General features: G+C 24.3%; 15 protein-coding genes and 2 long non-coding RNA genes across 39 annotated transcripts in view; 8 read left to right on the top strand and 9 right to left on the bottom strand.

The window, feature by feature from the left end:
* The window catches only part of LOC127291284 (SAP30-binding protein), a 6,838-nt gene extending 2,324 nt beyond the window's left edge, over window positions 1-4,514 (top strand). The window contains exons 2-3 of one of the 2 annotated variants that reach the window (XM_051320343.1): window positions 352-477; window positions 549-4,514. In XM_051320343.1, the coding sequence (XP_051176300.1) occupies window positions 625-1,620 (996 nt within the window). In that variant the 5' untranslated portion in view covers window positions 352-477; window positions 549-624 and the 3' untranslated portion in view covers window positions 1,621-4,514. Of the gene's footprint in view, window positions 1-351 lie in introns of both variants that reach the window. The other variant, XM_051320342.1, reaches the window with a different exon arrangement.
* A 971-nt stretch (window positions 4,515-5,485) lies between these two features.
* On the top strand, window positions 5,486-7,834 carry LOC127291291 (ras-related protein Rab-43). The gene is made up of 5 exons (XM_051320354.1): window positions 5,486-5,824; window positions 6,537-6,621; window positions 6,711-6,809; window positions 6,909-7,066; window positions 7,450-7,834. The coding sequence occupies exons 1-5, from the start codon at window positions 5,615-5,617 to the stop codon at window positions 7,555-7,557; spliced, it is 660 nt and encodes a 219-aa protein (XP_051176311.1). The 5' UTR covers window positions 5,486-5,614; the 3' UTR covers window positions 7,558-7,834.
* A 2,146-nt stretch (window positions 7,835-9,980) lies between these two features.
* Window positions 9,981-12,527, bottom strand: LOC127291270 (uncharacterized). The gene is made up of 4 exons (XM_051320314.1): window positions 12,390-12,527; window positions 12,025-12,310; window positions 11,305-11,824; window positions 9,981-11,008 (listed from the first exon to the last, which is right to left on the bottom strand). The coding sequence occupies exons 2-4, from the start codon at window positions 12,267-12,269 to the stop codon at window positions 10,007-10,009; spliced, it is 1,767 nt and encodes a 588-aa protein (XP_051176271.1). The 5' UTR covers window positions 12,270-12,310; window positions 12,390-12,527; the 3' UTR covers window positions 9,981-10,006.
* Window positions 12,528-13,396: 869 nt separating this feature from the next.
* On the bottom strand, window positions 13,397-20,230 carry LOC127291279 (hydroxymethylglutaryl-CoA synthase 1). Its single transcript, XM_051320331.1, has 3 exons — window positions 19,251-20,230; window positions 15,847-16,337; window positions 13,397-15,603 (listed from the first exon to the last, which is right to left on the bottom strand). The coding sequence occupies exons 2-3, from the start codon at window positions 16,307-16,309 to the stop codon at window positions 14,693-14,695; spliced, it is 1,374 nt and encodes a 457-aa protein (XP_051176288.1). The 5' UTR covers window positions 16,310-16,337; window positions 19,251-20,230; the 3' UTR covers window positions 13,397-14,692.
* A 2,427-nt stretch (window positions 20,231-22,657) lies between these two features.
* Window positions 22,658-60,191, bottom strand: LOC127291266 (septin-7). 5 transcript variants are annotated; one of them, XM_051320305.1, is made up of 11 exons: window positions 54,727-55,122; window positions 37,989-38,391; window positions 35,600-35,807; window positions 35,152-35,404; window positions 34,826-35,015; window positions 33,980-34,145; window positions 33,187-33,228; window positions 31,802-31,937; window positions 30,884-31,047; window positions 28,196-28,223; window positions 22,658-24,944 (listed from the first exon to the last, which is right to left on the bottom strand). In XM_051320305.1, exons 1-11 carry the CDS (start codon window positions 55,105-55,107, stop codon window positions 24,915-24,917), a joined length of 2,001 nt encoding a protein of 666 aa, XP_051176262.1. In that variant the 5' UTR covers window positions 55,108-55,122; the 3' UTR covers window positions 22,658-24,914. The 5 variants fall into 5 exon arrangements, with proteins under 5 accessions (XP_051176262.1, XP_051176263.1, XP_051176264.1 ...); XM_051320302.1 differs by lacking the exons at window positions 22,658-24,944; window positions 28,196-28,223 and adding exons at window positions 25,995-27,260; window positions 59,751-60,191 and having other exon boundaries at window positions 54,727-55,258; XM_051320306.1 differs by lacking the exon at window positions 28,196-28,223.
* A 13,467-nt stretch (window positions 60,192-73,658) lies between these two features.
* LOC127291297 (dolichyl-diphosphooligosaccharide--protein glycosyltransferase subunit DAD1) lies at window positions 73,659-74,617 on the top strand. Its single transcript, XM_051320365.1, has 2 exons — window positions 73,659-73,978; window positions 74,414-74,617. The coding sequence occupies exons 1-2, from the start codon at window positions 73,774-73,776 to the stop codon at window positions 74,542-74,544; spliced, it is 336 nt and encodes a 111-aa protein (XP_051176322.1). The 5' UTR covers window positions 73,659-73,773; the 3' UTR covers window positions 74,545-74,617.
* A 1,092-nt stretch (window positions 74,618-75,709) lies between these two features.
* LOC127291268 (E3 ubiquitin-protein ligase AMFR-like) lies at window positions 75,710-97,638 on the bottom strand. Of its 3 annotated transcripts, none has more exons than XM_051320311.1 (8): window positions 97,325-97,638; window positions 89,855-90,153; window positions 86,223-86,480; window positions 83,352-83,507; window positions 80,444-80,766; window positions 79,922-80,309; window positions 79,578-79,810; window positions 75,710-79,385 (listed from the first exon to the last, which is right to left on the bottom strand). In XM_051320311.1, exons 2-8 carry the CDS (start codon window positions 90,107-90,109, stop codon window positions 79,148-79,150), a joined length of 1,851 nt encoding a protein of 616 aa, XP_051176268.1. In that variant the 5' UTR covers window positions 90,110-90,153; window positions 97,325-97,638; the 3' UTR covers window positions 75,710-79,147. The 3 variants fall into 3 exon arrangements, with proteins under 3 accessions (XP_051176268.1, XP_051176266.1, XP_051176267.1); XM_051320309.1 differs by having other exon boundaries at window positions 75,710-79,388; window positions 97,325-97,637; XM_051320310.1 differs by lacking the exon at window positions 97,325-97,638 and adding an exon at window positions 96,765-97,132 and having other exon boundaries at window positions 75,710-79,388.
* Window positions 97,639-100,363: 2,725 nt separating this feature from the next.
* LOC127291259 (hepatocyte nuclear factor 4-gamma-like) lies at window positions 100,364-154,404 on the top strand. 12 transcript variants are annotated; one of them, XM_051320279.1, is made up of 11 exons: window positions 100,364-100,419; window positions 102,417-102,584; window positions 107,820-107,958; window positions 108,152-108,297; window positions 108,538-108,705; window positions 108,782-108,989; window positions 109,107-109,231; window positions 109,566-109,705; window positions 109,776-110,041; window positions 110,123-110,273; window positions 110,399-113,072. In XM_051320279.1, the coding sequence occupies exons 2-11, from the start codon at window positions 102,497-102,499 to the stop codon at window positions 112,865-112,867; spliced, it is 3,900 nt and encodes a 1,299-aa protein (XP_051176236.1). In that variant the 5' UTR covers window positions 100,364-100,419; window positions 102,417-102,496; the 3' UTR covers window positions 112,868-113,072. The 12 variants fall into 12 exon arrangements, with proteins under 12 accessions (XP_051176236.1, XP_051176231.1, XP_051176232.1 ...); XM_051320274.1 differs by having other exon boundaries at window positions 100,366-100,419; window positions 102,268-102,584; XM_051320275.1 differs by having other exon boundaries at window positions 100,367-100,419; window positions 102,372-102,584.
* LOC127291303 (uncharacterized) lies at window positions 135,920-148,303 on the bottom strand. The gene is made up of 3 exons (XR_007844577.1): window positions 148,191-148,303; window positions 147,716-147,862; window positions 135,920-136,172 (listed from the first exon to the last, which is right to left on the bottom strand). It is a non-coding gene; the product is annotated as an uncharacterized LOC127291303 (long non-coding RNA).
* A 4,708-nt stretch (window positions 154,405-159,112) lies between the features above and the next one.
* LOC127291292 (DNA replication complex GINS protein PSF3) lies at window positions 159,113-160,871 on the bottom strand. Its single transcript, XM_051320355.1, has 4 exons — window positions 160,660-160,871; window positions 160,097-160,262; window positions 159,474-159,603; window positions 159,113-159,361 (listed from the first exon to the last, which is right to left on the bottom strand). Exons 1-4 carry the CDS (start codon window positions 160,760-160,762, stop codon window positions 159,131-159,133), a joined length of 630 nt encoding a protein of 209 aa, XP_051176312.1. The 5' UTR covers window positions 160,763-160,871; the 3' UTR covers window positions 159,113-159,130.
* A 659-nt stretch (window positions 160,872-161,530) lies between these two features.
* LOC127291300 (uncharacterized) lies at window positions 161,531-162,110 on the top strand. The gene is made up of 2 exons (XR_007844574.1): window positions 161,531-161,838; window positions 162,036-162,110. It is a non-coding gene; the product is annotated as an uncharacterized LOC127291300 (long non-coding RNA).
* A 3,199-nt stretch (window positions 162,111-165,309) lies between these two features.
* LOC127291287 (guanine nucleotide-binding protein G(o) subunit alpha) lies at window positions 165,310-212,235 on the bottom strand. Of its 4 annotated transcripts, XM_051320349.1 has the most exons (10): window positions 211,837-212,235; window positions 210,960-211,100; window positions 200,738-201,155; window positions 193,402-193,444; window positions 191,501-191,642; window positions 189,876-190,036; window positions 177,110-177,238; window positions 175,788-175,917; window positions 172,792-172,945; window positions 165,310-171,883 (listed from the first exon to the last, which is right to left on the bottom strand). In XM_051320349.1, exons 3-10 carry the CDS (start codon window positions 200,853-200,855, stop codon window positions 171,696-171,698), a joined length of 1,065 nt encoding a protein of 354 aa, XP_051176306.1. In that variant the 5' UTR covers window positions 200,856-201,155; window positions 210,960-211,100; window positions 211,837-212,235; the 3' UTR covers window positions 165,310-171,695. The 4 variants fall into 4 exon arrangements, with proteins under 4 accessions (XP_051176306.1, XP_051176308.1, XP_051176305.1 ...); XM_051320351.1 differs by lacking the exons at window positions 210,960-211,100; window positions 211,837-212,235 and adding an exon at window positions 208,508-208,643; XM_051320348.1 differs by lacking the exons at window positions 210,960-211,100; window positions 211,837-212,235 and adding an exon at window positions 208,118-208,642.
* A 2,935-nt stretch (window positions 212,236-215,170) lies between these two features.
* Window positions 215,171-237,972, bottom strand: LOC127291271 (ran-binding protein 9). Of its 2 annotated transcripts, XR_007844573.1 has the most exons (8): window positions 237,577-237,972; window positions 225,805-226,160; window positions 223,556-223,743; window positions 223,321-223,433; window positions 222,708-223,139; window positions 220,174-220,497; window positions 219,905-220,091; window positions 215,171-215,555 (listed from the first exon to the last, which is right to left on the bottom strand). XR_007844573.1 is itself a non-coding variant. In XM_051320315.1 (7 exons), the coding sequence occupies exons 1-7, from the start codon at window positions 237,782-237,784 to the stop codon at window positions 219,958-219,960; spliced, it is 1,755 nt and encodes a 584-aa protein (XP_051176272.1). In that variant the 5' UTR covers window positions 237,785-237,971; the 3' UTR covers window positions 218,829-219,957. The 2 variants fall into 2 exon arrangements, 1 of the variants encoding a protein (XP_051176272.1); XM_051320315.1 differs by lacking the exon at window positions 215,171-215,555 and having other exon boundaries at window positions 218,829-220,091; window positions 237,577-237,971.
* Window positions 237,973-238,413: 441 nt separating this feature from the next.
* On the top strand, window positions 238,414-241,546 carry LOC127291277 (cytoplasmic tRNA 2-thiolation protein 2). Its single transcript, XM_051320328.1, has 3 exons — window positions 238,414-238,580; window positions 239,985-240,259; window positions 240,336-241,546. The coding sequence occupies exons 1-3, from the start codon at window positions 238,510-238,512 to the stop codon at window positions 241,463-241,465; spliced, it is 1,476 nt and encodes a 491-aa protein (XP_051176285.1). The 5' UTR covers window positions 238,414-238,509; the 3' UTR covers window positions 241,466-241,546.
* Window positions 241,547-242,026: 480 nt separating this feature from the next.
* Window positions 242,027-243,333, top strand: LOC127291299 (uncharacterized). Its single transcript, XM_051320366.1, has 2 exons — window positions 242,027-242,172; window positions 242,858-243,333. Exon 2 carries the CDS (start codon window positions 242,864-242,866, stop codon window positions 243,161-243,163), a length of 300 nt encoding a protein of 99 aa, XP_051176323.1. The 5' UTR covers window positions 242,027-242,172; window positions 242,858-242,863; the 3' UTR covers window positions 243,164-243,333.
* A 2,453-nt stretch (window positions 243,334-245,786) lies between these two features.
* Window positions 245,787-261,415, bottom strand: LOC127291262 (uncharacterized). Its single transcript, XM_051320294.1, has 6 exons — window positions 261,315-261,415; window positions 260,028-260,090; window positions 257,190-257,294; window positions 254,857-255,012; window positions 253,993-254,145; window positions 245,787-250,064 (listed from the first exon to the last, which is right to left on the bottom strand). Exons 1-6 carry the CDS (start codon window positions 261,315-261,317, stop codon window positions 247,788-247,790), a joined length of 2,757 nt encoding a protein of 918 aa, XP_051176251.1. The 5' UTR covers window positions 261,318-261,415; the 3' UTR covers window positions 245,787-247,787.
* A 391-nt stretch (window positions 261,416-261,806) lies between these two features.
* LOC127291280 (uncharacterized) lies at window positions 261,807-286,950 on the top strand. Its single transcript, XM_051320332.1, has 6 exons — window positions 261,807-261,997; window positions 266,065-266,198; window positions 272,410-273,012; window positions 280,652-280,868; window positions 282,054-282,191; window positions 285,395-286,950. Exons 1-6 carry the CDS (start codon window positions 261,820-261,822, stop codon window positions 285,436-285,438), a joined length of 1,314 nt encoding a protein of 437 aa, XP_051176289.1. The 5' UTR covers window positions 261,807-261,819; the 3' UTR covers window positions 285,439-286,950.
* The last annotated feature ends 1,408 nt before the right edge of the window (window positions 286,951-288,358 follow it).

Below are 288,358 nucleotides of genomic sequence, written 5' to 3'. Positions count from 1 at the left end.
ACTTTTAGGTTAGAATATCTCAAAATGCTGACGTGATAGAGCAATTTGCTTGTCATTTTTGGATTTAGCGTGATAAATTACATCGGAAATGACTATTCCGGTTTCTGGGTCTAAAATTTGTAGGCCTGTGATAATTAGAGAATAAACCTTTGAAACTTCATATTAACTAAATACATTTCAAATTTTTTTTTTAATTTTCTCTATGTAATGTGCAACAATGTCCAAAAAGAATTTTTGCAATTTATTTAATACTTACAACAAAAGTTTTAAAACTTGTTTTTTTTTGGCAATTCTAAAATCCCCTTTAAAAAAAAGTTATCATTGAAAAATAATAACTATTATTCTTTTCAGCAAAATTTTTGCAGATTCCAAATAAACGAGTACGAGTGACAGATTTTGTTTGTCCAAAAAAAAAGAAAGCAAACAAAAGAGACTCTTTCGTTACTCAAAGACGAGAATCGCTCAACGCTTGAACCGGTGAGTTTCCAAACAAAATATTGTTTCGAAGTACAGCGGACAATCTCAAAGCGAATTATGTCTGTACAAAGTGTTGCTCTGGCATCTCTCACGGCCACGTATACCGACTCGGAAGGAGAGGATGGGGTGGAAGATGACCTCCACGAGATGTCAAATACACCCCGTGGGGCTGCTCCTCACAATTCCCAAATCGTTCAACCCCATTTATTGGTACAACAACCTACAATCATCACATCTCCCATAATTGGTAGCACAACATCTCCCGTTGTCAATTCCAACATCATTGGAAATAAACGACAACCACCCATCAATTTAATGTACAATGCACCCACTTTAGTAACAACAGTGACCTCAAGTGTTCATAGTTTGGTATCTTATCATGATGACACTGTTGTCTCTGATGATGAGGGTGGCGGAGGTGGCGTTACATTTATTACAACGACAATGATTGGTCAACCAATGGAAAATGGTCGTCTAATCAATGTCGGTGCTAATGAACAACAACAGCAAGAGCCTTCGCCCACCTCGGGTCAAGACGAATTGATTTCAGATGGCGAAATGGATACATTTGGCGTTGTCATACCACCAGAGCCAATTGGAATATGTCCACTTGATTTACAGGATAAAATAACGGCATTATTTAAAAAAATGGAAACAGGCGGTCTCGATATGAACAAAGTAATACAACAGCGTAAGGACTTTCGTAATCCATCAATTTACGAGAAATTAATACAATATTGTAAAATTGACGAACTTGGTTCAAATTATCCACCTGAACGTTTTGATCCTTGTAAATGGGGTAAGGATTCATATTATGAGGAATTGGCGAATGTTCAAATGATTGAAATGGAGAAATTGAAGGCAAAACGAAAGGAAAAAGGAACGAAGATGGAGATTATTTCGGGTTTAGCTAAACGGCCAAGTTCATCGATTACAACTGCCGATGAGGATGCAAAAAAACGAAAAAGTAAATGGGATCAGGTGGCAACTGGTGCAACAGCGGCGAGCGCCGCTTCAACAACAGTGTCAAAGGCAACGCTACCAATACCATTGACGACATTCACAACATTAACGCCCTCTGTAACGGGTACAAAAGCCACTGTTATCTCCGCCTTTGGATCATTACCAAAGAAAAGACTGTAATGTAATTTCCTGTTCTTTTTTTTTCTTTCTCTTTTGTAAATAGGACACTTTTTTTTGTGCATTTTCTAGGGGGAAAAAAATGGTCAATTGTCTGGATGCATCATCGCAGAAATCAAATTAACGAAAAGGTATTTAGTTTTTTGTTTATTTTTTGTTATCTTTCCTGAGATAAAGAATTTAAAACTAGCGTTCTCCAAAAAATATTCGACGCTTTTACTTTTCACCAAAAAAGTAGTGGCGAATTATTTGCAATGCTTTTAATTTACATTAGATTTTTTTTTATTATTACTATTGTAAAAATAATGTAGAGTCAGTTGGGGTAAATCGTAACAGTAGTTATTTCAGTTAAATAAAAAATTTTAAAAATAAATACGGCCTTATACCTTAGATCACCCCCCAACAAGGTTTAAGGCCGTATTTATTTTTAAAATTTTTTATTTAACTGAAATAACTACTGTTTCGATTTACCCCAACTGACTCTAGTGGAAAAAAAAACTTTTATTAAAGTTGCAAATACTGTTAAGGGTACTTAGCCTCGTAACATAACCTCGAAAATTATTTTTCACAGAACTAAAATTATAATTGTAACGCGCTCTAAAAAAAGGGACCTTAGAAGCAAACTAATTATAGGTTATGTTTTCGGTAATTTTACCTTCATCAAAACATAACCTATATTTTTTTTGCATCTAAGGTCCCTTTTTTCACAGAGTGTCACATTTCAAATATTGAAAGATTTGTACAATTTTCAAAAAAAAAAAAATATTTATTTTGTATTTTTTATTCAATTTTTTCAAAATCTCATTTTTTCTCTGAAATATTTTCTACAATTTTGATTTGACAAAATTTTAGAAAATCTCTCCAAAGAGGAAAATGATCTGTTATTTATATAAAAAAAATTTGGATAAAAATTAACAAATATTTACCATGAAACAAAAAATATATAAAATAATTATTAAACAAATATTTGGGCAAAAATAATTTATTTGAAAAATTATACAACTGAATTTTTCCTTAATTATGATAAAATTAATTTTATTTCTAGTTTTATTGGTTAAAAATAATTTTTATTTTGAGGTTATGTTAATGGGCTAACCCTTAAGGTGGATGGAGGTTCTAACATAACCTCAAAACTGAAAAATAGTTTTCTATTCTACACGGAAGAAGATATTTCTATAGTATTCTTCAAAAACTTAAATTTTTTTTTGCAAATTTTCCTAGTTTAAATATTGTAAATTCCCCCCAAAAAAAGAGTAATTTTTGTTTAAAAAAATTTTTACAATTGTAACTGTATCAACTGACACATCCTTTAAATTGACATAATTCTTCCCTAAGACTGTAATTTTTTTAATATTTCATAACCTCTAAATACTCATCTAAAGAAAAATTGCAAATTAAAATAAAACGTGTTTTAGAAAGAGAAATAAATTAAAAATTCATATTAATATTATTATAAATTAATTTAATAAAAAAAAATTTAAGAAACCCAAATTAATGGATCATAAATTAAAAAAATTATTATTAATTAGAAATTATTTTAAAAAATTATTAATTAGAAATTTTAAAATTAAATTAAATTAAAAATTTAAAATTTTTTAATTATTAATTTATAATAAATTATAAATATTAAAAAATACTTTTATAAAATTTAATATTTATTTTCTTTCCGTGATAGAGTAATAAATAAAAAATATTCGATATTTTGAGGTTATGTCAATTGATAATTAAGATATTTAAAAATAATCTAACACCTTTTCGCTAATTTGATTTTCGATAAAAAAAAATGATATACGCTCAAAACAGAAATTTGAATTTAATATTTTTATTTCAATTCGAATAATCTGTATAAATTAAAATAATAGAATTTTCAAAACTAGAGAGCAGTGCCTCTAGCATTTATCACCAATAAATTAATATTAAATATTATTATTATAATTATAATATCAATGTAAAAATATTAAATAATTATTGTATTTTAAAAAAAAATCTATTAAAACAATTTTTTTTTCTATTGGGCGAAACTTTCAGACAATTGACCAATTGACACGCATAATAAAAAAAAAATAAATTTTTTTTTTTTTTGAGAAATTAACGTGTTAACTCGATGTTATCGAAGTTTCAATTTAGATACATATTGCGAATGAATTTTCTAATAGAAATATAATTTTTTGTTCAACCTTTTGTAAACTCGAAGTTCTGAGATTTGAGAGCACTGTAAGTGTTTTTGAAAAAAAAAAAAAAAAAAAGAATTTTTGAGCATTTTCTCTCAGTGATAAAGAGAGAAAGAAAAATAATTTTTATTCTAAAAGTGTTGAATAAAAAAAAAAAAAAAATATGTTCATTAGAAATCGCGCTAATTGCAATTTAGTCAAATTTACAAATTGGTATTTATGCGGACTCATGTATAGTATAGATATTAGTTTCAATTATTATACATAATTCAAAAAAAAAAAAAAAATGAATGGAAAAAAAAATTTAACTGTAAAAAAAAGCGTTCAGTCCACTAAACTGTTCACGAGTCGATTGTTCAAATAACTTTTACCTCATAGGCTGGCGTTTTAGAATATTTATTTACCAGAATAAATCTCACGATGGACGAGATAAAAAAAAAAAAATATTAATTTTCACTAATCGAATGTCGGTTCTTTTGTTTGTAATTTTTTTTTCAGGTATTTCGATATTTCTCTTCAATTTGTCTAAAAATTAAAAAAAAAATACTCTTAAAAATTCAAAATGAATTTTTTCGTAAATTTCTCTTTAAAAAAAAAAAACGAAATTTCTTTTGATTCTTCGAACGATTTTCGATTTTTATTTTTCTTTTTTTTCTTTGTAATTATTGAAAGGAAAAAGAAAAGAAATAGTTTGAAAAATTGTAGTTTGTATGAGAAAAAAAAGCAGAGTTTTCCGACATTTTAATTATTTAAATGTGAATGTTACATTTTTTGAGAAAAAAAAATCTCGGTTTTTTTTTTTTTTTTTGCTACGATCTGCCGTTGAGATAGTTAAAAATAAAAAAAGATATTCAATTTAGTTTATCAAATTACGTATAATTTAGCGAAATGCTATTTTTTATATTTTAATTTTAACTGTAGAAAATGAAAAGTGTATAAAAGGGAGTCTAAACTTTTATAAAAAAAAAACAACAAACAAAAAAAAAAAAAAAAAAAAAAAAAACAACTACACAAAAAATACACTGAAAAATTTTTCTTCTTTTTTTCAAAAATCTTGATAAAAGGAAATCCTGTACATATTATAAATAACAAAATATTTTTCAAAAAAAATTTTAAGTGACTTTTTCAAATTATTTTAATAGACCTTTTTACATATTTTATTTTAAATTATATTTTTAGATTAAAAAAATTAATATTCAAATTTGATATTTTTATTATTTTTTTAAAATACATTTTTACTTTTTAATTTCAGTTTATTTAATAAATTTAACAGGATTATAAACTAATAATAATAATAATATAGTAATTATAATTTTGAATATTTAATATTTTTAAAATATAAAAAATATTCTCTATTTCAATTTCAAAATTGACTATTCAAATTTCCCGCCCTTTCGGTCACGTGTGGGTTAGAAATAAAAATAATTTTTTATTTTATGAAATTATTTTCAGATTTTTTCAAAAATGAAATTAACGAATAGTAAAATTTTTATTTACTTTTCTATTTATTAACTTTACTAAAAAATTTTTTTATTTCATAATTTTTAGGTTAGAAATTGAAAATAAAATTTTTTTATTTTTTCCTTTTGTTAAATTAATTAAATCGCTTTTAAAGATGCGTAATAATAAATTCAGATGTATTTTTTTTATCTGTTTTGGAGTATCAACTTTCTAACCTATAAACTGACAATAAAAAAAAAAAAAGAATAGAAATGGCGTGAGTCATTTGACAGATAGTTGGGGGACTATACATATTACACGAGTGTGTTCACATTGTTGTTTGTTTTTTTTATTTTATTTTTAATTAAATTTACAAAGTCACGAAAATGTCAAATCGTGATCCTGACAATTTAATGGTTACAAATGACGATAATTTTGATTTTTTATTTAAAATTGTTTTAATTGGCGATTGTGGTACGGGAAAAACTTGTGTCGTACAAAGATTTCGATCTGGGAATTTTATTGAAAAACACGGTAGCACAATAGGAGTTGATTTTTCAATTAAAACCGTTATAATCGACGGTAAAAAAGTTAAGGTAAGTTTTTATATTTTGTTTTTTTAGGTTATTTTTATTTATTGTAATAAATCCAAGAGTGATTTAGACCAATTACAGAATTATCAAATATCAATTAATATTAAAATGCACAAAGTAGCGATTAATAATTACAAATCGAATTTTCCTTAATAAAACTAAGAACTGCAGTTAAGAATGATTGAAGTTATTGAGGTTATGTTTACTCTCGTAATTGTTATTCCATTGTTTTTTTATATTTGTATTGTTAGAATTGCAAATATTAAAATTACGGTTTTTTTTAAATTAATGATATTAAATGTATTTTTGTGTAATTTTTTTTTTATTATTATGAATTATTTCGCAATTGAGAATATTTTGTAATTGAAGTAAAGTCATGTTGTAATGACATCGGAAGGTTATTTTTTCTGAGTCATGTTGGAGTGAATAATTTACTGATATGTGGGAATTTGCGTTTTATTTAATTACATATAAGAATTCGAATTATATATTATTCTGAAATAAGAAACATAAAAATAGAAAATAAAAATAATAAATTATTAAATAATAATAATAATAATTAATTGTTATTAAATTAAATAAATATTTTAATTTAGTCTTTGCTTTGGATTATTAAATAAATTTTGAAATGTAAATGTTTAAAAAATTTTAAATTTAATATAATTAACGATTTTCATTTAAAAAAATAAAAGAAAATTATTTTTTTTACATTTAGTTACAAATTTGGGACACTGCGGGACAAGAAAGATTTCGAACAATTACTCAAAGTTATTATAGATCTGCTAATGGGGTTATCGTAGGTAAATATTCTTAATTATTGATTTTATTTTATTATTACAGTACAGATAATAAAATACAATATAATTTTTGTAATTATTTCAATTTTCAGTATATGATATTACAAAACGTTCTAGTTTTTTAAGTCTTCAACGATGGATAGAAGAAGTTCGTAAATACTCTTCGTCTCATGTTTTATTAATTTTAGTTGGTGAGGAATTTTCGAAAAATTGTCTAATAATAAAAATAAAAATAATAATAATAGTAAAAATGTAATTAAAAAAAAAAAATTAATAATTTTTTCACTCAGGTAACAAAACCGATTTGGAAGAATCAAGAGAAGTGCAAAAATCAGAAGCGGAAGCAGTTTGCGAATATCTTCCTGAGGTTTTAAATGTTCTTGAAACTTCAGCGAAAGATAATACGAACATTGATTCAATATTTTACTGCCTGGCATCTGAATTAAAGGTGAAAAAAAATAATAATAATATAAGAAAATTATTTTTTTATTAAATAATAAAAAAAAAATATTCACCTGGAACAGCGATAAGTTTCTCTTGAATAACGAAAACATTCCCTGTTTTAGTGAAACATATCGCTCTTCTAGGTTGAAGATTTTTTTTTTGCATGTAAATTTAATTATAATTCAGAAATTTAATTTTTGAGTTTTCGAGGAAATAAAGGAAATATTTAATTAAATTCGAAATTTTTTTAAATAATTTAATAATTATTAATTTATTTTTAAAAAAAATTGTAATAAGTAAATAATTAGTAAAAGAAAAAAATAAGAATTATAAAAAAAATTTCAATTACGTTAAATTTTATTTGTTGATAAATATTTAATTTTACAGAGACGTTATGAGAATCGTCAGATTACACAAACCGAAAACGACGTCATTAAACTTGGAAGTGGCCGTGAACTTTCAACATGTTCGAGTTGTTCGCATAAAATACTTTAATTTACTTTTTGCCAAAAAAAAAGAAAACAAATAACTTAACAAAAGCACGAAAATTTTTTTGAAACTAAATCGATTTTTTAACGAAAGTAAATTTTTTAAATTAATTATTTTTTAAATATAAAAGTACCTGAATTTCAAGAAATGAAATTTCAAGCAACAATTCTACTAACATATATATTATAAGGAATTATTTATTATTATTCTTTTTTTGCAAGAAAGTCTGAAAATCTTAATTTTATTTTTTTATTTATTTAACGCAACAACTAACTTTTATTTTTCAACAAAGAAATGACTTTATTATTTAATTAATTAAAATGATTTTTTTCCAGTGTCTTTTACTTTATTTAAATGATAGAAGTCATTTTGCATAATATTTATGTGTAACGAATTTATTTTGAGTGCCCTTAATCGAAAGTGCCTTCGATTTAATTATTAAAAATATTATTATTCCTGATGAGAATTACTAATTTTTTTTTTTTTATAGAAACTTTGTTATTCGATAGAAAATAATTGTATTTTTTTTTCGAAAAATTGAATTGAAATTTTTCGTTGACCTTTTTTTTTATTATTATTATTGATTAAAATAGTATTTAAATTGTAAAATAACTTTGCAGAATTTAAAACATTTTAAAATGAGATAAATGGGAAAAATTTGCATTTATTTGAAATGTAAATTAAGAACTTTAGTTTTGACATTGAATTTTTAAATAATTAAAGGGTAATTTTTCTACTAACGTTGAAATTAGAATTTATTTATATTTTTTTTAGGTAATTTATTGAATTATTTAATTTGTAATTTTTGAATGTTTTTTGAATTTGAAATTTTATATTTTTATTGAAATTAAATGAAAAATTTGTTAGCGATTAAAATTTTTTTTTTGGTTAGCAATAGTAATATAAATAATAATATTAATATTAATATTTATATAAAAAAACTAATTGTATTACAGTAAACTATTTAAATCGAAATATTACTGTTATTTAAATTAAACTTAATTGTTATTTAAATTAAAGTATTTAATATTTGCAAAAAAATGGTTAAAAACTAAAGCTCGAATTTATAAAATTACTAAAACGTATACGAATTTATATTTTTATTCTCATTTTTATTTATAAATGAATCTCATGGGAAAGATCTTTTTTTTTTGAAAAAAAAAATATATATTTTTTTAAATTATTAAAATTTTGATCGCGTTATTCATGTGGATCTGTACAAAGATATTACATAATGAAATTATAATTATTGTAAATATATATTAGTGAGCGTGATAATTTCCAACATTGTCAATTTGAAATTTGGAAATTACAAATTTATGCCTCGTGCATCATTTTCATATTGACGATGATGACGAAAATGTACTTCAATAAATTGGTATATTTTTAAAAAATTATTGCTTTCCAAAAAATTGTTTTTTAAAAAAAAACCCTTCTTTTTTGATTATCGAGATGTTTAGTAGTACCATTTTTCGCCACTATGTCTAAAAATTACTCTCTGCGATTGGTGGAAATTGGACAAAAAAATGGAGCAGATTAGCAGAATAGATTTTAACCAATCAAAATGGAGTCTCTTACGGCATAAATATTAACTTGCTGCATGAGACTAAATTTTGATTGGTTAAAATTTATTCTGCTGATCTGATCCATACAGAGAGCCCTTATATGTGATATTATTTTATTATTGTAATTAATTAATTAATTACTACTTAATAATTTAATAATGAATTAATAATTAGTTATTTAAATTTATTAATTTCAAACAACAAATCGCAGTAGTTGGCTCTACGATGCGCGCGCATTTCTCTGCCAAATGTCGCAATTTATTATGTAATATTATTTTATTTCAATTATTAATTAATTATCTATTAATTACTAATTAATAATTTTATAATTATTTATTTAGTTAATAATTCGTTAAATATTTAGTTAATAATTAGCAATTGAATTTATTAATTTAAAACAATAAAATGCGGCAGTTGGCAATATGCGCGCGCATTCAAGGACAAGCAAACGTGAAGCATGAGTTAGAAAAGGACAGTGATAAATATTTGTCTCCTTTTCTATTTTATAACGAATCTGATTGGTCGGTTCAAATTGTAAACTAGTTTCTCTACCGGAAGTAACCAACCAAGTTTCACATAATTTTTGCACGCCATATTGTATATCGTTTTCTTAAGACCACGTGTTTATTTTTATAATTCTCAAATCAAAATTTTAAAATCTATTATTGTTTAAATTAAATAAAAATTCCGGGAGTGTTCGAAGTACTTAAAACCGCGTTCGTTTTGTAATTTATTTTTGTTCTCCTCACATGGTCAAGGAGTGTTCGAAAAATTTTTAAACCGCGAGTGTTATTTTTCAAACTTGGAAATTCTTTTTGAAGAAGCCTATTGGAATACAAGAGGTAAGAATTTTAATTATAAATATAAAAAACATATTTTTATTTATAAAATTAATTAATACAATGACAATATCTTTTTTGGCCATAGTCGAGGCACTTTGAACTATCTCTATAAGAATCAATTCTACTTATTTCTCTATCATTAATGCTAAAATCCACATCGTTATAATTTATTGTCGCTTCAAATTTTGCATTACCTGGTGTTAATTCAATCATATAATAATATTCCTTAGTTGAATTAATATTTAAATTTAAAATTTGATGAAATTTATGAATTTTTTTTAAATTTAATTTTGAACATAAACGAATATTTGTTTTTGTTTTATAATTTTTGACAATATTTTCAATATGATTGACTATTTTTTGAGCACCTTTAAGTACAATTTTACCAGATGCTTCATTTTTCATTTCAAATACTGAACAAACACACCAATGTGATGGTATACCAGCGTCCTGACATCCACGTTCTATAGAAACTTTTTTAAAAAGTGATGTACATTTAGGACAATTTGAATTTGATTTTGCTGAACCATTATTTCTCATTAGAATATCGCGTAATGTTTCATAAATATCAAATGGTGATGTTAAACGATTTTGATTTATTTTTAATGCCTCGTGCACTTTTGGATTGGCGTCACGAAACCATTTTGGCAACCAAATATAAAGAAATGGCAATCTTTCCTCATACCAACCCATAAATGTTTTTCTAAATTCTCCCATTCTCATTCCATGATCACTTAAAAATATAATCATTGTTTCATTCATTACGCCATTTTCTTCGAGTTGTTTTAATTTTGAATGTATATAAAAATCCATTATCGATAGGCCATTTATTGAATCGTGAGTTACAGAATTTGCCCAAAAAAAGCCAAAATATGGAAAACCACTTAAACGAATTGCAAAATCAACAGCTGAATTTATAATTCTCTCCTCTGATAATTCAGGACCTGTACAATAATTACATTCAAATCTTTTATGAATTTTTAATAATTTCTCCGTTGCTATTATGTATGGTCGTAGATAATAGTCCGTTGGTGGTTCGACAAAACCAACCTGAAAAAAACAAGAATTAAAAAAGTTTAGCCAGGGAAAAAATTTTAATTTTGACTGGAAATTAGAAATATTTTTATATCAATCCTGATTTAGAAAAAAATATATGCTATTGAATCAACAGAATTTCTGCTAAAGGCATAAAAATTAATTGATTTTGAAGCATATATGCTATTGAATTTATATAATATTTTACAAATTCTATATAGCATATGCGCTTCAAAATCAAATAATTTTTATGCCTTTAGTAGAAATGCTTTTGATTTAATAGCATATATTTTTCTCGAGTGTACACCAACCTTTAATAAATTGAAAGTACTCATTGGAGCTTCATCTTCAGCATAGGCTGTAACGTAACCAGCATTTCGAAAATTATACCAAATTAATGGACAATTATCAAGTCCAAATGGTACATTAGGAGTACATTTTGAATGAGATTCTTCTTGTCCCTGTCCAGTTAAAATTGCCATTAAATTTGGAAATGTATTTTCACCCATTTTATTGTAACCCTTCATTATTAGCCATTCATTTTTATTTAGATAGTCAACTGTTTTTGGTAGATTCCTTTGGAAATTTAATCTTGATACATTGTCTAAACCTAATATTAAGACACTTAATTTTTTCTTCTTATTATCATTAATTGAATGATTAAAACGATTTGAAATTTTTTCAACATTTATTATTGAGTGCACATTTTTATAAATTGTAGATCGTTTTTTTAATTTCTGATTAGCATTTACTTCATTGCATGTAACCATTAGGGTTTCTATTTCTTTTGTTAAAATGACTGAATTATTGAATTCAATGCATTTTTCTACTCTGTAAATAGAAAATAATTTGTGACTCATTAAATTATAATTAAATCTCTAATTTATTTTTATATTTTTTAGCTATATGCCGAATTTTTGTTTAGCAGAATTTTTATTTATCCGAAAATCAAAGATTTTGGGTCAATTTTTAAAATTTGTCTAATTAAATTAAAAAATTTTAACTAGCTATTAAGGAATTATTTTACTCACGTAATGGATGAATCAAAATTTTCCTCTGGTATTGGTTTTTTAGGAATTGGTCTAATAATTGGTGACCAGCAGCAAAAAATTTTTTTATTCAAATATTTCAATTCATTTTTATTTAATATTAATAAATTTTGTCCATTTTCATTTTGAACTATTGACGATAACAATGGTAATTTTGTACAATTTTCATAATTCTCTTTTTTTACAAATTTCATAATTGACGGATCAAAGGGAATTTTCGAAAGCATATGACATTTTGAATTCCAAATTAAATATCCATCGTCAATAACTGAAATCAAATATTTATTGATAATACTATTTTTTTGGAAATTAATTTAAAAAATGAATAATAATTTCGTTTTTCTTACCAGAGTCGTCGTAGATTTGATAATTATTAACTGATATTATTTTGTATAAATATAATGATAATAACAAAATGCAAGGTATAAGTAAAAAAAGTAATTTAGATCGTCGAAAATTGTAAAATTTGAGTGCTGTCAATGTTATCATTTTGTGTAGTAAATTTTTAAAAGACTCTTGTTCTATCTACTAATATATATATATATATATATATATATATATATATATCATATTATCTTATCGAAATATTTTCGTCATCTATCCAGTTACAAAATTTTTTTATCTCTTTTTCTTCTTTCTATTGAATGGGTTTAAAAAAAATTGTTCGAATAACGCAATTCTCATCTTTTCCGTAAATTTTTCTCCACAATTCTACACTTGATTAGGAGGGAAAGAATTCAGTGAATTATGATTCATTTTTTTTTTTTTTTTTTTTTTTTAAGAAAACAGTAAAATAAAATTTCACAAATTTTAAATTTTACTCTCTCAGTGGTGTCAACTAAAATTTTATATAAAAAAAAAAAAAATTAACGGTGTCAAAAAGGTATAAAAACAAATAACAAATATACACTTTTGCTCAATACAAATTTTTTCACACTAAAAACAATTACAGAAATTACTAAAAGTTTTATATTTTCCTCTTTATAGTAAAGATGAAAAGGAAATAAAAAAAAAAAAAATTATAATATATTACAATTTATATCTTGTGCTTAAACCTACAATTATCTAAAAAAAGAGAAAAGAAAAATTTCTTAGTTTTATTACTTGAGGAAAAAAAACGAGACTTATATAAATAAACGCTAATGATAATTATTTAGAATCATATTTTTTTAATAGAATTTTTAATCTGTTGAATATTATTTTTACAGAAAAAAAAATTGTACAGAATATTGACGTTTTATAATTATTATTGAAAAACTTTATTAAAATTATTAAAAATAATTAAAAATTTTTAATGAAAATTAAAAAAAAAATGCATTTGCAGTTCAAAGTAGAATGAATTAAATTTCGACAATTTTCAACAAATCATATTTATTAAACATTTTAAATATTACATAATTTTTTTTTAACATAATTAATCTTAAGAAAACCATCACCAAAAAAACATGTAAAATATTTTTTTTTTGTACACTTCTATTAAAAACTTATAAATATTTTCAAGAAACCTTAAAAAAAAAAACTTTCTATTTTATCAGCAGATCGAGGTATTTTGATTGAGAAAAAAAAATAAGAATACTTGAATGGAATTGCGATAAAATCATTTAAATAGAAAGAAATTAACAACATTATTTACACTACATTTGGTCTTTGATTTTTTTTTCTCTGTTTATAAAAAAGTAGATATATATTTATATAAATATTGATTAGAAATATAAATGCCAGCTAAAAAGCTTATATTTAAAATTTTCATTTTCAGAAAGGCACCTTTTCGCATAATTATAAAAATTTTGGGGGACAAGAGAAATGGAAGTCTTGTTTTTTCTAAAAAAAAAAAAAATTTCAGTAACTTGAAAAAACATGAAAATTTAATTTGCTTTTTAATGTCAATAGTTTGAGAAAATAAGATTTTAATAAAAAAAAAAAATAATTTAACTAAAGGTTAATTTCGTTAATTAATTTTAGAAAATAAAAATTTAACAATCTTAAACTATTACGCCGCTTGCACCGTGTGGATTAAATTTGCGTCTGCGCAGAACATTCGTCAATATTCGTAAATCTTCGTACGAATGTTCTGCGCAGACGCAAATTTAGCCAATTCCTTTAATAAGTTAAAATTTAATCCACACGGTGATAACAGCGTCTATATTGCATAATTTTATCATTTTTGAATTAAAAAATTTTCTTTTATAGTTTTCTCAAGTCGAAGATTTTTAGTATTTTGATATTTAAAAAAAAAAGCCGAAATGTGAATCGAATATTGATTCGGCACTTTCGGTGCGTAGCTAAGCGATAAATAATTTTAAATTACAAATTTTTCATTATTCTTCCACCAAGAAAAAAATTACTAACTCCGTAAAAGTTAAATAATATTCTTAAAATCTCGTTGTATTTGCCAATTTTTTTTTCTAAAAAGTAAAAGATTTTGAATGAAACTTTTTCAATTGTTTAAAGTAATAACTGTTTGAAAATTCGAATTTTTTCGAATAAGGCCGTTTTCACATCGTGTGGATGAATTTAACCTCTCGGAGGATTAAATTTATCCAACGAAAATCGGTTTGTGAGAGAAAAAAACGAGAAATTATTTATCATTTAGGAGAAATTTTAACTATTTTTTTACTCAATTTTTTTTTATTTTTTTTTTTGTAAAATTCTATTTTTCCACAGGAACTCTTTTATATGTTCTCCTATGGCATTCATCAACTTTAACGAGATAATAAGTTCCCGGGAACATGTGCTCGATACTTTCTTGTGGTTCATACGGCACAACGTGACAATTTTTCTCCCTAACATCAAGAATTCTCGTATAATTCTCAGGCGTTAAACATTTTCTTGCCAATAATTGTTCCTTTACATATTTAAGATTATCAATTATTCGCGCTAATTGTGAATCTTGAGCAATATCATTGGAAATTTTCATTGAATACATACTTGACGCTAAACCAGAACCATAGGAAAATATTCCAATTTTATTACCAGCCAATGCTTCAATTGGTTTACTAATTAATAAAGAAACAAGTCCCGAATAAACCGATGGCGTATACATATTACCAACTAAATTAGCCACATATAAACTTGGTTTTGTCTTTTTTTCAAAATCCGTTTTACTCACGTCGAGAAATGCTTTTTCAACATCACGATCAAAATATGTTGTTTCTAATTTGGAATTTTGAAATTTTTGTAAATCAGGAAAACGTTTTATTGCTTCTTCTTTGGTTAGATTGAGATAATCAACAAAGGCAAGACGGGCATATGATTTTTGAACTAATTTTCCATAGGGCGAATGAAAGAGCATTGCATCGAAACTCTTTAATGTGATATTGTCATTATTTTTGTTTTTTGCTTTTGTCGCGTAACGCTCGTAACACGTGTCTAAAGCACTGAGGTAGCATTGAATTGAGAGTTTACCATCGACAACGGGATATTCAGAGCGAAGATCAGGTTTATAGAAATCGTAAGCGTGTCGCATGCACGATGCACGAAGACCTCTTTCAAAAACAAGAGGCGCATTTGGTCCAATTGCCATTGCAATTGCTCCAGCACCTCCCGTTGGTCTTGCACTTCCTGCAAAAATTAGAATTTTATTTTTTTATTAACAGGCCTTGAATCGATTTTAATAAATTTAGAATTTAGGAGAATTTAGGAACAAAATTTTTAAGGGTTCCGCAACATAAAAATCACTATTTATAATGAAGAGGTTCTTTTAACACCGTAGAAACAATTTAGTCTAATGGATTTTTTTTCTTTAGTAAAAATCGTAGTAAACATTAAAACAAAAAAATTGTGTTAATAAAACAAAAAAATTACCTTTTGAATAAACGGCATTATCGGCAGCAACAACAATTGCAAGTCGACCATCCCAAGCGCTGCTTTCAACCCATGAAATTGCATTAAACAATGCAGCAGTACCACCGTAACATGCATTAGTTGAATCAATTCCTTCAATATCAGTTGCACCCGATGGCTCAAATAATTGCATGAGTACAGTTTTTACCGATTTACTTTTATCAAGAATTGTCTCTGTACCAACTTCAAGACGACCCACGTCTTTGGGATTTATTTGATATCTATCCATTAAACGGCTCAATACTGTTAGACAAAGGGAATTTATATCCTCTCTGTCGGTACAAAAACCCATTTTCGATTGTCCCAAACCAATTGTGTATTTACCAGGTGAGACACCATCGAATTCTTCCAAATCCTCTTGCGCAACATATTGCGCCGGAAAATATAATTCCATTGCCTTAATACCAACATCCTTGGGCCACATGATGAGAAATTAAAATTTTAAATATATCCTGAAAAAAAAAACAAAATACTTTTTTTATTATAATAAATATATACCAAAAATTTCTTTTTAATTTCTAATTTTGCGTTTAAATTTCGGCGTTTTAAGATTATATTAAAGTGGTGATACCTTTTTTACATAGCACATTTTGTGTAACAAAAACTAATGGTGAAACAGTTTTTTTTTAAAAAATGAAAATATAAAAAAATTACCGACATAGAAATCTACCTTGCCGACTGATGGTAAAACAGCTTTTGGGGAAATGACAATATAAAAATTACCGACATCTACCTTACCGACAGATGGTAAAGAAGTTTTTCGAAAAATGAAAATACAAAAAATTACCGACATAGAAATCTACCATATCGAACAATGGTAAATACATTTGTTGCAAAATTAAAATATAAAAAAATTACCGACGCAGAAATGTATCTTACCGACTGATGGTAAAGAAATTTGTTAAAAGATCAAAGTATAAAAATTACCGACATAGAAATCTACCTTGCCGACTGATAGTAAAACAGGTTTTTAGGAGAAGGACAATGTAAAAAATTACCGACATGTAAATCTACCTTACTGGCAGATAGTCAAAGGTTTTTCGAAAAATGAAAATATAAAAATTACCGACATAGAAATCTACCTTGCTGACTGATGGTAAAACAGTTTTTGGGGAAATGACAATATAAAAATTACCGATATAGAAATCTACCTTACCGACAGATAGTAAAATTTTTTTTTTGAAAAATGAAAATATAAAAAATTACCGACATAGAAATCTACCTTACCAAAAGATGGCAAATACATTTCTTGAAAAATTAAAATATAAAAAAATTAGCGACACAGAAATCTACCTTAGCGACAGATGGTAAAGAAATTTGTTAAAAGATCAAAGTATAAAAATTACCGACATAGAAATCTACCTTGCCGACTGATGGTAAAACAGATTTTTTAGGAGAATGACAATATAAAAAATTACCGACATGTAAATCTACCTTACCGGCAGATAGTCAAAGGTTTTTCGAAAAATGAAAATATAAAAATTACCGACATAGAAATGTACCTTACCGACTGATGTTAAAGAATTTTGTTGAAAAACTAAAATATAAAAATTACCGACACAGAAATCTACCTTACCGATTGATGGTAAAGAAATGTTTTTAAAAATTTTTACCGACTTTTACATACCATCAAATAAAAATTCGGTCAAATGATGATTCGGACAAATGAAAATTCGGTGAATTTGAAATTCTGTTATTTAAAAATTCGAATCACTTATAATTATTGTATATGTTATTATTATTAGTATTAGTACTATTATTAGTATTATTATTACTATTATTATTATTATTATTATTATTATTATTATTATTATTATTATTATTATTAAAAACCTTGCTATTAAATAATTAATTAATTTCTAAAATAAAATTAAGTTTTCATCATTATTATTTTTTGTTTTGTTTCAATAAAAAGAAAATATTCACTTTATATTATTAACAACTGTAAATTATCAAAAATAATTTTAATACGAAAAAAAATATTCGTGAAGAGCCAATGAAAGTAAAAGAAAAATTTAATTCACATAAGAGGTGAAATTTTGACGAGTGATACTTTCACTCCATAAAAAAAATTATTGAAACCTCTTCATGTGTCTTTAATTATGATCTAACTTATGACACTTCTTCTATAACATAATATTTCGTCAACAATTAATTCAAAATAATTTCTAACATAATAAAAAAAAATTTCTTTATCTTGAAACGTAGTATTTAAATAAAATTTTTTCTTTCAATTTTTAATTAAAAAAAATTATGGTTTAAATTTTTTTTTACTTTAAACAGATTTCTAAATTGTTTGTTATAATTTTTATTATAAGTTAATTAATTTTTTTTTATAAATTAATTAATTTGTTTTATAAATTAATTAATTAGTTTTATAATATATTAATAAAAAAAATGTGTTTTTCATATTATATATAAAATTAAAAATTGTTTAATATTCCGCATACGATTATGAGTATAAAACCGTTGAGAAAAAAAATAATACACAAAAAAAATTAATAAATTTTTATTTAAAATTGTATAATTAGTTGAATAATTAATAATTAAATTTTTTTTTTTAGTAAAAATAATGTGCAATTAATATTCAAATTTATACGTTTCATTGCACGTAATTATTATTATTTATAATAAATAATAATTGTTGTTATTATTTAATTACTATTTAAATTAATAAATTATTGTAACTTTTTTTTTTGTTATTTTTTTACAGCAGTTTTATAACTCAGAAATATATGCGGAATATAAAATAATTTTTTAATTTTTACATGAATAGTTTTTTTTTAATAACATTTTATAAATAAACAATTTTACAAAAAAATATAAATAAATAATTTTAAAAAATTGTAAATAAAAAAAATTATAAATAAACCAAAAAAAAAATATTTAAACAATTAAAAAAAACTATTGAAAATAAAAAATTTTCGAAAATATAAATTATAATTAAATACCAAATTCCAAGAAGAAGAAAAACATATTTTTTGTTTTTAAATTTGTCAACTGGATTTTGAAAAATTTTTTTTCACATATTTAAGACAGGTAAAAATTTTAATTGTTTATAATTTTAATAATTTTTTTTTTTTTTTACTTATTCAGAAACTTATTTTGATTACAGTAGTAAAAAAAAGCGATTTAACATTGAAAATTAATTTTGGAAAATTTTGGTCCGTTTGAAAAATGTCGAAAAATTTTTTTATCTTCATGAAAATAAAAATTCTGCTTCTAGAAATGCCTAGATTTAATATTCCTAATTAATATTCACTTTTAAAATAAATTCCAATTAAAAACTTTCCAATGTGATAAAAAAAAAAAAAAAGAAATTTTCGAAAACTACTTTCTATCTATAAAATTAAAAATCAAATTACCGTTTTTCCTCACAAGGTCAGAACACTGTCATCCTTCGTTTACTCACAATCCTTCAGGAAAATTTTATCTTCTTTATAAGCCTTTTTTTTCTCGTTTATATATACTATGACATCACTAAAATGTTATTTTATAGATCTCAAATGTCACCACACACAGTATTAAAAAAAAAAAAACAAAAAAATAACCAGATCGCTCTCGATTGACCGGTGAACTTTGCAATGACCCTAAATGACAAAAAAAAAAAAAATCGCGTATACTTTTTTTCACGATAGTTATTTGAAAAAAAAAACACGTGTGACAAATTTTTTTTAAGACGAGAATTTTTACCAACTCGCGTGGTTTATTAGCGGCATTGAGAATATTATGAGAATATATGTATATATTTAGGTTAGAAGTGAAAATCGACGGGTAAGGTGAAAATTCCGGTCACTGGGTGAGCCTGTCTCTTTTCGACGGAAATTCTCACGTCTTTTTCTCTCTCTTTTTTTTTTTTTTTTTTTTCTTTTTCTTTCTCTCAACTTATATACTCGAGGGGGGGGGGGCTAAAATGTGTGACTGTTCGCGAGCAGACGAGTGTTGTGAATGAAATGAATCCAGAAAGTGAGTTACCAGTGGACTTATGTGTGTATAATAAATTCCTATACCCACTCTTTTGGTGGAAAAGAAAAAAAAAAAAAAAGAATCCGGTTGTCGCGGTACAAAAACGAATGTATAATATACGCGACACGTGGTGGGGTTAGGGTCAATGCGTGCACGAAATAACTTAACCTTTTTTTTTTTTATTTTCAATTCAAAAACATTATCTTATCAAATGTCGATATAATGTGAAATTATTTTAACTTTATGAAAAATTGTCTAATACTTTTTTTTTCCACACCGGGTTGTAATAAATCATGTGGTTTTTATATATTTTGTGAGTTTTTTTTATTGCGGTTTTGCACAGCAGTGAATTGCGAGCGAAATGACAACAATGAATCATTGTTTGTCGTCTGCTGCAAGTAGTAGAATAATTTGCGCGCGTCTCATTGGTTGAGAGTTTGGGAGAGGGAATTTTTGAATATTTAAAAACAAGTTTCTTTTTTTATATGTAAATAATTAAAATATCGTTAACGTGTGACTATTCATTTTTATATTCTTGTTTTTTTTTTTGGTAAAATTTTTTTTATTAATTCCAATTTTTTTGAAAATAATTAATTATAATTTTCGTAATTTAAAATATTTTCTCGGTTTTAATTTATCAGTTAAATAAAGTCGTAAATATCGATTCTTAGAATTTTTTTTTTAATCAACATTTGAAGTTTTTTATTGTTGAAAAATATTTTCGAACCTTAAATAATAGAATAACAATAAAAAAAATATTTTTCGTAATAAAATACTTTGTTCTTTTTTCAAAATAACAATGTTTTTTAATTCTTTAAATTTTCAGTCATACTATCAGAACACATTATTCATTATCGATTTTCATAAATTAAAAAAAAAAAATTGTAATAAATTTGAATATTATCAAAAACGAGTTTTCATTTAAAATTATTCTTGAAATAGTATGAAAATATTAACTTTTAGAAAAAAAATGTATTTTTAGCCATTAGATTTCGGTAAATTAATTTACATATTTTTTGCACAAAAATTTTTATCTCGTAAAATAATAATAATAATAAATAAGAAAAAAGGCAAAAAAAATGAAAGAAATAATTAAAAATTTTACAAAAATTTAATTGAAACATTTTTAAGATTATTTGAATTTGAAAAAAAAATTTTTTCTTTTTTTACAAATTTTCTGTTCAACATTTTTTCACCTTTTGTTGACTTTGTATTGTTATTAAAAATATACCGCGACAATGGGAGAAAAATAAAAATTCAATGAAAACAGTTTTACATTTTCAGTTAACAATTTTTTTTTAATATGCGACCTTTGATCATATGAAAAAAATTATTTAAAGTACAACGCTAAAAATACTTAAGGTTGTACGATGTCAAGTCACTGTTAATATTTATTTATTCAAATTTCTTTCAATATTTCTGAATATACCCTCATTTTTTTTTAAAAAAAAGAAAAATTTATGAACGGAAACAAAATCATCTTTGAAATTTGAAAATAAAAAAAATTTTTTTTTTACAAAGTTTTGATTTATAAATGAAATTTATTTTTGTACATAATTTTCATTTTATTTATTTATTGGAGAAAACAAATATTAGTTTGGCTTAATAAAAAAAAACAAAATAAAAAAATAAATAAAATAAAAAAATAAACAAAATAAAAAAATAAACAAAATAAAAAAATAAATAAAATAAAAAAATAAATAAATAATAAATAAAAAAAAAAAATAAAAAAAAAACAAATTAAAAAAGCGGCAGTTGCATCGGAAGAAAAAAAAATCGGAAATTAAAAATGCGATCGAAATTGGGATTTAAATATATTATATATATATTATTACACCGATAACCGGAAATGAGGACCTGGCGAAAAAAAACCGGTTTTTTTTTGAAATTTTTTTTTTTAAAAAATATATATTTGAGAGAAAGGAAGAATGCGTTACGCTCTGCGTGCGTAGATTAAACTCAACTCACAATTACAAACGCGAGAAGCACGTGCTTCTTAGAATATGTGGGTCACTTTCATTAAAAACATCATCCAACGACAAATTTCAAATTCCAACGTAAATTGTCCAAAGGTTTTTATTCTTCATAATTAATTTGACATTCGTATTACAATTTTCAACAAATTTGTATACAAATTTCTTTTTTTTTTTTAAATTTTATTATAACTTTTTTTTTTTTTTGAATTTTTTTATTATAATTTTTATTTTTTTTTTGAATTTTTTTATTACAATTTTTTTTAACCATAAAAATAAATTGAAAAAGTTCAAATTATAGGTTTTTCTTATTTTTTTAGAATTACTATTATTATTTTCAATTTTTATTTTATACTATTAAATAATACAAAAAAATATATAAATAAATAGTAAATATAAATAATAATAATAATAATAATAATAATAATAATAAAATTAAAAATAATAGAAAATAAAAATTCATATTTCGTTGGTTTTTACTATTTATACGAAAATGAATATCATTTATCTGAGTTCGTTTGTAGCTCATTGGTAAAGTATTTCGTCGGCTAAAAAAAATAGATTCGGGTTCGATTCCCAGCGCAGTTGAATTTTTTAATATATTTTCGATGTTAAACTTTATTTGGGAATAAAATTGAATTAATTATGATAATTATATTGTAATAAAAAAAATAGTAATAATAATAATAATATTAATAATAATAATAAATAATATTAATAATAATAAATAATAAATAATAATAATAATAATAATAATAAAAATAAAAAATAATAGTATTAATAATTAATAATTATTTAATTAAAAAAGGTTTTAATAAGGAAATAAAAAATCATTTGGTTCGTGTTGTAGATAATTTACTGAATACACAATTTATAATAATAATAATAATAATAATAATTATAATAATAATAATAATAATATAAGTATGACACTTACAATAGATAAATTATTACATTTTGTCCATAAGTAGCAGCGGCAGCTTCAATTTATCTGGCACGACAAAATATAATTTCTATGTCTCTTCTCTCCAATTTTTTTTTTTTTTTTTTTTTTTCTTTCCTCTTTTCATACAATGCTATTATTACAAACAAGCGCGTTTATAAATAGATAAAAAAAAAATCAAAACACGATTGTGCCTTGCGTACATTTGGACATGAAAAATTAAAAAAAAAATTTATTTTAATGTAAAATATATATATATATATAAAAAAAAGAACAATATGTAAATAAGTTTAACAGCCGACCTTAATTTTTCAATTTGAATAAATACAATTGTAAATAAATTGTTTGAAATTTGCGAACAATGCAGTGAATCTGATTACTTTTTTACTATTTTGAAAAATTACGTAAATAATTTTTGAAAAATAAAAAAATTAAAATAATTTTTTAAATTACAATTTTTTTCTATAAATTTACTTATAAGGGGGATAGAAAAAATTTTGCTGACATTCAACACTAAAAAAAAAAAAAAAAAATGAAAAAACGAAAAATTTTATAAATTGAAAAATACAATTTAATTTGTTTAATGGACGCATAGGCATTTTTGCTACAATAGAAAAATGCATACAAAATAGGAATGTTGCATGCGATTTTCACAAATATATGTCTCAAGTGAAATTAAGGAAAAAAAATGGTAAAAAAATTTTTTTTTAATTTATTATTTATAAAATAACGATATTTGTAAAAAAAAATTTTTTTTTTAATTTCACTTGAGAAAAATATTTGAATCGTTTTGCTATTATAATATGGGCGCGTTTAGAAAACATATTCTTGGCACAAAATTTAGCCTAAAACTATATGTATATTTATATTTATATATAAATGGTATTTCCAAAAATCCGGTTGAGGCCAAGAAGACGATTTTTTTTTTTTTTTTTTTTTGTCAGGCCATTAAAAAAAATTTCGTAATATACCTTTTCTCCTTTCTATTTCCGCTTCTTGCCTCTTCCTTTTTGCTTCGTTTCACTTTCCCAATCAAATATTACATTATATTTCATTCCTTCGTCACGAATATTATCGATTTTAGAAAAGAATTTCAAAATAATTATTTCAAAAATCCCTTTTTTTTAAAATAAAATTAAAATTTTTGGGATTTAAAATTGATTAATTAAAAAAAAAACAATTTGTAAAAACTGGAAATTATGTGGAAAAAAAGAATTAAAAATTTTTTTTTTCTATTTTAAAATAAAAATGTTTGATTGGAAAAGTGAATTTGCGATTAATTCAAATTTCGAAATCTTAAATTCTACTTATTTATCTTAGATAATTTTTTTTTTTCGTGCGTTATTTTCTCTATATTATGGCCACTGCGCTCTATTATTATTATTTTTTTTGTGATTCGTTCCTGCGATCAACGACATTAATCGAATTTCGCCATTTCTCGTCTCGTCACAATAATAAAATTTTCTTGTGAGCAAATTACGCTTTGATATATTATTATTATTATATATATATTACATATAAAAAAGATTCGTTTATTTAAAAAAAAAAAAAAAACGATTATTTTCGAAGCTTTTGAAAAAAAAGTCGCATAATCTTTTTTTTCTAAAAAAAAACCTCGCTTTTTCCAGACTTAAAATAAATACAAATAAAATTTTTTTTTTCCATTTTTTTGTTTTTTTTTGTATAATATATATATATATATAAATATTTGTACGTTGAATTGTCAATTGTAAACTAATTATTATTGTAAGAGATTGCTAAAAGGAACATTAGGGAAAATAAAACATTTCGAAATAAATGTTTGAAAATTTTTCAATTATGCATAAAAGAAAATTCGAAAATTTGTCAATTTTCAAAATCACAAAAATTATAAATGAAAAAAATTTTTTTTTTCTTCGAATTGTGCGACAAAATTTGTTGAAAATTCCTTTTTGAATTTTTTTATTTTCGAAATCGAAGAATGGAAGTCAGTTCTGGACGTCGTAACGAGGGAAGAAAAAATCAGAAAATCTGGCAGCAGTTATTAATAATTATTATTTTTCGATTTTTTTTTTATTTTTCTTTTTTTTTTCTTTGAACTAGAAGTGATCTGATTTTTTGTAAATATCATTTTTGTCTCGTTATGTGATTAAAAGAGGCCCTTCTTCTTATTCTTTTTGTCCTTGCCATCGACGGCCCTGAAAGGAGAAATCAAAATAATCTCCGGAAATTTTTTTTCCTTTTTTTTAAATTAAAAAAAAAGAAAACAAAACAATAAAGAGGAATATTGATGAAATTAATTTTTTTTTTGAGGATTAGAAGGAAATTTTGATAGACCTCACTTTATTTTTTAGGAATAATTATTATCTGAAAGCGAAAAAAATAATTACTGGATATTTTTATCAACATTTATACAAAAGTTACAATTACAACCAACACCAAGAGGGGAAAAATGCAATTTTTTAAATTACTTAAAAAAAAATATAATTTTAGTCAATAACAATTTTTTTTGGGAAAAAAAGAATTTTTGTCAAAAAAAAAGCAATTTTTTGGAAAAAATAGAATTAATTTGGCAAAAAAATAATTTTTCGAAAAAGGAGAAAAAAATCTTGAAAAAATGGAAAAATTTTCTAAAAATGTTTAAAAAAAAAAAAAAAAAAAAACATTAAATAAAATCGAGACAAATAATAAAAAAAAGGGGATTTTTTTCAATTTTCGAAAAAAAAATAGAACAATTTTATTATTTCACAAATTATTGAATCTTGCAATATAAAAAAATGCAAAAATTCATGCTGACAAAGTTTTGGAAAACAACATGCCAAAAAATCCACTTGAATTATAAAAAGAATGAAAATTTCATGCCTGATTTGAAAAAAAAAACAAAAAAAATTCTAAATCTTTATATAAACCTTACAACCATTGTCTTCTTCTCGAAATACCATTATTAAAATATTTGTTTCATGTAAACATTTAAAAATGGAAAAAAAATATTTTACCTTTTTTTTCTTTCTGCAGCAATCACATACACGCATTTTTTAATGAATTTTTTTATGAAAAAAAAAAAACAATTTAAAAAAAAATTCCCAATTAATGAAAAAAGTGACTCTTAATTACTAAAATTTTGACTAATTTGTACTTGAAAAAAAAATGAACACTGGACAATAATAATAATAATTAGAATTCTTGACTCCTTGCTGAAAAATTTTGCAGGTTAAAAAAAATAATGATGGTTAGTAAAAAAAATAATGTATAATGAAAGCATTATATTTTATTTGCGCAATTTTTGTTTTTTTTTTAATCATGAAAATCAACATTGTTTATAACTATTATTATTAAATGTTAAATAGCTGAGATTTCCTCTTGTCAAGCTGCCTTTGTCTTTGAGATTCTATTTTGAAAAATTGACTCAATTTTTAGTAAAAAAAAAAAAAAAATAATAAATGAGAATTCGACAGCTTGTTCAGAGGTTACAATATTCTAAATGAAAAAAAAATGTTATTTCCAAATTGTTATTTCAATAAGCACTACATTGTTCGTTACATTAATTCGCAAATTGCTGAAAAAGTGCAAAATTACGAAAAAAAAGAGGTTTATTTATTTATCCAAATTGTGCCATAAAAATACTGATTAGTCAAAAATTTTCAAATTACGAGTTAACTAGAAACTAAATACAATATTCTTACAGGGTTCTTCGTATAAAAATTAATCTACTTTTGTAATTTCTTTTTTTTGGTTTTTGGTGTTTATAATTGAAAATTTATCTTAATAAATATCTCTGTTTATACTATTCTTTTATTTTTATTTATTTTCAATTTCTTTTTAAATTATTTTTTTTTCCCTTTTACCCATTACGAAATTTTCCTTTTTTTTAAATGAAAAACAAAAAAAAACAATTTTTAATTTCCCTCAAAAAAAAAAAAAAATTATTGTCTCTAGAATTTGGTTCTTTTTTTAAATTTACATTTTTTGAATATTTACTACAACTTTTTAAATTCCGAAAATACTTTTCTAAACAATATGAAACAATTTCAAATTTTGTTAATTTTTTTCTCTCCTAATTCCTAAATTACATTAATTTTTTTTTTTTGTAAATTTTTCTCCTTTCGGTCATTTTCTCGATTTTAATTTTATTTACTATTTTCTTTCAATTACTTAATTAAAAAATTTCTCTTTTTTGTATTAAAAAAAAAATGAATTTGTTTATTTGTTTATTAAACAACGTCAATATCAAAAATTTTCCAAAAATGAAAAAAAAAAATTGAAATTCGAAATTGAAAAAAAAGCGAAGAATCCTGTAGGATTTTATTTTGAATTTTGTTGTTTTTTTTATTTTTTTTGTCATGTTCTACGATTCTGTACGAGATTGCTGTACGAGAAGCTGTAGTGTGTGTGTGGGACTCTCTTGAGGTGATTTGAAACTGGTGTGACGACGAAGAAGACTTCCAAACCCTCCTCGGGAACCGCGCATTGTACCCCCGCCACCTCCAGATCCCTCGGACGACATGGATCCGGTCCTAAATCAGGGAGACCCCCATTTTTTTCGTATACACACAAACAAACAATCAAACAAGCGCAGCCAAGCAGCAAGCACTTGCATGATTTTTTTTTTTTTTTTTTTTTTTTCATGAGCCAGAGCTGGACATCCATTCCAAAATAAAAGAGAAAAAAAATTGAAAGGAGAAAACTTAAAAACAAAAAAAAATACACGATGCTCGCTACTGATTTAAAAAAAAATTATTTTTTTTTCAACTTAAGTACCTCCAAATTCCTTTTTTGAGAATCACGAATTTTTTTTCTATCATTAATTTTGATTTTCTTATTATTTGATAATTTTAATTTTATTTAACTAAAAAAAAAATTTAACTCATTATTATTATTATATATTTAATTATTTTATTTATTTATATTATTTTAACAAGTAAACGGGATTAAAAAAAATAAATAGTGATTTTTTAAAATAGTTTTGATATTATAATTAATTATTTAAAAGTCCCATTTTTCGTATTAATTTTACTCAATTTGAAAATTATTAATTTCAATCTATAAACATTTTTTAAATAATAAAATGTTATAATTATTTATAGAACTAAATATTTTAATTATTTATAAAATTGAATATTTTAATTATTTTTAAAACTAAATAATTTAATTATAATAAAAATAATTATTTTTAATTATAAAAATATTTTAATTATAATAAAAATAATTTTTTTTAATTATAAAATTGTTATAATTATTTTAATTATAAAAATATTTTAATTTTTTATAAAATTAAATATTCTAATTTTTATTTTGCAATTATTAATAAGAAATACGTTTTTTTTGAAAAAAAGGAATTTGTTTTTAATTAAAAATACAAATCAAGAAAAAAAAACATTCGAACACTCAAAAAAATCAAAATTCTCAAAAAAAGTTGATTTGTTGGTACAAAGTTCAGGGGGATACTTACGAGAAAAAAACCTCGACAGTGCCCAGCTCTGTTGCAATCCATTGAAAGACGACATAATATCAGTGTCTTAAAAACATTTCAATTTCATAACAAAAATATTTAATATTCAAGAAAAAAAAAGAATAACAAATAAAAAACAAAAACGAACAATAATTTCATACAAAATCAACAAACAACAAATTTTTTGGACACAAAAAAATTAAGCAAAAATTGAAAAAAAAACATTATTCTCAATTTAAAAAAGAAATTTTTTCAATTTTTTTTTTTTTTTGCAAAAAAGAAGCAGTAATTTTATTTATTTATACAAATAAATAAAATTTTTCAAGTAAAAAAGAAATTTTTCCAAATTTTACTGCAGAAAAAAGTAGAAATTTTATTTATTTCTATAAATAAATAGATAAAATTTCTGCTCAATTATCCTTAGGTGAAAAAGTAATTTTTTCAAATTTTACTGATAAAAAAGCACAAAATTTTATTTATTTATACAAAAAAATAAAATTTCTCAATTATCCTCAATGAAGAAAAAAAAAATTTTCAATTTTACTTCCAAAAAAAGGGAAATTTTTTTTGCAAATTGAAAAAATTATCTGCATGCTTGAAGAGAAAAATTCCATCAAAAAATTTCTTTTAATAAAAATAAACTAAATTTTTTTGAGAAAAAAAAAATTAATTTTTTGAAAATAAAAAAAAAATTGAAAATAAATAACACATTCAAAACCATTAAAAAAAAAAAGAAAAACATTTTTAAACCACAACATCAATTATATATTTTCCTATATCTATATATAGAAATGAAAAAAAAACTGATATTATCACGTCAAAAAAATGTTAAATTCTAAAAATTTTGAAATTAAATTTTATCGTGAGCAATAAAAGCGCGCACATATCGGCAAAATAAGCTGCAGGCAGACGTGAAATGTCAGGAAGCGTCGTTCTGACATTTCCGAGAGAGAGTGTGTGTGTGCAAAAATAAGAAAAAAAAAAAAAAAATTCATTAAAAGCTCGCGCTAAATACATTATTCCGATTTTAAATTGTTAAAAAGCAAAAAAAGAAACAACAAACGAACGCACAAACAACAAAATTAAAAAAAAGTTTTATCGTCTTTTTTTATTTTACTTTCCGGCAATCTTTTTTTTTCACCTGACATTTGTACGTCTACGTACAGTTTTTTCTTACACGCAAAATTATTTTTTTTTTTTTTAGGGCGATGTGGAGGGAAGAGAAATACAGTGGGAAAAGAAAAAAATAAAAAAAGAACCCAAAAAAGAAAAATAAATAGTAAAATAAATAAATCAGAAAATAATTTTCATAAATACAAACAAGTGAATTTAAAAAGAAATTGTCTTTATAAACAAAAAAATCTCCCTTCTATTTATTCTACATAAGAGAAAATTAGAACCCATCAATCGTTAATTAATTAATAATTAGCAATTTCCTCTAATTAGAAAAAAAAAATCTACAAAGCTTTACCAATCACCCGCTCTTAATAATATTATAATGAAGTTTGATTAATTAACTCCCCAATGAAAATGTAAAATATTAAGAGTTCCATCGAATAAATAATGATACTCCATTGATTCACTCAATCACTGTATATAATTTTAATTAATCACCTTCGTTGAAATCAAAAAGGGACGCATGAATAAATTCTTAAGAATTATTGAAAATTTTCAAATTTAATTGAATTTTTATATAATTTTTCATTGAAATGAATTTGATAAAATTAAATTTTAATGAAAATTCGAGATTCTGATAAATGAAAATCCGAATAAATAAAAAAATTCCGACAAATGAAAATTCGAACAAATAAAAATTCGAAGAAATGAAAATTCTGACAAATGAAAATCCGAATAAATAAAAAATTCCGACAAATGAAAATTCGAATAAATAAAAATTGTGACAAATGAAAATTCCAACAAATGAAAATCCGAATAAATAAAAAATTCCGACAAATGAAAATTCGAACAAATAAAAATTTTGACAAATGAAAATTCGAAGAAATGAAAATTCCAACAAATGAAAATCCGAATAAATAAATAATTCCAACAAATGAAAATTCAAATAAATAAAAATTCTATTAGAATTTTTTGTTAGAAAAATTGTTTATAATAAAAATTCGTCAAAATAATAATTCGAAAAAATAAAATTCGGATCAATGAAAATTATATCTCAATGAAATTCGACATTAAATAAAAATTCAATTTTAGAACTTATTCACGTGTTTCGAAATTAAATTATTAATAATTCTTTATAATTAAAGAATAATTAACAATTTTCTTCTCTCCAAATAATTGTTAAATTATTTATCATCAGAAATAAAATAATTTACCTAATAAATAATTAACAATTTTTCATTTCTACTTAATAAATTGAAAGATTCCATTTCTACTTAAAAAAAAAATCGATATTTTTCCATATCCAACTAAATTCATAATTCCCCGTTTTACTTAAAAAAAAAAAAATATCGAATTATACCAAAGAATAGTAAATAAAATGGAAATATGAAAAAATAACCCAGAGGATATTGGCTAATTTAAAGACAGTGAGTGGATCTATCAAAAATGTGCGAATTTGTTTATATAAAAAAAAAGAAAAAGAAAATGAGAACCAAAATAAAAGTGGTAGATTCGCAAGGAGAATGAGAATTTTTTTTTTTGAAAAAAATAAAAATAAAAAGAATTACTTACTCTTTTGAATTGGCTTCTAAACTTCGCCTGCGTAATTCTTCAATACTGTGTCCCGTCTGTTGTTCCCAGGACTGTTTTTCAGCTTCGAATGTTCGTCGCTTTTCTTCTAATTCACGAACTTGTTGTTCCAGCGATCGTCTCATTTGCTCGTGCCTTCGTTGAAGCTAAAAATTTTCAATCAAATAAAAACATTTTTCTTTCATTGATTTTTGTTAATTTCTTGTTTATTTCCAATGTGAAAATTATTTTTCTCAAATTTTTCTCATTTCAATTTATTTTTTTGTTAAAAAAAAATTTGCAAATTTATAAATAAATGAAGTTTATTAGGAATTAATAATTATTATTCGTTTTTTTATTTATTATTAGTTTTTTGATTATTAATTTTTTCAATTTATTTAAAAAAAAAATTCGAAAATTTAAAAATAAAGTTTATTATTAAAATTAATAATTATTATTAGTTTATTATTTATTATCAGTTTATTATTAGTTTTTTCTATTATTATTAGTAACATTATTATTAGTAATAATATTATTAATATATTATTATTTTAATATTAAAAAATTGAATTTCAAAATTTAGTGAATTTTTTAAAAATGTTAGTCTAAAATTCTCAAATTAAAATTTTTTTAATTTATCAAATTCTTTAAGAAATCTAAAATTTTTGATTTCCAAATTGAATTTTTTTTCCAATTTCAAAATTCTCACTTTCCAAACTTTTGAAATTAAATTCTTTTTTTTTTTTTTTAATTTCCAAATTTAATTCAATTTAATTACAAAAGTTTAAAATAAAAATGCGAGCAATTTGCCTTGAGCATTGAAACGTGTGAAATTGGATTAAACGAATGAATGAAAAATAAAAAAAAAAGGAAAGAATATCGAAACTTTGTTTTCAAGCAGTTAAATTTAAAGTCCCTTACATCCACTTCGGAATCCTTGAGTTTCTGTCGCTTTTCACGAACTTTCATTTCAAAGACTTGTTCCATCTCAATTTCCATTTTCTTCATTTTGTTATCGTGTTCACGTTTCTCCTCCTCCAATTGCGCCAGCGGGTTCCTGAGAACAAATATCAATTTCCCATGAAGCAAAATTGTCTCACAAAACTTTACCAAACAATATTATATATTATATATGTATATATATATATATAATTCATTTTCAGTTAACTAACTACTTGTATAGGCAAAACTCAAATAATTCGCGTCGTTAAGGAGACCTTAATTTCAAATTTGCAAACATTTAACATTTCTCATTATTTCATTCATTTAATTTTACCCACAAAAAATATTATCGTTTTTCCTTTTTTTTGAGAGAAAATTATTTTAAATAATAAATTTTACATAAATAAAATAATAAATAAAAATAATACTTCCTCCATGAGAATATAATACTAATTAATCAATAATAGAAGAAAAATAATAATAAATTAATTTGCCAATCGAAATAACACACAGAAAACTCGAGAAATTTGGGGAAAAATGTAAAAAAAATAAAAAAAAAAAGTGGAAAAATATGAAATAAAACAAAAATAAAAAATTTCCCAATTAAATAAACGAAAGAAAAAAAAATAAATTTAGAAAAAATTGAATTTAAATAACAACTAACGAATATCAAATAAAAATAACAGAAATTAAGTGAAAAATGTAAATTAATTTACAAATCCTGAACGGAAAATATTATTTTTAATAATTTATTTATTTTTTTTACTACCCAAGCAAACCTACATTTTTACAGTGCATTTTTGTTTCCATTGATCGCAAATTTTTCCGAATATTTCGACTTCAATTCCTCTTACAATTACAAATAACCGATTTTCAGAATCATTTTTTTAAACTCCCCAAAAAATCACAGAAACAAATTATTTTCCTTAATAACCAAAAAAAAAAATTTTTATATAAAAAAAGGTTTCATGTAATTTTCCCAAATTTAAAAAAAAAAACAAATTAAATATAAAATAAAAATAGTTGAAAAATCGTGAATTTTTAGAGAAATTTATTTTTACTCGGAATAATATTTTAATTTGAAAAAAGGAAATGAAAAAATAATATATTCCTTTTTTTTTAAATCGAACAACGTCACTGAACTCGAAATATGTCACTGGAAAATATTGGAAAAATCAATTTTTATTTATCTCGAGTTTACTTTTGAAATATTTTCTACGATGGAGAGAAAAAAAAAGGGAGAGAGAAATTAAAAAAATAAAAATAGTATAGAGAAAAAAAATTGTATCTATATATATGTAGTGAAGACTTGTGCACACAAAACTGTATATTACAAGAGAGCTCAGCCTTAGAGAAGGACTTACCAAACCATCACGAAACTGTTCATCACTCCTGGGTTGCACAAACTGACCAATAAGAAATCAACATTAACAAACTTTTATTATAAAAAAAAAAAAAAAAGAAATGAGAGAAAACTACAGAAACACTTTTTTTTCTCATCTACACAAAAAAAATTTCTCCTTAAAAAATAATTATAAAACAAAAACAAATTAAAAATTCCATTTAGAAATTTAATTCATATTTTTCAAAATGAAAAAAAACTGAAATTTTTCAAAATTAAAATAAAAATTCTTTTCCAAATTAAAATAAAAATTATTTTCTAAATTACAATAAAATTTTTTTTTCCAAATTAAAAAACCAAAAAAATTTTCATATTTAATCAACTAATTAATTTTTTTTTTCATATTTAAAATTAAAAATAAAATTCATTTCTTTAAACTTTATTTAAAAATAAAAATCAACAAAATTCTTCTATTTTTTTTTTTTTCTAATTTCTTTACTTCTTTCCGAGCAATTATTCAAAAATGAATAATTTTTGGATTATCTGATAGTTTTTCGATCAGTTTGCATGCACAAGCTTTTTCCCCTCTTTTCGAATTGGAAGAAATGAAAAAAAAAAATTTGTTTTCAGCTTTTTAAAAGAAATTCGGAAAAATTGGCAAAATGTTTTTTTTTTCATTAATTTTTTTTTTTTTTTAGTTAGAGTGGAGCTTATCGCAAAATCGAGAACGAAATATATCTCGAGATAAACCAAAAGTGTGTGGCAATTAATTTTTTTTTTTTTTTAAATTATTATTTTTAGAGAAAAACACTCACTTGTTTGAAACTTTGGTTGGTTTTCCATCGACGCCAAGACCCGCTAAAGTACGACATCGGAAATTTTCATAGTGAACGTTATTCGTCACGTCCTTTAAGTCCTGAAGATGTGTTCTTATCACCATATTTCTCAAAGCGATAAAATCGCAGTGCTCGAGATTTTCGACTGTGAAATATTAATTTTTTTACGTGAATATTAATTTCCTTTTTTTTATTAATCAAATTGAGAAAAAACAAATTTTTTTTTATTGAAATTTACAAAAATTTACTAATAATTACTAATTTAATTTATAATACAAAAAAATACATTTTTTTTAATTTGGTATATTGAATTATAAAAACAAAATCCTATAAAAAATTTGAAATTTTAAAAAAATTTGCTCCAATTAAAAATAGAATTTTTTTTTTCAACATCGTCTAATAAAAATTAGGTATAAAAATTATATTTATCAGAGTTGCCACAAAAATTTTATTTTATTTTTCCCCGATTTTCAGTAAGAATTAAAAATTTTTTTTTTCCGTGACCCTAACGAAAATATTTCTGATTTTCAATTATACAAAATTAAGACAATAATTTTCTAAAAGCAAAAGTTTGAATTGAAAAATTTTTTAAAAAAATTTTAGTAGCATTTAAAAATTTGAAATTTTTGCAGTACTTTTCATAAAAATCTCTTAACATTTTTCTGATTTCTCTAAACCGTGATAAACTTGACTATATATTTGGTATAAACAAATATTCCAGAAATATCGGTAAAGAATTTAAAAAAATCGAATTTGTTTTTTTTTATTTTTTAATCAAATGAAAGAAAAAAGCTAATTTTATAGAATTTCAAATTGAAAAAATACCTTCGGCGACTCCCCAAGGATATTGTCTGCCTCGTACTTTTTTGCCATTAAGTTCGACAACTGTATTCGCGCCAACAACGGCAAACGGTACTCTATCCCTTAAAACTTTGTGCAATTTAGCATCTTCCTCTTCTTCGACTTCCGGAAATTCGTAAATTTTTATTTTGTGCTGCGCAATTTCGTTTAATATCTGCAAAATTTCAAAAACATTTAGATTAGCAAGCAAAAAATTTGAAAAAATCGAATTCAAATTCAAATTTTTTTTGAAAATTTTCAAAAAAAAGTTTAAAATCATAATTATAAAAATAGAAAAATTTTTTTTTTACCTGTTTTTTGAATTGTATACACTCGTCGGGTGTCATTGTATCGGCCTTTGCGATAACAGGAATAATGTTGACTTTATCATGAAGACGTTGCATAAATTCGACGTCAAGGGGTTTCAAACCGTGACCAGAGGGTGCGACAAAATAAAGACAGCAATGAACGCGGCTGTCGGGAATTTGTCGTCTCACAACACGGGATTCCGCATTCAAAAATTCTTCGTATTTCGACTCTATATATTCAATCACCGGAACCCAACTGCAATTTTTTTTATTATTATTATTAAAATTATCAAAAATTTACTTTTAATCGAAAAAAATGATTTATCAATAGTAATTTATTTTTTTTTTTAAATAAATTAATTATTGGAAATTAAAAACATTTTTTTTGGAGAATTTTTAGATTTTGATATTTTCTTTTTTTCTAGCAAATTTATCAAATAATTTTAATTACCAATTGCTGTTGTCGACGGCATCACCAAAACCAGGTGTGTCAACAACGGTCAATGTTAAATTGACTCCATTCTCCTTGAGAAGAACTTTATTTGTTTCGACGGCGACTGTTTTTTTCACCCTCAAACTTGGTCCCGGATATTCTGCACTGTAAATATCCGAGAGGAACATGGAATTTATAAGCGTCGATTTTCCAAGACCCGATTCACCTGAAATATTAAAAATAAAATGAAATATTTTTTTTTAAATATTAATTATTATTTATTAATTATTAATTAATAATACCCCTCCTTTTTTCAGTGAAATTAAAAATCGAATTATTTTTAAATATTCAAATTTTGAAATTTAAACACAAAAAAGATGAAAAATCGTCCCTATTATCAATGGAAAAATTATTTATAATTCAAAATTATTTTTTGGCGAAATTGAGAATTTAATTTTCAAGAGTAATAGAGGTTTTCTTCTCTTTTTTTTTACCACTGGGTTAAAGTCGGCAAGGTCACGCACTCAAATTACTATTTTTAGTCAGAAATAGTTTTGATGGCGGTCTTTCTATTAATAACAACCCTTTGCCCCTTTTCACACAGCATCACATACAAATTGTCTGCATTTAAACTCAATGAAAATCGCGTTCCTTTCACTATTTCGACGTTAATTTTTCATTCATCAATTTTCGCCTCCAAAAATTTATTGCACATAAAATTTGTCCTGGATTTCCAAAATATATAATTCATCAAAAGAGAGAATTTTTTTTTTTTTGAGAATATGTGTTTTTTAGAAATTATTTGCAAAAATATATTTTTTTTCTATTTTTATTTATTTAATTATTATATTATATTATTATAATTATAAAAAAATATTACTATAATTATGACAATTATAATAAGAAAATATTATTATTATAATTATAAGACAAAGGTAAAAAAAATATTTCTTCTAAATTATTTTATTTTATCGCAAATTGTACAAGGGAATTTATTTTACAATTTGCCATTCAAAATTTGTAAAATAAAAAAAAATTTAATATTTCTCGTTTCATTTCTTTTTAATTCGAAAATAAAAAAAATTATTTTCAATAAAATTGATTTTTGAAAAATGAAAATTTTTCCTAATTTTTTTTTTTCGAATTTATAAAAGAAAATTCATTTTTGACTTTGATAATGACATTAATTATCCGCTTGTTTCGATCAAGCTGGTACTTTATATATATATAATTGTCTTCTTCTTCTTCTTCTTTTTTTTTTCTTTTTCTTTTCGTTTTGCTATTTCAATTTCAACAAGGATATTGGCTTGTAAAAGCATCATCTGCCGAACACGTGCAACTTTGAACGCTCAGCTGCATTGAAGTCTCATTTTAGAGGCTCTCAATCACGCTTGAGAAACAACACACATACACACACAATTTTTGTACCTACTTGTCCTTTCTTCCCTCGTTTTATTTACTTACAAACTCTCTTGTTCCGACTCTCAACTTGAATAAAGACAAAACAAAAACTTAAAAAATAAAATATATAAAAAAAAGAATTTCAGAAAATTTCTCTTATTTTTCAATTTGTCTTCAATTATTATTAAATTTATTATTCTAAAATTTCTCTTTTCAAAAATTTTACAAGAAAATAATGATTACATCAGGGTGTCTACAAAAAATTTGAATTAAAATTCCAGGATTTTTTCAGGACTTTCCAGGACAAATTTCTTATTTTTCCCGGACATTAAATTGGATGACCTTAAGAAATAAAAAAAATTTTTGTTTAACTATTGTTTTCAGAAATTATTAAAAAATTAATTAATCACTTAAGTAAATTTTCATTTTACTTATTTAATGAATTTTTTTTAACTTGATTGACAAAATTATAAATTTTTGAAAATTTAAAAGCAAAATATAAAAAATTCAAGGACAAAAATTAAAATTCCAGGACATTTTTTCAAATTCCAGGACATTTCCAGGATTTCCAGGACTAGTAGACACCCTGTTACATATAATAATTATTATTATTTTTAGTTAAAAATTTTTAAAGTTATTAAATTTTGAAAAAACTGAATTTTTCTGGAAATTTCAAATTTTTATAAATATTTACTTGACAAATATTTTCAAATAATAATTGAATTTTTGAAGAATTTTATGAAAATAATTAATTTAGCCGAGAATTTAGCAAAAAAAATTTTTTTTATTTTTGTTAAAATTTAACATTTTTTTTCTTTAAACTCTTTTGGAAAATAATTTTTTTTGCCTCTCATTTCCAAAATAGTCTTTTTGTAAAAAAAAATTCTTTATATAAAAAAAAATCTTGATAAAAAAATATTTTTATAAAAAAATTGTTTTTATAATAAAAAAAATTGAATAAATTGATATAAAAATGAAAAAAAATAATTTAAAAATAAAAACGTACCAACGACCATAAGCGTAAAGTCGAAGCCCTTTTTAACTGCCTTTCTATAGACTTGATTTGGAAGATTCGCAAAGCCAACGTAGCCATCGAGTTCCTTTGGTTTTGTGGGCGGCGTGGGACGTGAATGAAGATTCAAGTTTGATTCCTTGTTGCTCTCAGTCCTTGAGTTCTCTCTTTTGTTACTGTCTTCCGAGCCATCGGTTTGATTTAAATTCACCGTCGTCGGTGGTAATCGTGATTTTGTCTGTTGTCCAGGTTGAGGTGCCGTCGTCGATGACGAATTATTATTCAATGTTGAAGTTGGCGTCAACGTTGGCGCCGACGGTGGCTGAGGCGGTGGAACCGTTGGCACCGATGGCGGTGTCGTTTCACCCTTAAAGAACAATTCACGCTTCGATTGGATCTAAAAAACAATTTAAAAAAAAAAAAATTCTCATTAATAAAAAATATTTATTTTATAAAAAAAATACAAATTTCTAATGTATTTTGTGTTTTAATAAACTATAATTATCAAATTCAATTGAAATAAAATAAATTAAGTTAAATTTAATAATAATTAATTTAATTAAATAAAAATATTTATAATAATAATAATAATATTATAAATAAATAAAGTTTTCTGTTACCATAATAGCAGTTTAAAAAAAATTGTATTGTTTTTTTTTCAACAAAAGAAAGTAATTTTAAAAACTGTGAATTTTTTTTAAAACCTTTTTCTTTTTTTACTGATACTGACAAATGAGCAAACAAATTTGATAAATGTATAACAACAACAGGAAATTCTCACTCTCGCAAGTGAACAAGACGAAATTGTAATTGAGCAACGTTCGTTCGACCGATAAATCAACTGATGATCATTTGAACATCACAATCAATTTTATATTTAAAATTGTCAATCATTTTCGTTTGAAATAGAAACGAAAATTGCCTACAAATTGAACCAAGTTACAAATAAAATTACAAAGATTTTTTTTTTACTAAAAATAATGGCTAAAAAATAATCACTGGCGAGCGCTACGTGATCATTAAGGAAAAATATTTAAAAAAATAAAAATATAAAAAATTACCGACATAGAAAACTACCTTATCGACTGATGGTAAAGAAATTTATTTTAAAAAATGAAAATATAAAAAATTACCGACATAGAAATCTACTTTACCGACTGATGGTAAGACAGATTTTTTGAAAAATAAGAATATAAAAAGTTACCAACATATGAATCTACTTTACCGACTGATAGTAAAACAGATTTTTTGAAAAATAAAAATATAAAAAATTACCAACATAGAAATCTACTTTACCGACTGATAGTAAAACAGATTTTTTAAAAAATAAAAATATAAAAAATTACCGACATAGAAATCTACCTTACCGACTGATGGTAAAGATTTTTTTGAAAATGCATTGAATTTTTCAAACCTGTTTTACCATCAGCAGGCAAGGTAAGGTAGATTTCTATGTCGGTAATTTTTTATATTTTTATTTTTCAAAGAATCTGTTTTACCATCAGTCGGTAAGGTAGATTTCTATATCGGTAATTTTTTATATTGTCATTTTCCCAAAAAGATGTTTTACCATCAGTCGGTAAGGTAGATTTCTATGTCGGTAATTTTTTATATTTTCATTTTTCAAAGAATCTGTTTTACCATCAGTCGGTAAGGTAGATTTCTATATCGGTAATTTTTTATATTGTCATTTTCCCAAAAAGATGTTTTACCATCAGTCGGTAAGGTAGATTTCCATACCTATATTTTTTATATTTTTACAAAATCCGTTTTACCATCTGTCGGTAAAGTAGATTTCTATGTCGGTAATTTTTTTATAGTTTTTAAAAAATCTGTTTTACCATCAGTCGGTAAAGTAGATTTCTATGTCGGTAATTTTTTATTTTCAAAAAATCTGTTTTTCTATCAGTTGGTAAGGTAGATTTCTATGTCGGTAATTTTTTGTATTTTATTATTAAAACCCTGTTTTATCATCAGCCGGTATAGTGGATTTCTAGGTCGGTAATTTTTTATATTTTCAAAAAACCTGTGTTACCATCAGTCGGTAAGGTAGATTTCTAGGTTGGTAATTTTTTAATATTTTTATTTATTTCTTTACCATCTTGTTAATTTTTTAACCATCTACATATTTATTTATTTTAGAACAAATTCAACAATCTCCAAGACTAAAAGATTATCGTAGTACAAAATTGTAATTATTAGTTATTATGGCTAATAATGATTGCATCTGTACCTCTTTATAGTATTTTCTACGACCTAAACGTAGTTATATATAAATAACATGTATAGAACGTATGTAATTAATTAATTAATAAATACGTAAATAAAAATAAATTAATTTTCTTTTTTATTTGGAGAAAAAAAAAGTAATTTCCTTTTTGCAATAAAAATTTTCTTTTCAAAACTAAACAAAAACAATTCCGCAAATTCGAACCGAGTGTGCGAGTTGATTGTCCTCCTCTTCCTCCTCGCTTATAAGGGGAAAATAAGAGCCGGAAGTTGTTCTATTTAACGTTTATATTACTGATTTGCAGAGAACATTGACATGTCAAGGTATATAGCATAATATAAGTATACAACAAGAGCACTTTCATGTTGAATCTTAGTACAACACACAACGTGTCCCGTTACATTCACGCGACCATTTCAGAATACAAATTGAATAAGTATCTCTCCTCCACCTCGATATGAGTATATATATATATATATGTATATAGAGAGGTATAGAATGACGCATTCGCCATACCCTGAGGGATATCATTTTCAAAGATCTTTAACTCACGGGAATTAATACCTCTCTCGCATGTATAAACAATTTTTCATTTCCTTTTCAAAAAAAAAATGTACAATTTTTTTAAACGCCACTTTATCACAAATATTCTCTCTCTCTCTCTCTTTCTCTTGAAATCAATATACATTTATATTTCATTCGCCGTCAATTATTCAAAAATCGTCAATTTTTCATACACTGCATTTAATAAAAAAGATTTCTCTAACAATTTATATTCTGCAGTTATATTTTAAAAATGAAGTCTAATGTAATAAAAGTCGACGACAAAAAGAAAAAAATTTAAAAATCAATTTCCGCAGAAAATTCAATTATTTCATAAATTAATTTTCTATATAGATATATGGAGAGAAGTTATAGGTCAAATGGAAATTTAATTTACTCAGGCATTTAAATAATAATAATAATAATTCGAATATAAAAGAAATTTATTTATTTTAACAGAAAAAAAATAATTTCCATGAGAAAAAGGTGTGGAGGCAGAAAATTTTAGGTTATGTTTAGTGATATTTTTATCTTGATTAAATGTTTATTTTTAATAATAGGAATAATTTATATACATTATCATTATTTCCACCTTATAATTTCTGCCATATTTTTACAATACAAGTTAAAATGGCCGCGTTTTTGCACTGAAAGACTTTTTGTTTCAAAAATTAATATAATTTGTTTCAAAATGAGGATAACTGTATTTTTGTACTATTTAGTCGTATGAACGTACTAGTTTCTAACCAAATAATACCAAAAATTAGTATGGTCCATACTAATTTTTAGTTTTTTCTAGTCAGAAACTAGTACGTTCACACGACTAAATAGTACAAAAATACAGTTATCCTCATTTTAAAACAAATTATATCAATTTTTGAAACAAAAAGTCTTTCAGTGTGCCCATATTTTTATAGAAAAATATAGCATAAATGGAGAAATTTTAATTTCTGCTCTATAGTTTTACGGAAAAATACAGCAAAAATGACGAAATTTAATTTCTTCTCGAATAATTTTTCAGTAAAACTATTGCAGAAATTAATAAGGCGCTGTTTTTATTCTACTTTTTATGAAAATTTACAGAAAAAATTAAAATGGCTGCGTTTTTGACATATTTTTACAATAAAAGGCGAAATTTTAATTTCTGCTCGATTATTTCAAAAATATAAAGCAAAAATGGCGCTATTTTAATTTCTGCTCTTTCTCTTTCTATTTTTTTACGGAAAAATAGATGAAAAACAGCGATAATTTTAATTTATTCTCGACTTTTTCGGTAAAAATATGGCAGAAATTAAAATGGCGCCGTTTTTGTCTTATTTTTACAAAAAATTGCAGCAGAAATTAAAATGTCCGTGCTTTTGCCATATTTTTTTCGGAAAAATAGAGCAAATACGTAGCAAAATTTTAATTTCTGCTCTACTTATTAGTGGAAAATGCAGCAAATAAGGCGAAATTCTAATTTCTGCTTGCGTTTTATGGAAAAATAAAGAAAATACGGCGTCATCTTATTTTCTGCCATATTTTTACTGAAAAATTAAGCAAAAATGTCGCAATTTTAATTTCTGCTCTTTCTCTTTCCTAGTTTTTTACGGAAAAATAGATAAAAAAAACAGCGACAATTTTAATTTATTCTCGACTTTTTCCGTAAAACTATGGCAGAAATTAAAATAGCACCGATTTTGCCCTATTTTTACGAAAAAATTGAATTAAAAACGTTGACATTTTAATTTCTGCTCTAGTTTTATGCAAAAGTAGAGCAAAATCGTCGCAATTTTAATGTCTACCTTACTGAATTTTTTGCAATTTATTTTTTTTTCTTTTGCAAATTTTTAATTAGAAACATATAATATTGTATACCTAATTTTAAATGTCATTCAAATCAATTGTTTTCACATTAAAAATTTTAACATTGCTGATTACTAGTTTTTTTTAAAAAATAAAATCGATTCTTTGTTATTATTTAAAATAAAATAGCTTACATAACCTAAAAATTACCACTCGAATATATATATATATAATAAAAAATTCAAAAGCATCGAAATAAAATGCTAATTAAGTGAATGACCCAATTTTTACAGCGTGTGAGAGTTCGAATTTCAATGAAAAAGCAGTTTTAAGTTACCGGGAGAGTTAAACGGTTTTTAATGAGTGCCAGTGTAAAAGGTCGATTAATTACAAGGAATGAATTGCTTCGAGTTCGGAATAGATATAGATATATATAAATGATCGAGTCAGAACAAAAGCCAGAAGGGGTAGGGGTTGGGGGGGGGTGTGAGATAAAGGTACTTGAAGGCAAGTTCACCACCCTCGAAAATGAGAAGGGCTGCGGTTTTTTTTCCCTTTTTCCTTCTTCTTTCACATTTTTTTTCTCTCACATAGGCCAATCGATTTCGTTTCTCGCCCAGGCACTAAAGAGAGAGTGAGAGAGTGAGAGAGAGAGAGAGAGAGAGAGAGAGAGAGAGAATGTAAGCCTGACGTCGTCGTTGGCTCTATGGCTTTGAAGCTCTCTCGACTGACACTGAGTGTATTGACCCGCTCGGGGTCTTATAATACTGAAATAGTGCACTGACAATGTCGTCAAAGCCACTGTATGAAGCATTCCCTGTTTATTTTCGGGCCTGCATAACAGCTTCTGACCTTTCCAAACTTTTACTTTTAAAGAAAAAGACAAAAAAACAAAAAATTAAAATGCTTACAAAAAAAAACATTGCTTTTGTGACTCTTTTTTCGTTAATTTTATTAATAATATTTAATATTTAATTAAACAAAAAAAAAAACTAAATAAAAATAACTTGATTTGAATTTCGCGCGCTTTTTAAAACAACTGTAACAAACCGATAGATGGCGAGAAGACTACTTTTCTCATAAACGACATGGATCGGACAAAGTATATACGAATCAGTGACTTGTAACTCATTTTACGGCGTGCAAATAGACATTTGACTAAATTCACGTCATTTTACGGCGTGACTCTAATCTAATATCTATTTTTACGCCGTAAAATGACGTGATTTTAGCCAAATGACTATTTTTACGACGTGAAATAACAAGATTTTAACTAAATGTCTATTTTCACGCCGAAAAATTATGTTATTTTAGCCAAATGTAAATTTTCACGCCGTGAATACACGTTACTTTAGCCAAATGTCTGTCTTCACGCCGTAAAATGATGTGAGTTTAGTCCTTTCACGTCGTAAACAGACGTGACTTTAACCAATAGACAATCGGCTAATATCACGTCATTTTAGGTCGTGAAAATAGACATTTCAGGGTGGCCGTTTTTTTCACCAAAAAAAATTCCCGGTCATTTCCCGGTCATTTCCCGGTCATGAATTATTTTTCCCAGTCATAAAGGAAAATTCCCAAAAAAATTATTCTATAAATTTATTGAATATTGACTCTTTATTAAACATAAAACATACAGGGTGTTCCAAAAGTATGGAAACTTGCAAATATCTCGAAAAGTACGAATTTTTGTAAAAAATGTTCAAGACAAAAGTTGTTCCAAACAAAAAGATGTACATCTTTGAAACAAAAAAATTGGGCCCGGAGCCCAATGTTGGGCCCAACAATGAAAAAAGTGGTTTTCTTAAATGAGACCACTAACTTTCAGTATCAAATTCGTAATCCCCATGAAATTCTGCGTTCAGACATGTGGTATAAGTGCCCAAAATATTGGGCCCAATCAAAGATATTGGGTCCAAAATTTATCAACAGATAAATAAATTTTAAAAAATCGCATCTTGGAGGGATTTTGAGTTCACAGGATTAGAAATTGAGCATAGAGCCCAATGTAAGATTCTGCAGCCCAATGTGAGGGCCCAATATTTTTGGAATTTGTACCACAAGTCTAAGCCCAGAATTTCATAACGATTACGAAATGGAAGGAAACTAATTTTTTTACTGTAGGCCTCACATTGGGCCGCGGAATCTTGCATTGGGCTTTGTGTATACAATTTGAAAATTAGCTTCCAATTTCTAATCCTGTGATCTCAAAATCCCTCCAAGATGCGATTTTTTAAAATTTATTTATCTGTTGATAAATTTTGGACCCAATATCTTGGATTGGGCCCAATATTTTGGGCACTTATACCACATGTCTGAACGCAGAATTTCATGGGGATTACGAATTTGATACTGAAAGTTAGTGGTCTCATTTAAGAAAACCACTTTTTTCATTGTAGGGCCCAACATTGGGCTCTGGGCCCAATTTTTTGGTTTCAAAGATGTACATCTTTTTGTTTGGAATAACTTTTGTCTTGAACATTTTTTACAAAAATTCGTACTTTTCGAGATATTTGCAAGTTTCCATACTTTTGGAACACCCTGTATAAATACGTAATATACATTAAAAAAAACGTTTTATCACGTTTATCACATTTTGTTTCTTACTTAATGTTTATAATAAACACATACTATATATTTTTTTAATAAAATAAACTTTTTCGTAGATATTTGTATCTCTTTTCAATTAAACTAGAAGTTAACTTTTAAAAACTACATTTTTAATATCACATTCAATATTTTTAACATCTTAATACTTTGAGTTTTAAGATAAACATATATATATATTTTAAATTAAAGATACGTTCAGATACGTATTCAGTTAAAAATGAGGTTTGGTTATTTAATTGTTTAAGTTCTAAATCAATGTCTTCTGCACACTTGCGAGCATTTTCTAAGATCAAAGCTTTTTTTTCTTTCAACAATTTTTGAATTAAATAAAATACTTTTTAATAAAAAATTTCAAAATTCCCGGTCAAGGTAAAAATTCCCTGTCATTTCCCGGTTTTTCCAGGTCAAAACAAATTCCCTGTCATTTCCCGGTTTTCCCGGTTTCCCGGTCCACTGGCCACCCTGCATTTGCCTAGAGTTACGTCATTTTTCGGCGTGAAAATACACATTTGGTTAAAATTTTGTCATTTTACGTCGTGAAAATAGTTATTTGGCTAAAATCACGTCATTTTACGTCGTGAAAATAGACATTTGGGTAGAGTCACATCATTTAACGGCGTGAAAATAGACAATTGTCTAAAATCTCGTCATTTTACGTCGTGAAAATAGAGATTTGGCTAAAGTCACGTGTATTCACGGCGTGAAAATAGACAATCGGCTAAAATCTCGTCATTTTACGTCGTGAAAATAGAGATTTGGCTAAAGTCACGTGTATTCACGGCGTGAAAATAGACAATCGGCTAAAATCATGCCTTTTCTCGTCGTGAAAATATACATTTGTCTAAAATCACGTCATTTTACGGCGTGAAAATAGACGATTGTTCAAAACCTCTTCATTTTACGTCGTGAAAATAGAGATTTGGCTAAAGTCACGTGTATTCACGGCGTGAAAATAGACAATCGGCTAAAATCATGCCTTTTCTCGTCGTGAAAATATACATTTGTCTAAAATCACGTCATTTTACGGCGTGAAAATAGACGATTGTTCAAAACCTCTTCATTTTACGTCGTGAAAATAGAGATTTGGCTAAAGTCACGTGTATTAACGGCGTGAAAATAGACAATCGTCTAAAATCATGCTTTTTCTCGTCATGAAAATATACATTTGTCTAAAATCACGTCATTTTACGGCGTGAAAATAGACATTTGGCTAAAGTCACGTTTTCCACATAACCTCAAAATTCAAGGACATAGATCAAGGGACCGTTGGGTTTCACGCTATAACCGACAAACATGTAACTTAAAATTCCCCTAACCAAGAAATGAACATAACCTCAAAATGTAGATAAAATTTTAATAATTTTAATACTTGTAAGTCTTTTTAAAATTAATCATTATAGCGGAAAATAACAGGGACAAGGGGGCGTATCCTCCCTTTTGTAAATAATATATTTTTTTTCACATGCCAATAAGAAATCTATTGCCGGAAATATTGACTTTCAAAGGAATTGAAAGAAAAAATGTATATATATATATGTGAAAAATTTCTCATGAATTTTCTTTTTTTTTTTTTTTTATATTTGATTTCTCTTTTAAAATCGACGAAGAAGATGAAAGGAGGAATTTTCGTGAAAAAGTTGGCAATTCTCGATAAAAGGAGAAAATAAATATAAATGTAAAACGAGAGAAAAAGGGGAGAAAAAGTTTAAAACGAAATGTAGGTACACGGTACGTATATACAAACGATCTCACAATATTTACTCTTTGAAAGCCAACAACTTCTCGAATGACATTTGGATTACTCGAATTTCTAGATCATTGATGCTTTTCTTATTGTACTTACAGTATATATAACAAATATCGATAACAAGAATTGAGATTTTAATTTGTTATTAAAAATTTTTAAGATATGTTTAATTTAATTTAAACGAATTCTCATCGAATCACAGAAAATTATAAGGTATTAAAATAAGCTGTAACGCTTATTATTTTAATCCAATTTTGCTTATTTTAATACCAAAATGGATTAAAATAATAAGCGTTGCAGCTTATTTTAATGCCTTATTTTAATTTTCTGTGATTTTATGTGATTTGGCTAAATTAAAATTCGAGTAAGTTAAAATTCTTTTTAAAATAAAAAATCATGTAAAAAAGAAAAAATGACTATCAAATAAAAATTCTGAAAAAAAATGATTTATATAATGAATCTTTCGAAGCGGAAAAGCGGGAGATAAATGCGCTCATATAAGTCGCAGAGCCTCCTCTCATTAGAACGTTAATAATGAAACTAATTAAAGAGCGGCTAATGTCTATAATATGAAACGATTAACACTACAATGTGACGTGAAATCAGGACGCGTTAATTTTCAGAACTCATGTCTCAGCTAATTATTATTATAAATTTTTAAATTACATTTCAGAGCACTTTACCTTTGCTTTAACTGCGTTCATTTAATTATATACAATGCATTTGATTTAAATTTCAAATTAAGGGAGAAAATTAGAAAAATATGTCTCTCTCTCTTCTTTTGGCACACAATAGAAAAATGTCTTAGTTTTTTTTTTATTTTTATTTTCATTTCCTGGTTTTCCCATATGGGAAAAAGAAGAAAATCTTTTTTTTTTAAATTAATTAAATAAATATTTATATCTCTATCAAATAATTATTTATTTGTAATATAAGTAAATATTTATTTTTATTAAAAATTATTTATTTTCATTAAATAATTATTAATACGAATTTTTAAATGACCAAACTTTTATTTTGTCCGAATTTTTTAATTGATACTCTCTAAATCTGAATTAGTAAAAAAGTTTACTAATTTGAATTAGTGACTCACTTTTTGCTTCTGAATTAGTAAAATTTTACTAATTATTAGTAACTTTTACTAACAATTAGTAAAATTTAACTAATTCTAAAGCAAAAAGTGAGTCACTAATTTAAATTAGTGAAAATTTTTACTAATTCAGATTTAGAGAGTAGAATTTTTGCGACGCCAAATTTTCATTTGTCCGAAATTATAAATGGCCGAATTTATTCATTTCAAATAAACCATTTTTTGGTTTAAGTAAATATTTATTTGCATTAATATTAATGCGTAACAAAATAATTTGAATCAAATGAAATTTTTTTTCTTCACTATACAGAAATATTCGAATATAATTTTTTTCCCCTAATTACAAATTTTAATATATTCCTCAAGCATTTTTCACCGATATGATGAAAGCGAGTAATTTGAAATTATAAATAAATTTAAAAAAAAAAATTCGCAAAAAAGAAAAGTTGTTCCTTTAGAAGATTTTCAAAAGCAAAAGCAATATACATACTAAATTCGTGAAAGCCGAAGTTTATTTTTTAGAGCGAGAGAGAGAGAAAAAAAAAGAAACGGATGTACAAATTAAAAACGTAAACGAGACTCTGTGTTAGCGCCCAAGTGTATGGTATTAAAAAAAAAAAAATAATAATAATAGAAAAAAAAATAAAACACGAGGAAAAAAGGTAGAAAAGTGGAACGTCAGCCAGGTTTAATGAAAGGGTTGCTTTGTCACACATAGGCTTCTTTTCTCTACTCGGTAAAAATCATTCATTTTTCAATTGTATTTGAGCGACGAGGAATTTTTTTTTCTTCCACACAGAGAACAAAAAAAAAAAAAAAAAGAAAAAATAAAACAATCGCATTGAGTCGTCAAAACTGTGTCATTCTATATCGAATGAAACACTTTCGGAATTTTTTTTTTTTTTTTAAATTGAAATTTAATTTAGAAATAGAATCTGTTTTTTTTTTAAATTAAAAACAACAAAAAAATATGCTTTTTTAATAATTCCAAAAGATACATTTTTTCCATTGTATTGACTAATAAATACTGAGGAAAAAAAAAGATTTCTAAAATTTTACTTTTCAAAATTAATACTATAAATTATTTTTTTAATAAAAAAAAAAAAAATTAAGTCACTAGAAAATTGAATTTTTTCTTTCAATTTAAAAAGTATTTAATTTTTTTCGAATAGAAGAACAATGAGAAATTTAAATAAAGCTGATTTTCATTTTTACCCGCATGATCAGACTACGAGGAATTTGTAAATGAACTTTCACTTGTACTCTTAGCGCCACTAATTTCTATTTCTAAATCAGAAGCAATATTATACATACTAAATTATAATTATAATAATAATAATAATAATAAAAATAATAGTGATAAAAGTAAAATAATAATAATAATAATAATAATAATAATAATAATAATAATAATAATAATAATAATAATAGTCATGAGTTGGTGAAACAGAAAAAAAGCAATTGTAAGAATTAGATTCTGATATTAAGTTTTCCTATCGAGTTTCCTATCTATCATCTCCTGCTGAGTGGGTAAAACAATAAATTTTGCCGCGAAATTCAAATGGAATATTTGTAACTTTTTTGTTATTTAAATATTTTGTAACTTAAAATCACGACACTACTCAGTATTATAAAAATATTACTAAAATTGTTAAAATTAAGTATAGAGGATATTAATTTTTTTTTTAAAATAAACAATTCCTCCGAAATTAATTATAAAAAATGTCACCTGTTCCTCAGAGGACCTAGGAACCTGTATTTATTTGAAATAAATAAATTGAATAACATAAAAAGCAATCGTAAAAATAAGAATTTCATATATTAATTTTTTACTAGCGAGTTTCCTATCTATGATGAGTCGATAAAACAGAGTAAATTTTGGCGCGAAATTCAAATACACCATTTTTTTTTAAACCTATATACAAAAAGAGAAAAAATAGGAAAATAGAAATAGAAAAAAAAGTAGAAACAGAATAAAAGATAGAAAATTTATAAAAAGGAAACAAAATAAGAACCAAATAAAAAGAACTATAAATACGATTAAAGAACAAAATCCCCGGCTATAATCTAATCTATTTGCACTTGAAATGAAATTCAAACAATTCTGTATTCAGAGCGAAGACACCTTGCAACTGATGAGGCAAGAATGAGCAAAAACAGCCAAGACAGCAATAAATGAAACTCCTGGCTCAGACTTTTCGCATAAAGAAACCGTCGAAGGAATGTCAATGTGTCTATATATGACACAATGAAAGAATCTAGTAATATGGAATTTTTAAAATTTTTTCCCTAAACGAAAAAATAGTACAACTTTTATCCTAAAAATCGGTATAAAAATTAACTGGCAAAGTAAAGAAGGAATTAATGCTAACTAATGTTTGCTATCGGATCTTTTAAAATTAGTAACCACTGCTAAATTTTTTTCTATGGCATCGAAAAAGTTTGCTGTGATATACAATATATTAATTTTTAAAAATTTACCGTTACAGCGAACTTTTTCGAACCCACAGCAAAATTTGTTATATTAGCTAACGTAATGTGATGTGACAGCAAATAGTTCGCAACTTTTTTGACCCCCACAGCAAATTTGTTCGCTGCCACAGCAAAATTTTTTCTATACGTGAAATTTTATCCTATAGTTGAGCGATCTCTGGTGAATTGGCATTGGTTAAAATTACCCGCAACCAAATTTATCCATTGTTTTTTCTGTGATTTTAAAATGCGGTTTCTCATCTTCTCGATGGAAGCTTATTTTATTTCAAATGGAATGTATATTTATATTTTTTCTGCGGCTCGTGAAAAATGTTCGCCGCGGCAATACATGCGGATGAGGGTGTGAGGAACCCTTCGCAGCCCCCAATTGGCGCGTGCATGGCAACCCAGGGCCCCTTAAAACTGAATATAATCGCCTTCGAGGGTGCGGTCTCTGGCCATGTGCTCTCCTATATAGTATATAACTTATACTCCTTCAGTGATTCTCAATCTTCTTTCTATATATGTATATATATGCCTTTCAAAGTTCCAATCAATGAGTCATATTACCCCTACCCCCTCTGTCCCCCTGTCCCCCCTCTACACCCACGAAAATATACAAAAGCCTTGTGTATATGTTTCGATCCGGTTCGCGAGCGCAAAAGATAAAAATTCTAAAAAGAATATTATATACACCTGCTTTGAAAATATGTTCTCGTTTTTTTTTTTTTTTGCAGCAAATTTTTTTTGACTCCAGAGACTTCTGTATTGAAAATATCTTTTTTTTTATAGTTTTGCCGTTTTTTACTTTTATTTCGTAGTTTCTAAAAATTTTAAATAGAAATTTAAATTTCGCGCCTAATTTGGAGTATCTACTTTACCGACAGTATATAGATTGGAAACTCGAGGAATATTTAACTAATATATAGTATTAACGTCATGTATATGTGAAAATTTCGCAGAATGGAAATTCTATTAATTGAAAATTCGTTTAAATAAAAAGTTTTGTGACAAATTTTTTTTTTAAAGAATTTCAAAAAAGAATGCCAATAATAATTATTTAGAGGCGGGTACTAATTTGTCAGAAAAAAAAAATAATAATTTTCATTCATTATTTTAAGTGATTTTACATTTAAATATTTCCATTTTTTGACCAAAAATCTTCATTTATTCGAATTTTTATTTGTCCACAACTGCAAATGGCCGAACAAACATTGCAAAAAGATTTTGCCGCGAATTTTAAAATTAATCAATTTAAAATTTTTTTCATTTCTGATTTGGGTTAATTTTTTTTTAATTTGCGGTAAAATATTTCTATCGCTTATTTTTTCGGCCATTTGCAGTTTCGGACAAATAGAAATTCGGACAAATTGAAAATATAAATAAACATTCTAATCATTTAAAATTCGGTTAAATTAGATTTTATTTATACATAAAATTGAAATAAAATTTTTTTTAAAAGTATTTTGCATTGAAATTGAAAACATTTTTTCAGTTTGACTGCGTCGAGAATAGAAATTCCTCTATATATATATAATATAATATAATTGTTTCCTTTCGCAGGAAGTGGATTTCGGCATAGGAATGTGCATGTGAAATTGGTTTTTTATCGCGAAAAGAGAGAATGCATATAACGAACACAAAAAATAAAATCGTTAAAAACAATTCGCATATACCCTACTTCTTTGATATATATAGGAGTTAGTATGCGAAAAATAATATTTTTCCCTACTCTCTCTTTCTCTCTCATTTGGGTTTTTCTATATATGTAAGTGGTTGAGGTACGCGTGCACACGCACATTGTCAAATTTTCTCCTTGAAATTTTTCTAGAGCTTTCCATATAGCGAAACGACCCTTTTTAAAATACATTGTTGAAGGGTGGAAAAAGCTCCTCTACGCTCATTAACGTTTTGCAATATATTGCTAAGGGACATGAAGGCAAAAAGGGTTCTCAAAGCTTCCTTTTTTAGAATCATTATTATTATACAAATTATTGCATAATCTCAAGTAATAATATTAATATAATAATAATAATAATAATAATAATAATAATATATTTTTAATATATATTTTTTTAATTTTGTATTAAACCAAGTCCACTTCTGGGCCGAAAGACTGAAGCTTAATTAATAAATAATAATAATAATAATAATAATCAACAATTCATAAAAATGAATTGATACGCGGAAAAAAATATTAACTTGGAACAACAATAAGTTTTACTGACACAGCGATATGTTTCACTAAAACAGCGAAAGTTTTTGCTATTCTAGAGAAACATCATATTCCTGTTTTAGATAAAAAAAAATTTTCCGTATATTTTCTTGGTATCTTTAAAATAATTTAATTTTTTTTTAATACCCGTTAAATTTTTATGTAAAAATAAAAAAATAATAAAACAATAAGTATTTTTTTCATTAAAAAAAAAAAATCCTTTTCTTAGAATATATTTCTTTTTTTTCTTTGAAACCTCCCTGCGCGATCAAATGGAAGTTAGGAGTAATTAAAATGAAACCTTAAATTGAAAAGAAAGGCTTTCATTATTAAAAGTAACATGTAACAATTAAAGTAAGAGCCAACAATGTAATTAAATGACTGCAAACGAAAATAAACCATCCAACAATTAAGATTAAAACCGAAGCAAGGAAAATAATATATTAAAATGGAAATGATATAATAAGTATAATTATTATTCATTGTTATTATTATTAATAATATTAATATTAAAAAAATATTTATTATTATTATTATTATTATTAATATTATTATTATTATTATTATTATTATTATTATTATTATTATTATAGTGTCGCAAAAAAATTCTATTTATTAAAAATTTGGAAAAATTAAAATTCAGTGAATTGGAATATTGTCTGTTAATTTATAAATAATTCGCGAATCACATTAAAATTCGGTTAAATTAACATTCGACTTAAATTAAAATTCGGCAAATTTAAAACTCGGCTAAATTAAAATTCGGCTAATTTAAAATTCGCCTAAATTAAAAATCGGCTAATTTAAAATTCGCCTAAATTAAAAATCAGCTATATTAAAATTTGGCTAAATTAAAAATCGGATAAATTAAAATTCGCCTAAATTAAAATTCGCCTAAATTAAAAATTGGCTACATTAAAATTCGCCTAAATTAAAAATTGGCTATATTAAAATTTGACTAAATTAAAAATCGGATAAATTAAAATTCGGCTAATTTAAAATTCGCCTAATTTAAAACTCGGCTAAATTAAAATTCGCCTAAATTAAAAATCGGCTACATTAAAATTCGCCTAAATTAAAATTCGCCTAAATTAAAAATCGGCTATACTAAAATTTGACTAATTTAAAACTCGGCTAAATTAAAATTCGGCTAATTTAAAATTCGCCTACATTAAAAATCGGCTATACTAAAATTTGACTAAATTAAAAATCGGATAAATTAAAATTCGGCTAATTTAAAATTCGCCGAAATTAAAAATCGGCTAAATTAAAATTCGCCTAAATTAAAAATCGGCTACATTAAAATTCGCCTAAATTAAAATTCGCCTAAATTAAAAATCGGCTAAATTAAAATTCGCCTAAATTAAAAATCGGCTACATTAAAATTCGCCTAAATTAAAAATCGGCTATACTAAAATTTGACTAATTTAAAACTCGGCTAAATTAAAATTCGGCTAATTTAAAATTCGCCTACATTAAAAATCGGCTATACTAAAATTTGACTAAATTAAAAATCGGATAAATTAAAATTCGGCTAATTTAAAATTCGCCTAAATTAAAATTCGGCTAATTTAAAATTCGCCTAATTTAAAAATTGGCTATATTAAAATTTGGCTAAATTAAAAATCGGCTAAATAAAATTCGGCTGATTTAAAATTCGATTAAATTATAAAAATTCTTTTAAATAAAAAAAGTCTTGCAATGAAAATGGCTGTAAAATAAAAATTCTGTCAAAAATTCGGCAGACTAAAAATTTCATTAAGTAAAAATTCATATAGACAGAAAATCTTTCAAAATTTTAATTCGAATAATGAAAATTCTCAAAGAAATAATTATTTCTAATAAAATACTTTAAAATAAAAATTCTAATTAATTATTACTATTATTATTATTATTATGGAAAATTTATGCGCCCCAATAAAAATTCTAACAAATTAATATTAGTCATAATTCGTGAGTATTTTTTGGTGGATAAAAGCTTAAATAATTTTTTTTTTTAATTTTTTTTGTTTTTGGGCAATATTTCCCGAGATCTCTTACCGGATTAACATCGCCATTTGGTTTTTCTCCATCGAGCACCCTCTGTCTAAGTGCAAGCCGGTCCAAACTCGCCAATCTGTAGCTTCCACCAACATCTCTTTCTCTCGTTAATCGATCAGTTGCACTTGTTCCATTTGATCCGGCATTAAAACTTGATGTATATTTTGGTAATGTAGGCGGTGGTGCTTGTCGCATTTTATCACGATTTATCATTGAATTACTGCTATATAAAAATGATGAATTATTTGTTGATGTTCGTCCTGATGATGATATTGTTGGTATTGTCGTTGAATTTGTTGATAAACTACTCGACAATGATGATTTTAATCCATTACTCTGCGGTGCGGCAACACCATTTTGATTTTGATTTTCCGCGGACATTTTTGTTATTTATTTCACTGTTTTTTTTTTTTTTTTTTGGTTTTTTTAACTGAATTCCTTTTTTAATATTGTCACTTGAAAACTCGCGTCACTTGATTTAGCGAATTTGTTTCTTTTCGGCTTCAATTCTTCCAACTGGATCGATGGTGCTCTGTTGTAATATATTTTAATTGATTTTAATTTTATTTATATGAAAATTTTAATTTTTTTTTTTTTTTTTATTAATAAATATTAAATGGGATATTTTATAAAAATTAAGGGGTTTTAACTAAAAAAAAAAGAAAATAGAATTAATTTTTCAGACCCATAAAGAAAATATGTAAAAATTAATTTTTAAATTCAATACTAAAAGTAACTAATTTGTTGTATTTTAATTGTAAATTGGAATAATTTTTAGTTAATAATTAATCATTATTATTAGATAAAATAAATATCAAAAATTGTTAATATTTGAATAGAAAATTTAAATTTCGCGCGCAATTTCGTTTACGACTTTACCGACAGTACATAGATTGGAAACTCGAGGGCGAATCGATCTATACACCATAAAGGTTACGAATACGACAATTCTGCTAAAATAATAATTAATTAAAAATTATTTATTGCATTTCAAATAAATAAAATTATAAAAAAATTGAAAAAAAGCAAATTTTACAAAAAGAAACGTAAATTTCAAATTTTTTTTCTCTTTTGTAAGTTTTACTCATTTTTTAACGACGCAAGAAGCAAAAAATCTAATTTTTTTTTTTAATTCGCGAGATAACTTTTGAAGATTCTCTCTTTTCTCAATGCGTTTATATACATTTGTAAAATGTGACTATTCATTCAAGTTCTGTTTCCCGGAATGCGATATCAATGGCTTTCTTGTGTGACTGACGTTGTGAATCAAAATTTATTACACTTGTGTCTATACACGCGCATAATAACGAGAAAAATATCGTTCCAGTTGTTGCAAAAATAAAAAAAAAAAAATTAAGATAAAAATAATAATAATAAAAAAAAAAAAAAAAAAAAAAATGAAAGAAAACCGCGTACTATAAAATGTAAATGATCATAAGAGAAAATTACCAGTCTTGTAAACCATATAACTCGGTCGAAAAAGATAAAAAAAAATGAAAAATTCTTCGAATTGCTTTTTAATTAATATAATTTTCAATTTTGCCAAAGTATACCTAACAATTAATTTTATATTTTTCTTAAACTTCTTTTGCTCTACAAATATTGCAAATATCATGAAAAATAATGCAGAAACATTAAATTTTTTCTATTAAAAAATTTATAAATAAATAAATTATATTTATAATAATTTAAAATAAATAAATAAATTATATTTATAATAATTTAAAATAAATAAATAAATTATATTTATAATAATTTATAATTATTTAATAAATAATAAATATTTATCATGAAAAAGAAATCTTCACCTGGAACAGCGATATATTTCACTAAAACAGCTAAAGTTTTCGCTATTCTAGAGAAACATATCGCTGTTCCAGATAAATATTTTTTTTCCTCGCATAATATTTATAATTAATTATTAATTATTATTATAAATATATTTTAATTTATTTATAATTTGTAAATATTTAGAAATTATTAATAAATAATAAATATTTATAAATATAAATAAAATAATCGAAAAAAATTTGTTAAAAAAGAAAAATTTAAATTACAAAAATAAAAAAATCAGAAAGAATTTAACGAATCTTTAAATTGTATTTCTTTCCAAAAAAGAAAATACACAAACGTATATATTTCTGAGAAAATCAAAAAAAGATATTTCGAGTTAAAAATGCGTTTAAAAAATGATTTTCTAAGATTCTCAGTTGATTTTTTTTTCTTTTTAAATATTATCAGAGAGCAAAATCTGACGTTAAACCGGATTAGTCGCCTTCTCGAACTCAGGTAACATATATCTATATAGTTCGCGTTATACACCTTAGACCTTGAAAAAAAATAAAAAAAAAAAAACCCTAACCTTCTCTAGTCTGGGTCAAAAGAAAAAGGAACACACGAAACTTCTTGTGATTTTTGCTATAGTATTGCAATAACCAATCTTCAAATAATAAAGGCCTCTTATATACAATTAGAAAGATAGATATATAATATATAATTAAAAACCTTGCTATTTAAAAAAAAAAAAATTATGATAAAAAAAAATAAAGAGATTTGAAGAAGCAATAAAATTCCACTTAGAAATGATTTAAAATAATAATAATAATAATAATAATAATAAAAAATAATTTTCCAAAAAGTTGACAACTTATATTAATATAATTATATTTTTTATATAATTTATTTATTTATATAAATTTATGAAATATATAAATATTTTAAAAATTAATTATAATATTTATATAAAAAATATAATAAATATTTCATAGAATAATAATCGAGTAATAATAATAAAAATAGTAGTAATAATAATAATAAAAATAGTAATAATTATAATAATAATAATAATAATAATAACGTTAACAATAATATTCGCAAAAAATTAAAAGCCTACATAATTTACCAATTAATTAATATTAATAAATAATTAAAATTAAACAACAATAAACAATTTTAATTATCGTAGTAACAAATTATTATTATTATTTTTTTTTATTATTATTATATTATTATTTTATATTACTATTTTATTATTATATGATTATTAAAATAAAAAAAAATGTAAATGAAAAATAATACAATCAAAATTTCACAGATAATAAATAATAAATGATAAAATATTAAAAGATATAAATCTGGATAGAAGAATTCTTTTTAAAAAATCAAAAAAAACAAAGCGAGTGTGTGTGAGAGAGAAATATGGATTACGCGTGAAGAGCAAACACGTAGAGAGAGAAAGGGAATATCGCGATAACCCCAGGGAGACAAGAGGAGAAACAATGACTCATATTCTTGAGTGAGGCTTAAAACAACTTTTTGAATTGACGGAAAAGTGAGTTTCATTTGTGCGAAAAGGACCCCCTCGAAAATTCACTATACCGAATGCCCCCGGGGACTTCCGTTCTTTGCATTTGCCACGTGCTTCAATTTTCCACCCCAACGACATTTTTCCCCAAAGAGACACGAGCAAAAAAAAAAAAAAAAAAACAGAAAAAAAATATATTTAAAATACTAAACGTAAATTATTATTCGAATATTTACAAAAAAAACAAAAAAAAAATTTCCGCAAAAATCCTTTTTAATTATTTAAAAAAAATTTTTTTTTTTTATTTCGAAAATTAAATTAATTATTTATTTAGGTCGAATTATTATTTACTTAAAAATAAATGGACAAAATTATTATTTTTTAATAATAAACTAACCAAATTATTATTTATTTAATATAATAAATGGACCAAAATTATTATTTATTTTTTTAATAATAAAATTATTATTTATTTTTTATTAATAAATGGGCCAAATTATTATTAAGTAATTAACTAAAAAAAAAAAATGAATGAAATGCACTTTTTTTTTTTTTTTTGACGAACATTGCTCAATTATTTAGAAATTGGCAATTCAGTTTTACATTTAATGTTTATTTGTTTAAATGAAAAAATTAACAATCGGTTATTAAATGATTACTTAATTTTATATATATCAAATTCTGATGAATGGGGCATAAATTTTAAAATTATTTTTTCAATATAATTTAATTTTTAAAAACAATCACAATATATAATTTGCGGATATTCTATAATCGAGAATTTATGTTATTTATTTATTTACTTTTCCCTCCTTCTCTCTTTCTCTCTCTCTTTTCGTGTCTTCAATGATAATGAACCAATTAAAGTGTTACGTACAAAGAGAGAGACAGAGAGAAAAAAAAATAATGCGAGCTCACAGTTAAAAATAGTTATTTTCTTGAGATAGTCTTAAAAAAAAAATTTTGTTCTATTTTCTTTTTTTTAATGACAACAAACATCTTGGTTTTAATGAAAAGTAGCAAAATAAAAAAAAATACTAAATAAATACAAACATAATTTTTAAGATAAAAAATAAATAAAAATTTAATGTAATTTTGAAAAAGATTACAAAATAAAAAAAAGAAATACTTTTCATTAAAGACAGTTTTAAATAAATTAATTATTTAGTCAGAAAGAATTAAAGTCAAAAACCAATTTTTGATATTTTCTTATAAAGTGGCTGAAAATATTTAATTTAAAAAAAATAATAATAATAAATAATAAAATAAGTAAATAAAATAAATCAAATAAATAAAATAAACAAAATAAATATAACAGAAAGAAAATAAAACAAAAAGTCTAATAAAATAACGAAAAAATTAAAATATATATTTAAAAAAAAAATAATTTTGAAAGAAAAAAAAACAAATTAATTCCACAATTAAACAAAATTTTCAAATAAAAAAACCCCGCGAAATATGAAAAAAGTATATATAATATAAACGATCGAACAGCATCAAAGAGATAATATTTCCTATTACGAAATATTTTTTCACAAACCCCCCCCCCTCCCCCACTTTAAAATATACATATATATATTCACCCCTTTGACCCAAACACATAGAGGGAACCTCCACCCACAAGAGAGCCCATCAAAGATCGATAAAATGAAAAAAAAAATCATAGTTCATTCAACTCGACTCCAAAAAAAAAAAAAAAATTTCCCAATATTTTTCTTACCACTCAAAAAAAAAAATCACAATTTTATCTCTCTCTTTTTTTGCACTTATTTTCTTTTTTTTTTGCCAAAAGAGAAGAAGAAGAAGAAGGTGCGACTCGCGTCATCATCGAACCGGCCAAAAGAGCCGGCCTTTGGATTTAACACTCGGCTTTTCTCCCATCGTTCACTTAATTTAAACACACAAAAAACGCACTTTATTTGCTAAAATATGTTAAAAAAAAAATTTAAGGGATAAATTTTAACTAAAAAAAATTGTTTGCCGGGTTTATTTTAATTATTATTTTTTTTTTGGGTGAAATAATTTAAGAGAATTTTTTTTTTTTTTGGCAGTGATGAAAAATTGGGGTGGGGGTAAAAAAAGGGGTTAAATTTGAAAAAGGGAGTAAAATTTTTTAACGATGCGCCTCTCTTGTACGCCACTCGACATGAAACGCGATTATCGCAAAGAGAGAGAACAGACACAGAACACACACTGATCGCTGGCGGCGGCGAGGAGTGACGACCACGCCTGACGCAGCTGCCCGTGGTAGTGGGGATTCCCCACCACACCCCCACTCAATGGCAAAATACCCCCACACACACATACACACTGTAAACAAGCAAACCACCCAACAACGTGACAATATTCAATTTTGCCCTCACATTAATTATTTTGCAAAAAAAAAAGAAAATTTTTTTTGTCATTCATATTAAAAAATTTTGTCACGCATTTTTTTTTTCATTACATTGTTTAAACGATTTTGCCACGGAAAATTTATTTACAAATTTTGTTTGTTTGCTATTATTACGATTTTGCCCGGAAAATTATTTTACACTTTTCTTTGTTTGATTGAAATACGGTTTTGGCCCAGTATTCTATATTTTGCACAATTTTTTTATTATACATTTATACCATTTTGCCCGGAAATTTATTTAGCAGTTTTTTGTATTTGATTGTAACACGATTTTGCCGAGAAAATTTCATTGAAGAATTTTTACTTGATTTGAAAACGATTTTGCCCGGAAAATTATTTTACACTTTTCTTTGTTTGATTGAAACACAATTTTGGCCCAGTATTCTATATTTTGCAAAAAAAATTTTATTATACATTTATACCATTTTGCCCGGAAATTTATTTAGCAGTTTTTTGTATTTGATTGTAACATGATTTTGCCGAGAAAATTTCATTCAAGAATTTTTACATGATTTGAAAACGATTTTGCCCGGAAAATTTCTTTGCAGCTTTTTATATTTGATTATAATATGATTTTGCTGGGAAAATTTCTTTGAATAATTTTCATTTGATTATATAATACGATTTTGTCCGGAAAATTTCTTTAGAGAAAATTTTCTTAACAGTTACACGATTTTGCCTGTAATTTTAGTTTGCAGCTTTTTGTATTTGATTGAAGTACAATATTGCCGGGAAAATTAAATTGAAAAATTTTTTATTTGATATTTATATTTTTTTGGAAATTTTCTTTCAAGAATTTTTATTTGATACACGATTTTACCCGGAAATTTAATTTGCTATTCTTTGTATATTTGATTATAACACGATTTTGCCCGGAAAAATTACTTCACATAAATTTTATTTTGATAATTACACGATTTGGTCGGTAATTTTATTTTTCAGTTTTTTGTGTTTGATTGAAACACGATTATGCCAGGAAAATTTCTTTGAAGAAATTTTTATTTAATATATTTACACGATTTTGCCCGGAAAATTTTTTTTAGAGAAATTTTTCTTATCAGTTACACGATTTTGCCCGTAAATTTATTTTGCTGTTTTTTGTATTTGATTGTAATACGATTTTGTCCGGAAAATTTCTTTGAAGAATTTTTATTTGATATTAACACAATTTTGCCAGGAAAATTTCGTTGAAGAAATTTCATTTAATATTTACACGATTTTGTCCGGAAAACTTTTCAGAACATTTTTTTTAACAGTTATACGATTTTGCCCGTATTTTTATTTTGAATCTTTTTATATTTGATTGAAACACAATTTTGCCAAGAAAATTTCTTTGAAAAAAAAATTTCATTTAATATTTACACGATTTTGCCCGTATTTTTATTTTGCAGCTTTTTGTATTTGATTGAAATATGATATTGCCCGGAAAATTTTCTTTAGAGGAATTTTATTTCCTTACACTATGTTTGCCTGGAATTTTGAGCTATATGAAAATTCGACGAAATTGAAATTCGGCTAATTGAAAATTCAGCTAAATAGAATTTCTGCTTAATGAAAATATTCAGCTAAATAAAAATATTGCTATATGAAAATTTAGCAAAATAGAAATTTTCTTAATAAAAATCCTGCTAAATAAAAATATTGCTATATCAAAATTTGGCAAAATAGAAATTCGGCTTAATGAACATTTTCAGCTACATATAAATTCTATTGAATAGAAATTTGGGTTAATGAAATTATTGCTATGTGAAAATTTGGCAAAAATAGAAATTAGGCTTAATGATAATTCGGTTAAATGAAAATATTGCAATTGGCATAATTTGGCAAAACAGAATTTCGGCTAAATGAAAATATGGCTAAATAAAAATATTGCTCTATGAAAATTTGGGCAAAATAAAAATTCGACTTAATAAAAAATTTCAGCAATATGAAAATTCGGCAAAATAGAAATTCGGCTTAATAAAAATTTTTAGCAATATGAAAATTCGACTTAATAAAAAATTTCAGCAATATGAAAATTCGGCTTAATAAAAATTTTCATCTATATGAAAATTTGTTAATATAAAAATTCGGCTTAATGAAAATGATGATACCAGGCACTTGTTATTTCTGGTGACGTCCCTGTGTTTATCCCTCTCTTGCCCCTTAAAAACCCCCATCGACACATAACATGGGAACTCTCTTACGAATACAACTTTAAAACGAAGTGACCTGCAGACGAAAAAGGATCTTGCGTGATTCCGTCACCCTCATATGTACTTCCATTATTTTTATTATTTTTTTTTTTTTGTTTTTCTTTTTTTCCCTACTGCACTACATTTCTAGTTGCACATCAAAGCCAAAACAAGAGTGAAAAAAAAATTTTTTTTTTATGAAAGAGTGAGAGAGAAAGATAAAGACATTAAATATATGTATTTAGAGAGAGAGAGAGAGAGAGAGAGAGAGAGAGAGAGAGAGAGAGAGAGAGAGAGAGAGAGAACAATGACATCCTCATAAAATGGAATTCAGTTCAAGCTAATCAGGAGATAAATTGCAGAAAGATACACAACAGTTAAACTGAGAGTTCGTCAAGTTCGTATTAAATGTGAAATTGAATTTTATTGCGGATTTTTCATTGAAAGGATAATTTTTTTTTTTATTTTGTCAGAAATATAATTTTTGAGAAAAATTTGTTTCAAAATTTTGAGAATAATTAAAATTATAATAATATAAAAATAAATTAAATAAAATAAAATAAATGAATTAAAAATAAAAAAATAATAAATTTTTTCTAGCCGCCTTGTATATTATTGTTTTTTTAAATTATTAAAAAATTGAAATCTAAATTTCTTTGAAATTAAAAATAATCGAATCAAAATTTTTATCACTATTTAATTTAAACGATAATAAAAAGAGAAATTTAATATTTATTTCTCTAAATGCATTCCACAGAATATTCTCATGTTCTAATAGCAAATTACAAATATAGAAAATTACACATTTTATTCAGTGACTAATATAATGATTCATTTTACGAGAAAATTTACGCTTTGTACTTTTAATTCTCATATAATACATTTTTTTCCTATAAAAAAAGGTGAAACTACTTTTCAAAAAAAAAAAAAAATAAATAAAAAGAAAATCGAATTTTAAAAGTGGAAAACATGAAAACAATAGAATTACCACAATTTTCATTATCGCAGTTTTGTAAGAAAATTTAAATTAAACAATTACACAAGATTGCAACTAATTATATAAGGAAAAAATATTTTTTTTAACTTTTGGAAATAAAATCAAAAAATTAATAAATAACAATAAAAAAAAAATGTTTAAATAAATAAAAATTGAAATACTTGAAAACCTAATTACGTGTAAACTATGATGTTATCAAGTTTTTTTTTCTATTGTAAGATAGATATTAACAAAATGAACTTAGTTACTGTAATTAACCTATTCTTTCAAAGGCTTTCAACAATTAACACGTTGCATCAATGCGACTATATTTTTTATGAAAGTAGAAATAATTAAAAAGAGAAAAAAATCAATTTTTATTTTTTAATTGAATCGAAAAAAAAAATTATGTAGAAAATAACAAAAATTTTCAATGTTCAAAATAACAAGGAAATTTTTTTTTTTTCAATGTTAAAAATGCAATGAAAGAAAATTTAATAATTATTAATATAATAATAATTATTATTAATTCATTATTAATATAATAATAATTATTATTAATTCATTATTAATATAATAATAATTATTGTTTAATAGTTATTAATATAATAATAATAATTATTTAATCATTATTAATATAATTATTATTATTTAATAATTACTACTATAATAACAAAAGTAAAAAAATTGAATGTAAAAATAACATTATTTAAGTTTTGTTAAATCTACAATTTTTTTTTTTTTTTTGAAAATTTTTGTGTAGTTTTTTTTTATTTTTATACACACAGTGTGACAACAAATAGAAAAAAATCTATTATTCAAATTCATGTCGTGGATAACAATAAAATAACAGTACCTATCAAGATATTCATAAAGTTTTCTCTCTACAAGACCAATTAAGGCTATACATTGTTACATGTAGCATTTTGTGGCGCATACTTCCTATTATCAAAGATGCATACCAATTATATATATATTTATTTTTTTTAGTTTCCAAAAAAATCATAAAATTCTATAAAACTCCACATTTTGAAAAATAAAAAAAGCCACGAAAAAAATTACCGATTTTCAAAAAAAAAAAATCCCATATTATATACATATATAGAAATTAGAATTAAAACCATAGAAAAAAATATAAATATTTTATTAAACGGAATTTTTAATTGGAGTTTTCATTTAACCAAAATTTTTATTCAGCCAAATATTAGTAAAAATTTTATTTAACTGAATTTTAATATTTGGAAATTGGAAGAAAAAAATAGAAATTTTATTGAACGGAATTTTCATTTAGTAGAATTTTTATTTATCTTAGTTGGGCATTTTTTAATGTTAAAAAAAAACCTTCAATATTATCGAAAAAAGTAATTTTTTTAATACAAGGTTAAAACTTATTTTTTTTAAATAAAAATCGATTACCGGCATAGAAATTTACATTACCAACTGATGGTAAAATTGTAAAATGAAAATATATAAAATTACCGACATAGAAATCTACATTACCGACTGATGGTAAAATAGTAAAATGAAAATATATAAAAATTACCGACATAGAAATCTACATTGCCGACTGATGGTAAAGAGGAATAATTTTTAATTTTGAAATTTGTTTTACCATCAGTCGATAATAAAGATTTTCGTGTCGGTAATTTTTTATATATTCATTTTACTGTTTTACCATCAGTCGGTAATGTAGATTTCTATGTCGGTAATCGATTTTTATTTTAAAAAATAAGTTTTAACCCTGTATTAAAAAAAATATATTATATCCCCCCATGTTTAATATTTAAAAAGTGCCATACGGCATCAAAAAATAGACAAAATTTGCTGTAATTTAAGCCCATATACAGCTTTTTTTAATTAAATCTATTCTGGGCAGAGTGTTTGTCTTTTTGACAATGAATGCACCTTATTTTAAAAAATGTATTTAATAAATTTATTTAAAAAATTTATTTAACAAATTTATTTAAAAATTTATTTAAAAATTTATTTAAAAATTTATTTAAAAAATTAATTTAAAAACTGTATTTTAAAATAAATATTTTAAAATTTTTGCCTTCACTACTTTGAAAAAAAAAATTACTAAACATTAAAAAAAAATCGTATTACCGCTGAGAACAATTTTTGTGAAATTTGTTTTTGTCCTGACTTTTTTTAGAAAAAGAAAAAAAAATGTCATATTTTGCCATTTTTTTTTTTTTTTTTTTTTTGAAAAATGCGGCAAACTGAAGCTAATATTTTTGTGTGTGGATCGAAGCTGTTTGTTTCGATGAAAAACGAGAATAATAATTCGAAGGGTAAAAAAACATGAAAAAAAGAAGGAAATTCGTTGTTCCATATATATGCAACGTATATATAATATTATTTGAACGAGAGTAATATTTAGTTTATATATTGTGTGAATACTTATAAAATTTCTCGTTGAGATTGGCGAACAATTTTAATTGATGACGTCAGAATAAAGGAATTTTCTCAAATAACTTTTAATATTTCATTTCAAAAAAAAAATTAAATATTATTGCACTTTTGATGGCGCAAAAATCTCGGAGTAGACTCATATTATTATTACTATTATTATCTTCATCATCGATCTCTCACCACAGACATATTTATTATTATTAAATTAATTTCACATTTATTTTCATCTCCGCGAAATATTAAAGCTTGTTAAAAAATCCCATTGTCGACAGTTTTAAATTTAAAGCAGATGAACGAACTAGAATTTTCATATATTATAATATTTATAACTAATTTTTGTTTTTCACTTTTTTTTTTTTTAATAATACCAAATAATTATTTTTTTCTATATTTAAAAAATAAATTCAAATTATTATTTTAATATATGAAAAACAAAGATTTAGTTGAAACAGTGAAAGTTTTCATTAAAATATATTAGCGAAAGATTTAACTGAAACTAGTAAAACTTTTGCTACTACAGCGAAACGTTTCACTGTTCCAGGTAAATTTATTTTTCTGTATTTTTTTAAAAATATTTTTTTACTATATATAAAAAAATATTTTAAACTAATAACGAACCAAAATTTTCAATTAATTCAGTTAATTAAATATGTTTAACGGTAATTTTAATGCTTTCAATTAATGAATTTACTTGTAGAACAATTTACAAGTTTTAAACAATAAAAATTGAAATTAAAAAATTTAATTTAATTAGATTAAAAATAATAAAATTTACGTTTTTATATTTTAAAATACAAATATAACGTCTTTTCGCCGCGATTATATTTAAAAAGATGACTGAAAATAAAGGTGCGTTATCAGTGTTGTTAAATAAGAAAAAAAAGTATTGTATTTTTTTTTTTTATTAAAAACTTACCGCTGTATCGATGACGATTATGGTTATTATGAGACGATGATTATCACACAAAATTGTCGTCATTGTTGATAAGATTGATGGAAGATGGTCATTTTTTTTTTGTTATCATCCAGCATCCGTCGTGAAAACCGGAAATCAAAATCACATTGAGGAGAAAAGAGGGGAGGGGAAAGAACGGCGAAAGGAAGGTACAGGAGAGCGATAAGGATATAAATAAAAAGGAAAGGAGGAGGAAATAAAAATTAACATTAGTAAATTTCTTTGAAAAAAAAATAAGAATTACTTATTTTAATAATAATTAAATGAATTAATAATAATCTTAATAATATAATATTGTAAAAAATTATTTTCATTTTAAATTATATAATGAAATTAGTTAAATTAAAATTGTAATATTACTCGATAAGTCGATATATCGATAGATACATCGATATATTACTCGATAAATCGATATAGAGATCGATACATCGATATATTGAACGATATATCGATATATGGTTCGATACATCGATATATTGAACGTTATATCGATATATTGAACGTTATATCGATATATTGATCGATACATCGATATATTGTACGTTACATCGATATATTGAACGATATATTGATATATGGTTCGATAAATCGATATAGTGATCGATATATTGATCGATACATCGATATAGTGTTCGATATATTGAATGTTATATCGATATATGGTTCGATACATCGATATATGAAACGATATATCGATACATCGATGTAGTGTTCGATATATTGAATGTTATATCGATATATGGTTCGATACATCGATATATGAAACGATATATCGATACATAGTTCGATATATCGATATATCGAAAATGTTGGATATATCGATGTATTGAACGATATACCGACAGATACATCGATATATTGAACGTTATATCGATATATGGTTCGATATATTGATCGATACATCGATATAGTGTTCAATACATTGAATGTTATATCGATATATAGTTCGATACATCGACATAGTGTTCAATATATTGAATGTTATATCGATATATAGTTCGATACATCGATATATCGAAAATGTTCGATATATCGATATATTGAACAATATATCATATAATTTTTTTTAGCATCATTAAAATTATTTCAGGTTAAAGTAAATTTTATAAAAAAAATTTGTATTTAACACTAAAAAAATGTTTATTAATCTAAATGAATAAATTAAATTAAAAACTGAAAAAATTTTTGAATTAAAAAATATACAAATAAATAAATGAAATATCAAAAACGTAATAAATAAATAAAATAGATTAAAAACTAAAAAAATTTTCTATTAAAAACAAAAATTATTTTTAATTAGAAAATTAAAGCAAATAAGAAAAAAAATAACAAAATAAAAAAAAATAAAAAATAGAAAATATGTAAATAACTTTTTCATTATATCATTTATCTCGTTAAAATGACCTTTGAAGAGAAAAAAATTATCCTAAAGAATAAATAGAAAAAAAAGTAAGAGATAAAATACACAATTATGTATAACTCGCGAGCGGGAATTTAGTAAAAATAATTTCTAGAGCAAATTATTAAATTTTTTATTTGCTCTAAAGAAAAATTTAATTATTATCGATTTTTGTGGCCAGTGATATTTGTTTTATACACTTTGAGAGAATTTTTTTTTTCCCCCAATATAATAAAAAAAAATAGCATTCGTCGTATTTATAAAAAAAAATAGAAAAAATAGAAAAAATCCCTTACGTGTATTTTGTGAAACACAGATAACAGCAGCTGATTCCATTGTTTTCGAAAATTTATTTCGGAAAAAAATTAATATTTCAAATAAAAAAAATAAATAAATAAATTTCGATAAAATGTGGAAAAAAAATTTTTTTTTTTCACTATTCCATGTCGAATTGGGTTTTTTTTTCTTAATTTCCCTTTTTTTCACGAAAGAGGAAAAATCGATTAATGGAAAAAGAAAATGAAAATAAATAAATAAATAAATAATCGATCACGAATCGCGAAAAATTGAATTCGACTTCGAGGCTCACGTGTCGAATCCAGAAGCTGCACTAAAGCCTCCTCGGTACTTGAGAATACACTTTTGCTTGTCCTTATGTATATATATATATATATATGTAAAATGCTTTCTCACACATTGATAAAATATTTCAATCTGTGAATATATGTTGCTGTATTTCAGTTTCATCGTGTGGGAGGATATATGTATGTGTGTGTATATAAACATTGATGCTTCTCATGTTTTAACAGAAGTGCGCACCTAGATATTTATCCATCTCGGTTTTTTTTTCTTCTCTCTCTCTCTTTCTCTCTTATTCTCTTTTGTACCCTTTTATTTTCTCGCTGTCTTCGTCTTCAAGTGCATTACAATTATAATGTTTAAAGCAACGCGACGCCAAAACGACCACATATATATATATATATACATATATAGTGGTGACCTTATCCCTCTGGCTTCTTCATCTCTTTTGCTCCGGAATGCTGTGTGCACGCCCGATCTGGACCACAAAAATCGTATTTTAAATTTCTCTCCTCTTCAGATTTTTTTTTCTCCATTAAAAATTTCTCTATCAATAAGTGTGGGAAATTTTTTTTTTTTTTTTTTTTTAAACTTTTTGTCAATATTTTCGAAGTTTTTTTTTTCAAAAATCCGGGCGCATTATTTTAGAAAAATAATTAATTAGAATTTTCATTTTAAAGAATTTTATTAGATATGATTTTTTTTGACGAATTTTCTATTTTTGAATTAGCATTTTAGAGAATTTCTTTTTTTTCAATAAATTTTTAATAGTAATTTTAATATTAATTTGAAAAATAAAATTTATTTAAAACGAATATTAATGGAAATTTTTTTTTTTGGCGAATTTTAATTTTTTGAATTAATATTTTTAAATAAATTTTTTACAAAATTTGCGGGCAAAAAATTAGCAACATTTTATTTTTCAAAAAAAAAACTAATAATTTTTGTGACAATTTGTTCTGTAAAAATTAAAAAAATAATAATGACTCGAATTTCGAAAAAAAAAATTTAATCTCAAAAATGCCACTTTAGTGTAAATTTAAATAATTAAAAATTTTGAATATTCAATTTGAAAATTTAGAAAACATTTTTTGTCTCCGAATAATAAAAAATTATTTTATTTATTAATTTATTTTATTTATTTATTTGTATTTTATTTTTTTATTTATTTATTATTTTATTTTTTTTTGAATTTATTATTAAATAAAAAAATTATTATTATTATTCAAAACCGAATTTTGTGCTTAATTGTGTTCAAAAGACAAAAAGAAAATTATTATAACACGAAAAATTAAAATTTTTCAAAAAATAAATTCAATTTAAAAATTCAAAAAAATATTTTTCTAATAGAAATATTAAAAAAGTATTATTTTTCAAAAACAAAATTTATGCTGAATTGTGTTAGTCCAGCACAAAAAAAAACATTAACGAAAAATAAAATATTTTCAAAATAATTCAATTTTAAAATTCAAAAATACGTTTTTTTACTCAAAAATATTCAAAAAGTTATTATTTTTCAAAATTGCTAGATTTGTACAATTCAGCAAAAAATTTCTTTTTGAATAATAATTTTTTCAATATTTCTCAGTAAAAAAAACGTATTTTGAAATATTTTCAATATTTAATTTAAAAATAAAAATAATAATAAAAATGATAATAATAATAATAATAATAAAAATATAATAATAATAATAATAAAATAATAATAATAATAATAATTGAATAATTTTCAAAATTTTTTAATTTTTCATAAATGTTGTAATTTGGTTAAATAAGAATTACTTTAAATAAAAAAAAAAATGTGTAATGAAAAATTTTTTAAAATAAAAATTCTGCCAAATAAAAAATATTTCGTATCTTAAAATTCAGTAAATTAAAAATTCATTGTGATATAAGTTTTCTGGAATTGTGTCACTGAATAATAATTCTAAAACAAAAGCCACATTTTTTGGAACAAAACCACTGTAACAGCATATATTTTTTTTTTTCATTTTGTACAAATATAAAATATGACAATAGACTCTAAAGAGATCTTGTTTCACTATCCATGTACCATGTTCGTTCCAGTAACTTTATATAATAAAATCTTTTAACTTGGTAAATATATTAAAAAAAAAAGAATTTTTTTTTTAATTATAAGGGAATATTTTTATTATTCTCCTTAAATTATAATTAAAATTATTATTAAATAATTAAAATTATAATTATATATTTATAATTGAAATTATCATTAAAATTAATAATAAATAATTAAAATTAGAATTAAAATTATTATTAAATAATTAAAATTATAATTAAAATTGTAATTTAAAAATTAAAAACCGAAAATTAACATTCATTAATTCAATTGGATAAAATTTAAAAAAAAATTCAATAATTAAAATAATTGAAAAAAAAATTTAACTCTTTTTTTTGGAGGGGGGCCGGAAAAAATAAAAGTAGAAATTATTTTTTTTTAAATCAATTTTAAAAATTATTTCACTTTCATCATTTTTATACTTTTGTGATTCGAAATATCATAAAGACGATAGAATCGAACACAGATAAGGAGATTGTAGACGAATAAAGCAAACAAAACTCGTTTATTTAACTTTCGTTCGATGACGGTTTAAAAAAAAAAAAGAAGAAAATGAAAAAAATAACTTCGGGGAGTAAAAACGTATTTAAATATACGAATGCTTCAAGAATGATTCTGAGTCATCCATCAGCTTCTTTTTAACTCGTAATCAATTTTTTTCCCCCATAATTTAATTCTAGTAAAAAAAAAAATCATCATTGAATGACGAAATATTATTTTGTTACTTAATTTTGCGAATTTAACAAAGTTTTTAATTGAAGATTTTAATTTTAATTGCAATATTTTTTAATTTTTTTATAGAATTATAATAATTTTAATTAATATTTAATTACTAATAAAATTAATATTTAATTACTAATAAAATTAATATTTAATTACTAATAATATTAATATTTAATTACTAATAAAATTAATATTAATATATAATTATTATAAAATATTTACAATTATAAATATAAGTAATTGTATAACAATAAATTTTTTTGGCTAATTTATTTTAAATTAAATAACAAAATATAAATTAAACTAGTAACAGAATTTACTAAACAAATTATAGATGAACACTAAAATTTTCTAATTACTAGCAACAATAAATTAAATGTCAAGCAAACCTACGATAAAACTACTTTTTATTTTCTTAAAACAGAAAATTGAAAGAAAAAAATAATAATAATTAATGATTCTCTAGAGTTACGAATGTATTTCAATGTAAATAAAAAGAAAAGGAAATGATTCACGTAATATGTCGTGATTTCTATAAAGGTTGCTTTTTTTTGTATGCGTACCTGTATTCGAATCTTGTGAATCATCCTGAATCGAGTTCAATGCCGCTATGTATACAAAAAAGACAATATTTTACAATTCACATTATTTTTAATAAAGAATTTCAAAACAAAATTCACGTGTAATGAATATTTTGTGTGTTTAGAAAAAAAGAAAAAAATTATTTGCCAATTAAATTTGAATTTCAAAATTATTAATATTATTATCACATTTAAAGAAATTTCCTATAGAAACTTATTTTTAATATTGTATCATTTTCGAAAATTGATTGAAAAACATTCATATTTCAAAAATCTAACCTCAAAAAAAAAAAAGAGCGAAAATGACACACGAGTCGCAATTATTTGTATGTCTAAACAAAATAATTAGGTCAATGACCCGTGTCCCTCTTGTCAACAATGGCAAAGGGAAATAAACCTCATCATCCTAATCTCACTTTTAAAATTAAAATTTAAGTGCTGGCTAAATTGATGCAATGTTTGTGTTAGGTTAGGTCTCGCATTATTGTTTCGTATTGACCGGGTGATGCCACTATGGATGGGCGCTAGCGCCGCTTTTATTGACGGAAAATTTGGCGCCCTCCAAAATGGTCGACGACCTGATATGTCAGGTGTCTCATAAAAACGAAGAAAACGCGAATAAATTCGTTGGCGTTGTTACGAAAAAAAACCCTCCGAAAAAGGCGCGCAATTCTCCCCCCTCCCAATAAACACGAGAAGAAAAAATGCCCCAATATTTTTTTTTTTTTTAATAGAAAAAAACTTACCACTTCTCTGCATGATTATTTCCTTTAAAATCACAATCCACGGTTCATTACTTCTTTTACAAGGCCAAATTCCAAATCAATGTCGAAAACTTGTTCGCGATTTTTTCACACACACACACACATACACTAATACACTTTGTTCGTTTTTTTAAATTTTCTCTCGAAGATTCACCTCGAGGCTGCACTATCGATATATATATATATATGTGTATACGTAACAAAAACAATTGCAGCAGCCGCCGGTGGCGGTTAAAGACGCGAATTTATGCGCCCCGGCTATATAGGAGCAGAAAAAAAAACACACAATGAGAAAAAAAAACTATACACGAGTAAAAACTGTCACGAATTGCGCACCTGGCGGCGGTTAATGTAACTAAGTTTTGAGTGGGACTCGTTAGCCAGGAACGTAGATATTTTTTATTTCACCTTTTTTAATGAAGAATTCAAATTTTGTTAAATAAAAGAAAAAATTTATAAATATTTATCGAAAATTGTTTAATTTAAAACGAAACAATGATTTTAGTTTATAAATAAAAATTATTTTTCATCGATTGTAATTTTTATTTGACAATTAATTTGACGGCCCTGATTTGTCTTGCCACGCGTCAATTCCACGAATTTTCTTGACAATTGTATCAATATCAAAAGAGTTGTAAAAGAAGAGACGAAATAAAGTATTTGTTGGTGATTGATTAGAGAATTTAAAAAAAATATTTTACTAAAATGTCGATGATAGCGGTGATTAATAAATTTTGGCAAGAATATACAAAGAATACGCCGAAAAAATTAAAAATTATTGACTCCTATTTGTTTTATGTATTTTTGACGGGTGTCATTCAATTCATTTATTGTTGTCTCGTTGGCACTTTTCCTTTTAACAGTTTTCTCAGTGGATTTATATCCTGTATTTCCTGCTTTATTTTAGGCGGTGAGTAAATTAATTACTAAAATTTTGTGGATTAATAGTTTCTAATTTTTATATACCATAACCTAGAAACCGGTTAAAATTTTTTCATATATACAAATATTACGTGATAAAATATCTGTACATAGTAAAAATAGAATTTATTAATTTTTTTTTTCTCTATTTTTAATATTTCCACGATTTTTCGAGTTACAAATTAATTTAATTAGGTAAATTTTTTTTTTTTTTGAGGTTATGTTTTGAAAATCGATTTAGTTATATATATTTAAAATTTTAATTTATGTTAATTTGAGGGGATTATTTACTAAATTGAAATTTTTTTTTATTTTAATTGAAAATTTCAAATTTGGGGGAAAAAATTAATTAGTATTAAATATTGGTAATATTTTTAAATAAATTTTTATTTGTTGAAATAATGAAAAAAAATTTTAATTTCAGTGTGCCTTAGGCTTCAAGTAAATCCACAAAATAAATCACAATTTTATGGAATCAGTGCCGAAAGAGGATTTGCCGATTTTATATTTGCACACATTATTCTTCATCTGGTTGTTATGAATTTTATCGGATAAGAAAATTATTTTATCGCAAATGGCTTTTTTTCTATATATATATGTATATGTATTAAATATTTTTAGAAAATAATTTGTGACTTCTATTTTTCAAAAACCAAAATTTTCCTACAAATATTAATTTAATATTTAAATAATAATAATAATAATTAATAATTCTTTAACGTCCGAGAGAATATATTTAAAAGGGTAAGTAAAAACGATAACATTCGGACAAATGGATTTTAATTAAGTTTTCTCCAACGTTTCGAAATCACACCGATTTCCTCTTCAGGGAGTCTAGCAATACAAAATTATAAAAATTATTAAAAATTAAAAACAACAAACAAAAATACAAAGAAATTAAATTAATAAGAGACGAAGATTATCAAAAAACAAAAATACAAAAGGCAGTCAGAATATTAAATAAATAAATAAAAATAAAAATACATAAAATAAAATACAAAATTATACATGAACAATTAACAAAATATAAATCAATAAATAAAATTAATTATTATATAGAAGAAAAAAAATTAGAAAATAAATAAAAATAAAAATAACATGAATACAATAAATAAATTAATAAAACAAAATACAAGTTACCAAATAAAAACGATGAAAACAATTATCAGTCAGTCATTCTCACAATCGTCAAAAATCGAATAAACAAAAACAAAAATACCCATACGATGGAGAAATAGTATCTGGAGTCAGAATTAAAATTTAATTAAATATTAAAAAAGAATGTTATCGTTTTTACTTACCCCTTTTAAATAATAATTAACAATTAAATTAACTAATTTAATTTTCTATTTTATTTAAAAGGGGTAAGTAAAAACGATAACATTCTTTTTTAATATTTAATTAAAAAAAATTAAATTATATTCCTTTTTGTTTAAATTAACTAATTTAATTTTTTATTTTATTTAATTTTTTTTATTAATTAATTTTAAATAATTTAATTATTTTTATTTAGGCATTTATGTTTATTTAATATTTATTTATTTTATTTATAAATTAATAAATAATAAATCGAATAAAGTAATTTAAATAATAAATTTAATAAATATTAACATTTTTTTTTCTATTTACCAAATTGAAAAAATTTTTTCACTAATTTCCTTTTGATTTTTTAAAAATAAAGGAATTATTTTTAAATTAATGAACCAAAGGACAAAATATCTACAACAATCTATAGCATATTTTTATTTATGATATACACTTCTCATTACAATCCTAATGAAATGACAGATTATTGGCTGAAATGTATACGTAATAAGATTTCTTAACTGTGTTTTTTTTTTTTTTTGTGTTTGTGTGAGTGTATTTACAAGGATCTCGTGGAGGGTATTTTGATATCCTATATTTATTTATAATGGTGTACATGTATTTTTTTTTTCAAAGTATTAAAATCAAAAAAAAAAAAAAAAAATTACATCAAAAATGATTGAAAGTACAGAAAAAATGGGGACAAAATTACTCTTTTTTTTTTGTCTCCACACAATATTATAACTATCACATTTCTGTAAGATTTTTCCTTTTCAAATTTCAAAATTAAAAAAAAAAAACATCTCATTTTTACAAAATTGATAAACTTTAAATAAAACAAAATATTTAGCAAATAAAAATTATTTGTTTGAAAAAAAATATATTTTTTAATTTTCTTTAGGCAAAAGAAAAATTGCGAAATTTTACTTTGAAAAGATAAAAAAAAAAATTTTTTTTTTTAATACGATTTTTAGAAAATCAAAATCTTTTCTATTTAAAAAAAAAAAAAAAACAATGAAAATTTTTGTAAGTTCGAAATTATATTTCCCACAAAAATGATCCAGTCGATCGTTTTGTTTTGTTTTTTTTTTCTCTAAAAGTTTTCTATTAAATTTTTTATCCTTTTTTCGAGGATTTTTGGGATTTTTTTTTTTTTTTGGCAAATCGCCATACGCGGATAGTTGCTATTTTCACAACTCCATTAGACTCTGTGAACGATATTTTCACTTAGATTACTAAAAAATAAATAATTCTATTAATACTATAACAAAAGGCGCAATTAAAATTACGCCTTTTTGTCGCGAAAATGAATTTTGTCATTTTCTATATCAGTTTTTTTTTTCTTTCCTTGATCTTAAATTAGTGAGTAAATTTTTTTATTTTTCTCTCTTTTTCTTTCTCTCTTTCTCTCTCTCTCTCTCTTTTTCTCTCTTTCAAAATTGTATGAATATCATACGTACAAATGTACATTATACGAATGTATGCGCATTATAGAGGTGTATTTTTTTATAATACCTATTACTATTTATTTATATATAAAAAAGTCAATTATTATCACAAAAAAAAAAGCAAAAGCGAGAAAAATTCAAAAGGCGTTTTAATTATCAACTATATATATATGTATTTATAATATATAGACAAAAAAAAAACATAATGGAAATTAATTTAAAGTCTGCGAAAAAAGCAACAGATTATTTAGAGATAATGCTAAATATTTTCTTAAAGAAAAATTAAAGACAACCCTTTTTTTACAGTTCTTTCTTTTGAAAATTAAAATCCAAAATTTTTTCTATTTTTCAAAAAATGTTAAAAGAAATTATTTTTTTTCTTTTATAATTATTATTTTATTGTTTTATTAATTCTTTTTTCAAGAAAATAAAAAAATTGTTTTATTTAGATAAAAAAAAAATATTTTTTACATTCAGGGAAAAAATATTTACCTGAAACAGAAAAAGATAACACTAGAATAGCGAATGATTTAATTGAGACAAGTAAAATTTTTCCTACTACAGTGAAACGTTTCGCTGTTTCAGGTAAATTATTTTTTCCGTGTTCTTTCCTTGAAAAAAAATTCTCTTTTACTATTTTTACGAAAATATTTACTTTTAAAAAATTTAAAAAAAAAAATAATAATTTTTTTCTAGAAAAATTCAAAACCCTGGTATTTTTAAATTAAGTTTCAATTTTCTCGTGTGGCATTAACTATAGTACAAGGAATATTCTAATTTATTTTTTTTTACTATTCTATTTTTTCACATTGTTTCAAGTACTCAGCCTAAAAAAAAAAAAAAATGTAATCGGAGAAAAAAAAAGAATCTCGCTCTACTTTTTCAAATCCACCTCTATCTAAATTAAGAGGTTTTATAGAAAAAGAAAACATTTATATATATAAAAAAAAAAATTCTGTAAACTAGTCAATAAAAAAAAATAATAATAAAAAGTGCTTTAAATTCAAAGACTTTCGAATTTCCCTCTATTTTTTTTTTCATTTAAAACACGCTTTCATCGACTTTTTCCACTCTTTTAGACTAAAAAAAAAAAAAAACTCTCCTTCAAATTCTGGTCATTATCCGATTTTTCCTCTTTTTTCCTTCTTTTTATTTTCTTCGTTCTTTAATTTAATTACCTTTTCAGACATTTATTTTATATTTACTTTTCCTTCTTTTCAGCTTTTATTTATTATTTTCTTTAAATGAAAATTGAAATTCCATAGAATTAAATTATAAAAATTTATACAAGTCTATAAATTTTTAGAAATTAAACAAAGAAAACTTAAATTTATAGAAGTCTATAAATTTTTAGAATTGAAAAAAAAAATTTACAAAAATTTATATATAAATTTATATAATCGCATTTGAAGATGTAAAACAATTTTTAAATTAATAAAATTCTATTCTATATAAAAATTTATATATAGAAAATAATAAAGGAATTTATATAAAAAATTTTTGTAATTTTTTATAATTCCAAAAAAAATAATATATTATTTTTATTCTAATTCAAAATAGAATAATATATTATTTTACAACTAAGATTTTTTTTCTATTTAAAAAATTAAAAAAAAACGAATATTTTTTAATTTTTTTTGTAAAATTCAATTTTTTTTTGTATAATAATTAGAATAAATATTAATTATTTAATATTTTCCTTCTGTGAAATAATAGATAAATTTTTTTATTTATTTATTATGTTTCTTTTGTTAAAACTTTTTTCTTTTCTTTCTTTCTTTATTATCTTTTGTCTTACCATTTTTCCGCTTCTTTTTCTTCTCTTAATCTTCTTTTTCTCCTTTCTTGCTTTTTTTCCCCCCCTATCCTTTTCTTTTTCTAAACTTTTTTTTTTCCCCTCCATCACTCGTCTTTTCTTTTTCTTTTTTCCTCACGAAAAAATTTCTCGCCTTTTCTTTCTTTTTCTTTCTTATCTTCGCCTTATTTTCTCTTTTTCAAACTTTTTATCCTTTCACCTTTTTTCTTTTCTTTTTATTCCCAAATAAATTTATTTTCTCATTTTCGCCCATTTTTTCACCTTTTTTTCCCTTTATCGATTTTTTCCATTCATCATTTTTTTTTTCCCCCCATTTCTCAATTGCTAAATTTTTCTTTCTTATCCTTCACTTCCATATTCTCCACAATTTAACGCGAGAACTACGAAAATTAAAATTCTAGTTTCCGTTTTCTTTCTTTCTTATTTTTTTTTTTTTTGGAGGGTTATTTGAATCGCTTAATAAAATGCGATTCATTCAATACATTTAATATGGAGACGAAGAAGTTTCTCTTACAATCTCTCCTGAGATGCGAGTCCTGAGTTGAGAAAAAGTGATTTTTTTTTTCTTGCTGGACTGATTTGGAAACGCCTATGATTTAATTTCGTGTGTATTTCTTGATGACGATGGCATTGGACAGGAAATTGATGATGATGATGATGACGAAGGTGATTCTGTATCAGCGAGATCTGTTTCAATTTTATTGCATAATTTTTCGAAATATTTTCGACGTGCCGATAATAAAAGATGTTCTTTTCGACGTTTTAAAATTCTTTCCCTCTCAATTGGCGATTTTGAGAAACGACCACCCAAATTTATTTGCTCCTCGCTGCTGTAAAAAATAATTACATTTATTAAATAATTCTTTCTTTTTATTTATTACATTCATTAAATTAATTAAATTTGACCTAATTATAATTTTCTTTTTCAAAAATTTTATTAGAAATAATTATTCTTTAAATGAAATGCCTAAAAGTAATAAAAAAAATAGTAAAAATATTTTCATTTACTCCAAAGTTACCTGTCAACATTGGGAATATCAAGATGTGGATCCCACGAAGTTTGCGTTTCATTACTTGGCAAAATATTGCCAATGGATTGAGTTTGAGTTTCCGTTTCCGGCTCCTCAATAACATGATGTGGCAATGTTAATCTTCCATCGAGAATATTTTCAATTGTCAATTCCACCGATCTTGTCACTCGTAAATCTTCAATCACAACATTTCGCAAATAATGCGGAAACAATTGTTGTACCTAAAAAAAACAAACAGAAATTTAATAAAATTAAATTAAACAAACATTTATAAAATAAAGAACAAAATGAAATTGTGGCAAAAAAATTAATTGAAATTTTTTTTCTCAAACCTGTCGTGCCATTGCGTCCAATTGTGAATTACTGTGCGCCATGGTGAGAAAATCGCCACGCAAACGATTGTGCGTGACTTCAACGGAAAAACTTGGCAACCATGAAACATAACGTGAGCCATCGAAATGAAAAAAATGATTGTCATTCCTTCGCGCTGGTGTTTGTGATTCTTGTGGTATTTCTTGATTATTTTCACGATGATTTGCCTGCATACTCAATGCAAGACGACACGTTGGACACGATGTGTCTTGTTCCAACCACGATTGTAGACACGAATTATGAAATAAATGTCCACATGGTAATTTTCTTGCCGTTTCCATTTTTTCCCAACAAACAGCGCAATTGTCCGAATTTTCCGCGAGTTCCTCCTGCGTTGCCATTGGATAACTAGTTTTTCATCAAAAAAAATTATTATTATTATTATTATACTAAAATTATAGTAAAAATACTGAATAGTAAAAAAAAAATACTAAAAAATTCTTTGGAAAAAGAAAAGGGAAAATATTTTTTTGTAAACTGACTTTTGCTCCATGTGACTGAGAACAGCGAGATAATTTCGATGTTTTGTGATTCTCCGTTGAATTTCATAAAAGAGATATCGAAGTTGCATGCAAATAACAAGAGACGCCATACTAAGAAAGATGTTACTCCACAAAAGCATATGAATATGATGGAGAAATTCAACTGCCAGAACAGTTAATTCTGAAGCAAGTTCCGTATAATAAGCCAAGGGTCCTCTTTTGTCCCAGGAACGTGGAGATGATGTGCCAGCACCTCTTGTGTCATAGAGATGAATAGCGTAACGTAACATGACATGAATTGTTCTCACGCCAAGTAGTACACACTGAAAAAAAAAACAAAAAATAGAAACAATTTCATTTACATCATTAAAAACTATTTTTACAATTCTTAACTTATATTTTTTTCCAAATATTTTATTTCCCAAAAATTGTATAATAAAACAAAAAATATATAATTCTAAAGAGAAAAACTACATTAAAAAAAAAAAAAAAAAAGAAAAAGTATTTCAAACCTTGGTATTTCTTTAACTGAAGAATAAATAAATAACAATTAAATATGTAAATCGTAAAAAAAAAATATGAAAAAAAATAAAAGTCGTCTAAATGGAAAACAAGTTTTCTGTATAATATATAAACGACAGCACATTAACGACTACTTGCGGTTTATATAGATTAATCGATAGAGTGTTACAGACCTTTTCAATTAGAAATTAAGCAAACTCTATTTACAATATCTACATAGTCTATCATTTACAATCAAGCCTATATATTCATATAATGTGAACAAAAAATCTCAAACTCTATAATCAATTTAAAAGCCATAAATTTAATTTAATATTCAAATTGAAAACAACAATTTATAAATAATTGTCATATTAATGTCAAAATTATTAATAATACAAAATTTTCCAAATATATTATTTGTTTTTTGTTCTTTAAATCGTTTTTTTTCTTCAAATGTGACCTTTAAAATTTTCCAAGGCAATTATTTAATAATTAAAATCATTTCGGTAAAAGTTGAGTAATATCATGAATTTATTAATAATCAATCAATTATTTATTATCAATTAATTTACATTAATTAATAATTTAAAATTTTTAAAAATATTTGTCATCATTTTTTGTTATTAAAAAAAAAATAATATATTTTTCAAAAAAAAAAAAAAAATTATAAGCATCGAAAAACTTGAAAATATTACAAAAAAAATGATTTTCCTGAGATATTTTTTTATGTATAATATTATGTATATTATAAATTTTATTTTCAAGAGCAAAAGTGGGTAGAAGGATGAATATCAAGAGATGATTGATGTAATAAAATGATGAACTGGTTATAGGTGAATGTCCCGGACGCTTTTTTTTATTTAGATTCAAGGTCTGCTATCATTTAAATTACAAGAAAAAAAAAAAAAAAAAACTTTAGAAACATCGCAAAAAAAATAATAGTCAAAGGATAAATTTAAAAGAAAAGGTTATTGTTTTTTATGTTATAACTAAATAATTTTTAGTCAAAATTACAAAAAAAACAATAATAAAAATGATGTTAATAATAATAATAATAATAATAATAATAATAATAATAATTTTAATAAAAATTAATAATAATTAAAATAATAATCAGAATAATGAAAATAATAAAATAATAATCATAATAAAAATAATGATAATAATAATATTAATCAGAATAGTAAATATAGTAAAGAAGAATAAGAAAATTATTATACTTATTGTTAAATCGTCATATATTTTGACTAAATTTTTATTTGACCTAATTTGCAATTAACCTAATTCTTACTTACCCTAATCTTTTATTAAATCTAACTTTCAAGTTAGTTAAGTAAAGATTAAGATAAATAAAAATTGGGACCGATAAAGAAGAAGAAGAAGATGAAGAAGAAGTTATAAATAAGAATTAGGTCAAATGACCTAATCTTCAGATGACTTGAAACATTTTTTTGAAGCTAAATAAAAATAAAAAAAAAGTAATTTTTTTCTGTCTATTTTTTCCAAATATCGGAATTTTTTTTAGCTCTTTGATATTTTTTCCACGGTTTTTAATAAAAATCCCTGAATTTTCTCTCATCATTGTTTTTTTTTTAGATATTAAAAACAAATTTTTTAAAATTTCTTTACAAAAAAATAATTACATATATAGAAAATTATCAAGAAATTTTATTTATAGATTTTAAAAAATAAAATACCTTTTGGAAAATTAAAAAAATTTTTTTTTAATAATTGAATTTTTGAGAATTTTAATTTGAAAAAATCCTAGAATCCGAGTCCCAATTTAAATAATTTAAAAAAAAAATTGATTTACATATTTTCCTCACAATAAATTTTTTTTTTGTTGCAAGAATAAATTTCCATTGATTTGTAATTAAATTACAAATGTTGAAAAATTTTCGTTCTTTCTCTATTATTAATTATTATAATTTATTTACTTATTCTCAATCGATATTATAATAATTATAATATTAATAATTATTGACTAATTCCTAATTATTAATAAATTAAAAATCCGTTACTAAATTTCAGTTTAAAAAGAAATGTACAAGAACAAAACGTGAATCCTTGATAAGATATATAATAAAAAAAAAATCTTAAAGTTCCGGATTAACGATTCAGTGTCCATTAAGTGGTAAAATGATTCAAGTTTTCGAACCTTCGATTATTTTATTACTTTTTTTTTTTGCTTTTTTCCTTCGCTAAAAATTAAAAAGCCTTCGCGCGCAAATTTGTATGACATATTTTAATTGCCTTGGAATAAAATGAAACTTGAATTTTTTTTTATTATTCTCGAAAATAAACTTGAAAAAAAAAAATTTTACGAAAGAATTAAGAATTTAACAAAAAATTTTTTTTAATTTAAAAATTAATAAATTATCAAATAATAAAGAAAATGACTCACCTCTGCTGACATGAAAGCGAAAGTATTAAAGGAGACGAAGAAAAATGCTGCGGCCGTGCAAAGAAGAAGCATAAATCCAGAAAGTGCCAAAATTGACGCCAAAAGACCCAATAATCTTGCATGACTCCATCCTGGAGTTGTTGGCGAAAATGAGAGCTGGAAAAAAAAATTTTTTCATTAAAACGAAGAAAAAACAATCATTATTTTATATGGAAAAAAAATTACAATTTGGAAAAACTCAAAAAAAAAAACTCAGATAATCATAGAACCAAAAAAAATATATTTGTTTCAGGGCAAATAAAATATTTCAAAATAATTTTCATATTTTTAAATAAAAATTTTATTTCCAAACAAAATTTTTTATTTTAAATTAATAATTATTCTTTTCTTTTAATTTACAGTTAAAGATTTTCTTTTAATTTTTGAAATTAAAAAAAAAAATGTATTAAAAATTGAATTTTTAATTTATAGTGAAAAATAAAAAATACATATAAATAATTACAACTCATTTTATAAATAAAATGTCAAGGAGAAATAACTAAAGAGACTTGCAACTGAATTAATTATTTAAACAAAACTGATATTAATCTTGTTTTATTTTTTGAAATAAAAAAAGAAGCAACACATAAGAAATCCTACACGTGATTAATGTGAATAACAACTTGTTAAACTTGATTAATTTCAATCTAGAAATTAAGCAATAATTATAGGTATAATACTGATTAATAATTACAATAATAATAATAATAATAATAATACTCAATCTATTCACAAGTTGTGTGTGACTCAGAAGAAAAATTTTCCAATCACAAATAAAAAGTTGAACTTAACATTACAATTCAAAAATGAAATGAGAGTAAAGTGAGTCAAGCGAATTAATTTGCATTTGTATCTATACATATTTCTGATTCAAGTTCTAAAAATATATTTTTTTAGTTTTTTCTAAAAAAAAAGAGAAAAATTACAAAATTAATTTTTTAAAACAAAGAAAATTCTTTAATTTTTGTCCAATTCGAAAATTGATTTAATTTTATTTATTTAGTACTCTATACGATAATTTAGTAATTTTTTTTAAATTTATTTTTTTTTATTCATTATATCAGAGAAAAAAATTATTATTTATTCTCTTTTCATTGAAATTTCAAAAGAATTTTGAGATTTGCAAACTTTTATAAAAGAATTTTTTCGAAATTAGAATTGGTTCATTTCGCAGCAAAAAATTGATTTTTTTTTTTGCCCCTTTATTACGATTTTCTGACATTTTACGTTGAATTTAAAAAAAAAAAAAAAAAAAAAAATTCGCCATTCTGCCTTTGGCATGTAACCTCGTTACTTTTATTGGATTAAACATTAGTCTAATAGGATTTTGACCACCACACACAGTAAATCTCTTGATTTGATTGTGTAATGAAATTTTCATTTACCCCCCCCCCCCTCAGAAAATTCATTATTTGAAAAAGAGCTAGAAATCTTGATTTTTTTTTCCACCAATAATTAATTTTTTTTCAAAAACTTAATAAATATATTGTAAAATTAAAAATAGTAATTATTTAATAATAAAACTAAAATAATTTTTTACAATAATTTTTTTTACAATTAATTTGTTTGAAAAATGAATATTGTGAAATTAAAAATAATAATTATTTAATAATAAAACTAAAATAGTATTTTTAGAAACACTGAAAAAAAATTTATTTGATTTAAATAATCGATTATTTGATTATTATAAAATAAATATTTACTTGAATCAAATAATTATTTGATACAAATAAATATTTATTTGATAATAGTCAAGTAAGCGATTATTTGAATCAAATAAATTTTTTTTTAGTGTATTTTTACGAAAATTGAATAAAATTTTTTATTTTTTAATAAATAATTTTAAAAAATAAATAAATTTTTTTTCAAAACTAAATATCTAGAAATAAACAGATATTTTTCATGTTACGCCTCTGCTTTTAGAAAAATGAGATTTGCAAAAATTTTTGAAATAAAAAGAAAAAGAAAAAAAAAATTGCGTTTTAAATAGAATTGAATGTATAAAGAGATATATAAGTGGTACACATCTTGTTAGTTGGTGTTTAAAAGAAACAGCCGATACAATATCATAGTCAAGGTTCAATTGAGAAATATATATATACTCGGGGCGTATTCAGTGAGCCATGTAGGTGCACACACAACGAATAAATTTCACCAAGGTGTCAAGGACTTGTTGTTCCGCGTCATTTTACCACATAAAACACATGAAAAATTGTTCCAATTTCAGTAATCAATCGTCCATGACTGATTTATCCAATCAACTTTTTAGCACGCGCTCAAATTTCATATAAATTCGCAAATTAAAAAAAAAAAAAAAAAATTAACACAATTTTCTGAATTATTCTATTATTCTATTTTTGAATTCTATTATTTAAAAAAGAAAATAAGTTACAAAAATAAATAATTATTGACAAAAAAATTAGATAAGAAATTAAAAAAAAAAATTAAACAAATTATAAAAAAGTAAATTAATAATCAAGGGGAAAATTTTATTATCATCGATTTTAAAAGAAATATATATTTTTTTTTTTGAATAAAATTTTTTATAAATTTTCTTCTAAAAAAAAAGTCTTCCAATGTTTATTAAAAAAAAATTGTAAATAACATTTTTCTTTAAATTGTATAATTTTTTTTTTGTTTTAAAAATTAATTTCTTTTCTAATTGTTAAATCATTTAGTGGACTTTGAAAAATTTTTTTTTTTTTTCAAATAATCGTCTTTCTAGTAAAAATTTTCAATTATTTCTACCAATAATTGTAGTAATAATCTTTTTTTGCTAGGAAAAAAAAAAAAAATTGTGAAAAACTTGTTGACAAAAAAAAAAATACTCACATATTCAAATCGATCTTTGCACAGTTGACTGAGAAGACTGAGAAATCCGAGAGCAGTGAACCAGGCGCACCAGAGGACGACCTCGTCCATATATTGAACGTTAAGTACACCAAAAACAAAGATGAATTTGTAAAAGATGAAATTCCAAAATTTATCTTTCAAATGTTGCCTCTCCGAAACTCGTAGCTCACCAAATACAAGTTTCTGGATCGATTTTCCCAACAAAATTAGGACGCAATAGGCCATGTTTATCAGTGTCTGCAAAAAAAAAAAAAAAAGAGAGAAAAAAAAATTATTACATTTTCAAAATGGAAAAAAAATATTCATAAATTAATTTATTGAAAATATATAGTTTTTTTTTAAATTTAATTAAAAAATAAAAATTCCTTTTATTTATTAAAAAAATATCCTTTTTATGGGGAAAAAAAATATTCTTTTTATATTAAAATTTTTTTTTTTATGAAATTATTCTTCAAAAGCAAACTATATTATTTTTATCAAATTTCTAATTGTTACTGAAAAAAAACTCGGAATCTTGACAACCACGTGTACCTTTTTTCTAATATACACGTAATTACAGTTTCACTTGCGTATTTCTTGGCAATATTGAGTGAGAAGAAAGCCAAATATAGGGACCTTGACAAAAATTCGATTGAGGAACACGGAAGAATGGGAATTGTACCAAAAATTATTTAGACATTCAAGGTTAACGAAAAATGTTAATTTCTTAAAAAGAAAAAAATTTTATATACTATATTCAAAAATTTTTGGTATAAATAATAAAAAAAAAAAAAAAAAAATACATATGTATATATACAAAATATATGCAAAATCAATCAATTGAACTTAAAATAAAAAAAAATAAATAAAATAATAAAATTCAACGAAACAGGTTTTGTATAATTCTTTGAAAGAGAAAATTGAATATTGATTTTCTCATTTGGCGCCAATAATTGAATAATTTAAATGGTCATTTCATTCAATATTCCTTCGAAAATTACAATCCACATGTTGTATTTTTTAAAACCAGATTATTGTCATTTACAAATCAATTTTTTATCCAATTTTCCAAAAATTGAGAAGAAAAGTTATTATTTTTTGCATAGACAAATAATTTTATTTCTCTAAAGTGAAAATAAAATATTCATCATAATTTAATTATTTAATTTCATAAACAAATTGTAATTTTGTTATCAGAAAAAAAATACAAATTACAATTAATAGTTAAAAATAGAAATAAATCGAAAAATAATTTTTATTTTTTAAATTTTCTGCTTCAATTTAATGCAATAATTTTATCAAGATTTTTTGTGAATAAAATTAAAATCTCGTACTGCATTTTAAATAATTAATTAATGGATAAATATTAAAACGTGAGAATAATGAAAACGTGACTCTTTACGTCGCGTGTTTTTTCTTTTCAAATTAAAAAATTATCAATTTTACATATTCAATGAAACAAAATTACTTAATTATAAAAGAATTTTTTTTAGTAATTATTAAGACTAAATTACTGTTAACTTATTATATAAAATAATCATTTATATAAATAATTATCATTTAAAAATGTATTATTTACAATAATAATTGTAAAAATTTATAATAATAACCATTAAAAAAAAATTATTATTCATAATAATAATTATATAACACTTAAAAAATATTAAAAAAAAAAATTATGGAAACTGTTATTTATGCGAGAATTTTTTGTTTTATCATTCAGAGAAAATTACATAATTAGAAAAACAATAATAAACGATTCCGCTAGCTTTGCAAATTAGAAACATAACATTCATAGGATTGAAAATATATTCTATTTTTAACTTATATTTCCGAGTCATTTTTAAAAAATGATTGTGTGTCAGACATTAATATTTTATGAGTAATCGGAAACATTTTCTTTTTCATTTTTTAAAGAGAAGAAATTTTTTTTTTTCTCAAAAAAAAAACAATTTTTCCAAAAGATAAAAACTAGAAACGTAAAAAAAAATCCATTAACAAATTTTCTATTATTCTGAAATGTATGATTAATATTTTTTTTTTTTGTCTCATCATTATCAGATAACGTTAAAAGGAAAAAAAAAATTCTCTACTACAGATAACAATATTGCGATGACTAGATTTTTTTTTTGCATTCAATTTATATTTATTTCAATTAAAAAGAAATGAAAAAGAAATTTCAGCTTTAGAAATTATTTAATAACAAAAAAATTAATAAATAAAAAATAATATAATAATAATATAAAAATTACAATAATAATAATAATAATAATAATAATAATAATTTTCAATATAAAAGAAAAATTAGACAACTCAATTTATGATAATTTAAAATATTTGAATTTTCAAGAGCGAAAAGGCAAAATATCAAAAATAAAAATTGATGAATAAAATCCTAACTGAAGGATAATTTTTTTTTTTTTTAAATAATTGTCAACTTATAAAAAAAATTGTAATAGAAGAATGATTTTCACGCATATTCATTGTTCGTAATATTACGCAATAATTCCTATCGTAACGATTGGATCACAAGATTTCGTAAACACGCCACATTAGAAAGCAAAATTTTAGAATTTATTATTATTTGTATTATAATTATTATTATATAATAATTATTATTTCAATAATTATAATATATTATTAATATCAGTAATATAAAAAAAATTTATTTTTTAATTCATTTTCAATTTTTTTAAATTTTCTATTATTTTTTATTATAAGATTAAAAAATCTATTTATTATTATTAAAAATAATATAAAATTATTTATAATTAATAAAATAATATTAATAATTATTATAAAAATTATTATTATTATCATCATAGAAACTACTAACGGTAAAATTTTTTCATTTTTCTAATTAAAAAATATTTTAAAAATTTATTTTTATAACTTGCAACTATTTTTATAGAGAGCTTTGATAAATTTTCGATTATTATTTTATCAATAACATTAGTTTCAAGGGATTTTCTTTTTTTAATTAAAAAGTCATAAATAGAAAAGATCGGGGAAAATACAATAATAATAAAAAAAAAAAAAAAAAAAAAGGGAGAATTCTCCCTTGTCTCTGTGTGAAAATTCTTTCAACGCTTCCGTAATCTATTTTTCCGCGTAGTGACTGCAACTACAATAATTTTCCCACGTATTATCTACAGTGTCTTCCTTTTGTAAGAAACCAGGTCAGCAAGTAAAGTGTCTCTCTGATACCGAGAGGCTCAAGTTGGATGGTTGACAAGACACCAATTTTTTTTTTTTTCATTACTTTCTTATAAATCCAACATTCTTTTTTTTCAATTTATTTATTTTCAATAATTTTTATTTATTATATACCGTTACTGTTTAATTTCAAAAAAAAATTTTTATTCCAAAAATTACTTTTAACAATTTTAATCATACAAAAATATAATTTAAATAAAATATATTAATTTTAAGTATTAATTAATAATAAATTTCAATAGATTATAATTCAATAAATTTTTTACCTATTTTAATTTTATAATTATTTTTAATTTTGTTCGTTTTAATAATTGTAATCATTTTTTTTTGTTTCGCTATAAAAAAAAAAAAAAATTGAAAATCGAATTTTGTGGAAAAAAAAATAAATTTATTAGAAAAAAAGAAAATTATTTTACCCAAATGCATAGTGGTTCCTGGACCATGCATGAGAAAATCTCCTTCAAATGAACGCCAAATGATCGTGGATCAATTTCCGTGACATTTGTTGTAATATTGTCGTGATCAACAATATTTGTATGATTTGTCCGCCACGCTGGATCCTTGACAACTTGCGCGGCATAATATACAGAGCATGATAATATTCCAACACTAATTGCCGTGTAAACTCGCAAACTCGGGACCGGTAAACGGTCCAGAAACACCATCGGCATGTTCGACTCAATTTTTGTAAATCTTCGATTACTCCCTTAAGATGCTGTGAAAAAAAAATCAAAATCAATATAAGAATAATAATAAAAAAAATTATTATTAAATTAAATAAATATAAATTATTATTATTATTAATTAATTATTGTTAACATATCTTCAAAATTTCAATTGTTTCATAAATTTGACAACATTGTATTATTATTTTTACACATATAATATAAAAAGGGGGAAATTTTCTACACTTGCAATTTTTTTTTTTACCTTTTTATCTTGACGGACAGGTTAACAAACGCGTGCATAACTCAATGATACCGGAAACGAAAAACCTTCAATTATTCTTTATTATATATTATTATACATTTAATATTATTTAATATTCTACTATTTTCCCTTTTAAAGAATCTTTTTTATTTTTTTAAATACACTCTCTAAATTTGAATCAGTAAAAAAAAAAAATTCAACTATAATAATTTTGAATTAATTGAAATTAGCAAAATTACTTTTTGCTTTTGAATTAGTTAAATTTTACTAATTTGGAAGTAAAAAAAAAAAATTTTTTTTTTTACTATTTCAAATTTAGAGAATACTTTTACAATAATTTTTGAAAATTAATAATTGTAATTAATTGTAATAAATAATTATAATAATAATAAATAGTATTAATAATAAATAAAATAATAATAATAATAATAATAATTATAATAAATAGTATTAATAATAAATAAAATAATAATATAATAACAATAATAAAAATATTTCTAATTAATTAAAAAGTTAATAATAAAATTTTGATTTAACAGAATTTTAATTTAATTTTTACTAAATTTTTAAATTTTTTACTAAATTTTTAAATTTTTTACAAATTTTTAAATAAAATTTGAAAAAAATGTTTTTTCTCCTCAAAATATGACAATGTATACTGCATATTTGCATATTTGTTCGGTTGATAAAATAATAATAAAAAAAAGAGTTTAAATAAATGATTACTTTGTCAATAAAAAAAAAAAAATGAAATAAAAAAATTGCAAACAGAGAAAAAAAATCGTTTTGAATATAAAATAAAGATTTTATCATTGTTTTGTGTGCCCTTATAATATACATATATATATTTGACTTTATTTTCAGCGCTTTACAATGACCTTGAAATAATTTACAAAGTCACAAATGGATTTTTTCTTTGCCATTACACCCTTGTAAAAAATTCTACTTTACTCAATTTTTCTTTCACACATAGCATACACAATTTGCAACTTTAATTAATTTATTAAATATTCAACAAATTTCGTATATAGGTATAAGCAATATTTTTAACCGTTCAATAAGCTTGTTATTTTTTTTGTTTTATTTATTTTTTTAAATAATTAATTCCTCATTTAAATGGTGGATTACCATTTTTTTTTTATATATTTGTATAATTTTTTTAATTTTCATAATTAATATATTTATAATTTCTTTTATATAAAAAATTTACAATTAATAAATAATATATTTATAATTAATAATAATTAATAATAATAATAATAATAATAATAATAATAATTTATAATAATTAGTAATAATTTTTTTTAAATTTATTTATTAATAAAATTTCTGTTAATAAAAATAGTTTATAAATATAATAATAAAAATGTTAGTTAAAATAAAATTAATTGAATTTATAAAATAATATTTAAAAAAATGTAACTTAAGCTTTTAAAAACGCCGAACAATTATTAATAGTCGTCATTTGCAATATATTTACTTTGTCGCTCAATAAAATACGACCACGTGGATTTCCTACGCAAAAATATTATTATTTTTTTTCCATCTTTTTAGGTTATGTTTCGCAATTAGTGTATAATAAAGTTATTTTCTGTCATTGCTAATGCGAATAAAACAATATTTTTTAAACAAATACAAATTTATTTATAATTATTATAATTTATTTATTTATAATTATTATAATTTACTTATTTATAATTATTATAATTTATTTATTTATAATTATTATAATTTACTTATTTATAATTATTATAATTTATTTATTTATAATTATTATAATTTACTTATTTATAATTATTATAATTTATTTATTTATAATTATTATAATTTACTTATTTATAATTATTATAATTTATTTATTTATAATTATTATAATTTACATATTTATAATTATTATAATTTATTTATTTATTGATTAAGTTATTTTTTACTATAAGCCCGTACATTGTAATTAAATAATTTAATTTTTTTTTTTTTACTTTTTTAAACATAATGCAAATTAATGTTGATTATTTTCTTTTTTTTCTTTTAGTTATAAAAATGTATAATACCATTCGAATTTTCATCGATTATTATAATTTTTTTTTTTAAATAATCTATAAATAAATAAAAATCAGTACAATGAACCATACCAATGTACATGACATTGGTTAATATTCTATTGCTGGTAACATTGTCAGATAAATTATATTTAATAGACGGTGTTGTATTTATAGACAAGGGGACAACGACCCAGGAGAGAGAGAGAGAGAGAGAGAGAGAGGCTTTCGAGAAATTAATCGCGGAAGAAAACTAAATAAGCAAATTGTCTTTCCAACGATTAACTTGAATATTACATAAGATGAATCAAAAATGAGTTTCATAATATTCTCATTGAAATTAGAAATGGAAATTAGTTATATCGACGCGTGGACACGTGGGACACAATTAGAAATTATATTTGATGGTAATTTCCCAACGATACGAAATATATATAGTAATTATTTTATTATTTTACTATATAGATAATTAAATGATTATTTAATTAGTCAATATAATTTTGGTATTTCTAAATAGTAAAAATATCACTAAATCGAATAATAATTTTTGTTTTGTTATTTTTTTTACTAAAATTTTGATAAAAAAAAATTAGTAAATCAAAAATTAGTATTTAATTAGTATAAATTTTAGTAAATTAAATTTATTAAAAATTAGTAAACGAATTAGTGAAAATTTCTATTAATTTTTAGTTATTTTTGGGATACTGAAACTAAAAAAAAAAAATATTACTAAACCAAATAGTAATATTTTACTAATTAGTAAAAGAATAAAAAATTTCGAAGGAAAACGAGTGAAAATTTCTAGTAATTTTTTGTAATTTTTCGAATACTAAAACTTAAGTAAAAAAAAAATTTACTGAACCAAATAGTAATATTTCACTAAAAATTAGCAAAAAAAAATTTCTACAAATTTTCAGTTATTTTTTTTACTACAATTTTAAAAAAATTATACCAAATATTTAGTAATTTTTGTAACTAAAAATTAGTGAAAATATTTAGTAATTTTTGTTACTAAAAATTAGTGAAAATATTTAGTAATTTTTGTTACTAAAAATTAGTGAAATTTTTTTTTTTTTTTTTTTTTACTAATTTTTACCAACATTAAAACTTAATTTCCAAGTAAAGAACGTCATCGCAAAAATACGTAAATGAGATATATATAACAGGAAGAGATCTAGTTTCGATGTTGTACTTGTCACTTTATTATTTTTATTATTATTATTATTTATTTTTTTTAAAAGTCCCTATCATCATAGAAGCATTATTATCTATTTTTTTTAAATTCGTCATTGAAAACCGGTTTTATTTTCCTTAATGCTGGAAAGTGGGTATAATTAAATACTTATTTTTACAAGTGGCGATAAATTTAATGTTCTGAATTATATAGACTAAATATATAAATATATTTATATATAATTCTCAGTTCTATCTTTATACTATTTGAAAGTATTATTTACGATTGTATATCCGGTAATTAAAAAAAAAAAAAATTTGATTTAATTTTTTTGAAAACTTTGGTTGAATCCAAAAAAAAAAAAATTCAGCTAAACGAACTGTTTGATTTAACTAAATTCTTTAACTGAATTTCAATTGAATATTTTTATTTGAATTGTTTATGAATCAAATAAAAAGAGAAACAAAATTTCCAAGCAACTTTTTTTTTTTTAAATTGTATATTCAAAAGATTCATTTATAAATGTTGGCTTAATGACCTTTTAATAATCATCATAAGTCAATTATACATATGACACATGTATCGATGAAAAATAATTCCTACCTTCTGTAAAAAAAGAAAAAAATAAATTACAATAAAAATCAAAATGCAAAAAATATGTACATAATCTAATTTCTTAATTTTATAATTGCTTGAAATATTCTTTCATATTGATACCCAAAAAAATATAATTTTTAAAAAAAAAATATTTATTTTATAATAATCAAATTAATCAATATTTAATATTCAATTTAAATCATTTTTATTTGGATTAAATAATTTTTTTTTTTTTTGGTGTAGTTTATTTAAATATTGTAAATTGATTTAAATATATTTATTCATTTATTTAATTTAAATATTTATTCATTTATTTATTTAATTTTAATTTAAATATTTATTCATTTATTTAATTAATTTAATTTAAATATCGTAACATTGATCTATGAAATTTTTTTTTTTTTTATTGAAGTTCTAATGAGAATGTAGAATTTCGCTTCGAAAAATTATATATTATGATAATTAAAAAGCCATTAGGCAACTATTATTAAAGAAAAATAAATTTTTACTCGAGTAAAAACTTCTTTTCTTTTTTTTTTTTTTATTTATTTATTAATAAATAATTTAAACATAAAAATAAAAATTTTAATATTGTATAAAATTAAAAAATTACTATAATATAACAAATTAAAAAATTATTAATATTGTAAAAAATTTAAAATATTATAATAAAATAAAAATGAAAAAAATAATAATAATAAAAAAAAAATAATTCGTTACTATTATAAATTATCACCTTTCATTCTCATGATAATTTTCGCGAAACAAGAGTCTGATAAAATTGCAATTTTTCGTACAATAATAATAATAATAATTATTATTATTCGACGAAATTTTCAATTTTCAAGTAGATTATAAAATTCAAGGTCAATTGAATCACCTTTTCGAAAATGTGTATGTATGTATTTTGCCAATTTGTTAACTTTGTGCCAATTAAAGAGACTGCATTAAAAGTCTAATGCAATCAGGAAGTTACTATAAATGGAAAATAAATTTGCTATTAGAGAGAGATAGAAGGCTTGTAGGTGAGGAAAACACGAAGTCAAAAAACCCATGAAAAAAAAACCTAAATATTTCACATTCTCAATAATTGTCACGAATAAATAATAATTATTATCCAATTAAATCATTATTATAAACGGAAGTAATTAATATATTTAATTGCAAAAAATTATAATTTAAAAATGTTAATTTTTAATTTTAAATTCAATTTTACTGTTATTTTTTATTATTAAAGTTTAGAAAAAAATTAAATTAATAGTTATAAATTAATTAATTTTTTAAAAGAATATTTTTTTTTTAATATTTGTAACAAAATATCGAGCTCACAGAATATAGCGATTTATTATTACAGTTGTAATTTAAAAAAAAAACAATTTTTTCTTTTTAAAGTGAAATAATATTTCTCATAAATCTATTAATATAATGAAATTCAAAGAGCATATGACGAAATATAAAAAGAGATAAATGTAAATATTTCCGAAAATACATATTTAAAATTCTCACAACAAACTCAGGAAAAATTAAAAAAATATAAATATAAAAAAAACAACAAAAAACAAAAAAAAATAATAAGGAAATTAAACAGAGAAAGAAAATCTCAATAAATATTTAAATAATATTTAAATAATATTACAAATAAAATAAAAACAAACGTAACAATAAATAAAAATTAAAAAATAAAATACAATAAGAAAATAATAAAGAAAAATAATATAATAAAATACTAAATATAATATTAGGAAAAAAAAAAGAATTTTAATTGCACGTTTTCGTCGAAATTGAAATTAAAAATTTCAATTAATCCTTACTATGAAACGAGTAGATATGCAAATTAGGCAAGAGCAAGATATTCTTATGTTATTTTCATGGACAGAAGAGAGAAGATTGCGTTAAAAAAATAAAATAAAATTTTTATGCTAGAATTAAAAAATTTATTTAACCCTTTAAGGCGCAAATTAACTATCGTAATAATAATTTTTCATCATATATTATTTTTAAAGTTTTTGGGATGCTGATTACGTTTATATTATGTCCGTTTTCAAAAATCCAAAATGGCGGATTTAATATGGCGGCCCAAAAATTTAAAAAATTCACCAAAGCATTTTGAATCTTATTACATTACTTAGAAGTTTTCGAGAACGCTGATTAATTCTAGTTATTATTATTATTATTATTATTATTATTATTAAAAGTGGGAAAAAACCACCAAATAATATATAAAATATTTTACACACGAATTCGAAAAACCCTTTCACGCATTGCGAAAAAAAAGCCCTTAGAGAAAATCAGCATTCCATACACGATGAGCGGAAGCTTAAAATAGATAAAAAAAAAAGTGCTCTAAAAACTAAATACCCGATCAACCTGTTTAAACCGGTAATCAACCCAAGAGGATATTTCAAACACAACTTTATATACTCTATAAACTTGCAAACACACATATAGAGAAAATCTTCGCTAGAAACGAAGAAACCTAACCTAACTTTCAAAAAAAAGTCACAGAATGTAAAAAAAACAATACTAAATTAAAAATTCTAGTTAAAATACAAAATATAAATAAAAAATAAATAATATTCAATTTACCTCTATATATTCCTTATTGTGAGTATATATGTAACAAAAACAGGGTTAGGGAAGGGGGGGTGTAACAAAATATCCCCTTTCCCGTGAGTATATCACTTTATAAACCCGGAAACACTATTATTTTTATTATATTTCACTCATTGAGTGAAAGTAAAACTCAAAAACCGTATCACTTTACAACTTGAATAATAATTTTCTCTCCACTCACATTTGGTTATAAAAAAACTTCTTTTTATTAAAAAAAAAAAAATTAGCGAAAAAGGAACAAATTTAAAAAAAAAACAACTTATAAGACGGAAACTGAGACACTTGTGTATGACACTGTTGTGTCGAGAAGAGTAAAGGAGCCTGGTTGTATATGCGATATAGGGGAATTCGCAATATCGACGTGAGGGAGGATTGGAGGAGAGCAAAAGTGAAATGAGAAAAGAGAGAGAGAGAGAGAGACACACACTCACAAAACCTCTGCAATAATCTACTGATTTAAATAACTCTCCGGTATGTGTGGTATAATTATTATAGGTACACGTGTATCAGAAAAAAAAAGATTTAACACATACCCGGTTTATGTTGCAATCATGTGTGTTTTTACCGCGAACTTATCATCATCTTTTTTTTTTCTTCCTTCTTATTTTCCGAATAGCCGAGAGAAGTCGAGGTTCAAGCAAGCATGTGGCACTGATTAACAACTGTGAATGTTGAAAATTTATCTTGACATTCTATTGTTATCGATGTGTGTTACATTTACGTTCACTGAATCACTGATAAAAACACGACGACAACTCTTATATGTTTTACCTGTCAATTTTTAAACACTTACTATAGAACTAACACAGAGTGGTGTATTCTTTTTTTTTTTTTTTCTCTCTTTCGTTGATTTCAGAGAGGAGGGGATATTATCGTAGAACGACCAGTGTGCGGCGTGCCGCGGTACTAGATTGAAACATCAAAATGGTTCAGTCGGTAATGTAGAGCACGAGTTTATTTAACATGATAACATTTTCCTATGGTAAGAAACATTTTTTTCTGAATTTTTATTTTTTTTCAGTTATAATAATAATTATGGCAATATAATAATAATAATAATAATAATAATTACTGTAGGGATTATAATTATAATTTTGTTTAATAAATCGCAATAAGTAAAATAATAATTTGATAACTCGAATTTTTGTAAGGAGCGACCCCTATGGAACGTCTTTTATTCTTACATATGTGTATAAAAGAAGATAATTTCCCACGTATGTATTAGTTTATTAGATTAGTTTATTTATAAAATAATAAGAATAAGAATAGTAAGAATAATAACAATAATAATAATAATTATAATAGTAATAATAATGTAAAATTATTGAATATTATATATTTTGGAAAAAAATTGAAGATATTACCGACCTTTTTCCATTTTTGTACAACCACTGCCATCTATGAGTCTGAATTTTCAGAATTATATAATTCAATAATAATAATTATTATTATTATTACTATTATTATTTTAATTATCTAAAATTTGATAATTCATGAAAAATAAATTTTTATTTTTAAAAAAATTTTTTTTAACGTTATTTATAAAATGATAAAAATTGGCTAAAAATAAAAGATAACTGTTTATATTTTTTTTTTGGTAATATATTATTATGTTTTGATAATTTATGAGACGTTCATTACATATATTATACGAATAATAAAATAATAATAATACTAATAATAATTAATAAATAAATGATAAATAATAATAATAATAATAATAATATTAATAATAAAATAATAATAATATAAAAAATAACGAAGTTAATTTTTATAATAACGATAATTATTTGAAAAAAAAAATTTTTTTTTTTTGGTTTTTTTATTTTATTTTTTTGTAAAAAAAGGATTGAAAAAAATTTTTACATTTAAGTTTAAATAAATGGAAACGAGAGATCCTACTCGTGTATCGCGTGTAGGTCAATCAAAGGTCATCAGGTTGACTGATAAAATTATTTTTTATGAATTTATTTTGAAATTGTCAATTATAGTATTGTGCAAAGAAAACAAAATGCGAAAAAATTTCAATTTATTAACTAATGTGACACTTGAATAAACAAAAATATTTACAAAAATTATTATTATAATTACTATTATTTTCTATTACTATTATTATTATTATTATATTATTATTATTATTGTATTATAATAATAATAAATAATAAAATCTATTCTAACTTCTAATTATTGTTATTATTGATAAAGTAGGAATTTTCATTATCTTTAGAGGGTAAAAGTGCCATTTCTAACACTAGGGAGTAAAACGGTCTTTTTTTACACCCTAATAAGTAAAAGGGCATTTTTCTAACTCTGGAGAGAAAAACGAGTTTTCTTTTTAACACTAGGGAGTAAAATGATCTTTTTTTTGAACCCAAAGGAATATTTTTCTAACCCTGGAGAAAAAAGCAATGTTTTTCCAACACTAGGAAGTAAAACTGTTCTTTTTTCTACTCTTATAAGTATTTAGAGAGAAAAGCAACTTTTTTCCAACACTAGGGAGTAAAACTATCTTTTTTGTACTCTAACAAAAATATTTTTTTAAACCTGGAGAGAAAAACGAGTTTTTTCCAACACTAGGGAGTAAAACTAACTTTTTTGTACCCTAACAAGTATTTTTCCAACTTTGGAGAGTAAAGCAACTTTTTTTTAACACTAGGGACTAAAACTATCTATTTTGTACTCTAACAAAAAATATTTTTCTAATTCTGAAGAGAAAAACGGAGTTTTTTCCAATACTAGGGAGTAAAACTATTTTTTTTGTGCCCTAAAAAGTAATTTTCTAACCCTAGAGAAAAAAACGAGTTTTTTCCAACAGTAGGGAGTAAAACTAACTTTTTTGAACCCTAAGAAGTATTTTTCTAATCCTGGAGAGAAAAACGAGTTTTTTCCAACAGTAGGGAGTAAAACTAACTTTTTTGAACCCTAAGAAGTATTTTTCTAATCCTGGAGAAAAACGAGTTTTTTCCAACACTAGGGAGTAAAACTAACTTTTTTGAACTCTAACAAAAATATGTATTTAAACCTGGAGAGAAAAACGAGTTTTTTTCCAACACTAGGGAGTAAAACTAACTTTTTTGAACCCTAAGAAGTATTTTTCTAATCCTGGAGAGAAAAACGAGTTTTTTCCAACACTAGGGAGTAAAACTAACTTTTTTGAACTCTAACAAAAATATGTATTTAAACCTGGAGAGAAAAACGAGTTTTTTCCAACACAAGGGAGTAAAACTATTTCTTTTTGTGCCCTAAAAAGTATTTTTCTAACCCTAGAGAGAAAAACGCCTTTTTTTCAACACTAGGGAGTAAAATGACCTATTTCCAACGCAGAGGAGTAGAAAGGAATTAATTTTTTTTTCTTCTTTTTCTATATAGTAATCGATGGACATCATCATTATTTTTCATCAGTAAAAAAAAAAAAAACAATTGGATGGTAAAAAAAATAATTTTTTTTTCACATTTTCCAAGCAAAAATTATGTTACACGCGTATATATTATAATCGCGATACGTGCACGTCCCCACGCTTGTCTCGAGACTATCGGCCATTCCCATTGCAGACGACAAGACAGTAGAGCGACCGCTTTCTGCCGGCTCGGACTTTGAGCGAGAGTGCGCGCGCGCGAATAAGAGACTGTGATCAGTCAATTAATTAATTAATTAACAATAATAATAATAATAATAATATTAATTTTAAAAAAATTAAAAATAATTATTAATCTTTAAAAAATTGATATAATCGATTGATCGATAGATCAAAAATCCAATCTGACTGGAGCAGCAGTTGTGTGTGCGCGCACACATGTATATATATATATATATACTTTTTGGTATATTAAAACAAAATAAATATAACGCAAGTTCTCTAGGTGAAAAGGGCGGGGGGTTAGCGACTTCCGGTTATCGACGCCTGGCGCCTTGATCGTCCTCCAGACGATTACTGATTTTTTTTTTTGTTTTTTTTTTTTATTATGAGCGAAAGACACGCAGTAATTTATGTTTTGTTCCACGAGTGTAATATAAATAGGGGGAGGAAAGGGGGGGGGGTGGAGGAATGTTAGTAACGCCATCTGGAATTTTCTTGTTAACATATTCGGAAACAAGACAAGACGATATTTGTCGTTTGACACAAACTCGGTCGGTGATGACGTCGGAGGCCGTTGATCCGTATATATAATATAAGTGCGGCCCACTCTTCGAGGATCTCTCTTTTTCTCTCTCTTTTTCTCTCTCTCTCTCTCTCTCTCTCTCTCTCTCTCTCTCTCTCTCTCTCTCTCTCTCTCTCTCTCTCTCTCTCTCTCTCTCTCTCTCTCTCTCTCTCTCTCTCTCTCTCTCTCTCTCTCTCTCTCTCTCTCTCTCTCTCTCTCTCTCTCTCTCTCTCTCTCTCTCTCTCTCTCTCTCTCTCTCTCTCTCTCTCTCTCTCTCTCTCTCTTTCGAGTTACCTTTAATTTTTGTGTATATTTAAAAAAAAATTTTTTTCTAATTTAATTTCAATTTTTTAATTTTAATTTTCAATTAACAATTATTAATAATTTATTATATATTTAAATAACATATTATTATTACTATTCTTATTATTATTATTATTATTACTATTATTCTTATTATTATTATTTTAATATACTTTTTTTATTTTTTTATGCAAAAATAATTATAATTTTATAAATAACAAAATAATAAAACAACAATTTTTGTTATAACAAAGCGCAATAATTTATTATTATTGTTATTATTATTAATATTATTATTATTATTATTGTTGTTATTATTATTACACCCAGAGAAAAAATATATTTATTTCAGTACCAACTAGATTTTTTATTTGTTTTAAATAAATTTTATTTGGGTCAAATATATGTGTTTTATTTATGTCGAATAAAATTTTTATTTAAAACAAATAAAAAGTCTAGTTGTTGCTGAGACAAATATACGTTTATTTAATTCAAATAATAATATATATTTGGTTTAAATATAATTTTTCTCTGTGTGTATCATTTATTGCCTTTTTTTTTTTTTTTTTTTTTTTTTTTAATAAATTTTACACTCAGATAAATGTTTTATTTTAACCAAATATAATATACTTGAGTTAAATAAACTTATATTTGTCTCAGCTCTTTTTATTTGGCGTAAAAAAATTTTATTTGTCATAAAAAAAATTTTATTTGTCATAAAAAAAATTTTATTTGTCATAAAAAAAATTTTATTTGTCATAAATAAAATTTTCATTTAAATCAAATAAAACAATTTATTTGAATCAATTAAGTATTTATTTAAATCAAATAAACCAATTTATTTGAATCAATTAAGTATTTATTTAAATCAAATAAATACTTAATTATAAATCAAATAAAAATTTATTTCGCTCTGAGACAAATATATCATTTCTCTGGGAGTAATTTTTTTTTATTTATTAATAAAAATAATAATAAAAATAAATAATAATAATAATAATTAAATTTAATTTGCCGAATTTGTGTAAAATAGGTTATTATAATATTAATAATTTTCGATGAATTTACATATAGTGTTTATTGAAGAATATGTGAAATTATTATTATTATTATTATTATTATTATTATTAAAAAAAGAAGAAACTATAATGAAAAATAAAAAAGAAGAGAATATGGATAAAGATATAGATCGAAATGCGGCGCGATCTGTAACTGTCAATTTATGCAAATTTTGAAAGAAGGAAAGTTATGATGCCATTGAAATGGAAGTCCAGGAGCTACAAGACATGATGACGGAAAAGGAAAGCGTGATAGTTAAAAACAACTTATCTCGTTCCAAGTCAGATGATGGTAAGTCTTATCATGACTAAGCATAATTTTACTAAAATTCCATATGGAAAAAAAAATAATTTTTTTTTTGTCAAATATAAAAAAAAAATTATTTTAATAATTTATAAATAATATATTTAATAATATATTTTAATGTAATTATTAAATATAATAATAGTAAATATTCACCAGCATTTGACCGAAATTTAAAAAAATGACCGTTATTTAGGAATTTGAGGTTATGTTACAGTGCAGTTTGTAGAAAACCCAAACTGTGAATAGCAGAAACGAATTTTTTTCCCATTTCTATTTTTTTTTTGTTAAACTTTTTAAATTTTTTCTTCAATTTTAATAATTAACTAAAAATTATTTTTAATGTTAGAATTTGTCAAATTTTTGAAATTACATTTAAAATATCTCAATTTTTTCTTCTTCCATTTTTTTTTAGTTACAAAGAATTACTTATTATTTTTACACACAAATCGCGCTTATTATATATATATGTTATATAATCCGTATTATATCAACTTTTATTATTCGATATTGGCAATATCATGGCAATTTATGATAGTTAAGAAAATGCAAATTGCAGAATCACAGACTCGATTCATCTTTCTTCTGTTATTTCTTCTTCTACTTTTGATTTACGTCAGAAGACGTCCCAGTTGTCATCGTCCTTGTCAATTTGGCCTTTCTGGTTGGTTAAATTATATTTTTTATACCAACTAGTATCTATATATATATACACAGAGACATGTATAATAAATTATACATATATGGTATACCAATATTTATAGTTCACTTTTTAGTATATTTTCCACAATATATTTTACAAAAAAAAAAAATAACTTAAAAATATTGAAAATAAGAAATTATTTCATATTAATAAATATTAAATAATAATAATAATAATAATAATATTAAATAATAATTATTGTAATTCTAAAAAATATTTTACCTACTATTTTTTTGACTAATTTTTTGAAATTAAGAAAACAAATTTGAATTTCCCGCTTCTGCGCAATAGATCATGCGCAGTGGTGTAGCGCGAAATTCAAATTTGACAATTGATGAAAAAATTCTCTGCAGAAAAGTAGACTCGAAATTTTTATACTGATAGCAAAAATAATTGTTAGCATAAAAAAATAGTGAATTAAAAAATTATTTTATATTATAATAACTAATAAGTAATAATAATAATAATAATAATAATAATAATAATAATAATAATAATAATAATAATAATAATAATGAAAAAAAAGGATTATAATTTCAAATATGGAAATTGAAATAATTCGCGAAAGAATATTTATTATATATGTAAAGAGGAATTTTTTCAGTGCAAAACGGTATCTTTTTCACGCTACAATCATTAATCTAAAACGTGTTCATTTATCCACCGTATTCACAATTCAATTTAAAATACAAAAATATTAAAAAAGTTTTCATTTTCACCCTGACAAAATTTTTTTATTTTAAATTCAATGAAAATTATTATATAATTAATAATTTATATAATTAAATTAATAATTTTTATCTATTACAACTATTTAATGATTTTTATGTTCCGGATCCTCTATAAAAAAAAAAATTTAATCTCTTTTTTTCGTTTTCTAAACAAAGAAAGGGAAATTAAAAAAAATTTAGGGGGTCCGGAACATAAAAATTATTAGTATTATTAATTAATTAAATAAAAGCTTTTGAGGTACTATTGTTATTATTATTATTATTTAAATTATTTTTTTTATTAAAAAAAAAGAAAGATGCTGTAACGTATAATTTTTGTTACATATATATTGTTTACTATATATAAATTTTTGTAATCTTGTGTAAAAATCTGCGCAAAATAAGGAGCAGAGATAATGTTCCTATATTACTCGTGGATGACCCAAGGACCTTGCGATACTAGTTCTAATTTAAATATTTATTATCTCGAAGGAAGGTTTCCTGCTTTAATTTTAATAAATTAACTTAACAACATCGTTTAAATAGCTTCAATATTCAATTGGTGTCAATTACTTTTTCTTCTTTTATATATATATTCTCAATATATATATATGTATATATATATCTTTTATACATATATACTTTTCTATCAATTATGTGCATTCTTTTATATGTATAATATCGATTTCTCAACGTCCTGTCAACTAATTCAATTAATAATTAATTTTCCATTTTTTTTCTTAAATTTTCGTAATTTAAAAAAAAACTGTGACGATTTCTGTGTATTTTAATAAATATACATATACGTTCTTCGTATGAGAAAACTTATTTTCAATTTTAAATATAAATAGAAAAAAAGTGCAGACAACAATAATGATCTTGTAATTGAATAATTTATTTATTTAAAATAGCGTGGTGATAATAAAACCGTTTGCATAAAGAAAAACAGTGATTTAAAAATTATTTCATATTAATAACAAATAATAATAACAATAATAATAATTATTATTATTATAAATAATGACAGTAATAAATAATTACTGTAATTTAAAAAAATATTTTACATAATAGTGTCTACTTTTTGACTAATTGATAAAAAATTAAGAAAATCAATTTGAATTTCCCGCTACTGCGCAATAGATCATGCGCGGTGTTGTGGCGCGAAATTCAAATGCGAAAGTTGATAAGAAATTCTCTACTTCATTATTATATAGAAAAATAGATAATTGAAAATAATTTTATATTAACTAATAAATAATAAAAATGATAATTATTATTATTATTATTATTATTATTATTATTATTATTATTATTATTAGGTAATAACAATTATTAATTAATTAATGGCAATTAATAATTAAGTAGAAAAAATTTTCTTATAACAACACAATGTCTTTTTTCTATTTCAATTGAATAAACTTGAATCATTTTTAAATAAATATTTTAATAGGTATATGACAAAGAATTATATTAAAGATAAAATAACTGAAAAAAATATACCAGTGGCTAATATTCTGTCGAAAATTAAGTCGATTATATTTAAACAAAAGATAACTGTACAAAGAGTGAGTCAATTTCAGATAAAGAAAAATTTGGTAATTTTATTTTTAAAAATTAAATAATTATTCAATAATTTGCATTACAATATTTATCTTTTATAATTCTTATAAGCAAAAATAAAATCACAAATTTCTTCGAATTGAAATATTGTTTAATTCTTCATTTTTTAATTAATGTCTCACTTTTTGCTTTTAAATTAATTAAATTTTACTAATTCGATAGTAATTTTTTAGAAATATTAATTAGTTAATTAACTAGTTAACTAATTAATTAACTAATAAATTAACTAATTAATTAACTAATTAATTAAATAATTAAATAATATTAATAAATAAATACTAATTTAAAAATTAGTAAAATTAATTAAAATTTTACTGAAATTAAAATTAGTAAATTAGTCACTAATTCAAATTAGTTAAAAATTTTACTAATTCAGATTTAGAGAGTAATTCGAACTAGAATATTATGTAAAAAAAAATTTTTTTTTAAACGTATTGTTTCGAAATTTCTAATTTTTCAATTATTATATTGACAAAAGAAATTCTAATTCAAATTTGAAAAAAAAAATTAAATCCTATTACATACAAATCTACGCTATATTTAAATTTTTTGTTACCAAATATAAAGGGACAAAATTAACTATTTTTACCATAGAACTAAATTCAATGGTCGTTCATGGTTATTTATAATATTTACCAATTATGCAAATTTTTTTTTTCAACGTGTTACACGGTTTAGCTTTTGAAAAGATTTTTGAAATATCTAAAAAAAAGTAAAAGAAATGTGTCACTAAAATTTATGGAGTCACGTTTTGATTACAGTATAGAAATAAAAAAAAAATGAATTACTTTTTGAAAATTTTTGGATAATCCGAGAAAATCTGAACCAAAATTCGTTTTTTTTTTTTTTAAATTTTTTTGTTCAAATGATTCTTAAAAAAAAACAAAAAAAAACTTTTCTATGTTTGAATGAGTCGCACGGTATAAAATCATATAGCAAAAAAGAAAAAAAAAATGTGAAACTATATAAATATATAAGAGTGCGGAATGTCAGAGCAACTCGATTATATATATTTTTTTTTTATTTCTAAGTAGGTAAGTGTCATAGGTGCTGTTTAATTGCAGTTTTCGAGAATTGCTTGAGATATGAAAGTCTTCGTTTGTATATAGTAACGGTTTAACTTGCTTATTTAGTCTATTGAAACCGGTCGTCAATGGTCATTACTTACACTATATATATATATATATATATTCGAAAAAATTTGCAATTTCTCAATGTTCACATTTTTTTTAAATTTCAATTTTTAATTTATTAAATATTTAATTTTTCAAAATAATTCAATATTTAATTATAATCCGATGTCCGTTACAAATTCACAAAAAAAATTTCGAACACACCTTCAAAATTCAAAGTCAAAGAACAAGGGACGAACATAACCTTAAAATAAGACTAGGTCAAAGCTCAAAGCGCGAACATAACCTCAAATAATTTATTTCTCACTAAAAATAAAGACAAAATTTTAAAAATTTAAATTTAAAATTAGATTTAGAGAGTAATTCTAACTAGAATATTATGTAAAAAAAAAATTAAAAAAAAGAAATGTAAAATTTTTTGTAAAAAATTAAAAAATTTTTTTTTGGTAAAATGGCTTCTACTAATTAAGACTAAAAAAAAACTTTTCTCATTAAACTTTTGTTTAAAATTTTTCCCAAAAATAAAAACAGAAACAAATTATTTGTAAATCAATTGTTAACATGCATCTTTTTGTATTTTGTTGAATTAAAAAAAAAATTTTCTTGAAAAAAATGTTGCATAAAAAAATAATTGTAACCAAATTTTCCACATAAATAATTATTGTTCTTGGAAAAAAAAGAAAAAATTTTTCTGCAAATATTGCATTTCTCAAAATGTCGCACAGCCTGAATTCTTTATAATTTACACAACTATAAAATTCCAATTACACAATAAGAAAAAAAAATAATATAATATAAACAATTATTTAATGAAATTTAATTCATGTCCGAATATCTCAGTTCAAAAAAGAACGTCGATCAAAGCGCAATTCGTTAAAAAAAAAAAATTCGTGAATGACTTAAAAATAAATTCCTATATTTTTGGTTTTAATTAACCAATAAAATTAAAATTTTTAATTGAATTTTTTTAATTGAAAATTAAATAAAAAATAAGAGAAAAATATATATGAATGAAAAAAAATGAGATTTAAAATAATAATTTTCATTTTCTCATTAGTTTGCCATTCGTTGGCGAAGGAAGTGATTTTAAATTTAAATATAAAACAACCAATTTTTGTAACTAGTGAAAAATTTCTCAGTTTTACATTGGATCCATCATGGATTTTTTCTGATGATTTGAAAAATATTTTTTTAAGGTGGGTTTTAATGACAATTTTTTAATATTAAAAATAGAGTTTTTTTTCAAATAAATTGAATTAAAAATTTATTTCATTAAAAAAATTTACGTTAATTTTTTTAAATTCTATTTTTTATAATAATAAATTATTAATTAATTTAAGAATTATTTTTGTAAAAAAAAAATGATAAAATTGGACATTTTATATATAGTACAAATTTGGAAAGAAATATTAACATAGCAAAAGCATTTTCGCCTGCCTATGTTCGTTTTGCTGGACCGCAAAGTAATTCTTTTACTTTTGAAAATGTAAAATTACTTCAGGATAATCAAACTATTTCCAATCATAATTTAAATGGTAAGTATAAATTAAATTAATTAATCGAAATTATTAAAAAAAATTTACTGAATATATATTTACTTTACAAAATTTATTTTTGACAAGAAAGCAGAATTTTTTTTTTTTTACTAAATTAAGATATTTATTTATTTTATTTTAAAAAAAAAATTTTTAATATTTATTTTATTTTTAAAAATAAACTTTTAATATTAAATATTTTTTTTTTTAAATATTTAAAAATATTAACTGTTTATATAGAAACGATTTTGAACGCAATTAATAAGTGGGCGGAAAAATCGGGTTTAAATTTAATCACATGCATTGGACAAGAATCAAATGAATATAATGAAGATTCATCAGAAACATGGAATTTAATTGCCCTTAGTGATCAAATGGGTTATAATACAAGTTGGCAGCTTGGATATGGTAAAAAAAAATTAAATAAAAATAATAAAATTTCTTGAAAATTAAAATATTTTCATTTTTTTTTAAATAAATACAGAATGTCAAACAAGATGTGATTTGCGAGGGGAAAAATTAGGAAAAGAAGTTAAATATTTACGAAAAATGCTTAATGAATTTCCAAGATATTCAACGAGTATTATTGTTGGACCTGATGTAATTGGATTTAAAACAAAAAAAGAAAAAAAATATTTACAGAATTATTTTAATTCAGCTGGATCTGCTCTTTCAGCAGTAACTTGGCATCCGTAAGTAAAAATCAAATTAAATAAAAATACTACTTTTTTCCAAAAAAAAAAATTTCATTTTTAGAAACAAAAATATTTAATTAAAAAAAAAAAAATATTTAATTTTTTTTGTTTCAGAAATTTTGATCAGATTTCTTTAAATAATAATGAAGTAATAATACGTGACGAAAATATTTTGACTAAAAAGGAAAATTTAGAAAAAATCATTGGAGAATCAATATCGGATAAACCATTATGGATAGGTGATAATTTTAACGATTTTTTTTTTATTAATATTAATTATTAACATTCAATATTAATATTAATTAATAATATTTGATATTAGACATTTTTATTAATGAAGTTTATGGAAAATAATAAGAAAAAGGGTTTTAGACGATTTTACGAATTTGAATTTCCCGCCACTGCGTAATAGATCATGCGCGGTGATGTGGCGCGAAATTCAAATATGAAAATTAATAAAACAATTTTCTTTATAGAAAATATTGTATTTTTGATTAATTAATTAGAATTCAAAAATGTAAAACAAATTAATATTATAAATATAAAAAAATTTTAATTTAATTTTCAAACCAGCCGAATCAAAAGAAGAGAAATGTAAAAATCAATTTATTGGCGCACTTGTGTGGGCCAGAAGATTAGGAAATGCAGCAAAAATTGGTGCTCAAATTCTAATGAGACAGCCTTTTAATTCAAATTTATTCAAATCCACTCCGGTAATAATTATTACTATTATTATTATTAATAATAATAAAAAAAAAATTTTAATTAATTAATTTAATACAGGACTTTTGGGTCTCGTTACTTCACAAAACTTTGGTTGGTCCCGAAGTATTCGACATAAATATGCAAATGGAAAATAAGAGCGATATTAATTTCTTTTGTCAATGTACAAAACCTTCTTTAAAATACAAAAAAGGATCACTAACAATTTTTGGAATTAATTTAACACCCAAAATAATAATGGCAAATTTAAATGAATTCAAAATCAATGAAATTGACGAATACATTCTTCTACCAGGATTTGACACTACGAATCGTATGTTTGCCGAGTACGTTTTTTTTTTAAATATTATTTTCTTCAAAAAAAAATTATAATTTGTAAATTTTAATGCAAAAAAAAATTTTTCTAGAACTGTTCTTTTAAACAACAAGCTCCTTGAATTGAAAAATAAAAATGAAATACCAAATATCAAACCAATTACAAGAAAAAATGAAAACAGTACTGTCTCCATTATTCTTCCATCTGGAGGAATTGGTTTCTGGGTGATTCCAAATTTAAAGGTAAAATTCAAGGATAATTATTTTATTAACATTAAAATATAAAATTAAAAATAATAATAATAATAATAATAAAATAAGAAATATAAAAATATAATAAAATTATTATAAAATCGTTTGTTTAACAGTTAAAGATTTGCGGATTTAATGAGAAAAAGAAAAAGAAAGTGAATATTTTTACACATTTACAAAAAGAGGAAAAAGAAAATTTGCCAACTGAAGAATTTGAAATATTAAAAGAAAAAATAAAATCAGTTCAATTAGAACATAATAAACAATTAGATTTAACAAATGCCGATGAGAAAAAAATTATAAAAAAATTCAAAATCGAAAAGCAAATAAAACGATCAAGAAGAGAAGCTAAAACTGTAAATAATTCCGATGAGAGTACAACAAAATCGATAATAAATTCTTCAAAAAAAATTTCTTCCCCCAATTCTACAGATAAAAAAAATTCAAATTCTGAAAATTCAACACAACAATCATCATCACGTAAACAAATTCGAAGTATTTTCACAAGAGAGACAAAAAAATCTGATAATCAATATCAAACAAAATCATATCCAATAAATATTCCCTCTAAATTATCCTCAAATACCAAAAAACTAAAGAAAAAAATGAATAAAGCAAAAATAAAATTGTTCACAATTTTTCAAGAGATGACAAATCCATTAAAATATCTACGACCATTTATTGTCAAACGTGAAACCAATAAAATATCATTGGAAAAATTCAAAGAATTACAAGAAAATCAAAAAATTCGTAATGCAGAAATACTTCGCAATCTCTATGAAAGTATTGATAAATTAAAAAATTCCAATATTTTGAAAAATACATTTGGCGATGTAAAACTAAAACAATTCATTGAAAAAACAAAAGAGGAATTAGATAATTTAAAAAATAATCTACGTGCAAAACAAGATGAAATCATAAAGAATTACAAATCAAAATCAACAGATTTTTTCAAAAAACCAAATACACTCATAAAACGAGAAACAATAATTCCAGAAATAATGTTAAAATCAGAAAATAAATCTGAACCTGAATCTGTATCAGAATCAACTGAATTTCCAAGTACAGATTTTATCAAAAAACCGATAAAACAAATAATTCCACAACAGTTAAAATTATCAGGAAAAGAGGATAAATCTGATGAATCAATCGAAATAGATGATGCAGCATTATTTCTTAAAAATTATTTACAAAATTATCCAAAAATACCATTTGATGCTAATGCTCTACATGAATCTGTTAATATTTTTCAATCAAACTATGATGACACAACACCATTATATGATGAACTATCATCATCAGTATCATCAGAAGAAGAAGAAGACGAATCCTGGAAGTATAAAAAAAATAAACGAATTTCTCGATCAGTTAAATTTGACGAACTGTCCAATAAATTTGAAAAGAATATCGTTAAAATTATCCTTAAAACTCTATTCAATAATAGTGGGGAAAAAAAATATTCCCGTAAACGAAGAGATGCGGATAGTTATGAAATTAATTTTGACCAAACTTCCGATAATGAAAAAAGCATAAAGAAAAATGACGATAATGACGATGACGCAGAAAATTCACGAGATGAAAAAAGAAAATCAAAGAAACGAAAATATAATTTCAACAATGATATATTTTTACCTAATTATCCCTATCAATCGGAATTTATTCAACCAAATTTACCATTTATAAATCGAAATTTTTGGAATTATCCCCCATTTCCGCGATATGATTATTTTATTCCATACGAAAATCGTCATCAAAATCCTTTCTTTTCTGATTATTCTATTCCATACGAAAATCGTCATCAAAATCCTTTCTTTCCACATTATGATTATTCCATTCCTTACGAAAATCGTCATCAAAATCCTTTCTTTCCTGATTATTCTATTCCGTATGAAAATCGTTATCAAAATCCTTTCCTACTTCCGACGGTTCCCTACAAAAAATTTGATGAAACTCCGTCTGCCGACGAATTCACAAATAATTACAATGATCATTTTAAATATGAAAATTCTGATCCTTATTATCATCATCATCAAATTCTACCACTTTATCGACGTCGTCGTGAGGTCAATGAAAATACTATGGAAAATGATAAAAATGTAGTTGGCGCTAATGTCAAAAATCAAGATCAGAAAGGTAATCAGAACCAGATAAATAATCAGAAGCAGGTAATTAATCAGAACCAGATAAATAACCAGAAGCAGGTAACTAATCAGAACAGGCTAAAAAATCAGAATCAAATAACTAATCAGTACCAAGCAATTAATCAGGATCAGTTAATAAATGATCGCTATCAAATTATTGCTAAAAATACTCTTAACGATGTGAAAAAAATGGACCTTGATTTTTTGAAGAATATAGAAAATTGTTTGGAATCATCATTGGTAAATTGTCGCGATGCATTCACTACGGAAAAAATAATTGACAAAGTTGAAAATAATTATTCTGATATAGAAAATTCCAAATCAGAAATTCCAAATAATTTGGAATCTCTAATGAGTATTGAGAAAATTTTAAATAAATCTGCACAATCAACGAAACATCAAGTACACAGTCGTAAAATGATGGGTGAAAATAAAAATAATTGATTTGACTCTATTTTAAAAATTATATCACCGAAACAATGGAAGATATAAATAATTTTATTTATTTCAACTAATTTATTGGGCGAAAATAAAATTTTTATTTAAATCTAATAAAAATTTTTATTTGAATCAAATAAAGGTTCTTTTTTAAAAAAGAAATAACTATTTATTTTGCTCTAAAATAAATATATTATTTCTCTGGGTCTATATATTTAACAATTATATTTTATATATATTTTATATAATAAACACGTGTTATTTCTTAAATGTTATTTTATTAATTGTTATAATAATTGTATCGCATATTAACAAATTATAATAAAAAATATTATTAATGTTTTAATTGTCATTTTATATTATTTTATTGCTATTATATTTTTTTTTAATTTATTAATTAAATCAAAGAAACTAAATTTTTCTGCTAACATAACCTCAAAAAAAACCTTTACAGGAATACAAAAAAAAAAGAAAAATAATTCAACCCTGGGATTCAAACCAAACTTATTATACGATTTAGAGGTCGTTGAAACCGGATCCGGTGTTTATTTTACCCCATCACATCAGAATTTTGAAATAACCTCAAAAAATTTTACAAGAATGCAAAAAATAGAAAACTGACAAATAATTCAACCCTAGGACAATGTTTATTATATATTTTTGAGGTCGCTGAAACCGAATCTGGTGTTTATTTTACCCCATCACGTCAATATTTTGACATAACCTCAAAAAATTTTACAAAAACACAGAAAATAGAAAATTGAAAAATAATTCAACGTTGGGACGATATTTATTATACGTTTTTGATGTCGCTGAAACCGAATCCGGTGTCTATTTTACCCCATCACGTCAATATTTTGACATAACCTCAAAAAATTTTACAAAAACACAGAAAATAGAAAACTGAAAAATAATTCAACCCTAGGACAATGTTTATTATACGTTTTTGAGGTCGCTGAAACCGAATCCGGTGTCTATTTTACCCCACCACGTCAATATTTTGACATAACCTCAAAAAATTTTACAAACACACAGAAAATAGAAAACTGAAAAATAATTCAACGTTGGGACGATATTTATTATACGTTTTTGAGGTCGCTGAAACCGAATCCGGTGTCTATTTTACCCCATAACGTCAGAATTTTGACATAACCTCAAAAAAACCTCTACAGGAACGTTGTTTTTCAGCTTTTTATGTTCCTATGAAGGTTTTTTTTGAGGCTATATCAAAATCCTGACATTATGGGGGAAAATGGACAACGAATTTGGTTTCAACGACACCAAAAACATAATAAACATTATCTGTACCCCAGGCCGGAATTTTATTTTTTGTGACTTCGTCAATTTTTTAAGGCCTTGTTGTAACTTAATAAATTATTTCAGCACTATATTTGGGACAATATATTATTACGTTTCGTTTGCATGTCTCATCGAAGGTTGTTTTCAATGTGTGTATATATATATTATAATGCCACAAGTTGTAATTATGATTAGTGAGTGAAGGGGGGTCAAGTGATAACCCTTCAAAGCATTCAGCATCCCGGATAGGATATGCGGCCGTTCACCAGTTTCGCGAAGATTTCCATTTTCACGGTTAACTCCCTCTCACCCCTGCCCCCTCCCCCACCGTATTCCGTCTCGAACCCCTTCTTTTTTAATAAAATTTCTTTAATTAAAAAAAAATTCCAATAAGGAAAGGAAAAAAAATCACATTTATTAAATTTTTCACATTACAAAAAAAATGAAGAAACAGAAATTATTAATAAATATTAATTATTATATTACTAACATTATAATAAATATTTAATTTAGAAGCAAGATATTTTTCTCATATTTTACAGAATTCCTGGATGACTTAATCTATACGTATTTCTTGGTGTCAGTTTAACACTGACACTATATTTATATATCGAGCGATAAAAGATTTTCTTTTTCGATAAAATTGATAATTTTGAGCAATATTTAAAAAAAATTCAAAAATACCCACTTTTTTCGATTTAGAAAAATTTTTATGAAAATACAAAATATATACTAAAATATTTTCAACACACGATCATAATTTAAATTAATGAAGTAAATTATTTTTGTTACAATATTGTAATATAATAAAAAATAGTTTATTGTGTTAAAATTTTTGATTATTTAAATAATGATAATAATAATAATATAAAAAAATAATAAAATAAATAAATAAATAATAATAAATAATAACAAAATAATAGCAAAAAAAAAATTAGAGTTTTATTCAATCGAATTAATTGAAAAAAATTTAGAGACTTTTTATTCGAAAAAAAATTTCCGTGAGTTGTCCCACAACTCTTGATTATATTAAGCACAGCTTATATCATAAATTTATCTTCATTGATATAAAATCTATAAATTTCTGTTTTAAAATACATCACTATCATTTCTTTAATTTAATTAGAGGTTATCTGCATTTTTGAATTTTATAAATCTTATGCTCAAGTTTTATGATTAAGTTTCATGTTTACATGCATTAAATTTAAGTTTTTTTTTTTAAACTTTAACTTTCATATTTTAATATTTTATAATTTAGTATAAATTTATTTTTATAAAACTAAAAATTTTATACACAAAAAATAAATAAATAAATAAGAAAAATAAAATAAATAAAAAAAAAATTCTACTTTAACTTAATAAGTAAATATATATATATATAATTATAAATTTTTTATAAAAATAAATTATGTAATGAAGATTTAATTGAATTAAAAAAATTATTTACTATTTTTAGGGCAATGTTTGGTCTGAGCGATTAGAATTGTTTTTCTTTTGCAATAATTGTTACTTCACGGACAATTGATCATTGTTAATTGGTCTCTCAATTAATCGTCTGCCGAGATTTCGCATTGATCTTTTGTAATACCCCACATAGTTTGTTTACGCATCGATCACGAGGAAAAACATGATCACAAAAAAAGAAAAATTTTTTTTTTCGTATATTTATAAAAAAAAAAAAAATCTACCAATAGTATTAAATAAAAAATTTTTTCTCTTTATATAATTTTGATCTAATTCTATTGAGTAAAATGATCCCTTTTTTTAAACACTAGAGAGAAAAAAATATTTTCCTAGTATCGAAAAAAATTATTTTACTCCCTAGTATCGAAAAATATTATTTTACTCCCTTGTATCGAAAAAAATTACTTTAATTCCTTGTATCGGAAAATATTATTTTACTCCCTAGTATAGAAAAATTATTTTCGATACTAGGTAGTAAAATACTATTTTTCGATAGTAGGAAGTAAAATAATTTTTTTCGACACTAGGGAGTAAAGTAATATTTTTCGATACTAGGGAGTAAAATAGATTTTTTCGACACTAGGGAATAAAATAATTTTTTTCACCTCTAGGGCTTGAAATGATAAAATTAAAAAGAGATTTTATATTAAAACCTTTAAAAAATTGATTACATGGTGCTCAAGCATCCGTGATATTATATCACCAAAAAAAAAGAGAAGATTTAATCAAAATAAATTTCTAATCTTGATTACATGTTAGAAATATTCTCATTGCAATAATATATATTATAGAAAAACATTGATTTAAAAAGAATTGACCATATGTAATAATTGATAATGATCGAGATTTTTAAATTTTGATAAAGTAAATCAATTTTTCGATATTACTGATAACAATAAATAATAAATTATTTGCTTAATAAGTTATTTAAAATTCTTGTTTATCCAAATTTATTGTAAATGTTGAAAATAAAAAATCAAAACATGTAAAAAAAATTAATATTTAATAATTAATTAATATACACTAATTAATGCGCGTTAATTATTAATTAATTAATAGGTATAAATTAATTAATTAGTTAATATATATTTATTAATTAATTAATTAAAATAAATTTAAAAATAAATTGAGGAAAATGACTTTTTTCACATTTACTTTTTTCTCAAAAATTTGTTAGTTGATTAATTAAACTGTCATTATATATTAAATTGATAAAGATAAAATCGATTTTGACCCGGATAAGATAATTATTTTTTATCGTCCAAAGAAAAATTAGGCTTCTTAATTAATAATCAATATTATAAATTTTACATTGTTAACAAATTTTTGCAAAACTCTGATTAGAAAATTAAATTTTTAAATAAATAAATAATTACCTAACTACTATTAATTAATTAATTATTATTATTATTATAAATTATTTAAAGAATAATAAATTTTAGTAATTTAAAAAAAAATTAATTTTTTTCTTCTTTATATAAAAAAAAGGACAAAAATTTTTTTCCTTTTATTACATTTTATAAAAAATTAATCGTTTCATTATTTATTTCTAATCTTTTTTTCTAAAGAGCTGAAGTATTGAGATTTATCACTCTTAAGACAGAAGAAATTGAAAATAGTTTGTTTCTTTTTTATCAAATAATGAGAATAAAAAAATATCGTTTATCAGTATACGAAATTCACTGATTTGAATTGTGTTCAAATTTACCCAAAGTGTCATCAAGAACAGTGACCCTCCCCTTATTTTTTTACTATTACAAAGAAAATAACACAAATCTCACTCTCTTTTTTTTAGGACAGTTAAACAATAAATGCTTCTGAAAATTCATCATTAAGTAAACTACCTACACATATTTAACATAATGTAAACTTTGCAGTTAAAGCCGTCAAGATTAGATTATCGTTTAAGCCGTTTCTCCCTCTCTCTCTCACACACACTCAATCTCTTAGTTTTGCGGCCTTTCAAAACCGAAACTGCTCAAGACATTTAGTTTAGTGTCGGTACAGTGAGCAGACAGTTGCACGCGCATCATATAACTCCCTGTATTTTTTAATTTAAAAAAAAAAAATTTTTTTTTCAATGAAATCGAAATTTAATTTTGTGCAAAAACAATTTTTACGCGAGTGAACAAAAATCAATAAAAAAAAAGGATTTCCTCGTGTCAATGGATTAAAAACAAAAAAATTATCAATAAAAAAAATTAATTTTTGGAATTTTTTTTCACTACCAAAAAAATGCGTTTCGACGATCACTTTTTTTCCATGCTTGGTAAGTTTTTCATTTTCCATTAAAAAATTTTTTTATTTTTTTTTACTTTCGATTTTTGAATTAAAATTTTTTAAATTTATTTTTATAAATTTTTTTATTGGTTTGTGAAATTATATTATTTATTTTTTATTTGATTTTTGAATTAAAACATTTTTAAAATTTATTTTTATAAATTTTTTTTATTGGTTTGTGAAATTATATTATTTCTTTATTTTTTATTTGATTTTTGAATTAAAACATTTTTTAAATTTATTTTTATAAATTTTTTTTGAATAAATAAATTTTAAATTAGATTTATTTTTTAAATAAAAAATCTCAGCCGTTGAGGAAAAAGTTATTTATTTGTTTGAAAAAAAAAAGTTAATTGTTGTTGATATTATTATTGCTCTTAAGTTATTATTTGTTATTAATGTTTATTATGTAAGTTTCATGAAATTTCCATTCATTTGTTGTTACTAAAAGTTAATTAAATTGTGATACCCGATAAAGTTAATTAATGTATAATTTTAAAAAGGGGGAATTAAAATGATCAATAATTATTAAAGTGCATTAAAAATATAATAATATAATATTAAACAAAGAATTTTGAAAGATTTAATTATAAACAAAAAATAAATAAATTAACCGGAAATACAATTTAAAAAATAACCATTGAAAAGGAGAATAAAAAAAAATTATAAAATAAATTATAAATTAATAGATTTATAAACAATATTAATAATAAAAATATTTATAATATTTAGAAGAAATATTTATAAATTATATTTGTAAATAATAATTTATGATAAATTATAAATAAATAAAATAAATAAATTTTGAAATATTGTGTAAATTTTTTAAATAAATAAATTGGAAAAGTACTAAAATTAAAAAAAAAACTAAAAATTATAAAAAATTAGTAAATTAATTTAAAAAAATTAAATTATAAATTAACAGATAAATAATAAAAAAAATATGTAAAATAAAATAATAAACGAAGAAAAAATTTTTTATTAATAATTAATTATAAAATTAATTATTATTAATAGTTATAATTAATTATAAAATTAATTATTATTAATAGTTATAATTAATTTTATAATTTTTGTAAATATGTATATTCTTTGAAAAATTATTTGCTCTTTTTTTATATATATAAGTTAAAATATAAGGAAAAGTCAGAAACATAGAAATGATTATAAATTTCCTTTGTTCTTTGCAATAATAATTGAGTCTGGAATGAACAATAAAAACAAATGTTATATGATAAATCGCAGTAACAAAGTAAAATTCAAATTTTTGAAATAAAAATCAACTTCTATAATAAAACATATATATATATATATATCTGTTTTCTCAAATTACAGAAGGTCAGGTAACAAAAAAAACAATTTTATCTCTCATCAAGCACAATCAGATGCGAATTTAACTACAAATTGAACAATAACAAAAAAGCAAGCTAAACTATACAAAAAAAAAGAAGAAAAAAACATAAATCCAAGAAAATTATTGTCGTAAACTTATATTTTATTTATATTAATTTTTTTTTTCATTCACTACACAATTTTATGTAAATTTTATTGCCATATTTATGGGATCATTTTTTAAAAATTTATATTATTCATTTCTTGTCATTGATTACCTTTCCTTCTTTTTTTAACTTATATAAAAAAATAATTCTTAAAAATAGTCATTTTGCAAAAAGATAAATTTTAATCTATTTTTAGTATTTCCGAACAATTTTTCGTAAATTTAAAGATTGAATAATTTTTTTTTATTAATTATTTATTTATTATAAAATTAAATTATCAAAAATAAATTATTTTTAATATTTAATTATTTATTAATTATAAATAAATAAATTATATATTGTGTATTATTTACTATAAATAAATTACATATATATTTACGATATTTGCATATAGTGAATGTTTTGTTACTGATCGATACGATAAAGGTCGTAATCGACGTAAATCTCGCCATTATCATATAATTATCAATAAATCTTAGTTACATAAAAATCTTCATTATTATTTTGTGTAATAAAACGTTGGCATTTCATTAACTACATTTTATTAATTAATTAAAAATTCGCCAATTATTTATTCAATTACTATTAATTATTTTATTTTATTAATTAAATTAAATAATTAGTTAATAAATAATTAGATTATAACATTGTCGGAAAAAAATCTTTATCTGGAACAGCGATATATGTTTCTCTAGAAAAACGAAAACTTTCCCTGTTTCAAGTGAAAATTTTTTTCCGTGTTAAATAACGAAATTTTTAAGTAATAATTAATATTTATTTATCTTTAATAATAAATTAATAATAAATAGTAAATAAAAATATAATTAAAAAACGACTTGGAAAATGAATATGTGTATAAAATAATTAAAAGTTTGAAAAAGGAAGAAACCTATAAAAATGCAAATAAAATCGAAAAGAATGAAAGTTTAAAAATTGACTTAAAGATTCTCAACGAAAATCGAATCATCGACCGACTTATTCGAACGTTGTGGGATTAATTAGTAAAACGTGCATCTGATTTCCTGTCTTCAGGCGAGACTTAAATAGAATATATTGACTGGAAAAAATCGTTTCTTTTACGGAGGTCAACTAGACAGGAAAAAAGTAATTTTTCTTATTAAAAAAAAAAACAAAATAAATATTTTCTTATAACGAATTATTATTAAATAAATTCCATTGCATAAATGAAATTTTATTTTAATTCGAAGATAGCCCAGTATTTAACCTAATAATTTTTTTTTATATTTATAATATAAAAAATAAAGCGCAAGATGTTTGCCCTTTATCTTAAAGTCATCACTTGACCTAATCTAAATTTTGAGGTTATGTTCCTTCCTTGCGCTTTCATCTAATTTTGAGGTTATGTCACAATTTTTTACAGGTTACAATTGTCCTTTAATCTGAAACAAATTTTTTTCAGGTTATGTTCGAAAAACTTTTTGAGAAATAAAAATTAAATTAATTAATTATAATAATTAAATTTATATAAAATTTGAGGTGGCAAATATCGTAATACACTCAAGTCATCGATTAATCTATATAGAATAGGTCAGAAAAGTTCAGGAAACTTTAATATTTTAATATAAACTGTTGCACGACCGTATAGATGTTAAAGGAACGCGCGTCGCGTGTCAATCGCGACCAGCCTCGTTAAATGCAACCAATATACAATCCAATACTCACATTACATCTCAATATACATACGTTATAATGCATGTGTCGCTGATTCTCGAACTCAACTGAATCTTTCCATAACGATAAATCATCTCCTATTTTTCCATTTTGCATTGTCATATATTATAATATACAACATTGCATTTCAAATTTTTTTTCTCTTTCTTTTTTGTCGTACAATAAATAAAAACACGGAAAATTTTTTTTACTGAATTCGAATTTTTAAATAACAGAAATTTCAATTTATCGAATTTTATTTTGTCCGAATTTTTGCGACGCCAAATTTTCATTTGTCCGAAATTATAAATGGCCGAACAAACAATCGAAAGAAAGATTTGAGCGCAATTTTTGAAAATTGACCAATTTTAAATTATCAAGAAAATCGTGATTGGTCCATTTTCAAAGAATTACGCCGAAATCTTTCTGTTAATTGGTTGTGTTCGGCCATTTATAATTTCGGACAAATGAAAATTCGGAGTCGCAAAAATTCGGACAAATTAAACTTCGATAAAAATATTTTATGATTGAACGTGAAAAAATTTTATATATGACATGAGAGCGCACATGTGAAATTCCGTAAATTCTTTTAAACACTGTGTTGATGTGTATTACTAATAAAAAAAAAAGAAGGAGGAAAAATTAATTCTTGAAATAAATTAAAAGTTTTTTTTTTCTAATGAATTGCACGTGCCGAAAGTAACACCTTCTAGATTTATACAATATATAAGTTTTCCAAGAAAATGCATAAACTCATGTGTATGAAACAATTATGTTAAGTCATATTTCTTACAAGAATTTTATATATATATATATATATATATATGAAACAAATTGATATAATCATGTTTAAATATGTCTATATTGAAAACTTGACACAATGTTATAATTTTCTATTTGATATTTCATATTCATGCGATTATATTTATTTTTTCTAGCTAAAACGATATTTATTCATTTTTTTTTTTTTTTGGAATTGTTAATATTTTCCTTTAATATTTAATGAAGTTGAAGCTTTATTTTTTTTAAAGTCAAATTAATTACATTGATAAAAATAAATAAAAAATTTTATTTTTATTAATTTGCAATTAAATTTAATTTAATTTACAAAGGTCAACTAGACAGAAAAAAGTTTTTCTCGTCTTAGAATGTGATATTTAAAAATAATTTTTGTTTTCAAAAAATTGTTATTTTAAATAGTTTTTTAAATCATTTTTCTATAATTCTTTTTTGAAGTTTTTATAATAATTTTAATTTAATTTAATTTAATTTAATTTAATTTAATTTAATTTAATTTAATTTAATTCAATTTAATTTAATAATAATAATAATTACGTGTAATGAGACGTATATGAATTTGAATATCCTAATGAATATGCTATATTGTTTTCAATAAAGAATATTAATTATTAATTATTCAATCATTACATAATTAAATAATAATTTTATTAATTAATTTTTTCTCCAATTGAGTGTCAATTTTTTTTTTCTAAACGATATTATACTCAGAAATGTTTTATTTTTAAATACTACGTTCCAAGAGAAGAAAAACTTATTTTTTTGTTTTTCAATTTGTCAACTGAATCTCGAGAAATTTTTTGTTTTTATTTAGGACAGTTAAATTTTCAATTATTTATAACAGTAACAATTTTTTTTTGTTCTAATTTTGTTGTAAACTTATTTTGATCAGAATAGGAGTTTTATTAAAAAAAAAAAAAATTTCTCTCCCTATATTATATATATATTATAAATATTATCTGTTCAAGAAAAAAATATTTAAAAATTTTTCTTTTTAAAAAATCGCTTTTACGGAACAACCAGGTGCATTAATTATTATTATTATTATTATTGTCACAAGTGCCAAATCTTAAGGACAAAGAAAATAAAAAAAATTGCATTCAAGTTATTTTCTTTTCTTTTCATTTTTTATATATTAAGGAACTCCTATATAGTGACACATATTTTTTTTTCATGCCAATTAATTCTGCATTTAGTGTAAACATGGACTAACCACGCGAACGATACGAATAGAAAAGCTATATAACAAAGCATCGTTCAAGTGACTCAGTTTTTGTGATAAAAATCACAAATACATAGATATATATATATATTTATATAAATATAAATGAATACTCGTTTTCTCTGCAGTTGGACACAATGAGACTCGAACACACTGATTCATTCGTATCATGTTGTCAAGGGTGTTTTCCTCCTTTTCATTTTTTCTTATTTGAAAATATTCGTTATTTTTTTTTCTACATTATTTACTCTAGAATATCGATACATATATATATATATAGTTTTATCTCCCCCGCAGAAGTGAAATTTTATTAAAGATTTCAGATAATCTTCTAAGATTAGATAATCGGCAAACTGTTTTTTTAAAAGATTTAGAAAAAATCTACATTTTTTGAATTCCATATATACATGGAATTAAAAAAAAAAAAAAAAAAAATATATATATATATATATATATAGGGTGATTTTTATGTTCCTGGCCCCCTAAATTTTTTTTGTTTAAAAAACGAAAAAAATAAGATTAAAAAAAAATTTAGGGGGCCCGGAACATAAAAATCACCCTGTATATTATCTGTATATAATAATAAGAATAATAATAATAATAATAATAATAATAGTCTCACCGCTAGACTAAATTGTTTTTTATGGTGTTAAAAGACCCTCCTCATTATATACTCTTTCGCTCATGTAACAAAATAAATAATAATAATAATTTCTGAAGAATAAATGAAAAATAATTTTTTAGGTTAAGAATCATGTCCTAATCTTATTGACAATAAAATAATCAATGGAACATCTGAATTGTGACACTTTGCAGGGAATGGTAGCTTTATTTCGATACAGGGCAGGGAACTAGAATAGAGAAGAGCAGGGTGAGATAGGTGTCAAAAATAATAAAGATATGTCATATTTCGGACGTTCTACTTGAATTCCAATGAAAATTGACTTGCGTCCATTCTAAACTAACCCATAAGTTTAAATCAAACCTATAGTTTTCATAAATAATTCCAGATTATCACACATTATAATAATATAATAATATTATAATATAATATAATTACAATATAATAATATTATTATAATTAATAAAATAATATATATATATATATATTGCAATATTATTATTATTATTAATAAAATAAAATATATAAATATATAAAATTTGACACTGCATATTTAAATTTCATAAAAAAAATTTGCGTATTCCTTGTATATGGGGAAAAAAAAAAGAAACCTCGAAGTGTCTTTAACTTTGGCTGATGATGTGTCTAAAAGAATTTTGTATATACGTAGAAGCTGAGAACTGGATTCCTATATATGACTTGCTAAATACTTTTTTTTCCTTTCTCATTTTTTTTTTTTTTCCTTTTTTTTGCATGTGTGTAAGATTGCGAATTTAATGAGGATCCAGTCCTCAAAAAACTGTGACGTCAATCAGGATCATTAGTAGAAAGTTAAAGGATACGTGTTAGGATCTCTAAAAATTTCTAACCGAAATGTCAGTCGTTTATATTATTTCATTCGTTAGATTTATTTTTAAAACATAAATCTCCCTTGACATTTAAAAATTTGCAAATCAAATCGCGCTACTTATTTATTTTTTTTTTTTTAAATCTAACGATTAATTATAATTTTATTATTAATATTAATATAATTATTAACAATATTAACAATATTAACAATATAAAAATATTATAAAAATAATATTACAAGAATAATATTATAATAATATTAATAAAAATATTAGAATAAAATTTATAAAAAAAAAATGTTAAATAAAAAAAAAATTAGATAATGAATTTTTTTGACACAGTTTTTTTTTCTGTATATATGTATAGAAGGAAGTTATAATTATAGTAACGAAAATAGCAAAAATAATATACAACCCGAGAGATTATAATAAGCGCTCCACATTTAAATCATCATTAATTTATAATTCAGCGATTCATTTTAAGAAGAGAAAAAGAGAGAAAGAGAGAGAGAGAATGATCTTTTGCCATTTTTAGTCCATAGCAACGAAGGTTAAAACAGATAAGATAAGATTAGAAAAAAATTTTATAATTAAAACATGAAAAAATGTGTAAAATTTTGTTGTTTTTTCCACCTCCCTCTGAAATAGTCCGAAAGCAAAAAAAAATTTCTCAGTCATTTTTTTTTTTTTTTTTGTACATTTTCACTATACATCAGAATTAATGTTCGATTCATAAAATAGTAAAATAATAAATAATAATAATAATAATCCCTGCAGATTTTTTTTTCACTAACCTGATCAAGAAAATATTATAAAAAAAAAAAAAAAAAAAAAAATTATTACTATACAATTTATATAATAATAAACAATAATGATAATTTTGATTCTATATCGGCATGCAGTATACACGTGATTTCCTCGAGAGTGAACGAATTTTTTTTTTCATTTGTGTTTCTTTTTCATCCTTTTTTCGTAAACTTCTTTCACTTTCCGAGACAGTAAAACGCATGTCCGTAAGAAGTCATTCTGGTTTTACGAGAAAAAAAAATTAAAAAAGAAAAACAAATTCATTAATATTCTTATCATACTTTTCTTCAGCCCTTTTTAATCGAAATCAAAAAAACAAAAATTTACTATAATCTGCAAAAAAAAAAAATTTCCCCATTGCATTTTTAACATTTTTTTTATAATATAAAAATACCAAAGAATATGTTTTTTTCAGTAATAAGAATACTTAATTTTGATAAACACAAAATTTTTGCAAATCAGAATCGAAAAATTATTTTCTTTTTGCAAATGTAATAATTAATTTTTATAAAATCAAAATGTTTTAGGATCAAAAAAAAAAATAATTTTTTCTATCCTGATTTGGAAAAATTTGGATTTTCTAAAAAAATTAATTATTCTTGCAGTTCAAAAAAACATATTTTCAATTTTGCTTTGCAAACATTTAAATTTTATGAAAATAAATTATTTTTACAACTCAAAAAACATATTTTTTCGATTTGCAAAAATTTTTCATTTTATAAAAATAAATTGTTCTTACAATCCAAAACACATATTTTTTTCAGTTGTTTTCAATTTTTATAAAAGTAAAATTTTCGTAAATCAGAATCGAAAAATGGACATTTTTTTAAGTTTTAACAACAAATTTTCATAAAATCAAAATTTTGCAAATCAATAACGAGAAACAAATTTCGAAATTCTCAAATAGAACGCAATATGAACTTAAAATTAATTTTTTTTTCTGCCCACATGTCAAGGATAGAAGTTTCTCGTGAAAAAAAATTCTCTAGTAAAACCGCAAAAATGTCTCAAAAAAAAAATTAAAAACAGTTAAACCAAACTTTATAAAGAGTGAAGAAGACACATACATTCTTCAAAACTCCTCTCAGGCATTCTGTCTCTCTTTCTCTTTACTCCTCAATTCTCTCATCAAGTCACAAGCTCATTTTCCCCCACTCAAATAAACGACACATACGTGTGCTGCTTTCCGCGGGCAAAACATGTTCGAGTTTTACAGCTGTTTCCCAGTCGTCACCAGACCGTCGTTGAGGTCTGGTATGCAAACCACAACAAAAAAAAAGAAGAGGAAAAAAAAAAACATTAACAAAATGGTGTTCATTTCTTCAAGCTTAAACAGGACTCGCACCTGATTTTGTGCAGTGCCTCCTCCCCCCACTCCTCTTCAAGAAGAAAAAAAAAAAAAAAAAAAAAAAAATGAAATGAAAAATGTGCCTTTCACAAGTGTTGTTCTCACGCTTTTAATAATTTAAGTGTCACATTTAAAAAGAAAATAAAAAATAAATAAATTTATTCTTTACTGCAAATTTTAATTTAAAAATCCTCCACATAGATGTCGCTGTCGTCGTCGTTACGATTTTTCCTCATAGCCCTTTTTAACAGAGACTTCATTACACCCGGCTTTATACCAGTTGAAAAATCATCAAACTCAAATGTTACTTCTAGTCGTAGACGGAGTTCACTAAAAGTTATTTTTGCCCTCGGTAACGTGAATCCCGCATGACGCGTGAAGGGTATATGCGAATAACTATTTCGTGTGGTCCGCAACAACGTTTTTGTGTCAGTGAACCGCTCGAAAAAATATAATCGCGCCTATTATCTCTCAGTGGATAACGAATTTAAATTATCAACTCTAACCGGAAGTCAAAATGGGACTCGCAGGTAATTTTTTTTTTTCATATTTCGGTTATTTATATATATATATTACCCCCCCCCCCTTCCCGTACTCCATACCCTTCGAGAAAGTTCCACTGACACTAAGACGTTCAATCATTCTAATACAATGGAGAAAAAAATTTATTTGATTCAAATAATCGGTTACTTGACTATTGGCAAATATTTATTTGAACCAAATAAATATTTAATTAAACCAAATAATTTTTATTTAAATTTAATAAATTGTATTTAAACCACAATAATTTCTATATTTAAAACAAATACAATTGATTAAATTTAAATGAAAATTGTTTGGTTTAATTAAATATTTATTTGATTCAAGTAAATATTTATTTGGTTCAAGTAAATATTTATTTACAATTTATTAAATTTAAATGAAAATTGTTTCGTTTAATTAAATATTTATTTGATTCAAGTAAATATTTATTTGGTTCAAATAAATATTTGCTAATATTCAAGTAACCGATTATTTGAATCAAATAATTTTTTTTCAGTGTACCACAAAATAAAACTGTTATATTTTTAATAAAACTAATTCCCTTGAGTCAAAAATAATATATAGGGCATTCTACTTGAAATGGACAATTCCGATCTTGGTTTGTTTAAAAAAAAAAAATTTTTTTAATATTACAATTTTATTAAAAATCAATTAAACTATCTATTTTTTACAATATATTTCGATCATTTTTCAAATATTTAAAAATATCTTAAACAAAAGATTAAATTTTTTAGATTTTGTATAACCAGAGACAAGATTTCTTTGATTTAAAGAAACCAAAACTTTTTTTCTCTCATTCAAAATAAAATTTTCTTTGAAACAAAAAAAACCTCTTACAAAATTTCTTTGATTCAAAGAAATTTACAAAATTTTCTTGATTCAAAGAAATTTACAAAATTTGCTTGATTCAAAGAAATTTTCTTTGACATGTTCTTTGAGTGAAAGAAATTTGTGCAATCAAAGAAATTCTAACATTAATATAGAGTCAAAAAAAAACATTTATTTGAATTAAATAAAAAATTTCTTTGAAACGAAAATAATTTTTTTTGATGGATATAATTTTGAAACAAATTTTCTTTTTCAAGGTAAATAATTTCTTTGAATCAAAGAAATATTTTTTCTCGGTGTATACCAAATTGTAAAATAGCATCTTTAATGGTTTAAAAGTTATTTAATGGATTTTTAATAAAATTGCAATATTTAAAAGTAATATTAAAAAAGAAATCGGGGTTGTCCGCTTCACGTAGATTGCCCCAAGTAATGAACAAAAATTTATTTGATTAAAGGGAGGGTTACAAAAAAATTTTGAATATTAAAAAATTATTTTAAAAATTCAAAATTATTTCTAAAGTAATTTTTTTGCAAGGAATTCAATGGTCATAAAATAAAATAGGTCAAAAAATATCATTAAAATTTAAAGGGGTCACTTTAAAGTGACAGTTTAAGTTTAAGTAATAGTTTTAAGACTATTATCAAATAAATATTTATTTGTATTAAATAATTAATATTTGAATTAATTAAACGGTATTTGTATCAAATACAGAATCTATTGGTTCAAATACAGATAATTAAAAAAAAATTATTTGGTCCAAGTAAATATTTATTAGGTTCAAATAAATATTTGCCGCAATAGTCAAGTAGCCGATTATTCAAATCAAATAAATTTTTTTTCATTGGCATGAAAACTTACTGAATTTCAACCAAATTGACTTGTAAGTATAGTAAAAAAAAAAAGGCAGGTGAATTATTTTTTGCATAAAAAAAGAAAATTTATAGAGAGAGAGAAAGAATAATATACAACAGAAAAGATAATTCGATTTTAATGCTCAGAATGAGTCATTCACAGAATTCACTAAATTTTTTTTTATCTTAACGGAAAAAACATATTTTATACTCTTCCTTAAATATTGTATTCAATTAGAACTGCTTTTAAAATTTTATTTTTAAAATTACAAAAAAACAAAAATCCCCAAAAAATAAAAATGTTTTTTCTACAATCATTAACTTTTATATTTGAATCTGTAGTGATTTCCCCACTTGGTGCCCAAGGTTGTGTCCGTTCCTAAAGAAACTTATTTTATTTCTATCTATAAAAGTGATTTAAGGAAATACATACAGAACTAAATGTAGACATTGTGATTTAGAGAAAATCAGTATTATTGAACAATAACAATTATTTTTGAAATTAATTGATATAATGGTAAAGCAGATTCAATTTATCAAAAATTAATCTTCTCCTTTGATTTGATTTATGTTATTCTTTACTGTATAAACTTATACTGAACTTTAACCATTATAGCGCCTACCTAGATTTAGTTAATATTTTATATTTTGTATTGTTACTTACGTAACTATTAGAATTTAGGAGTACTTTTGTACGAAAGGGCATGTCCCGTTAATAAATGAAATTGAAATTATTTTCAATTAAGACATTTTCTTTTAATAAAATTTTCAAAAAAAAAAAAAAATGTTTAAAGCGAGTTGCAAACTTTTGCAGATTTTAAAATGAAACTCTTTGGCTGTTTACCCGTTATCTGAAGATCAACATGTAATGATTGATCAACAATATTTGATATCAAAGATACATGAAAGGTTGATAACTGATTATATCACTTGAAAATAAGAAACCAAGAATTCAATAATTCCTAACCGTTTCAACACATATATATATGCACTTGCCCAATCTTATTGATTACGTTCACAATTTTTATTTTTTCTTTTTATTACAAAATAATTTTAAAATTTTTAAATTAAATCAAAAATTTTTTGAGTAATTTTTTAATTGGTTAAAAATTAAAATTTTAAATTCTCACAAAAAAAAATTCTGCGATTGCAGTTAATTTAAAATGAAAAATTCGGCTAAAAAGAAAATTCAATCTATAACGATATTCTAATGAAATTCTAATAAATTAATTTAAAAAAATTATTCATACGTTTTGTAATTCTAACGCCATTGATGTAAACTCTATCATTCCTTAAAACTACAAACGCTGATACAATATATCCTCACTGAGAAATGATTGTTATAACTTATAAATATATATAGTCGCGCGAATATTATCGCAAGAAAGTATTTGATCATGTTAATTTCGTTCTAACGTCAGGGTAAATAAAACGACACGTTGCGTTTACAACTTCACGCAAAAAAAAGAAAAAAAATAAAAAAACCTTCAATGCCAGAGTCGGAATTTTAAATGACGTCTTCAAGTGCTTATAAATAATACATAAACCTCAAAATGATTCGTTATACCGCCGTTGAAATTTACCGTGAAACTTCTCCTACATTTTAGACAGTTCTTTTATACCTTCATTATTTATATTATTATTATTATTATTTTTATTTTTTAAACCAAAACTGCCTTTTTGGGACACGTAAATAAGTTCTAAAATTATTAAAATTTCCATTTAACAGAATTCCTATATATATAATTAATAGAATTTTCAATTGTCCGAAATTGCAAATGTCCGAACAAAAAATGTACAGAAAGATTTTGTCGCGATTTTTAAAATTAAATAAAAATTTTCTGGATAATTTTTGATTGGTTGATTTTAAAAATCGCGCCGAAATTTTTCTGTCAATTGTTTGTTCGGACATTTAAAATTTCGGGAAAATGAAAATTTTTTATCAATTATAAAAATTCTGTTAAATGATTTTATATAATATACAAATTCTGTAGTAAGAAAATTTGGTTATACATATATATGGAAATTCTATCAAATTTTTTACAACTGAACTATAGTGATCAATCAAAAAAAGGAAAATAGAATAAAAATTATTATTATTATTTTTGGTATTATAAATATTTGGTACTTAATTATAAAAATCAAAATTAATATATGTTTCAAGAATAACTTTATGTAACACGCGTATATGCATTTAAAACGTGATAAAATGAGCGATATAAATCATTTTTGCGAAATGTTATAACTTTATATAACTTTCAAATAATTTTCTAATTTGCAATTCCTTGTAAATATATATATATGCAAATTCTCATCTGCCAAAAAAAAAGTTTCTAAAATAAATCTTCAAACTATCATTCATTAATTTTGCACACTTTTTTTCCAAACTAAGCAAATTCTCGCGGTTTTGACTAATTAGAAATAATTAAAATCGAAATAAAATATTCAATATATAAAATTTTAAGTGAAAAAAATACAAAACAATCCTACTAAAAATATTATTTAAAAATAAAGTGAAAATTATAATATCGTACGAAACTATAATTAATTATAATTGCCATTTTTATTGCAAATTATATATTTCCTTAAAACTCAATAATTGAAACTGTATAAGATTATTTAAAACCATTTTTTTTCCTCTTTCTGTTTAAAAATACGATTGTTCTAAAATTATCAATGAAAATTAACATTTTATTGAACTATCAATGTGTTAAAACTTCTATACTGACTAATGCTATACATGTGCCTAAGTTCCGACGTTCAAATATGAAAGAAAAAAAAATTTTTATTTTATTACAAAAATTATTACTTTCTGGCAAAAAAAAAAATTTAGTAACGTATTTTTTTTTTTCATTTCTATAGTATTGTAAAAATTACGAAGCAAAAGTACGCAACGTTTATGATAAACGATTTTTAAAGAATTTTTAAAAATTAAAACTTCTATAATTTTTTTTGCCTAAAAAGTAGAATAGAATTTTATTTCTTTGACAATACAAAATATTTGTTTCTTGTCCAGATACAGCCATATTTACATTTACATGCCTAAGAAGTATTTCTTGTAGTTTTCACTAACCAAAAAATTATTCAAAAAAAATAAATATATTTTTTAGGTAAACAATTCTATAATTTTCCGTGTTAAATAAAAATCGATTTCTAATCATTGGGTACTTATCAGCATCATTAAAAATTCAGCAAAATTCAGTAAAAAAACATCTTTCAAATTAATAAAAAAAAAATTAGAAAATAATTATAAACATTTCCGTAAATTTTTCAAGAAAGAAGTATAACTTAACTATCAGTAAAATGGGCTCGTAAAAAAACATAAAAAAGAAATTTATGAAGACATATTTGTCACCTGCCTGGTTGTAAGTGTCAAGGCTTGGTTAGACCTTTCCTATATATATATATATATATATATATACACTTAATGTTTTTTTTCTTCTCTTTTTTCATTTATGAATAACTTGTACTTATAAACATTACAAAACTCTCTATAAGTAACTTGGCACTTGTTAGTATAAGTTGACTTTAATAAACTAATATATTTAGTGGACTCAGAAATTACTCAACATTGTTGTAACATACATATATACTGCATATTTTACATATATATATATATATATATATATATATATATATATATATATAGTAAAATGTACTATATCTGCGATATTCTTATGAATGTATCTATGCATATATATATGTATACATAATATGTACATAATTCGGTGTACCCACAATTGCCGAGGCCATAATACTTAAGTGCTTCTTCCTTGAAAATATAAAATATTTGAACACGCTAAACCGAATGGGTGTTTAATGATAATTCAAGATTTCGTTTCAATTTGCTAAGCATTTTTAAAAAAAAATTATTTCTCTTAATTTCATAACAGAAATTGTGATTAAAAAATTTTTTATAACATTTTTTCTGATAATTAATGAAAATAAAATCTGTTTTATTATTATTATTATTATTTTATTATTATTAATACCAATTGTCATAATTCCGACTGCTTCTACTAACAGCAAAAAAATTTAATATGATTTGAAAAATGCCCCTACAAATAAAATATAAAGTAACTTTTACTATACTGAGAAAGTAAATCCTAAACTGTTTGGAATTTCCGGTTTTGGAGTAAAAAAAATACTATTTAAGGAGTAAAGTATAAAAATAAATCCAAGATTTTCAAATATAAAAATAACTTAAGAGGTTGTGTAAATATTTCCATTTACACGCTTGTCAGGTGAAAAATTCAATTACAAAACAACTCTAAAGGGAGCAATAATATGCCAAGGGTCGAGGGGTCCCAATAATATAGGAAATTTTTTTTTTTTTTCTTTATTTAAATCAATTGATTACATATATCTACTGGTAATTCTTATCGAGTGCATTTATTTTCATAATTAGCGTTTAGCACACTCCGAGTTTAGCAAAGATTACCTTTTACGCTTCTTAATGTCATTTAATCTGTTGCAATATCTTTTTTCATCAAAGGAAATCGTTCCTCGTTAGTCTCAATTTTTTTTCCCCTCACATCCTATATATATATTATTTCTCAACATTAAAAAAGAATTTTAAATTTTGCGAAAAAAATGCCAAGATTTTATTTTAATTTTTTTTTATCTAAAAACTGTAAAATATTAAATTAATTTAATTATTTTGATAAAAATTAATTTAATTTTTTTAATTGGGGAAAATTTTTCGAAAAGTTTATTTATTATCATCAATATTGTTTTATTCGAAAAACAGTTATTATTTTCTAAGAATAAAACACTATTGTGTCTATAATATATTGCACGACTTTAATATGATCTTCTCTCAATATATTGCTGACGTACCATGACACAAGCAATTTTATTCATGATGTAACATCAAACTACGATTAACAGAATTCTAAAAAGCATCAATTTAACCTATACAATATTCTGTTTCTAATTTTTAAATTGGTAATAAATTTTTTTCTACCAAAAAAAAATTTTTCTCCGTAATTAAGAAAAAATCAAATTTAAAAGACAAAAATTTTGAAACTTGCAAAGTGAGTCGTTAACAAGAGAAATTTTCAACTGAGCCTCTAGCTTAGCGGAAACCCACTTTGCTCAAGTGCACTTCAAACTTCAATTCCTCTTGTAATTAAAAAAATTTTATTTACAAAAAAAATAATAAAAAAATGTTCGATTAACACAAACATTAATGTTTTTTAAATACCACGTATTTTTCGAAAAAAAGGAAAAATTCTAAAATATTGAAAAATTCATATAAATGTAATTAATTAATTATGTAATTAACACTTTCATTCAGGTTTCTTTTCTTTTTTTATTCTATCAAGGTAAAATACGCACATGTTTTGAAAGATATGACTGACTATAAAATTATTCGTTGGAAAAAGTACCTTCTACTTTTATTAAAAGTCTCGTTTTTTGTATTTCTTACGCAGATGTGACCCTGGATCAAGGCAATAAAGCGATTATGATAATGAGTAATTGCGGAGCTATGAATATTGTCACTAATGAAAAACCCGATTGAAAACTTGCAACAAAAAAAAAAAAAAAAAAAAAAAATGAAAGAGGAAACTTAAAACATAAAAATCTTCAACATTCTAAATGGCTAAGCACATCAGTATTTTAAAATTATGTTTTTAAATGTTTTTTTTTTTAAATAAAATAATTGTTAATTACCAATAAAATGTACTAAGCATTGAGAGAAAAAATTTCTTTAAATTAACAAAATTTTATAGCGAATAAATTTTTTCATAAAAATCAATGATTAGAATTTTCATTTAAATGAATTTTATTACATTTTTAAGACGAATTTTCATTTTTTTTTTAGTATTTAACACGGAATTTCTTTTTGTTGAAACTGGATAGTTTATTTGGAAGTAAAACACGTATAAGATGAAAGATAAGAAATTGTAACAGATAAATTAAGACATTATTGAACAATTATAATGTTAATTTGACAAACGTAGAATTGACTTTAATGTAGATTCTTTACTGAATTCTTTAAGTGAGCCGTACAAAGTTTAATGCTATCCGCAGTACTATAATAGCACGACTGACAAAATTCTTCAACTCGGAATTGCACTCAGGTACCTCAAGTACCTGGTTTTCCCTTTCCACCTGAATTTTACTTAAAACCTTAAATATTTATAAATATCGTTGTATCTCCAACACTTTATAAAAAAAATTTTTACTCAACAGATTTTTTTACCGAATTTTTGTTTCCAAAAAATTTTTATTTTACATCAGAATTTCTTTTTATCCAAATTTTGTAAAATAAAAATTCTGTCAAAACCAAAATTCGATATACCTAAAAAAATCTCGTTATGTAAAAATTCGTTTAAAAATGAAAATCATAAATGTTAATTGGAAAAATGAAAATTGGGCTAAAAAATAGTTGTATCTAAAAAAATTCTTTAAAATGAAAATTTTAACTAATTATTTTTATAATGGGAAATACTTCCTTTACCTAATTTGCATATCTAGTGTTTTCATAAAAAGATTCTAGTATTTATTTCTATTTTATAAATTTCTGATCACACATCGATTCTGAGAAGCAAATGAGTTCAAATACGTGATTGAATGACCGTAAATATAAATGTTTAGATAATTATCACCCACATAACCATAAATTTTGAAACATAAAAATAATAGCTATTGTCCAAATTTAAGGAGAATATTATTAATTTTAATTATTTAATATAATGAAACGCGTGCTAACTATATCATAAGTTAAGATTGTCAGATTACAATAGAAATTTACGAATGAATAAACTAAATTATACAATTGAAGTTAATCGTAACAAACCTAACTTAATTCTCAATTGTACTAAATATGTTAATTTTTTTTTGAATTTAATAATTGTAGTAAAAATGGAAATTGGGTTTATAATTTCAAAACGTAGATTCAAACTTTTAAAGAAATTATTAAAATTAAATAAAAAATTATTTATAAAACGAAAAATCTTACCCTACACTCCATTTTTCCAGGCTTGATCTCCATCCGTAAGCAGCACTCGATTTCCAAATTGAAATGATGAAATTCAAATGATTATTATTTGACAAGTTATATTTATAATTTTGCAGAAAATTTAAGAATTTCGAAAAACACCCTAAAATTGTTCGCGGTTTTAAAAAAAATTCGAGCACTCCCGAAGCTAACTAAAAATTAAATTAACATATCGTCTCTTCTTATGTTATATGCTTGCAATATCTCTTGATCTTCATAGCCTGAAACATTAGGAAGAAAAAAATAACGGAAAGTTAGAAAAAGAAATAATTATTCCATTTCATAAAATTGGTATGTTAAAAATTCTTCATAGTCTTGTTTTTTTTCTGTTTCTATATCGGATCAGTAGATTAATATCTTCATAATCGCAAATAAAACGTTGTTTTTCAGATTGAACTTACTTTTAAAAACTTCCAAAAAAAAACATAAAATTACTTGCGTTAAATATACCTTAAAGTTTAAACTTTCGACTATAAAATCTTATCTGTACCTTTAAAGGCAAAATTATTGATTTTTTTTTTTGAACCCCAAAAAATGATTTTGAATACCTCTCTAGCTAAAGTTTTTAGATTTTAAATTAAGTTCGTCGGCAGATTAAGGGTAAAAATCTGTCTATCGACTTTCGAACTTATGGAAAAGTTTTACCTTTTGCTTCAGTATTGTCAAGCCTAGAAAAGTTTACCATAATTATGTTAAATTACCGCAACAGAATTTACCGTATAACTAATTGGTAAACTTTTCCAGTCTTTTTGTATAAAAGAAATTTTCCTCAAATTTTAAGAATTCAGTTTCGATGTAAATATACAACAGTGACATCAATGTCTCAACATAAAAAGAAATCGTATATGACGAGAGCAGCGTCCACACAGTGTATATAAAAGCAATTCATAAAATTAATTATGAGAATTTAAAAATTGAAATAGAGTTTCGTAAAATTGAAGACATACGTCAGTTAGTGCATTGCAAATGAAATATTTATAATGTATATATATATACACAAATCGGTGTCCAAACGTGACATGTATAGACTTTGACTTATATTGCGGTAGGTTATGGCTAAAGTTGTCTCTCTCTTTCTCTCTCTCTCTCTCTCACTCTCTCTCTCTCTTCTATATAATACCGTAATGACACGATATACATTGTCATGAACATAATTCGAAGTGCTATGTAATATCATTGTCGGCGAGCAAAGTCCGAAAGTGAAACGTCACTGACACTGTCTGGCCAACACACCAGCCGGCGGAAAAGATAGTCTTTCCTTTTTTTTTACCGGCAAGGTCATTCCCCAGATTCATATATACGACAAAACTCTATTTACCAGCAGCCAATGTAAACATAGGTGTTAAGACCACATATGCGGCTACTGAAGAAAGAGAAAGATTTCTATCTCAGCATCCTAACTAACACAATATCCATAGTAAGAATTTCTAATGATATATAAAAATATTTTTTTTTTTAGTTAAGAAACACTGAGGCTGTAACATAACCTTAATACTGAAAAATGGTTAATAACACAAACAAAAAATAGAAACTAACAAACCATTTTAGAAGATCTGGTTATACACAACCGGGGCTATTCTGTCATCCCAGGGGCTATTATGAACAACGCCAGTTTTTAATAAATTTTTTGTTTTCAAATATTCGAGTTTATATCGTTTCGAGTAAATATTGTCCTTTTCTACAGAAAACTAGTTAAATTTTTTTGAAATTCTGAATTTTGGCGAAGCGTAGAGTAAAAAAATTAGCTTCTTTTCTGAGTATAATAGCCCCGGTTGACGGTAATAATTTATTTGAAAACAAGATTTGGAAAAATTGAGGTTATGTTCGATATAATTATACTAAAAACAACACCGGGGAAAATAGTCATATTACATAATCTAAACTAAAATTATGGTCTTTCTTAAATTTTCTCTGTATATGCTTTGAATAACAATGAATAATATATATACGTGAAATAATCGTAAAACAAGGAAAATCACAGAAAACAAATTTCAATTGAGCAAATTTTTTAACTATAAGCTAAAAAAAATATATATATATATATAAATGAATAATTATGCTCGATAAATGCAAACAATTAAACCGATTTCATCATTCAGAATTGAAATGACTTGTTTGCCTTACTTAAACATTTGTTTTTGTTTCGATTTACAATTTTAATGTAAATTATTTAAAGTATTTTACAATTTAAACGAGATAAGTGAAATTTCAAGTTCCTTATCGTTAATACATACTCTCTAAAAATTAGTGGGAATTCGTTCTAAAATAGTAAAAATTTCTAGTTATTTTTAGTTATTAAAACATTAGTAAAAAATTATATTAATAAATCTTAGTAATATTTTATTACTTATTTTAATTTAATTATTTAATTAGTAAAAATTTCTTTTAAAAATATAATTTTTTAAAACACGATACGCCTCTTTTTGACAAAGATTGTAATATAAAATGCGTTAATCAGTACAGACTGAAACTGACATTGTTTATGTATTTCGCGATATATATGACCGACACACTATATATGTACACACACAGTGGCAATCATTAGCACCTTCGACACTACAAGTACTGTTTTTTAAATAAAAAAAAAAAATAATAATAAGAAATAAAAAAAAAGTGTTATTAAGAGTTAGCAATGGTTATACAAGTCATTTCATAACAGACGTGTTTCACTATATATTTCTCTAGTAATATTACACACGTGTTAGAAAATTTATGTGTAAAGAGATGCAATAAAAACAAAATCGAGAAAGTCTTCTAAAAATGATCAATGATATTTCAATATTCGAAAGTCACACGAGAAATAAAAAAATTTATTAATAAATATATAAATTTTATTTAATTTTTATATCTTATTAATATTTATTATTATAATCGCGATTATTATTATTTTTGATTATTATTACTATTATTAATTATTATGATTATTATTATTGAAAAATTAAAAGATAAAAAAAGTTAATATTATAATATTTGTCAATAAGTTTTCCTTGTAGAAAAATGACAATTTTTATGTGGGGGAAATAAAGAAACGCAATTTTATTACGATTTGACACTTTACTTGTGTCACCCAAATGAAAATAACGTCCTGCGTCTGATTGATTCTAATTGATTGAATGACCCTTGCATTCCGCAAATTACTGAACGATTATCCTTCTCTTTTATTTTTATTCTATTAATGATAACAATAATAATTTTTAAGATAAGATTTCCCAAATTTCATTAGAAGGGAAATTTAATATATATTAGAAAAAATGAATTATTTATTCGTGGAGATAAAAAATTTGTTTAATGCAAAGAAATATTTATTTGATAATAGTAAAAAAATAACGGATTATTTAAATTCAATATATTTTACTTTAAGTGTATTAATTTATAATATAATTAATATAAATAAAATTAAAATAAATCTTAAAAATACATTGAAGATGGCAATAATCAAATAATATCGACACGGATATAAACGCGTGTCAAGCGACCTAGTTACGAAATGTAATCAAGAATTATGCAAATGATTCCTTAACTTTATTAAAATGATTGTAACAAACTTGATTCGTCAATAACTGACACAAACAAAAATCCCACACACTCGGATTATTTAAAGAAAGAAAGAAAAATACATTTTCTATTATATGTAATTATAAAATTGCCTTTTTTATTTTTCTATATAAACCCAAAGATTTTAATTTAATTTCTTTTCTTAATTTTCAAAAAAAAAATTTTTAATTAAAAATTTTCTAAAACTGATAAAAATTAACTTTTTTCTAAAATTAAAATAAACGATATAATTAGTTCCTAATGCTAAGAATCTGTTTCACTATTAGGTTCTAACTCTAAAAACCTAATTCACTATTGGGTTCTAATTCCAAAAACCTAAAATTCCTTATTGGGTTCTAATTCTTTATTGGTTTTTAATTTTAAAAATTTAATTTTTTATTATGTTCTGATTCTAAGGCCCCAGTTCCATGTGAGTACAGAAAATTAAAAGGTATTAAAATAAGCTGCAACGCTTATTATTTTAATCCAATTTTGCTTATTTTAATACCAAAATGGATTAAAATAATAATCGTTGCAGCTTATTTTAATGCCTTTTAATTTTCTTATAGAATAGTGAAATGAACAGATTTGACCAGTCAGAAAAAGTTTTTAAAAATTCCAATCATCTGAATTGTCAAATCTGTTCCCCTATTTGACTATTCTATCTACATGGGACTGCAGCCTAAGAACCTAATGTTTTATTGTTATTTTAATAATAGTTCAGATTAAAGCTTCTAAAAATTAGTAAAAAATTTTAGGAACGTTCCATATTTTATGAGAGACTGGCGAAAAATTAATTTTGTTTATACTTCCTGATTTTATTGTATTTGGGGTGCTAAATAAGTATGCCAAAAAGGTTTTGCAAAATTTTTTAATATTTTCCAAGATATTTGCAATTAAACAATTTCGTCACTTTTTTCAGGAATTTTTATCTCGTAAACTATATTGATAGGAGAAAAAAACAACTTTCTAATTAAAAATTGTAGGGAAAACATATTGAAATTTGATAAATATAATTTTTTAAAATTAACAAAAGTTAATTTATTAATAATTTTTTACTGTTGTTTTTTATATGAAGATGGCGGCAGAATTTTTTTCTTTTTAAGAATTATCGCTCTATAAAAACGGCCCTAAACGTGAAAATGATAAACATTGATTTTAAAATACTTTCTTCTCGAAAGACGGACACTTTTTACAAAAAGCAGCTAGAGATCCTTATCTTATATAAATTTCCTAAATCCTAAAGATTATACGAATCCATACAAAAACACGATTGCAAAACGAAAAATAAAATAATGACAGGTACATTACCTCCTGCCGCCGTCAGATGGCAGCAGCATGCAGGGCGCACAAAGTCGCAGTTGTTATTAGATTGCTTTTCTACTTTTTGTTTTGCAACCATGTTTTTCTATGGATTCCTACAGTCTTTTGGATTTAGGAAATTTATAAGATGAGGATTTTGGCTGATTTTGTTAAAAGTGTTCGTGTTTCGAGAAAAAAGTATTTTAAAATCAATACTATTTCACGTTCAGAGCGATAATTAAAGGTCTCTTCTTGCCAAAAAATTTCAGATAAGAGACCATTCGACTCTCTTAAATAAATGTTGTCACTCTTAAAATCGTTAAAAACATTATAATTTAATTTTTTAAAATTGGACACAAACACTACAGCAATATAATTATTTTTATGTAAAATTGAAAATAAGTAATTATTTTATCATTTATTACAGTATTTATTAGATTAAATAAATTCTGATTCCCCATAAAACACTGTTTTTATATAAAAATTCAATTTTATTTAAATCGGACATGTAAACTGATTTTAAAAACTATTGAGAAATGTTTGTTATTCATCTAAAAATCATAATCAAAAAGAATTTTTAAGTGCCAATTCAATTTTTATTTAAACCACCTTCTGGCGCACCGTGATTAGGCAAGTGGTATGAATTCTACAGAAATAAGCTGTGTTCGGATAAAGTGGTTAGAAAGTGATAATGAACTGATGAAAAACAGATAAATAGATGGAAATGGGAGAAATTTTTGTAAATTTGAAGGAAATTTCGTTGTAATTTGGAAGAAAAAGAGTGATTAAATTCACCATTAAATATAACTAGAATTCTATTTAATCTAACCAAACATATTTTCACTTCAGTGTTACAATCAATACTCTACATAAATAGGGTGAAAATGATATACTAATTTTCTCAATTTCCTGTTTACATCACACACAATTTGTGAAAATATATAAATAAATAAAAGTAACACGACAGCAAACGGAAACCGTGAATATATATCTATATTGACACTATATATGTGTATTTTGTGCGTTTATGTGACTTCGACTTTTGCAAAAGATATATATCGAAAGCCAATGTATGTCGTAAGTCATTCTTGTTGTGTAACTACGAAATCTGGCTGCACTCTTGGAAAAATCCAAAGCGCTATCTTCGTCCATTCTAACAAACACACTCTCATAATATAACACACGTGTGTTTGTGTCAATGCAGACTCCGATCATCTCTCTCTACATATATATATATATACATACAAATACACTTATAGTCCAAGTCTCGAGATATGCTTATCACGACCCCCTGACACCTACTTTGAGAGAACAAGAATATACTTTATTATTTTTTTAAAAAAAATATTTTTTCCTTAAAAAAAAAGAAAAGAAATCTTAGAAATTTATTTTCATTTATATCTTCTCTCTGTCTCTTTTTTTCATTCTTAAATGAAATGAAAAATAAAAAAATTTTGGTTATGTAAATATATGAATAATATTCAAATTTTCACACATGTTTTAACGGAAATCTGTGTATCTTTATAGACAAGTTTAGTATACATATATATATATGAAAATAACAAGATGACTTTCAGTATTTGCATATATACAATATATAATGTTACTGACATCACATATCAGAAATTCTTTGCCGATTATTATATATATATATATATGGAATATATAGGAAATCTTATAGGAATAGAAAAAATTTTCGATTTAAATACACACTAATTTAAAAGTATCAAATTGATCCAATTTGATATTTTTGATATCAATTTGAAACATTTTAAATTAGTGTGTAATGAAAAAAAGTATATTATAAATTTAATTATACCTGATTATATAATTCAAAAATATTTTCATCAAAAAATATTTCTTTTTCCTTAAAGAGATAAAAAATTTAATATATGCTTTATTTGTCGATATTTGAATTGATTTTTGAAATTTAATTATTCGTTAATTTGAATTAAAAATTCGTTCATTAATTTAAATTTGGAAAAATTTCTACTAATTTTCAGTTATTTATAAGTAAAATTCATAGTCAAATTAAATTAATAATATAATAATATCTATAATTATAAATTAATAATAAATTATAATAATAAATTTTGTTCAATATTCTAATAGTTACCGATTTTTTTCTTTTAAGTTCAAGGAAATATGGATATACGAAAGCGAAATTAAATCGTATATATATAAAATAATTCTCTTTCAAATTAAAAAAAAAAAAAAAAAAAAAATAGGTATATAAAACCTATGAAGATAAATCTACTAATTATAAAAATATTAAAAGTCTAACATCAAATTAAAAGGCATTTAAGAATACTTAATGATATATGATATTTTTTAATTCTCCGAAGAAATCGAAAAAAAAAAAATTTAATCTGCTTAAATTAAAATCAAATTGCTCTTTCGACACAACAAAAAAAAATTATTTCTTCTTCAAAAACAAAAAAATGAAAAAAAAAATTTTTCTTCAGAAATTATTCCCAATATGAAAATACGCAGAAGACATAAAATAAATTTTTACTTTCGAAAACAAAATCAAAATCTATTTATTCATTAAACTAAATTAAAAATAAAGTACACATTTTCTATAGTTAAAATTTAATAATAATTTTTCTAAAGCAATCACTGATCGTATAAATTACTTTTTTCCTAATCTCTTCTATTTTCTCCACGACCTAAATGTATATTTCCATATTCTTGACATTATTCAAACGCTCTTTGATAAAAAAAAAAAAAAAAGAAACTTGTACTTGACAAAAGATATGAAAAAAATCAACTATATATATGGTCAACTCATTCTAATAGGTCTCGAATTATTATCAACTAAATTGATAAAACAAAATAAAAAATGGCCAAAAATTGAAAACTTTATCGACTATACTTTCCTTATTTCAAATTAAAAATTTCTTAAAAAAAATTTCTTAGCCGTATTAAGAGTAATACTAAAAAAAAATATATTTTTAAAGTACAAAGAACTTTATAGATAATAATAATAATTATTATTATAATTATTATTATTATTAATTTATTGTTTACCCCTATAAGTGAAAAAAATTCACCATTGAAAAAAAAATTACTTGATTCAAATAATTGGTTACTTGACTATTATTAAATAAATATTTACTTCAACTAAATAATTGTTTTCTAAAATTAAATAAATTATATTTGAACTAATAGTTTCTCTATTTGAAACAAATAACATTTAATTAATTCATATAATAATCAAAAACAAATAAATATTTTTTTAATTCAATAAACCATTAATAATTAATTCAAAAAAATAATTTTTTTTTAAATTAATTTTTTCAGGATATTCTGCATAAATATTTCAATTGTTAAAAAAAACGACGTTTCGATTCAAACAAAATAAATTTTTAAATTATTTAATACAAATAAATATTTAATTAAAAAAAAATTGTTATTTAACTCAAATAAAAAGTTATTTAACTCAAATAAATATTTATTTAATGCAATAATTATTATTTAATTTAATAATAATAATAATAATAACGTTCAAAAGCCGAAAGGCATATGAACTATGAATAATAATAATAATAATAACGTTCAAAAGCCGAAAGGCATATGAACTATGAATAATAATAATAATAACGTTCAAAAGCCGAAAGGCATATGAACTATGAATAATAATAATAATAATAATAATAATAACGTTCAAAAGCCGAAAGGCATATTAACTATGAATAATAATAATAATGTTTGTTAACTTATAATGTTGACTTATATATATTCGCGGTTTGTGAATTTTGGGAGTTTGACTCCAAAAATAAATTATTATTTAATTCAAAAAAATAGTTATTTAATTCAATAAAAAAAATTTTATTTCAAATAAATATTTAATTCAAATAAGAATTTTTTTAATTTAAATAAATAGTTATTTAATTCAAATAAATATTTACTTAATTCAAAAAAATAGTTATTTAATTCAAATAAATATTTACTTAATTCGAAAAAATAGTTATTTAATTCAAATAAATATTTACTTAATTCAAAAAAAAAGTTATTTAATTCAAATAAAATTTTTTTTAATTCAAATAAATATTTATTTTATACTATCCAAGTAACCGTTTATTTGAATCAAATAAATTTTTTTTCCACTGCTTGAAAATAATTTTATTTACAATTGTAAATTAAATTCTCCATTAATTTTTCTAACAATGATATAACAATGTACAACTTTTGCTATAAAGTATCATCATCATCATCATCATCATCATCATCATCATCATCATCGAGTAATGCAAAGAAAAAATTAAAAACTGGTTTTTTTTTTTTTAATGACTAATTTTAGATGCGGATTTGAGCATGGGAACAGGAGGGGCCGGTGGATCAGTCCTGGGAATTCCAGGATCTGGGGTCGCGGGAGTTTTATCACAACATTGTGCAATTTGTGGCGATAGGGCTACCGGAAAACATTATGGCGCCGCATCTTGCGATGGATGTAAAGGTTTTTTCCGACGATCAGTCAGAAAAAATCACCTCTATACATGCAGGTTTGAAAAATAATAACTAATTATTATTCGCTTCTATAAATGTAGATCACGACTGAATAATTTAATAATTAAAAGACCTTGCGATATCGAGGCACAACAAAACAGAAAAAAAAATCACTTCTAATCCAAAAAAAAAAAAAAAAAACCCCCGACAAAGAAAAAAAAAAATTTATAAAAAGACTTGCAAACTATTTCCAAGGATTGGCAAATACCATTAAATTCTCTATATATTCTAACAATAAAAACACAAAAAAACCTGTTCAAAACTGGATTTATAAAAGAAATTCATTAAAAAAAAAAAAAAAAAATTCTGTTTCCTGTCATCGAAATATTTCATAATATAAATAGAAGAATATTTTTTTAATTGAAAATTATTTTTTCTCAATCATTTTATAGAATGTAACAATTCATCATTTTCAGTTATAAAGCGTCATCTTGTAAATAGTAATTAAACGACAAAACAGCTGTGATTTTACTCGCGAGGTCGAGTTTTATTTTTAAGTTTCATTGTCTGGGAATATATTCTTATAATTCTCTCGTTTACTAGTGCAGACACTTTTTATATGTAAAAAAAAAAAATTAAATTAATTTCTTTAACAGATTCAGCAGGAACTGCGTAGTAGACAAGGACAAACGAAATCAGTGTCGTTACTGTAGATTAAGGAAGTGCTTTAAAGCTGGCATGAAGAAAGAAGGTAATTATTATTAATTGTAATCTTTTGAACAGGTATTTTTTTTTCTTTTAGTTTCCTTTGTACGAAGACAAAAAAATTATTATTAGGTAGATGATACAAGAATTTTGAAAACAATTAAAAAAAATACTGGAAAAAAAATTCAAATATTCCGTTATTTGACTATTATCAAAATAAATATTTATTAGCTTCAAATAAATTTTTATTAGCTTTAAATAAATATTTATTTCAATCAAACAAATTTTTATTTAAAGCAAATAAATTTTTATTTCCACCAAATAGATGTTTTTTTAAAGCAAATAAATATTTATTTCAACCAAATAAATTTTTATTCTAACCAAATAAACATTTATTTAAAGCAAATAAATTTTTATTTCTACCAAATAATTAGTTATTTGAACCATATAAAAATTTATTTGCTTTCAATAAATATTTATTAGCTTCAAAAAAATAATTATTTGGTGGAAATTAAAATTTATTAGCTTCAAATAAATATTTATTTGGTTCAAATAAATAATTATTTGATAGAAATAAAAATTTATTTGCTTTAAATAAATGTTTATTTGGTTAAAATAAATATTTATTAGCTTTAAATAAATTTTTATTTCCACCATATAATTATTTTTTTGCTTTAATAAAATATTTATTTGGTAGAAATAAATATTTATTTGCTTTAAAAAAATATTTATTTGGTGGAAATTAAAATTTATTTGCTTTAAATAAAAATTTATTTGATTGGAATAAATATTTATTTTAACCAAATAAACATTTATTTAAAGCAAATAAATTTTTATTTAAAGCAAATAAATTTTTATTTCCACCAAATAGATGTTTTTTTAAAGCAAATAAATATTTATTTTAACCAAATAAATATTTATTTTAACCAAATAAATATTTATTTAAAGAAAATAAAATTTTATTTCTACCAAATAATTATTTATTTGGACCAAATAAGTTTTATTTGAACTAAATAAATTGACAATAATTTCTGTATTTGAAACAAATAGCATCTCAAATAATTATTTAATACAAATAAATATTTATTTGATAATAATTAACTGATTATTTGAATCAAATAAATTTTTTTTCCAGTATTCACTTTTCGTTAATTTTTTAATAAAGCACAAAAATTCATTTGTATTGATCGTTTTAATTATATTAATTAATTAAATTTTATTACATTGAAAAATTATTTTATTTTTTATTATTTTTTAATTATTTATTAATTCCATGAAATATTCATTTGAGAAAAAATTGAATCAGTATTTAAAAAATAATTTTCAATTTTAATTCGTAAAAAAAAAGTTATCAAAACAATTTTTTTGTTTTTTTTTTAAATCTTTTAATCATGAAAATAAATAATTTTTTGAACTATATATACCGGAAATCAATAGAAAATTTTAATCGGAATTTTTTTTTGATATTTTAGATTTTGGGAAATTTTATAAAAATCGAAAATTTGTCTTTCATTTTATTCGCGTTTTTTTATTTTTAAATCACAGCAAAAGAATTTTTTTTTACTTGATTAAATTACAAATTTATCGAATGGATAATTTTTTTTTTTTTATATTGAAAAACAATTAATTTGGGTAACATAACCTTAAAATTAGCAATCGCAATTTAATAATTTTTAATTAAATACAAAATTAAATAATAAATAATTTGGCATTCAATAAAAAAAATTTTCTATCACTAATATGTTTTTTTTTTTACAATAATTGTTCGACTTACCTTAAAGCAACGTAGAAGAAAAAAATACGAAAAAATTTCTCCGATTTCCCAACTCATCACCGATTATGTTATTTTCATTCATCCGATTCTGCTGATTGAATTGATTGAATAATTAAAATATTAAAAAATTTATTTGCATATGAATATCTGAAAAAGAAAACCAAAAAAAAAATTCACAACTTCAATTTCAAGAAAACAATTCTAACCTCGAATATTTTATTCATTTTTTGCTATTTATCAATTCACTTTACTCGCTTTTTGACGTTTCATATAAAATTGCGATTAAACTAAATAAATTCACTTGTGCACTTTTGAAATATAATTATTCTTGCAAGACAAAAAAAGAAAAAAAAGACGAAATTTTGTTGTCACGTGTCGAAGTAATTTTTTCTCGATTAAAAAATGCCGCAAAAAAAAGCACACAATCAACAAATAATACAAAATTAAAGCATTCACTTGGTAAAATTATACAAACCTTTAATTAATTACCAATATAATTTCGTTAAATTAGCCGGATTTCAATTTTTTAAAACAAATTTCACTAATTTCTGTAACGGTTCAACTAGAATTCACAAATGTAAAATGAAATGCCAAGGAACTATGATTCCAGGATGTTACGCGTTTCTGATTAGCGCGTAATATTTCCGCGAATATTACCAGCCAATTAGAAACACGCAATAACCTGAAATCATACTTCCTTGTCTCGTTTAGTTTTGAAAATGTTTAATTAATATTTAATACAATTAAATATATCATTAAATTGACTTTTTATTGTAAAAATTTCACAGTTTGCATAGTTTTTGCTGCTGTGCAAATTTAATAAAATTAATCGACGATTGTAAAACATTGACAAAATAGTATCGAAAAAAAAATTAGACACTGACAAAAGCAGGGTTGGAACGTCTACGACTGTGTTATGTTTACGACGTTCGAACGCTGTTATGTAAACATAATCTAATTAATATTCTATATGAAAATAAAATATAATTTTCAATTTTAATAGAGATTTTAATTATTGTCATCAATAAAATTAACAGGAAAAAATTAATAACATAAAAAAAAATTTTTTTGCGATTAAGAAAAATTGACAGAGTTGGGAAACTTATAACTAAATAAAGTAGAACACCCAAAATGTGACGACTGTAAAACATTGTCAAAATAGCTTAAAATTTGATATTTTCACGAACAAAAAGGACAAAAGCAGGGTTGGAACGTCTAATTAATTAAAAAATAAAGTAGAACATCTGAAATCTGAAAATGTTAAGCTCGTTTTACAATTGTATGGGTTTTCAAAATTGAGTAATCATAAAAAAAACAATAATATTTATTTTTCTAGTTCTGTAATAGAATATTTTTTTTTTCATTTTTAGCTGTACAAAACGAGCGCGACAGAATAAGTTGTAGACGACCAAGTTATGAGGAGCAGGGAAACAATGGTGGTGGACTCTCTGTGGTGTCTTTATTACATGCTGAAATGCTCAGCAGACAAGTCGGTGCTGCTTTAGAGGTCAGTTTCACTTAACCCCAAAATACGCTGAATATTTATAATCTGAAATCTCTGCTTTTTAAAATGCACGCCGTACAAACGGTCTGCACGCATAATCGATAACTCTCGCGATTATATTCTAACACGCTCTCTTTTCTATAAATATAAATTACCAGGGTTGGGAAGTGATCCCAGAAAAAAGAAACAAAACTCTATAACGAATCAAATTTATTTTTTTTTTTTTAAAGGTGCGTTCATAAATATTATTGCAAAAAAACATTTTCCTTAGGGTACATTCACACAGCTTAAACAGGCGATTTAGAAACTGCCTGATTGGCTGAAATTTATGTATCCTTATAGAAAAAATTTGCAAAAATATTTCTCCTTTTTAAAAAATAGATTTGAATTTTGAAAAATGAGTAAGATTAATGAAAATTAATTAAATTTAACAGCCAAGTAGTCCTAGCAACGATATTGACCTCAGTACGAAGCAAATAGCCAACATAAATGACGTTTGTGCAAGTATGCGACAACAACTTTTAAATTTGGTGGACTGGGCCAAATACATTCCGGCATTTCTTGAATTGACCTTGGACGATCAAGTGGCCTTGTTAAGGGCGCACGCCGGAGAGCATCTTCTCCTTGGCGTTGCTAGACGCAGTATGCACCTTAAAGATGTACTTTTACTCGGAAATAATTGTATAATCACGAAAAATTGTCCTGGTAGGTAATCAATTATTGATAGAGCTAACAAAACATGTTTTTTGTTTATGATTATATGGTAATGGGAATTTGTTGTTCGTACCTCCACCTCCTGTTAAAAGGGATTTAAAATCCAAAAAGAGGTTATTTTTTTTTGTTCTTGTTTAACTAAATATTGCTTTTTTTGTTATTAACATTTTCCTTAACAATTGTTCTTGTCTTTTTCAATTTATCCAGTATAATTTTCTTTAGGCTGAGTTTACATTGGTGGCGTTCAAGTCGGCCAGTGTAGACTCGGCTTAAGGCCAAAGCAGAATAGAAACGTAACCGCAAACGCAACCAGAAGAATGAGTTAGAAAAGGATAGATATATTATTTGTCCTTCTCTAACTCATTATTCCGGTTGCGGTTACGTTTCTATTCTGCTCTGGCCTTTAACCTTCGCGAACGTTGAGCATGAGTTAGAACGACTTTCGCGAAGCTATTGTGCGGTGGCCCTAATTTCTCTTTCCGTTACCATAACAAAAGTTACCACAGCAACTGCTGCTATGGCAATTGTTATCATGGCAACCGTTGCTATGGCAATCTTTACCATAGTAACTGTTTCCATGGCAACCGTTGCTATGACAATCTTTACCATAGTAACTGTTTCTATGGCAACGGTTACCAATTGCACAGTTGCCGTCGCCATGTAATTTTAGTAAACCATGAAACATGAGATGGAAAAGGATAAAATTATGCTTCTGTCTTTGACTATCTCATACTTTTTCAGCCTCTGATTTTAATGCTACATTTTCTTGACCACTTTCTGTAATTTTTTTTGTAAAACAAAAAATTTCTTTCTCTACACATCTTCAAATATATGTTATGTTGTAACTTTTTAGTTTCAAATGTTTCTAAATCCAAATTCGAAAAGAAAAGAATCTTGAGTGGCTCTCGAGTGCATAAGGGACGTTTCTTTCGAGAAGATTGACTAACAAGAGACGACGTTTGTAATATTTAAAGTCGTGTATGAAAGTCAAATATTATCGAAGAAGTGACTATCACTCGAGACCCAAGGTTCCTGGTACCTCCGAGGCATAATGCTTTCTCTCTCTCTACATCTATCTCTGTATCTATCTTTGGTCACTATTAAAGAGTCTGACGATTCTCATATACACGCAAAGAATTAAAGAGCCCATATATTCGAACGAATCATATATATATACACACAATGTTTAGATAGAACACATCAACCTTGAACTTTCAATTACGCAATCGTTATAACTTCTAGAAATTACACCTAATGCCTTGATTCTTCCTCAATTTCATTTCCTTTCTCTCCTATATTATGCACAAGGTTTTGTCTTTGGTCTAACAAAAATAGTGTTTCATTTGGTATGATTAAAAATAATATTTAAAATTAAAATCTAATTAACTATTTCGAGATAATTTAGAATCGTACCAATGTGAAATACAAACTAAAATATTTTTTATGAGGTGGTTGGAATTTTTTTTTTCTGGCATAGGCTGCAGTACGGAAAGCTTAAAACTCGTAGCAATCACTGATTTTAAAAAAACAAATAAGAAGCAAATAATTAACTGGAATTTTCTTTTTCATTAACAGCGATTGCTACGATAATTTTTTGCACGATGTCGGGGGTGTAGATAGTTGACTGAGTCCGGCGTTAATGTTCTATGTCAATAAAACTGCATGCTCTTTTTTTTATGGATCTGGTGTTGAGGTACGAAGAAATGAAATGGGAAGAAAAACGAAAAGAAAGAAAAAAAAAAAAAAAAGAGAAACAAATTGCCAATTCCTGATACCGGGCTCAGTCGATTCTTTGAATCCGAACGGTATAACCGTGTTGTCTTAGTAATATCATTTTCCGCAGAGGGAAGAAATCAAGACCTTGACATCAGTAAAGTGGGAATAAGAGTTATGGAGGAATTGGTTAAGCCATTCAACGAGGTACAGATTGACGACACGGAATTCGCTTGTCTCAAGGCCATCGTGTTCTTCGATCCGAGTAAGCATATTATATATATACCAATAATTTAAACCTCCTTTCCAATCCAAAAATAAATATGAACTATTTCATATGTCTCCTAAACCCCAGGAGATATGCTCCCCTGTGAATGGGATCATCATTTCGCTGATGCGTTTCATTTTTCTTCACTTCAGTCGATTCACTTTTTCTTCAATTTCGTTTTCTTTTTTTTTTTCTTCATGCAGACGCGAAAGGTTTAAGCGATTCTGGACGAATTAAACATCTGCGTTATCAGGTGCAAATTAATTTGGAGGATTACATAAGTGATCGTCAATACGACAGTAGGGGACGATTTGGAGAGATTTTATTAACATTGCCGGCCCTTCAGTCAATTTCTTGGCAAATGATTGAGCAAATTCAATTTGTAAGGCTCTTTGGAGTTGCACAGATTGATGTTTTGCTTCAGGAAATGTTGTTGGGAGGTGCAACCACCGAGATCAACGGCTCGACAACGCCGATTCCTATTCCAAATGCACCGGGAAGTTACGTTAGCAGCAACGAGAGTCCCAGCAGTCCTCTCACTCCCGCCAATACTGCTCCACTCAGTCCTCAGGATCACATGCTCGCTGCTGGAAGTCCGGCCATGATTCTCAGGTACTAATTCTTTGTTTTTTTTTACAGAATAACTCTTTTTTTCTAAAATAACCCGCACGCGTGAAAGTAAAAGTTGCGTTTTATAAACGAAATTTTATTTTAACCAAAACTAAAGTGTAAATGTACCCTAAGTTCTGTTCCTGTAGCCAGGGATGGGTAGTAAGATACTTTATATAAAGTGTAACGTTCGAAATGTAGCATGTGTGATAGCGTCACTTTCTCTATTCTAATCCCCTTATGTCATATTTCGGACGTTCTACTCCAAGTTCTAAAAGGTTTCCATTTCCCCCAAATCGCCTTTTGTCATAATTCTCGTCAACTACCGCACCCTGCTCTAGTAAAAATTTTAGTAACTTTATAGTAAATTTTAATTTTAACAATAAAATCACTAAATTTTTACTAGAGCAGGGTGCGGTAGTTGACGAGAATTATGACAATTGGCGACAATGGAAACTAACCAATTAAAAATGCATTGTGAAACGTAACTTGCATAAAGGTCAATGCACAATAGATTTGCGAACTAGATGCATGGGATAAAAAAGGATAGAGATAGGTCCTTTTCTATCCCATGCATCTGGTTCGCAAATCTATTGTACAATGGCTTTTATGCAAGTTACGTTTCACAATGTATTTTTAATTACTTTTCCAGACTAGAACATCCGAAATGTGAAAAGTCCGTTTTCTATAATTGAATTTTATTAATAATGTTATGTTAATTATTAAAAATGGAAATTCGGAAAATTTGTTAAATAAAAATTTTGTTTTACTCGGCTAAATAAAATTAGAAAAATATGACCTGGAAAAAAATTTATTTTTTTTCAAATAGTTGGTTATTATCAAATAAATATTTTTTTAAACCAAATAAACTGTATTTGAACCAATATTTTCTGTATTTGGAAACAAATGTCATTTAATTGACTCAAATAATAATTCTTTGAATCAATTAAATTTTTATTTGAATCAAAAAAATTTTTATTTGAATCAAAGAAATATTTATTTGAATCAAAGAAATTTTTATTTGAATCAAATAAATATTTATTTGAATCAAATAAATATTTATTTAATTCAACGAAATTTTTATTTGAATTAAAAATGTTTTATTTAAATCAAATAAGTATTTATTTGAATCAAAGAAAATTTTATTTGAATCAAATAAATATTTATTTCAATCAACGAAATTTTTATTTGAATGAAATAAATATTTTTTGAATCAAAGAAATTTTTATTTGAATTAAAAATGTTTTATTTAAATCAAATAAGTATTTATTTCAATCAAAGAAATTTTTATTTGAATCAAAGAAAATTTTATTTGAATCAACGAAATTTTTATTTGAATTAAAAATTTTTATTTAAATCAAATAAGTATTTATTTGAATCAAAGAAATTTTTATTTGAATCAAAAAAAAATTTATTTGAATCAATAAAAAAAAATTTTTTCAGTGTAACTGGCAAATTGGTAATTTTTTCATTTAAAAAAAATATTTAAAATACGAATTTAATTTCTTTTTTATAGGGACCTAACACCAATATCGACACAAGACGACGCCAGTTCGGTCGTAAATTTTCGTCTTTTCAAAGAGGAACCATCTTTGAAAACGGAATCAACATTTTGACTAGACGGAGAATCACTAATGGTTTTTGAGGAAGGTCGATCTGTCGATTCTGCCGAATTCGAAAGGAGGTTTAGACTAAATTTACTCGATGGTTCATTATAAGAAAAAAAAAGTAATTTCCTTTTCAAAAGGAAATGCATTAAAAAAAATATGTGATCTCCGTGTTATTTTGTATTCTAAAAAAAAAAAAAAAATTTTTTTGAAAGTTTTCTCCCCATAAAAATGAAATTTGTCACGCACATAAAAAGGACCATATAGCCTCGCAGTTTTCTGCATTTTTTTTTTTTTTTGCTAATCTCAGTGCCATAGTTTTAAACCCTCACGACAACGACCAATTTCTTTAAAAAAAATTATCCTACGAATTCTAAAAAAGACCAATAATAATTTATCTTTATCTCCCATTTTAGAATTTAAAGAAAAAAAAATGTCTCGAATGGTTGGTGCTAATTTTTTTTTTTTTCTTAGATATTTAAGAGAAGCTTGAATCAAATTGTTTTGTGCCTCGAAACACATAATATATATATCTATATATAATATATGTCGATATTAGGAAAGAATTTGTGTTAATTTCATTGTGAGGAATTAAAAAAGAACGTTGATACATTTTAAATACACCAATTTTTTTTTTTAAAGTTAAATTAACGTTTTGGTAAAAAAAAAATTGGAATAATACAAAAGCAGTTGTGAAATTGCTTTAAAAAAATTAAATTATAATTAATTATAAATAAATTTTAATAAAAAAAAATTAATTAAATTTAATTTTAAAATAATAACTTTTGATTATAATTTATTCAGTTACAAAGAAATTAATATTTTTTTGAATAGAATTGATAAACTTCTGACACACATATAAATACAAAAAAAAACATTTAATATTACTGAAATATTTTACTCAAATTTTAGCAAAAAATTAATTTTTAGCTTCCAATTGAAAAAAAAAATTAAAAAAAAAATTTGATCTCTTATTTAGAAAACAAAATCGAAGAAAATTGTAATCAAAATTGCATTTTTGTACAATTTTAATTTAGATTTTTTTAATTTAAAAATTTTAAAATGTAACAACGCTTCTCGTGTTAAAATTTTTTTTTTTTTTTTTGCACGTGATACAAAACATAAATACGTATATAAACATTCCAATTTGTAAATAATGCGCCCAGTAAATACACCAATAAGTGTCTTAGATAAGTTTTCTTCTTTGAAATGGTTACGCCATTGCAATATGCAATTTAATTAAGTTCTAGAATCGTCACTGACGAACCGATGGCCGGATGAAAAGCAATAGTTAAATCATTAAGTATATTTTATCTAACAAATGACTTTTCAATTTTTTTTTCTTTAAGTTTTCAATACGAAAAACAATTTTTTTTTTTTGTACATTTAGAAAATCATTTTTCGAAAATGAAAAAAAATTATTGAAATAAAAGGGAAAAATGAAAATTTTATTAAAGGCCTAAATCATAAATTTAGTAAGATTTAGAAAAATGTTTTTTTTTAAATTAATAATTTTTCCAAAAAAAAAGCTTTTTTTCGAATGAAATTTTTTTTTTTTTGAAAAAAAGGAGAATTTTATAAAGTTGTATTAAAATTTTTGAATTACTAAATACATTTTGAAAAAGTGTGATTGAATTGAAAATTTTTCAAAAATGATACAAAAATAACAAAAAATAATAAAAATGTAATTTATATTTTTTTAAATTTAATGAAATGAAAGTTTTTTTTTTTTTTTTGAAAAAAATTTTCAAATTAAAAGCAATAAAATAAATATTTTTTCTATAAAAACAAGAACTCTAAAAAATTTATCATTAACTATTTTTCTACAAAATGTAAATTTTTTTTTTTACATTTATTTCTTTGTAAAAATCGATTAATTACAGTAATTAATATTGCAGATAAATTTTTCAACTCGAATAATAAAAAAAGAAAAAATTGTATAAATTTTTTTTGAGCTAATTTCTAGAATTTTATGAAAGAAAAAAAATAAATTTTCGAAAGAAATATAATTCACAACTATTAAATTTAGAATATTTTTCTAAAAAGAAAAAAAAATATATGGAAGAAAACTATCAATTAAAAGATATTACGTTAATTGTTAAAAAAAATTGTCAATAATTTTCGCCAACGTAATAATAATGATAATTAAAAACCAGCGAAAATTTGCTCAAAGCAAAGATACGAATCGAAAATATTCGTTCGGTGCCTTTTATAATAATTATAATAATAATAATATTATCTATAATATGTAATACATAATTTTATAAAATATAATTTATAGGGAAAGCTCTAACGCAATACAAAGAAAAAAAAAATAATATGTAAAAAAAAAATAAAATAAAATCTCTGAAAAGTCCCGTGACAAAGAAACGTTAAGCTTGTTAATTATGTGATATCGACACAATTTATTTTAGAAACTGCTCAAAATCTTTGTCGAGAGGATTTTTATTTTTCAGAGACAATACCTCTGCTCAAAGTGCCAATGTCAAATGACTTATACTATACATATGTATATACATAATATATTTGAATCAAAGAAACTATATTTTCAATTTTGCCATTTTTCTATATTTTATTCATTCTTTTTAAAAAAAATTCTTTTTAAAAATTTCTTTACTAAAATTATTTTTTTACTTTTTAACTTAATTTTTTCTAATTATTAAATTTCTTTTCTATTTTATTAGTAAAAAAAAATTTTCCTATTTTCCAATGAAAATTATTTTCTTACTAAAACTATTTTTCTATTTTCAAATGAAAATTATTTTCTTAAAATATTTTTCAATTTTCCTCAAAAAAAAATTATTTTCTATTTTTCCTATTTTGACGCTTTTCTTTTAAAAATAGAAAAAGTTTCAAAAAAGAAGTAGAAAATTTTTTATTATCTATTAAAATTCCCAGTTTTCTAATTTTTCTGTTTTTTACTAAAAACTTTTCCTATTTTCCTAATTATTATTTATTCTAGCTTCAAAATTTTTCGAAATGTTTTTCTTTCACTAAAAAATTTTTTCATTTATTTACTATTTTTTCTAATTTAAATTCAAATTTTTTTCATTTTACTAAAATTATTTCCATTCAAAAACTATTTTCTACTAAAATTCTTTTCTATATTCCAACAAATATTTTCAATTATTTGAATTGAAAATTTTTTCCCTTTTTATTACAAAAATAATTTTCCATTTTCTTTTCTCATTTCCTTATTAAAATCTTTTCTTGTTATTTTCTTATCGAAATTTTTCTTTATTTTATTTTTTTCCCACTTTTATTATAATAACTATTTATTAATTTTAATAAATTATAGATTTCCTAATTTTAATTTTCCTAAAAAAAAAAACTGTTTTCCATTTTTCTACCGGAAAATATTTCCCACTTTTCTATTAAATCTATAAATAAATAAAATCAAAGACAGGGTAGAAATTTTGCCAATTAGGTTTCGAACTAAAGTATTCGATGTACCGTCGACCATTTTTTTTTATATAGTAGGTAAAATCTTCCTAAAAAAAAAAAAAAACTTAGGCTTACGAAATAAAAATATATAATATATATATAATTATAAATATGCGACACCTGATCGATTAAATATTTACGAAAAATTTTTTTTTATGAAATATTTTTATACACGCACACGTTACTTCATCATTATTATTATTATTGTAAATTAAAAAGCGCACAGCGAGAATTTTACTGTTTTCTATATATATAAATCAGGGGAAATTTTTTTTTTTTTTCATATTCATGGAAAAAGTTCCGTTTATTAGGTGAAAATAAAAATAATCTAGGTTCTTTGCTAAGGTATTTCTAACATTATTTAGCCGAGGGTTGTGAAACAGATGTTACCGTTCATTGTTGTTTGAATGTTTAAAAAAAAAACCAATTGTTGACAGTCGAATCGCGACTAACATTTTATATTTGTGTACAACGAGTGTAAATAATTAAAAAAAAAAAAAAATTATTTGTTATTTAATGACTATATCGACAACATTTGTGTAAGAAAAATAAAGGGATATATAATTTGCAGACTTGCAGTCGATTTGTCAATTTATTTTTAGGTTTTATATTCGTCATAACAAATATACTATTGATAACGTTTTTGTTATCAGGGTCTTTGTTGGGGAAAAAAATATTATAATCGCGAGTCACGGAATTTCAAAATCGTCGGCGCCAATGCAGTTTATTATACACATATTAAATATAATACTAATTTTTTTTTCTATTTTATTTCTAAAAACTTTAATTAATTAATTTCCCCCTCTATTTACGTAATGAAAAATTGTTAATTAAATTATTATTTTTTTTACGGAAAATTAATTTCAAATTTTAAAAATAATATTTTTTGAAAATATATAAATTTCCATAAGAGGAGAAAAAACAATAGTAATTTTTTTTCTATTTTATTTCTAAAAATTTGAATTAATTTTTCCCCCTATTTACGTAATAAAAAATGATTTTTTTTTACAGAAAATTAATTTCCAAATTAATTTAAAAAAAAATTTTTTTTGAAAATAAATCTGTTTTATTGTTTTTCTGTATTTCATAATTTCTGAATTCATAACAAAAATATTTAGGATGTGGATATTTTCAGGATACTCGAGAAGGCAAAATTGACATTCTTCCTCTAGTTCTATTTTTTCTAAAAAAAATTACAAAAATCTTCCACTTTTTCTAAAAAAGAAAACAATTTTGCATTAAAAATATATTTACATTTTTCGTCATTTAAATTTATTTTCATTGATTTTTTTAATTAAATAATTTATTTTTACTTTCTCGATAATCAGGAAAAAAAAATTTAGTAAAAAATTAAAAATAAATTATTTAATTAAAAAAATAAATAGAAATTAAAAATTTTAATTTCCTTTATTATATCTATTTTTTTACTGACTTATTATTTTATTTTCGTTACTAAAACCTTATTTTTTTCTAATATCTTTTCAAGTTTTCTTTCTCTCAAGCTAATAAAAAAATTTAGTTTTAAAATTGTTTTTTCCTTTTTGTTTTTAAAAACTTTAAATATTCTCGAATTCGGAACGTTTTCGTTTTTTCATATTAGTCACAACCTCGGATGTTTCGATTTTGCCGACTCCCTTCTCCATCCAATTTTTTAATTGTAAACTTGCTTTCTTACCGGATCTATATAATTCACGTTCCATTGCCGGAAGTCGCGATTCAATCGCTGACTCTGATGAATTTGAATTCTCAACTAAATCCGCAATTAATCTAAAACGCTCGAGGAATGTCTGAAAATAAAGAAGAAAAAATGAGTATTTTCAAAAAAACAAATTGCAAAATTTCAATAAAATTTAAAGACCTCAAAAAAAAATTTTATTATCAAAATTAAATAAAATTTACTTTATTTAAAATTCCTGTTATTCGTTCGCAATCTTTATGATCTAATGTTCTTAAATGCATTCCAAACTCGTAGAAATATTGACTCCAATTTGATAATTGAAAAGCAGTTGCACCTGCTTCTAGAATATCCCTAGAAAAAAATTATTTTTTTTTTTCAATATTCGTTCACAATTTTAGTGAAGTAAAACTAATAAATAAACATTAATTAAAAAAAAACAAATTGAAGTAAATTTAAATATTTTACTAAATAAAAATTTCAAAAATAAAACATTGCCAATTTTTTTTAAAAATTAAATTGAAAAAAATTTAAATATTTATTTTATTTATTTAAGTATTTATTTTAAAAAATGTTATTAAAATTGAATTGAAAAATATTAAAAAATAATAATAATAATATTAAAATAATAATAATAATAATAATAATATTAAAATAATAATAATAATAATAATAATATTAAAATAATAATAATAATAATATTATTTAATATTAAAAATATTTATTTTAAAAAATGTTATTAAAATTGAATTAAAAAATAAAAATTTTGTTAAAGTTTTTTTTTTAAAATTTTTAAACAATAAAATGAAAAATATTTAAATAATTAAAAAAAAAAGACAAAACAAACCTATAGGCTTCTTTGTAAATTTTTGGAATATCCTCAATTACCAAAATTTTTGGATTTCTGTTATTTCTTAAAAGACTTTTATTTAAAGGTTTTACAAGCCAGAAGGGAAATTCTATTTTCGTTCCAACTTTTAAATCCTGAGTCTCACTGGAAGGATCCAAAAATCCTGTGAATACGATAATGACAAAAATTACTCGTAACTGATAAACATTTTTATATTAAGAAATTAATCTAATAAATTTATCATTAACGATATTAAATGACAAAAATTACTTGTAAGAAACAATTTTTTGTTAAAAAAGTAACACAATTTGTCATTAATAATATTAAATCTCAAAAATTGTAATAAACATTTTTTTTTTTAAATAATAATTATTCCGCGATTTTTTCAAACGCTCATAACCTTAATTGAAAACAAATTAAAATGTCACTGATTTAAAATAGAAAATTAAATTATCCAAAACGCAATGGTATACTTAATAATTATATATTATGTATAGAAAAAATAGAGAATGGGAAAATAAATGTCAAAACAGAAAATAATTTATAGGTTATGTACGCACCAAGTCGAGGTAAATCAAATTGAACAGTACATTTTAAACGCTCCTCAGTAGCCAAAATATCGGTAATTGAAAAATAATTCGGTTTATAACTCTGAACAGCCATTATTTTATTTATTTAACACTTAAAAAATACTAATATTCAAGAAAAATTAACGAATTGACACAACTGCGGCTTGCTGCAAATGTAAACACACACTGCTGCCAACGTAGAAATCACATTGAACATTTCAAACACTAGGAGAAAATAGAAAGAAAAATTAATTAAATTCCAAAATTTAATATTCTTAAGAAGGTCACAAAATTTATGGTAAAATAAATTGTTAGTCAAAGAAAATTATATAAATAAAATAAATAAAATGTTCTATAAAATATTCGCTGACAATAATTACCAACGTGAGAAAACTAATGCGCGCGAAATAAAAATCACACTCCTACCAACGTAAAATAACGAAATTAAAAAATTTTAAACAACGTTTACATTTAAGAAGAAAAGTTATTTAAAAAAAAAAACAATAATGACCTCATGTGGTATTTTTAAGAAAAAAAAATTAATTTAACAAACCGAGTATTGAAATATATTATCGAATATATGGAAGAACATTGTCAGTATAAAAAAAATACTGAAAGACAATTACCAACTTTAAGATATATAAAACCCGGGAAATTCAAATTTTCAAATAAATTTAATTTTAAAATTCAATTACACATCAATATCTAAATAAATAAAATTAAAAAAAAATGTTTTCTTCCACATTTCCCGTATATAAATATAGTATAATATTATGAAAATAATTTCTGTCACTATGACATAACTATAGAATAGTTTTGAGGAAAAATTGGTTTATCAATAAAATTTAAAAGTTTCACCGATAGGATAATTACACGAATGTAAATCGCATTTTAAAGAAGGAAATTTTTTTTTATCCTGTCCTAGTGTCTATAAAAGAGGCGAAACTATAGAAAGAAACATTATTTTTGCCAAATACAAATCAAACGAAAAAAAGTTGAATTTAAAAAAAAAAAAAAAAAAAATTAACAAAAAATAAAAATAAATTAAAAAAAAAAAAAAAAAAAACATGAGACCTTATACAGTTTTGTTTGTTGTGGCAGCAGTAACAGTTTCCACTTGTCTTGCCGCGGAAGAGCCAAACGATAATAACACAATTTTTAAAAAAATTGGTAACAAAAATTTTTTAATAATAATTTAATATTAATTTATTATTAATTTTTTAATTTAATTTAAATAATAAATTATGTAAATTTCTTATGAGTTAATCAGAAAAATATAATAGAAATTTAAAAAAATTTAATAATTCTTTTAAAAATTATTAATAATAAAAAATTAAATAAATTTAAATAATAATTTTTTTTTTCAGGGGACCTCATTGTTGCCATAGGAAAAAGATTTTTATTAGGATCAGAATAACACAAAATTACGACTTCTGCATAATGTTTAAAATGTAAAAGAATTCAATAAAAAAAAAAAAAAAAATTTTTAATTCTTGCCCCTTTTTCAAATAACATATTTTCATTAAATTAATAAGGTTGTAAAATTAATTATTGTGTATTAAAAAAAATAGAATAACAACGTAAAAATTATTTATTTACAGAAAAAAATTTATTTTATTTTTATTATTGTTTTTTATTTATTTTATCTATTTTGTTTATTTTATTTATTTTATTTATTTTATTTATTTTATTTATTTTATTTATTTTATTTATTTTATTTATTTTATTTATTTTATTTATTTTATTTATTTTATTTATTTTATTTATTTTATTTATTTTATTTATTTTATTTATTTTATTTATTTTATTTATTTTATTATTATTAATCTTTAATTTTTTAATGTAACTAAAATTTTTTTCAACTTCAAAAAAAACAATAAACGACAATGCGTCATTTTTCTCGTGACATAATAATTTTTCACGAAAACATAAAATTTATGTGACAAATAAATTATTTCAATTTTGACATAAATAACATGTTATTTTATCATCATGATGAAATTGATTATATTTCTAAAAAAAAAAAACAAGAAAAAAAAACTATAATACGTAGGCATTAAATAAAGTCAGAAAGAAAAAGAACACGAAGCTAAAATATTTTTTCAATTAAAATTTAAAAATGTTACACTTATTTTTTAATAAAAAATTATTTCACATTTTTTGTTTAATAATTTCTGTTTTAAATTTTGTTTATTACGTTGAAGCTCTAGATTTGATGAAAACAATTGGTAATTAACATTTTTCCACATTAATTCAAAAATAAACTAAATTAATTTTATTTTATTATTTGCATTTTCTGTTTATTTGTTTATTAATTTATATAATTAATATTATTATTTATATATGTTAGATTATAATTTACTTATTTTTAAATTAATAACAATTATAAAAAATTAATTTGACAATAAATTAATTTTTAATACTCGTAATTATTTTTCGGTACTTTTTAATTAAATTTTTATAATTAATAATTACAGAAGATGAAGTCATCAAGGTAGGAAAAGATATTGGCACTGCTATGGTCACTTCAATGTTGAAGAGTAAATCTTCTTGAAACAATAAAAAAATTTTTTTTTTAAATTTCAGTTAAAAAAAAAATTAGTTCATTTAATTTTATTTTATTAAAATATTTTTGTTTAAAACAAATAATCTGGAAAAATGTATTTTGAGTAAATAAGTAATTAAAAATTTTTCTTCTTTTATAATTCCGCCTTTTTTTCAATTTTGTAAAATTATATTTAAATTCAGTTAAAAAAAAATTGTCTACTTTTTATATGAACCTTAAATTTTTTCTTAAATTTTTCTTATTAAAATTTTGTAAATAAAAAATTTTTTATATTATTATTTTATATTTTTAAATTTTTTATTTCTCCATTTTAAAAGTGAAAAAAAATCAAAAAGGATAAAAAACGAATTTATTTAATTGAAAAAATATATTATTTTTTTAAACTTTGTTTCGTATTTAGTTTTTTTTTTTGCAAGCAATAATTATAATTAATTATCAGTGTTAAAGAACAAGACCGTAAGCGTTATTTTATCAAGGTTCAGTGGATATAATTTTATAGTATGTTTTTTTTAACTATACACTTGATGAGTCAACTGATAATGAAAATTGTTTTTAAAAAAACAAGCAAATTCTAACTATAATAAAAAAAATGTTAACAAAATGTAATTTTTTTTTAATTTCGAGGGGCTGTTCACTGAAAATCCAATTGAACAATATTGGAGAATTCATTAAAGATTTTTAGGACTCGTACGTATTCGGCTTCGGATTCGAATGGAATCGCACGGACTCGTTGATATTCACAGTATTTTCACAAATTCCTTCTTTGCGCTGCTTCGTGTTGCAGACTAGATAATAATAATAATAATAATAATAATAATAATAATAATAATAATCGGCTGCCGCCGAATTCGCTCGTATTTCTCCGTAACCATTCGTGACTCGCAACAATTCTTACTGCATGACTTAGGATTTTACTGTAATCGACGAGATTTGTTGGATTCGCATAGTATTCGACAAATTCGAACGTCCTTTTCAGTAATCGCCGGTAATCTCCACTTAAAATACAATTTATTCAGAATCAAGAAATTTATATTTTCTTATGTTAATTGATGAATATTCGGAAGATACCTAGTATATTCTCTACATTACAAATCGGGTATTTGAGAGTGAACAGCCCCTCGTTTAATTTAAAGAAATTAAGAAAAAATAAAAAAAATAAATTCTTAACTTTAATAATAATAATAATAATAATATTAATAATAATAATAATACTAATAATAATAATAATAATAATAATAATAATAATAATAATAATAATATTAATAATAATAATAATAATTTTTAATTAGTTAATAGAAATTTTCAATTTAGAAAGAAAAAAATTATTGGTTTATTCCCTCTACTTGGGGATCCCCCTAAATGTTGTTTTGAATCAAAATGCCCAACCTTGTTCTAAAGTTGTTGATTTATTATTCCCAACCTTGCTCACAATAGTGTTCAGTATTCCCAACCGTGCTTATTTAGATAGTCAAATGGAACATCCGAAATGTAACATATCTGTCACGTGACACCCTAATTTGTTCCTCTATGTCACATTTCGGACGTTCCACTGTAAATTACGTAAGTCAGATATGTCTACACTTTTCTGTCCTTGTCTAATACACGCGTTTCCATGGTAACATGTCCATAAGAAAAGGACAAAAATTTATAGGTTAACAATTAGAAATATTGAATTCAAATCAATAATATCTGACTAAAATTAAAAATAAAAAAATAATCATTAACGAACAAAATATAATTGGCCTTAATAAAACATAAATTTAGAAAAATAAAAATAAATTCACATAGAAACATAAAGAAATTAATTATTTTCAAAATCGTAAATTCAATTTAACACCAAGAACAAATATATTAAAAAAAAATATGTTAATGAAACGTAGAATAATTATTTATTTTCAAAAACCCCAAAAAAAAATATATTAAAAAAATTTTAATGAAACGTAAAATAATTATTAATTTTCAAAAACACAAAAAAAATATATTAAAAAATTTTTAATGAAACGTAAAATAATTATATTAATTTTCAAAAACACAAAAAAACGCAGGAAAATTTCAAAATTTTAAAGTCATCTTCATCGTTTTAATGTTAGGTTTATTTCGACATTTTAAGATGTATGGACAATTATTACATAATAATTTTATATAATGAGATTTCTCTTGGTGGTATTATTATTATTTTTTTTTTTTATGTCCCCACTCGCGTTCTCAGCTCTCCTGAAATCTTATAGAACACCTCTTTCACAAAAAATGAAATAACGTGCGTTCTTGATTATTAGTTATCAATTGAATGTTATTATTTATTTTTATTTATTTATTTTTTTGTTTCTTTATCGTTATCGATATTATAATTATTACATTACCATTAATCATTATATATTACGATACAACGCTATAATTAATTTCCCCTTGTTTACTTGTTCGTGAATTTTGACATAATGATAGAAAGTACATTACAATGCAGTGTATTAGCGAATATTTGTTCGGTAGGAATTTTCTTTTTTTTGTTCCTTCTTCACGAACACTTTGGTCGCCATTTTTTTAAAATTATTTTTCTTATAACCCTCTTCATTTCCTATCTTTTTTTTTTTTTTTAAATTATTATCGTCGGAGCCGGTAACTCGAAAAGGGATAAAACAATTTGTTTTTTTTTTAAATTTATTTTTGAACCTTTTCATGAGCTACCGACAGTGAATTTTCGTTTTTTCGAAAAAATCATTACCGACTTTTTTTTTTTTAAAAGCTGCCCACCAGCAGGTCTTATAACTTTTTTTTTTTTTTGGTTTTGTTTTTCTTAACGCTTACGCGCTTTTTGAGAAAGCGATTATGCTTCTCTTTAGATTAACGATTTTTCTAAATATTGTAAAAGTCAAATCAACTCGAAAGAGTCGTCACGATTTTGGTTTTCGTTCTTTTTTTTTCTCTTCGGTTTCACTAATTTTCAAACTTCTGATTAATAATCCATTAGTTGTACTTTTTTTTTAACTAAGGGAATTTTTTTTTTAGGTTAGTTTTTAGTATCGCCAATTTAAAGTAATTTAATGTTAATTAATTCCAAAAAATTCTATTCCATTTCCAGAACAAGAAAAGAAAGTGTGAGATAGAAAAGGATAGTTGTCTTTTCTATCTCCCTTTTATTCCCGTTCCGGTTCATTCCTCTTTTTCAGCTCTGAGTTAAGGCCAATGCACAATAAACTGGCAAACTTGAAACATGAGTTAGAAAAGGACAGACATACTCTGTCCTTTTCTATCTCATCTCGTTCGTTGGCTCTTTAAAAAAAAGAAACTAAAATAGAAACAGAAGTTTGAAAAAAGTCACCGTTAGACATAAAAATGTGAAAATCCATGTGAACAATAGAAATGGATCTAGGTCTTAATTTTTTTTTTTCTGCACATTAGATGCGTTGTTCGCATTTTAAATCGAAAATGCAAGCAGCATTGTCTCGTTGCCACGTTTTTTTTTTAAACTTAAAAAATAAGCGCGAACGGGTCCCTGCAACGGGAGGGTTTTGAAGTTGTACAAACGTGCGTTACGCTCCCTTTCATCATCATTATTTTTTTTTTTTTTCATCCTTCGACTATGTGACTAGAGACACGATATAGGTACTTAGGTACGACTTAGGTGTAGCAATTTGTATACTTAGACCTTAGCTTTTTTTTCACCCTTTATAATGATAACTCTACGAGAGTTTTTTTTTATATATTTTTTTTTTTGCGTTAAGTTATAATTTTACAACAATATGGCAACCGGAATAAGAATATGGCATCTCAAAAAAAAAAGATTTAATTCCTGTTTTCAAAATTTTGCCTCTATTTTTTTATTTTTGTTAATATATTTTTGAGAACAATTTTGTAAAATCAGTGGGGAAAAAAAAGAAAATTGAAAACAGAATTTAAATCTTTTTAAATATGGGGAATATAATACTAACGGTAGTAATACAATAAAAGTAGTACAATTAACAGACTTAAATACGTCGTCGTTATTCTTAGAACTTGAAATTGACTTATTTTTCCCATTTTCTTCGATTTTGTTATTAGCCTCTATTTATATATAGTAAAACATAACCTCAAAAATTCGTGCATCCATTGACAAAAAATTTATATCTGATTAAATATTAAATAAAAAAAATTTATTTTGATAAAAATAGTGAAATAATTTTTTTAACAGTTGGCAATGCGTGTAATTTAACTATTGTAGAAGCAGTCTAAGTTGAATTTTTCAAATTATGTTCCACAAAAATAACCTCTAACAAAATTTTCATTTTTTTTCTCTGTTTCAGAATACGGATCTTATTGCATTTTGGGATTTGCAATTTTTTCAAGTGAAAAGCATTTTTGAAGAAAATGTAAAGAAAATCTCAAATAAAAAGAGGGTTTATATCATTCGGAAAAATTATTCATGATCATTTTGTATTCAAGAGAATGTATGATTATATATATTAAAATTGGTTCTTTTCTATAGTGAAACATAACCTAAAAAAAAAATTGAATAACGTGAAAATGATCAGGAATAATTTTTCAGGAATGATATTCCTCTTGAGAGTGAGCGACGATCGTTTAGGAAATTTTTTTTTTTAAACTACAAATAAGATTCACGACGGTGACACCGGTATCGAAAGCAAGGAAATCGACGTACAAACATGACTATTGATAAAGAGTCACACCTCATACAGATCGCAAAAGGGACGTAAGTCATATCGAAGGAAAAAAGGGGTTTTTGGAAAACTGGAAAAGACAATTTTATTGGAATATATTTATATATATGATTGCATGAAAAAACTAGTTGGGAATTCGATTAAGACATGGAATTATATATGTTTTATTAAAAAGTTGTTTTTTTTTTGTAAACTAAGACGACCCTATCTACATGAAGAGGATTTGGGAGGGAGGTGCTGAGTGCAAAAATTGGTTATTTTCGGTTTAAGAGAAATATTAATCGCAGTAGAAAATGTACATTTCTCGGTGAAGATCGCAGGACTTACGACTCTTTTGTTTTGTTTTTTTTTTTTTATAATAGTACGTACAAAATCACACGTTAGCATGGTTAAATCCTCAAGTTCGCATATTACACTGCCAGTTTTTTTTTCCCCTTAAAATGTCATTTTTTTTTCTTTCCTCTTTTTTTTCGCCAAGTATACACAGAAACATTACTTAGCTTCTTAAAATTTAATTGTTAATTATATTTATAAGTAATAACGCAGTAAACCGTAGACTTAGAAATATTTTCTCGTCCTATCACTTTCACTCGAGTATTCCTTTCACGCCAAATCACATTCTCGCTAGTTTTTTTTTTCATTTTTGTTTTTTTTTTTTTTTTCTTTTTAACAACTCAAGTTATATTCTCAGCGTTCTGATATCTCTCAACAGATTCGCAAATGAATATTACAAGTTTCTTTTTCCATTTTTTATAAACGGAATTTAAGAAAAAATTATTAATACAGAAAAAGGGAAATTGTAATCTTCAATCGTCGAGTTGTCACTATCTAGATTAAATTTTATACATTTTATCCAGCCTGTTTTTTTTCGAAAAAAAAAAAATTTGAAAGCGGTCGTTACTTTTGTCGACTAGAAATTGAAAGGCGTCGACATCACAATCGATCGTCCTGTGGGATGAAAAATTAGAACAATGTATATGTTTTCATCATTTTTTTTTTTCTTTCTCTTTTTTCGAAATCCACAAGGAATCGAAGTGTTCGAGCATTCGCAGTCACCTTGACTATATAATTAAATTTCGTGTGCACATTGGCACGCAATATTTGGTTCATTTCTTTGTATTTTTATATAAATTATTATTTTATTTTTTGTTACTTCTATCGTAGTTCGTTCGCTAAAATGACTTGCGGCTTTTCATCATATCTAAATTAATCGCGATCCTTCGAATCAATTCATTTCACAAAAATTGAGAGATTTTTTTTATTTTGTTCTTTTTTTTTCTCTCTGCACAGAATTTCTCGCGATTCATTTCGAAAAATTTATTTTTGCATCGAAAGAGACAAAAATATTTGAAATTAAATATTGTGAAAATGTTTAAATTAATAAAAATATCTCAGTTAGAAATTATGGAAAAAAATTCTTAGAACAAAAACCAAAAATTCTTTTTTTACTGATAAAAAATTAAAATTAAAAAATCGTTAACGATTGTGCGTAATAAAAATGTCGAATATAATTGTTAAAATTGTACGTCTATTATGTGAGGTCCCATGTGAGCTTTGCGGTTTGTTTCGTACAATTTTTTTTTCTTCTTTTTCTCTCTCAGACATTTTTTTTTTCTTTTAAATGGTAAAATTCATTCATTCACACAAAATCTCGTTCTTCGTACCTGCCATCAAAAAAGTCTTCTTTCCTCTTTTATGCTTTGAAGTGTTGACAAATAAAATATTGTCGACACATTCATAAAACGAGAAAAATAACATATAGAAAAATAGGATCTCAGGGATGTCCGGCGATCGGAAATCGCTTGTGAGTCTGCGTGTGGGTGCATTTTCATTTCTCTTTTTTTTTTTTTTTTTTTTTCTTTATTTCTTTCTTTTCCTTGTGTGCGTGATAATATTATAATTAATAATTATATATTATAACAAAAATATGTATATTGTCTTGTGCGGGATGAGAAATTGTTTTTTGAAAAAACTTGTGTTTTTTTTTTTAAAGAAGTTCAATTAAAAATTCACATTTATTTTGTGAATATTAATTTTACCAATTTTTTTTCGAATTAATCGATTTAGAAATGATTTTTCATGAAAATCACTTTACAAAAAAAAAAAATTTACTTCTAATTTGAGAATTTTCTTAGAAAAAAGACAAAAAAATTAATTTAAAAAATAGGTTTCTTTTAAATTAATTTTTTCAAAAATAAAAAAAAAAGTAATTTACTCACTGCGTCGTAATGTTTTTTTTTTCTTCAAAATTTGCTTTTTGTGCCATATTTTTGTGCGGAATAGAAGTAAAAAAAGGTGCGTATTTTGAGACCACCCACTGATTTGTGAATGTGATGAGAACGATTATTAGAAGAGAGACAGAGGTGTTTTTTTTGTATGTATGTGTGTGTGTGTAAAATTTTTGCAGAGTCTCGACTTGCGCTGCCGATGGCGAACCCTGATCCATCATTTTTATCAAAAAAATTCTCCACTCATCTTTGCCTCGGAATGGATTAAAAAAAAATTCTCTCATGCCTCTCACAAATGTTAGTTTTACGAGGTGTGTCTTTTTTCATATTTATTTTTTTTTGTTTTTGTTTTAAAAAAATGTAAATCTCGTTTCACCTCTTAATAGGATGTTTTTGTCAAACTAATCGTTCGTGAGAGGAGAATTTTATTTCTCTTTCATTCTTTCTTCATTTTCTTCATTATTTATTCTCATTTAAGACTAATTTATGTTTTTTACTTCTAATTTTTTTTCCATCAATTATAATTTTCTTTTTTAATTTAAATTCATTACTTTTAATTCACTTTTTCGAATTTTTTATTTTGATTTCCTTTTTCAAAAAAAAAAAAAAAAATTTCTTTTGCATTTCTTCATTTTTTGGAATTTTCTTGAATTGTTTATAATTTGTTCCAATTATTTTTTCTTTTCTAAAATTATTGTGAATTCTTTTTTTTGGAAATGTTTTATTCTAATTTTCTTATTTATTAATTATTTATTATTTAAATTTTAAAAATTAATTTCTTTCTTTTTCTTCTTTTCTTTCTTTTCTTCTTCGACAATTTTTTCTTCAATATTCCATTCAATTTTCATTTTCTTTTCAATTGTAAATACTTTTTTAAATTTATATTTAATTTTTCACTACACGTAATTTTTTCACTGAATCAGTTTTTTTAAAGTATTTATACCTTTTTTTTAAATTCTTTGCCAAATTTTCTACTTTTTTATTATTTCTCTAAACATCGATTTCGTAATGTAAATTTTTCTTTTTCCGTTAATTCACAATAATTAGGACAATAATTTCTTTTTTTTTTGAATTCGTTATTGAAAATTCCTTGAAAATTTAATTTTCATAATATTAATTGAACATTGATTTCAGGTGCGTATTTTTTAAATTCCTGGCGAATAATTGAAAAAAGCATTTTTTGTCAAAAAAATCATTCCGAGAGATCGTTGAGTAGTAAAAGATGGGATCAGTGTTTTATTATTTTTTTTTTTTTTAAGCGTTTCGAAGTATCACCTCGTGCCAGTGGCTCCTGTCCTCTGGCATGATTCCGTATTTTTTTTTTTATTCTTCTTGATGGTAAATAAATTTTCTTTTTTTTTTGACATCCTCGAGTGGTGAGAAGATTTTTCTCTTCTTCTTCTTCTTTTTTTTTTTCTTTTGGAAATTTGAATCTGAAATAAGAATGTGAAAATTGGGAACAGGCTTTCGACTCGGAGAAAACGTCGTCGTCGTCGTCGTCTTCTTTATCATAACTCGTCCGGCAGCTTCATATCTCCTTGTTTCGTGTTCGCGCTTGATATTTGTGTATATAGAATTAACCTAATAAAGACCGCAGCCACGCAAATTGTTCGCGATAATCACGTCTGTGACTGCGTCGAACACGAATTGAATGTTATTTGTGTCGGTGGCGCATGTCATATGGCAGTAAATCTCCTTCGAAGTCGATTTGTTCTTCGCCTCGAACTGCGCCTGGATGTAGGCTGCGGCTTCGCCATACTCCTGTGCGCCTGAAAAAAAAGAAAATTATTTCCAAATTTTGAAAAGATAAAAAAACAATTTTAATTTTTTAAATTGAAAACCAAAAAAATTATAAATTCAAATTTTAATTTCGAAACTAAATTCAAAACGACAAAAAAATAATTACAATTTTTCCCCTATATATTAAATTAAAATAATAAGTCAAATAAAATGAAAAAAAAAAATTCAAATTTACAAAAGAAAAAATCGAAAAATAAATTCAATTCAATGATATTATAAATGCAATTTACAAAGAAGAAGAAAAAAAAAAGGACCATAAGACGCGATAGTTGCGCGTGATGCACGCTTTGTTTATTTAAATCATCAGTCCAGATGCATATTATTCTCTCGTTTTTCACTGGAATTGGTTTATCGTTTATTTGACAGAAAAGAAATTTGTCTTGGTTCTATCAAAAGCGCTAATTTTGAAATATCTCTTAATTAATAACAAACCATTTATTTCTTCAATAATTTATAATATATATATATATATTTTCTTATCGAATAATGAAAATTGGAAGAACATTGGAAGAAACGATGGAAAATAAAAAAAAAAACTTTAACAAAATAAATAAATTAAATTAAATTAAAATATTTTGAATTGAATCTATAAGCCAATAAAATGTATATTTAATAAAATATATTATTTGAAAAAATAAAGAAAATTAAAAAAAAAAAATTTAAATAAATAAAAATAATTAAATAAAAATAGATAAAAAAAAAAGTTAAATTAAAGAAAAATATTTAAGAAAATTTATTATTTACAGAAACGGAGGAAAATTAAAAAAATAAATAATTTAATTTAAAAATATTTAATAAAAAAAAAGGGATAAACTGAAATCCAATGAAGAAAAGAGGAAATAAAATAGAATAGGAAATACATAAATAAAAGACTTACCAGCGTATTCGGGGAAGCAAATGGTGAGAGGAGATTTGCGAATCTTTTCGTCGAAAAGATCCTTTTTATTCAAAAAGAGGATGATTGACGTGTCTGTGAACCATTTGTTGTTGCAGATTGAGTCGAAAAGCTTCAGACTTTCTTGCATTCGATTCTGCGTTCGGAAAAAAGAAAACTTGTTAAAAACATTTAACAATCAATGGATTTTCGTCTTTGTATATTTTAACCCAAGAATGTATCGTCTATTTCAATTTTTTTTTTTTTTTTAAACAAAAAAACACAATTTCTTTTTTATTATTTTTTCACATTTTGCAATTTATTGTATAATTATTATATAATTATACTATTTTTTTTATTTATTATATTATAATTATTTTAATTATTATAATTTATTATAATAATTATAATTAAATATTATTTATTGTTAACAATATTTTATAATAATAATAATAATAATTTTCTACTGGATAATTTAATTAAATATCCAAAATCATTTTTATTTCATAAACGAAATAAACCAAAAAATAATATAATTACAGACAATATTATATGAGGAATAAAGCAAGAGAAAAGAGATACGTTCCAGGGTCAAAAGATCATTTGTCACATAAAGAAACACTTTCACAAATTATTGTCTAATTATTATTAAACACGCAAAAAAATTACAAATTGACATATTATTTATTATTTATTAAATAAAATAAAAAAAATATTTATTAAATTAAATTTATTTTGAAAAATATATAAAATTTATATTATATTTTTATTTTTTTTATGAAAAAAAAATTTTTTTTTTTTTTTTTGGTCGAAAGAAAAATGAGGCTTAGAAATTATACTGAAACAAATGCAAAGGGAGATATAATATAAATATAATAAATAAAATAATATCTACTGGCGTTTTTTTTTTTTTTTTTTTCTTTAAGGAAGTTAAATGAGAAAATTTTTCAAATTCTGAGACACGAATGACATAAGATTCCGTGGGTCAATTGCCTTTTTGACACGCGGGGAGAAAAACGTGCTTGTCATAAAATTGTGCACACTAAACAAGATCAAAATTAAAGCGACCCACGTGCAGTGACCTAAACAATTGATCTCTTACGTGAAAGCTCGAGAGTCATTCTCTCTTTTTTCTTTTTTTTTTTTTACACTCAATCTATCAAAATCCCATTAAAAAAAAGCAAAAGTAACAAAAATTGAAAATTTTTTTTCAATATATCAATTTTTATTTATTATTTTCTTGAAAAAAAATTTTAATTATTAATAAAAAAAAAAATTATATTTTTTATGAAAATTAATTTTTTGAGAAATTTTATTAGTAAAAAAAAAATTCTGTTTTTTGATGAAGAAAATTTTAAAGACAATTGTTAAAATAAATCTTTCGTGTGCAAGAGAATTTGTAAATGCCGGAAAGGGAACTTTAGATGGGAACACAAAACAGGTGGCAGCGATTAACGGTGTCAACGAGTTTAGTTACATATGCCACCTATCTATTTCACAGCTCAAGAAATAAATGGCTCTCGTAAATTCAAAGTGCACAACTCCTGGCACAACTACACAACACACTAGGATTCTTGATTTTAATTGTTGTTTCACAATCAAAAACGAGAATCTCGACAAAATTCATTTTTCACAACTTTTTATAGTGTTCTCAAAATTTCAATTTTTAAATTTTTAGAGCTTTTTAAATATTAGTTTTTTCAAATTCAATTTTTTCAAATTTTATTTTTTTAAATATCAATTTTTCAAATTATAATTTTTTAAATATCAATTTTTTTCAAATTATAATTTTTTAAATATCAATTTTTCAAATCATAATTTTTTAATTTTCAATTTTTCACTGTGTAATAATTTTGAAACAAAAAATTAAATTCAGAATTCATAAAATATTTTCAAGAAAAAAAAAAAATAATTTTAAAATGGAAATTGTAATAAAAAAAAAAAAATCCTTGCAGTTATAAAAGTGGAATTTTCCTTCTTTTTTCGAAAAAAAAAATCTTTGAATTTGTTTCAAGGAACTCTGAATAATTTACAAAACGATTTACAGTGAATTTTTAAATATTAAATTTTTCACTTTTCAAAGGAATTTACAAGTTTTATGAAACTTTGTAAAGTTTCTAACTTTATGAACTTTTGAAAATTATGCGCTTCTGGAAACGATGCTTCTCTAATAATTTGACATTTGAAAATTAAAAAAAAAAAAGAAAGAAAAAAAATTCACCCTTGAATAGAAACTTTCAAAACTTATTGAGAATGTAAAAATCTTTCAAAATTGAAATTTTTGAGACATAATTTTTCACTATAAATCATTTTCAATGAAACTTTAAACATTTAAAAAAAAATTAATTTTTAAAAATTCAATTAAATTTTGAAAAACAGAATTTTTTGCTCTAATTTTCTTTTCTATACACAGTTAATTCGCAGCAATTTCTGAGGTTTTTTTTTTCTTTCTTTTTTCCTATTTTTCTTTTTTTTTTTACTTCTGACTGAAAATGGAAGTAAAAAAAAAGAGATGATCAGCTTGTTCGCACGTACAACGAACGCGCTGGGCCTCTGATCGATCGTCGAGGCTAATCCGGAAGAGAAATTCCGTTTTCCGCTAGCAGACGGTAATTCAATTCGTTCCAAGTCACTCTCGAGAAAGACAAATCGTGCAGTCTATTACTTACTAAAAAAAAAGAAGACAAAAAAGAAAAAAAAAAAAGTAAAAAAAATGGTCGAGGGCCTAAAAAACTCTCCGTCGACCACCTGTAAAAAATTTTTTACCTACAAAAAAAAAAAAATTAAAACACACAAATCAATAGAAAAAAAGAAACTTCTTGCTAAAGAAAATAATGACAATTTTCCTTTTTGAAAATCAAAAAATGGAAAATATAAAATTTTCTTTTCGAAAGGAAATTTTTTTTTACTTTTTTCAGGAATAAAACAAAAAAATATTGAGTGATGGAGGAAAAAAAAACATTTTTTTTTTTTTCCATAAAATAGAAAAAATAACTCACCGTAGTTTCGTCCTCGTGAAGGACTTGATCGTATTCTGACATCGCAACACAGAAAATAATCGCAGTCACGTCCTCGAAGCAATGTATCCATTTCTTACGTTCACTCCTCTGTCCACCGACGTCAAACAATCTGCAAAAAAAAAAAAAAGAAATCAGTTTATTAATAAATAATAATAACATTAATCAATAATTTTTCTAAAACTATAGCAATTTTTCTATTTTTCAACTCAAAAAAAAAAAAAAAAAAAATTCAAAAGTAAAAAAAATGGTACAAAGTTTTACGAAAACTATTTTTGAAAAAAAATTTATTTTACTCTAAAAAAAAATAGCGAAATATCAGGAATCCAAAATTTAAATAAAAGAATAAAAATCGCAAATAAATTGAACTGAAACAAAATTCAAATACAAAAATAGCAAATAAAATTACAAAAAATATGAAATAAATTTTAATTTGTAAAAAAAATAAATTTTTTTAATAATATAAATTTAATAATAAATAAATATAATAAAATAAAAAAATAGAAAATAAAATTACAGAATTAAGAAATAAATTTTAATTTCATTGTTAAAATTTCTTTTTCTGAAATACAAAATACAAAAATAATTATTATATTGTCATTAAATAAATAAATAAATTTACTGAATAAAGAAATAAATTTTGGCTTCGTGTTTAAAAAAAATTTTTTTTTTTAATTTGAAAAAAATAAAAAATACAGCACAGAAAATAAATCATAATTATATAATTTTCTTTTTTTCACACTGCAGATGACAAATTTTTTTTTTTTTTTTTTTTTCATTTTTTTGTTTTTCTAAAAAATGAGGCGGAACAAGGGGGAATTGAGATTTTAACATTATGATAATGTCTCTTCCTCTTTAGAATACACAAACTCTGTAAAACGACCCACATGTTCTAGCAAAAGAAAAGTTACTACAGTCGAGGTCATTACTCGTCGAGGTGGATCTTTTTTTCCATCCCAAATGAAACTTAAACACGAGTTATATATATTTTTTTTTTATCTTTTTTTTTCACCATCCCTCCCCCTTGTAACTGCTGACACGTTTTTTTTAAAAAATTTTTTTTTAATACATAATTATTGGAACTTTGACTCAATTTTCACCCTCAATAAATAAAAACGTAAATAAATAAAAATAATAAATAATACTAATTTAAAATAAAATAATTAAATATGGATTTCAATTAAAATAAAAAAGTTATTTTAATTTATATATAATTAAAAAAATTAATTTTTTTAAATTTCAATATTAAAAAATTAAAGTTCTAAAAGGAATAAAAATGAAAAAAAAAAATTGACGATACTTACTTAAAGTTAAGGTTTTTGAAGGAAAAGTGAACTTCGACGATTCCAGTCGTTTTCACTCGGGTTCTAAGTATATCTTGTTCCGTAGGTTGATACTCCCTCGCTCCTAATCGATCCAAATCGTCGAGGAAGCTGTAAAATACGAAATGTAAATTAATAATTAATTCCCAAGAAAGCGTGTAATAAAAATAATAATTAATTCGGATAAAAATGTGAGTTAAAAAAAAAAAAAATTTTTGATACAAAATTTTTTATTTATAATATTAATTAATATTTATAATTAATTATAATTTTATTTTAATAATTAGCATTAATTAATTAATTAATTATTTAAAATTTAGTTAATTACGAGTTATATAAAAAAAATATTACGAATATTATTCACTCGATTTACATTTTAATTTTTTTTTTGCACGCAAGGGATCGAACCCCGGTTCTTCGAGGCGAAAATCAAGTAAATTACCACGCAGCCACGAAGACAACTACATTAACTTTAATTCTAATAAAAAATTATAATTTTATTATTATAAATATTACTTTTTTTTGACGACTAAAAAAAATTCCCAAATGACAATAATAAATTCTCAAATATATAAAACCATTGGTAAAAACGAAAAGTCATAAAGAAAACTCATCAATCAAATCCCTTAAAGGAGTGGCAACCACAGCTTTTTCGTAAACAAAAATCGCCTTCCAATTTAATACACGCCACATAAAAAGAATCTTGGACAAAAAAAAAAAAAAAAAAATATACACATTGTGGAAAAAAAACCTATTTAAGTTTCTATATATACAGAGAAGAAAATAAGAAAGAAATTGTTATTAATCTTTTCAAATATCTAAACTTTTTTTTTACCCTTCTCTCTCTCTCTCTCTCTCTCTTTTTTTTTTCTATACTCGCCACACTGAAATTAAAAAGTTTCTTTTTCGTTTTGTTGCCTTGAAACTTTATTTTCGTTCTTATATATATATTAAAAAAAAAAAAAAAAAAAGAGTAATCGACTTTTCTTTTTATAGAAATTTATATTAATATAAAAATCCCTTTTTTCTGTCTGAATTTGTATTTGTATGTAAGAATTAAAGTAAAATTGAAATATAAAAATTTATTACAATGGCGGAAGAAAAAAATAATCAAAACAAAATTTAGAAAATATTTTATAGATCATTTTTTGTAAAAAAAAAAAAAAATTTGTTTACTTGGCGATTTTTTTTCGTAATTATTACAAAAAATAAGAAAATACATATTTTTTTATTTTTTTATTAGATGGAAATTATGAAAGTTAGGAATTTTTTAAATTTCACGTTTTCAGAAGCCGAATAATTTTGAAATGAATTTTTCTCTCTTCTACTAACAGATAAATAATAATATTACAGATGAAATTTGTTCGATTTTTCTTCAATATTTCAAATATTTAGTAAGAAAAAAGAATACAAAAAAAATTTTATAAGTTCAAAAATTTTCCCAAAAAAATTTTCGGCTTCTAAAAAAGGTAAATATTAAAAAAATCACAACTTTCATAATTTTTACTAAATAAAAAAATAAAAAAATACGTATTTCCTTATTTTTCACAAAAAATTCGAAAAAAATATCCGAGTAAAAAAAATCGTTAAATAGACCTTTAACCGTTTTTTTTTTTTTTTTGTAAAGACCTGAATTTTCCCCTTATAAAATCTAAAATTGCAATATATTAATCGTCTCTCAAAAACCCATAAACAATCCCAGAAAGACATTTTCCTTTAAAAATGTCACTGAATTGAAAAAGCAATTTTCCACTTTTGCCTTGAAACTTTATTTTCGTTGCAATAAAAAAAAAAAAGAAAATCTAATCGACTTTTTTTTATAACAGAAATATTATAGAGATCACTTAAAGTGAAGTGAATTATTTATCACTGAGAAAAATTCGCAATTTGTTTTCTTTTTTTTTCAATTTAATAATAATAATAAAATCATTGACCTAATTTACAGACGTTAAAAAAAAATAAAATAAAAAAAAACCGAACAGAAAAAAAAAATGTTGACAACCTTTGAAGGTTTTGCCTTCGGCAACTGCATTCGCACCTAGGTTGATGGTTATATGTGTTATACTTTTGAATTTACTTCTACTTATATATATACACACGCTTTCGGTGACCTCAAAAAAAAAAAAAAAAAAAAAAAAAAGAAAAAAGAAAAAAAAATATTCAAGTCCTCGAAGCCGCCGCACTACTGCGCCTACACTACCTACAGTGTCGAGTACGCAATATCGATTTTGCTCAACCCTATACACACGATTCAAGATTAAATAGCTATTCCAGACTATAATATTTTCCAGTCAGAATAATCGTATCTTTCAAAATATTGACGATACACCACCACCATCGTCATGGTTCGATTTCATTTTTTTCTGACTCTCGGTTATTTATAAAATATAGTCAAACTGTCAATGATCTGATACAATGATTGATACTGTATAAAAAAAAAATATTTCACTATTTTTATTAAAACAAAAAAAAATTATTTTTTAATTATTGGCATTTAATAAAATAATGAAAAATAATAAAAAAAATAAATAAATAAAATAATAATTATAAAATAAAATAAAATAATAATTATAAAATAAAATAAAATAATAGAAACTAAAATAAAATAAATAATCGAAAAATAAAATAAATAATAAAAAATCTAAAAATAACAAAAATTGATAAAAAATAAAATTAAAAAAACATAATAAAAAATAAATAAATAAAATAATAATTAAAAAATAAAATAAAATAAAATAAAATAATAGAAACTAAAATAAAATAAATAATAAAAAATCTAAAAATAACAAAAATTGATAAAAAATAAAATTAAAAAAACATAATAAAAAAAAATTATATAAAAAAATAATAAATAAAATAAACAAAAATTTTTCTACAATAATTATTATTGTTACTTTATAAATGACTGTAATTTAATAACAATATAAAAAATAGAAAGCTAATGATTGAAATTTAAAAATAAAAGAAAAAAAACTAATAAAATTATTATTAATAAAAAAAAAATAATAATAAAAAAATTAAAAAATATAAAAATAAATAAAAATAAAAGAAAAATAAGAAAAAACTAAAATTTAAAAAACGAAATTTAAAAAAATTTTTATTCTACAAGTATTGTGATTTTCTAAATGACTGTAATTTAATAATTAATAATTAAAAAATAATAATAATAATAATAATAATAATAATAATAATAATTAAAAATAATAATAATAATAATAATAATAATAATAATAACAATTAAAAAAATGTCAAAGAATTACTTCATAATATCATTATAAATTGTTAAATATATTATAAAAATTAAATTGTGACGAGCTCTGAAGAAAGGAACCTAAAAAGTAAATGAATTATAGGTTATGTTTGCGACAGTTTTCATTTTATTTCAAAACATAACCTATAATTTTCTTTTTTTAAGCTTCTTTTGTGCCCCTTTCTTCGGAGCGCGTCACAAATAAATAATTACATTTACATTACCTACATATTTTTTATTTATAAAATGAAGTTAAAAAAAATTTAAATCTTAAAAAAGCAATTTTCATAATAGAAAATTAAATAAAAATTCCTATATTGTATAGAAATATTAATTTTTCTTCTTTCGATTTTTAATAATTATACGTAAAAAAAATTTATATCTGGAACAGCGATATGTTTCACTAGAATAGCGAAAACTTTCGCTGTTTTAGTGAAACATATCGCTGTTCCAAGTAAAGATTTTTTTTTTCGTGTAACACAATTTATATATTAGTCAATTTCTCTCGCATTTAAATAATAATAATAAAAATAATAATAATAATAATAAAAATGATAAGAAAATAATAATAATAATAATAATAATAATAATAATAATAATAAATAACAAAATAAATAAATTGTCTATTAATATAATAATGTGATTTCGATTTCAAGGTAATAAAAAATGATAATTATCCATTTCTAATTGAATTTGACGAATTAAATTAATTTTTGTGTATAATTTAGAGGGAAATGGTTTTGTATTTTGAGAATAATTGTGAACCATCGAAGACTTTTAAGTGGCTTATCATATACGTTTGCGTGCACGTTGGTCGCAACAAGTTGTTTCACCTGATGATATTGCTAATTTAATCGTCACCTTACGATATAGTACAAAAGAAATCGAATTTATTCAAATTTTTTCTATTTCCTCGTTAATTTTAAGCAAAATCTTTTGTTTTAGTCGAAAAAAAAAATTCAAAAAAAAAAAAAAATACTAACAATAAAATAATATAAAATTTAACAATATTTTTAATATAATTAATTATTATAATATTATATAATATTATAATAATTAATTTTCAGTTTTAAGAATTTGATTATAATTATATTTTAGAAATTTTTTTTTAAATTTTCATTTGACGGAAAATTTTTTTTTTAAAACGAATTTTTACTTAACAGAATTTTTCGTCCGAAACTGCAAATGACCGAACAAATGATTAGTAGACAAATTTTTGGCGCGATTTTTTGAAATTGACCAATCAGAAATTTTAAAAATTGTAATTGATCAATTTTAAAAATCGCGCCAAAAATTTGTCTACTAATCATTTGTTCGGTCATTTGCAGTTTCGAATGAAAAATTCGGCGTTTTAGAAATTTTTCTACCATAAAAATTCGATAAAAAAGATTACTGTTACGTAAAAATTTGTTTCAAAAAGGAAAATTCCAAATTTGAAAAAATGAAAATTCGGCTAAAAAAAATTATAATATTTACAATAAAAATTTAAGAAATTAAAATTCTAACGATTTTTATGGGACAATCAGGCGCCTCATTATTATTATAGCAAAAAGCGCCACTGTTTGCCGTTTATATAGTAACGCCTCGAATGTACAGCTTGTGAGAGAGAAGTGTGCGCCACCTAGGAGCTGTCGCTCGAAGTGTAAATTTATATTCCTTCTTAGGGGGCCATCCATAGTCACCAATTTTTCATTATTTTTACAACCCCCTTCCTCCTCCCTCGTGACAATTGTATTAAATGCATTTTTATAGACTTTTTGACCCCCTTCCCCCTAAAATAGTTAACCTCCGAATTTCTAAGTAAAGAATCACTTTTAGTACTTGTATCGGTTTTATCAAACCATAATTTTTTCCCCCAAAAGTCAGCGGTCTGAGAGACCTTCATAGCAGTATATTGGTACAATTTAAAAAAAATTGCCTCTGTATAAAAAATATCGAAAGGTAAAAACGAGTCTAACCTAAAATCTCAGAAAAATTGTATCTCAAAACCAAGTATCAAAATGACTATATATAGATAAGGATATATGTCTTTTGGACAAGAAAAGCAGTCATCCCCCTAACTGATATATGTATGTGGTGTTGCGGTGAGGTTAGATTATCGTCATGTCGCGAGACTTGTCAGTGGAGGGGAAATGAGGGAGAGCAAGGAGGCATGGTGTCGGCCATTTTCGCTACCCACGTGACACGGGCGTGGCGGTAGCGTGACGTCATCGCCGATCAATACGACACAGAGACCAGAGAGAGACTACACGCTCTCTCTATCGTTCCACATATTTTGTTCCCTCTTCTCTTCTTCGTTCTTCTTTTCTCATTTTCTCTCTTTCTCTCTCTCTCTCTCTCTCTCTTACTCTCTTCTCCCCTCTCTTTCAAACACCACCGACGATCTCCCACAGGAAATTCGCATTATGGTCCAAACGCGACTCTCCATGCGCTCAACTCCCTCACTCCTCTCTTTCTGTGTCCTCTCCCCCTCCCCCTCCATCCTTGTACCCCTTTCCGACACCCCTAAAGCAAATCCCACTCGAGGTGACTATCTCTATCTTTTCTGCTCTATACTCACACTTATACTTCATCCCCTATTATCTCTCATCCCCCTGACTCTCTTTCTCTCTCTCTCTCTCTTTCTGCTACATCTCCTACTTCAGCATCACCAACAGCACCGAGGCAACCATAACAGAGAACATTGAGAAATGCTGTTAGAGAGCGAAAGAGAGAGAGAGAGAAAAAAGAGTCTCTTTCTCTTTTATCATTAGAGTGGACAACCCTATATGTAAAAACGATCTTGAATCAAGCAACCATGTATTGTCATGATATACATATAAGCATTGTACGTATACTCGTCTTTCATATATATATATATATTATAAATAAAATGGTCTATGACTATCTCCTCTTCATTGATGATGGTCCATTGGCCTTTGAAAATCATCGTTTTTCAATATATTTACTTTATTTTCACTTTTTTTTTATATAAATTATCGATTCTCGGTAAAGAAGGGTCATTTAACTATATATATGATTTATGTCATTTTTTTGTGCAGGAAGCGATACTAAATTTTTTTTATGGATTTACTTTTTTAGTCAAAAAAAAAAACGCCCTTCATTTCGAGGTACGGGAAAAAATATTTTTACAAAATCCAAAAGCTTTACGACTAAAGACACCCTTAGCTGCAAAAAAAATTTTAGGTTATGTTCGTGACTTTAAGAAACGTGTTTTCACCAGTGTCTGCGTCTGCGCAGAATGTTTGTATACAGCTTCTGCGCAGACGCAGGATATATCTACTATATGTTTTTAATCTCTTGGAAAATTAAATTCATCCACACTGGGTGAAAACAGGTTTTTAAAGACAAAAACATAACCTAAAATTTTTTTTTTGCAATTAATATCTAAAGCGTTCCGAACATTTACAAAATTTCTCTGTTTGATAGAATTTTCATTTAACATAATAGCCATTTAGGCGAATTTTTATTCAGCAGAATAAAAATAAAGAATAAACGCACGTGAAGAAAAATAGAAAAAGCGAATAAAGTAACTTTTACTACTTTAAAAAGTAGAACTAGAACTGTTTGCAGTTTCTGACGCATTTCTGTCAATTTTTACTCCAAAAATATAGTAAAATTTACTATTTTCGAAATAATTTTTACTATTTCAGGAGTAAATTTTACTATTTCTGGAGTAAAAATTGACAGAAATGCGCAGAAACTGCGGACAGTTCTGGTTTTACGTTTAAAGTATATAGTAAAAGTTACTTTATTCGTTTTTCCATTTTTCTCCGTGAATAATTTTCTTTGGGAAATATTTTCATTTGTTCAAATTATTAAAAGAATTTTTATTTAACCGATTTTTCATATAATACAGAAATAAGGAAAATTCATTTTCATCGAATTTTTATTTATCAGAACATTCATTTGTTCGAATAGACATTCGGCGCGAATTTTGAAAATTAATCAATCAAAAATTATGCAGAAAATTTTGATTTTGTTAATTTTTAAATTCGCGCCGATTGTTTTTTTTCGAACAAATGAAAATTCGATCAAATAGAAATTATTTTAAGTAAATTTCAACAAATTAATCTAAAAAATTAATTTTAGGCGGTTATTTATGCATCTCGAAATATTATTTAAGAAAAATTCCATTTAATCGAATTTTTATATTGCAAAATTGTCTTACTTAATCGAATTTTCATTTTACAAACTTTTCATATTTAATTGAATTTTTGTTATTATTATTTATTCGATTCTTTATTCAACAGAATAGTTATTTAAAATCATTTATATTTTATAAAATTCTTAAAATATCGAAATTTTTACAGAACTTTAATGAATCAAAATTTTAGTATGTTTTGACCTTATATAAAGATGCTTTTCAAGCCTTAAAATTTTGGAAAATGCAATTTATCACAGTTTACAAACCACTCTATTCACATAATTTTGAACAAGAAATTGATCAAAGTATTTTGTTAATAATATTGAAGTATTGACGCAACAAATTAAATTATAAATTGAAAATAACAAAATTATAGAAAGTATATGGCAAATTATATGCTTTCCTTTATGTATATATGGTAAAATTGAAAAGATCCAAGAAGATTGTCAAATAATATTAAATTTTCTACACTGAGTACCTCTGATCTATAAACAACTTTCGGAAACTAATTTCCACCTACGCCTAAGTATATATATATATATACAAAATGAAAATGCCCTTTATTGATCCATTTGCAATTTCAAAAAAATAAAGATTCGCCGTTTTAAAAATTCTATCAAATAACAATTCAACAAAAAAAAAAAAAGATTCGGTGAATTTGAAATTTTGCCATTTAAAAATTCGAATCACTTAAAATTCTATCGAATGAGAATTTAATGCTAATTTAAAATTCAATTAAAGAAGAATTCTGTTAAATAAAAAAAAATTTTGGGTAAAATGATCGCCAAATTCTGTGTAATAAAATTTCTGCTAAATAAAAGTTTGATGCGTCTAAAAATTTTGTTAAATAAAAGTTTTACTATATTCGGCTATATTCAGAGCCTTGAAATGAACATAACCTCAAAATTTAGGTCATTTCTGGCGGGGGAGGGTAGGGGACTAGCGGCTATATTCAAAGTCTTGAAACGAACATAACCTCAAAATTTAGGTCATTTTTGACGGAGGAGGGGAAATGAGAGGAGGGAGGGGGACTTGCAGCTATATTCAGAGCCTTGAAACGAACATAACCTCAAAATTTAGGTCATTTCTGTCGGGGGAGGGGAGGGGGCTTGCGGCTATATTCAGAGTCTTGAAACGAACATAATCTCAAAATTTAGGTCATTTTTGACGGAGGAGGGGAAATGAGAGGAGGGAGGGGGGACTTGCGGCTAAATTCAGAGCCTTGAAACGAACATAACCTCAAAATTTAGGAGGGGGGCCCCCCCCTCCTAGGTCAAGAATTCTTGAAACAGCAGCGGCGGAGGCGGCGGCGATATCTTTTTGTAATATAGGAAGATATATATATATATATATATATATATATATATATATATATATATATTTTTTTTGAATTTCGAAAAGTGTAAATGTTTGCATGTAATTGGTTGGACAAAAAACTTTAAGCCAATGAAATAAAAATATTCGTACACTGAAAAAAATATGCTATTGAATCAACAGCATTTCTGCCAAATGTATAAAAATTATTGATTCAAAAGCATATGCTATAAAATTTGTAAAATATTTTATAGATTCTATAGCATATGCTTTTGAATTAATAATTTTTATACATTTGGCAGAAATGCTATTGATTCAAAAGCATATTTTTCTGAGTGTACTTTTCGAGATTGAAAGTATTTATAAATTCAATATTTCTAGTGTAAAGTTGAAGCCCGATTTTTAACAGTGCTACAGTGTTTTACAAAACGAGTTCGGTAAAATGTACCAAATATTATGGATAAATTCTGCAAATATTAAGTAGAAATACACACGGAGAAAAATGGAAAAACGAATAAAGTAACTTTTATTACTTTAAAAGTAAAATTGGACCTGTCCGAAGTTTCTGCGCATCTCTGGCAACTTTTACTCGAAAAATAGTAAAATTGACTATTTCTGTAGTAAATTTTACTGTTTCCGTAGTAATTTTTACTATTTCTGAAGTAAATTTTACTATTTTTGGAGTAAAAGTTGCCAGAGATGCGCAGAAACTTTGGACAGGTCCAATTTTACTTTTAAAGTAGTAAAAGTTACTTTTTCTTTTTTTCCGTGCAGAAAAGTTTAGTGTAGAAAATATTATACTCAAATTTCTAAACTTTATCCGCAGTATTCACAGGCACATTTTACAGAACTCAGTTCCACAAAACGTTACACCTGCTACAGTCCAATAAACCATATTTAAAATTAACTGAATTTATTTTGTTCCCTTTACCAAAAAATTATACATAACGGTTTCAAGGTTATAGTTTTGGAGACAAAAAATAAAAAAAAAATAAAAAAAAAGCTTAGGCGAAAGAGGAGTTTGTAAAAGCTTATATGGGTCAAGTCGGTTCGGTCAAGCTCGCGAGGAGGCGGTTTTCCTGTAGTCGTGTGTCCTTGAAGCTTTTTAACGAGAGTATATACCCCCGCGCAATCGTCGCGTATATGATGTGTATTTTCGGGAGCGAACTAGCCCATGCAAATTTTACCACTTTTCCAGGAAACAACAGTTTCATCGATCCCCCCCCCCCTCTCTTTCGAGTGTTTTCAACTCTTTAGCTCTCCCTCAGACCTGATTTCCACTCTCGCACCAAATTTCATGAATAATTCATATCATCGGATATTTTCGAACAACAAAAGTAGATTGGATAATATACATTTGTCATTTATCATATTCAAAAATAAAAATTTTATTATATTGTTATTATTGTCATAAGAGTTGGATAATATGATGATATAATGTGATATATATGTCTGTCCTTTTTTTTTTAATAATAGGATATAAGCTAATAAAAAGCAGGATCTATCATAATTAAGGGGAGCTCATGATTACACCCATAAAAATTATTAGAATTTTTTTATTTTAAAGCATTTTTTTTTTTAGAAATATAATTATTTTTTAGAGGAATTTTCATTTTTCGAATTAGAATTTCACTGCGAATTTTAATTTTTACGAATTTTTAAAATGCTGAATTTTCATTTGTCCGAAACTACAAACGACCGAACAAAAAATCGACAGAATAGATTGCGGCGCAATTTTTAGAATTGACCAATTTGAAATTATCAGGAATTAAAAAAAAAATTCTTATTTAATCAAATTTTTATTTAGCAGAATTATTATTCACCAAAATTTTAATTAAGTCGATTTTTTAAATATATACAAGAATTTCTAATTTAAAGAATCTTTATAGAAAAAAATTTTTATTTGCCGAACTGTTTTTTTGATTGTATTCTTAAAACGCAGAATGACCGAAATTGCAAAAGTCGGTAAAAAAACATAACCAAGAAAATAATTTTGGCGCGAATTTTAAAATAACCCCAATCAGAAATGATTTAGAAAAATTGTGATTGGTGGAATTTTAAAATTCGCACCGAAATCATCATCTTGGTTATGTTTTTCGGACATTTGCAATTTCGGTCATTCTGCGTTTTAAGAATTCAATAAAAGTTTGGCAAATAAAAATTTTTTTCCTATATAAAAATTTTGTTGAATTAGCAATTTTTGTGTTTCAAAAATTGATTTACTTAAAATAATAGTAAATATTAATTCTGCTATAAATAAAAATTGGGTTAAATTGGAATTTCTTGACACCGTAACATAACCTCAAACTAAAAAATGATTTTTCACGGAACTAAATTTAAAATTTATTTTAAATTTGTTTTTGGGGTCGCTGAATCCGAATTCGAGGTTCTTTTAACCCCATCAGATCAGAATTTTTTTCTAACCTCAAAAAACATTTTGTATTTTATGTGGGATACAATTTTTTTAAAAATATTGATGTATTTACTTGGAATTTGTTACTCGGGGGTTTTTGGGGTCGCTGATATGACGAATCTGAAGTCAGATTTTGAAATTTCAAAATGGCGGATACAATATGGCGGACGAATTGGTTAAATTTCATCGGATTCACTTGAAATTTGTTACTCGAAGGTTTTCGGGGTCGCTGATGACGAATCTGAAGTCAGATTTTGAAATTTCAAAATGGCGGATCCAATATGGCGGACTTTTTTTTTAAATTTCATCGGATTCACTTGAAATTTGTTACTCGGGGGTTTTCGAAGTCGCTGATGACGAATCTGAAGTCAGATTTCAAAATTTCAAAATGGCGGATCCAATATGGCGGACAAATTTTTTTTTTTTGCATCGGATTCACTTGAAATTTGTTACTCGGGGCTTTTTGAGGTCGCTGATGACGAATCTGAAGTCAGATTTCAAAGATTCAAAATGGCGGACAAAAATTAGAAACAAACAAAAAATACGAGCTTAAATTATATATTATAAGAAACGAAAAGCAAACGAAATAAATATATATAAAAAAAATGTTAAAATAAAACAGCGCCAAGGTCAAAAAGTCTTTTCATAAAAATTTTTAGAGCTTGAATAGGACAAGATTCTTAGTCGAATTTAATTACCCCAAGAGTCTTAATTAATGCTCATATATATATATATATGAGTTTCTGAACATTGAACACGTGTGCTAAATAGTGAACACCTGGTATATATAGTAGTAGGTAGATTTTAGTATGATGCCAAGCTATAATACAACGAGTCTATATATATATATATGAAACTGTTTTGTCCTTAAAAGTCTATTCTCACCCAACTCAATCTCTCTCTCTCTCTCTCTCCCTTATTGTCTATCGAGTGGATGAACTTTGGAAGAACCAAACACAGTTCGGCCAAACACACAGTCGAGCTTGAAACAGCCTCAAGTGAATATATCGATCAGAGGGTTTCTCGTTTGAAATTCTCCCACGAACTGAAGGAGCATAAAGAGCAGAGAGAGAGAGAGAAAGAGAAGATGGGTAAGGAGAAAAAAAAACCCGAGAGAAAAAACAAGAAAAGGAACTTTAACCTTTCTAGGACCCAGACCGGAAAAAAAGACATTTGTTTGTTTGGTTTTTTTTTTCTTTTTTTGGTGGGCTTTTTCGAGTGAATAACGATTCGTTAATGTAGCTTTATTCTTTCTTTCGAAAAGTCCAAAACAGGAAGTCGAGAAGAAATAAATTTTAGAGACACTTGGAGAGAAAGAATTCAGTATAATTTTTTTTTTGTCTAACGAACAAAAATAAAGAAAATTCGGCTTGAAATTGTATACAGTAAAAATTATTTCAAATCTAAATTCTTTGTATACTTAATTTGTTCGAAATTTAATTTAAATTTTTTTTCTAAATTTAAGTTAATCTATACTTAATTTTTCCTAAATTTAAATTGTTTTAAAAAATTAATTTGCTCTAAACTTGAATTTTTCCCACACTTTTTTTTGTTTTTAATTAAAAGGTAAATTTTCGAAAAAAAAGAAAATCTGCAAAAGAAGAGAGAGAGAAAAAAAACTCACTATTTCGCGGAATCGTTCAATTGATACTCGTTGCTCCTGCCAAAGCATTCCTGTACACCATTGTCCGCCCAAAGCCTCTTCATAGCTGCCAACAATTCTTCGCTAAAAGGTTCCGTGTCCTCCATCCGTTGAATAACGTCGAACACCATTTTTGCGTCCGTCTGCAAACCAATCAAATCAATTTTAATTCTAAAATTGTCACGTAAAATTGTTTCCCAAAAAAAAAATCACGTTAAAAGCACAAATTCAATTTTAAAAATAAAATTTCTCTTTTAATAACAATTTTTGCTTATAATTTTACTAATTTAATACTATTTACAAAAGGAAATATTTTCTCTTTTATAATTTTTGGAATATAAAAAAAAAAATTCAAAAGAGCCAACAAAATAAAAAATTTTATTTTATTTTTAAAATTATATTAAAATTTTTGATTCTTTACTATTTTTTTTTAATACATTCCAAAATTATAGAGGAGAAAAATTTTTAAATTTCGTTACAAAAATAGAAAATAGTAAGTAATAAATATAAATATTATTTTTGTAACTTACAATTTTTCTCCTTTATAATTTTTGGAATATAAAAAACTAAAAAAAAAAAATTTTTTTTGCAAAAGAGCCAAACAAACTAAATTGAAAATGAAAAAAAAAATGTGCAACTTTTAAAATTTTTATAAGTAATATGTATAAAATTATAAAAAAAAAAGAAAAGTGCGAAATTCGATAATTTCACGATTGAAGAGAGAAACAAAGCTTCCTGAATTATTTTCGCACCTGTTGCCAAGTGGGAGAGAAAGTTGACAAATCGATCAGAGAGAGAAGACTCAAGGGAAAAAAAACCGCACTTGGTAATTCAATAAAAAAAAAAAAAAAAATCAACAATCACATATCAAGCCTATTGAAAACAATTTATATTTCCCACAATTCCCTTTTTTTTAAGGTTTTATATTAAAAAAAAATTTACAACTAAGAAAAAAAACAAAAATACACCTGCCTAATTATTATAATTACTAATAATTATTATTAATAATAATTCTCATAATTATTAATAACTAATAATAATCAATAATAATTACTAATAATTAATAAATACTATTCTAATTAATACTAAATTTAATTATCCTAATAAATAATAAGCAATTATTTGTTTATTTAATAATTTGATAATTAACTATTTCAGGGTGTCTACTAAAAATCTGAATTAAAATTCCAGGACTTTTTCAGGACTTTTCAGGACTGTTCAGGACAAATTTCTTATTTTTCCAGGACATTAAATTGGATGACCTTAAGGAATAAAAAAATTTTTAGTTTAACTATTGTTTTCAGAAATTATTAAAAAAGTAATTAATCACTTAAGTAAATTTTCATTTTACTTATTTAATGAATTTTTTTTAACTTGATTGACAAAATTATAAATTTTTGAAAATTTAAAAGCAAAATATAAAAAATTCAAGGAGAAAAATATTAAAATTCCAGGACTTTCAAGGACATTCCAGGACATTTTTTCAAATTCCAGGACATTTCCAGGACTTCCAGGACTAGTAGACACCCTGTATTTTTTAAATAATTTTATATTTAGTTGGTAATAATAATAATAATAATAATAATAAATGAAGAAAAAAAACTTACTTCTCTTTCATTAGTCGAGAAACCGATTCCCAAATTGGGCATTGCTCTAAGAATTGCTACTAAAGATTGTATTGTGTTGCTATAAACGACTGGCCTGTATTGTTTAAAATCTTCCGGTGTAAACCCACTCTCGTGAATGATTCTGAAAACAAGCAAAGCGAAAAAAAAAAATTATTAATTATATCAAATTAAAAAAAAAAAATTAATTAACAATATTTTATTTCTTCTTTTTTTATGTTTTATATATAACGTAAACATAATTATTTAAAATTTATTTACATAAATTAAATCCAAATTTTTTTTATTAAATTTCAAAATTTTTTCTCATATATTAATTAAATAATAATTGAATTTGAATTAATAATTAATCAAAATTAATTCTTAAATTTAATTACAGAAAATAATAAAACATGAATAACAGAAAAAGAAAATACTAAAAATATTATTATAATCAATATCTATTAATAAATAATTCAATACAAGAAAAGATTAATAAAAAAGAAAATAATTAACAGTAAAATTAATTAATCACCAACTTAATAAGAAAAAGGTTAATTAATTTATTTTCACTGGTAAATTTTTACAATTTTTTTTTTATTTTTTTATTTTATTTTGTTTAATTGATATAAATAATTTTTTATACACCAAGAGAAATTTATTTATTTATTTGGAACATAAGGGGCCATTCATTAATTACGTAAGGGTTCTTAGGAGGAGGGGGGGGTTATAAAATCTCTACATGGTCTTACGTCGGGGGTGGGGGGGGGTTAGAAGCTATTCTTACGTAAGATTTTGTCAAGTATTTTCCATTTGTATTGTTTGTAATTAATATTTTAATTACATTAATATTGTTAAAAACTTACGTAAGAAAGGGGAGGGGTAGGGGTTCGAAAAAACTTATGTATTCTTACATGGGGGGGGGTCAAAATTAGCCAAAATCGTCCTTACGTAATTAATGAATGGTCCCTAACGGGACATGCCCTTTCGTACAAAATACTTCTAAATCTAAAAATTACAATACTTTATTTTATTTTACTAAATGATATATTTGTGTCAGAGAAAAATAAATATTTATTTGATTCAAATAAATTTTTATTTAATTTAAATAAATATTTATTTGATTTAAATAAAAAAATTTTATTTATGCCAAATAAATGGGCTACTAGGCTCTGAGACAAATATACGTTTATTTAACTCAAATATATTATATTTGGTTCAAATAAAACATTTCATTGGATGTAATAATATAAATTAAATATATATTAATATAATAATAATAATAATAATAATAATAATAATAATAACAATAATAACAATAACAATAATTTATATTATTATAATAATTGATCGAATGAATAAAAAAGTAATGTAATTAATTAATTATAATTTTTTCAGGGAAATAAATAAGAATTTTTATTAAAATTTCTAATTAAATGCCTGAAAACTTGTCGAACAAAGAGATCTTTGTTTAAAACAAAAACAGATGAATAGAAACATTCATGTATACGAAGAGGAAAAAAAAAAACATTCAGAACGAATATCTATCAAAATCTTAAGTAAATGTTTCATTTACCTTTTACTTAATTCTCAAACAGCAAAATAATGAAAAAAAAATATAGAAAAAAAATTATAAATATTAAAAAAAATGCATTAAAAGTAAATAAATAAAAATAAAGTTACAAATAAATAATAATAATAATAGTACCTATAATAATAATAATTTTAATAATATTATTATTAGGTACTATTATAATACTATTATTTTTTATTCATTACAATAATAAATAAAATTACGATATTGAATAATAAATTATTATTTATGAATTATTGATTACATAAAAATTATTATATCATTATTATGTCGCATTATATAATTATTATTATATAATAAAGTAACTTACTTCATCTGTTTCACGATTGTACTTTTCCCAGACTCTCCAGCTCCTGAAAACATAGAAATTTATTATTAGCAAAATAAGTCTGATATAAGTTTACAAAGATTTATATCTGAATAAAAGAAAAAACAATACGAATCTTTTTTTTAAATAAATAAATTTTCGTTTTGGTTTTCAAAATCAAAATTTTTCTCAAGTAAAAAAAAAAAATCGTCGAGATTCGCGTTTTCAGAAAAAAGAAGATTGGGACATTAATATTCCTTTAGTGGGAGGAAAAAAATTACAAAAAAGTAGAAAAATATTATGATAGTTATAATAGCGTTATATATATATATATATATATAAATATATATAAAAATATATATATAAATATATATAATAAATATATATATATATAAATTTTTCTCAAGTAAAAAAAAAATCGTCGAGATTCGCGTTTTCAGAAAAAAGAAGATGGGACATTAATATTCCTTTAGTGGGAGGAAAAAAAATTACAAAAAAGTAGAAAAATATTATGATAGTTATAGTAGCGTTATATATATATATAATGATTGAGATAAACTGGTACGGGATTAGAGAGAAGATTTTTTTCTTCTCATTTTTTTTTTTTTTTTTGGGGAGGTCGAAGAACCCGTGGAGAGAGAGAGAGAGACTTTAATAATATATTATCGAGAAAATTAGTAATTAACGGCGAGGCGAGGGGGAACAAAAAAAAGTGTTGGCTTATCTTTAATAAGCGAAATATGTCAGTGGATAACCGGACGTGACGTAGAAACGGAACAAGCTTTCCTGCTTACCGCAAGCCTCCCCCTCATTGTAAAAGCTCTTTTAGCTAAGTAGTTAGAGAGTATAGTCGATTTTTAATATATATATATATATAGATATATAGATGCAATCGAGCTTGTTAACGTCAAACCAATACACACACACAAACATTTTTATATAAGAATAATTTTTTTTCTCTCTCTCACACAATATCAAAAAATTCAATAATCAAATTTTCCACGGATAATATATTGACAAGAAAATGGGAAAATTTAATTATAAAGAAAATATATAATTACTGAAAAAAAAAATGAGAAATAAAAACAAGTGCAACGCCCAGAGCCAAATAAATATTTATTTGTTTCAAATAAATTTTATTAGCGCTGAATAAAATTTTATTTATTCTAAATAAATTATTTTTTATTTAAAACAAATAAAAAGGTTATTAGGCTCTGAAATTAAGTTAACTGTTTATTTCTTAAATATATATTTTTAATTCAATAAATTTTTCGAATGAAGAAAAAAATTTTATTGAGCCAATTAAACTTTTATTTAATTTAACTAAAAGTTTGATTTACTGTACAGAAATGTTTTATTTGATATATTTGAGTTAAATAAACGTATATTTGTCCCATCTATTTGGCGTAAATAAAATTTTTTATTTAAATCAAATAAAAATTTATTTGAATCAATTAATTCTAGAGTCTAATTTTATTAGGCTCTAGAGACAAATATTTAATTTCTTTGGGTGAATAGCAATAAATTTATTTGGTTGATTCAACTAAAATTTCATTGTTTCAAACAAATTTTTTTTGTAAGTGTCGAAGAAATATTTCCGTAAAAAAATTGACATTAAAGAATAGCAAAAAAAAAAAATATATTTAAGAATTATTTTAACGCAACACTTTTATTATATATATATATTCTTTGAAGAGAGAATAATGTGACAATTAATTCGAAGGAATGCAATTAAAACTTTTCGAGATTACGACAAGAAGTTTTCAGTTTATTTTGAATCTCTATACTTAACTCCTCACTGGAGTTCTAATTTTTGAGGTTTTCACACTCGAATTCCACTGTTGTGAATAAGAATAAACACAGTGGTAAAGAATTGAAGTATTTTAAGTGACTTTGCATACCAAACTATATTAATTTCAAGATGAATGATAATTGTCTGCTAAACGTTATGAGAACTCGCTGTAGTTATTTTAATTGTCTCGCTGAGATTTGATTATAACATTTCTCATCTTCTCACGCACTTTATATATATATGTATTAATATCACAATTATTTTATTTTATCACAATTTTTGTACTTTCAAAAAAAAAAAAAATTAAAATACTCTTTAAAGTTTAAAAAAACTGGTAAATTGATAAAAATTAATTATTATTAGATATATATTTGTCTCAGAGCCAAATAAATATTTATTTGATTCAAATAAATTTTATTTTTTTCAAATATATATTTTATTTGATTTAAATAAACCATTTTAAATTTTCTCCGTGTGTACGGAAATTAAATTTCAATATAAAAATTTAATTATCTGTATTAATAAAAGATTTAATTATTACCGAAATTCAATATAAAAATTTAATTCTCTGTAATAAAAAAAAAATTCGATAATCAATACTAATTTCTATAATAAATAATGAACATATATTTTTTTTTTGTAAAAATAGATTCCGCAATGAATTATTCCTGGGAATATTAATGTCAATTAAAAATTAAAAACCGGAAATTGATTGAAAAGAACACGCGATGAAAACCTGATTTTATATATTATATACTATTCGCTCTCAAGAAACGAGGAAATGATCATCGTAAAAAAAAAACTGAATAAGATAACCGGAAGTCGTAAATCTTTATTTCCACCCTTACAGAGGGATAAAAAAAATGGCGCTTATTTTTTCACCTGCGCACGAAGTGCAACGATAAGGCACAGAGTGTTAAATATTTGTTATTTGTGTGTGTGTGTGTGAGGTTATGTATATATCTATATATATGTGGCTTTATTTTTATCGCGCTAAATACGTTATATTTGTGTGACTTATCTTTCGTACAAATGCACTATTTTCTTTCATTTTCTTCTATATATATATATATATATATGTAAACTTAAACAGGTCCCCAACACTTTACTATGTGGATTAAAACTGCGCGAAACAGATAAAATTACAGATCGCGTTAAACCGGAAAACAAAAATTAAATGTTTTTTTCAAATTTATTTCTCTAATCATAATTAATTAGCGATTTAAAAAAATAAAAATCACGTAACTACTCACTAAAATTTCTACTAATCTTTAGTCATTTTTCACTAAAAATTCGGTAAAATTTACTTAATTAAATAGTAATATTATCTATATTAAAAATTAGTAAAAATTACTACCAATCACTTAGTTATTTTTCACTAAAAATTTATTTAAAAAAAAATTACTAAATCAAACAGTATTTTGGAAAAATTAGTGTTTCTACTACTAAGTATTAACGAATTCTTACTAATTCAAATTTAGAAAGTAATGAATTAATTTGAAATTAAATATTGTCATTATTAATAAATAAAAATTTTTATAATATTTACAGACGAAAAAGTAAATATCCATTTATGTCTGAGACATTTTTTGCATTAATTAGTTCACATTTTAATTACAATTGAAATATAATAACTCGCTAATGTACCAACACTTTACATAATATTATACTATATGTACACTTCACTTAATTAATATAACTGTCATCATAAATAACTTTTATATATGTACATTAAATAAAACTAGAAATTAATTAAATATCAAAGTGCATATTAAATCAATACACACATATATAAAATATCAGTACAATTACCGTTTCAAAATAAATTAAATCATTTCTTTCTGGATAAGTTTAAAATTTTTACTTTTTGTAAAAAAAATTAATTAATTTAAATTAGTGACTCACATTTTGCTTATAAATTAGTAAAATTTTACTAATTATTAGTTAATTTTTACTAATTTAAAAGCAAAAAGTCACTAATTCATTAGTAAATTTAGTACCTATTTATAAAAAAGGAACTAAATGAACTTTTTTGTAAAATAGTAAGTAAAAATAGATTTAAAAAAAAAATCGGATCATGATTTTTATCAGTCCGAAATATTAGAGTGAAATTGTAATTTCACACTAAATCATTTGTGAGTTCAATGATAGACGTGTGCCAGAAACCAAGCAGGTGGATAGAGATTAAGTTATAGTGCCACTGCAGGTAAAGGTGATGTCGGATCGAAAATTGGTTATACTACTTGACACGAGTGGCACAGGTAAATCTACAGGCACCCCAATTCCTTTTAAATATACGACCGACATTATTTATCTGTACAAATATATTTTATTTCTTGAAAACTAATTAAAAAAAAATTATTTTACCTAATGGTATTAATAATCATTAATTACTCTTTTAAATACGTAAGAATTCGTTAACTAATTTAAATTAGTAAAAATTTCTACTAATTTTAAGTAAAAAATGACCAAATAGTAAAAACTACTAATTTAATTTTAATATCTAAATTATCTGAAACAAAACACAATAATTCATAAAAACCCAACTACCTCATTATAAATATTACCTAATTTTTATTCAAGTGATTTGAATTAAATAATAAAAAATAAGTTGACAAAGAACAATTTTATATTTTTCCTTTTTTTTTTTGCTAAGAAAAAATAAACCTTATATAAATAAAAGAAATTGTGTCTCTGTCTGTCTGTTTTTGCCACTAAAGTGTAACTTTATCGCATCAAGTGTGTAATTCTCTGGAGTGCGAAACAGTTTCTATATACCAAAAATGTATGGAAGAGTTGAAACGATCGAGGCGTAGAATTCGGAATGACGTCAATTCTTATACCAATAAGCAGAACCTACATTTCGTGGGAAACGTTCAATCTCTTTATGTGCGAGAGAGGGTTATATATACGTTTAAATTTGCCAAAGAATATACTTGTCTAAATCCCCCTTGAAAAAAAATGTATTCACAAAAAAAAAAAAAAAAAAAAAAAAACAAGTATCCTAAAAAAACAAGTTTCACTGTGAGAAAAGAGAAATAAATTGGTTGTGAACTTTGTCAAAAAAAAAAACAGCATTTTTTGCGGTCTTAAAAAAATTTATTTCATTTAAATAAACGGCATATGAAATAAAATAATAATTTCTGTATTTGAAACAAACTCAATAATTATTTAATACAAATAAATATTTAATAACCGATTATTTGAATGAAATCGAATTTTTTTTCTGGAGTTGAGAAATATTTTTTTTTTTTCACAAAATAGCGATGATGACAACGTGGATATAAATTTGATAATAATATCAGTTCACATTTTGAACTTGTGGACGAAAATTTCTTTAAATATGTGTGTGTGTTTGAAATGTGATAAAAATAAATTTGCGATAAAAAGCAATATTAATGTATAGTAAAGTGGCCTTTTATATTAGAGAACATTTCCGACCTGCCTTAACTTATAACCGTGGAATAGATTTATTTAAGTAGAAAGTTTCCGAATATATGTAAGGTGTATATATATATGACCCAAATGCATCAGGTGGTATACATATACCTGTACTATGAAAAGCTATATTTTCTTCTGGAAATATATTTTATATATATATATATATATACGAACAATGAGAGCCGCTGACTTGTCGATTATAGCGTCAGTCACCGCGGAGGACACTCGATTAAGTCGTTGGCAAAAGAATTCTTAAGAGAGGCACATCGACCTTTCCTGGTTATATAGTATCAGAAAGGGACTTGAATTCTCCGAACGAAGATACAGCCAATTTAAAAAAGACGATGAGAGTATACACAAAAAAAATGATTCAATCGACTCTTCAATTCACTCGCAATAAAAATTAACTTTCTTTTTTTTCGACTATACACTATATTTTTTCTAACTTTTAATTTTAATAAATACAAAAACACATATAACTCTAAATAAATTAGAAGAAAAATGATAAAAATCAACAGAGAGTTAAAGAAAATGCAAGAGAAAGAGTTAAAAAAAAACGGAGTGAAAAAATGTATATATAAAATAAAGGAACATAACGGCGAATAGGAAGAGAGAAAGATATGCGAGAGCAAAAATAATAAGATGAGTATACACATATATATGTGCGAAAGGAAAGAAAAAAGAAATAACAGAAAAAAAGTGAGTGGAAATTTGAATTGAATTTTTCCTGGAATTGGTAAATTCAATATTCTGGAGCAGACAGAAATGCAATGTATTCGATCGAGACTGAATACAGCTGGTGTGTTCAAACGAAAATAGAATCTCGAAAAAATAGTCGAGAGAGAAGGCTTTCGTATATGTATACTATTTGCGAAAGTCACGTGACTCAAGTGTATATATATATATATATATATATATATCACTAGTAAAGAAAATTACATTTTAAAAAAATTCGTTTAAAATAATAAACTCGACACGACAAATTATATTGCTGTTTCATTCCGTGGCAATATATATATATATATAATATATGAGAGCGAGATTCTTGCCCTAGAATAAAGTCTAGTTGAATAATAATTACATAAAGTATGTCACAGAAATCAGTGTATAGAATCGTTTTTTTTCTTTCTCTCATTAAATGAATAAAAAATGATTCTAATCAGGGGTAATATAACGCTTACTAACTTCACATGGTAAAAATTCAACTATTACATAGAGTTAAGTAAAATTATAGTGTTCATATATGAAATGGAAATTTTTAAGTTAATAAGCTCACAGGTCATTTTACTTTATGAAACTTGTAACAAGATTTTTGATAAAATGAATAAATAAAAAGCCTAGCCATCTAGATATTTAAATCATATACATTTTCCTTATATCCAATATTCATTCGTGTTTTAACACTAAAAAAAAAAAAATTTCCACTTATTCACTCTGAATAATTCATATAAGAAAGAAATACAAATATTGAATTTTAGATATCCGTTTTGTAATATTTTTATTTCGATATTGAGGTTATGTTATTGTCTCTAAATCTAAAATTTTATTTTAACAAGAGCTTAACAAATCTATTTCATGAAGTTAATTTTGTTTCAATATTCGAAAAAAACATTCTTTATCTTCCCTATAGGCGGATTCATTTTAATAATTTTTGTTCAATTTCTCTCTCATTTCAATTAAATACGCCGAGTTTTTTTAAATCGAATTTTCGAATCTCACCTATTTCTATAGCTATTCGCAATTATTGAGTCTCAAAAGGTTAATCGATCTTTTGTCCCTCAAATGGACCATCGACAATTCGTTCAGCACCCATTCAAGAAACCCCCCTTTTATTTCTTTTCTCTCAAAAGAAAACGTGAAAAAAGTTATATTTACAAACAAAAATTTTTAGCTAAAATTCGTCATTACCGACTGGGGAAATCTATACACTTTCATTCGGTAAAATATTTTACGCAAGAATTGTTGATGATGATAATAATGGTCCTTTGTTAACCATTAAAATGGTTACGTATTTCATTATACGTAAAAATAGAGTAATTGTCTTTTCAAATTTTCAAAGAAAACCTTTTTTTTTTAAATAAATATAATATGAAAATAATTTCTTACCAAGTAGCAGGAGCTTAATGTCCTTGGCAGCTTGAATGCCATCCTCCTTGAGATTTTTCTCGATTTGCTTGCTACGGGCCAGAGCGGCCCGCTCTTCCGCGGACATGGCACAGCCCATCTTGCTACAGGTTGCCTTCACAAACGCCACCCCCGCCTTTTATAAAAGGGATCCGTGAAGATCCACAAAAAAAAATATCACGTAACCCACGAACACCAGAGCACCAGGCACGCTGCTACCGGCACGGCGGGCAGCGCGCACTCGACCTACGTAGTCACGCTCGAGCGCGCGAGCGCGCACGCACGCACGCTCGACACCGACTTTTTTCTTCTACCTCCGCGCGTACCACCGCGCGACACTTCCCAAGCGCCGCCACCCTTGCTTCTCTTCAGCCTACTAAATCCTTGGTCACGAGACTTACTGAAACATAAAAAATTATTTTTATTATTATTAGTATTATAAGAAGAAGAAAATGAAATAGTACAAAATCAAACAAAAGAGGTAGTCAACAGAAAATAAATTTTAAGTTTCTGGAAAAATTAAAGTCAGAATTTAAAGATTTTTGTATAATCCGGTTATTAATGGTCTAAGCTAGATGCCACAAATATTTTTTTCAAATTTAAGTCGATTTTTTTTAGTAGGAATTGACTTTACCGACTGCTGGAATAGTAGAGATGTTGGTTTTCTTTTCATTAAGAATTATTAAGAATTAAGAATAAGTTCAATTTGGAATTTAAATAATATTTAATAAACTCGAATGGTTCCTTATAAAATAAAAATAAAAAATTTTTTTCCGAAAATCTCAAAATAGAATAAAGCCTCTCTCTCCTCTTAGAGACAAATCAATAGTTACTGATAAGTTTTATTCTGAAATATAATGACAATAAAAAAAAATTGAGTATTACAGAACAAATGAAAAGGAAATATATAAAAGAAGCCCCAAAACATATAGGGGAAAAAGAAAGTATATAGAAAAGGGATTAGAACAATGAAATGATGGACGAAAGAAAAGGTAAAAATAAATTTCGTCAAAATAAGAAGTTAGCAGATTAACAAAAGGAAAAAGAAAAAAAAAAGAAAGAACCAAGGGGAAAGTTTTTTCCTATCTTCTATATATTATAAAGAGAATTATCCACTTCCAAAACAGTGAAAGGGGGCAAAAAAAAGAATGAATTCTGAATGACAATTTTTTAGTAAAAATAAAATCCAAAGAGGAGACAATCCAAATAGAATTTGCCAACGATAACCGAAACATTGGATCATTCCCAACCGGAAACAACGAACTGAGCCAAGAGAGAGAGTATCTCTCCAGGCGAATTGGTCTACTCTCAGCCAGTATATCTTTTGAATCTAATACAACAACAACAACCTGTTGTTGCTCTTCTTCAATATACAAAAAAACAAAAACTGTTGGTCTTTTAAAAAAAACCTTTTTTCACAAATTCACTTAATCCCTAAAAAATGCAATTCAATATTGATGAGGTAATTTCCGAAAAATCTGCTGAATTTTGCATGCTTCTTATCGGTAAGGTTTTAGGTTTCCTAATTATAACTATTAAAAGTCCATATCACCATGTCGCCGGAAACGTGCTAATGCCTCGGGGAAACAGTTTTTGTTCATAGAGCACTGAAGCACGCAATTCGCAAATAAAGAAGAGGGAAAACTTTCTATCCCAAGGGGGGGTTGAATGGCGACCTTATATGACCTTTTGTCTAGATAAGCATATATATTTTAAAACGAAACGAAAATAACCATATATTTTTCATGATTAGGATCATCATGATAATAATATTCACGCGCAGTTTCAAAAAAAAAAAAAATTATCCCTCTTCACAATATTAAATGCGACGTAATTTGAATTTTTCGCCACAAACATGAATCTCAAATTATACAAAGAGAAAAAAAAGAGAGAGAGAGAGACACTTAATTATCCAAGGGGTGTGAAAAAAAATTCCAAGAATTTTAAAACCGCGATAATATCTCCTCTTCGATCCGTCTCAACAATTATTTTAACTTTTAAACTTTTATAAATTTTTCTTTAAGTAAATTGCTTGAATTTTTTTGTAAAAAATGATTAAAATATCTGATTCCGGAGTTTTTTTTCAACGCACGGCATTACAATTTAGATTTGACGACAGAGAGGAATTCTATAAAAGAGACTTTATACCTCCTAATACTTGTCTATAAAGATCCGTGATAGGGGAAAAAAAGAAGTCTCCTTGAAATGAACGCATGCTCGAGTTGGCATCATGCCCAATATTCTGACTCTTCAATATATATATACAGTAATATTGTTACCCTAGAGAAAGAACCTTCACCTCCAAAGTCATTCATTGTTTCCCGCGGGCTAACTTAACATCTTATATTGCCTCTCTCCCTAATACCCCCCAAAGGACATTCGAAAATTACCCTCACAAGCAAGTTTCAATATTCTAAAATAGTTCCTCCAATAGACAACTCTCCGAGAATTTCAATGTTTGCAAGAAAATACTTTCGAAAAAAAAAATACTGTACTCGATAAAAAACAGTTTTGCAGAATATGATTTTTCTAATTCCAACATCTTTCGAAAAAAAGGGTTTGGCTTTGATAACAAAACGTTTTGTTGGTATTTAAAAATTTATTTCTTGACGGAACAGAAAATTTTTTGTTTTAATACCAACCAAACGTTGTGTTAGAAAAACCGAAAACTTTCTTCAGTGTTCGGAAGAAATTTTTCCTACGGTATTTTTGGTAACAGAAAAGATAAAACAATTTTTTAACCTTTTGGGATCAAGCATCAGAATTTACTAATCCTTGATTGTAATTTCAAAATCTAACGTTAAAAGATTGTTCTATCTTTTGTATTACCAAAAATACCCTAAATTTTACTTTAATTTTATCTTCTATTAAAAACAAATGCTTGAATTTTTTTCAAAAATTTTTTTTCTCAAAGATTCATTTAAATAAATAATGTCAAGAGAACAACTTCCGTACACAAACACCCACATAAAACACAAGTGGCGATAAGAAAAAAAAAAACACTTAAAAATTATCAACAAACTCAAATAATAAAACAAACGATCGTTTTATCATACAAATCGAGGAAATTACATATAAATTCAAATATTCACCTATAGACGATCAATATTTGTCATATAACCATTAAATTCGTTAAAACGCTTATCTCTCTTTCTCTCTTAAAGACACCATCTGCTCGAATAAATCAATATTATATATATAATTTAAAAATAAAAAGTAAATCGAAAAATTAAATTCCTAAAAAATGTCAATATATATAGACAAAATAGAAAAACTATATATATATGAGAGTTACATTTTAATGATGATAATGACGAGAATCGCTAATGTTGTATAACCATAAGTGTCTTCTATTCAGTTACATTGCAGTAAACGCCTTCTTTTGTTGTCCTCCTTTTGTTTCACTCTACATTACACAAAGTCCTCGAGAAAATGAAACAAAAGAGGGACAGTGGGAGGCATTATTGCATCCCATATGTATGTGTATACATATAAATATATATATATATATATATATATATATATATACATATACATATACTCAACTCTCTCTTGAGAAAAAGAATTTTTACTTGGAATTTGAAGTCGAAACTTGCATCTACTTTGCAAGTTGGTATATAAAAACTAACTTTTAAGTTTGCAAGATGGCTACTGGGCAATAAAAAAAAAGGTGTCGCGTGATCCTTCATTGAGGTTAAGCTGAAGTATATTGAGGTTAAGTTAACATGCAGCCTTTTATAATAATTCCTCATTAGTATGTTTTTTTTCTTCTAAACGAAAAATGTTAATTTTCATATTTAAAACTGATTTTTAAAATCGAAATTTCAAACAATTGACATTGATTTACGAAAAATAAGTAAATATTTACAGAAAAACAAAAACAAAATCCTTATCAAATCCCTCATTCTCGCACAACGAAAAGTTTAGTTTTAGATTCGAGGTGAAGATCTGGATCAAACAGTGAACTTTTCACCTGCAAGACCTTGGAGATAAAGATCGGGGGAGTATAAGAAAATGTAGACGGCTGAACAGGTTCAATAAAAGTTTGTTTCTCGGGATTTAAAGTTACTCTCTTTCTTTATATATATATATATATATATAACCAATCGATTTCCCTTTTTGTCTCTTGCAAAATCAAATAGAAAAAAAAATTTCTAAACATGAAGAAAACAACAAAATAAGAATCTAAACTAAATTCTCAAATAACGAACAATTCTAATTAAACAAAATGAGTTTTCAAAACAGATTGAAAATGTTAAAATAATGTTCCACAGTGATAAATATAAAAATTTGACTCACGAGCAAATTTCAAATGAGCTGAAAATTTTCGTCCTAAATCCCAAATAACCTGACTCAGCCGCCTTATCGAACTATTGATTGGTTTCAAATCCTTAAATTCTCAAATGCTAATCCATATATATATATTTAAGATTTGGGAACCTAAATCCAAACCCAAGATTATTTCGTAGACGAAATCTTCACTTATAAGAAGAGATTATTGATTGTATTCATTCGTAAATTTTCCACAGTTGATTCGATTGTTCCAAATATATAAAGCCGAAAAGGTATTATCAGAGGACCATTGTGAGCTATTTTTAAATTTCACTATATACGCGAAATGATTCAGAAGAAAAGAAGGGAAAAGAACGTTTAATGTTTCAAATTAGAATATAATGACACGAAAAAGTCGATTTTTTATTTGCTTCTATTTTTAGCATAAATTCTTAATATATATATATACTTTTTTAACATGAATTTAATATATAACTCAGTTTTTGCTTTTGAATCGGTAAAAATTTATAGTAGAAAAAAAATTGTATATTAATAAAATTTAACTGATTCAAAAGCAAAAAGTAAGTCACTAATTTAAATAAGTTACATTTTTAGTACTGTACTGACGTGCAAAACTGAAATACCGTAACTGGTTTTTTTTAGGTTATGTTACTCATTCTTTTTCTTTTTAAAAATAGAGAAAATTGTATTTGATTTTGATAGAAATAATTATTTCTACCTTCCATGGATCAAATTTTCCGTAATTTTAATTTCTATTTTTTTAAAAGAACAGAAATGAGTAACATAACCTAAAAAAAAACCAGTTACGGTATTTCAGTTTTACAGGGCAGTACAGGTACAAAAATAATTTTGAATCAGAACAATGTAAATTTTAATTGTTTAAAATTTCACTACTTTTCTTCGTCCTCTCTTTTAAACTAAAAAAAAGAAAGTTTCGCCCTAATTTTCCTCAAATAACAATAAATTAATGGTCAATTTATTATCAAAGAAAAAAATTGTTTTAATTTTCCAATCTTTTGTTTTTTATATAGAAAGATTGGCCAACCATTCCAGTTAAATTAGCCGATATTTATTTTTCACCACATAGTGGCAGCACTGTCACACAAACTAAATACGTATTTTTCAGTTAATTTTTCCTAATTTTTTTTTTTAAATAAAATTTATTAATTATTTTAATTTTATTTCAAATATATTTTACTCTTTAAATTTGAAATAGTGAAAATTCGTCTAAAAAAAATAGGTACTAAATCAAATAGTAATATTTTACTACAAATAGATGAAAATTTCTACTAAATTTTAGTTATTTTTCACTAAAACTTTAGTAAAAAAAAAAAATAATAATACTATATCAAATAGTAATATTTTACTAAAAATTTGTTGAAAATTTCTATTAATCTTTAGTAACTTTCCACTAATATTTAAAATAATTATAATACTAAATCACTCTCTAAATCTGAATTAGTAAAAATGTTTACTAATTTGAATTAGTAACTCACTTTTTGCTTCTGAATTAGTAAAATTTTACTAATTATTAATAACTTTTACTAACAATTAGTAAAATTGTACTAATTTAGAAGCAAAAAGTGAGTCACTAATTCAAATTACTCTCTAAATCTGAATTAGTAAAAATGTTTACTAATTTGAATTAGTGACTCACTTTTTGCTATAGAGTTAAATTTTACTAATTTTTAGTAAATGTTACTTAATAATTAGTAAAATTTTACTAATTCAGAAGCAAAAAGTGAGTCACTAATTCAAATTAGTAAACATTTTTACTAATTCAGATTTAGAGAGCAAATAGTAATATTTTACTAAAAATTAGTGAAAATTTCTACCAATTTTTAGTGGTTTTTTTTTATTAAAACATAGTAAAAAAAAGGAAGCTAAATTAAATAGTAACATTTTACTAAAAATAGGTAAAAATATTATTAAATAAAATAGTAAAATTTAACTAAAAATAAAATTTAGAAATATCTTCAATTTACCAACTAGTATCAACAATACTCAATAAAAGTTAACAATCATCCACAATTTACAACAAAAAAACGAAATCTAACGTAAATAATTTTACTAACATTTTTTAGTTAACTAATTTTTATCCCCAAAAATATCTTTAAAAGTGCCAATTTAGGATTAAAAAAAAAGAAAAGCCGCTGACTCACTACAGTAAAAAAACGACAGTACTACACTAGAGACAAAAAAAGGGTGGTGAGAAAAAGAATTTATTTCGAAAAAGCCACCATATCGGAAACCACCCAATCTATTGATTGGTTCAATTTTTCAATTTCCTATATACTCCCGGTTTCGTCGAGAGTATACAGTTTATATATATATATATTGCCTTTATCGAGAATGACCTCGAGGGGGCCGAGAGAATTTCACACATATGCAAAATTAATAGAAATGAATAGCTTAATTATCTCTTTTCTCGTCTCTAAAATTAGCTACCAAAGTGTCAATAACTGTATTACACACACATATATATCTATGTGATTAGTAAACTCCGGGGCCGAATTTAACAAACGATGCCTCTCTCCAGCAAGTCTCTCCTGCTCACGAGAATCGATTCTAATTCCGAAATACGTTGCGCACAGCATAGGCAGCACACCGTGAGAGAGCCTCCCCTTTTATGTGTGTATGTATGTATGTGTGTATATAGTAGAAGCTAGGGGCTAGAAAATATAAACATAACCAAGGCAACAGGAAAAACTCTAACTTGCACTTTGGGGGTCTTCTCTCTGCTCGTGTCGCCTATATCACCAGAATCCCTTTGCACGTGTGTACTTTGTGCCGGGGGGCCATCCGAAGACAAGGGTCTCGGATATCGCCGAGAGAGGGATAGAAAAAAAAGAGCGAGCGAGCGAGAGAGAAGGTTCTGCAATCTGCGTTTGGTCCAGGGGCGAACTGAGAAGAGAGAAAGAGAAGACTCCCGTAAGTGAGACAGAGAGGTAAGGAGAGACAGAGATGATGCTGTGGGAGGGGCGCTCGAACAAGGGGTAGGGGAAAATTCAATGCTCAACAAAATCATACTTTTTTTTTAAATTTTCCGAAAAACTCTTAGTCTCTTACATTGGAAAACACCCCAAAAACAGCGTCTGCTAGGTACCACAGTAATCGGCGCGATCTCTTCAATTTATAAAACTAAATATTTCACTTTTTTTCTAATAAATTTGGGGGATGTCCTATTTACCTCTATTTAAAAAAAAAAAACACTTTCCGTCACTGATATTTTCCGTCACCCATTGGATTTTTCTTCAAAGGGGTATGGGGGGGGGGTTTAAATCGAAGGGGGGCAATGAAAATTTACCCCTTGGGGGGGGAGAGCGATCACGTTCTAAAGACGATGAATTGCTGCCACCTTTCACCAGGAACACTCGCGATTTTTAGCGCCATACGAGTGTGGCGCGAATTTTTTTTTTTTTTTTCTATATTTACCCCCCGAATGGGGATGAAAAGTACCTTTTTAAGTGATTTCCTTTTTTCTTTTTTTTTCTTTTTTAATTTTGAAAATCAAGGAAAAATGATACAATAACCGCGCTACGCGGAGACTCGGCGACTTTTGACAGGAGCGACAAGTCGAACGCGCACTGGCGAACTGACGACAAAAGCGCCCTCTCGCCCCGCCCGACGCCGTCAACGCCAACGTCCAGGCGCTCATCGATCGACGAGAAGGAAAAGAGAGTATATACGAACGACGGGAACCACCACAAGTTCCTCCTCGTTGCATGCCTCGACGTTCCTGTCGCTGCTTGCTAGGCGATTTGCCGGTGGCGGGCGTCACGGCGCCGGGTTCTTTAATTTTTTTTCCCCTTTTCTTTAAATGTGCATCAAAATTCATGAATTTTTTCTATTTTGAAAAAAATTGACAAGAAAAATATACTAACATGGGTAGATTTAGAATTTACAACCCCCCACCCCCCTCTCTCTTTTAGTTTTTCCCTCAATTTCCTGACGTTATTAACATTTAGAGTATAGTGGCATATTGTAAAGGTGTATTATACTTGCAATACAATTTTACAATATATCTTGTTTTACACGAGGGTGCGCTAGTCACGCTAGAAAAAAAAACTACTCCGGATTTTTATCATAATGACGAAATTGGATATGTATTTTTTTTTTTTTTCTAATAACGATATTGCCGTTTCGATAATGAGTGTCATCATCTTTGAAAATTTTTATTTAAGGGGAGGGACCGAGGAAACAACCCTAAGAAATTTATGTTAAGAGGGTATCAATTTTCTTTAATTTAATTTATTTAATCATTAACGGGACGTATTTAACAATAAGCAGCTAGAATGGCTATATCCTTATTATATTAAGTGTAAGAACGACCGACACCACAAAATTTTCATTTTCTTTAATAAATTATTTAGTTTTTCTTCAAATTTTTAATTCACATGCATAATATACATATATGCATTGAAAAAAAAATTTTTTTTTGCTTATTTTTGCAATTTTTTATTTTTTTCCGCTAATAGCACATAAAATAGGTCTCAATTTCAAATTTTAGCCAAAAACATTCGTTTTTCAAAAATTTATGGCAATTTTTAATTTCTCTAATATTTTTCTTATTACACCCAGAGAAATGATTTATTTGAACCAAATAAAATATATTTAAATTAAATAAACGCATATTTGTCTCAGAGCCTACTAACTTATTTATTTGGCGTAAATAAAAATTTTATTTGTCAGAAATAAATTTTTCTTTGACTCAAATAAATTTTTTATTTCAATAAAATAAAATATATTTGCAACAAATAAATGAGTTAGTAGGCTCGGAGACAAATATACCATTTCTCTGAGTGTAAGTTAATTTTTTAACATTTCAATTTTTTATTGAAATTAAATTTAAAAAAAAAATTTTTTATATTATTAATAAATAGTAAAAAAAAAATTGTAAAATAGTTAAAAATTACTTTTTATAGTATTGGTAATTGTTTACTTATGCGGCTTTTCTCAATTTTCATCTTTTTTGATGAGACTAAATTTTTTTTTTCGACGTATTTTAGCATGAAAATAAATAATCAGATAGGGGAGAATTTATAAAAATAATATATTTTTTTTTATAATTTATATAAACTGGCAAACTATTTGTCGAAAAGATTAGAAATTTTTCGAAATAGTAATGTAGAAAAATTTCGAAATTTGTTTTGATTTTTTTCCAAATAAAGTGTTAAGAAAAATTTTTAAATTGTGTTCGATTTTTTCATTAACGTGTTAAGATAAATTTCGAAACTCATTTCAACTTTTTTCTAACCAAAAATTGGGAAAAGGTATTCGATTTTTTTTCAAATAAGATATTATGAAAAATTTCGAAACTTTGTTCGATTTTTTCAGTAACGTGTTAAGATAAATATCGAAACTCCTTTACGACTAATGAGGAATAATGAAAAAGGTCTTTTAACACCATAGAAACAATTTAGTCTAGCGATGAGACTATAACTATTAAGAAATTTTTTTAAAATTACGATTTGGTATAGATTTTTATTCTGTAGAATATTAATTTTGCAGAATTTTAATTTAAAAGAATCTTAATTTTACAGAAAATTCCCGCCGAATTATTTATTAATATGATAAATACTGAAAAAAAAATTTATTAGATGTAAATAAATCGTTTAGTTAACTATTATTAAATAAATATTTATTTGTATTAAATAATTAAATTATTTGAGTCAATTACATGATATTTGTTTAAAAAATACAGAAATTATTGGTTTAATAATACAATTTATGTAATTAAAATTCAAATTATTTGGTTCAAGTAAATATTTATTTGATAATAGTCAAGTAACCGATTATTTGAATGAAATAAATTTTTTTTAATATACGAGAAACAGTGAATTAAAAAATTTTGGTTTTAAAAATCGTTTTCATAGCAAAAAAAAAACAAAAAAACAAAAAAAAAACTCACCATTTGATGAATCTCACGTTGGACTTCTTTTTTCGCATCAATAATCAGGAAAATGATTGAATTGTTACTTTTTGCATAACTTTCGAAAATCCCTGTTTTTTTTCATTACCAGTCTTCAATAAGTTATTATTAAATCATAAACTGAAAAAAATAAATAAAAATAAAAAATGTTGTTGCAATATTAAAATATTGAGTCAATTTTACCAATTTTGTTTTTTTATATTTGATAATAAAAATAAAAAATTTTGTTGCAATATTAAAATATTGAGTCAATTTTACCAATTTTGTTTTTTTATATTTGATTTTCTATGTACCGATACAAATTTTTTGTTAAAAATTAAAAAATCATAATTTTTTTTTTTTTTTTATCGAGGTTAAATTACTTTTTTTCTTTTACAAAAAATGTAGAAATTCAAAATTATGAAACAATTTGATTCATAAAAAGTAGAAAATTATTTTTGTCTTTGACTTATTTCTCATAATTTCAATTTGCTATGGAAAATATATAAAAGTAACTTAACCTATAATTTAAAAAAAAAAAAGTTATTAATTGCTCGGCAAAATTACAAATATATTATATATTGCGAAGAATTTAATTCAAAATTCTCAGCAAAGTCCGAAACTCCTCTTTCTAACCTCCAAAGAAATTAATTTTTACCCTCTCTGTTATTTTACAGTAATTTGTATCTCCTTTCTATAAGAAAATACCTTTCAATCGCTAAATTTAAATTAAACGCAAACATAACCTATAAATTTACAATCGGATTAAAAAAATATTTTATTTTTTCTCGCCACCGAAAAACGTGATCAATTTACTGCTTTTTATTTCTTTTATTTCTTATTATAATTTTATTAAAGAGAAAAAAAAATACTTTACCTATTTCGCTGTCCTGGAAACAATTGAGATTTCCATTCGCACTGGACCGCTCTTTTTTGGACAATGCGAATATATATATGTATATATATATGTGTGTGTATGTGGAAAAGCTAGGGCTCTATGTCGCTATTAAAATATGCAAATGCTCGGTGCCGTTGATATCTTGGGAGTGAATCACGCATTCATTGATCCTTTCAGACTTGGTCTCTCTCTCTCTCTTTCTCACTCTCTTGTATATAGTATAGGTGTGGTGAAGATGATGGAAAGAAATCAGATTTAATTTCAGCCAGTCGGATGTACGATGGAATATGATGAGAGATGAAGAAAAGTTTTTTTTGATTGATGATATTCATGTTTGGATGCGAGATGACGAATAGTCCTCTGTGCAGCTGTAGAGAATTTTGTTGGTGTGCTGGTGCAAATATTTGAGATTTCCTCAGATTCATCGCGTTATAAAGTGGCCATTTTGTCATTACACCGACATCTATCGGTCACGCATGAAACTTTTTACAGTCTAGAAGAAAACTACTTTACCGACAAGATTTTAAATTTCAAAATTCGAAAATTTCGCTTTTATTTCTTTTTCTTTTTCTGAAGTTCAATATTATTAAAATGAAAAAAAAAATTGATTAAATTAGTAAATATTCCAAATAATATATTCAAACTGTTCTTAGATTTGTATTTATAATTTTCATTAAAAAAAATATATATATTTCATTGCATTTAAAATAGCACGAAAAACTTTTTTTTTTTTTTTTTTTTTTGAAATTATTCTTTGCTATAAAGAAACTTTAAATTAAGAAAATAATTACCAATACAATAAAAAAAATTTAATTCTAAAAATATTACTCTAAAAAAATATTTAAGAAAAATAATAATTATAGAATACAAAAAAAAAATTAAATTACAAAAATATTGCTTCAAAAAAAGAAAGGAAATTTTTTTAATAAAAAAATTATTTTAGATAAAAATATTAAAAATTTAATGATAAAATTATTATTCTGAAAAAAAATTTAGATACTAATAATAATTATCATTACAATAAACAAATTTAATTATAAAAATACTACTGTAAAAAAAAAGAAGAAAATAATAATTAATAAAAAAATTTAATTATAAAAATATTATTTAAAAAAGAAAGAAAATAATAATTATAAAATAATAATTAATAAAAAAAATTTAATTATAAAAATATTATTTAAAAAAAAAGAAAACAATTTTTTATACAAATAAAAATATAATTTTAGATAAAAAATAAAAAAAAAATAGTTTTAAATAATAAAAAAAATAAATACAATAAATAAATAAATAAATTAAAAAAATTTGAATTAAATTTCAATAATTTGATTTTCAATAACTAACAATAAAAATTAAAAATTCTAAATAAAAAAAGAGGTAATAAAAAAATTATAAAATAGTGAATAATAATAATAATAATAATCCGATAATAATTACCTTGAAACGAAGATCCATTTTTCGGACAAAATTCTTCTTCTAATGTAGAAAAAAAGATTCCATAATCCAACAAGTTTTGTCCATGAAATTTTTAGAAAATTATTTCAAAAATTTAAAAAAAAAATCGTCCTCTTCTCACGCCCAAAAAAAAAAAAAAAATAAGAAAAACTGCAAAACACAAAAAAGGGGTATAAATAAATATAATATAATAAATAAATAATAATAAATAAAAAAAATTAAAAACAAAAATTTTTTTAAAATTAAAAATTATTAATTATTAATTTAATTTAATTAATTAATAATTAATTAAAATAAAAATTAATAATAATAATAATAATAATAAAATAATAATAATAATAATAATAATAATAATAATAATAATAATAATTAAAACAAAATGAAATTAAACAAAAAATGATTAAAATTCAAAAAACATATACTTACGAGAAATAAAAAATTATTTTGCAAACAAAGAAATTAAAAATAAATTAGTAAAACACCATCTACAAGGTCTATCGATTTTAATATTATTTTTTTTTTTCATTCTAAACAACTATATCGACGTTATTAATACCTCACACAGAATTATTTTTTTGTTTTTTTTTTTGTTTTTCTTTTTGTTTTATGTACACACTCTCATTAAGTGCAATCGCATCTTTTTTGAGAAATGAAAATTATATCTATATCGAAACTTATTTTACGAATCCTATAGAAATTCCTCCTAATATATATATATATAATATATATTTATATTTGTTTAAAAATTTCACACGGTTTTTTTCTTTAAAATATAAATCGAATAGATTTGCAGAAAAAATTTTCTTTTCAATTTTTTTTGTTGAAATTTTCAAAAAACGATCACTTCACTATTATTTTTTCACAGATTATATTTTGAAATATACCTATTATATATTTTTGTTTTTTTAAAGAAAGAAAAAAAAATAGAGAAAAATTTTTTCGTGAAAAATGTTCGAAGCGTTTCACAATTGTTCTTTTTTTTTTTTTATATATATATATAATAATTAAAAATATATATACCTATATATATATGGTTATTACCTTCGTCGAAGAAATCATGTTTACACCTCATTTATATATATTTACACATTGGCTACTATTGTACAATAACATTCGAGTATTGAAAAATTTGTATATGTGTAATTATTTATTAATTAATAATTAATTAATAATTAATTAATTAATTAAATATATATAGTTATATCCGTTGGCAATAGCTTAGTCCAGAAGTCTACTTTTTTTTTTTTGAAGCGTTATATTCTTTTTGCTTTCACTTTTTTTTTGGTGGTTTGCTTTTTTCAAAAAAAAAAAAAAATTCTCGTTGCAAGGGAAAAAAATTTTTTTTCTTCTCTCTTTTCCCCCAAAAATCGCAAATATTCTTAATTAGAAATTTTTATTATTAACTGGTCAACGGGGAATTTGACTCAAGAATAATTTTTCTTTTTCTATTAAAAATTTAAAAATTGGAAAAAATTTTCGAAAAAAAATTATTTAAATAAAAATAATATTAAAATGAGAAAAGTTAATTTAATATTATTAATTAATTAATAATTAACATTGGAAATAAATTTAAATTCGATAATTTTTGTAAATGACATGATTTAAATTCCATTATTATAATTATTATTATTATTATTATTAGTATTATCATTATAATAATTAATTTTTTTTTCCTTTTAAAATGAAGAACATGAGCTTATATCTTAAGAACTTCTAGGATTGTCTAGTCAATCGTCGTTTTTTTACTTTTTTTTTTTTTTTTTTTCTTTTTACTACACGCTAAAAGATATCACATACAAGAAATTATTATTATGTTTAGTTCGTTATGGCTTTTTATCACGTGTGTTTTTTTTTTCCTTCGCGCCGAAAAAAAGGGCACAGGATTTTTTTTTGTATTATTTTTTTGTTTGTGTTTTTTTTTTGTTTCAATCGACTTTTGGACCACGCTATGAGCCGTTTAACGACGCACACAGTCACGATAAACAATTTTTTTTGCAAATTAATCGAGACACAGATTCGATACCAATTGTCACCTCCCATTTATTTTATTTTATTTTTTTTTTGGTAAAAAAATATCCAATTTTTTTTTGAATCTGATTTTTATTTCGTTTTTTTATTTTCAGGATGAAGAAATTTCTTTTTTGTTTTTTTTTTTTTTTTTTGATAACTTGAGATTTTTTTGAGAAAAATCTTGAGTGGTCGAATATCACAGGAAATCAGAATTCCTCAGAAAAATGCAAAGTTATCTGAAACAAAAATGATTTTTGAAAAAATATTTTTTTTTGCGATTTGTTTTTTTTAGAAAAAACTACTAATTATTATCAAAAAGCTGATTTTTAAAAATATTTTTATATTTCAAAATTGTATTTCTAATTACTAATTAGGAGAAAAATTAAAATTTTATAAAAAATTAATTCTAAGAGAAAATTATTTTTTTGAAAATAAAAAATAATTATAAAAAAAAGTATTTTAACTGTTTGAGAAAAAAAATAGTTCTATTTTCTATTTTTTTAATTGAAAAAATAATTAATTATTTATTTGTGTGTTTAAAAAATTGTGAATGGGAAGAGACGATGACAGTACCGAATTCTTTGGCACGAGTAATTAATAAACTACGTAACATTTATAATTCGAAAAAACCGCTCGATGGAACAAGCTTTTTTTGGAGATTATAAAAAATCTACTTATTAAAATTTGCAGCCGACTAAAATTTTTCAAACAGCGAGCATTATTATTATTATTATTCTTTTTTTTTTTGCTACTCTTCCTGCTCGCGCATTTGTGTCTTATGTTATGTACTCTAAGCCGAACATTGTTTTTTTTTTTATTTATCAAAAATAAAAAAATGTATGATTCTTTTTGTAATTAACGATTCATGCCTGAAATTTTGTAGAGGAATAAAAAAAAATATTTTTAAATATATTTCTTTTTTAAAATAAATATATTAAAATAAAAAAAAAAGTGAATAAATAAATAATAATAGTAAATTTTTTAAGTAGTTAATAATAATAATGTTTGAAATAAATAAATAGAAAAAAAAACAATTTTTTTTTTCTATTTAATTTCAGTTATGAATCGTTTAAAAAAAATGTCCTCTGCAAAAAAAAAATGAGGCTAATTAAGTGTAATACATGCTATTTTTTTTTTTTTTTTTTGCAATCATTCATTTGCCAATTATTTTTCGAAATTTTCCATCACAATCTAGAATTTAAAATTTTTCCCTTTTCTTGTAAATCTCGATCCCTATTTTTTTTCCCCCAGTGAGAAATGATCAATTAATTTATTTTAATTAAAATACTAAAACTAAAATAAGGAAAAATTTCATTAAAAATAAAAATTTTACATTTTTCTACAGTAATTTTAATAAAAATAAAAAAGCCTTTTTATTTATTTTTAATAAAATAAAAAAAAAATCACCGACAGAAAATATTTTCCACCATTTATAAAAAAAAAAAACAGAATTTTTCTCACTGAAAAGAAATTAAAAAAAAAAAAAAAAACAAAAAATTGTCGCAGAAAATTTTGACATTATAAATATATAAATAGGAAGCAGGACGTGCTTTGGCAGGAACAATGAAAAACTAAATGCGAACAACATATATTAAACAAATATTATAAATGTTTGTATATATTTTCTGTAAGCAGCGATAATAAAAACGAAAAAAATTAATGTTATGTTAGATTGGCGCGTTACAATATATTATAATAATTTATTACATAGATATGCGTTACGAGAAATATCTCAGAAATGTTGAGTCAAGGAGTAGGAGGAGGAGGAGGAGGGAAAAATTCTAGAATCACTGATAATTGGAAAAAGGCAAGAGATGTTTTTTTTTTTTTTTTTTAAATATGTATCTGTGTTTGTGTGTGTCTGTATGTTTGTATATTTGTTTGTGACAAGAAAACACGATGATAATGATGATAATGATAATGAAGAACAAATCAATATAAATTGATAAACCACAAAAAAAAATCATTCGCCAATATTTATCTATATATATATATATTATGTGTAAATTCGGACGCAATTTTCCCAAAAAAACCAAAAAAATTTATCCTTTTCCTCGAATACCCAAAAAAATCGAAATTTTCAAACAAAAAAATTCCTCCAAAAAAAAATCTTTGTAACGCTAAATAAAACTTTTTTTTTCGATTCTGATAAACCTATTTAATTTGTATTCTTTTCTAATATTATTGTAAATTATTGTATTTAAACGCACGCTTACTTCTAGCTGCATACGATTTCCATCATTTTTTTTTTTTTTTTTTTTCTTTAATAATATATAATATAATATACTATGTCGCATATAAAAAACAATTACTTAATATAGGGTACAAGATCGTTCTTTAGTTAAGTTTTTTTTTTCTTTCTCATAATTTTATTTCGATATTAATAACGTATTATAAAACCTCATTCGTCTTCAAAAAAAAAAAAAAAACGAGCATGGCGTTCTCTTAATCCCAAAAAAAAAATTAAATTGCGAATTAAAAAAACTTGAGTGAAAATTATTTTTTTCAAGACAAACTTGAGAATCTAAAAATCTTAACAATTCGGAAACAAGGTTAAAATAATTTTTTTTCCCCCAATTTTGATAATATTAATATTAAATCAATTTTAACAATTAATTTTAAAAATTAAATCTTATTTCAAAAAACAAAAAAAAACGATAAATTCCAAATTTTTGCATAATTACCAAAAACCAATTGTAGAAAATTTTTAATCCAATTTGATTAATCTAATTTAATTGTTTTTTCATTAAATTATTATTGACAATTTTATAATAATAATAATAATTATTAATATTTTTAATCGATAATAATTTTCATTATTATTAATTAATATTAATAATTAATATTGTTATTTAATATTAATATATTAATATTAATATTTAATAATATTTAATATTAATTAAATAATATTAATAAGTCAATAATAAATTAAGAAGAAATATTTAATAACTAATTTATTAATTAAAAACTAATTAAAATATTAATAATGTAATTAGAAAATTTTTCTCTATTATTTTAAACTTTCTAAACGTATGTCATTCAAATTGCTCGAATTTTTTTTTAATCTCTAAAAAAAACAATATTGGATTAAAAATAATTAAACAATTTTATTAAAAAAAAAAATCCGAATATAGTAGAGAATAAAAAAAAATTTATAAACGCCACCATTTAACATTGCAAAGCGTTTCTAAAACTGAAATTAAAAAAATTTTCATTATTTCTTTTTTGAAATTTTTTTCAGACATTTTTTTCAAATTTTTTAAATTCTTTATTGTAAATAAAATCTTTTCTTAAAAATTCTATTTCGACTTTGTTTTCAACAAATTTTGATTTTACTCCTTTTTATATTTTAATTTTTTCTTTATCCCCAAAAAAAATTTCCAAAAAAAAAATTCTCATTTGTCTTTTAAAATCAATTGAATTTAAAAAAAAAAATTAATGAATTATTCTCTTACCTAAATAAAAATTCTATTGAAAGAAAAAACATAATCTTTTTTTTCTCTTCAAAATAAGAAAAAAAAAAAAAAAAAAAAAATTGCGCGATATTGGGAATGAGAGAATTTTTTTTTCCTTCTCGGCGAAATATCGTCGATTATTAATTATTGAACATGGCTCGTTGTAGAGGGCAGCAGTTATTTTTCTGTTTTTTTAAAACAAATTATTCTCTTCCACTTTTTCAACAAAAAAATTCTTTTCTTTTTAGAATAAATCACTTAAAAAAAAAAAATGTGTGATTTTTGATTGGCAGGTCAGAGCGTTTATCAACATGATTTTTTTTTTTTTGTATCATATTGTGTTTGAGATCGAGTTTTTTTTTTCTCCACAAATCCAGCTGAATATTGGATGAAAAAAATCCGCCAAATGGATTTTGCTCCACACATTTTCGTTCTGTTTTTTTTTTTTCGAAAAAAATTTTTAAAAAAAAGATTGAGAACGTTATAAAAATTTGAGATCTCGAAATTGCAGAACTAAGGCGATTTTATATATCTAATTTCCAAAAAAAAAAAAAAGACAGCAACTTTTTTTTTTTTTACGTACATCGACAATTCGAAATACTAAATTATCTTATTATTGCAGATTTTTTAAATTTTATCTCCATAACTTCTTTTTTTCTTCCTAGACAATTTTTTTTTTTTTTTTTATTCTATTCAACAATTATCCAATATTCTTTTCCTGTGCCATTAAATCTTTTTTTTCTTTCTTTTTTCAATATCTAAGTGAGAATATTCAGCCCTTTGGGCGGAAAAAGCGGGGCAAAGAACCGAAATTAAATTTCTTTTTTTTTTGTGATATTGCAGTTCGGTGTTCCCGAAATCGTACACGTAGTTTTTTTGAAACGTTAAAGTGATTAACGCGGACATTGTGCACGATTAAAAGCCGAACGGGTCACGGTATTTTGTTTGTTTGTTTGGTTGTTGTTGTTGTATGTTTGTAGTTTTTTTGTTTATTTATTTGTTTTTCTTCTTTCATTTCATTTTTTTTAAATAGGAATCACAGCGCTCCGACGGCATGAAAAATCGTTCGTTGTTGGCCGGGTCCACCGATCGTGAGGCACTTTTTTCCAGTTAAATACGAGGGCACTCACCACACTCGGGCAGGTTGAAGGGGCGCTCGTGGCAGCAGCAGGGGGAGGCACCGTCAATATTGAATAATATTGTCAACAACCGCAAAGCTGCATGCTCCAAGTCCTGCATTCGACATCAAACGTACCAACTCCCTGGCGTGTGATACTGCGACTTCTAATGGCGGTCGTCGTGGCAAATTACTCGATTCTACGTAAAAAAAAAGGAGAATTTTATTCGAAAAATCAATTTAGCAGAATTTAAAATTACAAACCAAATGTATTTTTTTTACCTAATATGGCAGAATTGAGCCTTGCACAAACTGTTTCCCTCTGTTGTGGATCAAGTTGCCAGCCAACTGGTGAATTCCAAGGATTTGAATAAGCAAGAAGACTAAAGGCGTCCTGTATCATTTTCTTATTCGCCTCATTTTTGCCATGCTGTTGCCTCAATAATAACGACTGTGCGTACAATTGTCTTCCAAATTCCAACATTTTTTCAATAGCCTGTTTATTACCACCGCACAATTGTTTCTTTGAGCTCTTAGCCGTCGAACAATCAACATTCATTCCACAATTTCCATTTTGTTGTTGATTGTGATTTGTCGTATCGATTTCTAAAGAAAAAAAAAAAAAAATCATTAGCTAATTTAATTAAATTAAAAAACTAAACTAAATTAAATAAATAAATCGAAAGAAATAAAATTATATAATAATAAAATGCTTGGTCTGTCCTTCTGTCCTAACTTGAAGTTGGTCTTTTATGATTTCACGTGTTTTTTGAATAGTAATCTTATGACGTGTCAAATTTGTGTCAAATTAAACTTGAAAATTTTAGAAATAATTAAATTTCAAAAGATATTGTTAATTTTCAAACAATAATAAAATTTTACAGAACTAAAAATAATTTATCAAAAAATTTTTTGAAAAACATTTTTTAAATTTAATTGAATTTTCAAAAGATTTAAAATTGAGATTTTAGAAATTAATTGAACTTCAAGTGATTTTAATTAAAATTTTATATGATTTCACTAAAAAATTTATTAGAAATTACAGACAAAATACAATAATTTGATAAGCATTTTTAATTGAAAAATGGTTTCAGATAGTTGAATTTTCAAAGAATATTATAAAAATATTTAAAAATAATTGAATTCCCTTAGAGTTATAATTGAAATTATTAAATTTCAAAAAATTTTCGATGGAAAATTTTAGAAATAATTAAATTTTAAATGCTTTTAAATTCAAATTATTGAAAATTCAATTAATTTTGAATTCAAATTTTTTAGAATAATTAAATTTTCTTTAATTTTGATTTGAAATTTCGGAAAATAATTAAATTTCAATTAAAATTTTGGATAATAATTCATTTTTAGTTGATTTTTTATTGAAAATTTTAATACTTAATTTTAAATTGAAATTTTAGAAAATAATTAAATTTTATTTGATTTTAAATTTAGAAAATAATTGAATTTTAGTTGATTTTGAATTGAAAATTTTGAAAATAATTGAATTTTCTTTGATTTTGAATTAAAATTTTGGGAAATAATTGAATTTTAATTGAAATTTTGAATAATAATTTAATTTAAGTTCATTTTTTATTGAAAATTTGGATAATTAATTTTGAATAGAAATTTTAGAAAATAATTGAAGAATTTTATTTCATTTTAAATTGAAAACTACGAAAATAATTGAATTTTAAAAGATTTTGAATTAAAAATTTGGAAAGTAATTGAATTTTCTTTGATTTTGAATTAAAATTTTGGGAAATAATTGAATTTTAGTTGATTTTGGAATTGAAATTTTGGAAAATAATTGAATTTTTGTTAATTTTCAATAGATAAATATGGAAAATATTTGAATTTTAGTTGATTTTAAATTAAAATTTCGGATAATAATTGAATTTTATGTGATTTTAAATTGAAAATTTGGAAAATAATTGAATTTTAAAAGATTTTGAATTAAAAATTTGGAAAATAATTGAATTCTCTTGGATTTTGAATTGAAATTTTGGAAAATAATTAAATTTCAATTACAATTTTAAATAATAATTCAATTTTAGTTGATTTTTGATCATTAATTTTGAAATGAAATTTTAGAAAATAATTTTATTTTATTTGAATTTAAATTGAAAATTTGGAAAATAAGTGAATTTTAGTTGATTTTGGAAAATAATTGAATTTTTGTTAATTTTCAATAGATAAATTTGGAAAATATTTGAATTTTAGTTGATTTTAAATTAAAATTTCGGATAATAATTGAATTTTATGTGATTTTAAATTGAAAATTTGGAAAATAATTGAATTTTAAAAGATTTTGAATTAAAAATTTGGAAAATAATTGAATTGTCTTGGATTTTGATTTGAAATTTTGGAAAATAATTAAATTTCAATTACAATTTTAAATAATAATTCAATTTTAGTTGATTTTTGATAATTAATTTTGAAATGAAATTTTAGAAAATAATTTTATTTTATTTGAATTTAAATTGAAAATTTGGAAAATAAGTGAATTTTACTTGATTTTGAATGGAAATTTTGGGTAATAATTGAATTTCATTTGATTTTAAATTGAAAATTTGGAAAATAATTGAATTTTAAAAGACTTTGAATTTAAAATTTAATAATTTGATAATTAATAATCTGAGGCCTATAAACATATAATTTTTATTTTTATCATTTAATATGGAATAATATTCTAATAAATTTAAATAATTATTGATAATATTAATTTTTAATTTCTCTATAACAAATAATGAAATACTCAATTTGGCGCGCTTGCGCGCGTTTAATATTGCTAGTTAATTAAATAAATGAATACGAATTACCCATATCGACGTCCTCGCCATTTTGACATTTGTAGCCATTTGTATTATTTTGGTTCCCATTTTGATAGCCATTGGTGTTTTTCACACCGTTTATAACGGTATTCTCCTCCATTTCAACGTCGTCTTCAATTTGGCCATTAATAAATTGTTGTTGCTCGGGAGCACCATTAATGGCATTATTAAGATTCATATCCTCAACGTTGCCGTTCGTCGAAGATTTTGTATAGGCTTTGGTGGATTGTATGACGCTCGTTTGGTTTTCGCTGTTACTCAAATAAACTTCCGAATCACTTCCATTTACCATTTCAACAAATTGACGACACTTGAGCGCAAATAAAAGATTTGGGTCCCGTTCCAGCAGGCCCGGGTATAATCGACTTGTTAATTCTATCGCCTCGCCCATTCGTCCCGCCAGGACCAATTTTAAAATTTCTAAAAAAAAAAAACAATTCGCTGAATTTATTTTCCTTCTTTTTTTAAATTTAAGACCGTATTTTTAAATAAAAATAATTTTTATAAATTAATTTCATTAGCTGAACTAAATCAATATAATTTATAGAATTTTTTTTTAAAATAATAAATTGTTTCTAGAAAATAAATTTTTCAAACTCACTTTGTCTATTTTTTATCGAATTTAAATCCTCTTCGAACACTTGTCCTGTACTGCTGGCAAAAGCTTCGGCTGTTGCGCAATATCCATGATGAACAAGGTACGTAGACACCATTCTGAAAAAAAAAATTAATTCGATATTTAAAAATATAAAAAAAAAATAAAACCCGTATTTATCATTAAAAAAAGAAAAAAAAAATTATTCCCCAAATTAAATTAAAGAAGAAAAATTGTATACTTGTGAAGAACTGCTTGCCAGTGTCCTTGGCCATGATCTGGTGTGGGATAATTAATAATCTGTAATCTCGTTCGAACTCGAAGTTCATTCATCATATCACCAATATCAAAAACAAATGGTTGTTGGCCAAAATTTGCATCAACCACTTCGCCTGGCGTTTGTAGTCCAACTGTTGGATAAAGATTTGGCTGCAAAAAGAAAATATTATCAATTTTTTTTTTTTACAAATTTAAAATAAATTAAACAGCAAATATTTCTTGTAAATATAATATTCGTTTCAATAAAAATTTAAAACAAATACTTTTATAGAAAAGAATAATAATGATAATAATAATAATAATTTTTATAAAACAATAATAATAATAATAATAATAATAATAATAATTTTTATAAAACAATAATAATAATAATAATAATAATAATAATTTTTATAAAAGAATAATTTTTATATCAAAATTTATATTGAAACGAATTTTTATTTCAACGAATTCTAATTTAGAAAATTTTCATTTAAGATAACGGACCGAAAAAATTTCAACCCAACAACGAAATTAGTGTTGTTTATTGTTATGTAAATTTAAAAAATTAATAAACAAAAATTTTGTTGATAATTTTTCACATAAAACTCGAAATTCTGAAAGAATTAAAATTTGAACTTCTTTCATAATTTCAATTATTTTTAATTGCTGATTTTTTTTTAAGCAATCGTCTGGATTTTGAAAATTTTTTAATTTTTTTCCAAAAATAAAATTAAAAATTCGAATTTAACCGAATATTAATTAATTAATTTAGCAGAATTTTCATTCAATAGAATTTTATTTTATTCGAATTTTTTAAATTTCAAAATTTAAATTCTACTGAATTTGGTTAAATTAGAATTTTTTTTAAATAAAAAGTTACTAATTAAAAATTCGGTAAAATAAACAATTTTGTAAAAAAAAAAAAAATTTCAGTACCTAAATATTTTGTTAAGTAAAAATTCGTATTAAGAGAAATTCTATAATTTAAATAATAAAAATTCGTCTAAAAAATAATTTTATATCTAATAAAATTCTTTAAAATAAAAATTTTAATTCTTGATTTTTATGATAAATTTATGGTGATTATTCCATAAAAACATGATTATTCCATAAAAATAATTAGAATTTTCAATTTAAAAAATTTTATTGAATTTGTTTTCTCGAATTTTCCTTTAACAGAATTTATTTTTTTTAGCAAATTTTTACTTTAAAGAATTTTTAGATAATTTTTCTTTGGTAGAATTTTTATTTTAAAAATTTTTCTCTTTACACAACTTTTTATTTAAAAAAAATTCTAATTTAACCGAATTTTAATTTAGCAGAATTCTCATTAATTTTAAGTGCTTCGAATTTTTCAATACTAGAATTTCCAAATTTTACCGAATTTTAATTTGTCCAAATTTTTAATTACACAAATTTTTATTTAATAGAATTCTACAAAATTTTCATTCATCCAAAATTGCAAATGTCCAAACAAGAAAAAAAATCCGACAAAAAAAAATTTCGGCGCTATTTTCAAAAAACCAACCACAATTTTCTCTTGACAATTTTCTGGTAAAATTTTAAAAATCGCATTGAAATTTTTCTATTGATTTTATAGTCGTTTGCAAATTTGTAAAAATAAATATTCGTTGTTTTTTACAATTATATCCAATAATAATTTGTGTAAATAAAAATTCGAAAAAATTGAAAATTCACTGAATTCAAAATTTGGACATTTAAAAATTTGCAAATTTAAAAATTCACATCACTAAAAATTAAAATTAAATTTTCTCTTCATTGAGAATTTCGCTAAATTACAAATTCGATTAAATTATATAATTCTTTTAAATAAAAAAAATTGTGTAAAGAGAGAAATTTTGTAAAATAAAAATTCTACCAAATAAAAATTACCAAAAAAAAAAAAAATTCCGTAAAGTAAAAATTCGTTTCAAAATAAATTTTGTCAAATTTTAATGAAAATTCGACAAAAAAAATATACCAAATAAAATTCTTGAAATTAAAAATTCTAATTGATTTAAAAATTAATTTTTTTTGGACTATAATTACTTTAAATTTATTTAAATGTTTAGGCCAAATTTTCTATCACCGAAAATTTTATAATTTTTTTTTTTTTTTTATGTAATAAAATCAAAATCTGATTATTTTGATTATAATTTACAGCATCTTCGGTTGAGAAAATCTTGCGAGGATAAATTGGTTATATTATCATCATTATCATCATCTTACGGGTAAATCTGTGAATGCAATGCCGAGATGGTGTCCGTTCTTGGTGTAAAAAGCAGTGTTGTCAACAAGATTGACACCACATCCAATAACGTCACCAGTTGTAAATGTAGGCCCATATGGTTGGCCTGTGCCCGAGGCGCAAAAACTGTTCCCGTCGTCACCGTGATAACCATAAGAATGTTTATCCCAACCTGGGAGTCGATTAACATTAACACCATGTGCTGAGAGGCCTATTCCCATATAACCGTCACGGCCTTTGCTCACAATCTTCACCTCAAAGTAATACAATCCACATGCTGCTGGTATTGGATGCGTCGTACGAACACTTGCAGCGTCTTTGTGTGTCTTCCCGTAACCTGAATGGATTACAAATCATTCTTTAGTTATCTCTCTCTCTCTCTCTTTTTAATTTACAGTTCTACTCAACAATTCCTTTCTTGCATTGCACAAACACAATATATATATGGTATTTTGCTGCAAGAAAAATTCAAGTGCACTTGCATTTTTTTTTCTTTTTCTTTCAGCAAAATGAAAACAAAAGAAAATATAAATATAGAACATAGGAAAAGTAGGATTTTATATTTTTTCGGGTATTTTTACAAATGGGCCAATGAATTATTAACAAACGAAAATTTTTCCATTGAGAGGTAATTTTTTTTTTCAAAAAAAGGTTTTCTTTTTTTTAATTCTGCTGCTAATAATTATATTGGAATTAAAATCTTATCTACTTTTACACAAAGAGAAACTTTTTTAAATTAAAAAAAAAAAAAATTATTTCATTCAAATACTCGATTACTTGACAATTATCAAATAAATATTTACTTGAACCAAATAATTTTTTATTGAATTAAATAAATTGTATTTGAACCAATAATAATTTTTCTGTATTTGAAATAAAAATACAATTTAATTGACTCAATTAATAATTATTTGATACAAATGAACATTTGTCAAGTAATCGAGTATTTGAATCAAATAAATTTTTTTTTCCATTGCGTTTATTTGGGATAAATAAAATTTATTTGAATTAAATAATTTTTATTTGTTATTTTTTATTTAATTTTTATTTGTTTAAAATAAAAAGAATTATTTAGCAGAAATAAAAAGAATTATTTAGCAGAAATAAAAAGAATTACTTAGCATAAATAAAATTTTATTTAACGCAAAGTAAATTTTTCTGTTCAAATCAAATAAAAATTTATTTGAAAATTGCAGCCCTGATTCAAAGAAATAAAAAAAATAATTTGCAAAAAATATTTCAATGAAAATAATCAAATTCTATTCTTTTTTAAATTATAATTCTAATTATATCGAATTACTTTCTTTTTTTTAAATATATAAAATTATTATTATAATTATATAATTACATCGATATTAATAATTTTATTTAATATTATTATTTTATATTTTTTATATTTTATTAACAATATTTATTTGAATAATAAATATCAAAAAATTATTATTATATTAATAATTATTAAAATTATTATTATATTATTTATTATAAAAATATTAATAATTATTTAATAAATAATAAATTCTCTCGCTTTTTATTTTTTCCAAATTTTTTTTTCCTCTACCAACTCAAATTTTTAAACCTCAAACTTGACAATTTTCGAAGGTAAAATCGAAAGCGCAAAAACTTTTTCAAGCCTTTTACACTTTTAATTGACCTACTTTCAGATTTAAATGCAAAATAACATTTTTTGAAAAAAAAATAAAATTGAAAATCTTGCTCATTCAATTAAATGGACATTTTATAAGAAAAAAGCAAATATCAAAGTATTTTTTTTTTAATGAATAAGCAGAGATGAATAAAAAATTACTAAATGCCAAAAAAGAAAAAGAAAAACGTCGAATGGAAGGTAAAAAAAAAGAAAGGGAAAGAAAAAAAAGAAAATTAATTCTTAAAAGAGGAAAATTATAATAATGTTAATAAAAATTGATTTTTTGGTCCAATTGCGTATTGAACCATTATTCTATATAGCGATAGGTCATGCACGCATGTGCCTTATCAGTGATTTTATATCGTAATGCAAATCCAAACTTGTATATTCTTTCGATAAGATATACATATATATAATTTTATACATTCTTTTTATATGAAAAAAAATCTCGTTTAAAAAAAACGAAAATGAAAAATGAGCAAAAAAAATACACGGAAATATATAATGAAAAATAAAAATTAATCATAATCTAATGTTCACGTGGATTTGAAAAATCATGTTAAATGGTGACTTACAGGTGAACACGCGGAGACAGCTAGAAAATAGGTCAGTAGGTCGATTCGCTCTGACGATGCGATGCCACGAAATTGCACACACAAATGTCCAATATTTTTTTTAATTTCCCTCTCTATTGATGCTTAATTATATATATATATTAAATGTCATTATACTTTATCGCGAAAATAGAGAAAAATGGTTAAATTATTATATTACATTTCAATTAATACAATACAAAAAAAAAAAATTTTTATTTTATTCAAGAATCAATGATAATTATGTTTTTTTTTTGCAAAAGGGTCAACATTTTTTATTTTAGTAATAAATTATTTTTTATTATAAAAAATAGTAATAATAAATAGTAATTAATAAATAATAAATTTTTTTATTTTATTATTGTATTAAATTATTTTTATTATAAAGAATAATAATAATAAATAATAATTAATTAATAATAAATTTTTTTTATTTTATTTTAGTATTAAATTATTTTTTATTATGAAAAATAATAATAATAAATTATTTATTATTCTACTATTTCACTATTCTATTTTAATTTTTAGTTTTGTAATTAAGAGGGCAATTAATATGTAAAAATCCAAAGAGATGTACATGGAGAGAAATAAATATATAATAATAATAAATTATAATCAATTATTAATTAATAATTAATAATAAATAATTAATAACAATATTAATAATAAATACTAATAAAATAATAAAAACTTATTTTTAATTATAAAAAAATATTTTTTTTTTAACAATAAAATTTTTTTTTTAAATAAAAAGTTTTTTGAAAAAATTTATTTAATTTTTTTCACAGGTTTTTTAAGATTTCAAGGTTGACTGCGCCTGTACATTGTATGACATGGCAATTTGATTCAATAAATAAATAAATAAAAAAATAATCAATAGAAAAAATTATACAAATATTGCCTTGTAAATTCATAAAATTAATAATTAGATGAATAAAAAAAAAAAAAAAAATACAAAAATAGAAAAAGAAAAATTTCTCTATAAAAATTTTAAAACGAGAAATTTTTTATTTCTTTATTCCGTGTGAAAAATATGTATATACTATATTAAGAACAATAATTCTTTGGTAGCGTTAGAGAAAAATTTGTATGACCTTTAATATGAGATCATAAATTCAGTAAATTGCGTGGGTTTTGAAAATTCAAGGATTCTCCTTTATTTTTTGTCACGTTTCAATGTATATAGAAAAAAAAATGGAATGAAAAAAAAAAACGATAGAAACATGGTAAACTCAAGTTTTTTTTATCAGTTACAATATCCCCTTTTTCAATATATATATATATATGTATGTATATTCCAGAATATGGTCCTATTTGAAGCTGTTCGGTCTCATCGATTTCCCTTAAGTCACCGACCTCCCTACAGAGAGACGAGACAAAAAAAAAAAAAAAAAATAAAAAAAATACCCCAAGTTTCCATCTAATTTAGCAAAATTTTAATTATAGATTTTGTAATTGCATTTATTTTTCTTATATAATAAATAAAAAAACAAAAAAAAATTTTGCAAAGAAATTTATACGATTAATGAAAATTTCAACACGAAATTATTATTATTATTATTATTATTATTATTATTATTTCATTTTATAATTATTTAACAAAATTAAATTTTTCTAAAAACACTGAAAAAATTTTTTATTTGATTCAAATAATCGGTTACTTTACTATTATCAAATAAATATTTACTTGAACCAAAAAAATTTTTTATTTTAATTAAATAAACTGTATTTGAACCAATAATTTATGTATTTAAAACAAATACAATTAAATTGACTCAAATAATAATTATTTAATACAAATTTATTTATTTATTTAATAAAATAACGGGAGAAATAAATATTTATTTTCTAATAATCAAGTAATCGATTATATTTGAATCAAATAAATTTTTTTTTCAGTATAATAATAATTTTTGTTTAATATACTTTTTCTTTTGTAATAATCCATTTTTATTTATTTATTAATTTTTTTAAAAACTTTGATGTTTCTTTTTTTTTTACAAAAAAAAATCTATTATTTATTTAATTTTTTTTTATTTTCAAATTTTCAGCCTTGAATATTAATATTTTTTTTTTTTTATTATTATTATTATTTTCGGAAATAATAAATTAAACAGGAAATTTCAATAAAATTCGAAAACACCAAACCAAAATTTATTACATTATATACATAAATATTCATTAACGGAATATTGTAAATCAAAACTCGAGTTGTTGTTCAATTGACACAAGTGGATAAATTGCAACTTCAAACAAGCAAAGCTTCATTTGGGGGACAAATCCCACTTTGCCCTGTTGCAACTGTAAATAAATTGTTTACGACAAACAAATTCCAAAATTTGTCTTAAATTCATTTAACAATTTTCCAAAAGTTACATTCTCTATAATTCACTAAAAAATAATACATTTAATTAACAAATTATTTTATAAAAATATTTCCTTTTTTTATTATTATTAAATAATAATAATAATAATAATAATAAAAATAATAATAAAAATAATAAAAATAATAAAAATAATAATAAAAATAATAATAATAATAATTAATAATAACAAAATTATGATCACTCCTTATAAGGAGTGAAAAATAATAATTATTTAACGCATTAATAAAATAATTTTCAATCAATTATAAGTGTTAAAGAAATTTTGGAATTTTTTTCTGAGAGGGGGGAGGATAAAAAAAAAATTAAGGCAGTTTCCTTGTTATGAAAAATAAAACAAAATTAAGGGGTTTGTCCAGCTAATTTATAAATTAAAAGCGCCACTTATTTAGGAAACGCATAAATTATTCCATATGCCAAAGTATCATTCGTTGATAATTCAGAAATCTATAAAAAAAAAATTACATTTTCAAATTTCCAACAAAATATATTACTATTAATTAATTAAAAATTTACTTAAATATATATTACACTGAGAAAAAAAATTTAGTCTTTCCAATAAAATTGTTTGTTTAGGGAATTTTGGTTCTTATAATCAAATTTTGGTTGGTTGAAACAAAATCGTAGAATTATATCTCAACCAAAAATTTTTTGGTTAGGCCAACAAAATTATTTGGTTGAACATTTTTTAAATTTCAACTAAAATTTGGTTACAACAAAATAATTTGGTTAACACAACAAAATAATTTGGTTAACACAACAAAATAGTTTGGTCTAAAAAACCAAATTATCGTTTGTTGTTCTAACCAAAATTTGATTGCGACAACCAAATAATTTGATTCGCTGTCAGCTCATAAGCTTAGGAGAACAGTTATAGTTTAAATTTCACACAAGGATGGGTAGTCCAGTGGTCAGAGCTCCCGACTATCAGTTTTAAAACAGAGGTTCGATCCCAGGCGGATATGAGATTTTTCAAAGTCCCACAAATATTGCAATTGGATAAATATAAATTCAATGTTAAATTGATAATAAATAAATAAATAATAAAGAAAAGAAATAAGGTAGAATAAAATTTTTAATTTAAAAAAAAACTGTTTTTTTTTATCAATTAAACATTTTTGTTGACCTAACAAAAAAAATTTGGTTGAGCTAACCAAACATTTTTGTTAAGCCAACAAAAAAAAACACTCAACCAAATTTTTTGGTTGACTCAAACAAATAGTTTGGTTGCTTAATAATAATAATTAATAACATCAAAAATTTTTTGTTGGCCCAACCAAATTTTGGTTGCTGTGACTAAACATTTTTCTCAGTGTAAAAAAAAAAAAATTTACTAAAAAAGAAATAATATTCTAATTAAAAGTTTTTTTTTCACCTCTTCATTTTTTTTAAAGGTGTGTGTGTGTGTGTGTGCGAACGAACTATGTATAATAAAAGCATACATATTATATTAAAACTGACGGTATATTGAATTTCTTTTTTCCTGTGAAATGCGTAATGTTTCACGCACACCTTGAGGGGAAAGTCGCGTGTCGTTGGATTCACTAATACCAATTATACATACATATATATATACAGTTAACTGAAATACATAGATATATTTGTATAATAAAAAGTTAGTGCTCCTAGAGTGCATTGCATGTATAATAATATAGTAACACTAAAAGGCAAGGTCCTTTCTCTTCCCCAACAACAGCAACAACAACATAACAAAAGTTGTGTGTAGCTCACTCTCGCTCTCTTGTATACATATATATATATATACCTAACACAGTTTGGTTTGCGATTTATGCGAGTGCACTTACTCTCTCGTTTTCTGTGTGATTATTCGACGACTCTATATATATCTATATATTTTGAATCGATCGACTCGCACGCGCCGCACCAACAAGAAATAACGATTCGCGGGGGTTAGTTAAGAACTACATCAATTCCATGGTCGTGCCCCTGAATACCCACCACCGATTTCATTTTAATTTAATTAATTCACTTTTAGTTTACATATATACTCACTTTGCTTACAACATTTTTTTTTGCCCTATTTACCCTATTTATGTCAAAAAAAAAAAAAAAAAAACAAAAGAAAGACATTCTATGAGAGAGGAATTTATAATCACGAGGTCAAGAAACTATCATTTTCTCAATTATTAATTTCAAAAATATAATAAATTGCTTTTTTGAAATTAAAAATTTTCTAATTATTTTTTTTTAATATAAAATAAAAATTAATTAATTCAAAATATAATTAATTTATTATTATAATAAAAATAATATAAATAGCGAGGCATTTATAAATTAATATAATAATAATAATAATTCATAATAATAATAATAATAATAATAATAATAAAAATATAAATTTTCTAATTTATAATTTTTTCAGTTCTTTAATTTTATACTAATTTTTCAGCGTAATTAAATTATCCAAATAATTAATTTAAAAAAAAATCTAATTAAAAATATAAATCAAAGGCATTTTTCACATTCAAGTAAAAGCGAGATGAAAAATAAAAAAAATAATAATTTGCAGTATTACCAGGTAAAATGTACTCTCAACATTTTTGTTTACATTTTGTTCCCGGGGCAATAAAAAAAGAGCACAAAACAAGAAATATATATTTTTTTTTGTGTTTAAAAAGATGCGCCATATTTTGATAAATAATTTTGAAAGACAATAATAATTTTTTTTTTTTAATTATTAAAAAACAAAAAAAAATTGCAAAAGTTTTAATTTCCGTATATATAAAACGCTATTGAAATGAATTAAATAAATAATGTCGCAGAAATGAAAAAAAAACAGCTTTTTTGTTTGAAATAAAATTATTTTCTATATGTTATTTTAAAACAATAAAATGTATAAATTCTAAAATGTCGTTGCAATGGTCGCAGTCGTTAACGCTCGGGTTTGGTTTTTGCGTTTAGGGTTCGATTCCCCGTAGGGTTCAAATTTAAATCACTAATAATTATATCAAAACAATAATAATATTGTAATTTTCGAATAATATAATTAATATTATAATTAATCAATTATTATAATAAAAATATCATAAATTAATATAATAATCAATTATTATAATTAAAATATCATAAATTAATATAATAATGAACTATAATAAAAATATTATAAATTTAAATAATAATAATTATATAAAAGTTTATATATACCGGAAATCCGTTCAAAATCGAATGGCATGAACTATGATTAATAAATAAATAATAATAAATAAAATATAATAATAATTATAAATACTGTTAACAATTTTAAATAGAAAAATTACTAATTAAAGGATAAATCCAAAAATATGGTAAATAATTAAGCAACATTTAAAAAACAATACTTTTAAAAAAAATCTCTATATTAAAAAATAATTTATAAAAATCAAATATAAGGAAAAAAAAAAAAGAATTTCTAAAACGCCAAAGAAACTTTCTACTGTTCGCTCTGTGAAACTCTTTTTTATTTCTATAATATCAACCTTGACAAATAGGAAGCTCAAAAAATCAATATAAAAACTTAACCTTGCAGAATGTCAAGATACGAATTTGAAAATCCTTCTCTCTCTCTCTCTTTCTCACAACTAATACACAACGATTACTTGTATTGACTAGAATCGATCAGAAAATTGCAATGCCATCCATATCCGTCCTATTAATTTGTTGTGACATTGTAAAAGTATTATTTAATTCTATATATATACTTTTTTTTCAAATAACCAACAATTTCAGATAATATTTATATTGCTTCAAAACTAAAATACCCTCCTTAAAAAGTTTTGTCGATAATTGTAATAGTAAATATTTTTTTATTTACATAATTTTTTTTTCCTCTCTAACAGTTAAAAAGTGAAGGCGCACGCAAACTTCACAGGTTCTTTTATTTTTCCGCATTTTTTTTTTTTTTTGTAATTTTCAATGAAAAAATTGAAATAAATTTAAGTATTTAAAATTAATCACTCGTAAAATGAAAAAAAAATTTATTATTTTTTAATCCAACTGTAAAATTAACATGAAAAAAAAAATTGGAGCTTTGCCCACAAAAGAGTTAACATTTCACAATTTTCCATTAATTCTCGAAATTCCATTTTTTTTTTTTTTTTAAACAACATTGGGAATTTTTTTTCTAAACCAAACAAAATACAAAATTTTCCAACTGAGAAAAATTGAAACCAAAAAATACCTACTGTAATTTATTTATATATTTTTAAAATAAAAATTTCAAAAAATAGAAATGTAATAAATTGCAAAAAAAAATTTACAATAAAATGTTATTAAAAATAATACAAATTACGTGAATTATATAAAAAAAAATATTATTATTATTTATATCTAATAAAAACTTTTTAAAAAATCCACAAATATTTTTTTTTTCAATAATATATCAATTACTGTTATTTCAAGAAATAATAAAAAAAAAAGAGGAAACATTGTAAAACTAATAATAATGAACAGAGTCGCTCACTGAACCATGTAGAAAATTGAGATGTACTGATGGCAATTACAGTAATTGCTCCTCTGACAACAATATATATATCTATCCTTTCAAAAATAAGTTGTCTTTAATATAATTATTATCAAAAGACCTATATTTCTTTATAATATACCAAAGTTAAATAATTGTCCTTGTAATTAAATAGAATAATAAAACAAATATTTTATTTGAAATTATCTTTTAAAAAAAATAATGAAAAAAAACGTAATAATTTTTTTTTTCAAAAATAATAATAAAAATAAAATCTCTCGTTGAAGAGAGCAAATCTTGATCAAAAAATCACAATTTCAAAATATACATCCCGCATGCGTGAATCACTAATGAATAGAAACTAAAATATGCTACTACGTTTTCAAGCCAAAAATGTAAGACGCGTACAAAATTTATTTTCAATTTAATCATTTTTATTTTATTTTTTTTTTTTTTTAAATTTTTCATTCAAAATTTTTTTTAATTTAAATTAAAATTTTTTTTTTTTTAGTTTTTCATGTCTGAATTAATTTTTTAATAAATTAAAAAATCATTTTAATTAATTATTTAATAAAAATATTTGTTTTTTAATTAAGAAACTAAATATAAAAAATAACAATAATAATAATAATAGTAATAATAAGAGTAAATTTTAATTTTTACTATTTTTAAAATATAAATTAACAAATTATTTTATAAATATTTCCTTTTTTACTACTATTAAATAATAATAATAATAATAATAATAATAATAATAAAAGTAAATTTCAATTTTTACTATTTTTAAAATGTAAATTAACAAATTATTTTAAAAATATTTCCTTTTTTACTATTATTAAATAATAATAATAATAATAATAATAATAATAATAATAAAAGTAAATTTCAATTTTTACTATTTTTAAAATGTAAATTAACAAATTATTTTATAAATATTTCCTTTTTTATTATTATTAAATAATAATAATAATAATAATAATAATAATAGTAAATTTTAATTTTCACTATTTTTAAAATTGTTATTAGAAAAGTAAAATTTTTTTTAATTATGTTATTAAGATTTTTTAATTTTTTTTTTGGTCTGAAATTATTTAGTAAATAAAAAGTAAATTTTTTGTTTTTAAAATTTTTTACTCTATTTTTATTATTAAAATTAATTTACTGCATCGAGATGAAAAAAAAAATTCTTCTTTATACGTTTTCATAATGAAAAAAAATTGGTCAAATGTAATCACTGTTATGATAAATATAAAACAAAAATTAGAAGAAAAAAAATTTTTTCAATAAAAAAATATATTTATTTACAACAAAATAAATATTCCCTTGTCGTAATTTAAATAATCCATAGTCATTTGAATGAGAATGCAAAATTTTAATTGGCGTGCTGCATCTAATGCTTCTGCCAAGCCCTGAACAATGAAGGTCAAAATTATATTGTATATAAAGGAAAAACTTTTAACAGTAGTAATAAACTTAATTCAATTATTGAAATTATTTTTTTTTTAAAAACACTTTTTAGCAAAAAAAAAAAAAAAAAAACTAATCTCATTTCTATCCTTGAAAAATTTTTATATGGTACATATTTTTTTTCAATTTTTCAATTATAATTTATAAATATTAAAAATAATTATGACAATAAAAAGTAAATTAATTAATTTATCGGAACAAAAGGGACAAAAAAAGTTGGAAAAAAGAAAACGAATGAGAATTAATTGAATTGAGAAAAAATTCGAATTTTCGAGATAAAAACGGTTCAAAAGAAAAAAAAGAGGAAAATTCCTGAAGAAAGTAAAAAAAAAAATTAAAAACGATTGAAAGAGAAAATTAAATATCTATCTAAGAACAACGTTTTGATTATTTCAAGTAACTAGTTTTAGTTCCTTTTTCTTGACAATGCATCGTGTTATAGAAATCTTACGCCATGTCAGATTACAAAGCTCCCTCTCTCTCTCTCTCACACACACACACACTATTTCTCGGGATGCAATGAAAAAAGAAAAACTAACACAATCAAACGAAATCTTATCTTTTTTTTTTTTTGTCACACATACAAATAAACTCCCAACACTTCCGACCATGCGTATATATACACTTTTCGACAAAACAGCTGTCATTGACATTGTACGTTTGCCAATACGCGTTATTTTTTTTATTTCCAGCTTTTCTTTTTCCATTCAACACTCTTAGTCTCTTATTTTCAAAAGAAAAATTTTCCCTTCCATTTGCCACTTGAATTTTTTTTTTCCCCACCAAAAATAGAAACACTGTTTTCTTTCCCCCCCCCCCAGAAAATTATCAAAAAAGAAAATTAAATTTTACAGAAATAGAATAAAAAATTAAAAGCCAAAAAAAAAAGAATCGTCGACGCAAACTACATCGACGATCAGCTGACTCCTTTGTTTAGGTCGCTGACACACGCAAAAGAGAGCTCTGCCATTTTCAATCGATATTACCATGGCTGATAAGATATAATTGAGATTAATAATGAAATATGGAAAATTAATTTTAAATGATTTTCATTAAATGACAATCAATTAGCTAAGGGAAAAATCGGTGGGTAAGGTCAAGCATTGGGCGCGCATCGCAGTATTCATAAGAGGGGAATTGTATGTATATATATATATATATATAAGTGTGTGCGATGAACAATATATATTCTCACCACCTACCTTTGTAATGAACGCGAAGATTATTTTGCGATAGTCCAATGTAGTTGTATTTATCCTTTGGACTCCATGAACGTGGCAATGGTGTTTCATCTTCATTCACCATTGGATAAAGCATCTTCAAACGGTCCACAGATTGATTTTGCACTGAATTCGTACGCGATGGATCCATAACACTCCGTTCTTCGCTGGTGGCAGCCATCATTGTCATCTGCAGTTCAACACTAATACTCAAATACACATTTATATACAAACACTGAAATCTTGTGCCACTATATATATTTGTATGTGTGTCTATGTAGAAAGCCAGGGTCTTGCGCGCGTGTATGGAACGTCAAAAATTCACGTGTATGTATCGCTATTTAACTCGCGCACACACATATATACATTTAACGGAGTACAGAAACAAAATGGCGATTGAGCTCGAGCTCGCCCGAGGTAAAGTGACGTTAGCGCCATTCACGGAATTATTACCAAGCTATGCTTGATTTTCATTGGTCGAATGAATTGCCCACGATATTTGAATCACCGAAATTAATAATTGTGTTTTTTTTTCTAGAAAATCGTAAAAAAAATTTCTACTTTCGTGGAAGCGTTTTTTTTATGAAAGATTTTATAATAATTCATTAAAAAATTTACTTTCTTTTGTAAATGCGAAATTTTTTTTCGGATAAAAATTTTTTTATTCACGAAAATATTATTAGCTTTGAGATAAAAAGAGAAAATAAAATTAAATATATAATATAATTTATTAATTTATCTATAATTTAAAACAGTGTTTTGAGTTTTAAAATGGAAATTAAAGTGACAGTTTTTTAAACACGTGACACGAGCCTGGGCGCGAACATAACCTCAAAACGTCAACACAAAACACGAGACGCACGATTTTGTTGGAAAATATTGTTTTTTTTTTTAAATTAGTGATATTTTTTAAATATGTGCAGTGTAAATGACGACGATTGTGAAATTGGGACTGAAACACCGATAATTTCCAAAACAATTGATTTGTATGTATATTATTTTTTTTTATATTCAAAATAATACTGAGTTAACCTCTACATATGAAAATTGCATCATTATTTCTTTTTTTTTTTTTTAAATAAACAATTAAAATTTTATAAACGATTTTATATAAATAAATATAATATTATTAAATATTAACAAAATTGGAAAATAAAATCATGAAAAATAAAAATATAGAATCGTAAAAATGCAAATAATAAGGAAAAAAACACAATTGACATACGAATAATTGAGAAAATAATAAAACAAATTAATTATTAGTGTAAATAAATTAAAAATTAATATAGGTATAATAATAATACCAATTTACTATTATTATTAGAATTATTATTATTATTATTAGTACTAGTATTTTTATTATTATTATTTGTATTATTATTATTATTATTATTATTATTATTTATTTATTTATTTAATTTTTGTTAAAACCATTCTTTTAATTAATTCTTATTAATCTTTATTAATAGTTAATATTATTACTATTATTATTATTATTTTTAGTATTATTATTATTTTTTTTTTTTATTACTACACTGAAAAAAAATTTATTTGTTTCAAATAGAAAAATTATTGCTTTAAATACAATTTATTTAATTCAAATAAAATTTATTTGGTTCAAGTAAATATTATTATTTGATAATACTCAAGTAATTATTATTATTATTATTATTATTATTTATTTATTTATTTAATTTTTGTTAAAACCATTCTTTTAATTAATTCTTATTAATCTTTATTAATAGTTAATATTATTACTATTATTATTATTATTTTTAGTATTATTATTATTTTTTTTTTTTATTACTACACTGAAAAAAAATTTATTTGTTTCAAATAGAAAAATTATTTCTTTAAATACAATTTATTTAATTCAAATAAAATTTATTTGGTTCAAGTAAATATTATTATTTGATAATACTCAAGTAATTATTATTATTATTATTATTATTATTTATTTATTTATTTAATTTTTGTTAAAACCATTCTTTTAATTAATTCTTATTAATCATCTTTATTAATAGTTTATATTATTATTATTATTATTTTTAGTATTATTATTATTATTATTATTTTTTTTTTTTTTTTTTTTTTATTACTACACTGAAAAAAAATTTATTTCTTTCAAATAGAAAAATTATTGGTTCAAATAAAATTTATTTGGTTCAAGTAAATATTATTATTTGATAATACTCAAGTAATCGAGTATTTGAATGAAATAAATTTTTTTTCTTCAGTGTATTATTAGAATTAGTGTAAAATATACTATTAATAAAATATTAATAAAAAAATATATAAATAATAAAAAAAAAAGGAAAAAATAATTAGTTTTAATTAAATAATTGAAGAATATATTGAAATAAAAACAATTTTTGCGTTTTTTTTTTTAGGAATGACACAAAATGTAAAAAATGTGAGGAAAAAGAAACGGCAATTGTATTGAGGGGAAAAGATGCATATTGTAAAAATTGTTTTCTCGCCTCGTCAACACATAAATTTCGTGCAACATTGGGAAAATCGAAAATTGTTCGTCCCAATGACAAAATACTCGTTGCACATTCTGGTCGTGCAGCATCGTCAATTTTACTTCATTTAATTCGTGCTGGAATGCAAGAATCTACTCACAAAAGACTTGTTTTTAAATCGACAGTTCTTTACATTGACGGTAAAAAAAAAACGAAAAAAAAAAAAAAAAAAAACACTAACAAAGAATTTTAATTTTTTTCCCCATTTTGTTACAGAGGGAATTTTGGAAGGAAAAACTTTAGATCAACGACGTGAAAGTGTAAATAAAATTTCTGATCAAATAAAAAATTTCGGTTTTAATGGATTTTTCACAACAATAAATGAATCTCTCACGGAATTGATGCCAAAAATTTCTCCCATTGATTCAACGATTATAAATGATGAAAATGAGGAAATAAAAAAAATTTTCGCATCACTAAACGATGAATCGGCAAAAAAAGATCTTCTATTAAAATTACGATCGAGACTTTTACATCGTGTAGCATTACAGCTTAATTGTAATAAAATATTTACCGCCGAATCAGCAACTTCTCTTTCAATATCAATTTTAAATAATATCTCAATGGGTCGTGGTGCACATCTTTCATTGGATGTTGGTTTTATTGATACACGTTATTCAGATACAATGATATTACGACCAATGAGAGGATTTACAACAATGGAAATTGATTATTATTCCCAATTTCATAATGTGGAAATACCAATAGTAAAATTAAAAAATTTTAACGATAAAAATAAATTAAAATCAATTCAAAATTTAATTAGTCAATTTGTCAATGAAATGGACGCTGAATCACATGGTACAGTTTCAACTGTATTGCGAACTGGTGAAAAACTTTGTACATTAATTTCAAAGGAGAAAAATGAAAAATTTTGCATATTATGTAATGCTACACTCGATACGGAATTAAATAATAGTGAAATTTGTGCAATTCAAGCGACAAATTATTCACAATTTGTTTCGACTAATGTCATTGAATTGAATGGTGGAAAAAATTATGAGAGTTTAATTAAAAAAATCGAGTCAAATTGTGAGAAAAAAGTAACAGATAAAAATTGTGAATCAAAGGAGACGAAAATAATTAAAGAAAATGATAAAAAAGTTGAGGAAAATTCTGAAATTGAAGAAAATAATTGTAATCGTGATTGTGAATGTAAAAAAAATTGTACGGAAAAAACAGAGGATGATGTGAAAATTTTAAAAAAGAATTTATGTTATGGATGTCAATTGATTGTTGTTAATTTTAAGGATGTAAATGATATTCCAATTTTTATGATAAACAACGCGAGGAATTCAATGTCATTTAGAAAAATGCATGAGGAAATTGCTGAATTTTTATTATGAAAATAAAATAAATTACAAAAGAAAAAAAACGGAAAAAAAGTAAATAAAAATAAATTAATTAAAGAATTTTTAATTAATTAATGTTTTTTTTAATAATTTCAGAGATCCGGAAGTAAAAAATGGTTAATGTAAAAAAAATTGTTTTTTTCATTACGAATAATTTAATAAAATTTTTAAGGTAGAAAAATTACCAATTAATTTACTGCGCACTAAATTTTTGAAAATATATTTTAATATTTTAATATATTAATAAATATAATTAAATATATTTTTTTGTGAATATATTAAATTTTGTACCTTGAATAAAAAATAATTATATTTAATTCATTATTTTATTTTGTCTTTGTTTTGATTTCTTTTCTTTTATTTATTGAAAATATACGTAAAATATATTATATATATATATATATAATATATATATAATTTTTATTAAACAAAAATAGTTCTTTATTTTCGTTATAAGAATCTAATTCGTAAAATTTTAATTAAATTAATTTACTTATCTAATTTAATTTTTTCATTCTTTTCGAATATTAAATTATCGATTTAAAAAATTTTTTCTCTTCTCTCCATTGGTAGCACTGGAATTTAGTACGATTTTTAACCGCTAGAGAAGAAAGTCAAGAAAAATATTATTTTATTTCTGATAAAGGCGAATTTTAGGAAACAATAAAGAATTTAATAATTTATCAATCTAATATCATCAGGTATTTATAAACTTTTACAAAATTAGTTAGAATTTACAATTAAAAATTCCTTCTAAATACATATTTTAGAATTACATAACACGAAAAATGGAAATATAGGTTATGTACATTATTTTATAAAAATGTTTAAAACATTTTAATAATTGAAAATAAAAATTTTATATACAAATTATTAATAGACAATAAACAATATGAAAAAATTAAATTAAATATTAAATACAAAATACTGGTAAGTAATGCAAAATTTACGAAAAAAGTTTTCCTTTTTTCGTAAAAAAAAAAAAAAATGTCATGTGTTCTACCATTGTCAAAATTTTATTAATTAATTTTATTGTCGATTTTATTTTTACTAATAAAATTTTTCCAACATTTTTCGTATTTTTACATGTAAATTTAATTTTAAATTATATTTTAATTTTTTAATATTATTTCAAATCGAAAATTTTTTGGAATTCAAATATAAAAAATATCTTAAAGAGAAAAATTATAAATCCAAAAAAATTAAACACAAAAACAAAAAAGGATTAAATATTGTTTTTATAAAAAATTAATTTGTAAATTATTTAATTATTGATAGAATTTTTTTACTGTATTAAAAAAAAAATTGAAAGCTAAAGTATTTTTAAAAATTGACAATTTTTGAAGGGAAATAAATAAATTTTTTTTCACTCTTTTTTTTTTGCAGAAAAAAATGTCTCTAACTCCATGGATTGATGGACCATTTGATGGATTATGGGGTGCACTTAATGTTAGTCAAGATAATGAACGTTGTATGCAATTTGAAATAAATGCCGCTAATTGTTTAGAGGCTTATGGCAAGCATCATGTTCGTGGAAAATGCGCTGATTTTATACTTGATTTGCGTGAATGCACCTTTCGAAATAAGCAAAATATGCGAGTTTTTCTAATGAAACAAGAACGAATGAGACAATATAGAGCTGGTGAAAGAAAAACTCAATTTCAACCTGGACCCGAAGAAGATGCTTATTAAGAAATAGAGATATTTTAAAAAAAAAAAAGTCTTTTCATGTATAATAATAATAATAATAATAATAATAATAATAATAAAACAATTAGTTTAACACTTATAGAAAATGTTATCTATAATTTGTAAATTCAATCTTTTTATTTGGAAAATATAATAAATTTTCAAAACGATAATTTCAATTGAATTTTATTTATTGCTCTAATTAATGTAAATTCTTATTAATTTTTTTTTCTATTTTTATTATTTTTTTATTCTCGTATTCAAATTATTATATTTAAATTGTAATTAATTTTTTTTTCTATTTTTATAATTTTTTTTTATTCTCGTAATCAAATTATTATATTTAAATTTTTTTCTATTTTTATAATTTTTTTTTATTCTCGTAATCAAATTATTATATTTAAATTCTAATTAATTTTTTTTTCTATTTTTCTATTTTTTTTTTATTCTTGTATTAAAATTATTATATTTAAATTTTTATAATTTTTACAGAAATTTTTGTTTTTGTATTCAATTTAAATTATTTAAAATTGAAAATTTTTTAAAGTAACTCAATTGAAATTTCAAAATAAATTATTAATTTAATATATTTTTTTATTTCATGTAAATAATTAAATTTTTAAATTAATAAAAATCTACGTATAAAAAAATGACATTTTAGAAAAAAATTTAATTTTACTATTATTTTCTATTTAATTTTATTTTATTTTCTACATTGATATAATTTATTTAATATTCCATATTATTTATATTTTCAATTTTTTTAATTAAAATTTATTTCTATTTTTTAATTAATATTCCTGACTAATTATATACTGAAATAAAAATTTTTAAATCTCAACAAAAAAAAAACGTATTTACAACGTTGGAGCCCCTACTGAAAAAACCTATGTAGGTCACCACATGGGATCCTATATGGTGACCCATGTAGTGACCCACGTAGGATCTCATATAGGTCTACACATGGGTCGTTACACATGGGTCTACCTATGTGTTGACCTTCATGGGTCACCACATAGGTGACCCATGAAATATTTAATAGTTTATTATTTTACATATGTAGATTAACGCATGATTAAATCTTCTAAAATTTTAGCATGTTGAAGAATACTATCAATCCCAAATAGTACCAAATTTTGAAGTAATGTCTCTTAGTGCCAAAATTTGATTTTAATATTACATGCTATTTATTTGGACTGGTGGAAGATAACAAGTATACACGGAAAAACTTTGTGCAAGAATTATTCCTAAATTTGTTCAGGAACGGAGGATATGAGAATAATTTAAGAAATCTTATTTATATTTTCTTTGAAAAATTCTAAGCAGTATTTCTATAAGAATTGTAGAGAAATTCAAAACAACTTCCTAAACTCACTACAGAAAGTCTTAAACTTGTTTTAGAATAAATTCTTACGTTTGCGAGAAAAAAAATTTACTCTGGGAGTACTCGATCCCACGTCCTCGAGAGTCCAAAAACTCCGCTTTACATCACTCAGCTACCTTAGCAGCTTACGGTATTATGCATTGGAAACATATTTGACGCAACCAATCCCTGCCTAGTGCTTGGTTACTGTACTGTGTCTTCTAAAACAGTTCAAGAAACTTTCAACGCCCAGTGACTGAGATATTCCGATCGCGGCATTAACAAGAAGTCTTCCAATGTCATAATAAAAATACAAGTATTTTCTTCAATGATTTTTGTATTTTTCTGTAAATTTTGCAGAATTTTTCTCATATCCTCCATTCCGAAGCAAATTCAGGAATGATTCTTAAACAAAGTTTTTCCGTGTAGATTTTTTAAATTCGCAATTAAAAATTTGAACAATACAATAATTTCTTTATGAGAAGATAGTGTAAATAAATACTAATGCGATTAAGTAATTTTCTCCATTTAATAATATATGATAAAAACTAATTTTATGAGATTATCAAAAAATGACTTTAACACTTTGATATGCGCGGTCTTATTATGCGCGGACAGTTATTACTCAACAAAATGCACTAGTCGATTCAAATGACTTGAAATTTTTAAACACTCATTTCTGAACATCTTTCTGCCTACACACAAACACTTTTCACAAATTGTGCCCACAAACTATTGAGACGCATCATCTAAATTATCTTAATTTAAAAGATGTTTTTAATTCAGATATAATATGATTTACTATATGACATACTATTGTATGTCTAATCAATGGTTTATGGGTAAATTTTGTGTGAAGCGTCTGTGAACAAAAAAAACTTGTGCAAAAATGATTGTTTACAAATTTCATAATATTATTTACGTATGTTTTAATGCTCTGAACACCTTTTTCAAAAGAGAAACATTTTATTTCAAAGTATAAAAACATTATCACATGCACAACTTTGAATTACATACAACAAATTAAGAATTTTTTTACAATTATAAATTGTATTTTTATTTAATTATGTCAAAGGAATATTAACATTTGAATAAATATTCTAAATAATAAAGAAATAAACGTATATCAAAATATCACAATTTTTATATATTTTTTACATGATACTAAATACTTTCATATAATCCAACTGTAGAATATATTATTATGATTTTATAAAACTTATAGAATGATGAAAAAAGTCGGAAAAAGACGAAACGCTTAAATATTCGTTTCAAAATTTTTTGAATTCATAAGATTTGTTATGTAAAATAAGACTACCGTTTCCATTTCCAGTGATTACAATTGCAAGTAAGATAATTATAAAGATTTAAAAATATATTATTGTATATTCAATATCACTAATTGAAATTTTTTATTTAACTTTTGTTTACCATACAATTCCACAATACGCGATATTTAATTGATAAATTGATTCATTAAAAACTATGTAAGTTAAATGTGACGTATCCAAATTGTAAAGCTTTCATTGAAAAATGTATCGGAAAAATAGTTTTATGAAATGTAAGATTTGTAAAAATAATGAATATTACAATTTTGTGAATAGTGAAAGACGATTTGAGAAAAGTGTGATGCTTGATATCTGTGATGATTAAATGAACCGATTTGTAAAGAAGTTACGTGCAAAAAATGAACATAATCTCTCAATTTTAATTTTTAATACTGATAGTGCACCATTATTTGAAAGTTTCACCTACTCTATTTGGTCAACTTTTGTAATATGAAACCAATTACTAATAATTATTTGTACAAAAGAGAATGCAATCAGTGCTTACAATCATGAAAATAGGTTCAAAATAAAATAATATATGTGAAAAATATTTTAAGGAATATTAAATATTCCCTAAAACCAGTACCAGAGAGTAGAAATAATAAAAAAACTATAAAACATATGGGGTTGACGTGCAAGAAAAAATTCTTTTCTTGCTGTGAACAAAAGCTTCTCAATTAATAAATTTAATTAACATGGAACAGCAGAATAGCTAAACAGTTTGCAACAATGTTGTTTGTAAGTAAAAGAAAATCCGGATTGTTTTTCAAAGAATTGGTTGCAGAGAATAATAATGATTTATATATAATATTAAAGCACCGAATCAAATATTTCGGGTTTTTGTTGAAAGAGAAATTGGAAAGCAAGAGAATGAGAGAACTGGACATTATTCTTTAGCGTGCCCATTCTTCACAAGTAATAACAAAAGATATTGTATTACATTGGCCTTTATTCATTGAAGCAGTTTACTTTTTGATGTAATAGGAGATAGTAAATTTGGAGATGAATCTAGCCGACCAGTTGTTACATCAATTTGTTTCAGAAGAGGATGTAATTTATACAAAAACAGTTATAACTTCATTAACCTAATATATAATTGGGGACCCCTTTCGACTCTCAATACATATGAGAGTGTGTAATGAATGTGGTAATGGAAAATTATTGAAAGTTATTTATGCTCCTAAAAGGGTACATCATCAATTTACACGTATTGCAAGAACCAGGTAATCATACCCCCTAAAATGTTTAGTCAAAAAAATGGTGCAACTATGGGTAATGATGTCTCTTTAATTAAATTATAGTCGGTCTTCGGTGCAAGTTCTCCCGTAGATTTTTTAGATTAAAATATTATATCTCTCTGAGCGAGCTGTTATGTATAAAAAAAGTTGTTAGGCAAAATTGTTTGTTATATTCATCAGATAAAAATAAACCAATAACTGTTTTTGCACAATTGTATGATGGAGATTATGTAAAGATGATTACGTTTATAGTAGAACCATGAAATGGCACAGAAAAAGTAAACCTGTAAAAAAATTTGTCTTTCTACATTTTATTAAAACCCTATTGCTTTTCTGTCCTTAAATTTACATATTTTAATAGAAAAAATATTGAGTGTATAATGGATATAAAAATAGAAAAATTTTTTTTGACATAAGTAGAAAATTTGGTTTAATGTAAAAAAAGAAGGGTGAAAATTATTTCTCTTAATGCCATTGCATTAGAAAGTACTCCAGAAATACTTTGCAATTCACTGTGCAAAGATTAAAATCTGTAAAGTTTTATGACAGACATACGAATTTGACAATGTCAATTATTAAATATTTGAAATTTCGACTTTATCATTTAAAGAGAAAATACTTAATATGCAAAAATATCAGTCATTTAAATTCAATAACTTTCAAAAACAATGTTTCGTAATAAACATGTTTTTTTTATCTTAGTAGCTATAGAGATTAGGAACTGCACAAACATAATTTTTTTTGCGGATACCTAAATGAACACAAACTTTCTCCAAATTGACAGTTGGCATTGCTATTTCATCGCTTGATACTGCTAACACTTTCTGCAGAGCTTTATAGTTATTTGTGAAAGCAGATTGAGTACTCAAAAATTGACATATTATAAATTCTTGTTTTGAAATTGGATCTACAATAAATTCTACAATCTTAATATATTTTTCATCGACTAATTTGCCAATCGTGTTATCAGAACGTTCATTTTTTTTAATAGACGATAAATACAAACATCCATCTTTTACTAACTTTTTATAACAGCGTGCTCGCTCTGACAAATTTAATTTTTCTCTCCACATCGAATTAACATTTGAAGATTTCCCGAAGTATCGTAAACTATTTACTTTTATTGTATTTTTTATCATAGATGTACCTAATTGGGTACATAATGATTGAACATCTACTTGTGCTCGTGGATAAATTAATTTCAGCAGCAAATTGTAGCTGGAATTCAAATTAATGCTACGACATATTTGGTGATGAACACCTTTTGCAGCATGAACTGATTTGAGCAATTGACAATTCCCTGATTCAAATGCAAATGCAGAATGTGCGAATAAAGGCCCCCAATCTAAAACACTTTTAGACAAATGCAATAAGAGATGAACATTGAAAGTCATTGCAAATTGCGAATACAACTCTTCTGTACCTACGACAAATTCATGAAGTAGGATGTCAGCATGATTAAGTTCATCAATTGTAATTTTTGATTGCAGGAGTATATACAAAGCTTCAACCAACTTAACCCAATGTAGTACGTATTTTTGATCAAAAAAAAGTTTAAGTATAGGTGTACTGTAATACAGAACCCAATTCTCCCACTCGCGTGCTTTCCAGAATGCTTTATCTTTTAAGGATCTTGTGAGACGACCAACTTGATGAGGGGCTTTTATAGACTTCAAAATTCCATTAATATCATCAACTGTTTTTTCATTAACAAAACTTGATGACACCTTATTTGTTCCAAACCATAGATTAGCAAACTGTTTTCCTATACCAGAAATAATGTGCATATAGTCGGGAACAAAACCGTCAATAATGTTAAAGCTATTTAAATTTATCAGTCGAGATACGTTTTTGAAACCAAAACATGGCTTTTCCTCGCTACCTTCGATCATATGTTTTTTCGAATCCTTCTCATTACGATTTGCTGCAGTAGTATCAAACAAAGGATATTTGTGACTTCCGCTATTCGGTTTTGACTCCTTTGCCACCCATTTACCAGGATGAAGACACCAATTGCACCCATAATAGCCATTAAATTGCATAAGCCCCTGCAATGGAGCCCTTGCAATAGAATCTACGCAGCAAATTAAACAGAAAATTTTAGTTAAATATCCCTCAGTATTTATGTTACATTTTAAACCTTCGGTGGATAATTTGTTCATATCTTCTACGAAAGGTTTTAAAAAAATATTCATGTTTGGCTTGCTTCTGCCGAACCATAAACCGACAACAATTAATTCGGATGTCCTGACTGAAAATGGTAATTCATTTAGCATAATGTATATTGGCCAGATAGAATACGCGGAACTCTCGAAAAGAGGTGCTCCATCTGTATTAAAAGTAACCGAGACAAAGCGATTTTTGTCAGCAGGATCTAAACTTTTTTTAAAACGTCGATAATTTTTACCATCATAAATATCTCTCATAAATTCATCTGTTTGTTGGACATTCATCACATCATTATAATATTCACTGTTAGCTTCTAACAATTCTTTTATCCGCGATGTCGGGTCTAAAGTTACAAAAAAATTTTTATACTCAGGATCTTTAACATTGACATTAATATTGCATAAACTACAATGTTTTTGTAAATCTTTACTTTTAAAAATTCCTATATCAATCCCACATTCTGGGCATAATGCATGGAAAGTAACGGTATTTAATGGATTGAATAACTTATCAATTAAATATCGTGAATCTGGAAGAATGGGTCTCGCGAAAATACAATTAATAAGCATGAAAAGGTTACAAACAGCAGATAAGCCGAGGGAGTGAATCAGAGCATATTTTACAAGTAGCAGCAACAATTCACCGATGCTTACTTTAACGTCGACATCTATTCGTTGAAAAATATCTTCCTTCTCTAAAAATTTATGTAATTTTTCGAAGCCTCCATCATCTGAATTTTCATTTTCCTCTTCTTCACCCTCCTCTGGATCACTTTCATCCAAAAACTCAAATTCTATGTTTCCCAACTGAAATTCAATAGTTAATAAATTTTAACAGTCCTAATGTAGTCTACCATAAGATGGTATTTTAATAGAATAATTGATCAAATGTGACGTGTCGCGAAGAAAGGAACATAAGAGTCCCTTGACTTTGATGTTATTTTTGTGTCAGTTTTTCATTCATCAATTGGTTTTTCTTAATTTTGTAACAATACAATACGTTTTTATTAAATATTTTGGATGTAATTAAGACTTTAAAAGTATTTGTGTAAATTAAAAATTGATCCCCTTTGTACATTTTTATTTCAAAAATTACAAACATAACCCATGATTTTTGGACTCTTAGGCTTCTTTCTTCGCCACGCGTCACAAATAAATCGCTGATTGAGGAATTCCAAGTCAGCTAAGGAAGAAAATATAAAGAAATTAAATGCAGCATTCAAAATATTCCTGTATTCAAAAAATGAAAATTTTGAAAATTAATAATTTAAAAATTTGCCCCCCTCCCGCAAAAAAAGAAAAAATACGTATCTCTTTATTCAGTACAGGAAAAAAAATATATATTTGGCTGATTTCAAAAGTCAACTAAACTTTCACTTGAAATTGCCCATATGCATATTGTTACCAGTATATAATAAAAGGCTGTATATATATATTTACATACCGATATATATTAGGGTGGCCCTTAAAAATGACATTTTGTAATTTTAACCATTTCCACCCCTAATTTTGTCACAAATCGAAAAAAAATAGATGCGTATTTTTTTATTTTTTTTTTAATTGATATTTAGTGGTGAAAAAAAAATTGGTGGTGACTTAAGCCCAATCCTGTTTCGCGACAAAACAGTTTTGAGTGGTTGCGGTGAATTATTTTTTTTTACGGCCAATTCTTTTCACTTGAATTGTTTGAATTAATGTATATTGACCGGATTTGGCATTATAAACGAGAAAAAAGTTTGTTTTAAAGAGTAAAAATGCTGATTACGTGTAGGAAATACGGAATTTTATTAAAAAGTGAAAATATTAAATCTGACAGGCACGATAGATTTACCATTGGGTTGAGCATGCTATTAATTGCGCCGATACTGACAGAAAGTTACTTAAATGAGTAGATAATTCAAATAATAAATTAAATTCAAAAGAATATAATTAATTTAAATTAGCTAAATAAAATTTATATTAATAGATTAATATAATAGATTAATAAAAGCAAATTTAAATTAATTATATTCTTTTGAATTTAATTTATTATTTGAATTTTCCACTCTTTTTAGTAACTTTCTGTCGGTATCGGCGCAATTATTGATAGCATGCTCAATCGAATGATAAATCTATCGTGCCTGTCAGATTTAATATTTTCACTTTTTAATAAAATTCCGTATTTCCTACGCGTAATCAGCATTTTTACACTTTAAAACAATCTTTTTTCTCGTTTATAATGCCAAATCGGGTCAATATACATTAATTCAAACATTTCAAGTGAAAAGAATTGTCTGTAAAAAAAAATAATTCACCGCAACCATTCAATATTGTTTTGTCGCGAAACAGGGTTGGGCTTAAGTCACCACCAATTCTTTTCGCTTACGGCCAATTCTTTTTTTTTACTGGGTATAGAAGCACAGGATAAAACTTTATTTAGTTGAAAATAAGCGTAATTATTATAAAATAAAAGGTAGTCTAAAGCGACAGTTTTCTAAAGAAACAAAAAGTTGTACTGTTTGAGTATATCAGACGCACGGACGTTAACAACCACACTGTAAAAAGTCTAAAAAATTTTTCCCAGCGACGGTAATTTTCATTTAAAATCTGCAGTAATACTACTACTTTTAATTTAGGGAAAATACGTGCAAAAAATGGAAAAATACCAAATACTGTAATTTTCCTATTTTTAATATGGAGATTTTCCGCTCGACGGTAATTTTGCCTCGTTTAAAGCGGGTAATAATGATACCCACATTCAAAGAGGCGAAATTACTGTCGACAGTGAAACTCCAGCGGATGGGAAAATTCCCCCTAGCGAACGTAACCTTACCATATTTATAATGGCGATTTTTCAAAAAAATTTTACCGACGAAAGGAATATTCCTATTTTAAATGTGGGACTTTTGTTTTGTCATATAGAAACACCACTTTTATACTAGGTAATAATAGTTCCCTCATTGAATGCGGTAAAATTACCTAAAGATTTTTTACAGTGCAGGTCGGAGGTGAAAGTTCTGCGATTGGACGGTCACTGTTAGAAAAAAGGGAAATTTCTTTCTCAATTTTCTACCCTTTCCTAACAGTGATTGTCCAATAACTGAACTTTCGCCTCCCACCTGGTGCGGCCGTCTCATTTGCTGTGCTTTGCCTTTTCTCAATTAAATTCTATTATCTTTCTTTTAAAAATTTTCCGTCAATTTTCTGTCAATTATAATTTTCATTTCTTTTGTGCTTGTTTATTTCCTACTTATTTTGTCAAATATCTCACTTTGATCATTGATTTATTTTTACTTCCTATTTTAATAAATATATTTTAACCCTTAAAAATTACTATTTAAAAATGTATCTAATTTACATAAAAAATTTTCCTTCAAAATTTACATTTTAAAAAAGTATTTTATAATCTACACTTTCTTTTAATTATTAAAAAAATTATTTAAACTAATATGCATAATTACAACATTAAATTTGTAGGTACAATTTTAGATAATGTCAAGCAGATAAAAGATTATGCAATATTTATTTTAAAAAATTAGTTTTTTATTTTTCGACAGTTTTTTGATTTTTAAAAAGCTAGCGCCTGAAATTCAACAATCGCAGCTCCATCTATTTCTTTGCTTGTGACTTATCGCAATTCGATTTTGCTATAATAGCAATTCGATTATTTCGATATTCGATCTTGCCCATGCCTCCATGCTTTTTTTCTTGAAGGAAAATTGTCACTTTAGTCTACCTTTTATTTTATAATAATTACGAATATTTTCAACCAAATAAAGTCTCATCCTGTACTCCTATACTTTAATTTACCGTTTTCATAAAGAAAATGTTAAATTTTTATTTCCTATTCAAGAAAAGGCTGTTGCAAAATGTGTATGGTTTGTTTACATTTTGTCTTTGTATACATTTTACAACTTGGACAAGACCTTAAGTTCAAATAATTTGAAGCAAACATATCTTCGATGCAAAAAGTTAAGCCAAGTAAAAATTATCTTAGTTCTCGAAGCAATTTTTCCGTTTTAACGAATGTAAATAAGTCACTTTAGTGTTTTATAATTTGAGACACAAAATTTAGACGGTGAAAGTGTCTACGTTCAAGTCATTTTAACTAATTTAAGACGTTTTGTCGGATTCGTGTAACTTCGGACAAACTTCGGAAATATTCATCCTGTCTATAGTCATCTTTGTCTCAAATACTCTTCTCTTTGTCTAACATAACCAATTTGTTTCACGTGGTTAATTAATTTATTGTTTATAGTTGCACAAACAAAAATCAGATTTAAAAAGAAAGAAACTTCCAAAGTGAGAATTGTTAGATTATGTATCAAGTAGGAAATTCAGTCTGCAATGAAGACACTTCTAGTGTCTCAAAAAAAGTCACTTTTAATGTCTTCCTAGAAGACATCCCAAAGCGTCTTAAAAATGAGGACAAAGTGTCTCAAATGAAGACACCTGTTTTTGCAGTGGAATCTTGATCCAAATATTAAGAACTTTGTCCGGGAACCAAATTATGTACTTTTTGTACGGTGTCATTCATGTAAATCAAATTCATTTTTTAGCACATTGAGTCTTTGTTAAATTTTGATTATGAAAATTGTGAATAATTATCAGCGAGTAGGGGATACCGGAGCTGAACGTTAAGTTTACGTCGTATAGATATCTCATGTTTATATTTGAAATTAAAGAGTGTAATTTTCACATAATTTTGGTTTGTGTTAAAAAAACAAGAATTGTGACTATTAGATTTGATTCGTACCTCTGCAGTTATATTATCAATGTTTCTCCGATTTGACTCCTGCTCCTCAAGATCATCTTCTTCTAATGTATGATTTTCAACAATGGATTTTAAATGATTTTTAAATTCATTAGTCCAAGTTGGGACAAATTCATCGCTTTGATATTCTTCAGCCTACAGAAAATACAGAATAATTTTTAAATTGTTTTCTATGAACTTAAGAACTTTACTAGAGTGACGAGTACAATGACCGACACCCACAATTAAAAATCGCAATTAATATAGAACAAAACATTTTTAATATATATTTAAAAATATTAATATTATAAAATACAATCATTGAAAGCTATTAAAATAGTAGTAATATCAAATTTGTTTATATTTCGGATAAAATTTTACTGTCTGTGAAGATAACCTCAAAAACTCATATTTTAAGGTTATCCTCACACAAAGTAAATTGTTGTGCAATATATATAACTCCATAAAATAGATTTATTCATTAAATTTGTTAAGCAATTTCTCTAAACTCTTCCAGTTTTTACTTTCTGACATTGTCTATATATACACAAAACCACATACTTTTCTTTCATTTCTTTCATACTTTTTTTCCAAGATCTATCTGAATTTACATAATAGTTTATGTTAAATTGCAAATTTATTTCACTTTTGTAAGAAACAACTATGTGATGAAAATTTCTGAAAAAAATCTTATGTTTCTAAAATGAGCTAAAGAACAAACTACGAGAATTTAATAAGTTTCTCTCATTCTCTTATATTGCTAGTGACAATCCTTAATATACGAACAATGTATTGTTTTATATTATATTTTTTGTAATTTTTAATTGAGGGCGTCGTTCACTAAGTGGTGTCGGTAATGTTATTTACCTGGTTATCAATTTCAGCAATGTTGTACTCTACTTCCATGTTTTGACAGTAAACTGATGTTCTGCTGCATTCTCCTGTATGTTCATTCACAGTCGGATGTTCAATTTCATGATCATCATTATCAGCATCAGATAAACTTTGCCATTCTGGAGACTCCTTTTTTAAACATTTTTAAAAATTGTATAGGGTTTACATAGACTGGTGATAAATTCATGCCCAAATAACACAACTTTTTACACGTAATTTGACACGATATAGGGCACGGTAAGCTAACCAATATCACACCACAATATTCAGGCGAGATTATAACATTTTCACTGACGACAATTTTGCATAATAACTTTATTTAAGGCAATATTACCTTTAAAATATTGAGAAAACATTACGCGACAAATCAAGGCAATACTGCCGTCCTGATGAATAATTCGCTATTACTGTGAAAAATGAGTTTTCCATACTACTGGATTCTTTACGAAAAAAGCAATCTAGCTATAGTAATATTATTCATAAATAATAATTAATGTAAGAGATAATTAGTCTTTAATTACTCAACTTTCGTGAAATCATTTTAAAAAGACCAGTACTTTGTACAAAATGTACAAAATGTTCCATAATAAGTGCAGGCAGTATTGTCTAGTACTGCCAAGAAATCTGGTTTGACTTTGATTAAAATCCGAATACCGATGGGTCGTATTGCAAGTATCGACTCTTGCGATAAGGATTGTAATCGAATATAGACCAATTTTTCTTGTTGGAAAAGTCGGTAAGTACTTTCATTCTTTTAAATTAGGCTGCGACCCGGGTGAAAATACCAGCCCGGTTTACCGCCCGAAAATTCGCCTGGAAATCCGGGGGGCTATTTGAAACTTTTCGCCCGGATATCCACGTGGAATTTCGTCATCTGTTTATCCTTAAGAGATATTCAAAAATGGACATCAAATTTGAATTTCACGATTCTGCACGATTTTAAAAGAGGCTATCTAACATATTTGAGATCTATAAGGAATTTCCGGAAATCCACCAGGAAATACGCCTGGATATCCGTTTGGACATTCGCTCGGTATTTCGTCTGGAAATCCATCCAGATTGTATTCCGCTCGGATTTCCAGGCGGAAAGTTTCAAAAAGACCCCCGGATTTCCAGGTGGATTTTCCGAGCGGATATTTTCACCCGGGAAGTACCGACCCTATAACAGTAATGTCACTTAACCGTAAAAGTACAGAGCATAGAAAAATTAGTTAATACCAAATGTAATTATTTTAATGTCTTGAATGAAAAGCTGCTTTTATGAGAAATGCGTTTCTTTAAATATCTTGAAATCACTCTTTCCGACTTTCTTTATCAGGACGGCAGAATATTGTTAGGAAATATTCATGCAACATTCGATTGAATCCTGTTATCCTTAAAGTTACCGCCATTGTAATATTACCGTAATATTGCTTTTTTAATATTGCAACTCCTACCATACCATAATATATCAAGTTCTGTGCAAGAAGTAGTGCTATTTGGGTGGTATGAAAAATAAAAACATAATTAAATCGTCTGGTTAGCGCAACAACACGCTTATTCCAAACAAGAGGCAAGAAGGTGCCAACTCAGAAACTAACCTTTTTGGCAAATTTTAAATTGTATTTGGAATTTAAAATTCAAGTAATAATTACCTTAATTTTGTTTCCCTGCAAATACCTTTTCCATATTAATGTTCTTTTAATAAGAGGAAAGTAAATTATTTGAAATATTGATACTGTTGACAAAATAAAATTTGACAGAAAGGATTAGTTTCTGAGATGGCACCTTCTTGCCTCTTGTTTTGAATAGGCGCGTCTGTTGTGCTAACCCAACGAAATGATATTTGACCTAAATATGTTGCTTGTATCAAATATTTTAATTTGATAAAAAAAAACTTTTTGTTTTATATTTCCATTTGTTCATAATACAGTAAATTAAATTACAATATTAATTTATGGTGATAATAATATTAAATAATTAATACATTTTTCAATATTATTAACATTATTTAACATTGCGAATCTATTGACCTATATATTGTACATATTTTATTTTAATTTATAATATTATCCTATATTTTTAATTAAATGAAAATTTAAAAATTTAATATATTTTATTTCTTTTGTTTAAAATTTTCTTCTTAGTACCAAGTTATATTATCTGTTTGTATTTATATTATTTTTATAATTATTCATATTTTTTAATAATTTACTTGATTTGTAATTTTATTTGCATGAAAACCATCTCCTATGAGGAAGCACAATGTTCGCGAAATGAACATAAATGTCTTTTACAAAGACGGACCCTCTTCTTGTTTACTATACCTTGCCAGTAGATGGACGATAAATTTTTTTCAATTTTTTTGAGCGTAGAATGTTTCTCTGTTCGGATGCAGAAGAATTGGGAGAACTTTCCCAAGAGGAAGAATGCTGTAAAATGTATATTATTTTAGATTAATATTAATATTGGAGATGTGTAAAAAGCTCAAATATTCAAGCCCAATCGAGCCGTAATGTGTAATATTATAAACTGACAATTGAGTAAAAAATTTTCAAATTTAAAGTACTTGAAGTTATTTAAATTTTTGAATTAGGGAACTCTAAGGAATTTGAATTTTCAAATGAGTAATATAGGGTAAAGTGGGGCATAAATAATCACTTAAGGGATTTTTAGTATAAAAAATTTATTTAAAGAGATATCAAAAAATGCTTAGAACCGTTTGAAAACTTTACTTTTTAGCTACAACTTAACTGTGTGTTTTTTTGTAACTCGATTCCGTTTCGAGCTACAGAAATTTGAAAAAACCTTCTTTTGCAATGCCGAAAATAAAGATGAGGCGTTACACGGAAAAAAATTATATTTTAAAATGTAATAAATAAATTATTAAACCTGGGCTGTTCGATGTCTATAATAAAATATTCATAGTGGTAGAAGCACATTGTCACAGCGAAAAGAATTGAATATTTTAGGTTATTATTACATTCTTTTCGTTGTGTCACTTTACTAGTGACTATTCATATTTTGGAGCAAAGATAGAGTAGCCCAAGTTTAACAATCTGCTTGTTGAATTTTTAACCCTAAAAGGAGTATATGAATTTACTTACCCTCTAAGAAATGAATAGGGTGTCTAAACACCCCAAATTTGAATTTTGGTTCAAAAAGTTTCTATTTCACGTAAAGTCAATTATATATATACCATATATATAGTAAATTTTATTGGATTTTGTAACAATGAAAACAATAGTTGCATTTATTTTTTAAAAAATTTAAAAAATATTGGAAAAAACTTTTAAAACAAAAAAAAATGCAAAATTAAATTTAAAAAAGAAACACGAAGTTGAAGTCCACAACGTTTATAATCAACGAATTAAAAAAATTAATATTTTTTCATGTAAAAATAGTAACATTTTTTATCAAAACATTTTTCTTAATTTGAAATTGTTGACAAAAAAAAGGTTGTAAAATTTTTTTCAGATTAAAATTTTTCAAATATTGTAATAAAAAAATATTTTCCTGTTTAAATCGTTGATCAAAAACATTGTGGACTTCAACTTCGTAAAGAAACGTAGTTTCTCAAAAGTTTTACTAATGTAAAAAATATCTTGAATTTTATAAGGTCAATAGAAACACTTTTAGGAAAAGAAATAAGTTTTTACATTTCTTAAAACAACATTGTCTTAAAAAATCCAATAAATATCATTATCATCATCACAATTACATCAATTACATCAAATGTATTAAAAACTATTACAAACAGTAATAAAATATATTATTGTATGATAAAATATATCAACAAATAAAGAAACTTGAAATATTAAAATTTCTTTCCTTTTATGCTTAAAACGCAATTGACGCAGGCCAAGTTTTATTAAATGAGTCAAAACAAGTAAGCGAATATATCAGTATGACATTTGAGTACTTTACTCCTATAATAGTTGTCACAAGAATCTCTAATTTGATGTATAATTTTCATTTTACATGACAAGTATACAGTGTGAAATTGACTTTAATCGGATTCACAGTAACGTCCCACCCAACACAAATTAATAACAATAAAAATTCAATATTTACTACAAAGTTTTCAAAAAACACTTCTTTTTCACACTTTAATATATATTTAATAAACCCTTCAAACAGAATATTCATTGTTTCATTTTCTCAAAACAAATTATCAAAGATAGGTCTCTTTTTCTGCCTGTAGAGTGGTGTTACCCCTTAAGTCTTATATCATAACTCTTGGGTCTTAATTATTAAGGCACAAGTTCAAGAACTATTAAAGGACACTCGAGTTTTAAAAAATTGATATCTTTTAAAGTGGAATAAACTTGTTTATAAAAGTTTTGAAAAGTTTTAATGTTTTACTGTTGAAGCAAAATTATTTTGAGTTTATTATTCTTCAATATGTTATATATGTTATAGAAAAAAATTTAATTTAATTTCCAAGTTAAAATTCTCTTTCTATTACAAAAAAATTCGAAATTGGAATTCTTAGGTAATTATATTCAATAAATTATTTACTTGTTTTTAAGTATAAACGAGTATTAAAAAAGTGAAAAATTTCATTTATTTTCTATTATTTTCAGAGAGTGTGAAAATCATAATTTATTAATATTAGATATACATAGAAATATTGTCAAAAAATTATATTTTAATTATTTCAGAAAATTTTTTCAAGTCTGAATCATGACAATTGTTCTGATGCAAATCTTCAAGAAAATCAACAGTTTATTAAAGATCTGCATTAAGGGATTTGATATCAAACAATTTTTTTATAATCTTTTTTATATCCTACTTCATCATATATGAATTGATCAATTTTTTTATAATGTGAGAAAGGGATTAAAAAGTATAATGTTTACTGTTAATTTCAAAACCTAATATGGTACTAAAATAAGTCGAAAATTTCTTATCTTTGTTATAATAATAATTATCACTTCTGAATACTAAATGTTTCTTAAAAGAAGAATAGTTGTGAGAAAAATATATTGGGCACACTAAAACAAGTTTATATGAGTAATTAGACTGTTTTATCTAATTAGAATACTTTAGTAAAGAAACTTTTAAAAACACTCTCATTTATTAATCCTTTGAAAGAATTCCAGTTTCTCTCGACAGAAAATATAGTAACTTATTGACAATTATATTGTATTAATTTATCTTACCATATCAACCTCATCAGCGTTTTCAAAATTTTCAATGTCAGATGAACTGTTTGACGGTTCGTCCTGCAAAATATCTTCTTATTATTTTTTTTGATACAGCAATTGAAATTTGTTTTATTAACAAAAAGAATTGTAAGTTATATTTATAGCAAAAAATAGCATTTTGTTTCTTAAAATTGGATACAAAGTGCAATAATGGTTATGTTACTTTAATGAAAATTCGAGCTGTGTAAATTTCTAAAATTCGGTCCTTTCCATAAGAATTAACATGGGCACGGTTCGATTTGAATTTCAAGCCCAGGCAAAATTTAAATTTCCGAACACCTCTAACGAAAATACAAAAAATATTGAAAAACAATTATTTGAAAATAAGTGTACGTCCGCGTGAAAAGGGATCACTTTGTCGATTTTATTTTAGAAAATAATCGCAATTTTCTAAAATTGGTTCAGATTTATTATTTTTTTTATTATTGGAAACGAAACTAGAAACTGTCACACATTAAATTATGCCCTTACGATGACTTTATCGTAATTAAAATAACTAATAATTTTATTTTTAATTTTTAACTAACATGGAAACAAATGGTAGTTTGAACTTTAAACTCGTTTTTTTCTAAATTAGGTCTTTGGCACTTCTTACTTTGAACCTCCAGAACTTTGCGATTTTTTCACTTTATAGGGGTCTAAGATCGCTCAAAATGTTCGAAATTTAATCAAGAATATACTCATGTAGATAAGTTCAATAGTGCCGAAGTGGTCCCTTTTCTTAATAAAATCAATGTTTAATATATTAGTTTTGTAAACAAAACCTGTTTTTACTTTCAGGTTATGTTTAGAATGTTCACAATAAAAATATAATATTAAACATTTTCACGAGAATAATTGAGCCATACTTATAAATAGAGTTAAATCTTTTCTAAAATATGCTAAGAATGTGGTGATTGAGGTTATGTCTATAATGTTCGCAATAAACATATAACTACATTAAACATTTTCACGAGAATAATTGAATTTTTGTCCATATTCATAAATAGAGCTAAATCTTTTTAAAAATATGTTGAGAATTAAAAAATTAATTGCATATTTTCTTATCTCCTCATGTTCACTGGAAAAAAATGGCTTGTACAATCATTGAATGGTTGTGACGTACGGACAAAATATAGAATTTCCTATTAACTACACTGAGAAAAATGTCTTGGAAATGACAAATCGATTTTATGCGCACAAGCATTAATTTTATTTATATATTATTAACTCTTAAATCACATTATATACGTTAATACATACCATTTCAAAAATGATGGCGAGTCACTAATTACACAAACACATGAAAGACACAAAAAATCCACCTGACAACACTTTCGTCTTATTAATTTCTTGGCACTGGCAGGCACTCACAATGTATAGCAGAAGCAAAGGTATATTGGCAGAAGCAAGTGACTTTAGAAAAGGTTGTGTTTATTTCCATGAATTTCTAGAAAACTGGATTGGCGTCCAATCTTTACGCGCGTGTCGGAATTCGTGAGAATTTGAATATCTTGTCTACCACCCCCTGTAATTGTATCTTCATTTCTATTGGTTATTATATTTGTAGTGGTAATGAACAGTGTAGGCATCGCTGAGCAGGAGTGTACGCGCATGTCGCACACACTGTCATGTTCACACCAACACAGATTAAGTATATTTTTCCCAACGAGCCACATGGTCGACGTATGCCGGCGTTTTAACGTTTGTAGTGATAGTGCTGAATTATTTCTCAGTTTTTTGTGCCTGTTTTTAAGAGTGATTGAAAATGGCAGAAAACACGCACGCATTTGTTCAATATTACTCGGATAAATCGACAGATATAGTCGAGATTGGACAATTTGAGAATTGCAATGTCGTAACAGGAAAAAAAGCTCAAGTGAAATGGTTCAACGATCAAACGAAAAAAAATGAACACTACACGGCCTATATTCATTTTCTAGGAAGTAAGTATTTAATATTAATGAATAAATTGATAAATAACATTACAGTGTTTTTTTCTTTCTTTAAATTTAAATCTGTAAGAATCTTTCGAAGTAGTATTTAGAAATTAATAATAAAAGACAAATTAGATTCAACTTGTTTTATTTAATTTTCATTTCATTATATTTCTTGGGTAAATATTATAAATGTAAAAAAGATTTCTCTTGTTTATAAATGTAATCGATAGTAATTTTTGTTTTTGAAGAAATACCTGCGACGATATTTGTTAAAGTGAAAGTTTTGATTCATGAAAGTTGTAAACATCATAATGAAAAACGTATTTATTATCTGAAAATCTTAAAATAATTTTTCTTGGTCTCTTGTTAACTATTTTCATAAATGGAAAAAAAATTTTAATTTCCTTACTAATAATCGATATTTAATTTTTCATATTCGATATGCATTTTAATGTATTGTAATATTTTTATGAATTTTGAAAAATAAATATTTCCAAATTGTTAAATAAAAAATCAATACTATATATCACATAAGAAAACGTTAGTATTCTCTACACATTTTTTTAAAAATAAAATTGTTAATAATAAAACAACACGCTATTGGGAAATAAAATTATTAAGGACCTTTATACCCTGAAATACAGACCTCCAGAAATAAGTAATTAATGAACGTTTAAATAACTGATAAAATATTATTAATTGTATTTTTTGAAAGAACGAATATAAATTTTCAAGAAAAAAATTTATTTATCTATACAATTTGCATATGATTAAAAATTTCTGTCATATCGCTTCTACAGAATTTTTTTAAAAATGATTTAATTTTAATGTAACATGGCTTATTATTTTCAGAAAATGATTCTCTACAACTTAACCATGGGGATTTTTAAACAATCAATCCGTTTAGAAAATATAGCTATTTTTAAAAAAAAATTTTTAATTCTTTTAAACAAATAGCCATATTTTCTAAACTGCTTGATTGTTTAAAAATCCTTACGGTTAAGTTGTAAAGAATCATTTTTTGAAGAAAATAAACCATATTACATTAAAATTAAATATTTTTAAAAAAATTCTATGAAAGCGATATGACAGAAATTTTCAATCAGATGCAAATTTTATAAACAAATAAATTTTTTAGGTTTTAAATTTTTTTTCTTTAAAATTTATATTCCTTCTTTCAGAAAATACAATTAATAATATTATTTCAATTATTTAAATGTTCATTAATTATTTTTTTCTGGAGGTCTGCATTTCAGGGTATAAACGTCCTTGAATAATTATCATAAATTTTTTTTTGTTATTTCTTAGTAATTCAGTTTGCTGTTCTTAATTATTCGATTTGTTATTAATAACCGCTTAAATTGAACAAATTATTAAAAAGCAGACAAAACAAGAAAGAAAGAAATATATTAAATGCTCTATTCTTTTTTTCAGACGATATTTTTATTAACTGTATTGTTTAAAAAAATATATGGAATAAAAGTCTTGAAAAATGAGTAAACAGACAGAATATAATCAGTGGCTACTTTGGATAATATAAATCACATATAGATATACATACTAATGTGAACGAAGTTGAAGTCCACAACGTTTTTGATCAACAATTGAAAAAAAAATATTTTTTTCTATTACAATTTATAAAAAATTTACACCAGAAATAAAAATTTACAATCATCTTTAACATCCATTTTAAAAATAAAAATGTTTTAAGCAAAAAATATCTCTTTATTTTTTGTTTGAAAAAATGTTAATTTTTTAAAAATCGTTGATAAACGTTGTGGACTTCAACCACGTCTAATGTGAGGAGAATGTGTAATAGATGTTTATTTTGGATATTTTTTGAACCCTTTCAAACAGTGAAATTTTTTTAAATTCAAAATTTATTTCTTTATTGAAGATCAAGATTATTTTGAACTTTTTTCCAACAGTTCTACTGTCATTCAAAAATTTCATTTCAATTAATAGAATTTAAAAATTATTTTGAATACACGAAACACGGGTCTCGGATATTATGTTTTTCTCGACTAGTTTTAACAATTACTATTGTTTCGACTTTTCTTTAAAAGATTGCAACCACATTTTAAGTATAAAATGCAACTTATTTTCATTTTTACAGTTTGAAAAATAACTATATAGACAAATCTTTCAAAAATTATTTTTACACAATTTTTTTAGAAATAATTAAATTTTTAAAATAAACCTATAATCAAAAATTTTGAGTACTTGAAATTTTCAAAAACTTAATTGAAAATAATTGATTTTATTAGAATTTTTAAAAAACAACTTGTAAAAAATTGTAATTGCAAATATCGAAAATAATAAATTTAAAGTTCAAAAAATGTAATTATCAAATCTCAAAAATTTTAATGAAAAATCCGTAAGTGTAAATTTTAAAATGAAAATTAATGTAAATTAGCTTTAAAAAATTGTATAAGAATATTTCTGAAAAAAGTAATTCTTACAATTTTCTTTTTTTCTAAATTGTTTAAAATTGAATTATTTTTAATATTTTCAATTACCTACTTCAAAAATAGATTCAATAAATAATAATAATGAAATTTCTTAGGATAATTTGAACATTTTTGTGAAAACAAGCATGAGGTTCCTAAAGTTGGCATCGATACTCTGCATCATAAACTATTCTTTGTTATTTTTAGTGATAATATTTTAATAAATTGCATCTCTTTCATTTCACCCAAAAAGTAAAAAAGCTTTTTAAGAGTACCTTTTTGCCTTAAACCTTGGGAAAAATTGAACGATTTTTTTCAGTTTCTCGAGAAAAATATTTTTCGATACTGAACATTTTCAGTGAGAAGAAAACCATGTGCGTTCTAGAAAGGTTCCAAAAATATTTTTTGAAGTTTTCATATACACAAAATAATGTTCTGAAATATTTTAAGATCAGGAATGTTCAAAGAATGTTCTGGAATATTATTTAGTAGACATGAAATATTAAAAAAAACATTTTATGAGCGTTTTTAGAACGATCATGGTTTTTTGCAATGGGTTACTGTCACGAAAATAACTTGTATTTAGAGATTATTTTGCTATCTTTAATTAGGCATTTTCACATTATAAAAATGTGTCAACTTCTGCAAATAGCAATATTCGATATTAAATTATTAAATTAATAATTATTAAAATAAGCACTGCAACTGTAGCAAACAAATTTTGAATAATTTCAAAAAACTTTTCACCCAATACTGAGATGGAGAAAAAACCTTCCGAAAATATGTATCATATTTCTCTCTACTAATAAAAATAGTTACTAATAATAGGTCGTATTATTTAAAAAATGTGTTGTCGATAAGCTAGACACAGTTTCTTGTGAACAAATTTTCTTTTGAACGTTTTGTGAAACGTGTTTTCTATAGTTTGTATGTTGCATAAAGAAATAGATTTAGTTATATTATGACATGAATTATAAAAATATTGAAAGAGAAATTTTTTTAAAAAATCTATTTTTCAAAACAAACAGAAAGTTTTTTATTTTTATGAATTGGTTAACAGGAGTCTAAAGAAAAATAATTACTTCACATTATTGATAATTATAACTTAGAAAAATCGTTTTAACAGAAACATTTTTTTGGCGTAAATATTTCAAACGCTTTTTTAAAACTTATGATAATTGTGAACAGTTTTTGTTAGATAAAAATTATGATTTTATGAGTTTAAGTAATTCATTTGAGAAATTCAGTAGAGAAGTATGTAAATTTCGACTTCATTCACAACGAAACAAAAAAAGTTATCTAGTGGGCAAAAAACCATCTTTGTTTTTAGAACGTTTCTATAACGTTTTTAGAATGTTTCATTTCTGTCAAATAAGGTATTAAGAACGTTTAATGTTTTTAAAACGTTTTAAATAAACTTTAAACGTTCTTAAAATGTAATTGAGCAAATATAAAACGTTTTAAAAACAAAGATGGCTTTTTGATCACTGGGTATACTTAACCCCAAATTGAAATTCAAGAATTACAAACATTTGTTATTATTTGTTACAAATATTATTTAAAAATGTATTTTTAGTTTTATAAATTTAAATAATTTTATACATTTGAAATATTAATTTACAGCGAGTGAAGCTGACATTGAAAGACAAATTCAAGAATTTGAAGATACTGGAAATAGGTTGAAGTTGCCAACTTCAAGAACTGTTCTATCTTTGGGCGGCAACGTTAGCGATGATGATTTACATTTAAAAGAGAAGGTAAAAATAAAACTATAATTATTATTTTTAATATGACACTCGCAGCATCTTTTCAAACTACTTAGCTATCCAGAGTAGACCATTTGTATAATGATGCAAAAACTAAAATTTTTTGCAAATGTCTAAACAATTAGTGAAACAAAATTTTACTTTGTAAAATTTATAACTGAAATTTTAATATATTGATTGATAATATTAAGGTATTTCGCTCACTTTTTTACTTGGAAAATTCGATTTTATTAAAATATGTGTTATGTTTCGAGTAAATGTTCCTTTAGGCAATCCTTTTTCCTCGTAAAAATTTTGCAACCCTTTGCTGTACCATAATTGAGATATTTGGATTTAAATTTTGATCTTTTAACAAAATTACATGTAAAGTTCAAAATTTGTATTCAAATATTTCAATTACCGTACGATAAAAGGTTCTAAAATTTTTACCTGAAAAAAGGTTTGCATAAAGGAACATTTACTCACAATTTCAAGAATATTTTAATAAAATCAATTTTTTCAAGTTTAACGTGAGCTGAATACCTTATTATGATAAATTACATTTCTGAAATTTAAATGCTTCAAATTATTTTATGAATTGTGACAAACATAAAAACTGCTGCCAAGTTATGTTTAAAAGGTTTTATCTGTCGTCACTTTGTGAACACTTTGCTTCCTCATAGAGAATGAAATAAACTATCTTAATATTTTACCTACTAATTTCATTACTCCACAATTTCACTACAAATATTCTATAAGTTAGGTACAATTTTATGTTTTTCTAAAAAAATCAAAGAATTTTTATTTTTGAAAATAGAATAACTCTGCCATTTTTTATCATAAAAGGTTCGTTAATAAGTCAATCGGTGCGTTTTTCAATACTCTACAAGGTAGTTATGGGTCCCCAGCACGACTTACATTAAAAAAATGGTTATTTTTAGTAAAATATAGTAATTAGTATAAAAACTATTGATAGTTTCGTTTTGTTTATGTTAGTAGATTTGTAAAAAAAACGCATTTGTGAAAGAAAATTTAATTAATTTAATTTTTTTGGTTTTAATTCTTGTCCCGCGTTTTTGCGTCATGGTATAGCCTTTTTATAAAATAGCATTTTTTTACATAAAAATAAAATCGAAACTTCACTCAATATTAGTTAAAAGCAAGAATAAGCTCTCCTAAGTGAATTACTAAGAGGGAAACTGCTTTCAGAAATAATTTTTTTGTTTTTCATACATCAAAAGCATCATATGTGCATAGGGAATCACAGAATCGTCATGGTATAGCCTTCAAATATTTCGCAATAAAAATAATGATTATTTATATTTTATGTCAACTGAAGTGTAGTAGTATTAGTTCAGTGAATATAATTAACGTAAATATGAAACAGATTGAAAATCGCCAATAAATTGTTGAAAAAATCAGTTTTTCTTGTGCGTCATGGTATAGCCACATCGTCATGGTATAGCCGTTTTGTCATTGCAAGGCTTTTCTCCATTGAACGGTGTGTTTCACTGAAGTATCTATAAGTGCACATAGAAAGTCAAGCAAAACAATTTGTTTTAAACATTGAACTTTAGGTAACTAATAAATAATTACATAAATTTCCATAAATTACTGCAGAAAGTTTCGTAAATTACCGCATAAATTTCCATATATTTCCATAAATTTCAAAAAAAAAATTTTTTTCAATTATGCTTGATAATAAATTGTTAATTACAGCATAAGTGTCCATAAATTACCGAATAAATTTCCATAAATTTCCGAAAAAAAAATTTTCATTTTTTTATTTCTGCTTGATAATTAATTGTTAATTAGAGCATAAATGTCCATAAATTACCGCATAAATTTCCATACATTTCCATAAATTTCCAAAAAAATTTGTTAATTTTTGAAATCCTATGTCAGAAATTGACATGAAAAATGATTTTTTCTTTCTCAATTTCCATCTGTCAGAAAATAATTTTTTAAAGAAATTGTAAAAACGTTACAATTATTTTTAAAAGCTGCATTGACTACTTATATAATTTATTTGTTTATAAAATTTATACAAAAAAGTGAAACTTTTACAAACAAGAATCTTAAACAATCTTCCTTTCCTTCATGTAAAATTGATTAGGATTCACAGTTTTTTCTAAAAATTTTACTTTTTTATAATTTATTTAAACAATAATTGTTAAATAATTATAATTTGCAATACAGAATATATATACGGATAATTATTATTTTATTTACCGGTAATTATAACATTAAAACTGACTTTATTTCACCCTATCTGGATAACATAGCCGCATAGTACGTACGCAGATATATGTGCAAATTGTTTATTAAGAATAATATAAAAATTATAAATATTTTGTCCGGCCCACCATGAATATTTCATTCTTGAACATCAACTTTGAAGATTCTATATCAACTTTTACTCAATTCGAAAAAAAAATTTTCAATAATAGAAATTACTAAATCATGCGCTACACGGAGAATCACCCTAATAATATCTAGAATAATCTGTAAAGATTTTTAATTTAAAAATTCAAGAAAGTCGTATTTTTCAAAAATTTTGATTTTTGAAACGTTAATAACTCTGAAAAAAATAACTCTAGAAAATTCGCCAATAGATTAAAAAATGCGCATTAAAAATCTCTACAAAATGAAAGGAAAATAACGCTAGGTGTCTTAACATTTTTTTGAAGTTAGGAATAAAAAACTTTTTTTGAAGAAATGAAAAACACGAAAAAAACATAGTTAGACTTGATGAATCTTGCTAAAAATACTTTTATTTTATGTCCCCCTGCGAGATCTACAATTTAAAAAAAATTCATGACCAAAGCACTAGTGCTTAGAAAACTGCGCTTTAGTCGAGTTTTTGACGCAAGGTGTTATAAAAATTTTTTTAAAAAATCATTTTTGAACTCCTGAGGTAGAATAATCAATTGTCAAAAAATCACAATAGAAAATTTTCACCAATAGAATGCTTCCTATGAGAAAGCAATAATTGTGCGAGCAAGAGTCTTCTTCGCTTCCTCAAGGGCTGTGCGAAAGACTCTGCATTCTCCGCTCCGGCGATGTGGTCGGTGGACATATTTTCGCCAGATAACGCCTTACACAAATAGCAGCTAGGGCTCTTCTTGCAGTCAGCAAACCTGTGACCAGCTTCTCTGCACTTAAAGCAAGCAGCTGATCTGTCCGCCACCTTGCATCCTCTTGCGAGATGGACATACCGGAGGCATCGATGACACCGGATGACCATCACACGTCGTTTGATCGGGCAGGACATAAAGCCGATCTTTATGCGTCCCAATTTCTCCAGCCTGTCCGCATCTTCTTGGTCGGTGACTACAACCGCGAGCTTCATCCCTCGACGGTTGGGTCCTAAGACCTTCAGCTTCCTGCTTCCTGGCTTCAAGAGTACTGCTTTCTGGGCGTCCCGGACTTCTGCTCCTTGGGTAAGGCAATCCAGGTCGCGGATCTCAAGAGTGATCTTTCGATCCACCGTCTGCACCTTTTCCATGCTTCCCACCGCTTTGATGACCTCGGCGGTGAAGGCCTCCTTGTTGGACTCTGCTCCGATTTTAATCAACAGGTCTCCTTTCTTGGTGGGTCTTGCTGCCATGATTGTCGTGTGGCTGGTGTCGGGGTTTACTTCCTTACGAAGCTTCCCTAACACGTCAGCATTCGTTTTGTCCGAAACGACTCGGATCACCACGGTTGATCCTCTCGAATCTATCTTCTTCCTGGGCTGCTTAGGCTTTCGGTACCTCCTTCGCCTTAATTTCCTTCTTTGTTGGAGGTGTATCCTCTTTCTTCTTTTTGGCATTGGCCTCTGGGCTGCCAGTGCCTCGTTTCCGTTTCTGCGCCACCAAGACAGCGCGTTTTATCTCTCGGGCCTGGATGCGGTTCTGTTTCTCGACCCTGATCCTTCGATTTTCTCCTGCGAAACTCATAGCACTCAGCATACGTTCGTCACCGTTATCCGCTTTCTTGTGCTTGTTGTTCGCTTCTATAACGAGTTCCTGAAGAATTTTCAGTCCGTCCTTGATTGTCCTATTGACGTTCTTTTGTATGTCGCAAGATTTTACCATCTTTTCGACTTCCTCTCCGATCCGTTGATAATGTAAAACATTTATAATTCATTCAGTGAAGTAACTAGTCATATTAATATGATTTAGGCGTTTAGCAACCGGGAAAATAGGAAATTTAGCTCGACTGTAAATAACCCAGGAAATTAACTGAATTTAAAAAAATATCCGTGAATTTTGGAAAAGTTTGGCTTCTCGTTAAAATGGTCAAAAAATTTCGATTTAAATTGAATTTTTTCCAACAAAAGCAGTGCTATAGCTTGGAAGATGTGTTGCTTATAATACCTTTTAAATTTTCAGAGTGTATCTTTTGCCATATTTTATGTTAAATTGTTTATAAATAATATATTTAAATATATATGAGTGATTCTTCAAAAAAAGTCATTTAGCATGTTCTCAAGATTTTCTAAATAATTATAATTTTGTTTGGAAAATACCGAATCATATTTCATTTTTTAGTACTTTTTCTGAATATCGTACAAGAAAAAGTTGTAAATCTTTACTGTTTAATGTTTTTTTTTTCTAATTTTACCACTTAAAATGTAGGTTATCTAACATGTCCTCAAACCAATCTTCCAACACATAAAATAATTATTAAAAGCATGAGAATAAATATTTCATAAATTTTTTTTTGAAGATTTTCCAAAATATAAATATAATATTTCTTATAGTTTTTGTAAATATAGAAAATGAATTTTGTCGCCCAGTCTCGCGTCACTCCTATGACCTGTTGAATATTACATAATATTTCCGCTATAAGTAAAGTTATTTATTAATTAATGTGACAAATCTTGGTATTAACATCTCTTTCGTAATTCTACATAACATTTTTAAAAAAAAATTATTATTGGAATTTAAAAAAATAAAAATTCAGGAATTTTCAAAGATTCACAAGCTAAGGCGTCAATTCTCTGACTCAAATTAAAAAAAATTAAATAGATTTAAATTGTTCTCAATTTTTTTAGTATAAAGTTATCATATTCGAACATGTTAGGATAATCGAAATTTGAGGAAAATCATTTGATAATGAAATAATATTAAAAAAGTGTTGGAATCATCATTTCTGTGGTTCGCCATTAATTGAACCGCCGGATCGTAGAAGGGCATACGCGCAATGTATTTTAAATGGCGCGTGTGCGCTTCTACGATCCGGAGGTTCAATTCCTCTGATTCCTTTGAATAAAAATTCAGAATTTAAATGACCATCAATTGTTTATAAACTGTCACTAAAAAATCAACCTAAAAATTTTGAAAAGTGATCGCTGCTGTTTAGAAAATGTCTTATTCTCGTAAATTTTTCAAAATAAAATAATAAACTGTTTGTTAATTTATAATACCTTGACAAGTGAAATAAAAAAAAAATTTTTTTGTCCTACCTGCACGGAAAGTATGTATGTCATTTCGGGCACTTAGTGCGGGCGCAAAATAATACATTCTCGTCTGGGGGTGGGGTAAGCAGGCGGAAAGGTATTTTGCGCTCGCATGTTGATTTCTTTTTTTTTCTATAAAAAGTGAAAAAAAATTAGAATAATACAATATATCATTATCTTTTATTTTATTCGTTATTAAATATATGTAGCTTATTATTCACAACCCAAATTAATTTATGCATTCGTAGAATAAATATTCTGTTCTAAATAAATAAATATTATATTCTTAAAATTGTTTTCTTTTTTTTGATCTCCAAAATTCTAATAGTATGTTGACTTTAAAGTGCCATCACATCTTTTCATATAATTTAACTTTTTACTATAATGAGCAATTAGCTGTTCGAGCCCTCAATGCCATACTTTCCATGCAAGTAGGACAAAAAATCATGTTCGCACCAAAGGACGCAAAAAGTGATTGTGGCTCAGGCGAGAGTGGGGCAACCTCGGCGACCCGAAGCACCCGAGGCAAAGCCTCGGGTGCTTCGGGTCCCCTCGGTTGCCCAATTTCGCCTTCGCCGCAATCACCTCCTTTGCGCCCTTGATACGAAAATAACTTTTTTGGCTAAGGCAGCGACTACATTGGAAAGTAGATGTGCTGCATGGTATTTGAATTGAAAAAACCACACAAAAAATCAACACTTGTAAATCATTCAATTATTTAAGTTTTAAAAATTTGACTGCAATCACTAAATAATTTTATTTTTTTATTGATTCCAGAAAGCAAAAATTTCAGCGGCAAAAACTAGAGTTAAAGATGAAATCTTGAACGAGTACTATAAGAATAATACATTGTTAAAAGACAGAAAAAAGCTTAGTCTTGATGACGAGATAGAAGAGGAAACTGAACGTGAAGATAATGAAAAATCTAATACTCAAGAAGATAATATTCAGAAATCTAAGGAGATTAGTTTGGACAGTCATCATGAACCTGCTAATAGCAAAAGATTAAAAGTCAATCACCCAGTAATAACATCAAATGTTTTGATTTCTTGCGGAAACAATGCTATACCTGGAACAAGTAAACACAAAAATAAAGAATCTATAATGAGTCAAGATAAGAATCCACAATCTGAAGTCGGCCAAAAAAAAAATGAAGTACTTGCAATGCGTCAAGGTGAAAATGCTGACTCTGGAATCAGTCGTAACATAAATCCAGAACTTGAAATGGATCATCGCGAAAATGCAGAACATGCAATAGGTCAGGACGAAAATGAAGAACCACGAATAAATCAAAATGCAAATGCTGAGCATCAAATTAATGGAAGACCTCATGCAGTTAGGAGAATAAAATTGAACAAATATGATGTCTACAATAATCAGGTAATGATAATCTGGAATATTTTATAAACAATCACGGCACTTTGTGCAAAATTTTTAAATTCTTGAAGAAAAAGTTTTTCAGAAGTCACTTCAAATTTTTACCCTCGATAAATTTGCCATTTTCTTCATAAAAATTATTTGCTGATTAAGGGGACATTCCAGTTTAAAATGGGTAAAAAGAAGGCTTTTTTAGGATGTATTTTTAAAAAAACCATGACATTTATTCAGAAATTTTTGTTTACATGTTATAAACAACTTATTAAATAATATAAAAAAAATTTTTTTCCACTTTTAGTCCAAGATGCCGGAGCTGTACAACATTTTCAAAAATGTTCATTTTTCATGGGGGGAGTGATTCCAAGATTTCCAAAACAGATAGAGACATAAAATAAAAAAACATTTTCTTCGTTAGATGATTCTCTATGGATGGAACCTCAAAAAAGTGAAATTTTCGTTCCCTTATTTTTTTTAGAGCACTTTTTTCCCAAAACTTGAAAAAAACACACGTTTTTATTCAAAATTTATGCTATAGAAAAGACGGAAATGGAAAATTTTACAGTTTTCGAGGTTCCGTCCATAGCCATGATGATTGTGAATTAAACGCAGTTTGGTTTTTGAAAATCGGTTGAGTAGAACTCGAGATATCACTCCCCCCAGTTCAAAAAAAGACATTTCGAGAAAAACGCACTTAAAGTTTTTGTTAGGCAAGTTTGTATATTTAACCATCAAAATGGCGGATCCAATATGGCGGACGACTTTTTTAAACAAGCGTCGGATTTGCTTGAAAATCGTTACTCGGAGGTTTTCGGGGTCGCTGAGTACGAATCCGATGTCAGTTTTTAAAAATTCAAAATGGCGGATCCAATATGGCCGACGACTTCTTTAAACAAGCTTCGGATTTGCTTGAAAATCGTTACTCGGGGGTTTTCGGGGTCGCTGATTACGAATCCGATGTCAGTTTTCCAAAATTCGAAATGGCCATAATGGGTCTGCCATTTTGGTTTTTAAGAAACTGACATCAAATTCGTGATCAGCGACCCCAAAAACCCCTGAATAACGATTTTCAAGCAAATCTGACGCTTTTTAAAAAAATTCGTCCGCCATATTGGATCTGCCATTTTGAATTTTTGAAAACTGACACCGGATTCGTAATCAGCGACCCCGAGTAACGATTTTCAAGCAAATCCGACGCTTGTTTAAAAAAGTCGTCCGCCATATTGGATCCGCCATTTTGAATTTTTAAAAACGAATACCGGATTTGTAATAAGCAATCCCGAAAACCCACGAGTATCGAATTTCAAGTTAATCCGATGAATTTTAAAAAAAAGGTCCGCCATATTGGATCCGGCATTTTGAATTTCAAAAATGTTGATATTTAATTTGCAATCAGTAACCTCATATTCATTTATGTGTGTCTTTTTTGGAAAAGACAAATGAGGAAACATTTTGATCACTCGATTGCGTTCTAGTAATCCGTGCACAAAAAAATCTTTGACATGGCGTAGAATATACAATTATAACTTTTGTTTTACTTCGAATTTTGCAATAAACTTTTAGGGGAGTATTCTAGAGACTATGAGGAACCCGAAAATATAAAAAAAATCAATTTTTTCACATTTTGAACTGGAAAGTCCCCTTAATTGCTGCTATTTTTCTCAGTATCTTTAAAACAAATAATATTTTTTATTTATTATTCAATACTCAGAAAATTAGTTTCATTTATTAAATACATATTTTGATAAAATTATCATTGGAAAGTTATTAATTTTTAAATTACTTTAAGAGTAAAGCTATCTTTAAATTTATTTATTTTGTAAGCAAAAGTATATAGTGTAACGTTACATTAGCCATATTTAATTAAAAATTTTCTTCCTCTGCATCATGTAATATCAAATTCATTAAGTACATCTAAATTTTATACTTCTGTACTTTCCAAATACTTTAATTTTTGTCTTTCTGAAGTTTAATGTTATCTAATCTATGATAATTAATTTTCCAAATTCTATAAACTTAATTTTCAGTTACATTAAAAGAATTGAGCCAGTTTATGCAAATTAAATTTTAAATACGTCTTTGTAGAATCATAAGAAATTTTTTCACATTTTGAACAACATTTATAGTTGCATTTCAATTAAAATTACAATTTTTTGTCATTAAGAAGTAATTGTTAAATTTTAGGCTATATTACTTTAAATTAAAAATTTTTATTACATTGCAATCAAAGTTCTTTAAAATGTTTAAATTAAATTATTTGCGCCATACCTTCGATATATATATATATAAATATTTTAAAACGATAAGAATAAAATTTAAGGACAAATTAAGCATTTATGGGGGATTCTTCCTCAATCGTCCCAGCCAAAAAAAAGTTCTTGGATTGACTTGATACTTTGGTAAATTGTTGTCCTATTTGAAAGTAACAAATCCCTAAAATATTAACTCTTTAAAAAAAAATTGCAAAAAGTAGTGGGGGTTGAAGTTTTTTCGTTTAAGGTGACACTATCATTTTCAAATCACTGTAACTACGACAAATCTTTATGGATTTTAATTTTTATATAATGAATTTTAAAGCATTTTTTATGTACTTTTCAACGATTACAACGAAATTTTGGAAAAAAAATTTTTCACCCCCTTTTTTTCAAAATTAACTCTTATTTTTGAATTTTCATTCCTTTGGGTATTTTTAATTTTTTTTATTTTACTCTCATTAGAAAGCTGAGGTTTTTTCCAATGAGTTATGTAAATATAAAAGTGGGACAAAAAGAAGTTTGCGAGAAAAATAATATTAAATGACGCGGCGCGTCCAATCCATGGACGCAGTGGGCCCTGTCATAGCAAGTCGTGCCTATTTTACTTCAGTAATAGCTCTCTGCATTATACAGGGTTGAGACTGTCATTAAAATAGTGCCAGCATTACTGTTACTGAAAAAAATTTTTAATTTGGAAAATGATAAACTGAAGTTATTGCTAAATTGGATATTGTTTTTTTGATATGAAATTATTTATTTTTGTAATATTGAAAAACCTCTTTAAAATATATACTTGGGAGCAATTTAGAAAGATTGTTTTGAATTTAAAAAATGAATTGATTTTTAATTTAAAGAATGTCAAATTACTTTTTAGATTGTTTTTTACATTTTTTGGTGACTGTTTTTTGTTGAGAAACTCGTAAAGGGATTTTTTTAGTTTTTTTAATGAAAATGTCATATTCGGAAGCCCGCGAATATTTTTTTAATTCAAGCTTACCTCCCCTTTAGGCATAAAGGAATGATATTGAAGTGTGCCTTGTACAGTTTGAGCGTTATCGAATCTGTTATTTAAATTTTGAGCAGCCTCAACATGAGCGTCTTTGCTACTGTAAAAAGTTAGCGTTTCTTTACAATATTTTTGTGACCAATCAAAGAGAGCTTTGGCAGTTAGAATTCGATTCTCTAATGAGCATTGGAGACTGTAACGAGCAGCATTTCTTTTTATATTTGCTCCAATTCCATCACAGGGGCTGTTGCCATGAGCTGTAGCATGGAAATGCCATTCAGCTAATATTCTAAAATCTGTCTGATGAGCCAAAAGATTCGCGAAATTATTTTTGTTTTTAAAATGCTGCCCAGCACCATCCGTAAAGTAATATAACTTTTTAGGATTAAAATTGGTTTTTAGATAAGTAATTAAAATATTTTGGTATACGTAAACGGCAACAGTATCGTGAGTCAAATTGTCGGATATTATTGCTATACTCTTGTGCTCTAGTTTTTCAAATTGTTTATTATAAATAACCACTGTAAATATAGTGGCTTGGTCATTATTCCAATGAAAAGACTGAGCAGCATTTTGTAAAACAAAAGCATAATTCTCTGCAAAGTCACAAGTAATTAAAAATTCGTCATCTTGCAGAGAATATTTTAGACTGTTCATAAACGATGATTGCTCTTTTGCAATAAAATGATGTGACTTTAATTTATTCAATTTTTGGCAAAGTTCATTTACAAATTCGTCTGTGCTCATTACAATGGTATTTAAAGAGCATCTATCTGTTTGTGTCCATGAATCAAATTTAATTTCATCGATTTCATTTTCTTCAAAATATTCAATCAAATTTTCTTTAATTTTTGAATCATCAGGACAGTTCTGACAGCCTTCTAAATAACAAGTACTTGTTGGATTAGAACAAATAAGAAGATTTAAACAATCGTAATAATTTTCATAAATTACTTCGGGATCATTTGTCAATGTTTGAATATCTATGCTATCTAGCATTAATCTTACATTTTCATGGTACACGCAGACGCAAACGGTATGAGTTCCGCTGCTGCCTGCTAAAACGCAATTTGCTGGCCTCAATTGAGCAAATTTTGAAAAGCTTAAGGAAACATCTTTATACTCAGATGTAAAAAGAGAGTATAATTCTTTAAGATTACAAAGTATTAATCTTTTTTGGACATGCTCTCGACTCCCATCGCTTTTACGAACTGATATAAAGTCTTTTATTCCTGGTAATAAGCGACTATTATCATCTCGTTGATAAAAATTTGTTACCAAAATTTCTTTGTCAGAATCTAAAGGTTTTCCTTTTCTTGCAGCGGGAAGTGCTAAAATCCCCATCTCTGAAACTAACTTTTTTGCAGTTCTAACGTTGCGTTCGGACGCACCAAACATCGACATAATTTTTTGCCTGCCCAAAGATCTTGGAGCAAGCGTAAGAAGCTGAATTTTTTTAGCTATATTAGAAGTTGATTTAAATTCTTCAATAATTGTTTCTAAAACTTCAACGGCTTCTTTATGATATAAGTAACCGCATTGAGGTTTTGAAAAAGATACGAAATCGTTATCTTTATCATCATCAAAATCTTCACTTTCATTGTCACAAGAATTAATATTACAAGCAACAGTATCGGATGAATCTAAATCAGAAGAAGCTATATTAGGAAAAGAAGAATTCAATTCTGAATTTAAAACACCTTGAACAGATTTTAATTTACCGAGCTCTTTTCTGCATTTAGAACAAATTTTTGAAAATTCTGGTAATGTCGGAAATTTTTCTCTGATTTTACTCGAAATTTTAAGCAAATCATTTGATTTGTGATTCTCTTTTCCAAGAGGATTTGCACATTCATTCCTCCAAACAAGTTTGGAGTCTTTTTTGACTTCTGCCATTTAAAGAAAGATAGTATTTTTAAATATACTATGCTTATAAATATAAATAAAATCAAAAATAGAAATAATCGTTAACTTGCCTTGAAAAAACTTACCTTGAAACACAATATGCACAAAATAAATTGTGAAAGCAAATTATTTGAATACAGTCTTGTTTCTTATATTCGCAGAGATCAATGTTATTTTCGAGTTACAGAAAAATCATAAACCATCTAGCGAAAAGTCGGGGAACTAGTAAAAGCGAGGGAAACATTTGAAAACGACAAAACAATAATATGTAGACAATTTAATTAAAGAAATATTTAAATTTCACTACTATTAATTAATTAATTTATGCACGCAATTATTTATTTATAAACTTATTTTGAAAAGTAAACATTCATAAAATAATATAATATACATAAATTTAGAATAATTTATATAATAAACAAAAAATATAATGAAAATATATAAATGTAGAAAATTTTTATTTTATTTATTAATATTCAATTGCACTAATAATCAAGTGAAGTTAATAAAATGATGTTCCATCAACAGCTTTAATACTGAAAGGTAAGAAAACAGGACGATAGGGCCTTCTGCGTCCATGGTTTGGGCGCGCCGCGTCATTTGATATTATTTTTCTCGCAAACGAAAAAACTTCAACCCCCACTACTTTTTGCAATTTTTTTTAAAGAGTTAATATTTTAGGGATTTGTTACTTTCAAATAGGACAAAAATTTACCAAAGTATCAAGTCAATCCAAGAACTTTTTTTTTGGCTGGGACGATTGAGGAAGAATCCCCCTTATTTGGATTGAAATAATTGATGATTTGACATATTTTCAATCACTTCAATATATTTAAATTTAAAACATTGTAATTAGGTATCATTATGGAGTGTTACGTTTTATAAAAAAGTTGTTTATTTTTAACCTAGGTTTCGTCGTCGGGTTTAGACCATAGCATAACATAAAGTAATTACGCAACGTTACTTTTACATTTAGATTTAAGCCTATAAGTATAGAAAGATTTTTTCCTCGAGTTTACTTCCTGCTGCTGATTAAAAAAGCTGTAGGTCAAGTTACTCAGTTATCAAGTGCACTATAGAATTTACTATGGGAACACTAAATAACGTTTCTTTAAAAGGATAGAGATATATAATATTTAATCTAATACAGGCATTTTTCGACTTATTTTCCAAAAATTTGACTTTTTTGACTTTACTTACAAATATTATAGCAAAATACAACTTTCTTCAAGCAAATTACTTTGACTTTTATAAGGTAAAAAAATAACCAAATATTTGGAACTTTATTTTTGATTAATTTTTCTATATGATAAATAAATTTTCGAAATATTTAACTAAATATTTTTAAATAATTGAAATTTTATAAAATTTATGAAAATAAGTTTTCGAAAAATTTTAATTGCAAATTTTTGAAATAATTGAATTTTAAAAAATGAAAAATCAAAATGAAAATGAATGTAAATAAAAGGTATAATAAAATATTATTAAAAAAACTACTTTTTGAAATTTTTGTTATTATAATCTTTTAAAATTCAATTCAAAATATCTGAAAAAAAGAATTACATTAAATTTTTTTTTAAATCTAATTGTTTAGAACTATTATTAAAATTTTAAAGAAAGCAATTATTTTCAAAATTTTCAATTGAAATTCTCCAAAATACTTATTAAATTTTCAAGTTGTCTAAAAGTTTAATTATTTTTGAAGACTGACATTACACCTATCAACAAAGAAATATAAGAAAATTTTTTTAAAATGTGCTTTATTATGGATTTGTGTTTCAAATTTAATGAATTTTAATTATTTGGAAATTTTTTAATTATTTGTAATTAAAAAATCTATTATCATTCAAAATTTTTGTTTAAAACTAATTTTAATTTTTTTTATTTTATAATTTTTAAAAATAGTATTATTTTCAATATTTTGGATTATATATTTTTAATAATTCATCTTTATTACTTTAAAAATTATTTAAAATAATTGATTCAGTGAAGAAGTTTAGTTAAAATTCTTTTCAATTTTAAAAATCGTTAACTTTCAGAATGATTGAAGTTGAAATTTTTAAAAATTATTTAAAAATTCTTGTAGAAAAAGAAACAGCAAACGTATTTAAATTTTTTTACTTAACAAAATTATTTAATTTTTGATTAATTGAAGTTATTAATCAAGGAAAAATAACATAACATTTTTGTGATACTAAGGAATAGTATAAACGACTTTGTTTTGTCTTTTTTAAATTTCCAATTGACTAAAACGACTTTTTTCGAGTCTTGAAGTCGATCTGAAGACTGTATATATTGTCTCATGATGATCATTAGTCCAAATTATAATGCTAGTTATGTGTCCTGACGTGTGACTTTTTGCTCAATGACTGACAATCCGTATTGTTCAACATTTTCCTGGAATTGTAAGATAACTGACAAAGGAATGTAAAATAATACAAAGAAAACATTTATTTTGACAATATTTTTACATTTTCAGACGTATCTTGGTGGAGGAATAATGATTTTAACCGAAGATTGGAATGATATTAAACGTTCAAGAAGTAATGGATGCTTTATAATAAATTTAGCACTTTGTATTTGGGGCGACGATTTAAAAAATATGTGCTTGGATGAAACAAGGGCTGGTCCCCGCGATGAAGAACAAGTTCAAGTTCGGACACAAATTCCAAACAAAATGATTAGGGCCATGGAAGGTAATTACAAAATATAATTATGTATGTAAATTTTTAAAATGCAGTAGTAAATTTGGGTGTTCTACTTTATATATTCTTTTAAATTTGAGACGTCTAGAATTAAGCAAAGTTACAATTAATATAAAACGTTAAAGTAAATCAATCATAAAAGTAATTTGTCTAAATGTTTTTCCCTATTTTACTTCATCGAATCAATATTTCTCAAATGTACAAAATTGATAAATAATTAAAACTGTTTCATTTATAATTATAATGAACTCAAAATGTAAAATATCAGTGATATAAAGTAAGCCTATCAGTTTATTTCGAATTCGAAATATAAAACTTTATGTTACTTATTTTTTAAAATTAAAACTCATTTAGGGCTTAAACGTATGTTAAATATGTATATGGAGGAATATTTCAAATTTAAAGTTATCTTTAATTTGAACTCAAAATTTTATTAACTACTAAAGTTTGCAAAGTTAATGCTTGCAAAAGCGGGGTGTAAGTTGAATACTAAAAAAATTATTATTCAATAATTAGTTACAATTTTCCATCAATGTAACACTTGAATTTGATAACTTAATAGGGTTTTAATTAAATAAAAAAAACTTCATGAAATTTGCATTTACAGTTTTTTAGAAAATAAAGTTTAAAAACTTTAACTTGATTTTGATTTTTTACAGATTTAGAGAATATAAGTTTTAGAAAACCCTAATTATTTCAAAAAATAAAATTTCTGAAATATATTTAATAATCCTTAAACGAAATAAATGTACAAGATAATGACGAAGTATTTACTAGAATTCATCGAGAAGTGATCTCTTAAATACTTTGGCATATATTAGGGTGTCTAACAAGGGTTGAAAAAAAATTTACTGATTCTTGACTTTTTACTAAATTCATAATAAATTAATTTAACAATATATTAACTTCTATTTATACTGAAAAATGGTAATAAAAATCATTTTAAGTCTTAATAGATCAATAAAAAATGAGAATTTTTGAATAAATTAATAGAAATTTATCTGACTTTGAATGATAAAAAAAAATCCTCTACAATTTTCCCTGACTGTCAGACACCCTAATAAAAGCACACGATTTGTATAAGATGAAATGACCATAATTTGAACATTCATAAAAAAATTTTCTGCTATTTCACTTAATAAATAAACAATCCTTTTCTTTATTTCAATATCATAGAAGTGTATAAAGATAGACTAATAAAACAAGGAGCAAAAGGACAGAAAAAATTAAAGGAATTGGTTGGTAGAGTAAGGAAGACCTTAACGTCGAAAATAAACGACCTGAATAAACCTAAAAATAGAAGAGAGAGAATTCGTAAGTTAAATTATATTTTGTAATATTTTATTTTAACATTTCCATGGATGATTTGTTCTTTTTAAAAATTTTGTTTGTACATTCGTTAAAAAAATTTGTTTAATTTTTTTGCTTGGAAATTTGAGATTTTCAAAAAAAAATTCATACAAGGGAACAGAAACTGGGCACAATTCAGAACAGAATAATATATATGTATTTTTTGTCCTACCCGCACGGAAAGCACGTCATTTCGAGCACTTAGAATAGAGGCAAAGTATCACTTTGCATGCGCTTAGTTTACCCTCGAGGTGTAATGGAGATGCATTTTGGCATTTTTAAGAGAGAGCGGGCGCAATAATTATTTTCATACCAAGGACTCAAAGTAGGTGATTGCGGCGATGGCAAGATTAAGGGGGCACCCGCAGTTGTAACGCCAAAAAATAGACATTTTTCCCGAATTTTTTTCTCGTAAAGCATTAATTTTTTTAAAATATCTTTAATAATATTTAATAATATTTAATAATATTTTTTTACCTAAAAGTACATGCTTAAAAGTTGAATTTGAAAAAAAGAAATGTTAAAAGTAGGGGAGGATGGGGCAAGGATAGTTAGGTAAGATATTTTTGGATCTAGCGGTGAAATTTAAACTGGCATCAGAAAAAGAATAGTATCGTTCGAAAGCCTGTTTATTTAGCTACAATTTTGCTATACATTGTTTTCTTGTAGATTGCAATGCCTTCGAGATAATATTGGAAAAGTAAAAAAAAATTTTTAACTATCCTTGCCCCACTAGTGGGGCAAAGATAGTTGAAAATTTGTTTTTACTAAGAATGATACAAAAAATCATGAAATTTGATTTTCCATTGTTTCAAGGTATCGAATTATATTTGTCAAGACTTAACAATAAAAATTATTATTCTAATTAAATCGAATCATGTTTAATACAACTTAGCAGTTAAGGATGATAATTTTTATCAAAAAAACATGTTTTTTGTGAATTTTTTGAAAAACAAAAAAATTATTAAATCGCGATCCATAAAAAGTAATTAGCATTTCGTTTGCAATTAAAAAATTGTGTTAGCCAGACATTACCTTGTCATAAGTATTACAACAAGGCACTAACTAGTTTTGCCCCGTGAGCGCTTTTTTCGAATTATCACAAATTTTTAGTACAAAAAAATTTTTTTTTTAAAAAACGAATATGATATTCGTTTTCAGCACAAAATTTTACACCAGAAAACATTTACGCAACCAAATATATTTAATAAATTATATCCGCAAAAATAAGATTGAATAATAAAAATAAGGTGAAAATATTTTAGCAAAACTGAGAATTAACACAAATGGGCACGTAGCTTCTACAAATAGTGTCCCCGCAAGCTCAAATTTTTACTGTCGTCTTTTGGTGTTAAGACGAGTGTACATGATAAATGACCCGTTTTTTTGACGAGCCGTTTCTGTATTAGAGCCACTAACTATCCTTGCCCCTTAACTATCCTTGCCCCACTCTCCCCTATTAATTAGTTCTAAAGTTATGTTCTGCTGAAGTGACGTCCTCCTGGAAAACATGGTTTGCGGTGACCAACAGTACGGAAATTTGATTCGTCGGAAATCAAAAATTGCAACGAATTTACATATATTGAAAGATTATTATCTAGTCCTTGTTCAAAGAATTTATGAAAAAAAATATTTGACAAAATGGCGACCTGTCAAAGTTGAACGTTCAATTTTCATAAAAAAAGGTCGTTTTGCAGCTGTAAAAAGAAAAGTTTTGCTTAAAAAAATCAATCCTTCGATCAAGGACTAGATTGTTGAAAAAATATGTAAAATTTCGAGACAATCGGTTCAGCAGTTTTTAAGTAAGAATAGTTTATTTATTTTGGTATGTAGGTTGTTTATTATTATCCAATCATGACTTTTTTTATTTAAAGCTAATTTTTTAATACCACTTTTTTAAAAAGAAAGTTTTTATTGTGTTCATAATATGAATGCATTAGAATATGGAGGTAATATTACACTGTCCGACAAAATTCAACTTTTTTTTTCACACACGAATAAATCAATGATTTTCAGAAACTAGGAACAAAAAAAAGATACCCGTGTCTGGCCGTTTTGCTAGATCAGGTCATTTTTTGTTTTTTGGGGTAAAAACAACCCTTAATTGACAGGTGATAGGAAATCTTGTACAAATAAATAATTTTTTATGAAACCTGGTATCTCGGGGTTTTCCGGGTCGCTGATTACGAATCTGATGTCAGATTTTCAAAATTCAAAATGGCGGATCCAATATGGCGGTCGAAATTTATAAAAGTTCATCGAATTCACTTGAAACTTGTTACTTGAAGGTTTTTGGGGTCGCTGATAACGAATATGAAGTCAGATTTTGAAAATTCAAAATGGCGGATCCAATATGGCGGTCGAAATTTATAAATATTAATTATTTTTTATAAAACTTGGTGTCTAGGTGTTTTTGGAGTCGCTGAGTACGAATCTGAAGTCAGATTTTTAAAATTCAAAATGTCAGATTCAATATGGCGTTTCAAATTTATAAAAGTTCGTCGAATTCACTTGAAACTTGTTACTTGAAGGTTTTTGGAGTTGCTGATTACGAATTTGATGTCGGGTTTTCAAAATTCAAAATGGCGGATTCACTATGGTGGTCGAAATTTATAAATGTTATTATGTCATTATCAGCGACCTCAAAAACTCCTAGACACCAAGTTTTATAAAAAATAATTAATATTTATAAATTTCGACCGCCATATTGGATCCGCCATTTTGAATTTTCAAAATCTGACATCATATTCGTTATCAGCGACCCCAAAAACCTTAAAGTAACAAGTTTCAAGTGAATTCGATGAACTTTTATAAATTTCGACCGCCATATTGGATCCGCCATTTTGAATTTTGAAAATCTGACATCAGATTCGTAATCAGCGACCTGGAAAACCCCGAGATACCAGGTTTCATATAAAATTATTTATTTGTACAAGATTTCCTATCACCTTTCAATTAAGGGTTGTTTTTACCCCTAAAAACAAAAAATGACCTGATCTAGCAAAACGGCCAGACACGGGTATCTTTTTTTTGGTCCTAGTTTCTGAAAATCATTGATTTATTCGTGTGTGAAAAATCGTGTCGGACGGTGTTATTGATGAAAATTATAAGTTGATAAAAATAATATTAAATACAAACTGTTAAAAGAAATTTATTTTTTATTACAGCTGATGATGAGAGTGATGAAGAGGATGGCCTTGTCGAAGAATAAATTACAAGCCTCGAACTAAGTACCTAAATTAAGGAAAAGTACTTAATTTTAAAAAGAGTACGTAAAAGTACTTAAATTTGACCAAAACTATTTAAAGTACGTAATTTACACTAAAAGTACTTAAATTACGTAGTTTTTATTTAAAAAAAAGTTTTTGATATATCTATTTTTTAAGACTATTTATTTATATATATATATATATATATATAGTAATTAAAAATCAGGAAAAAGGGGTAAATTCAATTATATCTTAAAACACGGTAAATTATATAAGTCTCCTATGTATGAAATCATTAGAGTTAATTTTTCAGTGTAAAATAGAAAATAATTGTTTAATATTTGAGTAAAATTTACGGTTTTTAAAAATTTCATTATAAGTTTTTAAACAAAATTTTATCATTGTTTTTCAAAGTGTTGCTTATATTATAAAAATTAAATTTTTAACATAAGCTGACTAAAAATGTTACTTTAATATTAAAATTATTTTTAAAACTCATAAAAATAGGTATTTTAAATAAAATACATAAACTTGCTGCAGAAACTATATCACTAAATACATTTTTAAATTACAAATCATCATTTTGAATAATAAAAGTAAAAAATCTTGGTACGTAAATTAGTCCCCATTTTCTCCTCTTTTGTTACTTAAGGTACCTAATTTTTAATGCCAAAGCGAGTTTAAGGCCTGAAATTATCGTCGAAGAAATAGGTAACCAAAAATATAGGTGCTCTCGTTTTAAAGAAAATGTTTTCGGTTAGAAATTTGTTTCCATTATCAATGGTCTCATATACTACAATGTTTTTTCGGTATTTTATTAACACGTTCGCATAGAAAAATGTCGTTATTTTTATTTAAAGACAAAATTTTTCCAAAAATTTTACAAATAAGGTGAATGTCCCAATTTGGGAACACTGAATATGGAAAGCTTTTATAGTTATAAAAATTTTATCTATTACAAATATACACGAAATTAAATAAAACAAAATTTGCAACATTATTTTAAGGTGACTTTCGTTTTAATTTGCATTTATGTAAAAACTGTCCACATATTTTTTCATGTTCCCAAATTGGGACATTTACCTTACTGTGTAATATAAATTCTGTATATAAATTGGTGTATAAAATAGGAAAATTGAAGCAGCGCCAAATATTAATAATACTTTGTAATATTTAAGTAGTGTTTATGAATTCAGAAAATAACTTTTCAGCGTTTGTTTATAAAGTTTTATTTAATAATTTAAGTTTGTATTTTGTTTTGTAAATCAAAAAAAGTGATGTAAATTTAATTTAATTTTATTTCTCTCAAGTGATAAAATATGTTAAAATTGTCTAGTATATAAGAAAAGCACATAATAGCTGCTGAAAGTAAAATCTTTTTAATGTCAGTTAATAAATGTAATGTGATTTAAATAAGCTGCAGTCGAATGTACCTACATAAAATTATTTTATTACTGCAATATTGTTTTCGATGATAAAAATAAAAATAAAATTAAAAGTATGTAATTTCATTATTTGGTTGGTATTTTTTATGAATTTCAAGAAATTTATCACTCACATAATACAAATTTTTTAAAATTGCTTTCTCAAACAATATTTATATTATAATATCTTTTAGAGTTTTGAACCAATTAAATTGTAATTTTTAATCACTGAACAAAATCTTTATAGCTTCCGAAAAATGTAAGAATAATTTTTTTTACATTTCTTATTGTTTATTTATAATTTTTGTCAATTTACGAACGGAGACGACTGGGATGGTTCATATGTTTTTTTATTTGCATTTTTTAAAAACACTTGGATCAATCAGACTTTTGTTGTAACTGTTTTATTTTGTCAAATGGTTAATTTATCGAAAGTTATACTTCATTTATTATTTGTTTAAACAACTTATTCTTTTTATTTGATAACTTTTATTGTATTGAACCTAGAAAAACGCATTTTTTCCTAATTTTGCAATTTATCAAGCTGAATATAGTAACAGGTAAAGAATAAATATGCAATTATTATTTAAACCATTGTTTAAACAATTTATTATTGTTATTTACTAACTTTTTTTGCACTGCACCTGGAAAAACGCAGTTTTTTCCTAATTTTGCAATTTATGAAGCTCAAGCTGAATATAATAACAGATAAAAAATAAACATGCAATTATTATTGTATTCAGCATGATAAATTGCAAAATTGGCAGAAAACTGCATCACTATAGGTACACTGTGAAAAAAGTTAGTAAATAGCAACAATTAGTTATTTAAACAATATTTAAAATAAGGATTTCATATTTAACGTTTTTATTATTATATTCAGTATGATAAATTGCAAAATTGGGAAAAAAGTGCATCTTTCCAGGCGCTCTGTAAAAAAAGTTATAAAATGGGAACAATTATTTGTTTAAAAAATTTTAATAAATAGTGGTGCCAAAGGTAATTCTAAATTTTATTTTATTTATATATTTAGAATTAATAACTACTACGAAAAGTTAACAAATTTTCAGTAATATGCTACTGTCTATGGGTATTCGGAAATGTTATAAATTATTCATAATAAATTGTTTAAACAAATAAAGAATGCAACATAACATTAATAAAATACACTATTGGGCGACGTATAACAGTTCTAGAAAAAAAACTTAATGATTTAAAGTCTATTTTGTAATTTATAATTAAGAAAACATTTGACCGGCGAAGGTTAATCACATTTTTCGCAATTATATTTCATAAAAACATGTTCTACATATGTAAAATAATAAACTATTAAATATTTCATGGGTCACCTATGTGGTGACCCATGAAGGTCAACACATAGGTAGACCCATGTGTAAAGACCCATGTGTAGACCTATATGAGATCCTACGTGGGTCACTACATGGGTCACCATATGGGATCCCATGTGGTGACCTACATAGGTTTTTTCAGTAGGGTA

The sequence above is a fragment of the Leptopilina boulardi genome, unplaced genomic scaffold (assembly GCF_019393585.1).
Source record: "Leptopilina boulardi isolate dan_hultmark-lab unplaced genomic scaffold, ZJU_Lbou_2.1 LbouV2_130, whole genome shotgun sequence".
Classification (NCBI taxonomy): Eukaryota; Metazoa; Arthropoda; class Insecta; order Hymenoptera; family Figitidae; genus Leptopilina; species Leptopilina boulardi.
Note: the sequence above shows the minus strand (reverse complement) of the source record. Positions and strands in the feature narration are given on the sequence as shown.

What these genes read in the sequence shown, in the direction of transcription:
- LOC127291292 (XM_051320355.1), bottom strand. Translation starts at nt 160,762, where the DNA reads ATGGCTGTTCAGAGTTATAAACCGAATTATTTTTCAATTACCGATATT. An exon ending in ATTTGATTTACCTCGACTTG is followed by an intron (nt 160,263 to 160,659) that starts GTGCGTACATAA and finishes TCGTATTCACAG; the next exon opens with GATTTTTGGATCCTTCCAGT. An exon ending in TAACAGGAATTTTAAATAAA is followed by an intron (nt 159,362 to 159,473) that starts GTAAATTTTATT and finishes CTTTATTTTCAG; the next exon opens with ACATTCCTCGAGCGTTTTAG.
- LOC127291266 (XM_051320302.1), bottom strand. Translation starts at nt 55,107, where the DNA reads ATGTCCGCGGAAAATCAAAATCAAAATGGTGTTGCCGCACCGCAGAGT. An exon ending in CAAATGGCGATGTTAATCCG is followed by an intron (nt 38,392 to 54,726) that starts GTAAGAGATCTC and finishes ATTGTTTTTTAG; the next exon opens with ATCCAATCGAAGCGTGAATT. An exon ending in GTATACAATTCAAAAAACAG is followed by an intron (nt 35,016 to 35,151) that starts GTAAAAAAAAAA and finishes GAAATTTTGCAG; the next exon opens with ATATTAAACGAAATTGCGCA.
- LOC127291271 (XM_051320315.1), bottom strand. Translation starts at nt 237,784, where the DNA reads ATGACAATGATGGCTGCCACCAGCGAAGAACGGAGTGTTATGGATCCA. An exon ending in TGGCAAGCAGTTCTTCACAA is followed by an intron (nt 223,434 to 223,555) that starts GTATACAATTTT and finishes TTTTTTTTTCAG; the next exon opens with AATGGTGTCTACGTACCTTG. An exon ending in TTCGATAAAAAATAGACAAA is followed by an intron (nt 223,140 to 223,320) that starts GTGAGTTTGAAA and finishes TTTTTTTTTTAG; the next exon opens with AAATTTTAAAATTGGTCCTG.
- LOC127291259 (XM_051320279.1), top strand. Translation starts at nt 102,497, where the DNA reads ATGGAAGTCCAGGAGCTACAAGACATGATGACGGAAAAGGAAAGCGTG. An exon ending in TTCCAATCATAATTTAAATG is followed by an intron (nt 108,298 to 108,537) that starts GTAAGTATAAAT and finishes CTGTTTATATAG; the next exon opens with AAACGATTTTGAACGCAATT. An exon ending in ATTTATTCAAATCCACTCCG is followed by an intron (nt 109,706 to 109,775) that starts GTAATAATTATT and finishes AATTTAATACAG; the next exon opens with GACTTTTGGGTCTCGTTACT.
- LOC127291262 (XM_051320294.1), bottom strand. An exon ending in ACGCTGATGAGGTTGATATG is followed by an intron (nt 257,295 to 260,027) that starts GTAAGATAAATT and finishes TACATTTTACAG; the next exon opens with CATTCTTCCTCTTGGGAAAG. An exon ending in TTGATAATATAACTGCAGAG is followed by an intron (nt 250,065 to 253,992) that starts GTACGAATCAAA and finishes ATTGAATTTCAG; the next exon opens with TTGGGAAACATAGAATTTGA.
- LOC127291270 (XM_051320314.1), bottom strand. Translation starts at nt 12,269, where the DNA reads ATGCTTTCGAAAATTCCCTTTGATCCGTCAATTATGAAATTTGTAAAA. An exon ending in AATTTTGATTCATCCATTAC is followed by an intron (nt 11,825 to 12,024) that starts GTGAGTAAAATA and finishes TTCTATTTACAG; the next exon opens with AGTAGAAAAATGCATTGAAT. An exon ending in GTACTTTCAATTTATTAAAG is followed by an intron (nt 11,009 to 11,304) that starts GTTGGTGTACAC and finishes TGTTTTTTTCAG; the next exon opens with GTTGGTTTTGTCGAACCACC.
- LOC127291287 (XM_051320349.1), bottom strand. Translation starts at nt 200,855, where the DNA reads ATGGGCTGTGCCATGTCCGCGGAAGAGCGGGCCGCTCTGGCCCGTAGC. An exon ending in ACAATCGTGAAACAGATGAA is followed by an intron (nt 191,643 to 193,401) that starts GTAAGTTACTTT and finishes GCTTGTTTTCAG; the next exon opens with AATCATTCACGAGAGTGGGT. An exon ending in TCTCGACTAATGAAAGAGAA is followed by an intron (nt 190,037 to 191,500) that starts GTAAGTTTTTTT and finishes ATTGGTTTGCAG; the next exon opens with ACGGACGCAAAAATGGTGTT.
- LOC127291291 (XM_051320354.1), top strand. Translation starts at nt 5,615, where the DNA reads ATGTCAAATCGTGATCCTGACAATTTAATGGTTACAAATGACGATAAT. An exon ending in TGCTAATGGGGTTATCGTAG is followed by an intron (nt 6,622 to 6,710) that starts GTAAATATTCTT and finishes TTCAATTTTCAG; the next exon opens with TATATGATATTACAAAACGT. An exon ending in TGTTTTATTAATTTTAGTTG is followed by an intron (nt 6,810 to 6,908) that starts GTGAGGAATTTT and finishes TTTTTCACTCAG; the next exon opens with GTAACAAAACCGATTTGGAA.
- LOC127291268 (XM_051320309.1), bottom strand. Translation starts at nt 90,109, where the DNA reads ATGCCGATGGTGTTTCTGGACCGTTTACCGGTCCCGAGTTTGCGAGTT. An exon ending in AGGAACCACTATGCATTTGG is followed by an intron (nt 86,481 to 89,854) that starts GTAAAATAATTT and finishes TTTTTTTTGCAG; the next exon opens with ACACTGATAAACATGGCCTA. An exon ending in GCAAAGATCGATTTGAATAT is followed by an intron (nt 83,508 to 86,222) that starts GTGAGTATTTTT and finishes TTTTTTTTCCAG; the next exon opens with CTCTCATTTTCGCCAACAAC.
- LOC127291277 (XM_051320328.1), top strand. Translation starts at nt 238,510, where the DNA reads ATGTGCAGTGTAAATGACGACGATTGTGAAATTGGGACTGAAACACCG. An exon ending in ATTTCCAAAACAATTGATTT is followed by an intron (nt 238,581 to 239,984) that starts GTATGTATATTA and finishes TTTTTTTTTTAG; the next exon opens with GAATGACACAAAATGTAAAA. An exon ending in GACAGTTCTTTACATTGACG is followed by an intron (nt 240,260 to 240,335) that starts GTAAAAAAAAAA and finishes ATTTTGTTACAG; the next exon opens with AGGGAATTTTGGAAGGAAAA.
- LOC127291279 (XM_051320331.1), bottom strand. Translation starts at nt 16,309, where the DNA reads ATGTGGCCCAAGGATGTTGGTATTAAGGCAATGGAATTATATTTTCCG. An exon ending in TAATGCCGTTTATTCAAAAG is followed by an intron (nt 15,604 to 15,846) that starts GTAATTTTTTTG and finishes TAATTTTTGCAG; the next exon opens with GAAGTGCAAGACCAACGGGA.
- LOC127291280 (XM_051320332.1), top strand. Translation starts at nt 261,820, where the DNA reads ATGGCAGAAAACACGCACGCATTTGTTCAATATTACTCGGATAAATCG. An exon ending in ATTTACATTTAAAAGAGAAG is followed by an intron (nt 266,199 to 272,409) that starts GTAAAAATAAAA and finishes TATTGATTCCAG; the next exon opens with AAAGCAAAAATTTCAGCGGC. An exon ending in ATGATGTCTACAATAATCAG is followed by an intron (nt 273,013 to 280,651) that starts GTAATGATAATC and finishes TTACATTTTCAG; the next exon opens with ACGTATCTTGGTGGAGGAAT.
- LOC127291297 (XM_051320365.1), top strand. Translation starts at nt 73,774, where the DNA reads ATGTCGATGATAGCGGTGATTAATAAATTTTGGCAAGAATATACAAAG. An exon ending in TTCCTGCTTTATTTTAGGCG is followed by an intron (nt 73,979 to 74,413) that starts GTGAGTAAATTA and finishes TTTTAATTTCAG; the next exon opens with TGTGCCTTAGGCTTCAAGTA.
- LOC127291299 (XM_051320366.1), top strand. Translation starts at nt 242,864, where the DNA reads ATGTCTCTAACTCCATGGATTGATGGACCATTTGATGGATTATGGGGT.